Genomic DNA, 288358 nt, shown 5'->3' on the forward strand with positions numbered 1-288358 from the left:
ACTTGCGTGCCCTATGAATTTCCATATAGTTGTCATAGCCCTAGCTTAGCCATTTCTTGTCATTGCATTTTCATCATGTCATCATGTTTAAATTCAAATTAATTTTTAAATGGGGATGATAAAACCCTAGCATCACTTGAATCAAACTAGGTTCAAGTAAAAATTGCATTTATGCAAAATTCTCTTTATTGATGCTGGTATTTTTGGGAAGGGCTTTGATCCAAACAAAGAATAATGAACATTTTTAAGGAGTCATTTTGGGCACTAAATTTAAATCATTATGCTATTTGAACTTGAATTTATATTCTATATAACTAGAATATATTTTCAAATGCTTTTGAAATAATTCATGTGCCTCTGGAAAAGTCCATGAAGCAACATAAATCAATTTAGAGGACATTTGGCAATTCAAAATAGTGGAAAATGAATTAAAAGAAAAATAGAAAAACAGAATAAAAGAAACAGGAGAGAGAAGTTTACCTAAGGCCCAAGACTGTAGCTGAGGCCCAACCCAGCAGGCAGCCGACGAGCCAGTCGTTGTCTTCCTCTCGCCAGTAGGATGCCGAGCGCGTGGCCGACGCACTGATACGTCTCCGTCGTATCTATAATTTTTGATTATTTCATGCCAATGTTTTACAACGTTTATATACTTTCGGCAACAATTTATATGATTTTCTTGTACTAACATATTGATCCAGTGCCCAGTGTCAATTCCTGTTTGTTGCATGTTTTTTGTTTCGTAGAAAATCCATATCAAACGGAGTCCAAGTGCGTTAAAAACTTACGGATATTTTTTGGAATATATGTGATTTTTGGGAAAAAGAATCAATGCGAGACGATGCTCGAGGGGCCCACAAGGACGGAGGGCGCGCCCCTGGTCCTTGTGGCCACCTCGTAAGGCGGTTGGTGCCCTTCTTCTGGCACAAGAAATCTAATATCCGAATAAAATTATGTTAAAATTTCAGCCCAATTGAAGTTACAGATCTCTGGTAATTTAAGAAATGGTGAAAGACCAGAATCTAAGAACGCGCAAACAGAAGGAAACGGAGAGAGAGATCCAATCTCGGAGGGGCTCCCGCCCCTCCGCCGCCATGGAAGCCAAGGACCAGAGGGGAAACCCTTCTCCCATCTAGGAGGAAGGTCAAGGAAGAAGAAGAAGGGAGGCTATGTCCCCCTCTCCCCCGGTGGCATCGGAACACCGCCGGGGCCATCATCGCGACAACGATCTACACCAACAACTTCACCGCCATCATCACCAACTCCCTCCCCCTCTATGCAGCGGTGTAACCCCTCTTTTACCCGCTGTAATCTCTACTTAAACATGGTGCTCAACGCTATATATTATTTCCCAGTGATGTATGGCTATCCTATGATGTTTGAGTGGATTCGTTTTGTCCTATGGGTTGATTGATGATCATGATTGGTTTGAGTTGCATGTTTTATTATTCGTGCTATCGTATGGTGCTCTCCGTGTCACCCAAGCGTGAGGGGTTCCCGCTGTAGGGTTTGCAATATTTCCATGATTTGCTTATGGTGGGTGGCGTGAGTGACAGAAGCATAGACCCGAGTAAGTAGGTTGTTTGCGTATGGGAATAAAGAGGACTTGATACTTTAATGCTATGGTTGGGTTTTATATTAATGATCTTTAGTAGTTGTGGATGCTTGCTAGAGTTCCAATTATAAGTGCATATGATCCAAGAAGATAAAATATGTTACTTATGCCTCTCCCTCATATAAAATTGCAATAGTGATTACCGGTCTAGTTATCGATTGCCTAGGGACAAATAACTTTCTCGTGACAAAAAGCTCTCTACCAAAACTAAGTTAGTTGTGTCTTTATCTAAACAGCCCCTAGTTTTTATTTACGCGCTCTTTATTATCTTGCAAACCTATCCTATCGCACCTACAAAGTACTTCTAGTTCCATACTTGTTTTAGGTAAAGGAAGCGTTAAGCGTGCGTAGAGTTGTATCGGTGGTCGATAGAACTTGAGGGAATATTTGTTCTACCTTTAGCTCCTCGTTGGGTTCGACAATCTTACTTATCGAAAGAGGCTACAACTGATCCCCCATACTTGTGGGTTATCACGCACGCCCTCTCTCCTCGCGCCACCTCCTGCCCGTCTGCCTCGCCCGACGCCGCGGATAGACATGGTGTTGTCATCCGCATCGATCCCCCCATCCTTCCCCACCACCCTCTCCCACCCGCTCCTTGCCATGGACATAGTGGCGCAGACGCGCCGTCATGAACCTCACGGCCACAGCCTCCCCTATGGCCCCATGATGTGACCAGAAGCTTCGCCATGAACTCTTCTTCCTCTCCGCCGAACCACACATCACCGGATGCCCTTGGGTCGCCGAGATCGACCTCACCGTTCCGCCTGCATCAGACCTTCCCCGAGCCTGCTTTGACACCCCCTACAACCGCCGTGAGCCACTACGCCAAACCCATCTCTCCCTGTGCTTGATTGTCCCCTTTGGCTGTCGCTTTCGTCGAGCCCGGGACCTCACCGCCGCCGGCCATAGCGCCATTGCGGCTACTGACACCATAGCTCACGCGTGAGTGTGTCACCATGTTCAGTGCTTCCCCAGGAGCAAGTAGCACCCACCAGTTCATCCCCTAGTGCACCGTAGCGTCGACTTGGCCACCGCCTACGTCTCCATTGTCGTTGATTTAGTCGCCCCAACACCAACCAATGGCTTCACTCGATGCGGGAGAGCTCGGGGGTCACGTAGGTGCTCTCCACCACCGATTTGGTTGCCGGAGGAGCATTTCCGAGCTGCCCTGTAACGCCCTCGATGCGGCTATATCTCCCACGTGTCGAAGCACGACTTAGAGGCATAACCGCATTGAAAGAAATGTCGCAAGTGAGGTAATCTTCACACAACCCATGTAATACATAAGGGAAAGCGATACATAGTTGGCTTACAATCGCCACTTCACACAAAACATGAATAAAGCATTACATCATCCAGATACACTCAAGGTCCGACTACGGAACCCAAAATAGAAGAAGACTACCCCAAATGCTACACAGATCCCCGATCGACCCCAACCGGGCTCCACTACTGATCAACTAGAAACGGAACAACACAATGAACAAAGTCTTCATCGAGCTCCTCCTTGAGCTTGGTTGCGTCACCTGCTCGGTAACATCGGCACCTGCAAACTGGTTTTGGAAGTATCTGTGAGTCACGGGGACTCAACAATCTCACACACTCGCGATCAAGACTATTTAAGCTTATGGGAAGGTAAAATGTATGAGGTGGAGCTGCAGCAAGCGACTAGCATATATGATGGCTAAACATACGCAAATGAGAGCGAGAAGAGAAGGCAAAAGCACGGTCGAACAACTATGATCAAGAAGTGATCCTAGAACAAACTACGTCAAGCATTACTCCAACACCGTGTTCACTTCCCGGACTCCGCCGAGAAGAGACCATCACGGTTACACACGCGGTTGATGTATTTTAATTGAGATCAACTTCAGGTTTTCTACAACCGGACATTAACAAATTCCCATCTGCCCATAACTGCGGGCACGGCTTTCAAAAGTTCAAATCCCTGCAGGGGTGTCCCAACTTAGCCCATCACAAGCTCTCATGGTCAACGAAGGATATTCCTTCTCCCAAGACAATCCGATCAGGCTCGGCATCACGGTTACAAGACATCCTCGACAATGGTAAAACAAGTCCAGCAAGACCGCCCGATGCGCCGACATCCTGATATGAGCTGCACATATCTCGTTCTCAGGGCAACACCGGATGAACACTACGTACAGCTAAAACCAGCCCTCAAGTTTCCCCGAGGTGGCGCCGCAAGTGGCTCTATTTCAGACCAACACTTAGACAAGCACTGGCCCCGGGGGGGGGGGGGTTAAAATAAAGATGACCATTGGGCTGGCCTAACCCAAGGGAAAAAGAGGCTAGGTGGCGAATGGTAAAACCAAGGTTGGGCCTTGCTGGAGGAGTTTTATTCAAGGCGAACTGTCAAGGGATTCCCATTATAACCCAGCCGTGTAAGGAACGCAAAATCCGGGAACATAACACCGATATGACGGAAACTAGGGCGGCAAGAGTGGAACAAAACACCATGCATAAGGCCGAGCCTTCCACCCTTTACCAAGTATATAGATGCATTAATTAAATAAGAGATATTGTGATATCCCAACAAAATATCCATGTTCCAACAAGGAACAAACTCCAATCTTCACCTGCAACTAACAACGCTATAAGAGGGGCTGAGCAAAGCGGTAACATAGCCAAACAATGGTTTGCTAGGACAAGGTGGGTTAGAGGCTTAGCTTAACAATATGGGAGGCATGATTAAGCATGTGATAGGTATCGCAACATAGGCATAGCAAAAGAGCGAGCAACTAGCAAGCAAAAATAGAAGTGATTTTGAGGGTATGGTCATCTTGCCTGAAATCCCGCAAGGAAGAAGAACGAGTCCATGAAGAAGACAAACGGATGTAGTCGAACGGGTCCTCATAAACGCGACGTAATCAGAACCAATCCGAAGAAGCAACACCGGAAAGAAGCACACAACATAGTAAACAACCAACACATGAACATGGCATGATATGCAGGATGCGGTATGCGGTGCATATGCATGATTTGGAAATAAATGATTGAACTTGGCCTCAACTTGGAAATCTAAGAGTGCCACTGGAAAGGTGAGGTGATTTCGGTCGAAATCGATATAAAGATCACCGGAATCGGATGCACGGTTTGGAAATGGCAAGCAAAACAAATATGGCACCGGTCTGCGATTAACAGCAAGTAGCCTCCTAAATGCATCAAGAACAACATGCTACAACACTCAAATATAATAACAAAATACATGGCAGGGATCCACTCAAGATGCTTGACAAAATATTAACACTAAGCTACGGCTAATTCACTCATTAACAGGTTCAAACAAGCATGGCAAAAGTGCAAAAGATAACAGGTTTCAGACTTAGTGAAATGACAACAAAACAGGAATTTAATATCAGGAAGCAATGTTTAGAGCACGATAAATATATGCTACAGGAACATATCATGGCAAAGCAAGGCATGGAAAGAAGCTAATCTAAGCATATAACAAAAGTCCCTTAGTGACCATGAGCCAAAAGGGATCATAAAATACAATTGCAAGCATGTGAACATAGCAAAAACATAAATAGATTCAGACTTGGTGAAAAACTGGAGCATGGCAAAACAGTTAACAAGTAGGCAGGTTTACGAGCTCGATGCACTCACTACAAAGCATGGCATCACAATCTAATCATGCACTCAGCAAATACACATGTCATAGAAGCTAGACATGGCAAGAACAACATCATAGCAAGCACGGATCAACAACAACAAGCTCGGCAAAATTGCTAAACATGTTAACAATCTGCCAGGAACATTTTATAGTAAAAGTAGAGCTCGATTGACTCAAGCTAGGGTGCTCCATAAATGCAAACAAAGACATGGATGGATAGAGCACCACAATATCTATAAAACATCCTTACTGATCATGCTCAAAAGAGGCACGGATCACTAGGAAACAACATGAACATATGGCATAAAAACAATAACAGGACAAGGACTTCATGAAATTCTAAGTCCCTGAAATCAGCATCATTGAGTAAGCTACTTTGCATGCTTGTGCTAGTCACCACAAAGATCACAAAAATACATGGCATACACCCCTGTAAAGACAACATGGCATTCTACAAAACACATGTAGAGCTCAGGATCATAGCATGCACACATTAATCATGGCAAAAATGACAAAAGGCCAATTGCTGAAACAGATCTGACATAATCATCACATAGCCCTCTTCCAACAGCATTTCGGGCATCAAGATGAGCTCAAATGAAAATGATGCAATGAAATGAAATGATGTACTCATCGAGACGAACATTTTGATATGCTACATGCATGAATCGGATCTACGATGAGGAATTTATGATGCAATGAAAATGGCTACAGAATAAGCAATTCTCAGGACTTAGAGAATTCGAGTGGGGGGGGGGGGGGGAGTCAACCTTCGGACTAGATCTGATCGGAGTCGGGCTCATCGGGGAGAGGCCACCGGAGTGGGACAGGGGTGGCGCGGACGGGCTCCGGCGATCGCCGGTGGGAGGCGGGCGCCGCGGGGCGAGGTGACACGTCTCCAACGTATCTATAATTTTTTATTGCTCCATGCTATATTATCTACTGTTTTGGACTATATTGGGCTTTATTTTCCACTTTTATATTATTTTTGGGACTAACCTATTAACCGGAGGCCCAACCTAGAATTGTTTTTTTCCTATTTTAGTGTTTCGGAGAAACAGAATATCAAACGGAATAAAATCTTCGGGAAAGTGATTTTCTCACCAAACGTGATCCAGGAGACTTGGACCCTACTCCAAGGAGTCAAAGAGGAGGTGACGAGGGTGGGGGACGCCCCCCCTAGGGCGCGCCCCCTGCCTCATGGGCCCCTCGGTGCTCCACCGACATACTCCTTCCTCCTATATATACCTACGTACCCCAAACGATCAGAACAGGAGCCAAAAACCTAATTCCACCGCCGCAAATTTCTGTATCCACGAGATCCCATCTTGGGGCCTGTTCCGGAGCTCCGCCGGAAGAGGGCCGTCATCACGGAGGGCTTCTACATCATCATAGCCCCTCCAATGAAGTGTGAGTAGTTTACCTCAGACCTTCGGGTCCATAGTTAGTAGCTAGATGGCGTCTTCTCTCTCTTTGAATCTCAATACAAAGTTCTCCCCCTCTCTTGTCGAGATCTATTCGATGTAATCTTCTTTTTGCGGTGTGTTTGTTGAGACCGATGAATTGTGGGTTTATGATCAAGTCTATCTATGAATAATATTTGAATCTTCTTTGAATTCTTTTATGTATGATTGGTTATATTTGCAAGTCTCTTCGAATTATCCGTTTGGTTTGGCCAACTAGATTGGTAGTTCTTGCCATGGGAGAAGTGCTTAGCTTTGGGTTCGATCTTGCGGTGTCCTTTCCTAGTGACAGAAGGGGCAGAAAGGCACGTATTGCATCGTTGCCATCGAGGATAACAAGATGGGGTTTATTTCATATTGCATGAATTTATCTCTCTACATCATGTCATCTTGCTTAAGGCATTACTCTGTTTTTAACTTAATACTCTAGATGCATGCTGGATAGCGGTCGATGAGTTGAGTAATAGTAGTAGTTGCAGAATCGTTTCGGTCTACTTGTCACGGACGTGATGCCTATATACATGATCATGCCTAGATATTCTCATAACTATGCTCAATTCTGTCAATTGCTCAACAGTAATTTTTTCACCCACCGTAGAATACTTATGCTCTTGAGGAATACTTATGTTCACCCACCGTAGTCCCCATGATATGATTTATTACTTCTCTGCTAAATATTTCCCTGCTCATAAGAAACAAGCTGCCTTAATGGAAATATATAATTTTGTGCAAATTGAAGAAGAGAGTCTCCCACAAGCTTGGGGAGGCTTCTCCAATTACTTAATGCTTTGCCTGACCATCCTCTCAAGAAAAATTAAATACTTGATATCTTTTATAATGGACTAACTGATGCTTCCAGAGACCACCTGCATAGTTGTGGTGGTTGTGTTTTTAGGGAAAGAACAGTTGATGAAGCTGAATTGCCATTGAATAATATGTTGAGTAATGAAAATGATTGGACACTTCATGAACCAACTTCTAAGCCAACTCCAAAGAAAAGGGGTATTCTATTTCTCAGTCCTGAGGATATGCAAGAGGCAAAGAAATCTATGAAAGAAAAAGGTATTAAAGCTGAAGATGTTAAGAATTTACCACCTATCGAAGAAATACATGGTCTTGATAACCCGACACAGGTAGTAAAGGTAAATTCTCTCTATAGATTTGATGAAGGTAATATTCCTCATTATAAGTCTTCTAGCCAATGCTTAGATGAGTTTGATAATTTTATTGATATACAATAAAACTTCAATGCTTATGTTGGTAGACAATTGAAACGTACTGCTTACATGATTGAACACTTGAGTGATTATATGTCTAGAGTTAAAGGTGAACTCAAACTTATTAGTAAACATGCTTCTATTGTTACCACTCAAGTAGAACAAGTGCTTAAAGCTCATAATGATTTGCTCAATGAATTAAAAAATAAGAAAAATGATAATGTTGTTAGAGTTATGACTAGAGGGGGTAAAATGACTCAGGAACCTTTGTATCCTGAGGGCCACCCTAAGAGAATTGAGCAAGATTCTCGGAGAACTAATGTTGATGCACCTAGTTCTTCTAATAAGAAGAAAAAGAAAAATGATAGGACTTTGCATGCTTCTAGTGAACCTGTTGTTGACACACCCGAGAATCCCAATGATATTTCTATTTCTGATGCTGAAACACAATCTGGTAATGAACATGAACCTAGTGATAATGTTAATGATAATGTTCATGTTGATGCTCAACCTAGCAATAACAATGATGTAGAAATGGAACCTGTTATTGATCTTGATAAACCACAATCAAAGAATTAATGTTATGATAAGAGAGACTTTGTTGCTAGAAAGCACGGTAAAGAAAGAGAACCATGGGTTCAGAAACCCATGCCTTTTCCTCCTAAACCATCCAATAAAAATGATGATTAGGATTTTGAGCGCTTTGCTGAAATGATTAGACCTATCTTTTTGCGTATGTGTTTGACTGATATGCTTAAAATGAACCCTTATTCTAAGTACATGAAAGATATTGTTACTAATAAAAGAAAGATACCAGAAGATGAAATTTCCACCATGCTTGCTAACTACACTTTTAAAGGTGGAATACCAAAGAAACTAGGAGATCTAGGAGTACCAACTATACCATGCTCCACTAAAAGAAACTATATTAAAACTGCTTTATGTGATCTTGGAGACGGTGTTAGTGTTATGCCTCTCTCTTTATGTCGTAGACTTGATTTGAATAACTTCACACCTACTGAAATATCTTTGCAAATGGTTGATAAATCAACTGCTATACCTGTCGGTATTTGTGAGGATGTGCCTTTTGTGGTTGCAAACGTTACTATTTTAACGGACTTTGTTATTCTTGATATTCCCGAGGATGATAGTATGTCTATTATTCTTGGTACACCCTTTCTGAATACTGCAGGGGCTGTTATTGATTGCAACAAAGGCAATGCCACTTTTCATGTTAATGGTAATGAGCATACGGTACACTTTCCGAGGAAACAACCTCAAGTCCACAGTATCAATTCTATTGGAAAATTTTCAACGATTATTATTGGAGGTTTTGAATTTCCTCTTCCTATTGTTAAGAATAAATATGATCTATTTATTGTTGGGGATGTGCATATCCCAGTCGAGGTAACCTAGTGTTATTTGAAATTTCTCCGGTTTCATGCTATTCGAAATGAGTTTGTTAACAGGACTTGATCAACCTTGTTAGTGGATTCCTTTTGATGAGCATGAGATGGATGAAGTTTGAAAGCACAACTCTCTGTACCCTCCTTTTACTTTCTGCTATTTGGATTAAATAAAGTTAAAATAGTATTTTCTGTCTGTTTTCTGAATTATCCTTTCAATAAAAAATACTCCGAAAAAAAAGTTCTCCAAATGCCCTGAAAATTTAATATGATTTTTCTAGAATATTTAAGAATATTTGGCACTAAGAACACACCAGGGGGCCTCACCATGTGCCCACGAGGGTGCAAGGCACACACACCCCCTAGGGCGCGCCCCCCTGCCTCGTGGACCGCACGTGGCCCCCTCCACTTATTCTTGCACCCACACACTTGTTCTTCCTCCAAAAAAATCATCCACCAGCTCAAACCCGAGTTCTAGCTCATCTTGCTGCCATTTTTGATCTCCTTGTTCAAAGCTCCATTCACAAAACTGCTTTGGGGGATTGTTCTTCGGTATGTGACTCCTCCAATGGTCCAATTAGTTTATGTTCTAGTGCGATATCTATTGCACATTTTTGCTGCTTAGGTGACCATGTTCTTGAGCTTGCATGTCAAATCTATGTGGTCAAAAGTAGTTTTAGTGCATGATACGGCCTCTAGGCACTTGTGGGAGTAGTTGCTATCAATCTTGTTGAGTTCGGTTCACTTTTATTTTAAGTTACTAAAAAATTCAGAAAAAGATGAAGAGATTTTTGAGGGGCTCTTCAAGCTGAAGCTCAAAGGACAAGCAAAGTGAAGAGAATAAGAAGCCCAAATATAATCTCCCTCGCACTGCGAAGGTTCATCCGTGTGAATGACCTTGTGATGAATTCTTAAGAGCAGCCAGGATTCATGATGATTTTTATTATTTGGCTGAGAATGCAGGCCTCGTCGACTTCCTCCGCGATCAGCGCGAACAGTATCTCCTCCTCACTAATATTTTCGTGCAAAAATTTTACTTTCACGCTAAGAAATAACCACCTTCAGTGGAATTTCATTTATATGACGAGGTTAAGGAGATGTCATTATATGATTTTTGCCGGGTCTGTAAGATACCCTTTGAGGGAAGCATAGAGGAACCACATCGTAATGATGTGGAGGGATTTATTGATGTGATTGCTATATGGGAAACGAGGAAAGTTTCTGATCCAAGAATTACTAGCATACATTTTCCTGTTCTACGTTACTTTGCAATATTTGCTAGTAGATGCTTAATTGGTCGCGGGAACAGTGGAAATCTTAGTGCCCCTGATATTGTTATTTTGCGCCATGCTTTGTTTCATGATACCACATTTAGTTTAGGCGCTATTGTTTCTAAACGGTTAAATATGAACCGTTTAAAGGGTCCCGTCTTTGGAGGCATCTTTGCCTCGCACCTCGCTGCACACTTTAACATACCTATTAGGCATTATGAGAAAGAGGAAATGTTGCTGGCTCCTATTTTTCTAGACTATAAGAGTATGGTAGCACATGATTTTACTGTTAAGAATAAGAAGAAGATGCTTAACTATAGACAGATATTTGATAAAAATTACTTTGAGACTATTACCTTGCGTGCTCCCTCTTTGTTCAACATATTTTCAGGCACGTACCTTGTTTTGCAGGAGGCCATTCATGCATACCGGAGCCTGACATCGGCTCCAGAGCCTGAGCCGGAGCCACCACTTGACCCTCACCGTCAGTTTGTTTATCAGTGGGATTCGGAGGAGATCGCCAACCAGTGGCACCCTGAGGATCCTCCTCAGTACACTAGAGAGGACCATTTTGATCCATGGGAATATACCAACTTAGGACAAAAGCCTAAGCTCGGGGGAGTACGTATTCCTCACCGACAATACATTCATGTTCACACACTCATGCTAGTTGTCTGTGCTAATAATTTTTCATTGTATCATCCATGCTAGTTTAATTTCTTTTTAAGCCTTCTTCTTGTGTGTTTGGAAAACCTTTAGAAAAACAAAAAAATTAGTTGTAGCTTTTAGCTAGTTTACTTTCCATGCTTGTAGTAGTAGTAATAATTAAAATAAAACCCAAAAAGATTTCTCGTTCTTCTTTTGTTTGTTGGGAGCTTTCCCGTGTAAATAGTTTTGTTCCTTTTCTTTTTCTTTCGGGTTGAGAGGAGAAGACCATGATGAAAATGTTGAGAGGCTCTTATTTTAATTATTGTTGGTCTAACTAAGAGCCCATATTACCTTGTCTTCTCCCTTGAATTGAATGCTTGCATATTCCAGCTTAGTCCAATGCACGTGCACTATTATTATCCACACTATTTGGTTGTGCAAGTGAAAGGAAATAATGACGATATATGATGGACTGATTGAGATGAGAGAAGCTGGTATGAACTTGACCTCTCTTGTTTTTGTAAATATGATTAGTTCATCATTCCTGGTTCAGCCTATTATGAATGAAACATGTTTGCAATGACAATTAGAGATTATAGTTGCTCATGACATGCTTAATTTGCTAGGAGTTTATAATGGTTTACCTTGTGTGCCAACATGCTATTAAAATGGTTGTGATGTGGTATGATAGGGTGGTATCCTCCTTTGAACGATTCAAGTGGCTTGACTTGGCACATGTTCACGCATGTAGTTGAAGCAAAATCAACATAGCCTCCAAGATATTTATGTTCATGGTGAATTATATCCTACTAATGCTTGTATTCAGTGTTGATTAATTTTAATGCATGTTCATGACTGTTGTCGATCTCTAGCTGGTCTCTTTCTATCCGTCACTTGTACTAAGAGGGAATACTGCTTGTGCATCCAACTCTCTAAACCCCAAAAGTTATTATTTATGAGTCCACGATACCTTCCTATATGCAGTATCTACCTGCCGTTCCAAGTAAATTTATATGTGCCAAACTCTAAACCTTCAAATGAAATTTTGTTTTGTATGCTCGAATAGCTCATGTATCAACTAGGGTTGTCTATATCTTCCATGCTAGGCGGGTTATTCTCAAGAGGAGTGGACTCCGCTCCTCACTCATGAGAAAATGGCTGGTAACCGGGATGCCCAGTCCCATAATCAAATCAAATCAAAATAATTGCAAACAAAACTCCCCCAGGATTGTTGTTAGTTGGAGGCACCTGCTGTTTCGGAAAAGCCATGGATTGATGTTTGTTGGAGGTAGGGGGAGTATAAACTTTACCATTCTGCTTGGGAACCGCCTATATTGTGTGTAGCATGGAAGATATCGAGATATCTCGGTAGTTATGTTGACAATGAAAGTATATCGCTCAAAATATTATTCATCTCTATTTCAAAATCGAGTTCTGGCACCTCTAAAAATCCCTGCTTCCCTCTGCGAATGGCCTATCTATTTACTTTTATGTTGAGTCATCATCCTCTTATTAAAAAGTACCAGTTGGGGAGCACCGTTGTCATTTGCATGCATTACTATTAGTTTACATTGAGTATGACTGTGACTGGATCTCTTTTACCATGAATTGCAATTTCCAGTCAATCCTTGATCTTCAGAGGTGCTCTGCATTTATGTTTTGCGGTCTCATAAAGGGCTAGCGAGATAGCATCTTGTTATATCATATTATGATTGTTTTGAGGAAGTGTTGTCATCCAAGATTTATTATTATTGCTCGCTAGTTGATTATGCCATTGATATGAGTAAACATGAGACCTAAATGTTATTGTGAATAGGTTAAGTTCATAATCTTTGCTAAAAACTTGAATGCTGGCTTTACATATTTACAACAACAAGAGAAAACAGAGTTTGTAAAAGTATTTCTTTATCACTTTCAGTTTGTCAATTGAATTGCTTGAGGACAAGCAAAGGTTTAAGCTTGGGGGAGTTGATACGTCTCCAACGTATCTACTTTTCCAAACACTTTTGCCCCTGTTTTGGCTCTAACTTGCATGATTTGAATGGAACTAACCCGGACTGACGCTGTTTTCAGCAGAATTGCCATGGTGTTATTTTTGTGCAGAAATAAAAGTTCTCGGAATGACCTGAAAATCAACGGAGAATATTTTTGGAATATATAAAAAATACCGGCGAAAGAATCAAGCCCAGGGGGCCCACACCCTATCCACGAGGGTGGGGACGCCGACCCCCCTAGGCACGCCCCCTGCCTCGTGGGCCCCATGGTTCTCCACCGACCTCTCCAACTCTATATATTCACGTTTGGGGCGAAAAAAATCAGAGAGAAGGATTCATCACGTTTTACGACATGAAGCCGCCGCCAAGCCCTAATCTCTCTCGGGAGGGCTGATCTGGAGTCCGTTCGGGGCTCCGAAGAGGGTAATCCGTCGCCATCGTCATCATCAACCTTCCTCCATCACCAATTTCATGATGCTCACCGCCGTGTGTGAGTAATTCCATCGTAGGCTTGTTGGACGGTGATGGGTTGGATGGGATTTATCATGTAATCGAGTTTGTTTTGTTATGTTCTGAGATTGATGTTGCTATGACTTTGCTATGCTTAATGCTTGTCACTAGGGCCCGAGTGCCATGATTTCAGATCGGAACCTATTATGTTTTCATGAATATATGTGAGTTCTTGATCCTATCTTGCAAGTCTATAGTCAACTATTATGTTCTATGACCCGTTAACCCTGAAGTGACAATAATCGGGATACTTTCCGGTGGTGACCGTAGTTTGAGGAGTTCATGTATTCACTAAGTGTTAATGCTTTGGTCCGGTACTCTATTAAAAGAGGCCTTAATATCTGTTAGTTTCCAATAGGACCCCACTATTATAGGAGGATAGGACAAAAGATGTCATGCAAGTTCTTTTCCATAAAGCACGTATGACTATATTCGGAATACATGCCTACATTACATTAATGAACTGGAGCTAGTTCTGTGTCACCCTATGTATAACCGTTGCATGAGGAATCGCATCCGACATAATTATCCATCACTGATCCAATCCCTACGAGCTTTTCACATATTGATCTTTGCTTATTTACTTTTTCGTTGCCACTATTATAATCACTACAAAACTGCTACCGCTACTTTTGCCACTGTTACCGTTACTTCCATACTACTTTGCTACTAAATACTTTGCTGCAGATATTAAGTTTTCCAGTTGTGGTTGAATTGACAACTTAGATGCTAATACTTGAGAATATTCTTTGGCTCCCTTTGGCTCCCCTTATGTCGAATCAATAAATTTGGGTTGAATACTGTACCCTCAAAAACTGTTGCGATCCCCTATACTTCTGGGTTATCACCCTCCTGCGCCCGCCGGGTACTACCCGCTGCCACCCGCGCCACCCCCTGATATGTCCATTTTGCATCATGTTTTCTTACTATTATTTATATTGTTTTAATCCATAATAATGCTTTTTGGAGTAATTCTAATGTCTTCTCTCTCATAATTTGCAAGCTACACACCAAGAGGGAGAATTCACGCAGCTGGAAATCTGGACCTGAAAAAGCTACGTCAGGCCACCTATTCTACACAACTCCAAATGAGTTGAAACTTCACGGAGATTTTTTATGGATTATTTAAGAAATACTGGAGCCAATAAACGCCAAAGGGGGGCCACCAGATGGGCACAACCCACCTGGGCGCGCCAGGCCCCCCTGGCGTGCCCTGGTGGGTTGTAGCCTCCTCGGCCCACCTACGGTGCCCATCTTTTGGTATATAAGTCATTTTGACCTAGAAAAAATCAGGAGAGAAGACTTTCAGGGCGGAGCGCCGCCGTCTCGAGGAGGAACTTGGGCAGGAGCACTTTTGCCCCCCGGCGGAGCGATTCTGCCGGGGGAACTTCCCTCCCGGAGGGGGAAATCATCGTCATCATCATCACCAACAACTCTCCCATCTTGGCGAGGGCAATCTCCATCAACATCTTCACCAGAACCATCTCATCTCAAACCCTAGTTCATCTCTTGTATTCAATCTTGTTACCGGAACTATAGATTATTTCTAGGGGGTGACTAGTAGTGTTGATTACATCTTGTAGTTGATTACTATATGGTTTATGTTCAGATCCATGTTGTTATTTAATACTCCTATGATCATGAGCATGTTTATTATTTGTGAGTAGTTACCTTTGTTCTTGACATCATGGGATAAATCATGTTGCAAGTAATCATGTGAATTTGATATGTGTTCAATATTTTGATGGTATGTATATTGTGATTCCCTTAGTGGTGTCATGTGAACGTCAACTACATGACACTTCACCATACTTGGGCCTAAGGGAATGCATTGTGGAGTAGTAAATAGATGGTGGGTTGTGAGAGTGACAGAAGCTTAAACCCCAGTTTATGCACTATTCCGTAAGGGACCGATTAGACCCAAAAGTTTAATGCTATGGTTAGAATTTATTATTAATATTTTTCTCGTAGTTGCGGATGCTTGTAAGAGGGTTAATCATAAGTAGGAGGTTTGTTCAAGTAAGAACAACACCTAAGCACCGGTCCACCCACATATCAAATCATCAAAGTAGCGAACACGAATTAAACCAACATGATGAAAGTGACTAGATGGATTTCCCGTGTACCCTCAAGAACGCTTTGCTTATCATAAGAAATTGTTTTGGCCTGTCCTTTGCCTCAAAAGGATTGGGCTACCTTGATGCATACTTATTGTTACTATATTTACTTGCTCGTTACAAATTATCTTGCTATCAAACTACTCGCTACTTACAATTTCAGCATTTGCAGACATTACCTTGTTGAATACCACTTGACATTTCCTTCTGCTCCTTGTTGGGTTCGACACTCTTACTTATCGAAAAGAACTACAATTGATCCCCTATATTTGTAGGTCATCACCCCAACCCCCCGCGCGCCTCCCCAGCAGCCGCAAGGTGGAGGGGGCCGGCGCAACTAACGGGGTGGCCGCCATTAGCAGCTGTTGCAGACCCAGGGCGCTGGGGGCACCCCGCTACAAGAAGCCTCCTCCGCCGTGGGCCGCCGGGCAAAACCCGTGGACGGGCGTCGTGCATGCCTACCCTATGCCCGTCCCGCGGGCTCCCTACACCAAGTTTTCTCGGTCCTCGCCCCATGGGACACCAGGCTTCCCTTGGCGCCCCCTACCAGCCAGCTAGCGCTGGCTACGATGCCCCCCTCGTGCCGGCCCCCCTCGATGGTTATGGCCCGCCCGCCAGGCGCCGCCCTACAAGGGCCAGTTGCCACCGCCGATACTTGCGCCGAGGGATCCCGCCCTCCAGGCCGCCCTGCACTATGCGCCCTCGCCGAGTAACTATGGCGGTGGAGGCGACTGGTACATGGACTCAGGTGCTATGATAACCCACAAGTATAGGGGATCGCAACAGTTTTCGAGGGTAGACTATTCAACCCAAATTTATAGATTCGACACAAGGGGAGCCAAAGAATATTTGAAGGTATTAGCAGCTGAGTAGTCAATTCAACCACACCTGGAGATTAATTATCTACATGAAGTAATCAGTAGCAAAGTAATATGATAGTTTTTATAGTAGTGACAGCAGCAACGGTAATAGTAATAGTGATAGCAGTAGTTTTGTAGCAAGTGTAACCGTGATGATAGCAGTAGTAAATTAGCAGAAACAATATAAGATAAATTCGTAGGCATTGGATGGGTGACTTGTTGGATGATATTCATCATGTGATAGTTATAACCTAGGGCGATACAGCACTAGCTCCAGTTCATCGATATAATGTAGGCATGCATTATGTAAATAGTCATACGTGCTTCATTAAAAGAACTTGCATGACATCTTTTGTCCTACCCTCCCGTGGCAGCGGGGTCCATATTGGAAACTAAGGGATATTAAGGCCTCCTTTTAATAGAGAACGGGAACAAAGCATTAACACATAGTGAATACATGAACTCCTCAAACTACAATCATCACCGGGAGTGGGCCTGGTTGTTGTCACTCTGGGGTTGCCGGATCATAACACGTAGTAGGTGACTGCTATAACTTGCAAGAACGGATCTAAAACATGGATATAATGATGAATTCATAAACGGTTCAGATCTGAGTTCATGGCACCCGGGCCCAAAGTGACAAGCATTAAGCACAGCAAAGTCATAGCAACATCAATCTAAGAACATAGTGGATACTAGGGATCAAGCCCTAACAAAACTAACTCGATTACATGATGAATCTCATCCAACTCCTTACCGACCAGCGAGCCTACGAAGGAATTACTCACTCCGGTGGGGAGCATCATGGTATTGGCGATGGAGATGGGTTGGTGATGACGAAGAACGAAGATCGATCCCCCTCTCTGGAGCCCCAAACGACCTCCAGAGCTGTCCTCCCGAGGAAGAACAGGGCTCGGCGGCGGCTCCATCTAGTGGAACGCGATAATACTTTCTCACTCATTTTTCTGGAAATGTGTGATTCTGTAGTATCAGGGGAATCGTCTCCGGGGCCACCTGTAACGCCCTCGATGCAGCTATAGCTCCCACGTGTCGAGGCATGACTTAGAGACATAACCGCATTGAAAGAAATGTCGCAAGTTAGGCAATCATTACAACATCCCATGTAATATATGATAAAAGGGGGAGATACATAGTTGGCTTACACTCGCCACGTCACATCAAAGTACATAAATAACATCCATCATACAAACACTCATGGCCCGACTACGGCGCCAAAATGGAAAAGAACCCAACATGCGACAAGGCCCTGAATCGAACCCCAACTAGGCACCACTACTGATTATCGGGAAAGGAAACATAATAACGCTGGGAGTCCTCGTCGAACTCCCACTTGAGCTCGTACTCGTCACCTGGAGCGAAATCACCTGGACCTGCATCTGGAATTGTAGTATCTGTGAGCCACAGGGACTCAGCAATCTCGCACCCTCACGATCAAAACTATTTAAGCTTATAGGAATGGATGAGGCAAATATATGTGGAGCTGCAGCAAGCGACTAGCATATGTGGTGGCTATCTTATACGCAAAAGAGAGCGAGAAGAGGAGGCAAAGCACGAGCGAGAATCTAGAAGGACAACCTGCGCAAGCATAACTCCAACACCGTGTCCACTTCCCGGACTCCGTCGAGAAGAGGCCATCACGGTAACACACTCAGTTGATTCATTTTAATTAATTAAGGTTTATGTTATCTACAACCGGACATTAACAAATTCCCATCTGCCCATAACCGCGGGCACGGCTTTCGAAAGTTCAATCCCTGCAGGGGGGGTCCCAACTTAGCCCATGACAAGCTCTCACGGTCAACGAAGGAATAGACCTCCACCCGAGACACACCGATCAGACTCGGTAACCCGGTACAACAAGACAATTCGACAGGTTAAAACAAGACCAGCAACACCACCCGCTGTGCCGACAAATCCCGATAGGAGCTACACATATCTCGTTCTCAAGGCACACTGGATAAGCTAAGCGTACGGGAGCCAACGTAACCCAAGTTGCCGAGGGACGGCCCCGCACGGTGCTCTAGTTTGGGCCAACACTCAGAGGAGCACTGACCCGGGGGGGGGGGGTAAAATAAGATGACCCTTGAGTCTCCAGAACCCAAGGGAAAGAAAAGGCTAGGTGGCAAATGGTAAGACCAATGTTGGGCATTGCTGGAAAAGCTTTAATCAAGGCGAACTATCAAGGGGTTCCCATTATAACCCAACCGCGTAAGGAACGCAAAATCCGGGAACATAACACCGATATGACGGAAACTAGGGCGGCAAGAGTGGAACAGAACACTAGGCGAGAGGCCGAGCCTTCCACCCTTTACCAAATATATAGATGCATTAAGATAACATAGCAATATAATGATATCCCAACAAGTAAATAAAAGATGTTCCAACAAGGAACGGCCTCCAATCTTCACCTGCAACTATCAACGCTATAAGAGGGGCTGAGCAAAGCGGTAACATAGCCAATCAACGGTTTGCTAGGACATGGTGGATTAGAGGTTCAACATGGCAATTGGGAGGCTGACAAGCAAAAGGTAGGCATCGTAGCATTGGCATAGCAAGAGCGAGCAAACTAGCATAGCAAAGATAGTAGTGATTTCGAGGGTATGATCATCTTGCCTGTACAGTTGTCAGAGTTGACTGGATCCTCACAAGCAAACTCAACGGGCTCCTCGGTAGCGAACTCGTCTCCCGGATCTACCAAACAAGACAAACAAGCAACAAGGATACAATCAACCACGTGCAAGACCAAGCAATATGATGAAATGATGATATGCTATGCGGGATGCGATGCGGGATGCAAAATGCAAGATATGACAGGAAATGCATGAACCTGGCCTCAACTTGGAATTCCAAGGGTGCCACTGGATAGATGGGATGAAATCGCTTGAAAACGGTATAAAGATCATTGGAATCGGAGTTACGGTTTGGAAATGGCAAGCGTTTTAAGATATGACACCGGTCTGCGATTTACAGCAAGTAGGCATCTAAATGCAACAAAATGAACATGCTAAAGCCACCAAACATGACAACAAAATACATGGTAGGGATTCCCACAAGATGCTTAACAAAATACTAGCACTGAGCCACGGCCAAATCATCCATTAAGAGGTTCAAACAAGCATGGCAAAAACGCAAATGCAAAACAGATTCCAGACTTAGTGAAATTAACACTAGTCTGAAATTTCAGATCACGAAGCCCTCTTCGGAGCAGCAAAACAACATGGTACATGACCTGAACATGACAAGTAAGAACAGGGCATGGAGCTACTCAACAAGATTAACAAAAGTCCCAAAGTGACCTGGGGCCAAAAGGGTTCACAAAATATATTAACGGGCACACGAACATAGCTAAAACACAATCAGTTTTCAGACTTTGTGAAAACTGAGACATGCTGAAATATAACTCACGAAGGCATGTAAACGAGCTCGATGCACTCAACATGGTGCAAGTCACAGCAAGGAAAGCATACATCCATTAAGAAGGCACAAAATACAAGCTAGACATGGCAAGAACAATGGCATAGCATGCACGGATCAACTACAACAACGCCGGCAAAATCGCAAATGAGTTGACGATCTGCCCAGATTCACCACGAAGCAAAAGTAGAGCTCGATTGACTCAAGCTATGGTGCTCCATAATTGCAAAAAAAGACATGGATGGATAGAGCATAACATGATTAACAAAAACTCCTTTAATGATCATCCTCAAAAGAGGCACGGATCACTAGGAAACAAGCTGAACATATGGCATCATGAACTAAATAATCCCAGACTTAGTGAAAACTACTAAGTCCCTGAAAACAGATTTACCGGGTGCCTCACTTTGCAAGCTTGCACAAGTCACCACACACATCCTAAAAATGCATGGGTTGCACCTATGGAAATAAGACAAAATGCTTAACAAAACATATGAAGGACTCACAGGCATAGCATGCACACATTAATCATGGCAAAAATGACAAAAGTCTAAGATGAACTAGCAGATCTGACAATTAACTCACGAAGCCTCCTTCTAACAGCATTTTGGGCATCAAGATGAACTCAAATGAAAATGATGCAATGGGATGAAATGATGTACTCATCGAGGCGAAGATTTTGATATATAATATGTCCAAAACGGAGCAACGGATACAAAGTTACGGGCGGTCAAATTATGCATTAAAAAAATAGGGTTAGGGACGAAAAAGTCAACCGAGATGAATTTCTCAGATCTGGATCCAGATCCGCAAGGTTCCCGATGCACGCCGGAGAACTCTGTAGCAGCTCGCCGGAGACTTGCCGGAAATGGCGGGGACGGTGGCCGGAGCAGCGGGGCGGCGCCGGGGCGGTGGTCCGGCTCACCGGAGAGGCGGCGCGCGGGGCAGCGGGGCGGCGCCGGCCCGCGGCGGCGAGGGGCGGCCGGAGCGGAGGCCGAGGTCGGGCGAGGTAGCGGCGGTGCCGGCCGGCGAGGGGAGCGGCGGCGCGGCGGATCGGCGTCGGAGGAGAAGGCGCGGGCGGCGGCGCGCGAAGAGACGGGCTCGGGGGCGGCTTTGGGCCTCCCGGGCCGGCTGGCGGCGGCGGCGGTTGGTGTGGCCGGCTGCCATGTGTCAGGCGGCGGGTGGCTGCGGGCGTCGGCGGACGTGTCCGGCTAGGCCCCGGACATGTCCGTCGGCGCAGATCTTTTTTTGAAGAACTAGGGTTTCGAGGGGGGAGGAGAGATCCGAAAATGGAGGGGGCTATTTATAGGCATAGAGGGAGCTAGGAGACTCCAAATGAGGTGCGGTTTTCGGCCACGCGATCTTGATCGAATGCTCTAGGACATGGAGCAGAGTTTGGTGGGTTTGGGGCCAAATTTGAGGGGTGTTGGGCTGCAACACACACGAGGCCTTTTCGGTCCCTCGGTTAACCGTTGGAGTATCAAACGAAGTCCAAATGGTACGAAACTTGACAGGCGGTCTACCGGTAGTAAACCAAGGCCGCTTGACAAGTATCAGTCCAATCCGGAAATGTTTAATCCCCACACACGAAAGAAAGCTAGAAATGGCCACCGGAGGAGAACGAAGCGCCGGAATGCAAAACGGACAACGGGGAAAATGCTCGGATGCATGAGATGAACACGTATGCAAATGCAATGCACATGATGACATGATATGAGATGCATGAAAAACGAAAACAACACACGGAGACAAAACCCGAACCCGAGGAAATAAATATAACTTAACGCCGGAAACGATAAGAGTTGGAGTACAAATAGGGAAAGTTACATCTGGGGCGTTACACCACCAGGTGGGTACAACCCACCTGGGTGCGCTAGGAGAGGGGGGCGTGCCCTGGTGGGTTGTGCCCACCCAGGGGCCCATCTCTGGCGGGTCTTGGCTCTAGAAATTATCTTTTATTGCATTAAAAAATCATCGCAAAGTTTCGTTTCATTTCAAGAACTTTTATTTCTCCACAAAAACAACACCATGGTAGTTCTGCTGAAAACAGCGTCAGCCCGGGGTTAGTTTCATCCAAATCATGCAAATTAGAGTCCAAAACAAGAGAAAAAGCGTGAGAAAAAATATATACGTTGGAGATGTATCAACTGCCCCAACCTTAAACCTTTGCTTGTCCTCAAGAAATTCAGTTGATAAACTGAAAGTGAGAAAGAAAAACTTTTACGAACTCTTTTGCTCTTGTTTGCATAAATAAGCTTAAACAACACCCAGGTTTTCAGCCAGCATTATAACTAACCATGTCGACAATAACACTTAAAGATTATAATGACTCATATCAATGACATAATCAGCTAGCGAGCAATAATAAGATATCTCAAACAGCAACATGTTGTCAAAACAACCATGATATAATATGACAATAGTGGTATCTCGCTAGCCCTTTCAGAGACCGCAAAACATAAATGCAGAGCACCTTCAAAGTTCAAGTAGCGACTAAACATTGTAATTCATGGTAGAAAAGATCCAGTCATGATGCACCCAACATTAGCTACACACAATGCATAAATCATGACAAATGTGCTCTCTCAGTTTTTGGTGCTTTGTTTTAGAAGGTGATGACACAACATAAAAGTAAATAGATAGTCCCTTCGTAGAGGGAAGCAGTGATTTGCAGAGGTGCAAGAGCTCAATTTTTAAAACAGAGGTAAATGATATTTTGAGACATGCACCCTTCTTATTCACTTCACGACCATCAGTTATGAACATCTTCCATGCTAAGCATGCTAGTGGCGGTTCCCAAGCGATAAAAATAAAGGTTTTGACTCCATTGGGAGTTTTTGTTTGATTGTTTAAGAGATGAACTCTTTTTCATTTTTTTCAGTTTGGGACTGGGCATCCCTATTACCGCCCATTTTCTCGTGCGATGGAGAGTGAATAAACACTCGACCTGAGAATAACCCGCTTAGCATGGAAGATATCAACCACCTCCTGTCGTTCCATGAACGATCCAGGCACACAAAAAGGATAATTTTTAGAAGTTTTTAGAGGTGGCACATGCAAATTTACTTAGGACGGCAGGGTAATACCGTATATAGGAAGGTATGGTGGACTCAGCTGGAATAACTTTGGGTTCAAGGTTTTTGATGTAAAAGCAGAGTTCCCACTTAGTACAGGCGAAGGCTAGAAATTAGATTGAGAAGCAGCCAGCTAGAGAGCAACAATGATCATCACCATGCATTATGCATAAGTTACATTGGACACTAGCATGAGTAGGATATGAACACCATGAACATAAATATCATAGAGGTTATGTTGGTTTTCATTCAACTACATGCATAAACATGTGCCAAGTCAATCCACTCGAACATTCAGAGGAGGATACCATATCATCATACTACTGTTGGAAATATGCCCTAGAGGCAATAATAAATTGATTATTATTATATTTCCTTGTTCATGATAATCGTTTATTATCCATGCTAGAATTGTATTGATAGGAAACTCAGATACATGTGTGGATACATAGACAACACCATGTCCCTAGTAAGCCTCTAGTTGACTAGTCGTTGATCAATAGATGGTCACGGTTTCCTGACCATGGACATTGGATGTCGTTGATAACGGGATCACATCATTAGGAGAATGATGTGATGGACAAGACCCAATCCTAAGCCTAGCACAAGATCATGTAGTTCGTATGCTAAAGCTTTTTTGATGTCAAGTATCATTTCCTTAGACCATGAGATTGTGCAACTCCCGGATACCGTAGGAGTGCTTTGGGTGTGCCAAACGTCACAACGTAACTGGGTGGCTATAAAGGTACACTACAGGTATCTCCGAAAGTGTCTGTTGGGTTGGCACGAATCGAGACTGGGATTTGTCACTCCGTGTAAACGGAGAGGTATCTCTGGGCCCACTCGTTAGGACATCATCATAATGTGCACAATGTGATCAAGGAGTTGATCACAGGATGATGTGTTACGGAACGAGTAAAGAGACTTGCCGGTAACGAGATTGAACAAGGTATCGGGATACCAACGATCGAATCTCGGGCAAGTATCGTACTGATAGACAAATGGAATTGCATACGGGATTGATTAAGTCCTTGACATCGTGGTTCATCTGATGAGATCATCGTGGAACATGTGGGAGCCAACATGGGTATCCAGATCCTGCTGTTGGTTATTGACCGGAGAACGTCTCGGTCATGTCTACATGGTTCCCGAACCCGTAGGGTCTACACACTTAAGGTTTGGTGACGCTAGGGTTGTAGGGATATGTATATGTAGTAACCCGAATGTTGTTCGTAGTCCCGGATGAGATCCCGGACGTCATGAGGAGTTCCGGAATGGTCCGGAGGTAAAGAATTATATATAGGAAGTGCTATTTCGGCCATCGGGACAAGTTTCGGGGTCACCGGTATTGTACCGGGACCACCGAAAGGGTCCCGGGGGTCCACCGGGTGGGGCCACCTATCCCGGAGGGCCCCATGGGCTGAAGTGGGAAGGGATCCAGCCCAAAGTGGGCTGGGGCGCCACTTCCCCCTAGGGCCCATGCGCCTAGGGTGGGGGAAACCCTAAAGGAAGAGTCCTAGAAGGGGAAGGCACCTCCTAGGTACCTTGGGGAGGAGGGATTCCTCCCTTGGCCGCCGCCGCCCCCCCTAGGAGATTGGATCTCCTAGGGCCGGCGCCCCCCCTAGGCCCCCTATGTATAGTGGGGGGGAAGGGAGGACCTCTCACCCTTGCCTTTGGTGCCTCCCTCTCCCTCTCCAACACCTCCTCCTCCATAGTGCTTGGCGAAGCCCTGCCAGAGTACTGCAGCTCCACTACCACCACCACGCCGTCGTGCTGCTGTTGGAGCCATCTTCCTCAACCTCTCCTTCCCCCTTGCTGGATCAAGAAGAAGGAGACGTTACGCTGACCGTACGTGTGTTGAACGCGGAGGTGCCGTCCGATCGGCGCTAGGATCATCGGTGATTTGGATCACGACGAGTACGACTCCATCAACCCCGTTCTCTTGAACGCTTCCGCGCGCAATCTACAAGGGTATGTAGATCCACTCCTCCCTCGTTGCTAGATGACTCCATAGATAGATCTTGGTGACACGTAGGAAAATTTTGAATTTATGCTACGTTCCCCAACAGTGGCATCATGAGCTAGGTCTATGCGTAGTTTCTATGCACGAGTAGAACACAAAGTAGTTGTGGGCGTTGATTTTGTTCAATATGCTTACCGTTACTAGTCCAATCTTGATTCGGTGGCATTGTGGGATGAAGCGGCCCGGACCGACCTTACACGTACTCTTGCGTGAGACTGGTTCCACCGACTGACATGCACTAGTTGCATAAGGTGGCTAGCGGGTGTCTGTCTCTCCCACTTTAGTCGGATCGGATTCGATGAAAAGGGTCCTTATGAAGGGTAAATAGCAATTGGCATATCACGTTGTGGTTTTTGCGTAGGTAAGAAACGTTCTTGCTAGAAACCCATAGCAGCCACGTAAAACATGCAAACAACAATTAGAGGACGTCTAACTTGTTTTTGCAGGGTATGCTATGTGATGTGATATGGACAAAAGGATGTGATGAATGATATATGTGATGTATGAGATTGATCATGTTCTTGTAATTGGAATCACGACTTGCATGTCGATGAGTATGACAACTGTCAGGAGCCATAGGAGTTGTCTTAATTTATTTATGACCTGCGTGTCAACATAAACGTCATGTAATTACTTTACTTTATTGCTAACCGTTAGCTGTAGTAGTAGAAGTAATAGTTGATGAGACAACTTCATGAAGACACGATGATAGAGATCATGATGATGGAGATCATGGTGTCATGCCAGTGACGATGATGATCATGGAGCCCCGAAGATGGAGATCAAGAGGAGCAAAGTGATGATGGCCATATCATGTCACTATTTGATTGCATGTGATGTTTATCATGTTTTTGCATCTTGTTTACTTAGAACGACGGTAGTAAATAAGATGATCCCTCTTTAAAATTTCAAGAAAGTGTTCCCCCTAACTGTGCACCATTGCGACAGTTCGTTGTTTCGAAGCGCCACGTGATGATCGGGTGTGATAGATTCTAACATTCACATACAACGGGTGTAAGACAGATTTACACACGCAAAACACTTAGGTTAACTTGACGAGCCTAGCATGTACAGACATGGCCTTGGAACACAAGAGACCGAAAGGTCGAGCATGAGTCGTATGGTAGATACGATCAACATGAAGATGTTCACCGATGATGACTAGTCTGTCTCACGTGATGATCGGACACGGCCTAGTTGACTCGGATCATGTAATCACTTAGATGACTAGAGGGATGTCTATCTGAGTGGGAGTTCATAAGATGAACTTAATTATCCTGAACATAGTCAAAAGGTCTTCGCAAATTATGTCGTAGCTCGCGCTTCAGTTCTACTGTTTAGTTATGTTCCTAGAGAAAATTTAGTTGAAAGTTGATAGTAGCAATTATGCGCACTAGGTCCGTAAACTGAGGATTGTCCTCATTGCTTCATAGAAGGCTTATGTCCTTAATGCACCGCTCAGTGTGCTGAACCTCGAACGTTGTCTGTGGATGTTGCGAACATCTGACATATACATTTTGATAACTACGTGATAGTTCAGTTAAACGTCTTCGAGGTGAGGCACCGAAGACGTCTTGAAACGTCGCGAAACATATGAGATGTTTCAAGGGCTGAAATTAGGATTTCAGGCTCGTGCCCACGTCAAGAGGTATAAGACCTCTGACGATTTTCTTAGCCTACAAACTAAGGGAGAAAAGCTCAATTGTTGAACTTGTGCTCAGATTGTCTGAGTACAACAATCGCTTGAATCGAGTGGGAGTTGATCTTCCAGATGAGAAAGTGATGTTTCTCCGAAGTCATTACCACCAAGCTGCTAGAGCTTCGTGATGAACTATAATATATCAGGGACATATATGATGATCCTTGAGATATTCGCGATGTTTGACACCACAAAAGTAGAAATCAAGAAGGAGCATCAATTGTTGATGGTTGGTGAAACCACTAGTTTCAAGAAGGGCAAGGGCACGAAGGGATACTTCATGAAACGGCAATTCAGCTGCTGCTCTAGTGAAGAAACCCAAGGTTGAACCCAAACCCGAGACTAAATGCTTCTGTAATAAAGGGGACAGCCACTGGAGCAGAATTACCCTAGATACTTGGTAGATGAGAAGGCTGGCAAAGTCGATAGAAGTATATTGGATATACATTGTGTTAATGTGTACTTTACTAGTACTCCTAGTAGCACCACGGTATTAGATACTGGTTCGGTTGCTAAGTGTTAGTAACTCGAAATAAAAGCTACGGAATAAACGGAGACTAGCTAAAGGTGAGATGATGATATGTGTTGGAAGTATTTCCAAGGTTGATCAAATATCGTACGCTCCCTCTACCATCAAGATTGGTGTTTGTGTTGAGCATAGACATGATTGGATTATGTCTATCGCAATACGGTTATTCATTTAAGGAGAGAGTAATGGTTACTCTGTTTATTTGAATAATACCTTCAATGGTCTTACACCTAAAATGAATGGTTTATTGAATCTCGATCGTAGTGATACACATGTTCATGCCAAAAGATAGTAATGATAGTACCACCTACTTGTGGCACTGCCACGTAAGTCATATCGGTATAAAACGCATGAAGAAGCTCCATGTTGATGGATCTTTGGGCTCACTCGTTTTTGAAAAGTTTGAGGCATGCGAACCATGTCTATTGGTGTATATGCATGAAGAAACTCCATGCCAATGGACCGTTTGGACTCACTTGATTTTGAATCACTTGAGACATGCAAATCATACCACATGGGCAAGATGACTGAAAGCCTCGTTTTCAGTAAAATGGAACTAGAAAGCAACTTGTTGGAAGTAATACATTTTGATGTGTGCAGTCCAATGAGTGCTGAGGCATGTAGTGGATATCTTTATGTTCTTACTTCACAGATGATTTGAGTAGATGTTGAGTATATTTACTTGATGAATCACGAGTCTGAATTATTGAAAGGTTCAAGTAATTTCAGGGTGAAGTTGAAAGATCGTCGTGACAAGAGGATAAAATATCTATGATATGATCATAGAGATGAATATCTGAATTACGAGTTTGGCACAGAATTAAGACATTGTGGAAATTGTTTCACAACTAATACAGCCTGGAACACCATAGTGTGATGGTGTGTCCGAACATCATAACTGCACCCTATTGGATATGATGCATACCATGATGTCTCTTATCGAATTACCAGGATAGTTTGTGGGTTAGGCATTAGAGACAACCACATTCACTTTAAATAGGGCACCACGTAATTCCGATGAGATGACACCGTATGAACTATGGTTTAGAGAAACCTAAGCTGTCATTTCTTAAAGGTTTGGGGCTGCGACACTTATGTGAAAAAGTTTCAGGCTGATAAGCTCGAACCCAAAGCGGATAAATGCATCTTCATAGGACACCCAAAACAGTTGGGTATACCTCCTGTCTCAGAACCGAAAGCAATAAGGGATTGTTTCTAGAATCGGGTCCTTTCTCGAGGAAAAGTTTCTCTCAAAAGAATTGAGTGGGAGGATGGTGGAGACTTGATGAGGTTATTGAACCGTCTCTTCAACTAGTGTGTGGCAGGGCACAGGAAGTTGTTCTTGTGGCACCTACACCAATTGAAGTGGAAGCTTATGATAGTGATCATGAAACTTCAGATCAAGTCACTACCAAACCTCGTGGGATGACAAGGATGCGTACTACTTCAGAGTGGTATGTGATCCTGTCTTGGAAGTCATGTTGCTAGACAACAATGAACCTACGAGCCATGGAGAAGCGATGGTGGGCCCGGATTCCGATAAATGGTTCGAGGCCATAAAACCCGAGAGAGGATCCATGTGTGAAAACAAAGTGTAGACTTTGGAAGAACTACTTGATGGTCGTAAGGCTGTTAGGTACATATGGATTTTAAAAGGAAGACGGACAATGATGGTAAGTATCACCATTAAGAAAGCTCGACTTGTCGTTAAGATTTTTTCCGACAAGTTCAAGGAGTTGACTATGATGAGACTTTCTCACTCGTAGCGATGCTAAGAGTCTATTGGAATTATATTAGCGATTACTGCATTATTTATGAAATCTTGCAGATAGGATGTCAAAACATTGTTTCCTCGATGATTTTCTTGAGGAAAGGTTGTATGTGATACAACCGGAAGGTTTTGTCAATCCTGAAAGATGCTAATAAGTATGCAAAGCTCCAGCAATCCTTCTAAGGACTGGAGTAGGCATCTCGGAGTTGGAATGTACGCTTTGATGAGATGATCAAAGATTTTGGGTGTATACAAAGTTTATGAGAAACTTGTATTTCCAAAGAAGTGAGTGGGAGCACTATAGATTTTCTGATGAATATATGTTGTTGACATATTGTTGATCAGAAATGACGTAGAATTTCTGGAAAGCATATACGGTTATTTGGAAAGTGTTTTTCAATGGAAAGCCTGGATCAAGCTACTTGAACATTGAGCATCAAGATCTATAAGGATAGATCAAAACGCTTAATGGTACTTTCAAATGAGCACATACCTTGACATGATCTTAAAGGTGTTCAAGATGGATCAGTCAAAGAAGGAGTTCTTGCCTGAGTTGTAAGGTATGAAGTTAAGACTTAAAGCTCAACCACGGCAGAATAGAGAGAAAGGACGAAGGTCGTCCCCTATGCTTAAGACATAGGCTCTATAGTATGCTATGCTGTGTACCGCACCTGAAATGTGCCTTGCCATGAGTCAGTCAAGGGGTACAAGAGTGATCTAAGAATGGATCACAGGACAGCGGTCAAAGTTATCCTTAGTAACTAGTGGACTAAGGAATTTTCTTGATTATGGAGGTGGTAAAAGAGTTCGTCGTAAAGGGTTACGCCGATGCAAACTTTGACACTAATCCAGATTATTTTGAGTAGTAAACTGGATTCGTATAGAAGAACAGTTATTTGGAATAGCTCCAAATAGAACGTGATAGCTGCATCTAGGAGATGACATAGAGATTTGTAAAGCACATACGGATCTGAAAGATTCAGACCCGTTGACTATAACATCTCTCACAAGCATAACATGATCAAACCCAGAACTCATCGAGTGTTAATCACATAGTAATGTGAACTAGATTATTGACTCTAGTAAACTCTTTGGGTGTTAGTCACATGGGGATGTGACCTTGAGTGTTAATCACATATCGATGTGAACTGGATTATTGACTCTAGTGCAAGTGGGAGACTGTTGGAAATATGCCCTAGAGGCAATAATAAATTGATTATTATTATATTTCCTTGTTCATGATAATCGTTTATTATCCATTCTAGAATTGTATTGATAGGAAACTCAGATACATGTGTGGATACATAGACAACACCATGTCCCTAGTAAGCCTCTAGTTGACTAGCTCGTTGATCAATAGATGGTCACGGTTTCCTGAACATGGACATTGGATGTCGTTGATAACGACATCACATCATTAGGAGAATGATGTGATGGACAAGACCCAATCCTAAGCCTAGCACAAGATCATGTAGTTCGTATGCTAAAGCTTTTTTGATGTCAAGTATCATTTCCTTAGACCATGAGATTGTGCAACTCCCGGATACCGTAGGAGTGCTTTGGGTGTGCCAGACGTCACAACGTAACTGGGTGGCTATAAAGGTACACTACAGGTATCTCCGAAAGTGTCTGTTGGGTTGGCACGAATCAAGACTGGGATTTGTCACTCCGTGTAAACGGAGAGGTATCTCTGGGCCCACTCGGTAGGACATCATCATAATGTGCACAATGTGATCAAGGAGTTGATCACGGGATGATGTGTTACGGAACGAGTAAAGAGACTTGCCGGTAACGAGATTGAACAAGGTATCGGGATACCAACGATCGAATCTCGGGCAAGTATCATACCGATAGACAAAGGGAATTGCATACGGGATTGATTAAGTCCTTGACATCATGGTTCATCCGATGAGATCATCGTGGAACATGTGGGAGCCAACATGGGTATCCAGATCCCGCTGTTGGTTATTGACCGGAGAACATCTCGGTCATGTCTACATGGTTCCCGAACCCGTAGGGTCTACACACTTAAGGTTCGGTGACGCTAGGGTTGTAGGGATATGTATATGCAGTAACCCGAATGTTGTTCGGAGTCCCGGATGTGATCCCGGACGTCACTATGAGTTCCGGAGTGGTCCGGAGGTAAAGAATTATATATAGGAAGTGCTATTTCGGCCATTGGGACAAGTTTCGGGGTCATCGGTATTGTACCGGGACCACCGGAAGGGTCCCGGGGGTCCACCGGGTGGGGCCACCTAGCCCGGAGGGCCCCATGGGCTGAAGTGGGAAGGGATCCAGCCCAAAGTGGGCTGGGGTGCCACTTCCCCCTAGGGCCCATGCGCCTAGGGTGGGGGAAACCCTAAAGGAAGAGTCCTAGAAGGGGAAGGCACCTCCTAGGTGCCTTGGGGAGGAGGGATTCCTCCCTTGGCCGCCGCCCCCCCCCTAGGCCCCCTATATATAGTGGGGGGAAGGGAGGACCTCTCACCCTTGCCTTTGGTGCCTCCCTCTCCCTCTCCAACACCTCCTCCTCCTCCATAGTGCTTGGCGAAGCCCTGCCGGAGTACTGCAGCTCCACCACCACCACGCCGTCGTGCTGCTGTTGGAGCCATCTTCCTCAACCTCTCCTTCCCCCTTGCTGGATCAAGAAGAAGGAGACGTTACGCTGACCGTACGTGTGTTGAACGCGGAGGTGCCGTCCGTTCGGCGCTAGGATCATCGGTGATTTGGATCACGACGAGTACGACTCCATCAACCCCGTTCTCTTGAATGCTTCCATGCGCGATCTATAAGGGTATGTAGATCCACTCCTCCCTCATTGCTAGATGACTCCATAGATAGATCTTGGTGACACGTAGGAAAATTTTGAATTTATGCTACGTTCCCCAACAACTACATCACAATCATTTTAATGCTATGTTGATATCCAAGATAAATCATTATCCACTCCTAGCTACTTTTGCATGGCATGAGAAACTATAATCTCTAATTTTCATTGCAAACATGTTTAATCATAATGGGTTGAATCGTGGCTACTAGGTTAAACATATTTACACAAATAGAACAAGTCCAGCCATACCAGTTTCTCTCTGCCATGGCCAGTTCATCGAATGTCGTCATTATTGCCTTTCACTTGCATGACCGAATGATGTGAAAATAATAATAGTGCAAAAATGCCGTAGACTAAGCTGGAATCTGCAAACATTTTATTTAACAGGAGAAGACAAGGTAAAGTGTGCTCTTTATTAGATCAACAGTTATTCATATGAGAGCCACTCAACAGTTTCATCGTGGTCTTCTCCTCGGTACAACTCGAATAAAAAGAAAATAAATTCAGAGAAACACACTGAAATATTTTTGGAGTTTTTGGTTTTCTTGAACAAGCAAATAAAAGGGAAAAGCAAAACAAGAAACACTATTTACACGGGACAACTCCCAACAAGCAAAATAAGAACAAGGAAATCTTTTTGGATTTTCTTTTTAATACTACTACTAAGCATTCATAGAAAGTAAATTACTACAACTAACTTTTTTGGGGTTTTTTCTAGAGTTTTTCAAACAAACAAGAAGAAAGCAAGAAAATAAATCTAGGCATGGATGACACAATGAAAAAGTGTGAGCACCGATAAGTGAAATGGTATGTGTAAACATGAATGTGATGTCGGTGAGAAACACGTACTCCCCCAAGCTTACGCTTTTGGCCTAAGTTGGTAATCGATCAGTAGCCTGGAGGGTAGTAGTCGGCGTGGTAGCTCACGAAGGCTCTTGGTGCGGAAGTCTTGGCCTGCCGTGCTGCCACCACTGCTGCGTTATGAGCTCGGGCCTCGCTCTCAAGAACAAAATATCTCCCCTTGCTGTGATAGTCAAAAAGAGCAGGCACAGGCAAATATGTGTGCACAACTGATGTTTGGTTAAACAATAGATTATAAGTGAAGTTATCAACCTTTCCCTTGAGAATCTTATGCTCTTTTAATGTGTCAAAATCTAAATATTGCGTTGGTAGGATAGGATCAAAGGGCAAAGATGAAACACCCAGCCCTCGTGCTAAACGCGTGGCATAAATTCCACCATAGAACCAGCCACTGTTAGCGTTATGCTGAAGTCTACGTGCAACAATCACTCCAAGGTTATAATTCCTTTCACTAGTGAGAGTGGTGTGAATGAGGCTCAAGTCTAGTGCACAAAGTATGCTACAGTCTTGCTTGCCTACTATGCATTTCCAGTTAAATAATGCAAAATACTGAATTGCGGGAAAGTGAATGCTCTTTATTCTTCCTTGTCTCACTCCCCTAATTTCACCGTAATAAAGGCTAGTTAAGAAATACTCGAACTCAGCCTTTGGTGGCTCATCAAGCGAACCACATAATGGAAGTTTGCAATGGTAAGCAAAGTTCTCCAGTGGAATAGTAAATGGATTATCATAAAGCATAAACGACACCCTAGACTCGTGGAAAATATTAAATCCTTTAACAAAAGATTCAGTGAGAAGTTGGCGTTGTTCACACTTATCTGAGAGGTAGGGACCGAGACCGGCATTGTGAACATATTGCTCAAATTCCTCCTTGATGCCCACACGCACCATATATGCATCGCAAGGCCATAAGCATGTTTTGGTGGCGGCATCTCGCGTGGAACTTTCACTTGGTTCAACATAAGACCGGCGAGCAGAACTGTCACTAGAAGATGCCCCCGAGGATCGTCTCCTCGAAGAACTCCTTCCCAATAGGGTCATCATGTCCGCGTACAATTTTCTGAAAATAAAAATTTTGGGGTGAAAAAAATTTGTCAACAAAACTTTATAAAATTGATAGCAACTACTCATAGGGATATATAGAGGCCATAGCAAGCATTCAAACTACTTAGAGCACTAAGAATTGAACATGCAAGCACATCTACAGCAGCAACAAGAGTAGCTAATTATTCAAAGCATACACCACTAAAACAAAAACTAATTGGACAAACGATGGAGTCACATACCAAGCAACAATCCCCCGAAAAAGTTTCGGAAACGGAGCTTCGAGCAAAGAGGTCGAAATCCGCGGGTTTGAGCTCAAGAACACGAGAGAGAGAGAGAGCAATGTAGATTTTTTTCTGGAGGTAAGTGATGATGTGGGCTAGAGAGATAAGTGAGGGGACCCACATGGGGACCACAACCCACCAGGGCGCGCTTGGGGGTCCTGGCGCGCCTAGGTGGGTTGTGCCCACCTGGTGCACCTCCCTCTAGTATTATTTGCAACAAAAATTCATAAATATTTAGAAAAAAATCATATAAAATTTTCAGGGCATTCTGAGCACTTTTATTTTTGGGTCATTTTTTTATTGCATGGGAAATTCAGAAAACAAACAAAATAGGCCATTTTATTTTATTTAACTGATAAAAAACAGAGAATAAAAAGTAGGGACAGAAGGTAGTGCTTACTAAATTCATCAACTTCATACCTCTCAAAAATGATTCTTTAATAAGGTTGATCAGTTCTTATTAACAACCACTTTCGATTAGCATGAAACCGTAGAACTTTCATAAATCGCTAAGTTATCTCAATGGGGATATGGATGTCCCCAACAATAAGCATTTCATATTTTTTTGACAGTAGGTAGAGGTATTTGAAAACTTCCAATAGTGATTGTCAGAGATTTTTCAATAACATTAATACCATTCACTTGGAACTATTTCTTTGGAAAGTGCACCGTATTCTCATTACCATTAATATGAAAGGTGACCTTTCTTTTATTGCAATCAATAACAACCCCTGCAGTATTCAAGAAGGGTCTACCAAGGATAATCGACATGTTGTCGTCCTTGGCCATCTCAAGTATAACAAAGTCAGTCAAAATATTAACATTAGCAACAACAACAACAACAACAGGCACATCCTCACAGATACCGATAGGTATGGCAGTTGATTTGTCAGCCATTTGAAAAGATATTTCAGTAGGTGTGAGTTTATTTAAGTCTAGTTTTTTATATAAAGAGAAAGGCATAACACTTACACCAGCTCCTAAATCACACAAACCAGTTTCCACATAATTCTTTTTGATGGAGCAAGGTATAGTTAGTATTCCCGGATCTCCAAGTTTTTTAGCAAGCATAGTGGAGATTTTAGCTTTCGGTATTTTTCTCTTATTTGTGATGATGTCTTTCATATACTTTGCATAAGGAGGCATTTTCAAGATATCAGTCAAGCGAGTGCGCAAAAAGACCGGCCTTGGCATTTCAGCAAAGCGTTGAAATTCTTCATCATCATTGTTTTTAATTGACTTGGGTAGGAAAGGCATAGGTTTTTGAACCCATGGTTCTCTTTCTTTATCGTTTTTTCTAGCTGTCGGTGTCAAAACCGGCGGATCTCGGGTAGGGGGTCCCGAACTGTGCGTCTAGGCTGGATGGTAACAGGAGGCAGGGGACACGATGTTTTACCCAGGTTCGGGCCCTCTTGATGGAGGTAAAACCCTACGTCCTGCTTGATTGATATTGATGATATGGGTAGTACAAGAGTAGACCTACCACGAGATCAGAGAGGCTAAACCCTAGAAGCTAGCCTATGGTATGATTGTATGTTGTGGTTGTTGTCCTACGGACTAAAACCCTTTGGTTTATGTAGACACCGGAAAGGGTTAGGGTTACACAAGGTCGGTTACAAAGGAGGAGATATCCATATCCGTATTGCCTAGCTTGCCTTCCACGCCAAGTAGAGTCCCATCCGGACACGAGACGAAGTCTTCAATCTTGTATCTTCATAGTCTAACAGTCCGACCAATGGAGATAGTCCGGCTGTCCGGAGACCCCCTAATCTAGGACTCCCTCAGTAGCCCCTGAACCAGGCTTCAATGATGATGAGTCCGGCGCGCAGTATTGTCTTCGGCATTGCAAGGCGGGTTCCTTCTCCGAATACATCACAGAAGAATTTGAATACGAGGATAGTGTCCGACCCTGCAAAATAAGTTCCACATTCCACCGTAGAGAGAATAATATTTTCGCAGATCTAATTTGCTGGCTTGTTTTGGCAGCATAACGTTACGTCATGGCCCGGTGATTATTCGAACGTTTCTTTTAACCAGCCCCACACATAACGCAAGGCAGTTTTTTGACACGTCTTGTCAAAGCAGAGATCGTGTCCCCTTATTATGGGATTCTCATCAATACGAGCGTGGGTAACCCAACCACGCCATCAATTGCGGTGCTTGGGGGATAAGCAAGTTTTACCAGGCAAGTGGGGACGCTTAGTTTCGTCCGCCCATATAAAGGGATAAGGATTCACCTTTCTATCCATGCCTTCTTCCTCCCTTACTCATCCGTTTTCGCACACTCGAGCTCTAGTGCCCAAGTCCGCACTTCCCACCTCAACCTTCTCCAATCATGTCCGGAGCGGGAGGCAGGTGGATGGTCTCCTCCGTCATGGAGGGAGACATCAAGAAACTAAGGAGAGCCGGATACCTGCCCGACGACATCGCGCACCGGCTCCCAGATGAGGTGCAGCTCATCCCCACCCCCAGGCCCCATGAGAGGGTAGTATTCCTCACCCATTTCCTCCGCGGACTAGGATTCCCTCTCCATCCCTTCGTTCGGGGGCTCATGTTTTATTACGGCCTGGATTTCCACGATCTGGCCCCAAAATTCATCCTCAACATCTCGGCATTTATCGTAGTGTGCGAGGCCTTCCTCCGCATCAAGCCCCACTTCGGCTTATGGCTGAAGACCTTCAATGTCAAGCCAAAGGTGGTGGGCGGCCGCCAGGCGGAGTGCGGAGGCACCATGGTGGGCAAGATGCCCAACGTAACATGGCTCGAGGGCTTCTTTGTGGAAACCATAAAGGGGTGGCAATCAGGGTGGTTCTATATCACCGAGCCGCGGGACCCTGCATGGGCAGCGGCCCCCGAGTTCCGATCGGGCATCCCCACGCGGCTCACCTCCTGGAAAGAGAAGGGCCTGTCCTAGGGTAGTTCGAAAGAGCTGACCGGACTCCAAACATGTATTCAAAACATGGTGAACAAGAAGCTCAAGCTTGTCAACATAGTCCAAGTTATGCTCATCCGCCGGAGACTCCCGTGCCAACAACAGGAGTTCAACTTGTGGGAGTTCAATCCGGCGCAGCACCGAACTCTGAACAGGCTCTTCGACACGACTCATGAAGACGCCTGGAGGGTGCTATTCAAAAGTGCCGAGGTCCCCCCCCTATTACTGAGGATCGCGGATTCAGCGCGAAGCGCCAAGCCAGTGCGGTAAGCTGCTTTACCTTTCACAGGATACTTATTTTTATATATATATTGACTCTATGCGGGATCTAAACTCTCGTACCTTTGACAGGACTGGCAGAAGATGGCCGGACAGATCGATTGTCTGGCTCCTTTGCCCGAAGGCCCCGCAGACGCTCTTCTGGCGAAGATGTTGACTCCGGCCCCTTATACGGTTCTGGAGAAGACCAAGAAGGCCAAGGGAACCCGAAAGAGTTCCCGACGCCAGGCGTCCTCGGACTCACCGTCCGATGACTCTGTGGCGCACTCTTCCCCCGAAGACGAGGAAGAAGAAGAAGATGCTCCCCCACCGACTGGGGGAGACAAGAAAAGGAAGGCCGCCCCAATCGGGGAGGCCGAAGGGTCCAAGAAGGGAAGGAATCTCCTTCCAGACGGTTCCACCGCCGCCGACAAAGGCGAAGATGAGTGGTTGCCCAGGGTCAAGCCCCCGGGGAGATCGTAAGTATTCGGATACCAGAGTAACTCATAGGATTCCTTTGTAGCACTGCTTTACCTAACGCCGAACGCAATTATGCAGGCCGCCACGAGCCAGTATCGATGTATCATCGGACGGCTCCTTGGGCTTGTTGGACATGGATAGCGATCCAGTCCCGACCGCCACCTCCCCTCATCCTGCCGACGACGCCGAGGTGTTGTCTCAAGAGGCACCGGATCGAGGGGAGACAGTCCCGGAGGCGCCTCAAGGTGACCTTCCGGACTCCGGGAGCCGAGGGGACGGGGCCCCTAAGAGCTCCGAGTTCGGCCCTCAGCCGAACACCGCGCCGGAACCTCCAGCAGTTCCAGGCTCGGGCAGGCGGCTTCCTTCTAAGAGGGGCAAGACGCCTGTGCCGGTGACCTCTGTCCATCCAGAGGTGCCGGACAATCTGCTGGAAGCGCTTCGCAGCGCTTCCATCGACGAGGAGCACCGCACTATCATGAGTGCGGTGATCCAGAAGGTTCAGTCTGCCAAGAGCGGATTGACTGAAGCCTATGCCAGCCTTCTAACAGGCTTCGAGGTAAGTGTTTTAAAATGTACTAGAAATATTACCGCATAAATAGTAGCCCCTGATGCTTTGTTCGGTGTTCACCAAGAAAAGCCGAACAGAGGATCAAATAATATCGCAGGAGTCTAATATAAGTATGTCAATATGCATATGCAGGCTTCGCTGCTGGCGTTTGGCGCACTAACTGCAGAGGTCGCCGTACTGAAGCAGGACCTCAAGGGGTCTAGGAAAGAGCTCGGCCTTGCTAAGAGGCAGCTCGAGGAGAACAAGGGTAAGTAGTACCCTGTCTTATGTATATATATAAAAGAGGACGCGATTGCAAAATGACAGGATCATCGTATGTTTGCCAGGGGCCACGACCGAGGTGGTGACCCTGAAGCAAGCGCTAACCAAGGCCGAAGATACAGCAGCCAAGGAGCGCACCGAGCGAGAGAAGCACGAGGCTCGGGTGGGCGAGGTGCAGCAAGAGCTCTAGGCTCTTGTGGCGAAGCACGAGGCGTTGGAGCTTGACTCCAAGACGCGGGAGTCTGAGCTTGCCGTGGCCCTCGAGAGTGTAAAAAGTGCCAAGGCCGAAGCCCAAAAGGCCCTCCAAGAGATCGACGCGATGAAGAATATAGCGGCAGGTAAGGCTTTCTATATGCAAAGCAAGAATGTAAAAGTAAATTACCGATTACTTACCCGGATCCGGAGCTCTTCAAGAGCATTCGCAGGTTTGCCCCGAGTGTGTCCGATGCCGCACAATTTTATCAGGCCGAGGACGGAAGCTCGACGGAGAAGCTGTTCTGGTCTCAGTATGCTGAGGCCGAAAATCCGGTGCCAATGAGCGACCAACTGAAGCAGATGGTTGAGCTACATAAGGATGCCGCATAATTAGAAGCATGCAAAGTCCCATCACTTTCTTTTTTCTTTTTCTTTTTAGAAGGAGATGCAGTAGTGTTATTTCTTTATGAGTCTTGTTCAATTCTTTTTGGGTGTCCCTCAGGATAGAGTGGTTCCTGAGTCATTTTACCTCCTCTAGTTGCAACTCTAACAACAAAGTCATGCATATTATGATTCATTTCATATTATGATAGTCATACGTGCTTATGGAAAAGAACTTGCATGACATCTTTTGTCCTACCCTCCCGTGGCAGCGGGGTCCTATTTGAAACTAAGGGATATTAAGGCCTCCTTTTAATAGAGAACCGGAACAAAGCATTAGCACATAGTGAATTCATGAACTCCTCAAACTATGGTCATCACCGGGAGTGGGCCCGGTTGTTGTCACTCCGGGGTTGCCGGATCATAACACATAGTAGGTGACTATAACTTACAAGATCGGATCTAAAACATGGATATAATGATGAATTCATAAACGGTTCAGATCTGAGTTCATGGCACCCGGGCCCAAAGTGACAAGCATTAAGCATAGCAAAGTCATAGCACCATCAATCTAAGAACATAGTGGATACTAGGGATCAAGCCCTAACAAAACTAACTCGATTACATGATGAATCTCATCCAACTCCTCACCGACCAGCGAGCCTACAAAGGAATTACTCACTCCTGGTGGGAAGCATCATGGAATTGGCGATGGAGATGGGTTGGTGATGACGAAGAACAAAGACCCCCCTCTCCGAAGCCTCAAACGAACACCAGATCTGCCCTCTCGAGGAAGAACGGGGCTTGGTGGCGGCTCCATCTCGTGGATCGCGATAATCCTTTCTCCCTCATTTTTCTAGAAATATGTGATTTTATAGTATCAGGGGGATCGTCAGCGGGGCCACCGGGTGGGTACAACCCACCTGAGTGCGCCAAGAGAGGGGGGGGCGCCCTAGTGGGTTGTGCCCACCCAGGGGCCCCTCTCTGGTGAGTCTTGGCTCCATAAATTCTCTTTTATTCCATAAAATATCCTCGCAAAGTTTCGTTTCATTCCAAGAACTTTTATTTCTGCACAAAAACAACACCATGGTAGTTCTGCTGAAAACAGCGTGAGTCTGGGGTTAGTTTCATTCATGTCATGCAAATTAGAGTCCAAAACAAGAGGAAAAGCATGAGAAAAAGTAGATACGTTGGAGACGTATCATGCTACTGCGCACATGATAGCTCATCCCGGTAACCTAACTTTCTTCACTCCTGTTAACACACCCACTCGTATCACCTTTGGTAACAGTTCTTCTTTACCTATCACTCATGTCGGTAGTACTACCTTCTAGTTCCACACCTATCACTATGTCTAATGTCCTTGTTTCACATGACTCAGTCACGAGCATAGTTTTCATTCGTCGTCTTACTCGTGAGAACCCCCTTATTGTTGAATTTGACAGTGTTGGTTTTTCTGTGAAGGACACCCATACCCAGATGGTACTTCACCGATGTGATAGCCTTGATGAGCTCTATCCCGTGCACGTCGTCTCTTCCACCTCCACGCCCGTCGCCCATGCCGCCGGCGTCGACCTTTGGCATGCTCGCTTGGGCCACCCCAACCCCACCCTTTTGCATCAGATTCTTAGGGGTTTTCTTTCTCATGTAATAAGCTCGACGAGCATAATTGTGAGGCTTGTCGTTTGGGCAAGCACATTCGTCTTCCATTTAGTGCGTCTACCACTGTTTCCACTTTTCCGTTTCAATTAATTCATAATGATGTTTGGACGTCTCCCGTTGCAAGTAACACGGGCTATCTATACTACTTGCACTACTGGGAAAAGGCATGCTAGTGGCGCACCAGTTTTGCCTACTAATGGCGCACTACTGGTGCGCCACTAGCATCACGCCATTAGAATTAAATTCTAATGGCGCACCACCGGTGCGCCATTAGTATCTGGTGTTCTAATGGCACACCACGTAGTGCGCCATTAGTATAGCCCACAGTGCGCCATTAGAATGCCTCCCAGGGGCCATATGTACCCATGTGCTTTGGCATACTAATGGCGCACCCGTGGGTGATGCGCAATTAGTGTGATTATCACAGTGCGCCATTAGTGTCTTGTGTGGTGCGCCACTAGTATGAATATTCGGGATTTTTTTTCATTCCTGATATTTTCACAGGTTAAAAAATATATTATTGTACAGAATTTAGACAACAGCATACAACAACAGCAGATTCATCAAATACAATAGAAGATTAGTCTCCGAATACAATTCATCATATTAGTCTCCGAATTCAAAAGACCGAACAAAGATAGAACATTACAAGTCTCGAGACCGCGAGTAGCGAGTTTGTCTTCACATTACAAGTCGATATCGATCATCTAAACTACCATCACATAGAAGAGAGCTACGGTCATCACGATGAGCATCATCGCGATGAAACTGGTCTTCATCCAGTTCCTCCAACGCTCCCTCCTCTCTCCCGCTAGATAGTGGGCGTATCTAGATTCCGCCTCCGCCCTAGTGGTGTACCCTTTGTAACTATTACCGCTGAAACGGTGAACCTGTCTCTGACACTCCTCCCAGTCGTCGTAGACTCCGGGAACCTTACCCTTGTACACGACATACGACGGCATCTCTATGCACAAGCCAAACAACAGACAATACATAAGCAATATATAAGTATGCAACAAAAGGATCGGAAGAGAAAAGCAAGACATTAATAGCACGATTCATGGTCCTACTAATAAATAGCATCGATTACATCTAAGTTGAACGACTGTCCAAACCAAAGAGACATACAAGTTCATTAAAGTTTAATTACAACATGAGCCAATCAATGTTTCACAACTACACATAGCATCACTACTGTCGACTCGACTCATGGGACCGGAGCGTGGATGAAGCCGCCGTCTGTCATGATGGTCATGAAATCGCGGGCGTTGTCAGCCTGCATTTGTAGCGTTCCGTCTATCTCACTATTGGACGGTTGATATTGAGGTAGAACTGCCCCGAGGTATGAACAACATCTTGATAAATGATGTCCGCAAACTCCGACTGGATGCGAAAGAATTCTTGTCTGATGTCCGCGTCCTGGTAGCAGAAGGTGATGATGGTCCCTTACGATTGCCCGCATGTGATGGAGGGCGTAGTAGGCATCCTTCTAACCGCCAGGCGGCTACTTGACGCAGCAGAACTTAGTATTGTGGGCAAACACGTGCTTGCCGTACCTACGAACTGGCCTGGTGAAGGTGCTTCCAGATTTGGCGTAGCCGGGGAGAACATCATCAAGAACTTTCTTGATATTTGTGTAGTCCATCTTGGAGTCACGGTTCGGGTCGAAATACGTGGCCATGGAATATTTCGGGCTTAAGAGGATGAGTGTGCAATGTGTGTCACTGCACAGAACACGGAATGTTAGAAAAAAAAGAACGATCGAAATCTAAGAAATCATAAGTTATGGGGCGGTTAAGGGATGACTTACTCGGGAAAGTAAGCCATGAGGAAGTTATCCTTATCTGGGTTTGCCAGAATGACGCCTTCGAAGTGTGAACTCGCGACTTGGCGGTCCCCAGCGCTGCCCAAGAGCTTGGCACACGTGTAGAAGGGGTCGACTATCACGATGTCCAGGGTCTTGTCTCTAATGATCCGCATCTCCATACTCAGCAAAAACAGTCGAACGAAGGTGTAGTGCAGCGGATGAAGGTTAAACATAGCAAAGACGTCATCAAACCGCAGGATGATCGTACCCCCGATGGCGCCATCCACAAAGCCCTTGCCCTATGGCACTTTGGCCACGACAACTGGGTATGCCACATCATTCTCTCTAAGACTCCGCTTCTCCCAAGAAGAACAATGTCATGCAGACTCCGCATAGCACCGGTTGCAGCATTGAGCATATTTGTCGGTAGCATCGCCCTACCCGCCACATGCACCCTCCTCGAGATATCCTTAGGTGAAGGTGGCCCGTCCTGAGCACGGATCGTACTTGGTGCCGGCTGGATCGCACCCTTGTTACTCTTTCTTTTCCGTCCCTTCTTCTTCTGTTGTAATGGGACCGAGTTCTGCTCACAGACCGCCTTCTTGAGTGTGTTGGGGCTGATAATATTTGGCACCTCGGCTATCTGAGGCTCAGTGAAGTCGGCAGCTGGAGGCGTCTCCTGAGAACTGAATGCCAGACGACGCCTGTTGCAACTAGGTTTCTCCGCCGTACAAGCTAGACCGTGGTCGTCTTGGTTGGGTTCTTGAGAAAGAGGCCCACAAAATTCGTCATCGTACCCATGTTCGGCAAAGTACTTATCGACGTTGCTAAATGTACTGCCGTCGTCGTTGTCGTCGTCATCCAGATCATGTGCCATATGCATGTTCGGATCCTGTGCCATATGCATGTTCGGATCCTGTGCCATAGGGATGTCCGGCATGTCCGGTAGCGTTGCGGCGGTCTTGCCATGGCTTGGCGCCGGCACGACTGGCGGTGTTGTCTTTGGGGTGGTGTCCCCCACCCCAAAACAAATCTGGCTCTTCGGCCAAAGCAGGGGCCAGCTTAGGCAGGTGCTGAGGGTCATCAGATCATCTTCGTCAGCCCCGGCGGGTTGAATCGGAGGTAAAAACTCGTCTCAGCCTGGCAGCACCCGAACTAGTTGAACCCTATACACGGTGGGTGGCATCGGTTTACCGTGGAACACGGGGTTGCCCGGTTGAACGATTTTGCCCTTGGTGACATCGAGCAACTCATCGTTCATGAAGTGCAGGAGAGTGCACGGAACGTCGGCAGCGCCCTGCGAAAGCATGTAGGACGTCAGGGATGCCCAGTCAAAGGCAAGGAGATGAAGTCTTCCACACTAATGGCGCACCAGCACATGGTGCGCCACTGCTATATAGTAGTGGCGCACCACATGACAGGTGCGCCATTAGTGTCCATTCCATCTATAGACCTTTTCCTAGTAGTGTTGGTGATTTTAGATGATTATTGTCATTATGTGTGGACTTTTCCTCTTCGTCGTAAATCTGATGCTTTAGCCACACTCACATCTTTTTATTCCTATATCACCACACAGTTCGGTCGCCCCATTCTTGCACTCCAAACCGATAACGGAAAAGAGTTTGACAAAGTCGCTCTCTGCACCCTTCTCGCCTCTTACGGCACCATCTTCCGTCTGACTTGCCCATACACCTCACTGAAGGAAATATACCCTAGAGGCAATAATAAAGTTGTTATTTATATTTCCTTATATCATGATAAATTTTTATTATTCATGCTCGAATTATATTAACTGGAAACTTAGTACATGTGTGAATACATAGACAAACAGAGTGTCCCTAGTATGCCTCTACTTGACTAGCTCATTAATCAAAGATGGTTAAGTTTCCTAACCATAGACATGTGTTGTCATTTGATAAATGTGATCACATCATTAGAGAATGATGTGATGGACAAGACCCATCCGTTAGCTTAGCATAATGATCGTTAAGTTTTACTGATATTGCTTTCGTCATGACTTATACATATTCCTCTGACTATGAGATTATGCAACTCCCGAATACCGGAGGAACATCTTGTGTGCTATCAAACGTCATAACATAATTGGGTGATTATAAAGATGCTCTATATGTGTCTCCGAAGGTATTTGTTGGGTTGGCATAGATCAAGATTAGGATTCGTCACTCCGATTGTCGGAGAGGTATTTCTAGGCCCTCTCGGTGATGCACATCACTATAAGCCTTGCAAGCAATGTGACTAATGAGTTAGTTGCAGGATGATGCATTACATAATGAGTAAATAGACTTGCCAGTAACGAGATTGAACTAGGTATGATGATACCGACGATCGAATCTTGGGCAAGTAACATACCGATGTCAAAGGGCATAACGTATGTTGTTACTGCGGTCTGACCAATACAGATCTTCAAAGAATATGTAGGAACCAATATGAGAATCCAGGTTCCTCTATTGGTTATTTATCGGAGATGTGTCTCGGTCATGTCTACATAGTTCTCGAACCCGTAGGGTCCGCACGCTTAACGTTCGATGACGATTTGTATTATGAGTTATGTGTTTTGGTGACTGAAGTTTGTTCAGAGTCCCGGATGAGATCATAGACATGACGAGGAGTCTTGAAATGGTCGAGAGGTAAAGATTCATATATTGGAAGTTAGTATTCGGACATCGGAATGGTTTCGAGTGGTTCAGGTATTTTACCGGAGTGGTGAGCGGTTACCGGAACCCCCTGGGGAAGTATTGGGCATGCATGGGCCCTAAGGGAGAGAGAGAGGGAAGACCGCGGAGGGGTGGCGCGCCCCCCTTCTAGGGAGTCCGAATAGGACAAGGAGGATGGGGCGCGGCCCCGTTTCCTCTCCCTCTCCCTCTCCTTCCTTTTCCCTCCGGTGAAGAAAGGAAAAGGGGGCCAAATCCTACTCCTAGTAGGACCCCCCCCCCCCCCCCCCCCCCCCCCCCCCCCCCCCCCCCCCCCCCCCCCCCCCCCCCCCCCCCCATGGCGCGCGCCTCCTGGCCGGCCTCCTCCTCCTCCCCTCCTTTATATACGGGGGCAAGGGGGCACCCCATAGCACATAAATTGTTCTCTTAGCCGTGTGCAGTGCCCTCCTCCACAGTTTATTCCTCCGGTCATAGCATCATAGTGCTTAGACAAAGCCCTGCACAGATCACATCACCATCACCGTCACCATGCCGTCTTGCTGATGGAACTCTCCCTCGACCCTATGCTAGATCAAGAGTTCGAGGGACGTCATCGAGCTGAACGTGTGCTAAACTCGGAGGTGCCGTATGTTCGGTACTAAGATCGGTTGGATCATGAAGACGTTCGACTACATCAACCGTGTTAACCTAATGCTTTCACTTTCATTCTACAAGGGTACATGGACACACTCTCCCCCTCTCTATGCTATGCATCTCCTAGATAGATCTTGCGTGATTGTAGGAATTTTTTTTGAAATTGCATGCTACGTTACCCAAAAGTGGCATCCGAGCCAGGTCTATGCGTATATGATATGCATGAGTAGAACACAAAGAGTTGTGGGCGATAATAGTCATACTGCTTACCACCGATGTCTTATTTGGATTCAGCGATATTGTTGGATGAAGCGGCCCGGATCAACATTACATGACCACGTTCATGAGTCCGGTTATACCGACGTGCTTTAGCACACACGTGGCTGGCGGGTCTCTGTTTCTCCAACTTTAGTTGAATCGAATTTGATTACGGCCGATCCTTGTTGAAGGTTAAAACAACACACTTGACGAAAAATCGTTGTGGTTTTGATGCGTAGGTAAGAACGGTTCTTGCAAGAAGCCCGTAGCAGCCACGTAAAACTTGCAACAACAAAGTAGAGGACGTCTAACTTGTTTTTATAGGGCATGTTGTGATGTGACATGGTCAAGACGTGATGAGATATAAATATTTTTATGAGATGATCATGTTTTGTAAAAGTTATCGGCAACTGGCAGGAGCCTTATGGTTGTCGCTTTATTGTATGAAATGCAATCGCCATGTGATTGCTTTACTTTATCACTAAGCGGTAGTGATAGTCGTAGAAGCAATAGTTGGCGAGACGACAATGACACTATGATGGAGATCAAGGTGTCAAGCTGGCGACGATGGTGATCATGAAGGTGCTTTGGAGATGGAGATCAAAGGCACAAGATGATGATGGCCATATCATTGAAGGAAATATGCCCTAGAGGCAATAATAAAGTTGTTATTTATATTTCCTTATATCATGATAAATGTTTATTATTTATTCTAGAATTGTATTAACCGGAAACTTAGTACATGTGTGAATACATGGACAAAACAGAGTGTACCTAGTGTGCCTCTACTTGACTAGTTCGTTAATCAAAGCTGGTTATGTTTCCTGACCATAGACATGTGTTGTCATTTGATTAACGGGATCACATCATTAGAGAACTATGTGATGGACAAGACCCATCCGTTAGCTTAGCATTATGATCGTTGAGTTTTACTGCTATTGCTTTCTTCATGACTTATACATGTTCCTCTGACTATGAGATTATGCAACTCCCGAATACCGGAGGAACACCTTGTGTGCTATCAAACATCACGATGTAACTGGGTGATTATAAAGATGCTCTACAGGTGTCTCCGAAGGTGTTTGTTGAGTTGGCACAGATCGAGATTAGGATTTGTCACTCCGATTGTCAGAGAGGTATCTCTGGGCCCTCTCGGTAATGCACATCACTATAAGCCTTGCAAGCAATGTGACTAATGAGTTAGTTGTGGATGACTCATTACGATATAGGTAAAGAGACTTGCCGGTAACGAGATTGAACTAGGTATGGTGATACCAACGATCGAATCTCGGGCAAGTAACATACCGATGACAAAGGGAACAACTGTAACACCCACGATGCGGCTATATCTCCCACGTGTCGGGGCACGACTTAGAGGCATAACCGCATAGTAGGCATGTCGCAAGAGGGGTAATCTTTACACATCCCATGTACTGAATAAGAAAGGGATAAAGAGTTGGCATACAATCGCCACTTCACACAATACATAAATATAGAATTACATCATCCAGAATACAATCAAGGTCCGACTACGGAACCAAATAAAGAAAGACAACCCCTAATGCTAGATCCCCGATCGCCCCGACTGGGCTCCACTACTGATCAACTGGAAACGAAACAACACAATGAACACGATCTTTATCGAGCTCCTCCTTGAGCTCGGTTGCGTCACCTGCACGGTATCATCGGCACCTGCAACTGATTTTGGAAGTAATATGTGGGTCACGGGGACTCAGCAATCTCACACCCTCGCTATCAAGACTATTTAAGCTTATGGGTAGGAAAAGGTAGTGAGGTGGAGCTGCAGCAAGCACTAGCATATAGGGTGGCTAACTTACGCAAATGAGAGCGAGAAGAGAAGGCAAAGCACGGTCGAGAAGCTACAAATATCAAGAAGTGCTCCTGAAAACTACTTATGTTCAAGCATAACACGAGACCGTGTTCTCTTCCTGGACTCCGCCGAAAAGAGACCATCACGGCTACACACGCTGTTGATTCATTTTAATTAAGTTGAGTGTCAGGTTTTCTACAACCGGGTATTAACAAATTCCCATCTTCCCATAACCGCGGGCATGGCTTTCGAAAATTCAAAACCCTGCAGGGGTGTCCCAACTTAGCCCATCACAAGCTCTCACGGTCAACAAAGGATATTCCTTCTCCCAGGAAGACCCGATCAGACTCGGAATCCCGGTTACAAGACATCTCGACAATGGTAAAACAAAACCAGCAAGACCGCCCGATGCGCAGACATCCTGATAGGAGCTGCACATATCTCGTTCTCAGGGCAACACCGGATGAGCGCTCCGTACAAATAAAACCAACCCTCGAGTTTCCCCGAGGTGGCACTGCAAAGGACTCTAGTTCGGACCAACACTTAGACAAGCACTGGCCCGGGGGGGTTAAAATAAAGATGACCCTTGAGTCTGCAGAACCCAATGGAAGGTGATAGGTTGTTAGTGCAAATGGTAAAACCAAGGTTGGCCTTGCTGGAGGAGTTTTATTCAAGGCGAACTGTCAAGGGGTTCCCATTATAACCCAACCGCGTAAGGAACGCAAAATCAAGGAACATAACACCGGTATGACGGAAACTAGGGCAGCAAGAGTGGAACAAAACAACAGGCATAAGGCCGAGCCTTCCACCCTTTACCAAGTACATAGGTGCATTAAAGTAAACAATATATAATAGTGATATCCCAACAATATCCATGTTCCAACATGGAACAAACTCCAACTTCACCTACAACTAGTAACGCTATAAGAGGAGTTGATTTCAGTCGAAATCGATATAAATATCGCCGGAATCGGATGCACGGTTTGCAAATGGCAAGTGAAACAAGAATGGCACAATTCTGCGATTAACAGCACGACGCCATCTAGAATGCAACAAGAAACTAAGCTACTACACTCTAACATAGCAACAAAGCACATGGAAATGATACACTCAAGATGCTTGACAAAAGATGAAAACTGAGCTATGGCTAATTCACACAATAGCATGTTCAAACAAGCATGGAAAAAGGGAAAAATATAACAGCTTCACAGACTTGATGAAAATACTAACATGTCAGGAATTAACATCAGGAAGCAATGTTTAGAGCAAGATAACAACATGCTACATGATCAGATCATGGCAAAACAAGGCATGGCATAAATCTACTCAAAGCATATAACAAAAGTACCTTACTGACCATAAGCCAAAAGGGATCAGAAGATATGATGGCACCCATGTAAGCATAGCAAGTTTCGTTAACAGATTCAGACTTAGCAGAAAATTGGACATGGCAAAAACAGAGTTATGTAGGCATGTTTGCGAGCTCGATGCACTCAACACAAGGCATTGCATGACAAACTAAGCATACTACCAGCAAGAAGACATGATCAAGAAGCTAAACATGGCAAGAATCAATCTCATAGCATGCATGGATCAACTACAACAACCTTGGCAAAATTGATTAACATGTAAACAATCTGCCAGGAACATTTTATAGAAAAAGTAGAGCAAGATTGGGTCATGCTAGGGCACTCCATAACTACAAACAATGGCATGGATGGATAGAGCATAACCATATGCTCAAATCATCCTTACTGAACATACTCAAAAGAAGCATGGATCTCTCTGTAGCATCATGAATACATGGCATAAAAATAACAGCAGAGCAAAGACTTAGTGAAATTCTAAGTCTCTGAAATTAGCAACATCACGAGAGCTACTTTGCATGCTTGTGCTATTCACCACATTGATCGCACAAATACATGGCATACACCCCTGTAAAGATGGCATGGCATAGCCCAAAACACATGTAGAGCTCAAGTCCATAGGAAGCACACAATAATCATGGCAAAAATGACAAAAGCTCATAAACTGCTAAGAATCAGCACCTAACATTTTATAGCACTCTTGCATCAACAATTTGGGCATCAATATGGACTCAAACAAGCATGGTGCAATGGAACAAAATGAAGAGGGCAACCTAACGAACATCTAGATATCTCATATGCACAAAACGGAGCAACAGTCATGAAGTTATGACATTATGAAGTATGCATGAAAATAAAACAGATCTGGGACTTGGAGGTAATTAGACCTCCAAAAAGTCAACGTGGGATGAGACGGAGCGGGACGGAGGGATCCGGACATGGGCGCGGCGTTTGGATGGATGAGTCGGTGGATCTCGTCCCGATCCACCGGATCCGACCGGCGACGAGTTTGGTGAGCGGCGCGGCGGCCGGAGGCGGTGATGGCGGAGGCCGGCGACGAGGACGTGGCGGCACGACGAGGAGGAGGCGGTGGGGCCGAGCGGGCACGACGCGTGGTTCCAGCCGCGCGTTGGGGCGGCGGCCTGCTCGGGCGACGCGGTTGCCGGCGGCATGGGGCGGCGGCGCAGCGAGGAGGCAGAGCTAGGCGACGGAGCTCCCCGGCGGGAGGCGGTGAAGGCAGCCGGCGCGGTTCGGGCGGGGTGCCTGCGGAGCGTGGCGGCGGCGAGATGGGCCGGGAGGGCCTCGTTCGGGCCCCGGCGGGCCTGCGCGGGTGGCGGCGGAGGGCGACCGGGCCGGGGACGCGTGGCGACACGCGGTAGGCTGAGGCGGCGGGGTTGATGACGTGGCACGACGGGGTTGGTCGGAGCGACGTGGCCGGCTGGACATGTCCGGCGAGGGGTGGACATGTCCGTCGGCGCGGTGGAGAAGGGCTAGGGTTTAGACTGCGCGAAAAATCTGGGAGGAGCACATATTTATAGGTAGAGGGAGCTAGGAGAGTCCAAATGAGGTGCGTTTTCGGCCACGCGATCGTGATCGAACGACCGAAAGGATGGAGAGGGTTTGGATGGGTTATTGGGCCACTTTGGAGGGGTGTTGGGCTGCAACACACACGAGGCCTTTACGGTTCCCCGGTTAACCGTTGGAGTATCAAACGGACTCCAAATGGTACGAAACTTGACAGGCGGTCTACCGGTAGCGTACCAAGGCCGCTTGGCAAATCTTGGTCTAACGAGAATGTTTAACACCCGCACACGAAAAGAGGCAAAAGGAGAGCGCCGGAGGACATAGGAGTGTCGGATTGCGAAACGGACAACGGGGAAAATGCTCGATGCATGAGACGAACACGTATGCAAAATGCGATGCACATGATGACATGATATGAAATGCATGACAAGAACAAATGCAAAACAAAGACAAAACCAAACCACGAAGGGAAAATCATATCGCATCTCCGGAAAAGGCAAGAGTCGGAGTACAAATATGGAAAGTCGTATCCGGGGTGTTACAACACTCCACCACTACGAGAGGATCTCGTCCCGAGATCTAGGATGGCACCAGAGGGAAATGGAAGAGGAAGATAAGAGGTAGAACTAAGTTGCTTCTTTGACAAACGAGTGAAGCCAATGAACCTTGAGAGGTTAAACCATTTTCAGAAAAGAATGCAACGAAGATGATCGAAGTAGAACACACTCCGTTAGGAAAAAGGAACAAGGAAGAACCAATTCGGGCAGTACTCCGGTTGAAAAGAGATGCAAGACTTGATAAGTCGAAAAGAACTTGAGCAAAGGGCACAACACTCCAGTTAAATGGATAAACAAAGGAAAGAACATGATCTTGACAAAACAAGATGATGAGAGAAGAGATAAACATCACAATGCTTCCGTAAGAAGAAAGACTAGAAAGAAATGAATGGAGGGAAACAAGATCTTGGGAGAGCATGTTTGCAACAAATGCTAGAACGGAGTTGTTGGATTATCAAAAACGAAAGGATAAGCTTGATGTGGACTTATTGAAGACATCTCAAAATTATGAGGTGAAATTCTGCCACTAACGGAAACGATAGATTGGATTGATATCAACAAGAATACAAGAAGCTTATTTCACCGTGAGGATAAATGAAGAACTTGGGTCATTTATAAGCACCATAAATAGCAACAATCCTTAGGGAAAGCTTTAGGTGAAATATAACCCAAGATAACTCCAATGGAGAGATTGATGGTTTGAAAAGATGTCTTGAGCGAAGAGAAAATGATGGATTTGGATATGTCACTCTTGAAACTTGTGAATCATGAAACACAAAGGGAAATTATCAACAATGACATAACACCACCTCAAAAGATAAACGGAGAAACAATTGCACTCCGGATTGCAAGATGAAGAATGCTTGAGCTCCTTTGAAAAGAATCTTGATGAACACTTCGAGAAGGAATTAAATCCTTGATGAGCCATCATGTAGTGCCTCCATGAAGAACTCTGGTAATAAAAGAATGAACAAATGAAAGGAAAGAGAAGTTGAAAACACAAGGTGAATCCTTGAAATGATTTAGATGAATCTCTGTGGTGATATAATTGCGAGAGCTTGGAACTCTTGGAAGAGAAAAGATAAGCATCTCGAGCCGAGAATGTGATATGATGAACCACTCCAGAAATAAGAAATTATATCACTTGGATGAAACAATAATAAGAATTATGTTATGCATATCCTTCACCAATTAAATTGATGACGAGCAACAGATTTGGCATACTATACTTATTCTCGTTGAAAGATACAGGAGAGATATAGCGTAATCTTGAGAAGGTCTTCAACAAACCGCTGGTAGGATTGAAACAACAAATGCATTGATATGATAATGAAGGAAGAGAAATCTTGAATGAACCACCATAAGAATTGAAAAAAATGAACATAGCACAGGCACAATTCTCCGAGAAGAATTGGAAAACAAAAGAGGATACTTGAGGGAATTTAGATGCAAGTGAACTAAGAGATCCCGAGCTGATTAGCGAATACTTGAATGATGCACCGGTAAGATTTTGAGAACAATAGCTGAAAGCTGAGAATGAATAATTATGAGATGATGGGCTCTGGAGAATCAAACTGCAAAGACTCCTGAATTGCTCCTGAAGGATGAAAAGAATTGTCATAATTGAAAACAATTATGAGAGGATGACATAAGGCTAGCACCATGAATATTGAAGAGAATGGAACAAGATATGGAGGAAAACTCTTCTTCGGTCTTCAAAATCTGAGAATTACGACAAGAAACACCACCGTGAATTGTTGAGATACTCCGCAATAATGAAGAATATAAAGGCTGAATCAACAATGAAAAGAATTTGAAAGATCTTGGAGAAAGGCATTTGACTGATGATCATTCATTCTTACATCAAACTTTGAAAATAATTTGAGAATAACTCTGGAAAAATTAGAAGAGTCAGGTAAGATCCTCGGGAAAGACCTGTGGGTTAGGGCCCACTCAAAAGAAACACCGTTGAATGATTACTTGAAAGGGAGATTGCACCGGTTGAATTAAATAGCGTGTATGAGATAACAACCTCGAAATAGGTTGAACGGGTCTAGAATGTAACCGTGAGTCTTCTGAGATATCTTCAGCACTCCGGAACAATTGAATAACGAGAAGTGGATGATTAAGAAGTGCACCGGCATGAGAAAACATTTGAAACAAGGAAAAGATATGATCGACAAAGCTTGAATAGAATCCACCGGAGAAGAAAGAGAACGAAGAATGATGAACTTGTAGAGCATCTTCACTAGAACCACCGGGTAAGAACATTGACGGAAAAGAATGGAGATACTTCCCATAAATAAGATGGATACTCAATTAAGAAATCTTAGTCCTCGAAGAAAAATGGGTGGGTGGGCGGGAAAACAAAGGCAACTTGGGGACAGATGAAACGAACAACATTGAGAAGGCTAAGAGTTGATCTCACGAATGTTGGAATGATCGGATCCACTTGAAAAGGAGCACGTCGGTTGGAAAAGAATTGACATGACAATCTCGAAGATCAAGAAGGATTAGTATTCACATAGAAAAAATGAGAACACCGCTTAGGAAAGGTATGGAATCAATACTTGACTTCAAAGCAACTCGAATACCACAAACCAAAACAAAACAAAGGATTGGCTTGCAGAGTAAGCCGGAACAAACATATGATAGACATTTCGTATGAAGTTTTCATGGTGGGGCCCACACGGGCTCGATCGTACAACACCATCATGTACAAGGCAGTGCACATGACATACGAAGCATCCCCGAGTCAGCATATCCAAGGACTCTTTAAGACACAACGAGACCACTGTAAAACCAATCGTGTATAGGCGGACCACTAGACGTCGAACCCCAATTTCATATCATATATCAGTCGGAAAGATGTCCTAGGAGCTACTTGAATTCCCACTTATAAACTCCCAAAACTTTCCGGTTATGCAATCAGGTGTTGGGGATACAGGGGAAGCATAATATCTCACCCAAAACTAGCAAATCCTACATCCAGCTGTATCCATCCTTCAACACATAACCAAGAAACCTTCGGAAATCATTTACCTCAACCTTCGAAAAGCATCCATTATACGAGGTATGGCAATACTCCCGAACTCCCGCCCCAGTACTGGGTGGCGTCGAGGTTATCTCACCAACAACTACATAAAAGAGATTTTCGATGTCGGCGAACTTAGGTATTCCAGAACTGCAACGATAAAATTGTGACGACAACACCTCGAAGCTCAACTCCCCGGGACACTGCCACAACCCCTAAATGTTAGGAGGCACCAAGAAAAATGCTCTCGTCACAAAATCATCGGAACGATTCCAAGGAACCCGCGTGATCCTAATTTTTTTTTTGTGAAATTTGAGAAGAGAAGAGTCAAAACTCTATGTCAGGAGGCCTCACCAGAGCAATGAAGGACCGAGGAGTAAAAAGAATCCTACTCTCCGATATATATAATCCTAAAAGACTCAAAACATTTTTCTAGACTCAACAATGCCAGCAATTCGATCAAGCAGGGGGCTCCTAAGTCGGGGAAGGCTCTGATACCAACTTGTAACACCCACCATGCGGCTATATCTCCCACGTGTCGGAGCACGACTGAGAGGCATAACCGCATAGTAGGCATGTCGCAAGAGGGGTAATCTTTACACATCCCATGTACTAAATAAGAAAGGGATAAAGAGTTGGCTTACAATCGCCACTTCACACAATACATAAATATAGCATTACATCATCCAGAATACAATCAAGGTCCGACTACTGAACCAAATAAAGAAAGACAACCCCTAATGCTAGATCCCCGATCGCCCCGACTGGGCTCCACTACTGATCAACTGGAAAAGAAACAACACAACGAACACGATCTTCATCGAGCACCTCCTTGAGCTCGGTTGCGTCACCTGCACGGTATCATCGACACCTGCAACTGGTTTTGGAAGTAATCTGTGAGTCATGGGGACTCAGCAATCTCACACCCTCACGATCAAGACTATTTAAGCTTATGGGTAGGAAAAGGTAGTGAGGTGGAGCTGCAGCAAGCACTAGCATATAGGGTGGCTAACTTACGCAAATGAGAGCGAGAAGAGAAGGCAAAGCACGGTCGAGAAGCTACAAAGATCAAGAAGTGATCCTGAAAACTACTTACGTTCAAGCATAACACGAGACCGTGTTCTCTTCCCGGACTCCGCCTTAAAGAGACCATCACGGCTACACACACTGTTGATTCATTTTAATTAAGTTGAGTGTCAGGTTTTCTACAACCGGATATTAACAAATTCCCATCTTCCCATAACCGCGGGCACGGCTTTCGAAAGTTCAAAACCCTGCAGGGGCGTCCCAACTGAGCCCATCACAAGCTCTCACGGTCAATGAAGGATATTCCTTCTCCCAGGAAGACCCGATCAGACTCGGAATCCCGGTTACAAGACATCTCGACAATGGTAAAACAAGACCAACAAGACCGTCCGATGCGCCGACATCCTGATAGGAGCTGCACATATCTCATTCTCAGGGCAACACCGGATGAGCGCTCCGTACAAATAAAACCAGCCCTCGAGTTTGCCCGAGGTGGCGCTGCAAAGGACTCTAGTTCAGACCAACACTTAGACAAGCACTGGCCCGGGGGCTAAGATGACCCTTGAGTCGGCAGAACCCAAGGGAAGGTGATAGGTTGTTAGTGCAAATGGTAAAACCAAGGTTGGGCCTTGCTGGAGGAGTTTTATTCAAGGCGAACTGTCAAGGGGTTCCCATTATAACCCAACCGCGTAAGGAACGTAAAATCAAGGAACATAACACTGGTATGACGGAAACTAGGGCGGCAAGAGTGGAACAAAACACCAGGCATAAGGCCGAGCCTTCCACCCTTTACCAAGTATATAGGTGCATTAAAGTAAACAATATATAATAGTGATATCCCAACAATATCCATGTTCCAACATGGAACAAACTCCAACTTCACCTGCAACTAGCAACGCTGTAAGAGGGGCTGAGCAAAGCGGTAACATAGCCAAACAATGGTTTGCTAGGAAAAGGTGGGTAATAGGTTTGACATGGCAATATGGAAGGCATGATATAGCAAGTGGCGGGCATCACAGCATAGCAAAAGAACGAGCAACTAGCAAGCAAAGATAGAAGTGATTTCGAGGGTATGGTAATCTTGCCTACAAAGTTCTTCGAGTAGACGAAAGCTTGATCCTCATAAGCGTACTCAACGGGTTCCTCGATCATGAACTCGTCTCCCGGCTCTACCCAAGGCAAGAACACAAGCAAAGGAAACCACAATCAACCACGGTGCAATGCGCAAGCAACATGATGCAAAGCATGGCATGATATGCGGGATGTGATATGCAATGCATATGCGTGCTCCGGAAGGAAAAGATTGAACCAGGCCTCAACTTGGCAAACCAAGATTGCCGCTGGAAAGAATAGTTGATTTCGGTCGAAATCGATATAAAGATCGCCGGAATCGGATGCACGGTTTGCAAATGGCAAGCGAAACAAGAATGGCACAATTCTGCGATTAACAGCACAACGCCATCTAGAATGCATCAAGAAACTACGCTATTGCACTTTAACATCGCAACAAAGCACATGGCAGTGATACACTCAAGATTCTTGACAAAAGATGAACACTGAGCTACATCTAATTCACACAATAGCAGGTTCAAACAAGCATGGAAAAAGGGCAAAATATAACAGCTTCACAGACTTGGTGAAAATACTAACATGTCAGGAATTAACATCAGGAAGCAATGTTTAGAGCAAGATAACAACATGCTACAGGATCAGATCATGGCAAAACAAGGCATGGCATAAATCAACTCAAAGCATATAACAAAAGTCCCTTACTGACCATAAGCCAAAAGGGATCAAAAGATATGATGGCACCCATGTAAGCATAGCAAGTTTCGTTAACAGATTCAGACTTAGCAGAAAACTGGACATGGCAAAAACAGAGTTACGTAGGCATGTTTGCGAGCTCGGTGCACTCAACACAAGGCATTGCATGACAAACTAAGCATACTACCAGCAAGAAGACATGATCATGAAGCTAAACATGGCAAGAATAAATCTCATAGCATGCATGGATCAACTACAACAACCTTGGCAAAATTGATTAACACGTAAATAATCTGCCAGGAACATTTTATTGCAAAAGTAGAGCAAGATTGAGTCATGCTAGGGCACTCCATAACTACAAACAATGGCATGGATGGATAGAGCATAACCATATGCTCAAATCATCCTTATTGAATGTACTCAAAATAAGCATGGACCTCTCTGTAGCATCACGAATACATGGCATAAAAATAACAGCAGAGAAAAGACTTAGTGAAATCAGCAACATCACGAGAGCTACTTTGCATGCTTGTGATAGTCACCACATTGATCACAAAAATACATGGCATGCACCTTGTAAAGATGGCATGGCATAGCCCAAAACACATGTAGATCTCAAGTCCATAGGAAGCACACAATAATCATGGCAAAAATGACAAAAGCTCATAAACTGCTAAGAATCAGCACCTAACATTTTATAGCACTCTTGCATCAACAATTTCGGCATCAAGATGGACTCAAACAAGCATGGTGCAATGGAACAAAATGAAGAGGGCAACCTAACAACATCTTGATATCTCATATGCACAAAACGGAGCAACGGTCATGAAGTTATGACATGGTGAAGTATGCATGAAAATAACACAGATCTGGGACTTAGAGGAAATTAGACCTTCGAAAAGTCAACGTGGGGTGAGACGGAGTGGGACGGAGGCATCCGGATGTGGGCGCGGCGTTTGGATGGATGAGCCGGGGGATCTCGTCCTGATCCACCGGATCCGACCGGCGACGAGTCCGGCGAGCGGCGCGGCGGCCGAAGGCGACGACGGCGGAGGCCGACGACGAGGATGTGGCGGCACGACAAGGAAGAGGCGACGGGGCCGAGCGGGCGCGGCGCGCGGCTCCAGCCGCATGTTGGGGCGGCGGCCTGCTTGGGCGGCGCGGTTGCCGGCGGCATGGGGCGGCGGCGCAGCGAGGAGGCGGAGCTACGCGGTGGAGCTCGCCGGCGGGAGGCGGTGAAGGTGGCCGGCGCTGTTCGGGCGGGGCGCCTGCGAAGCGCGGTGGCGGAGAGATGGGCCGGGAGGGCCTCGCTCGGGCCCCGGCGGGCCCATGCGGGTGGCGGCGGAGGGCGACTGGGCCGGGGACGCGTGGCGGCGCGTGGTAGGCTGAGGCGGCAGGGTTGATGACATGGCGCGACGGGGTTGGTTGGAGCGACGTGGCCAGCTGGACATGTCCGGTGAGGGTGGACTTGTCCGGTGGCATGGTTGAGAAGGGCTAGGGTTTAGACTGCGCGAAAAATCCGGGAGGAGCACATATTTATAGGTAGAGGGAGCTAGGAGAGTCCAAATGAGGTGCGGTTTTTGCCCACGCGATCGTGATAGAATGACCGAGAGGATGGAGGGGGTTTGGATGGGTTATTGGGCCACTTTAGAGGGGTGTTGGGCTGCAACACACACGAGGCCTTTACGGTTCCCCGGTTAACCGTTGGAGTATCAAACCAAATGGTACGAAACTTGACAGGCGGTCTACCGGTAGCGTACTGATAACCCACAAGTATAGGGGATCGCAACAGCTTTCGAGGGTAGAGTATTCAGCCCAAATTTATTGATTCGACACAAGAGGAGCCAAAGAATATTCTCAAGTATTAGCAGCTGAGTTGTCAATTCGACCACACCTGGAAACTTAGTATCTACAACAAAGTGTTTAGTAGCAAATTAATATGATAGTGGTGGTAGCGGCAACAAAAGTAAAGACAGCAAAAGTAATGTTTTTGGTATTTTGTAGTGATTGTAACAGTAGCAGCGGGAAAGTAAATAAGCGTAAACCAGTATATGGAAAACTCGTAGGCACCGGATCAGTGATGGATAATTATGCCGGATGCGGTTCATCATGTAACAGTCATAACATAGGGTGACACAGAACTAGCTCCAATTCATCAATGTAATGTAGGCATGTATTCCGTATATAGTCATACGTGCTTATGGAAAAGAACTTGCATGACATCTTTTGTCCTACCCTCCCGTGGCAGCGGGGTCCTATTTGAAACTAAGGGATATTAAGGCCTCCTTTTAATAGAGAACCGGAACAAAGCATTAGCACATAGTGAATACATGAACTCCTCAAACTATGGTCATCACCGGGAGTGGTCCCGATTATTGTCACTTCGGGGTTGCCGGATCATAACACATAGTAGGTGACTATAGACTTGCAAGATAGGATCAAGAACTCACATATATTCATGAAAACATAATAGGTTCAGATATGAAATTATGGCACTCGGGCCGTAGTGACAAGCATTAAGCATAGCAAAGTCATAGCAACAGCAATCTCAGAACATAGTGGATACTAGGGATCAAACCCTAACAAAACTAACTCGATTACATGATAGATCTCATCCAACCCATCACCGTCCAGTAAGCCTACGATGGAATTACTCACGCACGGCAGTGAGCATCATGAAATTGGTGATGGAGGATGGTTGATGATGATGACGGCGGCGAATCCCCCTCTCCGGAGCCCCGAACGGACTCCAGATCAGCCCTCCCGATAGGTTTTAGGGCTTGGCGGCGGCTCCGTATCGTGAAACGCGATGATTTCTTCTCCCTGATTTTTTTCTCTCCAAAAGCAAATATATAGAGTTGGAGTTGGCGTCGGAGGGCATCCAGGGGGCCCACGAGGTAGGGGGCACGCCCTAGGGGGGCGCCCCCCACCCTCGTGAGAAGGGTGTGGGCCCCCTGGTCTTCATCTTTGGCGAGGATTTATCATTATTTTTTCTAAGATGTTCCGTGAAGTTTCAGGTCATTCCGAGAATATTTGTTTTCTGCACATAAAACAAACCATGACAATTCTGCTGAAAACAGCGTGAGTCCGGGTCAGTTCCATTCAAATCATACAAGTTAGAGTCTAAAACAAGGGAAAAAGTGTTTGGAAAAGTAGATACGACGGAGACGTATCAACTCCCCCGAGCTTAAACCCTTGCTTGTCCTCAAGCAATTCAGTTGACAAACTGAAAGAAAGAAAGAAAAACTTTTACAAACTCTGTTTGCTCTTGTTTGTTGCAACTATGTCAAGCCAGCATTCAAGTTTTCAGCATAGATCATAACTAACCACATTTGCAATAATTCTCAGGTCTCATAATTACTCATATCAATAGCATAATCAACTAGCAAGCCATAATAATAAATCTCGGATGACAACACTTTCTCAAAACAATCATAATATGATATAACAAGATGGTATCTCGCTAGCCCTTTCTAAGACCGCAAAACATAAATGCAGAGCACCTTTAAAGATCAAGGACTGACTAGACATTGTAATTCATGGTAAAAGAGATCAAATCATAGTCACACCCAATATAAATTAATAGTGATGAATGCAAATGACGGTTGTGCTCTCCAGCTAGTGCTTTTTAATAAGAGGGTGATGACTCAACATAAAAGTAAATGGATAGGCCCTTCGCAGAGGGAAGCAGGGATTTGTAGAGGTGCCAGAGCTCGGTTTTAAAATAGAGATAAATTGCATTTTGAGCGGTATACTTTCATTGTCAACGTAACAACTAAGAGATGACGATATCTTCCATGCTAAACACATTATAGGCGGTCCCCAAACAAAATGGTAAAGTTTATACTCCCCCTCCACCAACAAGCATCAATCCATGGCTTGCTCGAAACAACGAGTGCCTCCAACATACATCAGGTCCCAGGGGGAGTTTTGTTTGCAATTAATTTTGATTTAGTTTGCATAAAGCATGGGACTGGTCATCCCGGTGACCAGCCATTTTCTCGTGAGTGAGGAGCGGAGTCCACTCCTCTTGAGAATAACCCGCCTAACATGGAAGATAAGGACAGCCTTGGTTGATAAATGAGCTATTCGAGCATACAAAACAGAATGATTAATTAAAGGTTTAGAGTTTGGCACATACAAATTTACTTGGAACGGCAGGTAGATACCGCATATAGGAAGGTATAGTGGACTCATCTGGAATAACTTTGGGGTTTAAGGGATTGGATGCACAAGCAGTATTCCCGCTTAGTGCAGGTGAAGGCTAGCAAAAGACTGGGAAGCGACCAACTAGAGAGCGACAACAGTCATGTACATGCATTAAAATTAATAAACATTGGATGCAAGCATGAGTAGGATATAATCCACCATGAACATAATATCGTGAAGGCTATGTTGATTTTGTTTCAACTACATGCGTGAACATGTGCCAAGTCAAGTCACTTAAATCATTCAAAGGAGGATACCACCCCATCATGCCACATAATAACCATCTCAATGGCATGTTGGCACACAAGGTAAATCATTATAACTCATAGCTAATCAAGTATGGCACAAGCAACTATGATCTCTAATTGTCATTGCAAACATGTTTATTCATAATAAGCTGAATCAAGAACAAGGGACTCATCATATTTACAAAAACAAAAGAGGTCGAGTTCATACCAGCTTTTCTCATCTCAGTCAGTCCATCATATATCATCATAATTGCCTTTCACTTGCACGACCGAACGGTGTGAATAATAATAAGAGTGCACGTGCATTGGACTAAGCTAGAATCTACGAGCATTCAATAAACAGGAAAAGACAAGGCAATATGGGCTCTGGGTTAAATCAACAATAATACTTATAAGAGCCGCTTCAACAATTTAATTATGGTCTTCTCCTACTGACCCCCAAAGAAAGGAAAAGAAATAAAACTATTTACACGGGAAAGCTCCCAACAAGCAAAAGAAGAATGGGAAATATTTTTGGGTTTTCTTTTTAGTTATTACTACTACAGCAGAAAAATAAACTACTACTAATTTTTTTTGGTTTTTCTTAAGGTTTAACAAACACACAAGAAGAAAGCAGGGAAAAGAAAATAAACTAGCATGGATATTACAGTGAAAAAGTATGAGCACCGACATCTAGTAATGAGTGTGTGTGAACATAAATGTAATGTCGGTGAGAAATACGTACTCCCCCAAGCTTAGGCTTTTGGCCTAAGTTGGTATATTGCCACGGCTAGCCTGGTGGATATCCATAATAATAATTGTTGGGGTCGTACTGTGATGAGGAAGAAGAAGGCTCCGATTGCCACTGGCTGGCAATCATCTCCGGATCCCACTGATAGATAGACTATCGTGAAGGATCAAATTGTGGTTCCGGTTCTGGCTCCTCGACTGGTGCAGGGTTCCGGTAGGCATGAATAGCCGTCAACGGAACAAGGTACGTGCCTACAGTCAAATCAAACAAGGAAGGAGCAGGTAGGATAATAGTCTCAGGATGATGTTTGTTAAAGAACAATTGATATTTAAGCTCTCCTGCCCTATTCTTAACAATAAAATCATGTGCCACCATACTTTTATGATCTAGATAAACACGGGGCAACACCTTTTCTTCCTTCTCAGCATGCCTAATAGGTATGTTAAAATATGCAGCTAGGCGTGTAGCATAGATGCCTCCAAAGATGGGACCCTTAGTACGGTTCATACTTAACTGTCTAGCAATAATACTGCCCATACTAAAAGTGTTATCACTGTATAAACCGTGGTGCAGAATAATTATATCAAGGATACTAAGGTTTCCACAGTTTCCGCGTACAATTAAACAACGACTAGCAAATAATGCAAAGTAACGTAAAACAGGAAAATGTATGCTAGTGATTCGTGCATCGGAAACCTTCCTAGTTTCTCCTACAGTGATAGTATCAGTAAACCCAGCCACATCATCATGATGTGGTTCTTCTGTCTTGCCCTCAAAAGGGACTAAACAAATCCGACAGAAATCATAAAGTGACATCTCCTTATGCTCATCATATAAATGAAACTCCATCGTAGGTGGTGAGTTCCTAGAATGAAAATGAAAGTTTTGCACAAAAGTATTTTGAGTAAGAGATATTGATCGCATTGGTCGGGGAGGAAAGCGATGAGGCCTGCATTGTGAGCCAATTCATGAAAATCTTCATAGATACCGGCTGCTCTCAAGAAATCATCAGAAGGCCATTCACACGCCCGAATCTCCGCGGTGCGCGGCAAATTATACTTAGGCTTCGGTGCCTTTTCCTTTGAGCTTTGGCTTGATGAGCCCCTCAAAAATCTCCTCATTATTTTTCTGAAATAATCTGAAATTTTTATTAACTTCAAACAAAAGTGAACCAACTTCAATAATATTGATAGCAACTACTCCTACAAGTGCCTAAAGCCTATATCAAGCATTAGAACTACTTGGAACCATATAAATTTGACATGAAAGCTCAAGAACATGGTCACCTATGCAGCACAATTTTCAAAGAATAAAGCACTAGAACAAAAACTAATTGGACCAATGGAGGAGTCACATACCAAGGAACAATCTCCCCAAGCAGTTTTGCGAGAGGTGCTTTGAGCAAGGAGATCGAAAATCATAGCAAAAGTGGCTGGAACTCGTGCTTGAGTTGGTTTTTCGGGTTTGTGTGAGACAGAGGAAGAAGATGGGTGCTGGGATAAGTGGAGGAGGGCTACCGTGGGCCCACGAGGCAGGGGGCGCGCCCTAGAGGGGGGGCGCCCACCACCCTCGTGGCCAGGTGGCAGCTCCTCCCGCGGTAATTTTTGCACAGTAAATCCTCAAATATTCCCGAAAAAATCATATTAAATTGGCATGTCATTCTTAGGACTTATTTTCAGGATATTTTTATGTTGCATGGATAAGTCAGGAAACAGACAGAAAAATACTATTTTTACTTTATTTCTACTAATTGACAGAAAATAAAGAGAGGGTATAGAAGGTTGTGCTTCTAGTTTCATCCATCGCATGCTCATAAAAAAGAATCCACTAACAAGGTTGATCATGTCTTGTTAACAAACTCATTCCGATAATCATGAAACTGGAGAAATTTCGAATAACACTAAGTTACCTCAATGGGGGATATGCACATCCCCAATAATAAGTATATCATATTTCTTTTTGACAGTAGGAAGAGGAAATTCAAAACCTCCAAATATAGTCAATGGAATTTTTCCAATAGAGTTGATACTATGAACTTGAGGTTGTTTCCTCGGAAAGTGTACCGTATGCTCATTACCATTAACATGAAAAGTGGCATTGCCTTTGTTGCAATCAATAACAGCCCCTGCAGTATTAAGAAAAGGTCTTCCAAGAATAATAGACATACTATCATCCTCGGGAATATCAAGAATAACAAAGTCCGTTAAAATATTAATGTTTGCAACCACAACAGGCACATCCTCACAAATACCGACAGGTATAGCAGTTGATTTATCATTCATTTGCAAAGATATTTCGATAGGTGTCAGCTTATTCAAGTCAAGTCTACGATATAAAGAGAGAGGCATAACACTAACACCGGCTCCAAGATCACATAAAGCAGTTTTAATATAATTTCTTTTAATGGAGCAAGGTATAGTAGGTACTCTGGGGTCTCCAAGTTTCTTTGGTATTCCACCCTTAAAAGTATAATTAGCAAGCATGGTGGAAATTTCAGCTTCCGGTATCTTTCTTTTATTAGTAATGATATCCTTCATATATTTAGCATAAGGATTTGTTTTGAGCACATCAGTTAATCTCATACGCAAAAAGATAGGCCTAATCATTTCAGCAAAGCGCTCAAAATCCTCATCATCCTTTTTCTTGGATGATTTTGGAGGAAAAGGCATGGGTTTCTGAACCCAAGGTTCCCTTTCTTTACCATGTTTCCTAGCAACAAAATCTCTTTTATCATAACGTTGATTCTTTGATTGTGGGTTATCAAGATCAATAGCAGGTTCAACTTCTACATCATTATCATTACTAGGTTGAGCATCATCATTAACATCATTATCAATATTTTCATTAGGTTCATGTTCATTACCAGATTGTGTTTCAGCATCAGACATAGAAATATCACCTGGATTATCAGGTGGTTTAGCAATAGGTTCACTAGAAGTTTGCACAGTTCTATCATTTTTATTCTTCTTCTTTTTAGAAGAACTAGGAACATCAATATTATTTCTTTGAGAATCTTGCTCGATTTTCTTAGGGTGGCCTTCAGGATACAAAGGTTCCTGAGTCATTCTACCAGTTCTAGTAGCCACTCTAACAGCATAATCATTTTTCTTACTATTCATTTCATCAAGCACTTCTTTTTGAGCCTTAAGTACTTGTTCTACTTGAGTGGTAACCATAGAAGCATGTTTGCTAACAAGTTTAAGTTCACCTTTAATATTAGCCATATAATCACACAAGCGTCTAATCATATAAGCATTTTCTTTTAATTGTCTACCAAAATAAGAATTGAAGTCGTCTTTCTTAAACATAAAGTTATCAAACTAATTCAAGCACTGACTAGCAATTTTAGTAGGAGGGGCTTCAGCTTTATCATATCTATAGAGTGAATTTACCTTTACTACCTGTGTTGTGATATCGGGATCAGGAGGTTCTTCAGTAAATAAAGAATTGAGATCATATGTTTCTTCAACAGGCGGTATATTAAGACCATGTATTTCTTCAATAGGAGGTAAATTCTTAACATCTTCAGCTTTAATACTTTTCTCTTTCATAGATTTCTTTGCCTCTTGCATATCTTCGGGACTGAGGAATAGAACACATCTCTTCTTTAGAGTTGGTTTAGGAATAGACTCAGTAATTGGAGCAGGAGCTGGCTCAGGAGGTGCCCAATTATTTTCATTTGTGAACATATTATTCAATAGAATTTCAGCTTCATCCGGTCTTCTTTCCCTGAAAAGAGAACCAGCACAACTATCTAGGTAATCTCTGAAAGCATCGGTTAGTCCATTATAAAAGATATCGAGTATTTCAGGTTTCTTAAGAGGATGATCAGGCAAAGCATTAAGTAACTTGAGAAGCCTCCCCCAAGCTTGTGGGAGACTCTCTTCTTTAATTTGCACGAAGTTGTATATTTCCCTCAAAGTAGCTTGTTTCTTATGAGCAGGGAAATATTTAGCAGAGAAGTAATAAATCATATCATGTGCACTACGCACACAACTAGGATCAAGAGAATTAAACCATATCTTAGCATCACCCTTTAATGAGAACGGAAATATTTTTAGTATATAGAAGTAACGCGATCTCTCATCATTAGTGAACAGGGCACCTATATCATTTAACTTAGTAAGATGTGACACAACAGTTTCAGATTCATAGCCATAAAACGGATCAGATTCAACCAAAGTAATTATATCAGGATCAACAGAGAATTCATAATCCTTATCAGGAACACATATAGGTGAAGTAGCAAAAGCAGGGTCGGGTTTCATTTTATCTCTAAGTGATTCTTTGTTCCATTTAACTAATAACCTCTTAAGCTCATATCTATCTTTGCAAGCTAAAATAGCGGCAGAAGATTCCATATCAAAAAGTTAGCCCTCAGGAATAACAGGCATATTTTTATCATCACTATCATCATCGTATTCAGATTCAATAATTTCTTTTTCTCTAGCCCTAGAAATTTGTTCATCAAGAAATTCACCAAGGGGCACAGTAGTATCAGGCATAGAAGTAGTTTCATCATAAGTATCATGTATAGCAGAAGTGGCATCATCAATAACATGCGACATATCAGAACGAATAGCAGAAGCAGGTGTAGGTGTCGCAAACTTACTCATAACAGAAGGTGAATCAAGTGCAGAGCTAGATGGCAGTTCCTTACCTCCCCTCGTAGTTGAGGGATAGATTGTTGTCTTAGCATCTTTCAAGTTCTTCATAGTGTCCAGTAGATATAAATCCTAAGTGACTCAAAGAATAGAGCTATGCTCCCCGGTAACGACGCCAGAAATTGGTCTTGATAACCCACAAGTATAGGGGATCACAACAGCTTTTGAGGGTAGAGTATTCAACCCAAATTTATTGATTCGACACAAGGGGAGCCAAAGAATATTCTCAATTATTAGCAGCTGAGTTGTCAATTCAACGACACCTGGAAACTTAGTATCTGCAACAAAGTGTTCAGTAGCAAAGTAATATGATAGTGGTGGTAGCGGCAACAAAAGTAAAGACAGCAAAAGTAATGTTTTTGCTATTTTGTAGTGATTGTAACAGTAGCAGCGGGAAAGTAAATAAGCGTAAACCAGTATATGGAAAACTCGTAGGCACCGGATTAGTGATGGATAATTATGCTGGATGCGGTTCATCATGTAACAGTCATAACATAGGGTGACACAGAACTAGCTCCAATTCATCAATGTAATGTAGGCATGTATTCCGTATATAGTCATACGTGCTTATGGAAAAGAACTTGCATGACATCTTTTGTCCTACCCTCCCATGGCAGCGGGGTCCTATTGGAACCTAAGGGATATTAAGGCCTCCTTTTAATAGAGAACCGGAACAAAGCATTAGCACATAGTGAATACATGAACTCCTCAAACTATGGTCAACACCGGGAGTGGTCCCGATTATTGTCACTTCGGGGTTGCCGGATCATAACACATAGTAGGTGACTATAGACTTGTAAGATAGGATAAAGAACTCACATATATTCATGAAAACATAATAGGTTCAGATCTGAAATCATGGCACTCGGGCCCTAGTGACAAGCATTAAGCATAGCAAAGTCATAGCAGCATCAATCTCAGAACATAGTGGATACTAGGGATCAAACCCTAACAAAACTAACTCGATTACATGATAAATCTCATCCAACCCATCACCGTCCAGCAAGCCTACGATGGAATTACTCACGCACGGCGGTGAGCATCATGAAATTGGTGATGGAGGATGGTTGATGATGACGACGGCAGCGAATCCCCCTCTCCGGAGCCCCGAATGGACTCCAGATCAGCCCTCCCGATAGGTTTTAGGGCTTGGCGGTGGCTCCATATTGTGAAACGCGATGATTTCTTCTCCCTGATTTTTTTCTCTCCGAAAGCAAATATATAGAGTTGGAGTTGGCGTCGGAGGGCATCCAGGGGGCCCACGAGGTAGGGGGCGCGCCCTAGGGGGGGCGCCCCCCACCCTCGTGAGAAGGGTATGGGCCCCTTGGTCTTCATCTTTGGCGAGGATTTTTTATTATTTTTTCTAAGATGTTCCGTGAAGTTTCAGGTCATTCCGAGAATATTTGTTTTCTGCACATAAAACAAGACCATGGCAATTCTGCTGAAAACAGCATCAGTCCGGGTCAGTTCCATTCAAATCATACAAGTTAGAGTCTAAAACAAGGGCAAAAGTGTTTGGAAAAGTAGATACGACAGAGACGTATCACGTACCAAGGCCGCTTCGCAAATCTCGGTCCAATCCAAGAACGTTTAACACCCGCACACGAAAAGAGGCAAAAGGAGGGCACCGGAGGACATAGGAGTGTCGGATTGCGAAACGGACAACGGGGAAAATGCTCGGATGCATGAGACGAACACGTATGCAAAATGCGATGCACATGATGACATGATATGAAATGCATGACAAGAACAAAATGCAAAACAAAGACAAAAACCAACCACGAAGGGAAACTCATATCGCATCTCCGGAAAAGGCAAGAGTCAGAGTACAAATATGGAAAGTCGTATCTGGGGCGTTACAACAACGTATGTTGTTATGCGGTTTGACCGATAAAGATCTCTGTAGAATATGTAGGAGCCAATATGAGAATCTAGGTTCCGCTATTGGTTATTGACCGGAGATGTGTCTCGGTAATGTCTACATAGTTCTCGAACCCGTAGGGTCTGCACGCTTAACGTTCGATGACGATTTGTATTATGAGTTATGTGATTTGATGTACCGAAGGTTGTTCTGAGTCCCGGATGAGACCACACACATGACGAGGAGTCTCGAAATGGTCGGGACGTAAAGATCGATATATTGGAAGGCTATATTCAGACATCAGAAAGGTTTTGAGAGGTTCGGGTATTTTTCGGAGTACCGAAAAGTTATGGGAATTCGCCGGGGGAAGTATTGGGTCTTCATGGGCCTAGTAGTGGAAGAGAGGAGGCAGACCAAGGTGGGTCGTGCGCCCCCCTACCCCAAACCGAATTGGACTAGGGGGGCCGAGCCCCTTTCCTTCTCTTCTCCCTCTCCTTCCTTTCTCTCCTACTTGGACTAGGAAAGGGGGAAACCTACTCCTACTAGGAGTAGGAATCCCCCCTTAGGGCACACCCCTTGTGGTCGGCCCTCCTCCTCCTCCCTTCCTTTATATACGGGTGTGATGCCCCCGATTCAACCGTACACTAATCGTACACGCAAATGTGTACGATCAAGATCAGGGACTCACGGGAAGATATCACAACACAACTCTACAAATAAAATAAGTCATACAAGCACATATTACAAGCCAGGGGCCTCGAGGGCTCGAATACAAGAGCTCGATCATAGACGACTCAGCGGAAGCAACAATATCTGAGTATAGACAAAAATTAAACAAGTTTTCCTTAAGAAGGCTAGCACGAACTAGGATACAGATCGAAAGAGGCGCCGGCCTCCTGCCTGGGATCCTCCTAAAGTACTCCTAGTCGTCATCAGCGGGCTGCACGTAGTAGTAGGCACCTCCCGAGTAGTGGTAGTCATCGTCGACAGTTGCGTCTGGCTCTTGGACTCCAACGTCTGGTCGCAACAACCGGGTATAGGAAAGTGGAAAAAGGGGGAGAAAAGCAACCGTGAGTACTCATCCAAAGTACTCGCAAGCAAGGAGCTACACTACATATGTATGCATTGGTATCAAATGGAAAAGGCTATCATATGTGGACTGAACTGCAGAAAGCCGGAATAAGAGGGGGATAGCTAGTCCTATCGAAGACTACGCTTCTGGCCACCTCCATCTTGCAGCATGTAGAAGAGAGTAGATGGTAAGTTCACCAAGTAGCATCGTGTAGCACAATCCTAACCGATGACCACCGGTTGTATCTTGCACTTGGAAGGGTGTGTTTTATTAGTATCCGGTTCTAGTTGTCATAAGGTCAAGGTACAACCTCGGGTCGTCCTTTTACCGAGGGACACGGCTATTTGAATAGATCAACTTCCCTGCAGGGGTGCACCACATTTCCCAACACGCTCGATCCCATTTGGCCGGACACACTTTCCTGGGTCATGTCCGGCCTCGGAAGATCAACATGTCGCAGCCCTACCTAGGCACAACAGAGAGGTCAGCACGCCGGTCTAAATCCTATGGCACAAGGGTCTGGGCCCATCGCCCTTTGCACACCTGCACGTTGCGAACGCGACCGGTGAGCAGACCTAGCCTCCCTTATACAAGAGTAGGTGTTCCAGTCCAACCCGGCGCGCGCCGCTCAGTCGCTGACATCACGAAAAGGCTTCGGCTGATACCACGACGTCGAGTGCCCATAATTGTGCCCGCGTAGAAGGTTAGTGCGTATAGGCCAGTGGCCAGACTCAGATCAAATACCACAATCTCGTTAAGCGTGTTATGTATCTGCGAACACTGACCAGGGCCAGGCTCACCTCTCTCCTAGGTGGTCTCAACCTGCGCTGTCGCTCCGCCACAAAATAACAGTCGAGGGCCATCGGGAACCCAGGCCCACATCTACCGGGATGGAGCCACCTGCCCCTTCAGCCCCCATCTCCGAACAGTATCATAAGTAATGTAATAGTATAAGTATATATCATATGCCCGTGATCACCTCCCGAAGTGATCACGGCTCAGTAGTATAGCATGGCAGACGGACAAGAGTGTAGGGCCACTGATGATAATCTAGCATCCTATACTAAGCATTTAGGATTGCAGGTAAGGTATCAACAGTTGTAGCAACAATGACAGGCTATGCATCAGAATAGAATTAACGAAAAGCAGTAACATGCTACACTACTCTAATGCAAGTAGTATAGAGGAGAGTAGGCGATATCTAGTGATCGCGGGGGGGGGGGGGGGGGGGGGGGGGGGGGGGGGGGGGGGGGGGGCTTGCCTGGTAGCTCTGGCAAGAGAGAGGGGTCGTCAACACCGTAGTCGAACTGGGGGTCGCCGGCAGTCTCGGGGTCTACCGGAAAGAAGTAACAGAGGGGGAACACAATAAATAACAAAGCAACACAAGGCATGACATAGGAATACGCGGTGCTAGGGTTCCCGGTGTTTCGTGTTTTCGGACAGATGAACCGGAGGGGGAAAGTTGCGAGTTCGATAGGTTAGGGATGTGTGGTGGTCGAACGGGCTGCGTATCCGGATTCGTCTCGTCGTTCTAAGCAACTTTCATGTACAAAGTTTCTTCATCCGAGTTACGGATTATTTTATATTAATTTTCAAAGATTTAAACATTTCTAAAATTACTATTAATTAATTTAATACAAAAATCACTTAATGTTAAATGCTAAGTGTACACAAAAGTAAACACAACATTCTGTCACACAGGCTAATAGTGGGGCCAGGGTGCCCAGTTGACTCAGTCAAGGGTCCAGTCAGCAGTCAACTGGGTTGACTGTTGACCGGGTCAAGCTGACAGGCAGGACCCAGGTGTCATACTCTATAGTTAAACTAGTTTTAGTTAGTTAATTTAATTAGCTAGGTGGGGCCCTGTGTCAGTGGGGGATTAGTGGGAGTTTACTGCTAATTAGAATTAGGGCCCACTAGTTAAACGGTTGGGACCACGGTCAGGGGGATAAGGCCAAATCAGAGAGAGGGCTGGGCTTGCACAGGCGCTCACGGGCGCCGATGGCAGCGGCGACCAGCGCGGCGGCGCACGTTGAGCAGCAGCAGCCAGCGGACGGCGCGAGGCGCGGGCAGATGGCGGCACAGCAGGCGTGCGAGCGCGAGGAGGCGTGGGCTCGGGCACGCGGGGCGTGGACTGGGTGAGGGCGTGGACGCGGCGGCGGGCGCTGTGACCGCGGCCACTGTCAGGAGCACGGGCGGCACGGACGACGGCCTACGGCGGTGAATCGAGGAGGGGAGAGAGGGAACAGCCGCGGGAGCTCACAGAGGAGGTCGTGGGCGACTCGAGGCAGTGTGGGGTGGCCGGAGGCGAGCAGACCGACGACATCGACGTGCAGCAGGAGGTCAGGGCGGCCGATGTAGCGCACGCGGAGCTCAGGGAAGACGGGCACGGTGCAGGAGGAAGGGAAGGAGGTCGGGCGCGACGTTGTAGAAGAGGGGCGCGCGCAGGTAGGCTCGAGGCAGTCGCCTGCGGCCATGGGAATCGGGGGGAGGAGCTCCTCTCCTGGTGCGCGCGCGTGTGGTAGCGGTGGTGCGGGAGGATGAGGGAGCGAGGTGAGAGATGGGATCGAAAGAGGGGATGGGGCTAGGTTTAGTATGCTGGTGGGGGCGGCTGGGCCCTTAGGTTTTCTAGATGGGCCAAGTGCCCAGTAGGTTAGGTTAGTTTTTTTTTTGCCTTTTTCCTGTTTTTCCCTTACTCCTTTTCTCTTATTTCTTTCACTGTTTTATATTTGGATTGCATAGTAAATGAATTTAGTTCCTTATGAAACTTAGGACATAAATATTAGACCATGTAATGACCTAGCACAAGAAGTTCCAAATATATTTGAATAGCATAAGTATTTGTTTATTTGTAAAAGGTTAAATTAAATGTGGTTTGTTCCTGTTTTAATTATCTTATTGGCATATAAGCATTCCCAAAATGTTGTTTGATGTTTGTTAATTTGTTAGTGAATATTTACAACCTTTTGAACATGTCTAATTCACTGATTTATGAAGTTATAATTTGACTTGTTATTTGAATTTTGAATTTGATCTTGGTTTGAAACAAGTGAGGTTTAGCAAAAATGTAACCATGATGACCTGGCATGATTAGCAAGGGTTTACTATAGCTTAATTATCCGGGTGCCACAATTCTCCTCCACTACAAGAAATCTCGTCCCGAGATTTAAGAGGCGTAAGGTCGGGTGGTTCTGGTTACGAAATTCTAGCGAGTGTTCTCGGTCTTAGTTGCTCTTATCGAAGAGGTCGATCCATCACGTTGATGTCTCCATTCCCTTGCTTCAGGTCACCATGATGAGGTCGTCATCCTTTCCTCGGGAACTCCAACATACGTACGAAGGACAAGGGTTGACTTCGAAAGAACGAACCGCTACCATGTTGCTTATTTGGTAGATAATATCAGGAAAGGTGGCGGAAGTAACCCTCGAATTGAAGCTTAAGAAGATATCAAGAGCAAAGTAAGAAGGTACCCTGAGAAGTTTTGAGTGAGCAGGCAATCGTTCGATGCCTGAAATGAAACGTGAAAGGGATGTAGAGCAAGGGAAGTAAGTATTTCATCTGATACCAGAATAGATCACTAGGTAGGTGGCCCGTGAATCATATACGAAGTCAAGCGCGAGGAATAACTTGGACAACAGGGTGTACAGGAGAGTCGGGTTTCGATCCTATGGAACCATGGGTTATGGGCCCACCATGTAGGTTAAAAGTAAAAAGGGCGGTGATATCTTGTACAATCATGATAACAAGGCATGTCAGAGGATAGCCTATCAGTTATGTTGACAACAACATCGGTACCAAGGGCGAGGGACGAAGATAACCATTTTCATGCTCGTTGAACGAGGCGGACCATGAGGCAAAGTTCTCGTCCATCGGTGGATACCGGAATGTCATCAATCAATAGTAAAGGTTCTTACTGACAGAGTTGTACACCGAGGTGCTTACAAAAGCAATGACTTATTACTGCTTAGATCATATAAACCTCAAGAAGGTTAAACAAAACAATGGAAAGGAAAATGTGATTATCAGATTAAACAGAAGAATGGAAAGGAAAATGTGTTTTAACACATATTTCAGGGGTATATCCTTCCCAAGGATAAGCATAGTATGATATCCATGGAAGGATATGTTGGGGAACGTTGCAGAAAATAAAAAAATTCCTACTTTTCACCAAGATCCATCTATGAGTTCATCTAGCAACGAGTGATCGGATGCATCTACATACCTTTGTAGATCGCGAGCGGAAGCGTTCAAAGAACGGGGATGAGGGAGTCGTACTCGTCGTGATCCAAATCACCGAAGATCCTAGCGCCGAACGGACGGCACCTCCGCGTTCAACACACGTACGGTCAGCGTGACGTCTCCTCCTTCTTGATCCAGCAAGGGGGAAGGAGAGGTTGACGAAGATCCAGCAACACGACGGCGTGGTGGTGGATGCAGCAGTCACCGCAGCAGGGCTTCGCCGAGCTTCTGCGAGAGGGAGAGGTGTAGCAGGGGAGAGGGAGGCGCCAAGACTTCAGGGTGCGGCTGCCCTCCCTCCCTGTAACACCCCAGATGTAACTTTCCCTATTTGTACTCCAACTCTTGTTGTTTCTGGCGTTAAGTTATTTATTTCTCGGGTTCGGGTCTTTGTCTCCGTGTGTTGTTTTTCGTTGTCATGCATCTCATATCATGTCATCATGTGCATTGCATTTGCATACGTGTTCATATCATGCATTCGAGCATTTTCCCCGTTGTCCGTTTTGCATTCCGGCGCTTCGTTCTCCTCCGGTGGTCATTTCTAGCTTTCTTTCGTGTGTGGGGATTAAAAATTTCCGGATTGGACCGAGACTTGCCAAGCGGCCTTGGTTTACTACCGGTAGACCGCCTGTCAAGTTTCGTACCATTTGGACTTCGTTTGGTACTCCAACGGTTAACCGAGGGACCGAAAAGGCCTCGTGTGTGTTGCAGCCCAACACCCCTCCAATTTGGCCCAAAACCCACCAAACTCTGCCCCATGTCCTAGAGCGTTCGATCACGATCGTGTGGCCGAAAACCGCACCTCATTTGGACTCTCCTAGCTCCACTTATGCCTATAAATACACCCCCCTCCACAAATTCGCGGTTCATTCTCCCCCCTAACCCTAAAATCTCAGATCCGAGGCCGCCGGACACGTCCGGACGGCGCCGGACATGTCCGCCGCCGCCTCAGCCACTCTCCTCCCGCCACGTGGCCTCCCCGCCGGCGCCTCCCCGCGCGGCCCGCCCGGCCCGCGTTGGGCCCCCGAGGCCCGGGCCACCGCCGCCGCCGCCCGGGACCTCGTCCCCGACGCCGATCCGCCCCGCCACCGTCCTCCGCCGCCCGTGCCGCCTTCCTCTGCCGCCTCGCGCCCGGTTGCCGCCGCCGCCGCGCCGCACCACCTCGCCTCGCCGCCGCGTCGGGCACCACCGCCACCGACCGCCGCCTCCACGCGCCACCGCCGCCGCCTCCACGCGCCGCCGCCGCCGCATCCACGCCGGCCGGAGCCGCCTTGGCTTCCCCTCCCCTCGGCGGCCACCATCTCCGGCGAACAGGTCTTCTCCGGCGAGCTCGGATCTCGCCTCGGTTCGCGCGCCCGGGAGGAACCCTAGATCTGGGTTGACTTTTTCCCCTCTCCCTTATAATTTTGTGCATACTTTGACCGGCCGTATCTCCGCATCCATAGCTCCGTTTTGGACATATAGTATATCAAAATGTTCATCTCGACGAGTACATCATTTCATTCCATTGCATTATTTTCATTTGAGTTCATCTTGATGCCCGAAATGCTATTAGAAAGAGGCTTCGTGAGTTAATTGTCAGATCTGCTAGTTCATCTTAGACTTTTGTTATTTTTGCCATGATTGTTGTGTGCATTATATGCCTGTGAGTCCTTCATATGTTTTGTTAAGGATTTTGTCTTCTTTCCAGAGGTGTAACCCATGCATTTTTGTGATGTGTGTGGTGACTTGTGCAAGCTTGCAAAGTGAGGCACCCGGTGAATCTGTTTTCAGGGACTTAGTAGTTTTCACTAAGTCTGGGATTATTTAGTTCATGATGCCATATGTTCTTGTTGTTTCCTAGTGATCCGTGCCTCTTTTGAGGATGATCAGTAAGGGAGTTTTGTTGATCTTGTAGTGCTCTATCCACCCATGCCTTTGTTTGCAATTATGGAGCACCCTAGCTTGAGTCAATCGAGCTCTACTTTTGCTTCGTTGTGAATCTGGGCAGGTCGTCAACTCGTTTGCGATTTTGCCGATGCTATTGTAGTTGATCCGTGCATGCTATGCCATTGTTCTTGCCATGTCTAGCTTGCATTTTGTGCCTTCGTAATGTATGTATGCTTGCCTTGCCGTGACTTGCACCGTGGTGAGTGCATCGAGCTCGTTTACATGCCTTCGTGAGTTATATTTCAGCATGTCTCAGTTTTCACTAAGTCTGAAAACTGATTGTGTTTTAGCTATCTTCGTGTGCTCGTTAATATATTTTGTGATCCCTTTTGGCCCCAGGTCACTTAGGGACTTTTGTTAAGCTTGTTGAGTAGCTCCATGCCATGCTCTTCTTTGTCATAATCAGGTCATGTTTCATGTTGTTTTGCTGCTCCGAAGAGAGCTTCATGATCTGAAATTTCAGACAAGTGTTAATTTCACTAAGTTTGAAATCTGTTTTGCATTTGCGTTTTTGACATGCTTGTTTGAACCTCATAATGGATGAATTGGCCGTGGCTTAGTGCTAGTCTTTTGTTAAGCATCATGTGTGCATCCCTTCCATGTATTTTGTCGTCATGTTTGGGTGCTGTAGCATGTTCATTTCGTTGCATTTAGATGCCTACTTGCTGTAAATTGTAGACCGTTGTAATTTTTGAAACGCTTGCCATTTCCAAACCGTAACTCCGATTCCGGCGTTCTTTATATCGTTTTCAAGATATTTCATCTCATCTTTCCAGTGGCACCCTTGGGAATTCCAAGTTGAGGCCAGGTTCATGCATTTCCTGTCATATCTTGCATTTTTGCATCCCGCATCGCATCCCGCATAGCATGTCATCATTGCATCGTATCGCTTGATCCTTGCACGTGGTTGATTGTTTCCTTGTTGCTTGTTTGTCTTGTTTGGGTAGAGCCGGGAGACGAGTTCGCTAACGAGGAGCCCATTGAGTTTGCTTTTGAGGATCCAGTCAACTCTGACAACTGTGCAGGCAAGATGATCATACCCTCGAAATCACTACTATCTTTGCTATGCTAGTTTGCTCGCTCTTTGCTATGCCAATGCTATGATGCCTACCTTTTGCTTGTCAGCCTCCCAAATTGCCATTTCAAACCTCTAACCCACCATTGTCCTAGCAAACCGTTGATTGGCTATGTTATCGCTTTGCTCAGCCCCTCTTATAGCGTTGCTAGTTGCAGGTGAAGATTGGAGGCCGTTCCTTGTTGGAACATTTACTTACTTGTTGGGATATCATTAAATTGCTATGTTATCTTAATGCATCTATACACTTGGTAAAGGGTGGAAGGCTCGGCCTCTCGCCTAGTGTTTTGTTCCACTCTTGCCGCCCTAGTTTCCGTCATATCGGTGTTATGTTCCCGGATTTTGCGTTCCTTACGCGGTTGGGTTATAATGGGAACCCCTTGATATTTCGCCTTGATTAAAGCTTTTCCAGCAATGCCCAACCTTGGTTTTACCATTTGCCACCTAGCCTTTTCTTTCCCTTGGGTTCTGCAGACTCAAGGGTCATCTTTATTTTAACCCCCCCGGGCCAGTGCTCCTCTGAGTGTTGGTCCACCTGTCAGCTACCGGTGGCCACCAGGGGCAACTCTGGGCTGGCCTACCCGTACCTAGGACAATCTGAGTGTGCCCTGAGAAAGTGATATGTGCAGCTCCTATCGGGATTTGTCGGCACATTCGGGCGGTGTTGCTGGTCTTGTTTTAACCTGTCGAAGTGTCTTGAATTACCGAGATACCGAGTCTGATCGGAACGTCTTGGGAGGAGGTCTATTCCTTCGTTGACACGGTGTTGGAGTAATGTTTGCGCAGGTTGCCCTCTAGCTTCTCGCTCGTGCTTTGCCTCCTCTTCTCGCTCTCTTTTGCGAATAAGTTAGCCACCATACTTGCTAGTCGCTTGCTGCAGCTCCACATATATTTGCCTATCCTTCCTATAAGCTTAAATAGTCTTGATCGCGAGGGTGCGAGATTGCTGAGTCCCTGTGGCTCACAGATTCCTACTATACCAGATGCAGGTCCAGGTGATTCCGCTCCAGGTGACGATTATGAGCTCAAGTGGGAGTTCGACGAAGACTCTCAGCGTTACTACGTGTCTTTTCCTGATGATCAGTAGTGGTGCCCAGTTGGGGTTTGATCGGGACCGTGTTGCATGTTGGGTTATTTTCTATTTGGCGCCGTAGTCGGGCCATGAGTGTTTGAATGATGTATGTTATTTATGTACTTTGATGTGACGTGGCGAGTGTAAGCCAACTATGTTTCCCCCTTTTATTCTATATGTTACATGGGATGTTGTGATGATTGCCTAACTTGCGACATTGCTTTCAATGCGGTTATGCCTCTAAGTCGTGCCTCGACACGTGGGAGCTATAGCCGCATCGAGGGCATTACAAGTTGGTAATCAGAGCCTTCCCCGACCTTAGGAGCCCCATTGCTTGATCATTTTTTTAGAGGCCGAGTTGTGTCTAGAAAAATGTTTTGAGTCACTTAGGAATTATATATTGGAGAGCTTAGGAATTCTTTTTACTTCCCAGTCTCCTCATCGCTCTGGTAAGGCATCATGACGTAGAGTTTTGACTCTTCTCTTCTCAAATTTCACAAAAAAAAAATTTAGGATCACACGAGTATCTTGGAATCGTTCCGATGGCTTATGATGAGAACATTGTCTTGGTGCCTCCTATCAAGGGTTTAGTGGAAGTGTCCCGGGGAGTTGAGCTCTGAGGTGTTGTCATCATAATTTTATCGTTGCAATTCTGGAATACTTGAGATATTTTCGCCGACATCGAAAATCTCTTTTATGCAGTTCGTTGGTGAGATAACCTTGACACCACCCAGTACTGGGGCGGGAGTTCAGGAGTATCGCCATAACTTGTATAACGGATGCTTTTCGAAGGTTGAGGTAGATGGTTTCCGAAGGTTTCTTGGTTATGTGTTGAAGGATGGATACAGCTGGATGTAGGATTTGCTAGTTTGGGTGAGATATTATGCTTCCCCTGTATCCCCAACACCTGATTGCATAACCGGAAAAGTTCGGAAGTTTCATAGGTGGGAATTCTAGTAGCTCTAGTTCTTCTTCCATGGATATTGGTTTGAGATTGGGATTTCTTACCGATTATTCGTTCTTGATCTGTACCTTGTTGATTTATTTCTCTACCTTAATTCTGCATGGCTTCTCAATTTATGGATATGTGACCATTTCAAGAGGAATGCATTCGTTCATTTTGTTCGGATGTGAAGACTATATGTTGCAATTTTCATTCCGTTGGATTCAGCTTCAATATTAATCTGTCAATGTGCTAATGGTGGTCACCCTCTTCAGGATGGCTCCTCCAACGCGCACGACTCCGAATCCTGATCCGCCACCACCTCCACCTCCTCCAGAGGCATGGCAAGCTGTGATGGCCGCAACCAATGCAAACACACAGCTGATCATGCAAATTCTCCAAGAGCGCAATCAAGGCAGTCAAGGGAATCAAGGCAGCAATCAGAGTCACTTTGCTACACTCAACCAGTTCCTTGCTAACGGGCCAAAGACTTTCAGCAATTGTGTTGAGGCAACCGATGCTGACGATTGGCTTGTGGATCTGTGCAAGCATTTCGAGTGCAGTAACGTCAGGCCTGAGGACTTTGTGAAGTTCGCTTCCTTCCAACTCAAAGATCAAGCTGCAGAATGGTTCCAGCAGTACAAGGATTCCAGAGGTGGACGTGTTATCACTTGGGATGATTTCCGTCGAGATTTCCGAGCTCATCATATTCCGCAGAGCGTGGTTGAAAGCAAACGTGAGGAATTCCGCAATCTGAAGCAAGGCTCTTTGTCTGTCTATGACTACAACAAGTTGTTCCAGAAGCTCGCCCGTTTTGCCAAGCAAGACGTCCCTGATGAGAAGAGCATGATATATCAGTTCAGGGGTGGTCTCAGAGAAGATATTCAGCTCGCTCTTGTTCTCTTCGAGCCATTGAGATACGATGAGTTCTACAACATGGCACTGAAGCAAGAGGCTGCTCAGTTGAGGTGTGATGCTTCCAAGAAGCGAGTCAGAGATGTTACTCCTTCTTCCTCTACTCAAGTGGCCAAGCAGCAGAAGTTTTGGCTTCCTCCTCCTCCGTTCCGTCAGCCGTATCAGTAGAAGAGCAAAGGTGGCAGTGGTTCTTCCCACCCACCCAACCCTGGCTTTCAAAACAAGACGTCGTCTCAAGCTCCAAGATCGAGTGCTCCGTATCACCGCCCGCTTTCAGAGGTCACGTGCAACAAGTGCCAATAGAAGGGTCACTATGCCAACAAGTGTTTCAACCAGAGGCGTCTTCCTCCTCCTCCTCCTGTCAGATCGGCAAGTACAGCTGTGGTCAAGCATAACCCCAAGCATGCCAAGGTCAATTTGATGAATGCAGCTCAGGCAGAGGACTCGTCAGATGTGATCATGGGTAACCTTCCTGTTAATGATATTCCAGCTAAAGTTCTTTTTGACACTGGTGCATCGCATTGCTTCATCTCGAGACCGTTTACAAATAGGCATGATTTGGTTTCGCAAGTTTTGCCTAGTCCTTTAGCAGTTGTCTCTCCCGGTAAGCGCATGCAGGCTAACTCCATCGTTCCGGATGTTTCTATCACTTTGGGTGACTACAAATTCTTGGCTTCTCCTACGGTTCTCGGTGACTCGGATATTGATCTTATTCTCGGGATGGATTGGCTTTCTAAGCAAAGTGATCATGAACGAGGCTCACAATTCTCTCCTCTCCATCCACCCTGGGAGCACGAAGATGTATCAGGACCTTAAGCAAGCTTATTGGTGGACTCGAATGAAGCGCGAGATCGCTCAATTCGTGAATGAATGTGATGTCTGCAGAAGAGTGAAGGCAGAGCACCAAAGGCGAGCTGGTCTCCTCCAACCTCTTGCCATTCTAGAATGGAAGTTTGACCACATTGAGATGGACTTCGTGACTGGGTTTCCAAAGTCCAAGCGTGGCAATGATGCTATATTCGTTGTCATCGATAAACTCACCAAAGTGGCTCACTTTCTGCCTATCAAAGAGTCGATCATTGCAACTCAATTGGCGGAACTCTATACCTCTCGAATTGTCTCTCTGCACGGTATTCCTCAAGTGATATCTTCAGACCGTGGCAGCATCTTTACCTCCAAGTTTTGGGATTCTTTTCAGAAGGCCATGGGCACCAACATCCGCTTCAGCACTGCTTTCCATCCTCAAACAAGCGGTCAAGTCGAGCGAGTCAACCAGATTCTTGAAGATATGCTCAGGGCTTGTGTGATCTCCTTCGGCATGAAGTGGGAGGATTGTCTTCCTTATGCTGAATTCTCCTACAACAATAGTTTTCAAGCAAGTTTAGGCAAGGCCCCATTTGAAATTCTGTATGGCAGGAAGTGACGTACCCCTCTCAACTGGTCTGAAACCGGTGAACATCAGCTGCTGGGTAATGACTTAATCACAGAAGCAGAAGAAATGTGCAAAGTCATTCGTGATAACCTCAAAGCAGCCCAATCCCGCCAGAAGAGCTACTATGATAGTAAGCACCGTGATTTGGCTTTCGAGATCGGAGATCATGTTTACCTCCGCGTCTCTCCTATGAAAGGTACTCGTTGCTTCGGTATCAAAGGGAAGCTTGCCCCTAGATACGTGGGACCTTTCAAGATTGTCAGCAAGAGAGGCGACCTCGCCTATCAACTCGAGCTTCCTTCAAACTTTGCAAATGTTCATGACGTGTTCCATGTCTCTCAGCTTCGAAAGTGCTTCAAGACTCCTGACCGCACAGTCAACTTCGAGGACATTGAGCTCCAAGAAGATCTCTCTTATCGTGAGCACCCAGTTGCTATTCTTGAAGAGACTGAACGCAAGACTCGCAACAACTCAATCAAATTTCTCAAAGTCAAGTGGTCACACCATTCCGACTGTGAAGCTACCTGGGAACGCGAGGATCACCTCCGTTCTGAATACCCGGCGTTCTTTCAGTCCTAGATCTCGGGACGAGATCCTTTCGTAGTGGTGGAGTGTTGTAACACCCCGGATGTAACTTTCCCTATTTGTACTCCAACTCTTGCCGTTTCCGGCGTTAAGTTATTTATTTCTCGGGTTCGGGTCTTTGTCTCCGTGTGTTGTTTTTCTTTGTCATGCATCTCATATCATGTCATCACGTGCATTGCATTTGCATACGTGTTCATCTCATGCATTCGAGCATTTTCCCCGTTGTCCGTTTTGCATTCCGGCTCTTAGTTCTCCTCCGGTGGTCATTTCTAGCTTTCTTTCGTGTGTGGGGATTAAACATTTCCGGATTGGACCGAGACTTGCCAAGCGGCCTTGGTTTACTACCGGTAGACCGCCTGTCAAGTTTCGTACCATTTGGACTTCGTTTGGTACTCCAACAGTTAAACGAGGGACCGAAAAGGCCTCGTGTGTGTTGCAGCCCAACACCCCTCCAATTTGGCCCAAAACCCACCAAACTCTACCCCATGTCCTAGAGCGTTCGATCACGATCGTGTGGCCGAAAACCGCACCTCATTTGGACTCTCCTAGCTCCACTTATGCCTATAAATACACCCCCCTCCACAAATTCGCAGTTCATTCTCCCCCCTAAGCCTAAAATCTCAGATCCGACGCCGCCGGACACGTCCGGACGGCGCTGGACACGTCTGCCGCCGCCTCAGCCACTCTCCTCCCGCCACGTGGCCTCCCCGCCGGCGCCTCCCCGCGCGGCCCGCCCGGCCCGCGTTGGGCCCCCGAGGCCCGGGCCACCGCCGCCGCCGCCCGGGACCTCGTCCCCGACGCCGATCCGCCCCGCCGCCGTCCTCCGTTGCCTCGCGCCCGGCTGCCGCCGCCGCCGCGCCGCACCACCTCGCCTCGCCGTCGCCTCGGGCACCACCGCCACCGACCGCCGCCTCCACGCGCCGCCGCCGCCGCATCCACGCCGGCCGGAGCCGCCCCGGCTTCCCCTCCCCTCGGCGGCCACCATCTCCGGCGAACAGGTCTTCTCCGGCGAGCTCGGATCTCGCCTCGGTTCGCGCGCCCGCGAGGAACCCTAGATCTGGGTTGACTTTTTCCCCTCTCCCTTATAATTTTGTGCATACTTTGACCGGTTGTATCTCCGCATCCGTAGCTCCATTTTGGACATATAGTATATCAAAATGTTCGTCTCGATGAGTACATCATTTCATTCCATTGCATCATTTTCATTTGAGTTCATCTTGATGTCCGAAATGCTGTTAGAAGGAGGCTTCATGAGTTAATTGTCAGATCTGCTAGTTCATCTTAGACTTTTGTCATTTTTGCCATGATTGTTGTGTGCATGATATGCCTGTGAGTCCTTCATATGTTTTCTGAAGGATTTTGTCTTCTTTCCAGAGGTGCAACCCATGCATTTTTGTGATGTGTGTGGTGACTTGTGCAAGCTTGCAAAGTGAGGCACCCGGTGAATCTGTTTTCAGGGACTTAGTAGTTTTCACTAAGTCTGGGATTATTTAGTGCATGATGCCATATGTTCTTGTTGTTTCCTAGTGATCCGTGCCTCTTTTGAGGATGATCGGTAAGGGAGTTTTGTTAATCTTACAGTGCTCTATCCACCCATGCCTTTGTTTTCAATTATGGAGCAACCTAGCTTGAGTCAATCGAGCTCTACTTTTGCTTCGTTGTGAATCTGGGCAGATCGTCAACTCGTTTGCGATTTTGCCGATGCTATTGTAGTTGATCCGTGCATGCTATGCCATTGTTCTTGCCATGTCTAGCTTGCATTTTGTGCCTTCTTAATGGATGTATGCTTGCCTTGCCATGACTTGCACCGTGGTGAGTGCATCGAGCTCGTTTACATGCCTTCGTGAGTTATATTTCAGCATGTCCCAGTTTTCACTAAGTCTAAAAACTGATTGTGTTTTAGCTATGTTCGTGTGCTCGTTAATATATTTTGTGATCCCTTTTGGCCCCAGGTCACTTAGGGACTTTTGTTAAGCTTGTTGAGTAGCGCCATGCCATGCTCTTATTTGTCATAATCAGGTCATGTTTCATGTTGTTTTGCTGCTCCGAAGAAAGCTTCATGATCTGAAATTTCAGACAAGTGTTAATTTCACTAAGTCTGAAATCTGTTTTGCATTTGCGTTTTTGACATGCTTGTTTGAACCTCATAATGGATGAATTGGCCGTGGCTCAGTGCTAGTCTTTTGTTAAGCATCTTTTGTGCATCCCTGCTATGTATTTTTTCGTCATGGTTGGGTGCTGTAGCATGTTCATTTCATTGCATTTAGATGCCTACTTGCTGTAAATTGTAGACCGTTGTCATTTTTGAAACGCTTGCCATTTCCAAACCGTAACTCCGATTCCGGCGTTCTTTATATAGTTTTCAAGCTATTTCATCTCATCTTTCCAGTGGAACCCTTGGAATTCCAAGTTGAGGCCAGGTTCATGCATTTCCTGTCATATCTTGCATTTTGCATCCCGCATCGCATCCCGCATAGCATGTCATCATTTCAGCATATTGCTTGGTCTTGCACGTGGTTGATTGTATCCTTGTTGCTTGTTTTTCTTGTTTGGGTAGAGCCGGGAGACGAGTTCTCTAACGAGGAGCCCGTTGAGTTTGCTCTTGAGGATCCAGTCAACTCTGACAACTGTGCAGGCAAGATGATCATACCCTCGAAATCACTACTATCTTTGCTATGCTAGTTTGCTCGCTCTTTGCTATGCCAATGTTACGATGCCTACCATTTGCTTGTCAGCCTCCCAATTTCCATGTCAAACATCTAACCCACCATGTCCTAGCAAACCATTGATTGGCTATGTTACCGCTTTGCTCAGCCCCTCTTATAGCGTTGCTAGCTGCAGGTGAAGATTGGAGGCCGTTCCTTGTTGGAACATTTATTTACTTGTTGGGATATCATTATATTGCTATGTTATCTTAATGCATCTATATACTTGGTAAAGGGTGGAAGGCTCGGCCTCTCGCCTAGTGTTTTGTTCCACTCTTGCCGCCCTAGTTTCCGTCATATCGGTGTTATGTTCCCGGATTTTGCGTTCCTTACGCGGTTGGGTTATAATGGGAACCCCTTGATATTTCGCCTTGATTAAAGCTTTTCGAGCAATGCCCAACCTTGGTTTTACCATTTGCCACCTAGCCTTTTCTTTCCCTTGGGTTCTGCAGACTCAAGGGTCATCTTTATTTTAACCCCCCCGGGCCAGTGCTCCTCTGAGTGTTGGTCCACCTGTCAGCTACCGGTGGCCACCAGGGGCAACTCTGGGCTGGCCTACCCGTACCTAGGACAATCTGAGTGTGCCCTGATAAAGAGATATGTGCAGCTCCTATCGGGATTTGTCGGCACATTCGGGCGGTGTTGCTGGTCTTGTTTGTCAGGACCCCGATTCCAAGTCACATCGATCTAGCCGATAACACCTCATATCACTTTGCGGCCTCACGCACGGTATCCCACGGGTGTCGCCTTACCATGGCCGGGACCGTTTGCGCCTTTTGGCTCACGTATATGATATTATCGCTAGCATCCATATGACAGAGAACCCGGGCTGACATGGCTAGTCGTGAACCCAAAGCGGCACAAACCTATGGAGACTGGCATACATGAATCACATCGAGCATGTCGGTCATCAACGAGTGATTCCGGGCTGTAGCACTGGGCTAATAGGACTCCGGGGATCCCGGGCTGTAGCAGGCTAGGCAGGACTCCGGAAGTCACCGCGTGACATTTCCCCGAAGGGACAGACATAGGAACGAAGTGAAACACATGCCGGCCAGTCAAGTGTCCTGAACAGTAGTGCTGGGCTAGCAGGACTCCGGTGAACCGGGCTATAGCGGACTACTATGGCTCGAGGAACACTAGACTACATTTCCCCATAAGAAAGGCTGCCAAGGATAAACAACTAGATTGTCGGATCCCACTCATACCAAGCATTTCAATCATACACACAATATGCTCGATATGTGTACATACAACATGGCATCACAACAAAACTCTACAACTCAAGTACTTTATTTAAAGGGCTCCAGAGAGCCATACATAACATGTCATACAGATAGGGGTCACATGACCCGACACTCAAGTCATACAATCATACATGCACATGCGGAAGCAACTAGTCTGAGTACAGACTCTAAAAAGAAAGAAGGCTTCTCGAAGCCTGTCTATCTACATAGGGCCCTCCATGGCCAGGATCACCACCTGGGTGGCTAGTCACTCGTCGACGTCAAGGTCTACATAAAACCCATCGGAGGGGGCAGTGTTGTCGTCTGAAAACAATAAATAAGCAAACATGAGTACAAAGGTACTCAGCAAGTCTTACATCAGAACCTACTAGACATGCTTATTCTCAAGAAGGTGGTGGGGTTGATGCAGCAAGCCAGCTTTGACTCTTAGCTAAGCTATCCTACGGAACCTCATCAGTAAAATAGTTTTCGCACACGTGTCCACCACTCACCAACACAATACTCCACCGGGGATCCTCTCTCGTCATCCTACGAGGGGGCCATCCTCGGTACTCACACTTATCTTGAGTCTTTTAGTAGTATCCATTAATTTGTCTATGAACTGTATATGCAACCAAGTAGTCCTTTACCGCGGACGCGGCTATTCGAATAGTTTTATACCCTGCAGGGGTGTACTTCGTCATACACGCTTTCACCACTTACCGCCGTTTACACGACATGTACTCGGCAACCTTCAAGCGGAAGCCCAGCGAGGGTGTCGGCCACGGCCTACCTAAACACTTAAGTCTCTAGTCCAGGTTTATCGCCTATCCAGGTTCCATCCGCAGGGAGTCCGGCCGAGGTTTCCACATACGGCCCCGAACGATGTGAACAGGGTCCCGAGACGCCAAACGGGCGCCCGGCATACCCGGCCACGGTGTATCTACCGCAACATAGCCCACCCCTAGGGTCAGCGCTACGCACGGCCGCCAACACATAACCTACAAACACCAGAAACTATTTGCAACTCCTGGACAGAGTACTAGGGTGATTAAGAAGCCGAGAGGGTCCATTGGTTTCGGGCCCAATGTGTGGTAGTAGCTGAATCTTAAATCACGCATACAGATCTCAGTTCTTAGGGACGGCCTCAATGAAACAACCCACCATGTACTCCTACATGGCCTCTCATCGATACCTTTACCAAAACATGTTCAACACATCCCTCACATTACCGGCACAAGCATTTCACTCTAGCCCATCACCCAGATGGACCAGACCTGACACAACTCTAAGCATAGCAGGCATAGCAAGGTAGGAAATCACAAATCATGGCTCAAACAACTCCTACACATGCTAGTGGGTTTCATCTAGTTACTGTGGCAATGACAGGTCATGCAGAGGATAAGGGTTCAACTACCGTAGCACACAGCAGTTTGAATCGCGTTGTCTTAATGCAGTAAACAAGAGTAGAAGGGAGAACATGGGTTTGTATCGGAATGATCAATGGTTGCTTGCCTGATGGAGTGGTAACGGGATACTGCCCTTCAGTTGGATACTCGTGAATATCCTCGGAGGCAGAACCTACCACGAAGAACACATCGGAACACAATCAACACATGACGATATGCAACAATATGATGCATGCTATGACATGGCAATATGAGTGTGTCTTGGCCTAATGCAAGCTAAAATAGAAAGGGATGAACTCATTTGAATCAAAGATTCAAATATTAGCTCATTAAACATGGCATTTATAATGCATTACCTTATTCTGCCCAAACAGCAAGGTAAACTTGTTTTGTCATGCATGAAACCATTACAGATGGATAGATTGAATTTTTCTGATAATTTTTCATATATAATTTATCTCATTTGGAGCTATGGTTGAATTTCTATGATTTTTTGAAGTTTGAACTATTTTCTGGAATTTCCTGTATGAAAATAAATCCAGAAAATGCATTACTGCATCAGCATTGCGTCATGCTGACCTCAGCAAGTCAAAGGCGCCAGCCCAGGTCAAACCTGACTGGTATGCCCCTGCTGTCAGCCTCTCAGTGCACTAACTACGTTTAGTTAGCCTAATTACTGGGCAGGGCCCACTAGTCAATGACTATACTAATTAAACTAACTAATTTTTAGTTAGAAACTAATCTGGATAATTAGCAGAGGGGTCCCACTTGCCATTGACTCAGGGGAGTCAACTGGGCCCACCCAGTCCACGTTAGTGGTCAAATCCGCCGGTCAACAGGGCTAATCCCGCCGGCGTTGAGTCGCCGGCGAGGCCGAGACGGCGGAGGGCTTCGGAAAACGCCCTCGGGCGACCAAATCGACGGTGGAGACTATCTACGGATAGCTGGGAACGAGCCGCAGTGTTTGGTGGTGGTAGTTGGGCTCGGGGTGGCCGGAAACGTTGCCGGCGATGAGCTTGGCGGTCGCCGGAGTCGGGTGAGGACGGTTTCGAGGCTACGGTGCACAGGAGGAAGAACTGGTGGTGCCTACGGGTTCTTGGTGCTGCGCTGAGCACGGTGAGGCGCTCGGACGCGTGCTTGCACGGCCGTAGCCACGACGGCGACATGGCCGGCGGCGAGGAGCTCTCTGGTGCGGTGGAAACGGCGGCTACAGGGGCCAAAAGAGCACGGGGGCTAGGGGAAAGGAAGATGAGCTCACAGCGGAGTCGGAGAGGGGGTCAGCGAGCTCGGGGAGGTCCTGGCGGCGGCGAATCGACCGGAGATGGCTCGGGTGCCCGAGGTTGAAGACGAGGGCGAAGGCGGCGAAGCAGGGCTTCCGGCGAAGCATGGCTCGGTGGGAAGGACGAGGGAGTCGTGGCGGAGCTAATGGGCTCGTCGGAGGGGCGAGGGAGTGGCTGTAGTGGCAACTACGCGATCGGCGGCGAGGGACGTGCTCGGCCGTCGCGGGGGAGAGTGAGAGAGACGAGGGGGAGAGTGCGAGAGGATGAGAGGGAGACGTGGGGGTCGTGTGGCGTCCTCTGGGCGTCTTCCGGCGTCGGCAGAAGCAGGAGGTGGCCGGCGCGTGGCCGGCGCGTGGCGAGCACGCGCCCCTGCCTCCTGGCGCTAGGTAGGGGGTGACTGGCCGAGCCAGGTAAGGCCCAGGTGGGCTTCTTTCTCCTTTTTTTGATTTAGTTTCTGTTTTCTATTAAACTGCAACTGTTTAGCTTTATTTAAAATACTAAAACATTTCCAAAAATCCTGAAAATAAATGTGGCCTCTGTTTAGATTATTTCCAACAGGAAACATTTACTCCCAGAATTATTTGAGCAATTAAGTTATTTTATAGCATTTAAATGCCCAAATTCAAATACTTATGATTTAATTCAATGACCTTCTGTTGACCTAGAAAATTGTGCACCAATTTTGCCAGAGGTTCTAACCTAAGACAAAGAGGGTGAACATTTTAGAAGGGCATTTCAGGTTCATTGAAATTATTTTTAGTAAACCCTAGTTAATTTCAAGAGGGGTGCTGGGGGTTCTGCCTTCGCCATTTCAAGTTTCTGATAAAAAGTAAACATGATGCACACTCTAATGCATGGACTAGCTAGGGTGTGACAACTCACCCCCACTCAAAAGAATCTCGTCCCGAGATTTAGGATCCTCTGGGAAGAAGGTGGGGTACTCGAGTCGAAGTCGATCCTCCCTTTCCCAAGTGGCTTCTTCCTCGGAATGATGTGACCATTGAACCTTGAGAAACTTGATATTATGCCGTCGAGTGGTACGCTCGGCTTGATCAAGGATACGAACGGGATACTCCCGATAAGAGAGGTTATCTTGTAGATCAAGCGTTTCGTGGTCCACTCCACGGATAGGATCCGCGAAGCAACGCCTGAGTTGTGAAACGTGGAAGACATCATGAACTCTGGAAAGATGCGGAGGTAGTTCCAATTGGTAGGCAACTTCTCCTCGTTTGGCAAGAATGCAAAAGGGTCCAATGTAACGAGGAGCCAATTTGCCTTTGATACCGAAATGATGGGTTCCCTTTAACGGAGTAACCCGAAGGTAAGCCTTCTCGTCGACCTCATAAGTCATAGGCTTATGTTTACGATCATATTGACTCTTTTGACGAGATTGGGCTGTTTTCAATTTCTCACGAATAACGCGAACCTGCTCTTCTGCTTCCTGAATCATATCCGGGCCAAAGAGTTGTCTTTCCCCGGTTTCTGACCAGTTAAGAGGCGTTCGACATTTTCGTCCATAGAGAACTTCGAAAGGAGCCTTGCCCAAGCTAGCTTGATAACTATTGTTATAAGCAAACTCCGCGAATGGAAGGCATTTCTCCCAACTCATTCCGAACGAGATAACAGAAGCTCGGAGCATATCTTCCAAAATTTGATTGACTCGCTCTACTTGACCACTTGATTGAGGATGGAAGGCGGTACTAAAGGAGAGACGAGTTCCCATAGCATTTTGGAAACTTTCCCAAAATCGAGAGGTGAAGAGACTCCCACGGTCTGAGTTAATTTCCAATGGGACACCATGAAGAGACACTATTCGGGAGATGTATAAATCAGCTAGCTGGCTAGCGGTAATACTCCCACGAACAGGTAGAAAGTGGGCTACGTTGGAAAGTCGGTCAATCACAATGAAGACGGCATTATTCCCTCTCTTGGTCCTGGGAAACCCAGTGATGAAATCCATACTGATTTTATCCCATTTCCATTCAGGAATAGCCAAAGGTTGAAGCGTGCCAGCAGGCCGTTGATGCTCTGCTTTAACACGACGACAAACGTCGCAGCTAGCAATGTATTGAGCGATTTCTCTCTTCATCCTAGTCCACCAAAACCTCTGGCGTAGGTCTTGATACATTTTAGTACTACCGGGATGAATGGTGAGAGGGGATTCATGAGCTTCCTTAAGGATCAGTCGCCTCAAGTTTCGTGCCTTTGGAACCACTAGGCGATTCCCAAAGTATACGAAACCTTGATCATCAATGGAGAAACAATTCGCGACTCCTTTCTTAATGTTTCTCTTAATACGGGAGATTCCCGGATCTACCTTCTGTGCCTTGATGATCTGATCCGTAAGGGTAGGTTTCGCCACCAGGGTGGATAGGGATCCTCGAGGAACATTGTGAAGATTAAGCTTACAAAATTCCTCATGGAGAAGTGGTTGACTTTGTTGTAACATCAGGTTGTTACAATAGGACTTACGACTTAGTGCATCAGCCATGACGTTGGCTTTGCCCGGGGTGTAAGTTATTCCTAAGTCGTAATCCGAGATCAACTCGACCCAACGTCTTTGCCTGAGATTCAAATCTGGTTGGGTGAAGATATATTTCAAACTTTGGTGATCGGTGAAGATCTCGCAACGATTACCAAGAAGGTAATGTCGCCAGGTTTTAAGGGCATGGACTACAGCTGCAAGCTCTAGATCATGTGTAGGATAATTTTCCTCATGCGGGTGTAATTGCCGTGAAGCATAGGCAATTACCTGACGATCTTGCATGAGTATGCAACCTAGTCCTTGTCGTGAGGCGTCGCAATAGATAATAAAGTCCTTGGAGAAGTCTGGTGGTACCAGTACGGGGGCAGATGTCAGGCGTCTTTTCAGTTCCTGAAAACTGATCTCGCACTGTGGAGTCCACTCGAACTTTTTATCTTTCTTGAGGAGTTCAGTTAGAGGTTTAGCAACCTTGGAGAAATTCTCGACGAAGCGGCGGCAATAGCTCACTAGGCCAAGGAAACTCCGAACTTGCTTGACCGTTTCAGGTGGAGTCCAATCAAGGACGGCTTGAACTCGCTCGGGATTGACAGCAATACCCTTACCAGAGATTACATGGCCTAGATAGGTCACTTCTGGCAACCAAAATTCACACTTGGAGAACTTGGCATAAAGGCGATGCTCTCGAAGTTTCATCAATACCAGCCTTAGATGTACGGCATGTTCCTCTTCATTCTTGGAGTAGATGAGTATGTCATCGAGGTATACTATGACGAATTTATCCAAGTACTCCATGAAGACTGAGTTCATTAACCGAGAGAAAGTAGCCGGGGCATTGGTTAAACCGAAGGACATGACGGTGTACTCGTATTGGCCATAACGAGTAACAAAGGCCGTTTTGGGTATGTCCCTGTTTCTGATTTTGATTTGATGGTAGCCCAACCTCAAATCCATCTTGGAGAAGACTGAGGATCCAGCGAGCTGATCATACAGATCGTTGATCCTGGGAAGCGGATATTTGTTCTTGATGGTGACCAAATTGACAGGTCGGTAATCCACAACCATTCGATCCGTTCCATCCTTCTTCTTAACGAAGAGGACGGGGCAAGCCTAAGGAGAGGAACTAGGATGGATGAAACCCTTTTTCAAGGACTCATCGAGTTGGTTCTTAAGCTCGGCTAGTTCTAGGGGTGCCATCTTATAGGGTCTTCTAGAAATTGGAACGGTTCCTGGAACAAGGTCTATCACAAACTCAACATCCCTGTCAGGTGGAACACCTGGCAGTTCTTCTAGAAAGACATCCGGAAAATCTCGGACTACCGGAACATCCTCAAGGTCTGGAAGAGGGTTGGCATTTAAAGAGTAAACCTGGCGCTTGGACACCCGAGTTAAGACGTTAACTGTCTTGCCCGAGGGGTGAGTAAGTTGAATGGTCCTAGTGGCACAATCGATCTTAGCATAATGAGCTGACATCCAGTCCATACCCAAGATGATGTTTATGTCAGAGGACTTGAGAGCTATTAAGGATGCAAGGAAGACAAGTCTGTCGACAAGAATTTCGTTCCCATGGCTTACTCTAGAAGTTTGCCATCTAGAGCCACGGGTTTGAATTTCCATGGTAGAGGACATGTCACAGAATGTCTTGTTATGCAGTCGAGCATAGTTCTCGGATATGAATGAATGAGATGCTCCAGTATCGAAAAGAACAGATGCCGGATGGCAGTTAACAAGGAGCGTACCAAGGACGACGTTAGGATCCTCATGAGCCTCCTCGGCTGAAACATAATTGACATGGCCACGTGCAGTGGTGGCCGGCTTGGCGTAGAAAGTCTTCCCCGCGGGCTTACCACGGCCAACGGACTTTCCAGCTTGATTGGGGTTGTTCTGGGGACACTCTCGGCTATAGTGACCCGGCTCCCCACACTTGAAGCATGTCACCAAATTGGGGCGTGGAGCAGCATTAGCAGCGGGGCCACCATAGGGCTTGGGCGGTGCAAATTGCTGGTTGGGACGAGGCGCCTCAAAGGATGGCCTCGGGATGAACCTGGGTGGCAGTGCCGTGCTTGGAATCCACACCCGGCGCTTCTGAGCTCCAGAGCCGGATGAAGAGCCAAAATCACGGGAGTGCTTGCGTGAAGCGTCATAATCAGTCTGACCTGTGTCAGCACTGATGGCTTTATTGACCAACTTCTGAAAGGAAGCGCACTCATGCAGACGGAGATCGCGGCGAAGCTCAGGGCTAAGTCCCTTGCGGAACCTTGCCTGCTTCTTAGCGTCAGTAGAAACCTCTTCAGGGGCATAGCGTGCCAGATTCCCAAATTCACGGCTATATGCATCCACAGTCAGTATTCCTTGGGCGAAGTTGCAGAACTCCTCCCTCTTGCGATCCATGAGACCTTCCGGAATGTGATGCTCATGGAAAGCCTCACTGAATTCAGCCCAAGTAGTGATTTGGCCGACCGGGCGCATAGCTTCGAAGTTTTCCCACCAGAGGCTAGCAGGGCCTTCGAGGTGATAGGCAGCATAGGTAACCTTGTCGGCTTCGGCTACGTTGGCAGAACGTAGCTTGTGGGTGATGCTGCGAAGCCAGTCATCCGTGTCGAGGGGCTCGACAGAATGGTTGAACTTTGGTGGGTACAGCTTGATAAAGTCATTGATTGACACCAAGTCATTTCGTGGGTGGCGTGCAGTGTTCTGCTCAATCCGCTCCAGCAGGCGGTTAGTCTCACCCTTGTTTCTTTCCGCCTCCAGCATCACTTCGGCCAGAGAAGGCGGGTGAGGCAGATTTTCACCTCTAGCTGCACTGGCTTCCCCCTGCTCCGGGGCAGCAGGGTTGCTATGGGTGTTGACCATCCTAGGAGAAAACAAGACAACGGTTTAGACAAGGATGGCTCAAACTTAGCAAGGAAGTGCAGAATGTAATGGATAACACAGAATGCCGAGATGTTCATCCGTATGTCATGGTAATATAAAAATGCCATATATATACCAACGGTCATACACATCATACATAGTTTAGTACAAGCCCAGGCTACAGTACAACTATGATGAAAGACGTTACATCTCATCGGAGGCATTCCAAGCTCCTATACATTATTTGTCTACACCTCCGGAATCGATTACATGCAAAGTCATATTCCACAAGTCACACAGGACAGTGGAGATACGACTACTACAATACTAGTGGTACTACTACTAACTCAGACAGCTCCGTAGTAGTTCTCATAGAAGTCACCTCCGTAGCCTGGAAGTTCAACATGACCATCCGGGAACAGACAGTCCTGAGGAGCCTGTGGACCAAAGGGGCTAGGATGAGGTCTTTGACCAACGAACGGTGGCCTGCGGGGACCACGGGGTGGGGTGATGCCTCCCACATCATGCCAATCCACCATGTCTGGAAGAGCTGATCTCACAGGATACAGATCCCTTGTATCCATACATCTAGCTTGCACCGCAGGTGCAAACCGAGTCAATGTGGCCCAATGATCAGCACGGGTATTGAAAAGCTCCAGCCTCAAGGCCCGATTCTCTCGGTACTTATCTTCGAGCATCTTAGCAGTGGTACGAGTTAATGAGTCCTCCTGAGTGGAGTCAGCATAGATAGCCTGAAGATACCCTTGCGCTCCCGGAAGTGAAGCTGGCATGTAACGGAAGTCGGTGTTCCGTAGCAGGCCAGTCCGGACTCGCAAAATGGTCATCATGGAATAGGCAGCATCCTGCACAGCCATCTCAACAGTAACCCCGAGTCCATAGGAACAGTGAAGGGGCTCGGTAGATCCAGGATAAGAAGGAAATATCCTGACGGTGCAGAGATACTGGCTTTGATTAAAGTCGCGGAACTTCTCTTCGACGGTGTATTCGGGTTACCAACGGTAACCCGTCTCGATCATGACTCGGACTAACATAGCAGTATGACCGGGCACGTCGAGGCACCTGGTCAGGCGAACCACTTGGTTATGAACACGGTTGGCCATCTGAAAGCACAACCACAAGGCAAAGACATTAGAATTTCTAGGGAAAATTGGACAGCATAACGGCTGTAAATGCTCAGAAAAGGATTTGAGACATCCACAACAGTTCACAATACCACTCAACAACATCATATCAAGGTTCTGATTCAATTAGCAACATACTAAGAATAGTAGAAACTGCACTGGGACTTGTAACAACAATCCTATAAGCTACTACGGATTAGTAACACGTGAACCTGATAGAAGAAGAGAGCCTAGTCCTTAACCCACGTTCAATGAGGAGAGAATGACTCAGATCAGAGGCATATGTAAAGGAGTAAAATAACCTTACGTTCCCTTCCACAATCAATTCCCCTACATATAACTAAAGCATTTCTAGACTCAACATCGACCAGTTTGGCTCAACGAACCTACAGGCAGTCCGGCTCTGATGCCAACGCTGTCAGGACCCCGATTCCAAGTCACATCGATCTAGCTGGTAACACCTCATATCACTTTGCGGCCTCACGCACGGTATCCCACGGGTGTCGCCTTACCATGGCCGGGACCGTTTGCGCCTTTTGGCTCACGTATATGATAGTGTCGCTAGCATCCATATGACAGAGAACCCGGGCCGACATGGCTAGTCGTGAACCCAAAGCGGCACAAACCTATGGAGACAGGCATACATGAATCACATCGAGCATGTCGGTCATCAACGAGTGATTCCGGGTTGTAGCACTGGGCTAACAGCACTCCGGGGATCCCGGGCTGTAGCAGGCTAGGCAGGACACCGGAAGTCACCGCGTGACATTTCCCCGAAGGGACAGACATAGGAACGAAGTGAAACACATGCCGGCCAGTCAAGTGTCCTGAACAGTAGTGCTGGGCTAGCAGGACTCCGGTGAACCGGGCTGTAGCGGACTACTATGGCTCGAGGAACACTAGACTACATTTCCCCATAAGAAAGGCTGCCAAGGATAAACAACTAGATTGTCGGATCCCACTCATACCAAGCATTTCAATCATACGCACAATATGCTCGATATGAGTACATACAACATGGCATCACAACAAAACTCTACAACTCAAGTACTTTATTTAAAGGGCTCCAGAGAGCCATACATAACATGTCATACAGATAGAGGTCACATGACCCGACACTCAAGTCATACAATCATACATGCACATGCGGAAGCAACTAGTCTGAGTACAGACTCTAAAAAGAAAGGAGGCTTCTCGAAGCCTGTCTATCTACATAGGGCCCTCCATGGCCAGGATCACCACCTGGGTGGCTAGTCACTCGTTGACGTCAAGGTCTACATAAAACCCATCGGAGGGGGCAGTGTTGTCATCTGAAAACAATAAATAAGCAAACATGAGTACAAAGGTACTCAGCAAGTCTTACATCAGAACCTACTATACATGCTTATTCTCAAGAAGGTGGTGGGGTTGATGCAGCAAGCCAGCTTTGACTCTTAGCTAAGCTATCCTACGGAACCTCATCAGTAAAATAGTTTTCGCACATGAGTCCACCACTCACCAACACAATACTCCACCGGGGATCCTCTCTCGTCATCCTACGAGGGGGCCATCCTCGGTACTCACACTTATCTTGAGTCTTTTAGTAGTATCCATTAATTTGTCTATGAACTGTATATGCAACCAAGTAGTCCTTTACCGCGGACGCGGCTATTCGAATAGTTTTATACCCTGCAGGGGTGTACTTCGTCATACACGCTTTCACCACTTACCGCCGTTTACACCGACATGTACTCGGCAACCTTCAAGCGGAAGCCCAGCGAGGGTGTCGGCCACGGCCTACCTAAACACTTAAGTCTCTAGTCCAGGTTTATCGCCTATCCAGGTTCCATCCGCAGGGAGTCCGACCGAGGTTTCCACATACGGCCCCGAACGATGTGAACAGGGTCCCGAGACGCCAAACGGGCGCCCGGCATACCCGGCCACGGTGTATCTACCGCAACATAGCCCACCCCTAGGGTCAGCGCTACGCACAGCCGCCAACACATAACCTACAAACACCAGAAACTATTTGCAACTCCTGGACAGAGTACTAGGGTGATTAAGAAGCCGAGAGGGTCCATTGGTTTCGGGCCCAATGTGTGGTAGTAGCTGAATCTTAAATCACGCATACAGATCTCAGTTCTTAGGGACGGCCTCAATGAAACAACCCACCATGTACTCCTACATGGCCTCTCATCGATACCTTTACCAAAACATGTTCAACACATCCCTCACATTACCGGCACAAGCATTTCACTCTAGCCCATCACCCAGATGAACCAGACCTGACACAACTCTAAGCATAGCAGGCATAGCAAGGTAGGAAATCACAAAACATGGCTCAAACAACTCCTACACATGCTAGTGGGTTTCATCTAGTTACTGTGGCAATGACAGGTCATGCAGAGGATAAGGGTTCAACTACCGTAGCACACAGCAGTTTGAATCGCGTTGTCTTAATGCAGTAAACAAGAGCAGAAACGAGAACATGGGTTTGTATCGGAATGATCAATGGTTGCTTGCCTGATGGAGTGGTAACGGGATACTGCCCTTCAGTTGGATACTCATGAATATCCTCGGAGGCAGAACCTACCACGAAGAACACATCGGAACACAATCAACACATGACGATATGCAACAATATGATGCATGCTATGACATGGCAATATGAGTGTGTCTTGGCCTAATGCAAGCTAAAATAGAAAGGGATGAACTCATTTGAATCAAAGATTCAAATATTAGCTCATTAAACATGGCATTTATAATGCATTACCTTATTCTTCCCAAACAGCAAGGTAAACTTGTTTTGCCATGCATGAAACCATTACAGATGGATAGATTGATTTTTTCTGATAATTTTTCATATATAATTTATCTCATTTGGAGCTATGGTTGAATTTCTATGATTTTTTTGAAGTTTGAACTATTTTCTGGAATTTCCTGTATGAAAATAAATCCAGAAAATGCATTACTGCGTCAGCATTGCGTCATGCTGACCTCAGCAGGTCAAAGGCGCCAGCCCAGGTCAAACCTGACTGGTGGGCCCCTGCTGTCAGCCTCTCAGTGCACTAACTACGTTTAGTTAGCCTAATTACTGGGCAGGGCCCACTAGTCAGTGACTATACTAATTAAACTAACTAATTTTTAGTTAGAAACTAATCTGGATAATTAGTAGAGGGGGGCCCACTTGTCATTGACTCAGGGGAGTCAACTGGGCCCACCCAGTCCACGTTAGTGGTCAAATCCGCCGGTCAACAGGGCTAATCCCGCCGGCGTTGAGTCGCCGGCGAGGCCGAGACGGCGGAGGGCTTCGGAAAACGCCCTCGAGCGACCAAATCGATGGCGGAGACTATCTACGGATAGCTGGGAACGAGCCGCAGCGTTTGGTGGTGGTAGTTGGGCTCGGGGTGGCCGGAAACGTCACCGGCGACGAGCTTGGCGGTCGCCGAAGTCGGGTGAGGACGGTTTCGAGGCTACGGTGCACGGGAGGAAGAACTGGTGGTGGCTACGGGTTCCTGGTGCTGCGCTGAGCACGGTGAGGTGCTCGGACGCGTTCTTGCATGGCCGTAGCCACGGCGGCGACATGGCCGGCGGCGAGGAGCTCTCGGGTGCGGTGGAAACGGCGCCTACATGGGCCAAAAGAGCACCGGGGCTAGGGGGAAAGGAAGAGGAGCTCACAGCGGAGTCGGAGAGGGGGTCAGCGAGCTCGGGGAGGTCCTGGCAGCGGCGAATCGACCGGAGATGGCTCGGGTGCCCGAGGATGAAGACGAGGGCGAAGGCGGCGAAGCAGGGCTTCCGGCGAAGCGTGGCTCGGTGGGGAGGACGAGGGAGTCGTGGCGGAGCTAATGGGCTCGTCAGAGGGGCGAGGGAGTGGCTGTAGTGGCAACTACGGCGATCGGCGGTGAGGGACGTGCTCGGCCGTCACGGGGGAGAGTGAGAGAGACGAGGGGGAGAGTGCGAGAGGATGAGAGGGAGACGTGGGGGTCGCGTGGCGTCCTCTGGGCGTCTCCCGTGCACCATAGGAGGGAGAAGCAGGAGGTGGCCGGCGCGTGGCCGGCGCGCGGCGAGCACACGCCCCTGCCTCCTGGCGCGAGGTAGGGGGTGACTAAGCGAGCCAGTAGGCTGGGCCGAGCCAGGTAAGGCCCATGTGGGCTTCTTTCTCCTTTTTTTGATTTAGTTTCTGTTTTCTATTAAACTGCAACTGTTTAGCTTTATTTAAAATACTAAAACATTTCCAAAAATCTTGAAAATAAATGTGGCCTCTGTTTAGATTATTTCCAACAGGAAACATTTACTCCCAGAATTATTTGAGCAATTAAGTTATTTTATAGCATTTAAATGCCCAAATTCAAATACTTATGATTTAATTCAATGACCTTCTGTTGACCTAGAAAATTGTGCACCAATTTTGCCAGAGGTTCTAACCTAAGACAAAGAGGGTGAACATTTTAGAAGGGCATTTCAGGTTCATTGAAATTATTTTTAGTAAACCCTAGTTAATTTCAAGAGGGGTGCTAGGGGTTCTGCCGTCCCCATTTCAAGTTTCTGATAAAAAGTAAACATGATGCACACTCTAATGCATGGACTAGCTAGGGTGTGACATTGTTTTAACCTGTCGAAGTGTCTTGAATTACCGAGATACCGAGTCTGATCGGAACGTCTTGGGAGGAGGTCTATTCCTTCGTTGATCGTGAGAGCTTGTCATGGGCTAAGTTGGGACTCCCCTGCAGGGATTGAACTTTCGAAAGCCGTGCCCGCGGTTATGGGCAGATGGAAATTTGTTAATGTCCGGTTGTAGATAACTTGAACCTTAATTAATTAAAATGAATCAACTGAGTGTGTTACCGTGATGGCCTCTTCTCAGCGGAGTCCGGGAAGTGGACACGGTGTTGGAGTAATGTTTGCGCAGGTTGCCCTCTAGCTTCTCGCTCGTGCTTTGCCTCCTCTTCTCGCTCTCTTTTGCGAATAAGTTAGCCACCATACTTGCTAGTCGCTTGCTGCAGCTCCACATATATTTGCCTATCCTTCCTATAAGCTTAAATAGTCTTGATCGCGAGGGTGCGAGATTGCTGAGTCCCTGTGGCTCACAGATTCCTACTATACCAGATGCAGGTCCAGGTGATTCCGCTCCAGGTGACGATTATGAGCTCAAGTGGGAGTTCGACGAGGACTCTCAGCGTTACTACGTGTCTTTTCCTGATGATCAGTAGTGGTGCCCAGTTGGGGTTTGATCGGGACCGTGTCGCATGTTGGGTTATTTTCTATTTGGCGCCGTAGTCGGGCCATGAGTGTTTGAATGATGTATGTTATTTATGTACTTTGATGTGACGTGGCGAGTGTAAGCCAACTATGTTTCCCCCTTTTATTCTATATGTTACATGGGATGTTGTGATGATTGCCTAACTTGCGACATTGCTTTCAATGCGGTTATGCCTCTAAGTCATGCCTCGACACATGGGAGCTATAGCCGCATCGAGGGCGTTACAAGTTGGTAATCAGAGCCTTCCCCGACCTTAGGAGCCCCATTGCTTGATCGTTTTTTTAGAGGCCGAGTTGTGTCTAGAAAAATGTTTTGAGTCACTTAGGAATTATATATCGGAGAGCTTAGGAATTCTTTTTACTTCCCAGTCTCCTCATCGCTCTGGTAAGGCATCGTGACGTAGAGTTTTGACTCTTCTCTTCTCAAATTTCACAAAAAAAAATTTAGGATCACGCGAGTATCTTGGAATCGTTCCGATGGCTTATGATGAGAACATTGTCTTGGTGCCTCCTGTCAGGGGTTTAGTGGAAGTGTCCCGGGGAGTTGAGCTCTGAGGTGTTCTCATCATAATTTTATCGTTGCAATTCTGGAATACTTGAGATATTTTCGTCGACATCGAAAATCTCTTTTATGCAGTTCGTTGGTGAGATAACCTCGATGCCACCCAGTACTGGGGGGGGAGTTCGGGAGTATCGCCATAACTTGTATAACGGATGCTTTTCAAAGGTTGAGGTAGATGGTTTCCGAAGGTTTCTTGGTTATGTGTTGAAGGATGGATACAGCTGGATGTAGGATTTGCTAGTTTGGGTGAGATATTATGCTTCCCCTGTATCCCCAACACCTGATTGCATAACCGGAAAAGTTCGGAAGTTTCATAGGTGGGAATTCTAGTAGCTCTAGTTCTTCTTCCACGGATATTGGTTTGAGATTGGGATTTCTTACCGATTATTCGTTCTTGATCCGTACCTTGTTGATTTATTTCTCTACCTTAATTCTGCATGGCTTCTCAATTTATGGATATGTGACCATTTCAAGAGGAATGCATTCGTTCATTTTGTTCGGATGTGAAGACTATATGTTGCAATTTTCATTCCGTTGGATTCAGCTTCAATATTAATCTGTCAATGTGCTAATGGTGGTCACCCTCTTCAGGATGGCTCCTCCAACGCGCACGACTCCGAATCCTGATCCGCCACCACCTCCACCTCCTCCAGAGGCATGGCAAGCTGTGATGGCCGCAACCAATGCAAACACACAGCTGATCATGCAAATTCTTCAAGAGCGCAATCAAGGCAGTCAAGGGAATCAAGGCAGCAATCAGAGTCACTTTGCTACACTCAACCAGTTCCTTGCTAACGGGCCAAAGACTTTCAGCAATTGTGTTGAGGCAACCGATGCTGACGATTGGCTTGTGGATCTGTGTAAGCATTTCGAGTGCAGTAACGTCAGGCTTGAGGACTTTGTCAAGTTCGCTTCCTTCCAACTCAAAGATCAAGCTGCAGAATGGTTCCAGCAGTACAAGGATTCCAGGGTGGACGTGTTATCACTTGGGATGATTTCCGTCGAGATTTTTGAGCTCATCATATTCCGCAGAGCGTGGTTGAAAGCAAGTGTGAGGAATTCCGCAATCTGAAGCAAGGCTCTTTGTCTGTCTATGACTACAACAAGTTGTTCCAGAAGCTTGCTCGCTTTGCCAAGCAGGACGTGCCTGATGAGAAGAGCATGATATACCAGTTCAGGGGTGGTCTCAGAGAACAAATTCAGCTAGCTCTTGTTCTCTTTGAGCCCTTGAGGTACGATGAGTTCTACAACATGGCACTGAAGCAAGAGGCTACTCAGTTGAGGTGTGATGCTTCCAGGAAGCGAGTCAGAGATGTTACTCCTTCTTCCTCTACTCAAGTGGCCAAGCAGCAGAAGTTTTGGCTTCCTCCTCCTCTGTTCCGTCAGCCATATCAGCAGAAGAGCAAAGGTGGCAGTGGTTCTTCCCCCCCCCCCAACCCTGGCTTCCAGAACAAGGCTTCGTCTCAAGCTCCAAGATCGAGTGCTCCGTATCACCGTCCGCTTTCAGAGGTCACGTGCAACAAGTGCCAATAAGAAGGGTCACTATGCCAACAAGTGTTTCAACCAGAGGCGTCTTCCTCCTCCTCCTCCTGTCAGATCGGCAAGTACAGCTGTGGTCAAGCATAACCCCAAGCATGCCAAGGTCAATTTGATGAATGCAGCTCAGGCAGAGGACTCGTCAGATGTGATCATGGGTAACCTTCCTGTTAATGATATTCCAGCTAAAGTTCTTTTTGACACGGGTTCATCACATTGCTTCATCTCGAGACCGTTTACAAATAGGCATGATTTGGTTTCGCAAGTTTTGCCTAGTCCTTTAGCAGTTGTCTCTCCCGGTAAGCGCATGCAGGCTAACTCCATCGTTCCGGATGTTTCTATCACTTTGGGTGACTACAAGTTCTTGGCTTCTCCTACGGTTCTCGGTGACTCGGATATTGATCTTATTCTCGGGATGGATTGGCTTTCTAAGCACAAGGCTCAGCTTGATTGTGCAGCCAGGCAGATTTAATTGACTCATTCGTCTGAGGATGTAATTGTCTTTGCCGCCCATGATAATACTATCCGTCTGTTTTCTCTCAATGAGAAGGGTGAATTGGATGCCATCTCTGAAATTCCAGTCGTATGCGAATATCAAGACGTCTTTCCAGAAGAGCTCCCAGGAATGCCTCCGCACCGGCCAGTTGAATTCGTTATTGATCTTGAGCCTGGCACGGAACCTGTGTGCAAACGTCCGTACAAGCTCGGACCTGAAGAGTTGAAGGAGCTGAAGAAGTAACTCGATGAGCAAGAAAGAATGGGTCTCATCCGGCCTAGTTCTTCTCCGTGGGGTTGTGGTGTTCTTTTTGTGAAGAAGAAGGATGGAACGGACCGACTTTGTGTTGATTACCGTCCAGTGAACAAGAAGACTATCAAGAACAAATACCCACTTCCCAACATCAATGAGCTGTTCGAACAACTCAAAGGTGCCCAAGTATTCTCCAAGCTTGATCTCCGTATGGGTTATCACCAGATTCACATTCGTGAAGAAGATATTCCCAAGACAGCATTCAGAACAAGCTTTGGTTCATATGAATACACTGTCATGTCTTTTGGCCTCGCCAACGCTCCTCCGACGTTCTCTCGCATGATGAACTTCATCTTCAATGCCTACACCAATGACTTCATTTTGGTCTATCTCGACGACATTCTGGTTTTCTCGAAGAACAAGGAAGATCATGCCAAGCACTTGCGTTTGGTTCTTGATAAGCTTAGGGAACATCAGTTCTATGCCAAGTTCTCCAAGTGTGAATTTTGGCTCGATGAGGTTCTTTATCTTGGTCATATCATCTCTGCCAAGGGCATTGCCGTGAATCCTGAGAAGGTGTCTGCAATTGTGAATTGGGAACCTCCTCAGAACGTGAAGCAACTCCGCAGTTTTCTCGGTCTCGCAAGCTATTGCCGAAGATTCGTTGAAAACTTTTCTAAGATCGCGAAGCCTCTCTCTAATCTTCTTCAGAAGCACGTCAAGTACGTTTGGTCTCCGGAGTGTGATACTGCTTTCAACGCTTTGAAAGAGAAATTGATCACTGCTCCAGTTCTGACTCCGCCTGATGAATCCAAGCCGTACGAGGTCTTTTGTGATGCGTCTCTCCAAGGTCTTGGCGCAGTATTGATGCAAGAGAAGAAAGTTGTTGCTTATACATCTCGCCAGTTGAAGCCTAATGAGAAGAACTACCCCACTCATGATCTCGAGTTGGCGGCAGTTGTGCATGCTCTTTTGACTTGGAGACATCTTCTATTGGGAAGAAAAGTGGACATTTTCACTGATCACAAGAGTCTCAAGTACATCTTCACTCAGCCTAATCTCAACCTCAGGCAAACTCGATGGGTCGAAATGATTCAAGAGTATAATCCGAGTATTGAGTACACTCCAGGCAAGGCTAATGTGATTGCTGACGCTTTGAGCAGGAAGGCTTACTGCAACAGTTTGATTCTTAAGCCTTATCAACCCAAGATTTGTGAAGCTTTCCGCAAACTTAATCTGCAAGTTGTTCCTCAAGGTTTCCTCGCCAACCTTCAAGTCTCTCCTACCTTGGAAGACCAGATTCGCCAAGCCCAGCTTCTTGATGCTATGGTGAAAAAGGTGAAGATTGGGATTGCCAAGAGTCAGTCCAAGTACAAGTGCTACCGCCTTGATGACAAGGACACTCTCTTCTTCGAGGATCGTATTGTTGTGCCCAAAGGTGACCTCCGTAAAGTGATCATGAACGAGGCTCACAATTCTCTCCTCTCCATCCACCCTGGGAGCACGAAGATGTATCAGGACCTTAAGCAAGCTTATTGGTGGACTCGAATGAAGCGCGAGATCGCTCAATTCGTGAATGAATGTGATGTCTGCAGAAGAGTGAAGGCAGAGCACCAAAGGTGAGCTGGTCTCCTCCAACCTCTTGCCATTCCAGAATGGAAGTTTGACCACATTGAGATGGACTTCGTGACTGGGTTTCCAAAGTCCAAGCATGGCAATGATGCTATATTCGTTGTCATCGATAAACTCACCAAAGTGGCTCACTTTCTGCCTATCAAAGAGTCGATCACTGCAGCTCAATTGGTGAACTCTATACCTCTTGAATTGTCTCTCTGCACGGTATTCCTCAAGTGATATCTTCAGACCGTGGCAGCATCTTTACCTCCAAGTTTTGGGATTCTTTTCAGAAGGCCATGGGCACCAACATCCGCTTCAGCACTGCTTTCCATCCTCAAACAAGCGGTCAAGTCGAGTGTGTCAACCAGATTCTTGAAGATATGCTCAGGGCTTGTGTGATCTCCTTCGGCATGAAGTGGGAGGATTGTCTTCCTTATGCTGAATTCTCCTACAACAATAGTTTTCAAGCAAGTTTGGGCAAGGCCCCATTTGAAATTTTGTATGGCAGGAAGTGCCGTACCCCTCTCAACTGGTCTGAAACCGGTGAACGTTAGCTGCTGGGTAATGACTTAATCACAGAAGCAGAAGAAATGTGCAAAGTCATTCGTGATAACCTCAAAGCAGCCCAATCCCGCCAGAAGAGCTACTATGATAGTAAGCACCATGATTTGGCTTTCGAGATCGGAGATCATGTTTACCTCCGCGTCTCTCCTATGAAAGGTACTCGTCGCTTCGGTATCAAAGGGAAGCTTGCCCCTAGATACGTGGGACCTTTCAAGATTGTCAGCAAGAGAGGCGACCTCGCCTATCAAATCGAGCTTCCTTCAAACTTTGCAAATGTTCATGATGTGTTCCATGTCTCTCAGCTTTGAAAGTGCTTCAAGACTCCTGACCGCACAGTCAACTTCGAGGACATTGAGCTCCAAGAAGATCTCTCTTATCGTGAGCACCAAGTTGCTATTCTTGAAGAGACTGAACGCAAGACTCGCAACAAGTCAATCAAATTTCTCAAAGTCAAGTGGTCACACCATTCCGACCGTGAAGCTACCTGGGAACGCGAGGAACACCTCTGTTCTGAATACCCGGCGTTCTTTCAGTCCTAGATCTCGGGACGAGATCCTTTCGTAGTGGTGGAGTGTTGTAACACCCCGGATGTAACTTTCCCTATTTGTACTACAACTCTTGCCGTTTCCGGCGTTAAGTTATTTTTTTCTTGGGTTCGGGTCTTTGTCGTTCGGGTCTTTGTCTCTGTGTGTTGTTTTTCGTTGTCATGCATCTCATATCATGTCATCATGTGCATTGCATTTGCATACGTGTTCATCTCATGCATTCGAGCATTTTCCCCGTTGTCCGTTTTGCATTCCGGCGCTTCATTCTCCTCCGGTGGTCATTTCTAGCTTTCTTCATGTGTGGGGATTAAACATTTCCGGATTGGACCGAGACTTGCCAAGCGGCCTTGGTTTACTACCGGTAGACCGCCTGTCAAGTTTCGTACCATTTGGACTTCGTTTGGTACTCCAACGGTTAACCGAGGGACCGAAAAGGCCTCGTGTGTGTTGCAGCCCAACACCCCTCCAATTTGGCCCAAAACCCACCAAACTCTGCCCCATGTCCTAGAGCGTTCGATCACGATTGTGTGGCCGAAAACCGCACCTCATTTGGACTCTCCTAGCTCCACTTATGCCTATAAATACACCCCCCTCCACAAATTCGCGATTCATTCTCCCCCCTAACCCTAAAATCTCAGATCCGACGCTGCCGGACACGTCCGCCGCCGCCTCAGCCACTCTTCTCCCGCCACGTGGCCTCCCTGCCGGCGCCTCCCCGTGCGGCCCGCCCGGCACGCGTTGGGCCCCTGAGGCCCGGGCCACCGCCGCCGCCGCCCGGGACCTCGTCCCCGACGCCGATCCGCCCCGCCGCCGTCCTCCGCCGCCCGCGCCGCCGTCCTCCACCGTCCTCTGCCGCCTCGCGCCCGGCTGCCGCCGCCGCCGCGCCGCACCACCTCGCCTCGCCGCCGCCTCGGGCACCACCGCCACCGACCGCCGCCTCCACGCGCCGCCGCCGCCGCATCCACGCCGGCCGGAGCCGCCCCGGCTTTCCCTCCCCTCGGCGGCCACCATCTCCGGCGAACAGGTCTTCTCCGGCGAGCTCGGATCTCGCCTCGGTTCGCGCGCCCGCGAGGAACCCTAGATCTGGGTTGACTTTTTCCCCTCTCCCTTATAATTTTGTGCATACTTTGACCGGCCGTATCTCCGCGTCCGTAGCTCCGTTTTGGACATATAGTATATCAAAATGTTCGTCTCGACGAGTACATCATTTCATTCCATTGCATCATTTTCATTTGAGTTCATCTTGATTCCCAAAATGCTGTTAGAAGGAGGCTTTATGAGTTAATTGTCAGATCTGCTAGTTCATCTTAGACTTTTGTCATTTTTGCCATGATTGTTGTGTGCATGATATGCCTGTGAGTCCTTCATATGTTTTGTTAAGGATTTTGTCTTCTTTCCAGGGGTGTAACCCATGCATTTTTGTGAATTGTGTGGTGACTTGTGCAAGCTTGCAAAGTGAGGCACCCGGTGAATCTGTTTTCAGGGACTTAGTAGTTTTCACTAAGTCTGGGATTATTTAGTTCATGATGCCATATGTTCTTGTTGTTTCCTAGTGATCCGTGCCTCTTTTGAGGACGATCAGTAAGGGATTTTTGTTAATCTTATAGTGCTCTATCCACCCATGCCTTTGTTTGCAATTATGGAGCACCCTAGCTTGAGTCAATCGAGCTTTACTTTTGCTTCATTGTGAATCTGGGCAGATCGTCAACTCGTTTGCGATTTTGCCGATGCTATTGTAGTTGATCCGTGCATGCTATGCCATTGTTCTTGCCATGTCTAGCTTTCATTTTGCGCCTTCTTAACGGATGTATGCTTGCCTTTCCATGACTTGCACCGTGGTGAGTGCATTGAGCTCGTTTACATGCCTTCGTGAGTTATGTTTCAGCATGTCTCAGTTTTCACTAAGTCTGAAAACTGATTGTGTTTTAGCTATGTTCGTGTGCTCGTTAATATATTTTGTGATCCCTTTTGGCCCCAGGTCACTTAGGGACTTTTGTTAAGCTTGTTGAGTAGCTCCATGCCATTCTCTTCTTTGTCATAATCAGGTCATGTTTCATGTTGTTTTGCTGCTCCGAAGAGAGCTTCATGATCTGAAATTTCAGACAAGTGTTAATTTCACTAAGTTTGAAATATGTTTTGCATTTGCGTTTTTGACATGCTTGTTTGAACCTCATAATGGATGAATTGGCCGTGGCTCAGTGCTAGTCTTTTGTTAAGCATCTTGTGTGCATCCCTTCCATGTATTTTGTCGTCATTTTTGGGTGCTGTAGCATGTTCATTTCGTTGCATTTAGATGCCTACTTGCTGTAAATTGCAGACCGTTGTCATTTTTGAAACGCTTGCCATTTCCAAACCGTAACTCCGATTCCGGCGTTCTTTATATCGTTTTCAAGATATTTCATCTCATCTTTCCAGTGGCACCCTTGGAATTCCAAGTTGAGGCCAGGTTCATGCATTTCCTGTCATATCTTGCATTTTGCATCCCGCATCGCATCCCGCATAGCATGTCATCATTTCAGCATATTGCTTGGTCTTGCACGTGGTTGATTGTATCCTTGTTGCTTGTTTGTCTTGTTTGGGTAGAGCCGGGAGACGAGTTCGCTAACGAGGAGCCCGTTGAGTTTGCTCTTGAGGATCCAGTCAACTCTGACAACTATGCATGCAAGATGATCATACCCTCGAAATCACTACTATCTTTGCTATGCTAGTTTGCTCGCTCTTTGCTATGCCAATGCTACGATGCCTACCATTTGCTTGTCAGCCTCCCAATTGCCATGTCAAACATCTAACCCACCATGTCCTAGCAAACCGTTGATTGGCTATGTTATCGCTTTGCTCAGCCCCTCTTATAGCGTTGCTAGCAGCAGGTGAAGATTGGAGGCCGTTCCTTGTTGGAACATTTATTTACTTGTTGGGATATCATTATATTGCTATGTTATCTTAAAGCATCTATATACTTGGTAAAGGGTGGAAGGCTCGGCCTCTCGCCTAGTGTTTTGTTCCACTCTTGCCGCCCTAGTTTCCGTCATATCGGTGTTATGTTCCCGGATTTTGCGTTCCTTACGCGGTTGGGTTATAATGGGAACCCCTTGATATTTCGCCTTGATTAAAGCTTTTCCAGCAATGCCCAACCTTGGTTTTACCATTTGCCACCTAGCATTTTCTTTCCCTTGGGTTCTGCAGACTCAAGGGTCATCTTTATTTTAACCCCCCCGGGCCAGTGCTCCTCTGAGTGTTGGTCCACCTGTCAGCTACCGGTGGCCACCAGGGGCAACTCTGGGCTGGCCTACCCGTACCTAGGACAATCTGAGTGTGCCCTGAGAAAGTGATATGTGCAGCTCCTATCGGGATTTGTCGGCACATTCGGGCGGTGTTGCTGGTCTTGTTTTAACCTGTCGAAGTGTCTTGAATTACCGAGATACCGAGTCTGATCGGAACGTCTTGGGAGGAGGTCTATTCCTTCGTTGACCGTGAGAGCTTGTCATGGGCTAAGTTGGGAATCCCCTGCAGGGATTGAACTTTCGAAAGCCGTGCCCGCGGTTATGGGCAGATGGGAATTTGTTAATGTCCGGTTGTAGATAACTTGAACCTTAATTAATTAAAATGAATCAACTGAGTGTGTTACCGTGAGGGCCTCTTCTCGGCGGAGTCAGGGAAGTGGACACGGTGTTGGAGTAATGTTTGCACAGGTTGCCCTCTAGCTTCTCGCTCGTGCTTTGCCTCCTCTTCTCGCTCTCTTTTGCGAATAAGTTAGCCACCATACTTGCTAGTCGCTTGCTGCAGCTCCACATATATTTGCATATCCTTCCTATAAGCTTAAATAGTCTTGATCGCGAGGGTGCGAGATTTCTGTGTCCCTGTGGCTCACAGATTCTTACTATACCAGATGCAGGTCCAGGTGATTCCGCTCCAGGTGACGATTATGAGCTTAAGTGGGAGTTCGACGAGGACTCTCAGCGTTACTACGTGTCTTTTCCTGATGATCAGTAGTGGTGCCCAGTTGGGGTTTGATCGGGACCGTGTCGCATGTTGGGTTATTTTCTATTTGGCGCCGTAGTCGGGCCACTATGGGCTGGTTCCCTCCCCACTTCAGCCCATGGGGCCCTCCGGGATGGGTGGCCCCACCCGGTGGACCCTCGGGACCCTTCCGGTGGTCCCGGTACAATACCGTTGACCCCCGAAACTCTCCCGATGACCGAAACTGCCCTTCCTATATATAATTCTTCACCTCCGGACCATTCCGGAACTCCTCGTGACGTCCGGGATCTCATCTGGGACTCCGAACAACTTTCGGGTTACTGCATACTCATATCTCTACAACCCTAGCGTCACTGAACCTTAAGTGTGTAGACCCTACGGGTTCGGGAGACATGTAGACATGACCGAGACGACTCTCCGGTCAATAACCAACTGCGGGATCTGAATACCAATGTTGGCTCCCACATGCTCCTCGATGATCTCATCGGATGAACCACGATGTCGAGGATTCAAGCAACCCCGTATACAATTCCCTTTGTCAATCGGTACGTTACTTGCCCGAGATTCGATCGTCGGTATCCCAATACCTCGTTCAATCTCGTTACCGGCAAGTCACTTTACTCGTACCGTAATGCATGATCCCGTGACCAGACACTTGGTCACTTTGAGCTCATTATGATGATGCATTACCGAGTGGGCCCAGAGATACCTCTCCGTCATATGGAGTGACAAATCCCAGTCTTGATCCGTGTCAACCCAACAGACACTTTCGGAGATACCCGTAGTATACCTTTATAGTCACCCAGTTACGTTGTGACATTTGGTACACCCAAAGCACTCCTACGGTATCCGGGAGTTGCACGATCTCATGGTCTAAGGAAAAGATACTTGACATTGGAAAAACTCTAGCAAACGAACTATACGATCTTGTGCTATGTTTAGGATTGGGTCTTGTCCATCACATCATTCTCCTAATGATGTGATCTCGTTATCAATGACATCCAATGTCCATAGTCAGGAAACCATGACTATATGTTGATCAACGAGCTAGTCAACTAGAGGCTTACTAGGGACATGTTGGTGTCTATGCATTCACACATGTATTACGATTTCCGGATAACACGATTATAGCATGAATAAAAGACAATTATCATGAACAAGGAAATATAATAATAATCCTTTTATTATTGCCTCTAGGGCATATTTCCAACAGTCTCCCACTTGCACTAGAGTCAATAATCTAGTTACATTGTGATGAATTGAACACCCATAGAGTACTGGTGTTGATCATGTTTTGCCCTAGGGAGAGGTTTAGTCAATGGATCTGCGACATTCAGATCCGTATGTACTTTACAAATATCTATGTCTCCATCTTGAACATTTTCACAAATGGAGTTGAAGCGACGCTTGATGTGCCTGGTCTTCTTGTGAAACCTAGGATCCTTGGCAAGTGCAATAGCTCCAGTGTTGTCACAGAAGAGTTTGATCGGCCCCGACGCATTGGGTATGACTCCTAGGTCGATGATGAACTCCTTCACCCAAATAGCTTCATGCGCTGCCTCCGAGGCTGCCATGTACTCTGTTTCACATGTAGATCCCGCCACGATGCTCTGCTTGCAGCTGCACTAGCTTACTGCTCCACCATTCAACATATACACATATCCGGTTTGTGACTTAGAGTCATCCAGATCTGTGTCGAAGCTAGCGTCGACGTAACCCTTTACGACGAGCTCTTCGTCACCTCCATAAACGAGAAACATGTCCTTAGTCCTTTTCAGGTACTTCAGGATATTCTTGACCGTTGTCCAGTGTTCCTTGCCGGGATTACTTTGGTACCTTCCTACCAAACTTACGGCAAGGTTTACATCAGGTCTGGTACACAGCATGGCATACATAATAGACCCTATGGCTGAGGCATAGGGGATGACACTCATCTCTTCTATATCTTCTACCGTGGTCGGACATTGAGCTGAGCTCAATTTCACACCTTGCAACACAGGCAAGAACCCCTTCTTAGACTGATCCATATTGAACTTCTTCAATATCTTATCAAGGTATGTGCTTTGTGAAAGACCTATGAGGCGTCTTGATCTATCTCTATAGATCTTGATGCCTAATATATAAGGAGCTTCTCCCAGGTCCTTCATTGAAAAACTCTTATTCAAGTAGGCCTTAATGCTGTCCAAAAGTTCTATATCATTTCCCATCAAAAGTATGTCATCTACATATAATATGAGAAATGCTACAGAGCTCCCACTCACTTTCTTGTAAACGCAGGCTTCTCCATAAGTCTGCATAAACCCAAACGCTTTGATCATCTCATCAAAGCGAATGTTCCAACTCCGAGATGCTTGCACCAGCCCATAAATCGAGCGTTGGAGCTTGCACACCTTGTTAGCATTCTTATGATCGACAAAACCTTCCGGCTGCATCATATACAATTCTTCCTTAAGGAAACCATTAAGGAATGTCATTTTGACGTCCATTTGCCATATCTCATAATCATAGAATGCGGCAATTGCTAACATGATTCGGACGGACTTCAGCTTCGCTACGGGTGAGAAAGTCTCATCGTAGTCAACCCCTTGAACTTGTCGATAACCCTTAGCGACAAGCCGAGCTTTATAGATGGTCACATTACCATCCGCGTCTGTCTTCTTCTTAAAGATCCATTTATTTTCTATGGCTCGCCGCTCAATGGGCAAGTCAGTCAAAGTCCATACTTCGTTTTCATACATGGATCCTATCTCGGATTTCATGGCTTCCAGCCATTTGTCGGAATCTGGGCCCGCCATCGCTTCTTCATAGTTCGAAGGTTCACCTTTGTCTAACAACATGATTTCCAAGACAGGGTTGCCGTACCACTCTGGTGCGGAACGTGTCCTTGTGGACCTACGAAGTTCAGTAGCAACTTGATCTGAAGTTTCATGATCATCATCATTAACTTCCTCTCTAGTCGGTGCAGGCACCTCAGGAACATTTTCTTGAGTTGCGCCACTTTCCGGTTCAAGAGGTAATACTTCATCAAGTTCTACTTTCCTCCCACTTACTTCTTTCGAGAGAAACTCTTTCTCTAGAAAGGATCCATTCTTGGCAACAAAGATCTTGCCTTCGGATCTGAGGTAGAAGGTATACCCAATAGTTTCTTTAGGGTATCCTATGAAGACGCATTTTTCCGACTTGGGTTCGAGCTTTTCAGGTTGAAGTTTCTTGACTTAAGCATCGCATCCCCAAACTTTTAGAAATGACAGCTTAGGTTTCTTCCCAAACCATAATTCATACGGTGTCGTCTCAACGGATTTCGACGGAGCCCTATTTAAAGTGAATGCGGCAGTCTCTAAAGCATAGCCCCAAAATGATAGCGGTAAATCGGTAAGAGACATCATAGATCGCACCATATCTAATAGAGTGCGATTACGACATTCGGACACACCATTACGCTGAGGTGTTCCAGGCGGCGTGAGTTGTGAAACTATTCCACATTTTCTTAAGTGTGTGCCAAATTCGTGACTCAAGTATTCTCCCCCACGATCTGATCGCAAGAACTTGATTTTCCTGTCACGTTGATTCTCAACCTCACTCTGAAATTCCTTAAACTTTTCAAAGGTCTCAGACTTGTGTTTCATTAAATAGACATACCCATATCTACTCAAGTCATCAGTGAGGGTGAGAACATAACGATAGCCACCGCGAGCCTCAACACTCATTGGACCGCACACATCAGTATGTATGATTTCCAATAAGTTGGTTGCTCGCTCCATTGTTCCTGAGAACGGAGTCTTGGTCATTTTACCCATGAGGCATGGTTCGCACGTGTCAAATGATTCGTAATCAAGAGACTCTAAAAGTCCATCTGCATGGAGCTTCTTCATGCGTTTGACACCTATGTGACCAAGGCGGCAGTGCCACAAGTATGTGGGACTATCATTATCAACCCTACATCTTTTGGTATTCACACTATGAATATGTGTAGCATTACGCTTGATATTCATTAAGAATAAACCATTCACCATCGGAGCATGACCATAAAACATATCTCTCATATAAATAGAACAACCATTATTCTCGGATTTAAATGAGTAGCCATCTCGTATTAAACGAGATCCTGATATAATGTTCATGCTCAAAGCTGGCACTAAATAACAATTATTGAGGTTTAAAACTAACCCCGTAGGTAAATGTAGAGGTAGCGTGCCGACGGCGATCACATCGGCCTTGGAACCATTCCCGACGCGCATCGTCACATCGTCCTTCGCCAGTCTCCGCTTATTCCGCAGCTCCTGCTTTGAGTTACAAATGTGAGCAACTGTATCGGTATCAAATACCCAGGAGCTACTACGAGTACTGGTAAGGTACACATCAATTACATGTATATCACATATACCTTTCATGATGCCGGCCTTCTTGTCCGCTAAGTATTTGGGGCAGTTCCGCTTCCAGTGACCACTTCCCTTGCAATAAAAGCACTCAGTCTTGGGCTTGGGTCCATTCTTTGGCTTCTTCCCGGCAGCTTGCTTACCGGGCGCGGCAACTCCCTTGCCGTCCTTCTTGAAGTTCTTCTTACCCTTGCCTTTCTTGAACTTAGTGGTTTTATTCACCATCAACACTTGATGTTCCTTTTTGACTTCTACCTCTGCTGATTTCAGCATTGCAAATACTTCAGGAATGGTCTTTTCCATCCCCTGCATATTGAAGTTCATCACAAAGCTCTTGTAGCTCGATGGAAGCGACTGAAGGATTCTGTCAATGACCGCGTCATCCGGGAGATTAACTCCCAGCTGAGTCAAGCGGTTATGTAACCTAGACATAGTGAGTATGTGCTCACTGGCAGAACTGTTTTCCTCCATCTTACAGCTGAAGAACTTGTCAGAGACTTCATATCTCTCAACCCGGGCATGAGCTTGAAAAACCATTTTCAGCTCTTCGAACATCTCATATGCTCCGTGTCTCTCAAAACGCTTTTGGAGCCCCGGTTCTAAGCTATAAAGCATGCCGCACTAAACGAGGGAGTAATCATCGGCACGTGTCTGCCAAGCGTTCATAACGTCTTGTTCTGCAGGGAGAGCAGGTGCTTCACCTAGCGGTGCTTGTAATACATAATCTTTCTTGGTAGCTATGAGGATGATCCTCAGGTTCTAGACCCAGTCCGTATAGTTGCTGCCATTGTCTTTCAGCTTGGTTTTCTCTAGGAACGCGTTGAAGTTGAGGACAACGTTGGCCATTTGATCTACAATACATGTTGTAAAGATTTTAGACTAAGTTCATGATAATTAAGTTCATCTAATCAAATTATTCAATGAACTCCCACTCAGATAGACATCCCTCCAGTCATCTAAGTATAACATGATCCGAGTTAACTAGGCCGTGTCCGATCATCATGTGAGACGGACTAGTCAACATCGGTAAACATCTTCATGTTGATCGTATCTTCTATACGACTCATGCTCGACCTTTTGGTCTTCTGTGTTCCGAGCCATGTCTGTACATGCTAGGCTCGTCAAGTCAACCTAAGTGTTTGCATGTGTAAATCTGTCTTACACCCGTTGTATGTGAACGTTGGAATCTATCACACCCGATCATCACATGGTGCTTCGAAACAACGAACTGTTGCAACGGTGCACAGTTAGGGGGAACACTTTCTTGAAATTATTATGAGGGATCATCTTATTTACTACCGTCGTTCTAAGTAAACAAGATGCAAAACATGATAAACATCACATGCAATCAAATAATAGTGACATGATATGGCCACTATCATATAGCTTCCTTTGATCTCCATCTTGGGGCTCCATGATCATCTTGTCACCGGCATGACACCATGATCTCCATCATCGTGTCTCCATGAAGTTGCTCGCCAACTATTACTTCTACTACTATGGCTAACACGTTTAGAAATAAAGTAAAGTAATTTACATGGCGTTTCTCAATGACACGCAGGTCATACAAAAAATAAAGACAACTCCTATGGCTCCTGCCGGTTGTCATACTCAATGACATGCAAGTCGTGATTCCTATTACAAGAACATGATCTCATACATCACATATATCATTCATCATTCATCACAACTTTGGCCATATCACATCACAAAACACTTGCTGCAAAAACAAGTTAGACGTCCTCTAATTGTTGTTGCAAGTTTTACGTGGCTGCAAGAGGGTTCTAGCAAGAACGTTTTCTTACCTACGTTAAAGCCACAATGTGATTTGTCAACTTCATTTACCCTTCATAAGGACCCTTTTCGTCGAATCTGCTCCAACTAAAGTGGGAGAGACAGACACCCACCAACCACCTTATGCAACTAGTGCATGTCAGTCGGTGGAACCGGTCTCACGTAAGCATATGTGTAAGGTTGGTCCGGGCCGCTTCATCCCACAATACCGCTAAAGCAAAATAAGACTAGTAGCGGCAAGAAAGTTGACAACATCTACGCCCACAACAAATTGTGTTCTACTCGTGCAAAGAGAACTACGCATAGACCTAGCTCTGATACCACTGTTGGGGGACGTTGCAGAAAACAAAAAAAATTCCTACGTTTTCACCAAGATCCATCTATGAGTTCATCTAGCAACGAGTGATCGGATGCATCTACATACCTTTGTAGATCGCGAGCGGAAGCGTTCAAAGAACGGGGATGAGGGAGTCGTACTCGTCGTGATCCAAATCACCGAAGATCCTAGCGCCGAACGGACGGCACCTCCGCGTTCAACACACGTACGGTCAGCGTGACGTCTCCTCCTTCTTGATCCAGCAAGGGGGAAGGAGAGGTTGATGAAGATCCAGCAGCACGACGGCGTGGTGGTGGATGCAGCAGTCACCGCAGCAGGGCTTCGCCGAGCTTCTGCGAGAGGGAGAGGTGTAGCAGGGGAGAGGGAGGCGCCAAGACTTCAGGGTGCGGCTGTCCTCCCTCCCCCCCTTTATATAGGCCCCCTAGGGGGGTGCGCTGGCCCTAGGAGATGGGATCTCCTAGGGGGGGCGGCCAAGGGGGTGGAGTGCCCCCCAAGGCAAGTGGAGGCGCCCCCTCCCCTAGGGTTCCCAACCCTAGGCGCATGGGGGGCCCAAGGGGGGCGCACCAGCCCACTATGGGCTGGTTCCCTCCCCACTTCAGCCCATGGGGCCCTCCGGGATGGGTGGCCCCACCCGGTGGACCCCCGGGACCCTTCCGGTGGTCCCGGTACAATACCGTTAACCCTCGAAACTCTCCCGATGGCCGAAATTGCACTTCCTATATATAATTCTTCACCTACGGACCATTCCGGAACTCCTCCTGATGTCCGGGATCTCATCCGAGACTCCGAACAACTTTCGGGTTACTGCATACTCATATCTCTACAACCCTAGCGTCACCGAACCTTAAGTGTGTAGACCCTATGGGTTCGGGAGACATGTAGACATGACCGAGACGACTCTCCGGTCAATAACCAACAGCGGGATCTGGATACCCATGTTGGCTCCCACATGCTCCTCGATGATCTCATCGGATGAACCACAATGTCGAGGATTCAAGCAACTCTGTATATAATTCCCTTTGTCAATCGGTACGTTACTTGCCCGAGATTCGATCGTCGGTATCCCAATACCTCGTTCAATCTCGTTACCGGCAAGTCACTTTACTCGTACCGTAATGCATGATCCCGTGACCAGACACTTGGTCACTTTGAGCTCATTATGATGATGCGTTACCGAGTGGGCCCAGAGATACCTCTCGTCATATGGAGTGACAAATCCCAGTCTTGATCCGTGTCAACCCAACAGACACTTTCGGAGATACCCGTAGTATACCTTTATAGTCACCCAGTTACGTTGTGACGTTTGGTACACCCAAAGCACTCCTACGGTATCCGGGAGTTGCACGATCTCATGGTCTAAGGAAAAGATACTTGACATTGGAAAAACTCTAGCAAACGAACTATACGATCTTGTGCTATGTTTAGGATTGGGCTTGTCCATCACATCATTCTCCTAATGATGTGATCTCGTTATCAATGACATCCAATGTCCATAGTCAGGAAACCATGACTATCTGTTGATCAATGAGCTAGTCAATTAGAGGCTTACTAGGGACATGTTGGTGTCTATGCATTCACACATGTATTACGATTTCCGGATAACACAATTACAGCATGAATAAAAGACAATTGTCATGAACAAGGAAATATAATAATAATCCTTTTATTATTGCCTCTAGGGCATATTTCCAACAGGATATAACATAGAAAACCCTTTAGGAAAGGGGAGAGAAATTTCCTGACATTACCCATACAACGGTGTTTGGATAATTGAGCAAGAAATATTTAGCATTGGGCTTCAAATGTTCTTATCGATGATCAGAGTACCACAGACATGCTTCGAGATAGCATTGACATGGTCATCAAGTAAGAGGTGAGAATTTGGATGCACAAAGGATTCATCAGGAACAACTTATAGCATAAGTCTTATGATTTCCTTAGGGAAGAATCGCTAAGCTTGCTCAAAAGGGAACTATAACAATAGGTCCTACGGCCAGGGGTGATAGGCATGACCTCACCTTACCGATATATAAGGACCAATGTAATAATTCTTGGAAATATGTTCCGACCATCATATCTGACCGAGATTCAGATCTGATTGGTGCCAGGATGCCTGAGAAGAAAAGGTACAACACAATTGACGAGACGACATTGCAAGATTCTCGGGAAATGTACTATGGAAGCGAGTTCCGGAACAAGAGTTCATCATTGAAACCAAGGAGAGGATGAAGAGGTGGCTGATGAACTCAGCGACAATTCATTGAGATTTTCAAAAGATGGATTTCCACACTTATGTGAACAAGGAGATAACATTTGTCGGATCAAATGATATAAGGATGTATGCTCGAGGAAAACATACACAATTAAGCATTGGTTGAAAAGTGGACCCAAAATATGGTCTTAGGTAGCATGATCAATGTTAGAAAGGTGATTCAACAAGCAATAGTCTAAGAATGAAATATCGACCATTAACTTGAAAGCAATAGGGTTGCTAGAAACACGAACAAGTTTGTGTTGAACGGAAGGCAATAAAGTGGTCGATGATAACACAAATCATCGAGGGCAAGGAGGGTACTTCTCATCATGAATTAAATTGATATCTTGGAAGGGGTCAAAATGTTGATGATGATCACGGTACATTTTGTTGAGAGGTTTCAGGAAGATGTAACCGATCGGCGATGACATCAAGTTAACGGAATGATGAAGCGAGAAGTTATTGAAACCATAGGTACGACACAAACTTCAAATCAAGCTTGTCATTCAAGGACAATTGTTATGATGAGGAAGATCAACGTAAGATTAGCTCACCTCGAAATTTTTGCTCTAGGAAGAAGGACCCGGTAGCACAGTTAAAATCGGCATGACAAGGATATAGCCAAGCAGGCTAGGAATGATGTGATCGAGTTCAAACTCGTAAGTCATGAAGGTTACCATGATTTGTTTAATCGCGGTGCAGACTTCTGTCAGTTATCGGTGTCTTTGAGTGTTTAATAACTCAGAGCCCGTGAAAAATTGGAATCAGTGAGAATGTAGCACTTGATGAAGAATTCATAAGAAGTATGTAGTTCCATGATAATCTCGAGATACCAGGGGTAATACTCGACAACAAATCATAGTAGAGGTTGGAATAGGGTAATGCTCTGCAGAAGACAAGTGCTCAAACTTGCACGAGAAATGGAATCAAGGAGAAACATGGTCGGAACCATATCCATAGATACAAGATGAACTTATAACAAGGGGATAATTATTTTAAGAGAAGCTTCCATGATAAGGTATACATCGTTTCCATGGGCATGAACACAGGGTTCAAGGTCGACTCCCACTTGTTCAACGCATAACCTTTCATTTACCTCTCGTATTTTGAAAATGACATTAGTTGTTGAAAGTTTTACCTGGTGCAATACCAGATAAGTATGACCCGTGAAATCTTCCGGGTTTGCACAGATTAGGGAAGGCATTAGTTCAAACCATCGGTTATCTTAGGAACATATATCACAAACTTCAGGAGTAAATAACACAAGCTCAAAAGTAGAGCATGGTTGACAAGGCAGAGGATACAATTTTCCAAAGGCATTATATACCTGTGGAAAGGCTCACAAGGTTATTGAATATTAAGGACGCTGTCGGATGAAATCCAACAATGGATCTGACGATCCACAATGGAGCTGATGTGAGTATCGGTACTCTACCAGAAGAAGAAAGAATGCAAGGGGATCAGATGATAGAAACAACTGACTAACTCAAAGCTCAATTGCATAGGAATTATGATTCCAAGATAAGGGATCAGAAGCAATGCTCTGAATAGGGATGGATAAGTTGAATAGTCTTAGAGGTACAATCGTCGGCAATTTGATTGGTCGAGGTCCAACTCATGTTCAAAATGACAACTGAGCCGGAAAGATAATTTAAAAGGATCAATTGACGTTTGCGCGCATTCGCTCACATGTTGAATCAATAGGATCAAAATGACGGTGTCAAAGGATACTAATGAATATCGCTAGACATATGGGAAGCATCCATAATGCAAGCAGACAAGTATTTGCAGAGCCATAATTTGGGGAGGATCCTCGGAAGATCGGATAGTATTTTCGAGTATCTTATGAAGCATACGAACAACTGGGGATGAACAGATACTCGATAAGTGCGAGGAATTATCTGTAGGGGGTATTCGTGCGGTAAAGGACTGCAAGGCAGTAAACTCAAAGGATTCTCAGGATAACGGAGAGTATTTTGGGGCATCTTGTAATAACAAGAGCAACGGGAAATGATCGTATGAATGGCAAGTGTATGTCGTTATCCATATGGATATATCGGTATTAGGGTATTGAAAAATCAGAGGGCACAAGGGTCTCGGGAATGATCGAAGAGTATCTTCAATATCTTCTGGTGAAGCAAGCAATCATCTGGAGTGAGGGGCTCCCCGGGAAAAAGTATTTTCGAGAACCTAAAGTTAGTCTTTTTAGCAAAATCATTTAACCCGAATAGGAGAGAGATCAGAGTCCCAGAGTATAGACGAGGAGTAAAAGATACTAATACGACCTAATGGTGACGTGGGCCCATAGGCCACATAACCATGTTAGTAAAGGTTTTGAAATGTCTAGACTCAACTTCGGCCAAGGAATGTGAAAGGGGGATTCCTACAGGCAGTCGGCTCTGATACCAACTTGTGACGCCCCCGATTCAACCGTACACTAATCATACACGCAAACGTGTACGATCCAGATCAGGGACTCATGAGAAGATATCACAACACAACTCTACAAATAACATAAGTCATACAAGCATCATCTTACAAGCCAGGGACCTCGAGGGCTCGACTACAAGAGCTCGATCATAGACGAATCAGCGGAAGCGACAATATCTGAGTACAGACATAAGTTAAACAAGTTTGCCTTAAGAAGGCTAGCACAAACTGGGATACAGATCGAAAGAGGTGCAGGCCTCCTGCCTGGGATCCTCCTAAACTATTCCTGGTCGTCGTCAGCGGGCTGCACGTAGTAGTAGGCACCTCCCGAGTATTGGTAGTCGTCGTTGACAGTGGCATCTGGCTCTTGGACTCCAACGTCTGGTCGCACCAACCGGGTATACGAAAGGGGAAAAAGGGGGAGAAAAGCAACCGTGAGTACTCATCCAAAGTACTCGTAAGCAAGGAGCTACACTACATATGTATGCATTGGTATCAAATGGAAAAGGATATCATATGTGGACTGAACTGCAGAAAGCCGGAATAAGAGGGGGATAGCTAGTCCTATCGAAGACTACGCTTCTGGACACCTCCATCTTGCAGCATGTAGAAGAGAGTAGATGGTAAGTTCACCAAGTAGCATCGTGTAGCATAATCCTAACCGATGATCCTCCCCTCGTCGCCCTGTGAGAGACTGACCACTGGTTGTAGCTGGCACTTGGAAGGGTGTGTTTTATTAAGTATCCGGTTCTAGTTGTCATAAGGTCAAGGTACAACTTCGGGTCGTCCTTTTACCAAGGGACACAGCTATTCGAATAGATCAACTTCCCTGCAGGGGTGCACCACATTTCCCAACACGCTCGATCCCATTTGGCCGGACACACTTTCCTGGGTCATGCCCGGCCTCGGAAGATCAACATGTCGCAGCCCTACCTAGGCACAATAGAGAGGTCAGCACGCCGGTCTAAATCCTATGGCGCAGGGGTCTGGGCACATCGCCCTTTGCACACCTGCACGTTGCGAACGCGACCGGTGGGCAGACCTAGCCTCCCTTATACAAGAGTAGGCGTTCCAGTCCAACCCGGCACGCGCCGCTCAGTCGCTGACGTCATGAAGGCTTTGGCTGATACCACGACGTCGAGTGCCCATAACTGTCCCCGCGTAGATGGTTACTGTGTATAGGCCAGTGGCCAGACTCAGATCAAATACCAAGATCTCGTTAAGCGTGTTATGTATCCGCGAACGCCGACCAGGGCCAGTCCCACCTCTCTCCTAGGTGGTCTCAACCTGCCCTGTCGCTCCACCACAAAGTAACAGTCGGGGGCCATCGGGAACCCAGGCCCACCTCTACCGGGATGGAGCCACCTGCCCCTTCAGCCCCCATCTCCTAACAGTATCATAAGTAATGTAACAGTATAAGTATATATCATATGCCCGTGATCACCTCCCGAAGTGATCACGGCCCAGTAGTATAGCATGGTAGACGGACAAGAGTGTAGGGCCACTGATGATAATCTAGCATCCTATACTAAGCATTTAGGATTGCAGCTAAGGTATCAACAGTTGTAGCAACAATGACAGGCTATGCATCAGAATAGGATTAACGGAAAGCAGCAACATGTTACACTACTCTAATGCAAGCAGTATAGAAGATAGTAGGCGATATCTAGTGATCAAGGGGGGGGGGGGGGCTTGCCTGGTTGCTCTGGCAAGAGAGAGGGGTCGTCAACACCGTAGTCGAACTGGGGGTCGCCGGCAGTCTCGGGGTCTATCGGAAAGAAGTAACGTAGGGGAACACAATAAATAACAAAGCAATCAAAGCAACACAAGGCATAACATAGCAATACGCGGTGCTAGGTGTGCCCTAACGCAGTACTAGGTGATACTGGGAAAGGGGGGAAACATCCAGTAAAGGATTTCCGGTGTTTCGTGTTTTTGAACAGATGAATCGGAGGGGGAAAGTTGCAAGTTCGATAGGTTAGGAATGTGTGGCGGTCGAACGGGTTGCGTATCCGAATTCGTCTCGTCGTTCTGAGCAACTTTCATGTAACAAGTTTTTTCATCCGAGTTACGGATTATTTTATATTAATTTTCAAAGATTTAAACATTTCTGAAATTACTATTAATTAATTTAATACGAAAATCACTTAATGTTAAATGCTAAGTGTACACAGAAGTCTACACAACATTCTGTCACACAGGCTAACAGTGGGGCCAGGGGGCCCAGTTGACTCGGTCAAGGGTCCAGTCAGCAGTCAACTGGGTTGACTGTTGACCGGGTCAAGCTGACAGGCGGGACCCAGGTGTCATACTCTGTAGTTAAACTAGTTTTAGTTAGTTAATTTAATTAGCTAGGTGGGGCCCTGTGTCAGTGGGGGATTAGTGGGAGTTTACTGCTAATTAGAATTAGGGCCCACTAGTTAAACGGTTGGGCCCATGGTCAGGGGGATAAGGCCAAATCAGAGAGGGGGTTGGGCTCGCACAGGCGCTCACGGGCGCCGACGGCAGCGGCGACCAGCACGGCGGCGCGCGTTGAGCAGCAGCAGCCAGCGGACGGCGCGAGGCGCGGGCAGAGGGCGGTGCAGCAGGCGTGCGAGCGCGAGGCGGCGTGGGCTCGGGCACGTGGGGCGTGGACTGGGTGAGGGCGACGACGCTCGGGACGCGGCGGCGGGCGCTGTGACCGCGGCCACTGTCAGGAGCACGGGCGGCGCGGAAGACGGCCTACGGCGGTGAATCGAGGAGGGGAGAGAGGGAACAGCCGCGGGAGTTAACAAAGGAGGTCGTGGGCGACTCGAGGCAGTTTGGGGTGGCCGGAGGCGAGCAGACCGACGACATCGACGTGCAGCAGGAGGTCGGGGCGGCCGATGTAGCGCACGCGGAGCTCGGGGAAGACAGGCACGGTGCTGGAGGAAGGGAAGGAGGCCGGGTGCGACGTTGTAGGAGCTCCTCTCTAGGTGCGCGCGCGTGTGGTAGCGGTGTTGTGGGAGGATGAGGGAGCGAGGTGAGAGATGGGATCGAATGAGGGGATCGGGCTAGGTTTAGTACGCTGGTGGGGGCGGCTGGGCCCTTAGGTTTTCTAGATGGGCCAAGTGCCGAGTAGGTTAGGTTAGCTTTTTTTTTTTTTTTGCCTTTTTCCTGTTTTCCCCTTACTCCTTTTCTGTTATTTCTTTCACTGTTTTATATTTAGATTGTATAGTAAATGAATTTAGTTCCTTATGAAACTTAGGACATAAATATTAGACCATGTAATGACCTAGCACAAGAAGTTTCAAATATATTTGAATAGCATAAGTATTTGTTTATTTTTAAAAGGTTAAATTAAATGTGGTTTGTTCCTGTTTTAATTATCTTAGTGGCATATAAGCATTCCCAAAATGTTGTTTGATATTTGTTAATTTGTTAGTGAATATTTACAACCTTTTGAACATTTCTAATTCACTGATTTATGAAGTTATAATTTGACTTGTTATTTGAATTTTGAATTTGATCTTGGTTTGAAACAAGTGAGGTTTAGCAAAAATTTAACCATGATGACCTGGCATGATTAGCAAGGGTTTACTGTAACTTAATTATCCGGGCGTCACAGCGGGGGAGGGGGGCACCCCATAGACACACAAGTTGATCTTTACCCGTGTGCGGTGCCCCCATCCACAGTTTTACACCTCGGTCATATTGTCGTAGTGCTTAGGCGAAGCCCTACGTCGGTGACTTCATCATCACAGTCAACACGCCGTTGTCATGACGAAACTCACCCTTGGCCTCAGCTGGATCAAGAGTACGAGGGACGCCACTGAGCTGAACGTGTGCAGATTGCGGAGGTGTCATGCGTTCGGTACTTGGATCGGTTGGATCGCGAAGACGTTCGACTACATCAACCGTGTTACTAAATGCTTTCACTTTCGGTCTATGAGGGTACGTGGACACACTCTCCCCGCTCGTTCCTATGCTTCTCCTAGATAGATCTTGCGTGATCATAGGAAATGTTTTGAAATACTACGTTCCCCAACAGTGGCATCCGAGCCAGGTCTATGCATAGATGTTATATGCACGAGTAGAACACAAAGAGTTGTGAGAGATAATAGTCATACTGCTTAGCAGCATGTCATACTTTGATTCGGCGGTATTGTTGGATGAAGCGGCCCAGACCGAGATTAAATGACCGCATTCATGAGACTGGTTCTACCGACGTGCTTCACACACAAGTGGCTAGTGGGTGTCTGTTTCTCCAGCTTTAGTTGAATCGAGTGTGACTATGCCCGGTTCTTGTTGAAGGTTAAAACAGCACACTTGACAAAAAATCGCTATTGTTTTGATGCGTAGGTAAGAACGGTTCTGGCTAGAAGCCCGTAGCAGCCACGTAAAATTTGCAACAACAAAGTAGAGGACGTCTAACTTGTTTTTGCAGGGCATGTTGTGATGTGATATGGTCAAGACGTGATGAGATATAAATTGTTGTATGAGATGATATGTTTTCTTAAAGTTATCGGCAACTGGCAGGATCCTTATGGTTGTCTCTTTATTGCATAAGATGCAAGCGCCATATAATTGCTTTACTTTATCGCTATGCGATAGCAATAGTTGCAAAAGCAATAGTTGGCGAGACGACCATGTGATGACACATTGATAAAGATCAAGATGATGGAGATCATGGTGTCATGCCGGTGACGATGGAGATTATGACGGTACTTTGGAGATGGAGATCAAAGGCACAAGATGATGATGGTCGTATCATGTCACATATTTTGATTGCATGTGATGTTTATCTTTTATGCATCTTATTTTGCTTAGTACGATGGTAGCATTATGAGATGATCCCTTACTAAAATTTCAAGGTATAAGTGTTCTCCCTGAGTATGCACCGTTGTGATAGTTCTTCGTGCTAAGACACCACGTGATGATCGGGTGTGATAAGCTCTGTGTTCACGTACAACGGGTGCAAGACAGTTTTGCACACGCAGAATACTCAGGTTAAACTTGACCAGCCTAGCATATGCAGATGTGGCCTCGAAACACTGAGACCGAAAGGTCGAGCATGAATCATATAGTAGATATGATCAACATAGTGATGTTCACCATTGAAAACTACTCCATCTCACGTGATGATCGGACATGGTTTGGTTGATATGGATCACGTGATCATTTAGATGACTAGAGGGATGTCTATCTAAGTGGGAGTTCTTAAGTAATATTATTAACTGAACTTTATTTATCATGAACCTAGTCCTGATAGTATTTGCATAACTATGTTGTAGATTAATAGCTTGCGTTGTAGCTCCCTGTTTATTTTTCATATGTTCCTAGAGAAAAATATGTTGAAAGATGATAGTAGAAATGATGCGGACTAGGTCCGTGATATGATGATTGTCCTCATTGCTGCATAGAAGAATTATGTCCTTGATGCACTGCTAGGTGACGGACCTATTGCAGGAGCAGATGCAGACGTTATGAACGTTTGGCAAGCTTGGTATGATAACTACTTGATAGTTTAGTGCACCATGCTTTACGGCTTAGAACCGGGACTTCAAAAATGTTTTGAATGCCACAGAGCATATAAGATGTTCCAAGAGCTGAAATTGGTATTTTAGACACATGCCCGAGTCGAGAGGTATGAGACCTATGAAAAGTACTTTGCCTACAAGATGCAGGAGATTAGCTCAACCAGTGAGCATGTGCTCAGATTGTCTGAGTACTACAGTCGATTGTATCAAGTGGGAGTTAATCATCCAGATAAAATAGTGATTGACAAAGTTCTTTAGTCACTATCACCAAGTTACTAGAACTTCGTGATGAACTATAATATGCAAGGGGTGACGAAAACGATTCCCGAGCTCTTCGTGATGCTAAAATCGACGAAGGTAGAAATCAAGAAAAGCATCAAATGTGGATGGTTGACAAAACCACTAGTTTCAAGTAAAAGGGAAAGGGAAAGGAAGGGAACTTCAATTAGAATGGCAAGAAAGTTTCCACTCCCATGAAGAAGCCCAAAGATAGACCCAAGCCTGAAACTGAGTGCTTCTACTGCAAAGGAAATGGTCACTGGAAGTGGAACTGCCCTATATACTTGGTGGATAAGAAGGATGGCAAAGTGAACAAAGGTATATTCGATATACATGTTATTGATGTGTACTTTACTAGTGTTTATAGCAACCCCTCAGTATTTAATACTGGTACAGTTGCTAAGAGTAGTAACTTGAAACAGGAGTTGCAAAATAAATAGAGACTAGTTAAGGGTGACGTAATGATGTGAGTTGGAAGTGATTCCCAGGTTGATAAGATCACCATCGCACACTCCCTTTACCTTCGGGATTAGTGCTGAACCTAAAATAAATGTTATTTGATGTTTGCATTGAACATAAATATGATTGGATCATGTTTATTGCAATACAGTTATTCATTTAAGTCAAGGAATAATTGTTGTTCTATTTACATGACTAAAACCTTCTATGGTCATACACTCAATATAAATGGTTTACTAAATCTCGATCGTAGTGATACACATATTCATAATATTGAAGCCAAAAGATGCAAAGTTAATAATGATACTGCAACTTATATGTGGCATTGCCGTTTAGGTCATATTGGTGTAAAGCGCATGAAGAAACTCCATGCGGATGGACTTTTGGAAATCACTTGATTATGAATCACTTGATGCTTGCGTACCATGCCTCATGGGCAAGATGACTAATAGTCCGTTCTCCGCAACAATGGAGCGAGCAACTAAAGTATTGGAAATAATACATACTGATGTATGGGATTCGATAAGTGTTGAGGCTCGCGGTGGGTATCGTTATTTTCTGACCTTCACAGATGATTTGAGCAGATATGGGTATATCTACTTGATGAAACATAAGCCTAAACAATTGAAAAGTTCAAAGAATTTTATAGTGAAGTGGAAAATCATCGCAACAAGAAAATAAATTTTCTACAGTCTGATTGCAGAGACAAATATTTGAATTACGAGTTTGGTCTTCATTTGAAACGATGTGGAATAGTTTCGCAACTCACGCCACCTAGAACACCACAGCGTAATGGTGTGTTCGAACGTCATAACCGTACTTTATTAGATATGGTGTGATCTATGATGTCTCTTACCGATTTATCACTATCATTTCGGGGTTATGCATTAGTGACAGTTGCATGCATGTTAAATAGGGCACCATCTAAATCCGTTGAGACGACACCATATGAACCGTGGTTTGGCAAGAAACCTAAGCTGTCGTTTCTTAAATTTTAGGGTTGCGATGCTTCTGTGAAAAAGTTTCAATCTGATAAGCTCAAACCCAAATCGGAGAAATGCGTCTTCATAGGATACCCAAAGGAGACTGTTGGGTACACTTTCTATCACAGATCCGAAGGCAAGATCTTTGTTGCTAAGAATGGATCTTTTCTGGAGATGGAGTTTGTCTCGAAAGAAGTTAGCGGGAGGAAAGTAGAACTTGATGAGGTAATTGTACCATCTCCCGAATTGGAAAGTAGCTCATCACTGAAATCAGTTCCAGTGATGCCTACACCAATTAGTGAGGAAGTTAATGATGATGATCATGAAACTTCAGATCAAGTTACCACCGAACCTCGTAGGTCAACAAGAGTACGATCCGCACCAGAGTGGTACAGTAATCCTGTTCTGGAAATCATGTTACTAGACCCTGATAAACCTATGAACTATGAGGAAGCGATGATGAGCCAAGATTCCGCGAAATGGCTTGAGGCCATGAAATATGAGATGGGATCCATGTATAAGAACAAGGTATGGACTTTGATTGACTTGCTCAATGATCAGCGAGCCATTGAGAATAAATGGATCTTCAAGAGGAAGACGGACGCTGCTAGTAGTGTTACTATATACAAAGATCGACTTGTCGAAAAGGATTTTTGACAAATTCAAGATGTTGACTACGATGAGATTTTCTCACTTGTATCGGTGCTTAAAGTCTGTCGGAATCGTGTTATTAGCAATTGCCACGTTTTATGAAATCTGGCAAATGGATGTCAAAACTACATTCCTCAATGGATTTCTTAAAAAAGAGTTGTATATGATGCAACAAGAAGGTTTTGTCAATCCTAAAGGTGCTAACAAAGTGTGCAAGCTCCAGCGATCCATCTATGGACTGGTGCAAGCATCTTGGAGTTGGAATATATGCTTTGATAAAGTGATCAAAGCATATGGTTTTATGCAGACTTGCGGTGAAGCCTGTATTTACAAGAAGGTGACTGGGAGCACTACAACATTTCTTATAAGTATATATGAATGACATGTTGTTGATCGGGAATAATGTAGAATTTTCTGGAAAGCATAAAGGACTGTTTTAAAGGATTTTTCAAGGAAATACCTCGGTGAAGCTGCTTACATATTGAGCATCTAGATCTATAGAGATAGATCAAGACGCTTGATATATTTTCAATGAGTACATACCTTGACAAGATTTTGAAGTAGTTCAAAATGGAACAGTCAAAGAAGGAGTTCTTGCCTGTGTTGCAAGGTGTGAAGTTGAGTAAAGACACAAAACCCGACCATGGCAGAAAATAGAAAGAGAATGAAAAGGCATTCCCTATGCCTCAGCCATAGGTTCTATAAAGTATTTCATGTTGTGTACCAGACCTATTGTATACCTTAGCATGATTTTGGCAAGGGAGTACAATAGTGATATAGGAGAAGATCACTGGACAGCGGTCAAAATTATCCTTAGAGGACTAAGGAAATATTTCTCGGTTATGGAGGTGATAAAAGAGTTCGTCATAAAGAGTTACGTCGATGCAAGCTGTGACACCGACCTGGATGACTCTAAGTCTCGATCTAGATACATATTGAAAGTGGGAGTAATTAGCTAGAGTAGCTCCATGCAGAGTATTTTAGACATAGAAATTTGCAAAATTCATACGGATCTGAATGTTGCAGACCTGTAGACTAAAATTTCTCTCACAGGAAAAACATGATCATACCTTATTACTCTTAGGTGTTAATCACATAGCAATGTGAACTAGATTATTGACTCTAGTAAGCTTTTTGAGTGTTGGGCACATGGCGATGTGAACTATGGGTGTTAATCACATAAAGATGTGAATTATTTTTGTTAAATCACATGGCGATGTGAACTAGATTATTGAATCTAGTGCAAGTGGGAGACTGAAGGAAATATGCCCTAGAGGCAATAATAAAGTTGTTATTTATATTTCCTTATATCATGATAAATGTTTATTATTCATGCTAGAATTGTATTAACCGGAAACTTAGTACATGTGTGAATACATAGACAAAACAGAGTGTCCCTAGTATGCCTCTACTTGACTAGCTCGTTAATCAAAGATGGTTATGTTTCCTGACCATAGACATGTGTTGTCATTTGATGAACGGGATCACATCATTAGAGAATGATGTGATGGACAAGACCCATACGATAGCTTAGCATTATGATCATTGAGTTTTATTGCTATTGCTTTCTTCATGACTTATACATGTTCCTCTGACTATGAGATTATGCAACTCCCGAATACCGGAGGAACACCTTGTGTGCTATCAAATGTCACAATGTAACTGGGTGATTATAGAGATGCTCTACATGTGTCTCCGAAGGTTTCTGTTGAGTTGGCATAGATCGAGATTAGGATTCGTCACTCCGATTGTCGGAGAGGTATCTCTGGGCCCTCTCGGTAATGCAGATCACTATAAGCCTTGCAAGCAATGTGACTAATGAGTTAGTTGCGGGATGATTCATTACGGAATGAGTAAAGAGACTTGCTGGTAACGAGATTGAACTAGGTATGGTGATACCAACGATTGAATCTCGGGCAAGTAACATACCGATGACAAAGCGAACAATGTAGGTTGTTATGCAGTTTGATCGGTAAAGATCTTCATAGAATATGTAGGATCCAATATGAGCTACCAGGTTCCGCTATTGGTTATTGACCGAAGATGTGTCTCGGTCATGTCTACATAGTTCTTGAACCCGTAGGGTCCGCACGCTTAACGTTCGATGACGATTTGTATTATGAGTTATGTGATTTGATGTACCGAAGGTTGTTCGGAGTCCCGGATGAGATCACGGACATGACGAGGAGTCTCGAAATGGTCAAGACATAAAGACCAATATATTGGAAGGCTATATTCGAACATCGGAAAGGTTCTGAGTGGTTCAGGTATTTTTCGGAGTACCGGAGAGTTACGGGAATTCGCGGGGGGAAGTATTGGGCCTTCATGGGCCTAGTAGTGGAAGAGAGGAGGCAGCCCAAGGTGGGGCACGTGCCCCCCTAGCCCAAACCAAATTGGACTAGGGGGCCGGGGCCCCTTTCCTTCTCTTCTTCCTGTCCTTCCTTTCTCTCCTACTTGGACTAGGAAAGGGGGAAACCTACTCCTACTAGGAGTAGGAATCCCCCCTTAGGGCGCACCCCTTGTGGCCGGCCCTCCTCCTCCCCTCCTTTGTATACGGGGGAGGGGGCACCCCATAGACGCATAAGTTGATCTTTAGCCATGTGCGGTGCCCCCTCCACAGTTTTACACCTCGGTCATATTGTCGTAGTGCTTAGGCGAAGCCATGCATCGGTAACTTCATCATCACCATCAACACGCCGTCGTGCTGATGGAACTCACCCTCGTCCTTAGCTGGATCAAGAGTACGAGGGACGTCACCGAGCTGAACGTGTGCATATGCAGAGGTGTCGTGCGTTTGGTACTTGGATCGGTTGGATCGCGAAGACGTTCGACTACATCAACTGCGTTACTAAATGCTTCCGTTTTCGGTCTACGAGGGTACGTGGACACACTCTTCCCGCTCGTTGCTATGCTTCTCTTAGATAGATCTTGCATGATCGTAGGAATTTTTTTGAAATACTACGTTCCCCAACAATCATGTCACATATTTTGATTACATGTGATGTTTATCTTTTATGCATCTTATTTTGCTTAGTACTACGGTAGCATTATAAGATGATCCTTCACTAAATTTCAAGGTATAAGTGTTCTCCCTGAGTATGGGTCGTTGCCACAATTCGTCGTGCCGAGACACCATGTGATGATCGGGTGTGATAAGCTCTACGTTCACATACAATGGGTGCAAGCCAGTTTTGCACGTGCAGAATACTCGGGTTAAACTTAACGAGCCAAGCATATGCAGATCTGGCCTCGGAACACTGAGACCAAAAGGTCGAACGTGAATCATATAGTAGATATGATCAACATAGAGATGTTCACCATTGAAACCTACTCCATCTCATGTGATGATCGGACATGGTTTAGTTGATATGGATCGGGTGATCATTTAGATGACTAGAGGGATATCTATCTAAGTGGGAGTTCTTAAGTAATATGATTAATTGAACTTTAATTTATCATGAACTTAGTCCTGTTAGTTTTTGCATATCTATGTTCTTGTAGATCAATGGCCGGTGCTACTGTTCCCTTGAATTTTAATACGTTCCTAGAGAAAGCCAAGTTGAAAGATGATGGTATCAACTACACGGGCTGGGTCCGTAACTTGAGGATAATCCTTCATTGCTGCACAGAAGAATTACGTCATGGAAGCACCGCTAGGTTCAAGGCCCGTTGCAGGAGCAACTCCGCACGTTATGAACGCCTGGACAGACTAAAGCTGATGACTACTCGATAGTTCAGTGTGCCATGCTTTACAGCTTAGAATCGGGAGTTCAAAGACGTTTTGAACGTCATGGAGCATATGAGATGTTCCAGGAGTTGAAGTTAATATTTCAAGAAAATGCCTGAGTTGAGATACATGAAGTCTCCAACAAGTTCTATAGCTGCAAGATGGAGGAGAATGGTTCTGTTAGTGAACACATACTCAGAATGTCTGGGTACCATAACCACTTGACTCAACTGGGAGTTAATCTTCCAGATGATAGTGTCATTGAACGAGTTCTTCAATCACTGCCACCAAGCTATAAAGGCTTCATGATGAACTATAACATGCAAGGGATGGAAAAGACAATTCCCGAGCTCTTCGCAATGCTAAAGGCTGCGGATGTAGAAATCAAGAAGGAGCATCAAGTGTTGATGGTTAACAAGACCACTAGTTTCAAGAAAAGGGCAAAGGGAAGAAGGGGAACTTCAAGAAGAATAGCAAGCAAGTTGCTGCTCCTAGGAAAAACGCCCAAGTCTGGACCTAAGCCCATAACTGAGTGCTCCTACTACAAAGGGACTTGTCGTGGAATTGTCACGACAGATGTCCTAGTGGAAGGACTTAATCGTGGAGCCATCGCAACTAGGAAGCTTAATGGGGTTAAGCGGGACAAAGGACACGAGGGTTATACTGGTTCGGCCCCTTGCGGTGAAGGTAAAAGTCTAATCCAGTTCGAGGTGGTATTTCTTATGTTTCAATTACTAGGGAGCGAATCCGCTTGACCTAGCTTTCGATCTGATCTTACTTGCCCTGAACCGCCGCCGGGTCGTCCCTTTATATACAGAGGCTGCACCCGGCGGCTCATAAACAGTGTCCGGCTCGGTCTCTAACTATTCTTGCCTTACAATGCAAGTTATGTACCTATGGCAGTTTATCTCTACGGGCCTTGAGTCACCTTTGGGTCTTGGGCCCTTAACTAAACCGCCATCTTCCAGAGCTGTCTTGGGCTTCATGAGTCGCTATAGGTATAACCTGGCCCCTCCTGGGCGGTTCATACCTAATAGTTATATCCCCAACATTAGGCCCCAGATTGATTTGAACTGGTTCATGTCAATCTTCAACACTTATAGGAAATCTTCTGCTCTTTATTCTGTGCAAATTTGTAACCCGCCATGACGTCATCTCCAGAATTTTGTGATAACCCGCCATGACATTATCTGTCATTACTTCACACTTCATCTACATATCTCAACGGATCTTTATCCTAATGATTATCCCGAGAATCGAGACGTCCTGGTAGCTGGATGACCATATTTTCGGCCTCTTCGTATTTCGCACCTGCCTGTTCCCTGTCTCCTTATAAATAGGACCCAAAAGCCATCCCCATTTTTCTCCTTCTTCCTTCTTTCTCTCGTAACCCCTCTACGAGCTCCACTGTCATCACAGAGCACCTCGTCTTCCTCAATCTCGTCCGCTGCATCAACCTGAGTCAACCCAGATAACAACGGTGACCCTCCGCAACAGATCTGCAGCTGTAAGTTTCTGCCTTCTCATACCTTAGATCCGCACTAGGGTTTGCGAGCTTCTCTGTGTTCTTTGTAGTTCGTCGTAGTTCATCTTCCAGGCTGTACCGCGAGCTTCTTTGATCTATAAACGTCGTTAAACCAATGCGGTAGTCGTTTTATTTCTACTTTTGATATTAGTAGATCCCCTTTCTGGAAGAAAAATCTTGTGCAAGCTCATGAACTCATCTGTACTGATTTTTAGGTCTAGATTTATTTTTCCTTTCCTAAACAACCTTTGATCCAAAATAATAGTTGCAGCCTGTGAAAATTGTTTATCTTAGTACTTAGCCAACTTTTGGTTGTTGGCAACTCTTGAATATCTTTACTCATGGCAGCTTACCATGCCGGCTTATTTTTTCTTCATATACCATTAGGCCTTATTTTAAGCCGCCATTATACATATGTACTGCAATCATTATCTAGTAATTCCACCAATTAATTTGATCCTGCAAATTACTTCCTTTTAGATTTTCTTTCCGCCATGCCGCCGAAGACGACGATAGTTTGCAACTAGGTCACTTCCACAGTCACTGAGGATACTCTAAAGGATTTTGTCACTGTTGGATATTTACCAGAGAAGAGTGTCATGTCTTACCGCGCCCCTGACCCGGTTGAAGAAAAACCTTAGCCAAAGGATGGTGAAATCATCGTCTTCACTGATCATATGAACCGGGGCTTTTCGCCGCCCCGGCTCAAAATTCTTTAGAGATGTTCTGCATTTTTTCAAGCTGCATCCACAAGACATTGGACCCAATTCCATATCGAACATCTATAACTTCCAAGTTTCTGCGAGGTTTATCTTCAAGGAGAACCTACTGTTGAAATTTTCAAAGAATACTTCTATTTGAACCGCCAGAATGACTACACCAACGGCCCTAGCTTGGAAATTGGCAGGATTTTGATTCAGCGCAGACAGGATGCTTTCTTTCCTCTAGTAATCTTGCCAAGCCATCCCAAGGACTTGAACCAAACCTAGTTCTATTGCAAAGACACGTCGCTGGCTGATGAAAAACCAATGTCGGGTTATCGCGCTGAGCGTCTTAACACTAAATATTTACTCCCTGATACACTTTCTTCTGCTGAACGCAAGAAGCATGTCCCAACAATCAAAACGGTTCAAGCCTTGCTGCGAAATGGCTTAACTAGAGTTGACTTGATCCGTTGTTGGATCGCATGGCGGATCATCCCTCTGAGCCACAGATCTGACTTGATGTGCAACTATATTGGAGGAACAGACGATCCATTACATCATAGCTCCCTATGTCTGACCGAAGAAGCCATTGTTGAAATGGGGACCACCCTTGTCAACAGCAAATATGAAGACTGCAGCAAAGTAGGGTTGAATCCTTTCTGCAAACTTAACCCGGCACCAGAGGTAAATCTTCTTGACTCCTTTTTCCTCAGAAGTTAAGTATTTGCATGAGTTTAGCATGCTATTTTTCTACAGGATAAATCTGACTTTTGGAAGGCCAAATATGATCATGAGGCTGCCAAAAAAGCTAGAGCCACTGCAATAGCCGCCAAGAAAACCGCCAGAAAATCTAAGAAGAAAACAACTGCTTCTGATTTATTCAAGTTGGATGATATCTCTGAGTCGAAGGTAGCCCTTGACTCTCTTGGCCTGCTTTTTAACAACCTTATTGACACTGACTATTATCAGGAGGACATGGGGGCCAGCCAGGCAGTTGAAGAAGAGGTAACTATTATTTCCTCCGACTCAGAACCTTTACCAAGGAAGAAACTTCGGCGGGTAACCTGGAAAGTAAGGTTTTCACACCCCTTGGCTTATTTAGATCCTCATTTTCTTTTGAAACAACAGCAACATGAGAGCCGCCATCAGACCCGGACCAGTGGAAACGATGAGTTACCCTCCGGCTTACCAAAAACCCCTCGAAAACACCAAAATGAGGTTCCTTTAAATCTTAACTCTGATGAACGAGTCACTTTTATAAGTCACTCAACTATAATTCCACTTTGCAGGAGATTGCTCATTCCTCCTCTGGTGATTCTTCACAAACTCAGCTGTCGGCTTTTAAGACCGCCTCCGGGTAAAGATAATTATCCTTCTTCTGCACCTTTATGCCCGTATCGTTATATTGACTCATCAAATTCTTCTTAGTGGTCAAGAAAAGCCCAAGAAAACAAAAGTGGCAAAACCGGCTGAGGATCCAAAAGCCGCTGAACCGGCGCAGCCGACTCTTGCCCTGGAACAAACTAAAGCACCGGAAGACCCTGCTATCAATGTTCAATCAAATCTTCCTGAGCCGTCTGTTGATGAAACCGTTCTTAATCCATCCACTGCTGAACCTTCAAGTTCAGCTAATCTGCCAGAGACTTACGGCAATGATGTTTTAATCACTGGTACCAGATTCGTTGAACCGGGTAATCCGACTGTGCTGGCAAGACACTCCGCAAAACAAGAAGTCATGGAGAGGCAGAAAGTGAGGTTTGATGTCTCCCACTACGCTCATCTGAGTATTTGTGAAGTACTATCTGGCTATCTTAGCCAAATCAACTCCAGCCGTGATTCAGAGATAGAAATGGTCAAACAGATGTACCAAAAATATGAGGTATGTTCTCCGGTTTATATAAGTTATGTACCCTGGCAGCCCCCAAGTCTGTGGAGTATGATAAGAGTGAATGATGCGTAGACTTATAAGCTTCTTCCTTAGACTCCTTTTGATTCCCGGCGTACAACCAAACCGGATGCTGATAGTTTTTCAATTTGCATGTGTAGTCCCCAAGGGCCGGTTTAATCAGTATGAATGAGCCGGTACTACTAGCCAATATGTAAGAGACAAATACTTTGACCAGATATCCTTATGAGCTAGCTGAGGCTATCAATAACATATCCGGCTTACCTTTGGTAGGAAAAATAGCAAAATGCATTAGCCCCCAAGTGCCAAGTGGTCTTGCTTGCAAAACACTTGGGATTTCTGGAAAAAATCCAATTCCTTTGTTAGTAAAATTGCGCTGACAGACATTAGCCCCCAAGTGCCAAGTGTTGTTGCTTGCAAAGCACTTGGGACTTGCTTTTATAATCCGCCATGAAACTAAACAACCTTATTCTATATACAGGCTGCAACTGCAGAACTGGAATCCCAATTGTCTGAAGCCAAGCCCCGGTTGTCGACTCAGGAGACTGAAACAAATAAAACTAAATCCAAACTCCAATTGAGTGTGTCTGAAGCAAAGAAACTGAAGACCAGTTTTAGTGCTGTCACATCCCTAGTTCTGGTATTATCCTAGGCTTGCTTTGTGCATCATGTTTAAATTCCATTTAAATTTGAAATGGGGATTTGTGAAACCCTCAGAAATCATTTCTGGAAATGACCTAGATAAAAAGTGCTCCAAAAAGGACCAAGAAAATGTTCATGTTGCTCTTTGAAAATATTGGTCAGAGGTACAATTCAAAACAATAATTTTAGGAGCCCATAAATATTTATTTTGGCCTTTTGGAATTAATACAATAATTATTTGCCTTGGATATATATATATGTGATATATTTTATATATGTCCAAAAAATTCTGATTTTTGCTGAGGGGCTTTGGAATAATCCAACTAGTCCCTACAAGAATTATCAGAAGCAACAAAAATGATTTAGTGTCTAAAACTAAATCAAAACAAATTACAGAAAATGCAAAACAGAAGAAAAAGAGAGAGAGAGAATTACCTGGCCATACCTGTGTAGCCTGGCCCAGCTTCTCTCGGCCCAGCCCACCAGCCCAAGCGCCAGGAGCTTCTTCAAGCTCCTGCCAGTAGGAGCTGCTGCGTGCCCGCATCACAGCCGACCGCGGCCACGTCTCCCCGCCACCTCCTGCTTCCTTCCCTGTCCTTGACCGGGCGCTTGGAGACGCCCAAGCCCCCCTGGTCCTTCCCCTCTCTCGCAGCTCACTCTCCCTTCCCCTGCTCTCTCTCTGTAGCACGCCCGAACGAGTCCATCGCCGCCGTTCGCTGCCACCGTGACCACCGAGGTCTTCTCGCCCCTTCCCCGTGTCCAAAAGCTCCGTGACGACGCACAACTCCTCCACGCGGAAGATCCCGAACCCAAGAGCACCATGGTGACGCCTTCGAGCTCGTCTTCCACCTCGGGCGCCGCCGATCACCGCCAGCGATTCGCGATGTCTGGCGCGCCCCCGAGCCCGCTGACCTTCTCCTCCGACCCCCAGTGAGCCCCGCCGTCTTTCCCCTCTCTTCTCGCTGTCGAACGTGTCCCCTAACCATGCTCTTCACCGGATCCGAAAGCTTTCGCCCGCCGGCCATGTCACCGCCGTCGCCGCAGCCGCTTCGGCTCAAAACCGAGCGCGTTACCGTGCTCAGCACAGCTCCATGGGCCCAAAGCAACCCACCGTTGCTCCTGTCGTGCACCATAGAGACATTTGCATCATCGCCCGAACTCCGGCCACCGCCGCGAGCTAGCCTCCAGCGAGCTCGGCCCACCTCAGCCCCTGCCGTTTGCACAAATGGATGCGGGCGAGTCCCAGCTCCACGTAGATGCCCTCCGCCGGCCATTTGGTCGTCGGAGGAGGAATCCCGAGCCCCTCCGCCGTCTCTGGCCTTGCCGGCGACGAGCGCCGGGTCAACTCCGGCGTGGGTTGACCCCACAGCCCAGTTTGACCTCCCCCCTCTCTCTCACTGACTTGCGGGCCCCGCCCGACTAATTACTATAGTTAGCACTAATTAGCTAACTAGGTTAGCTACTACAGTCACTGACTAGTGGGCCCTGCCCAGTTAGTTAGGACTAACTAACTTAGTTAGTTGACTAGGTCACTGACCAGTGGGACCCACTGGTCAGGTTTGACCTGTTCAGCCCCTTGACTCGCTTACATCATGCTGACGTAGAGTTGACGCAATAATTGATTTCTGGAATTATTTTAACTCGGGAAATTCCATAATATTTGCTTAAACTTCAAAAAATCATAATAATTCAACCGTAGCTCAGAATGAAATAAATTATATGTGAAAAATTATCAAAAAATGCAAGGAATCCATTTATGCCAGTTACATGCATGAAAAACCAACTTATACATGATGTATAAGTGAAAACATAATATGGGCATTTTAAATGCTTCATTTTGAATTGCATTTGAATCTTTGATTCAAATGGGATTCAACCAACTTGGTAGCATGTTGCATTAGCCCAAACACTAGCATTTGCACATGTCATGTTCATGCATCATTTTGTTGCATTTATTTGTGTGTTGATCGCCGGCACCATTTCTTCTCGATAGGTTCCACTCCGGAAGGTGTTTCCGAGTACCTGTCAGAGGAGCCGTACCCCTTCGTCGTTCTATCAGGCAAGCAAACCCCCTTGAGCATTTCGATAAATCCCACTCTCTCGCTCCTGCTCCTTATACTGCATTAGGACAACAATGATTCAAACTGCTACTTTCTGCTACGGTAGTTGAACCCATTCCTCTGCATGACATGTCATTGCCATAGTAAATAGTTGAAACCCACTAGCATGAGTAGGAGTTGCTTGAGACTTGATGTGCCTGCTCATCCATGCTTGTTTTCTTATGCCAGCTATGCTTAGAGTTGTGTCAGGTCTGATTCATCGGGAATGAATCGGAGTGGTAAACATGTCCTGCCGATAAAGGCTAAGTGTGTGAACACGTTTTGGTAAAGGTAGCAATGAGAGGCCATGTAGGAGTACATGGTGGGTTGTCTCATTGGAACCGTCCCTAAGCACTGAGTTCTCTGTATTTTATCCAAGTCCAGTTACAACCACACATTGGGTTCCGGTTATCCGGCCCCTCTCGGCTTATTAATACACTTGATCTCTGTCCAGGAGTTGCAACTAGTTTCTGGCATTTGTAGGTAGTGCTACTTGTCTACCAGGTGGTGTCCGACGGGACGGGCTTGGGACAGACTAGGCACCGTGGCACGGTGTACCAAGTGGCACCCGGATGGTGGGCTTGGGAACCCTGCACACGTCGTTTGGGGCCGTGAGCGACACCCCGGCCGGATCTCCTTGCGGATGGAACCCGAATAGGCGATAAACCTAGATGAGAGACTCGTGTGGTTAGTCAGGTCATGGCCGACACCCTCGCCCGGCTTCCGCTTGAAGGTTGCCGAGGTACATGACATGTACAGGGCGATAAGTGGCGAGAGCATGTGTGAAGAAGTACACCCCTGCAGGGTCAACATTATCTATTCGAATAGCCGTTTTCCTTGGATATGGAAACTTGGAGGACTTATGTAGTACCTAGACAACTTGAAGTGGATACTCTAAAATCCGCAAGATAAGCGTGAGTGCTATGGATGGCCTTCTCGTAGGGGACAGGAACGGATCCACAGTGGAGTATTGATATGGTGAATATGTGGACTCATGTGTGTCTTCTCACCTCAAAGAAGTTTCTGATACTCGTAGTATAGGTTAGCCACTGAATCAAAGATGGCTTGCTGCTGTTAAAACTCCACCACCCCCTTTGTTGATAATGTTGCATATGTAGATAGTTCTGATGTAAGACTTGCTGAGTACCTTTGTACTCACGTTTGCTTATTTATGTTTTGCAGTTGGTTACGCTAGTGACTTCGACAAGTAGCTTGTATCCCAGCTATGATCTTGTACCCTTGGGAGGGTCGTGTTTAGTCAGGCTTCTTAGTCTTTTCCTTTTGTAGTTGTCTGTACTCAGACATGTAATGCTTCCATTGCTTGTATGCTCTGAATGATGGGTCATAAGACCCCTGTTTGTATTGAATGCTATGTGGCTCTTCTGGGCCTTTATCTATATGAGTTTGAGTTATGTTGTGATGCCATGTTGTACAACACATACTTGCATGTTATGCATACGTGTAATGTGTATTGCTATGTGTGGGATCCGACAACCTAGTTGTTTATCCCTGGTAGCCTCTCTTATGGGGAAATGTAGTCTTGTGCTTCCATGAGCCATAGTAGTCCGCTACAGCCCGGCTCACCGGAGTCCTGCTAGCCCAGCACTACTGCTCTGGAACACTTGACTGGCCGGCATGTGATTCACTTCGTTCCTGTGTCTGTCCCTTCGGGGAAATGTCACGCGGTGACATCCGGAGTCCTGCCTAGCCTGCTACACCCCGGGTTCCCGGAGTCCTGTTAGCCCAGTGCTACAGCCCGGATTCATACGCTGTTGACCGACATGCTTGAGGTTGATTCATGTATGCCTGTCCCTGTAAGTTAGTGCCACTTTGGGTTCACGACTAGTCATGTCGGCCCGGGTTCTCTGTCATATGGATGCTAGAGACACTATCATATACGTGAGCCAAAAGGCGCAAACGGTCCCGGGCCAGGTAAGGTGGCACCCGTGGGAATACCGTGCGTGAGGCCGCAAAGTGATATGAAGTGTTACATGCTAGATCGGTGTGACTTAGGATAGGGGTCCCGACAGTGTTGGTATCAAAGCCTGACTGACTGTAGGATTACCAAGCCAAACTGGTCGAAGTTGAGTCTAGAAATGCTTTAGTTATATAAGGGAATTGATTGTGGAAGGGAACGTAAGGCTCTTTTTACTCCTTTACCTCATGTCATTCTTTCTGAGCCAGCCTCTTCTTTTCTACGAGGGTTAAGGCCTAGGCTTCTCCTCTATCTCTCAGGATGACGTGTTACTAAACCGTAAAGTCTTAGGATTGTTGAGTTGTGTCTCCGTACAGTTCTATTACTTCCGTGTGTCATCAGTTGACCCAGAACCTTGATATTATGATGCTGATTGATTATGCTACTCTTTTGATGAATGTCTAAAAATCCTTTTGAGCATTTACAGCCGTTATGCTGCCGAAATTGTCCTAGGATTTCAAGAGTTTCCAATGCTTTCGCATTACAGTCCGTATCCTTACGTCGATGCTAATTCCATCCTTGTTTCCTTGGTTTCTATGCCAGGATGTCATCTAGTAACCGAGGTTCAGTTGCTCATAGCAAGAACCACGGAGATGGTAGGGATGAGGATCCTCCTGACCAGCCTTTGATGGCAGAGTTCTTGTTAGCATCCAAGAGGAACAAGCGTGAGACTAACCGCTTGCTGGCACAGATTGAGCAGAACACCACACATCAATGTAAGAAGTTGGTTTCCATCATCGACTTCATTGGTCTGAAACCACCCACCTTCCATCATTCCATTGAGCCACTCGATGCGGATGACTGGCTCCGAAGCATCACTCACAAGTTGCATTCTGCGGACGTAGCTGAAGGTGACAAGGTCACCTATGCTACCTATCACCTGGAAGGTCCTGCTAGTATTTGGTGGCAGAGCTATGAGGCTATGCTACCAGTTGGTCAGATTCCTACCTGGAAGGATTTCATCGAGGCTTTTTGGGAGCACCACATTCCTCAGGCTCTCATTGATCGCAAGAGGGAAGAGTTCTGTAGTTTTACCCAGGGTAAGCTGCCTGTTGATGCTTACAGTAGAGAGTTTGGAAACCTCGCCTGCTATGCTACAGAAGAAGTGTCCACGGACGCTAAGAAGCAGGCTAGGTTCCGGAAGGGTCTCAACCCTAAGTTGCATCATGATCTCCACCTGCATCATTGTGATACTTTCCAGGCTCTTGTGAACAAGGCCATTAATGCAGAGACAGCTCAGCTCACTTACGAGGAGTCTCGTAAGCACAACTGTGATATGGGTTCTTCCTCCCGCTCTGGCTCTCAGAAGCGACGGATTTGGATTCCGAACTTAGCTCTTCCACCTGGATATGCACCGAGGCCATCCGATGTGGCACCTCACCCAGCTCAGCAACGTGCTCCACCCAGGCCTATTAGTGGACCACTTGCCAATGTAGGTCCACGTCCTGCCTCAGGAACTTGCTTCACCTGTGGAGAACCAGGACACTATGCACGTGACTGCCATCAGTCCAGTTATACTCCACCCCAGTCTGAGAGGTCTGTTGGCTGTGAAAAGCCATCAGGCAAGATGATCAGAACCAAGCCAGCCTCCACTGAACGAGCATGTGTGCACCACGTCTCAGCTGTAGAAGCTCAAGATGATCCCGACGTCGTACTGGGTACACTTCTTGTCAATTGTCACCCAGCTTCAGTTCTGTTCGATACTGGAGCATCTCACTCCTTCATATCCGAAGGTTATGCTCGGTTGCACAACATGTCATTTTGTGATATGCCGACTCCACTAATAATCCAGACTCCTGGTTCCAAATGGCAAACCTCCAAGGTAAGCCATGGTAATGAAATCCTTGTTGACAGACTGGTATTCCTTGCTTCTTTGATATCTCTCAAGTCTTCAGATATTAACATCATCTTGGGTATGGACTGGATGACAGCTCATCATGCCAAGATTGATTGTTACACCAGATCTGTTCAACTTACACATCCATCTGGCAACATAGTCACTGTCTCCACTAGAGTTGCAAAGTGCCAACTCTATTCTCTTAATGCCAGCCCTCTTCCAGACCTGGAAGATATCCCGGTAGTCTGTGACTTTCCGGATGTCTTTCCAGAGGAACTGCCAGGTATTCCACCTGATAGAGATGTAGAGTTTGGCATAGATCTTATCCCAGGAACCGCTCCAATCTCTAGGAGACCTTATAAGATGGCACCCTTAGAACTAGCTAAGCTTAAGAAACAACTCGATGAATCCTTGCAAAAAGGTTTCATCCATCCCAGTTCTTCTCCTTGGGCTTGTCCTGTCCTCTTCGTGAAGAAGAAGGATGGTACGGATCGGATGGTTGTAGATTATCGTCCCGTTAATGTGGTCACGATAAAGAACAAGTATTCGCTCCCCAGGATCAACAACCTGTATGATCAGCTCGCTAGATCCTCAGTCTTTTCCAAGATGGATTTGAGGTTAGGCTACCGCCAAATCAAAATCAGAAATGGGGACATCCCCAAAACGGCCTTTGTCAGTCGTTATGGTCAATACGAGTACACCGTGATGTCTTTCGGCCTAACCAATGCTTCAGCTACTTTCTCCCGCTTGATGAACTCAATCTTTATGGAGTACTTAGATAAGTTCGTCATGGTTTATCTCAATGATATTCTTATTTACTCGAAGAACGAGGAAGAGCATGTCGAACATCTTAGACTTGTGTTAGAAAAACTCAGAGAGCACCGCCTTTATGCCAAGTTCTCCAAGTGTGAATTTTGGTTGCCAGAAGTGACCTATCTAGGCCACGTGATCTCTGGTAAGGGCATTGCTGTCAATCCTGAGAGAGTTAAAGCCATTCTCGATTGGACTCCACCCGAAACGGTCAAACAAGTTAGGAGTTTCCTTGGTCTAGCCAATTATTGTCGCCGCTTCGTTGAAAACTTCTCCAAAGTGGCCAAACCCCTCACGGAACTTCTCAAGAAAGATAAGAAGTTTGAGTGGTCCCCACAGTGTGAGCACAGTTTTCAGGAACTGAAAAGACGCCTGACTTCTGCGCCCATACTCGTGCCACCGGATTTCACTAAAGACTTTGTTATCTATTGCGATGCTTCGCGTCAAGGACTAGGTTGCATTCTTATGCAGGATCGTCATGTGATTGCCTATGCATCTCGACAGTTGCATCCACATGAGGAAAATTATCCTACACATGATCTAGAGCTTGCAGCCGTAGTCTATGCACTTAAGACTTGGCGACATTACCTTCTTGGTAACTGTTGCGAAATCTACACTGACCATCAGAGTCTCAAGTATATCTTCACCCAACCGGATCTGAATCTCAGACAGAGACGTTGGTTGGAGTTGATCTCGGATTACGACTTAGGAATCACCTACACCCCAGGCAAAGCCAATGTCATGGCTGATGCTTTAAGTCGTAAATCCTATTGCCACAACCTCATGTTGTAACAATGTCAACCACCCCTCCATGAGGAATTCTGTAAGCTTAACCTTCACATAGCTCCTCATGGTTCCCTTTCTACCTTGGTGGCGAAACCTACCCTTACGGATCAGATCATAGAGGCTCAGAAGCATGATACAGGAATTTCCCAGATCAAGAAAAATATCTCCAAGGGAGTTGCCAACTGTTTCTCTATGGATGAACGAGGTGTTGTTTACTTTGGAAACCGTTTGGTGGTTCCCAAATGTCAATAGATGCAGCAACTGATCCTTAAGGAGGCCCATGAATCCCCTCTCACGATTCATCCCGGTAGTACAAAGATGTATCAGGACCTACGCCAGAGGTTCTGGTGGACTAGGATGAAGAGAGAAATCGCTCAGTATATTTCCAACTGTGACGTTTGTCGTCGCGTTAAGGCAGAGCATCAAAGACCTGCTGGCACCCTTCAACCTTTAGCTATTCCCGAGTGGAAATGGGACAAAGTTGGTATGGACTTCATAAACGGCTTTCCCAGGACCAAGAAAGGAAATAATGCTATCTTCGTAGTCATTGATCGTCTCTCCAAAGTGGCTCACTTCCTACCTGTTCGAGAGAGTATCACTGCTAGTCAGCTCGCTGACTTATATATCTCCCGAATAGTGTCACTCCATGGTGTTCCACTAGAGATCAATTCAGACCGTGGCAGTCTTTTCACCTCTCATTTCTGGGAAAGTTTCCAGAATGCCATGGGAACCCATCTTTCTTTCAGTACCGCTTTCCACCCTCAGTCAAGTGGTCAGGTGGAAAGGGTCAACCAAATTCTCGAAGACATGCTTAGAGCTTGCGTTGTCTCATTCGGTATGGATTGGGAGAAATGTCTTCCCTTTGCCGAGTTTGCTTATAACAATAGCTACCAATCCAGTCTTAAGAAAGCACCCTTCGAGATTCTGTATGGACGAAGATGTCGAACACCTTTGAACTGGTCAGAAACCGGTGAAAGACAATTCTTTGGACCGGATATGATCCAGGAGGAGGAAGATCAAGTTCGCATCATTCGTGAGAATTTGAAAACAGCCCAATCTCGTCAAAAGAGCCAGTATGACCGTCGTCATAAGGAAGTGGCTTATGAAGTTGGTGACAAGGCTTACCTTCGGGTTACTCCTTTGAAGGGTACCCATCATTTTGGTATCAAGGGCAAGTTGGCTCCTCGTTACATTGGTCCTTTTCGCATTCTCGCTAAACGAGGAGAGGTTGCCTACCAGTTGGAACTACCCCCACATCTTTCTCGAGTTCATGATGTCTTCCACATCTCTCAACTCAGGCGTTTCTTCTCGGATCCCATCCGCGGAGTGGACCACGAAACGCTTGATCTCCAAGATAACCTCACTTATCGAGAGTACCCCGTTCGCATTCTAGATCAAGCAGAGCGTGTCACTTGACGTCATAACATCAAGTTTCTCAAGGTTCAGTGGTCTCATCATTCCGAGAGAGAAGCTACTTGGGAGCGAGAAGATCGTCTTCGACTTGAGTACCCCGCTTTCTTTCCGCCAACTCCTGAATCTCGGGATGAGATTTTTTCGAGTGGGGGCGAGTTGTCACATCCCTAGTTCTGGTATGATTCTAGGCTTGCTTTGTGCATCATGTTTAAATTCCATTTAAATTTGAAATGGGGATTTGTGAAACCCTCAGAAATCATTTCTGGAAATGACCCAGATAAAAAGTGCTCCAAAAAGGACCAAGAAAATGTTCATGTTGCTCTCTGAAAATATTGGTCAGAGGTAAAATTCAAAACAATAATTTTAGGAGCCCATAAATATTTATTTTGGCCTTTTGGAATTAATACAATAATTATTTGCCTTGGATATATATATGTGATATATTTTATATATGTCCAAAAATTCTGATTTTTGCTGAGGGGCTTTGGAATAATCCAACTAGTCCCTACAAGAATTATCAGAAGCAACAAAAATGATTTAGTGTCTAAAACTAAATCAAAACAAATTACAGAAAATGCAAAACTGAAGACAAAGAGAGAGAGAGAATTACCTAGCCATACCTATGTAGCTTGGCCCAGCTTCTCTCGGCCCAGCCCACCAGCCCAACCGCCAGGAGCTTCTTCAAGCTCCTGCCAGTAGGAGCTGCTGCGTGCCCGCATCACAGCCGACCGCGGCCATGTCTCCCCGCCACCTCCTACTTCCTTCCCCGTCCTTGACCGGGCGCCTGGAGACGCCCGAGCCCCCTGGTCCTTCCCCTCTCTCGCAGCTCACTCTCCCTTCCCCTGCTCTCTCTCTATAGCACGCCCGAACGGGTCCGTCGCCGCCGTTCGCTGCCACCGTGACCACCAAGGTCTTCTCGCCCCTTCCCCGTGTCCAAAAGCTCCGTGACGACGCACAGCTCCTCCACGCGGAAGATCCCGAACCCAAGAGCACCGTGGTGACGCCTTCGAGCTCGTCTTCCACCTCGGGCGCCCCCGATCACCGCTGGCGATTCGCGACGCCTGGCGCGCCCCCGAGCCCGCTGACCTTCTCCTCCGACCCCAGGTGAGCCCCGCTGTCTTTCCCTCTCTTCTCACCGTCGAACGTGTCCCCTAACCATGCTCTTCACCGGAGCCGAAAGCTTCCACCCGCCGTCCATGTCACCGCCGTCGCCGCAGCCGCTCAGGCTCAAAACCGAGCGCGTCACCGTGCTCAACACAGCTCCACGGGCCCAGAGCAACCAACCGTTGCTCCTGCCGTGCACCATAGCGATGTTTGCATCATCGCCCGAACTCTGGCCACTGCCGCGAGCTTGCCTCCGGCGAGCTTGGCCCACCTCACCGGGTCAACTCTGGCGTGGGTTGACCCCACAGCCCAGTTTGACCTCCCCCTCTCTCTCAATGACTTGCGGGCCCCGCCTGACTAATTACTATAGTTAGCACTAATTAACTAACTAGGTTAGCTACTACAGTCACTGACTAGTGGGCCCTGCCCAGTTAGTTAGGACTAACTAACTTAGTTAGTTGACTGTGTCACTGACCAGTGGGACCCACTGGTCAGGTTTGACCTGTTCAGCCCCATTGACTCGCTTACGTCATGCTGACGTAGAGCTGACACAATAATTGATTTCTGGAATTATTTTAACTCAGGAAATTCTAGAATATTTGCCTAAACTTCAAAAAATCATAATAATTCAACCGTAGCTCAGAATGAAATAAATTATATATGAAAAATTATCAGAAAAATGCAAGGAATCCATTCATGCCAGTTACATGCATGAAAAACCAACTTATACATGCTATATAAGTGAAAACATAATATGGGCATTTTAAATGCTTCATTTTGAATTGCATTTGAATCTTTGATTCAAATGGGATTCAACCAACTTGGTAGCATCTTGCATTAGCCCAAACACTTGCACTTGCACATGTCATGTTTATACATCATTTTGTTGCATTTGTTTGTGTGTTGATCGCCGGCACCATTTCTTCTCGATAGGTTCCACTCCGGAAGGTGTTTCCGAGTACCTGTCAGAGGAGCCATAGCCCTTCGTCGTTCTATCAGGCAAGCAAACCCCCTTGAGCATTTCGATAAATCCCACTCTCTCGCTCCTGCTCCTTATACTGCATTAGGACAACAACGATTCAAACTGCTACTTTCTGCTGCGGTAGTTGAACCCATTCCTCTGCATGACCTGTCATTGCCACAATAAATAGTTGAAACCCACTAGCATGAGTAGGAGTTGCTTGAGCCTTGATGTGCCTGGTCATCCATGCTTGTTTTCTTATGCCAGCTATGCTTAGAGTTGTGTCAGGTCTGATTCATCAGGAATGAATCGGAGTGGTGAACATGTCCTACCGATAAAGGCTAAGTGTGTGAACACATTTTGGTAAAGGTAGCGATGAGAGGCCATGTAGGAGTACATGGTGGGTTGTCTCATTGGAACCGTCCCTAAGCACTGAGTTCTATGTATGTTATCCAAGTCCAGTTACTACCACACATTGGGTTCCGGTTATCCGGCCCCTCTCGGCTTATTAATACACTTGATCTCTGTCGAGGAGTTGCAACTAGTTTCTGGCGTTTGTAGGTAGTGCTACTTGTCTACCAGGTGGTGTCCGACGGGACGGGCTTGGGACAGACTAGGCACCGTGTGATATGTGTCAGGAGTTGCAACTAGTTTCTTTCGTCTTCGTTCATCGGTCACTTTACTTGGAGCTATATTTTTATTCACCACATGATATGTGTTTTGCTTGGAGCGTCAATTTATTTTGTTAGGATTTTCTTGCTGTTATCTAGAACAATGATTTGCATCTTTTATTTCAATAAAAGTGGCATTGATAGCCTTTACTATGCCTATGTTACAAGTATACATGTTGCTGTTTGAAAACAGAAAGTTTACCGCTGTTGCAATAATTCCCTAGAAAAGTCAGAATGTGATAAAATGTTGAAACCTTTTGCATTCTTTACAGACTATCCTGTTTAGGCAGATTGCTGTTATGTTTGCATTGTTTGCATATGTTTGCTTCTTTAATGATTCTATTTGAGGATAGGACTATTAAATATGCAGAGGAATTTAGTATGCAATGTTGAATAATAATTTTAGTGATTTGCTACAGTAGAGTATGATAAGGTTTTGTCAATGGTTTATACTAACTTATCTCATGAGTTCTTCTTGAGTTTTGTGTGGATGAAGCTTTTGAGATTTAGGGAGACCGTGATATGAGAGGAATTAAGGAGACACAAAAGCTCAAGCTTGGGGATGCCCAAGGCATCCCAAGATAATATTTCAAGAAGTCTCAAGCATCTAAGCTTGGGGATGCCCCGGTTGGCATCCCACCTTTTTTCTTCAACAACTATCGGTTAGTATCGGTTGATCTTAAGTTTTCGCTTCTTCACATGATGCTTGCCATTCTTAGAATGTCATTTTACTTTGCTTTGCTTGCTGTTTGAATAGAATACCAAGATCTGAAATTACTAAATGTTAGAGAGTCTTCACATGGTTGCATAATTATTCAACTACTCATTGATCTTCACTTATATCTTTCGGAGTAGTTTGTCGATGCTCTAGTGCTTCACTTATATCTTTTAGAGCATGGTGGTAGTTTTATTTTGAAGAAATAGATGAACTCTCATGCTTCACTTAGATTATTTTGAGAGTCTTAAATATCATGGTAATTTGATTAAAATCCTAATATGCTAGGTATATAAGATTAATAATAAAACTTTCTTATGAGTGTGTTGAATACTATGAGAAGTTTGATGCTTGATAATTGTTATGAATTTTGAGAAGATATGAGGATGGTGATATTAGAGTCATGCTAGTTGAGTGGTTATGAATTTGAGAAATACTTGTGTTGAAGTTTGTGATTCCCGTAGCATGCACGTATGGTGAACCGTTATGTGATGAAGTCGGAGCATGATTTATTTATTGATTGCCTTCCTTATGAGTGGTGGCCGGGGACGAGTGATGGTCTTTTCCTACCAATCTATCCCCCTAGGAGCATGCGCGTAGTACTTTGTTTCGATAACTAATAGATTTTTGCAATAAGTATGTGAGTTCTTTATGACTAATGTTGAGTCCATGGATTATACGCACTCTCACCCTTCCACCATTGCTAGCCTCTCTAGTACCGCGCAACTTTCGCCAGTACCATACACCCACCATATACCTTCCTCAAAACAGCCACCATACCTACCTATTATGGCATTTCCATAGCCATTCCGAGATATATTGCCATGCAACTTTCCACCGTTCCATTAATTATGACACGCTTCATCATTGTCATATTGCTTAGCATGATCATGTAGTTGACATCGTATTTGTGGCAAAGCCACCGTTCATAATTCTTTCATACATGTCACTCATGCATCATTGCACATCAGTACTAGGAAATTGCCTACTAATGGCGTACTAGTTTTGCCTACTAATGGCGCACTATTGGTGCGCCATTATTATCACGCCACTAGTATTTTTTACTAATGGCGCACCACTGGTGCGCCATTAGTATACCAGATACTAATGGCGCACCAGTAGTGCGCCATTAGTATGCCTAGAGGTGCGCCATTACTATCTGACATAGTAATGGCGCACCACATAGAAGTGCGCCATTAGTAATAAATTTTTTTCAATTTTTTTTCAACTTTTTTTTTAGAAAAAAATTCAATTTTTTTATTTTTTTTCTTAATCTCGGGTCACTTAACTTCATAGTTCTATCCAACCCCAGCACCACCTCACTTCACAGGTACTTGTTGATATATCTATCATATCAATCCTATTAAACCTTGCTGATGTCTAGGACTTTGTTCATGTTCATGAGTATGATGAAATTTTGAAAAAATATTTCAAACTTCCCGGTCATATTACGTATCATATTTTGAAAAATAATTCAAAAAAAATTTTGAAACCAAGTTTTTTTCTGTTACTAGTGGCGCACCTAGCATACGGTGCGCCACTAGTAAGTTTGAAATTTTTTGAATTTTTTTGCCTCCGGATCTTAAAACCCCGTAACTTTTTTCTCTTAGGTTTTTGGGGATTTTGAAAATGTTTAACGGGGTTCCCCCGGTTAAATTCGGATATAACTTTTCGAGTAGATGTTTTTTCATATAAAAAACTTTTTAATCCGAGTTCGTATGCAAAAGTTATGCCCATTTTACAAATTTCAGAGAGATTTTGCAAATAAAGTCGAAATTCATATTTGTAAATTTTCCCAACAACTAGACCACATATCACATAGGAAACTTATTTTATTTTATTTTTTTGACATTTCCATCATTTCCTTTTATTTTTTTTAAACTGAAAAGGCGGTCCACATGGGGGGGGGCTGCATTCGGTACGTTTTGGACCAAGTTAGTAATGGCGCACCATACCCACGGTGCGCAATTACTAGTTTTAAAAAAACAATAAAACAAATTCTGAATTTTTTGAAAAAAATTAGTAATGGCGCACTGTCCACTGGTGCGCCATTACTAGTTTTGAAAAAAAAATTGGGAATTTTTTTTGAAAATAATTTACTAGTGGCGCACCGTGGATGTGGTGCGCCATTACTAGTTTAACTAGTAATGGCGCACCACTCCCACGGTGCGCCATTACTAGTCTTGAAAAAAATGAAAAAAAATTTGTTACTAATGGCGCACCATGGATGTGGTGCGCCATTAGTATTTGGACACTAATGGCGCACCAACACATGGTGCGCCATTAGTATATACTAATGGCGCACCACATGTCTGGTGCACCATTAGTGTCATTTCCATCTATAGCCCTTTTCCTAGTAGTGCATCCCGGTACACCGCCAGAGGTATTCATATAGAGTCATATCTTGTTCTAAGTATCAAGTTGTAATTCTTGAGTTGTAAGTAAATAAAAGTGTGATGATCATCATTATTAGAGCATTGTCCCAGTGAGGAAAGGATGATGGAGACTATGATTCTCCCATAAGTCGGGATGAGACTCCAGACGAAAATAAATAAATAAAAGAGGCCAAAGAAGCCCAAATAAAAAAAGAGAAAAGAGGCCATAAAAAAAAGAGAAGGCCCAAATAAAAAAATGAGAGAAAAAGAGAGAAGGGGCAATGCTACTATCCTTTTACCACACTTGTGCTTCAAAGTAGCACCATGATCTTCATGATAGAGAGTCTCCTATGTTGTCACTTTCATATACTAGTGGGAATCTTTCATTATAGAACTTGGCTTGTATATTCCAATGATGGGCTTCCTCAAAATGCCCTAGGTCTTCGTGAGCAAGCGAGTTGGATGCACACCCACTAGTTTCTTTTGTTGAGCTTTCATACATTTATAGCTCTAGTGCATCCGTTGCATGGCAATCCCTACTCACTCACATTGATATCTATTGATGGGCATCTCCATAGCCTATTGATATGCCTAGTTGATGTGAGACTATCTTCTCCTTTTTGTCTTCTCCACAACCACCATTCTATTCCACCTATAGTGCTATGTCCATGGCTCATGCTCATGTATTGCGTGAAGATTGAAAAAGTTTGAGAACATCAAAAGTATGAAAAAATTGCTTGGCTTGTCATCGGGGTTGTGCATGATTTAAATATTTTGTGTCGTGAAGATAGAGCATAGCCAGACTATATGATTTTGTAGGGATAGCTTTCTTTGGCCATGTTATTTTGAGAAGACATAATTGCTTAGTTAGTATGCTTGAAGTATTATCATTTTTTGTCAATATAAACTTTTGTCTTGAATCTTTCGAATCTGAATATTCATATCACAATTAAGAAGAATTACATTGAAATTATGCCAAGTAGCACTCCGCATCAAAAATTCTGTTTTTATCATTTACCTGCTCGTCCTAGCTTGGGGATGCTGATACGTCTCCAACGTATCTATAATTTTTGATTGCTCCATGCTATATTATCTACTATTTTGAATATTTATGGGCTTTATTATACACTTTTATATCATTTTTGGGACTAACCTATTAACCTAGAGCCCAGTGCCAGTTTTTGTTTTTACCCTGTTTTAGGGTTTCGAAGAAAAGGAAAATCAAACGGAGTCCAATTGACCTGAAACTTCACGGAACTCATTTTTGGAAGGAAAGAAGCCCAGAAGACTTGGAGTGCACGTCGGGGGATCTGCGAGGAGGTCACGAGGCAGGGGGGCGCCCACCCTCCTGGGCGCGCCCTCCACCCTCGTGAGCCCCTCGTGGCCCCCCTGACGTGTCTTCCGCCTATATATCTCCATATTCCCTAAAACTTCCGAGGAGCACAATAGATCGGGAGTTCCGCCGCTAGAAGCCTCCGTAGCCACCGAAAGCCAATCTAGACCCGTTTTGGCACCCTGTCGGAGGGGGAATCCTTCTCCGGTGGCCATCTTCATCATCCCGGTGCTCTCCATGACGAGGAGGGAGTAGTTCTCCCTCGGGGCTGAGGGTATGTACTAGTAGGTATGTGTTTGATCTCTCTTTCTCGTGTTCTTGATTTGGCACGATCTTGATGTATCGCGAGCTTTGCTATTATAGTTGGATCTTATGTTTCTCCTCCCCCTCTACTCTCTTGTAATGGATTGAGTTCCCCTTTGAAGTTATCTTATCGGATTGAGTCTTTAAATATTTGAGAACACTTGATGTATGTCTTGCCGTGCGTATCTGTGGTGACAATGGGATACCACGTAATTCACTTGATGTATGTTTTGGTGATCAACTTATGGGTTCCGCCCATGAACCTATGCATAGGGGTTGGCACATGTTTTCGTCATGATTCTCCGGTAGAAACATTGGGGCACTCTTTGAGGTCCTTTGTGTTGGTTGAATAGATGAATCTGAGATTGTGTGATGCATATCGTATAATCATACCCACGGATACTTGAGGTGACATTGGAGTATCTAGGTGACATTAGGGTTTTGGTTGATTTGTGTCTTAAGGTGTTATTCTAGTACAAACTCTAGGGCTATTTGTGACACTTATAGGAATAGCCCAACGGATTGATTGGAAAGAATAACTTTGAGGTGGTTTCGTACCCTACCATAATCTCTTCGTTCGTTCTCCACTATTAGTGACTTTGGAGTGACTCTTTGTTGCATGTTAAGGGATAGTTATGTGATCCAATTATGTTATTATTGTTGAGAGGACTTACACTAGTGAAAGTATGAATCCTAGGCCTTGTTTCCTAGCATTGCAATACCGTTTACGCTCACTTTTATCACTTGTTACCTTGCTGTTTTTATAATTTCAGATTACAAAAACCTTTATCTACCATCCATATACCACTTGTATCACCATCTCTTCGCTGAACTAGTGCACCTATACAATTTACCATTGTATTGGTTGTTTTGGGGACACAAGAGACTCTTTGTTATTTGGTTGCAGGGTTGCTTGAGAGAGACCATCTTCATCCTACGCCTCCTACGGATTGATAAACCTTAGGTCATCCACTTGAGGGAAATTTGCTACTGTCCTACAAGCCTCTGCACTTGGAGGCCCAACAACGTCTACAAGAAGAAGGTTGTGTAGTAGACATCAAGCTCTTTTTTGGCGCCGTTTCCGGGGAGGTTAGCGCTTGAAGGTATATCTTTAGATCTTGCAATCGAGTCTTTTAGTTTCTTGTTTTATCACTAGTTTAGTTTGTAAAAGAAAACTATAAAAAATGGAATTGAGTTTGTCTCATACGCTTCACCTTTTTAATATCTTTCGTGAGTATGATGGAAAGGATAATTGTGCTCAAGTGCTAGAAGAAGAAATCTATAAAATGTTTGTCACTAAATATTTGAATGATGAGCATGATTGCAATGTTGTTAGTATGAATTCTTTGAATATCCATGATGCTAATGAGATGCAAAGCCACAAGCTTGGGGAAGCTATGTTTGATGAAGATGATATTTTTTGTCCCCCAAGTTTTGATGAGCAAATTTATTATGATGAAAGCATGCCTCCTACCTATGATGATTATTGTGATGACACATATGCTTTAAAGAATAACGATAACAATGAAACTTGTCATCTTGATTTCAATTTTCAATCCCATGATAGTTATTTCGTTGAGTTTGCTCCCACTACTATTCCGAACGAGAAGAATTTTGCTTATGTGGAGAGTAGTAAATTTTCTATGCTTGTAGATCATGAAAAGAATGCTTTAGATGCTGGTTATATTGTTGAATTCATTCATGATGCTACTGAAAATTATTATGAGGGAGGAACATATGCTTGTAGGAATTGCAATAATATCAAGTTTCCTCTCTATGTGCTTAAAGTTTTGAAGTTTTGCTTGCATTACCTTCCTATGCAAGTTGATTCTTGTTCCCATAAGTTGTTTGCTCACAAAATCCCTATGCATAGGAAGTGGGTTAGACTTAAATGTGCTAGTCATATTCTTCATGATGCTCTCTTTATGTTACAATTCTTATCCTTTATGTGAGCATCGTTGACATCATCATGCCTAGCTAGGGGCGTTAAACGATAGTGCTTGTTGGGAGGCAACCCAATTATATTCTTGTTCCTTGCTTTTTGTTCCTGTTTAGTAATAAATAATTCATCTAGCCTCTGTTTAGATGTGGTTTTATGCTTTTAATTAGAGTTTGTGCCAAGTAGAAACTTTGGGAGGACTTGGGGAGAGTCTTGTTGATCATGCTGTAAAAAACAGAAACTTTAGCGCTCACGAGAATTGCTGCCATTTTTATTTGGAGAGTGCTATTTAGTTAATGCTTTTTGCAGATGATTAATAGATAAATTCCTCATGTCCAGCAATTTATTTGAGAATTTTATGAGTTCCAGAAGTATACGTTTGATTCAGATTACTACAGACTGTTCTGTTTTTGACAGATTCTATTTTTCGTGTGTTATTTGCTTATTTTGATGAATCTATGGCTTATTTTGATGAATCCTGTCTCGGCTATAAAAATATGCCTCCTGCTGCGCCAGAGCCGTCTGAAGAAGTTCTCTGGCCCTTCGTGTTTCAATTGCCGTCGGAGAGTCGCCCTCCGCCGGGAGAGCCGCCAATCGTGTCGCCGCCACGATCATGTTTTCCAAAGGGTTGGAATAATGACCCGGTGGTGTTGGTACATAATGAGGTGAAGCAGTATTCATACGAGGAGGTTCCACCACCCATGGTTGAACCGGCGTTCCTGCCCCAGGTGTTGCAACCCGGTTAACCTCTGGCGGGTTGCTGGGGCCTGCACCAGGTGTGCGGAAGAGGTTTCTAGGATCATAAGTCAGAGGCAGACGGGATTGAGTTTTCTAGTGCCTTCTCCTCATGACATCATTATAATCGTTCAAATCCATCGTAAGCTAGAAAGCCTCTGATTGAATCTGCTGAGCCTGAGCATCCAAAGCCGCCCGCTCTGCAACCATCCTGACGTCCTCTACTGCTAGGTTTTCCTTGGCTTGTGCTACATCCACATGTAACCGTGCCACTTCTGCATCATGTTGAGCCTGATCCGCCGGGTTAACCATGGCAGTTAACAGGGCTATCATCCTATCCATGAGATCCATCAGTACCTAAGCCGGTGGGCGCGTAGGGCCTCCTGCCCCGGCCGCCACTGACCCGGAAGTTATTGTTGCCACAGACGTAGAGTTTTGAATGGGTTGCGTGCTAGTCATGAAGATCTCTGCCCTGCTTGGCAGCTGAAAGGGGTCCGGAATATTGCTGCCATCGAAATAGCCCCCAAGCCCACCGTCTTGCAATTGATACAATGAATCTGTCTCACCTGTGGACGACTCACCATCAGAATAAATGGCTGTCTCACCGCCAGACACAGGTCCTTCAGAAAATTTTCCTCCATGGATGCATCCCACGAAGGCACGCTTCATGGTGAGCTGAGTCCGGGCGGGTCTCGCACGCTGAGCCGTCTCGACGATGTCGGTGCAAATGTCCAGCTTAGGGCCCGGCTCGGCGATCTGGCTGATGAAGACGTGGATTCCACCGAAGGGGACCCGGTACCCATACTCAAGCCGGCATCGGGGCCCCAACCTGCATCGTCGATGTAGAGCTTGCCGCGACGACTCTTCGTCATCCAGCCCACAACGTATCCATTGAACCCTTCGAAGTTGCCCTTCAAGAACTCAAATCCATCGTGCGTAGGCCCCACGGTGCACGCCAACTGTCGTGCAATTGTCATGGCAGATGTCCTAGTGGAAGGACTTAATCGTGGAGCCATCACAACTAGGAAGCTTAAAGGGGTTAAGCGGGACAAATGACACGAGGGTTATACTGGTCCGGCCCCTTGCGGTGAAGGTAAAAGCCTAATCCAGTTCGAGGTGGTATTGCTTATGTTTCGATTACTAGGGAGCGAATCCGCTTGACCTAGCTTTCGATCTAATCTTACTTGCCCTGAATCGCTACTGGGTCGTCCATTTATATACAGAGGCTGCCCCCGGCGGCTCATAGAATCCCGGCCGGCTCATAAACAGTGTCCGGCTCGGTCTCTAACTATTACTACCTTACAATGCAAGTTATGTGCGTATGGCAGTTTGTCTCTACGGGCCTTGAGTCACCTTTGGGTCTTGGGCCCTTAAACCGCCATCTTCCAGAGCTATCTTGGGCTTCATGAATCGCCATAGGTATAACCCGGACCCTCCTGGGCGGGTCATACCTAATAGTTATATCCCCAACAGGACTGGTCACTGGAAGCGGAACTTCCCCAAATATTTGGCGGATAAGAAGGATGACAAAGTGAAAGGTATATTTGATATACATGTTATCGATGTGCTCCTTACTAATGCTCGTAGTAGCGCCTGGGTACTTGATACTGGTTCTGTTGCTCATATTGGCAACTCAAAACAGGGGCTACAGATTAAACGAATATTGGCTAAGGACGAGGTGACAATGCGCGTCCGAAATGGTTCCAAGGTCGATGTGATCGCCGTCGGCACGCTACCTCTACATCTACCTTCAGGATTAGTTTTAGACCTAAATAATTGTTATTTGGTGCCAGCGTTAAGCATGAACATTATATCTAGATCTTGTTTGATGCGAGACAATTATTCATTTAAATCGGAGAATAATGGTTGTTCTATTTATATGAGTAATATCTTTTATGGTCATGCAGCCTTGATGAGTGGTCTATTTTTGTTGAATCTCGATCGTAGTGATACACATATTCAAAATATTAAAGCCAAAAGATGCAAGTTTAATAATGATAGTGCAACTTATTTGTGGCACTACCGTTTAGGTCATATTGGTGTAAAGCGCATGAAGAAACTCCATGCTGATGGGCTTTTATAAATCACTTGATTATGAATCACTTGATGCTTGCGAACCATGCCTCATGGGCAAGATGACTAAGACTCCATTCTCCAGAACAATGGAGAGAGCAACTAATTTATTGGAAATAATACATACTGATGTGTGCGGTCCGATGAGTGTTGAGGCTCATGGCGGGTATTGTTATTTTCTGACCTTCATGGATTATTTGAGCGAATATGGGTATATCTACTTAATGAAACATAAGTCTGAAGCATTTGAAAAGTTCAAATAATTTTAGAGTGAAGTGGAAAATCATCGTAACAAGAAAATAAAGTTTCTACGATCTGATCGTGGAGGTGAATATTTGAGTTACGAGTATGGTCTTCATTCGAAACAACATGGAATAGTTTCGCAAATCACGCCACCTGGAACACCATAGCGTAATGGTGTGTCCAAACGTCATAACTGTACTTTTTTAGATATGGTGCGATCTATGATGTCTCTTACTGATTTATCGCTATCGTTTTGGGGTTATGCTTTAGAGACGACTGCATTCACGTTAAATAGGGCACCATCTAAATCCGTTGAAATGACACCATGTGAACTATGGTTTGGCAAGAAACATAAGCTGTCGTTTCTTAAAGTTTGGGGTTGCGATGCTTATGTGAAAAAGCTTCAACCTGATAAGTTCGAACCCAAATTGAAGAAGTGCGATAGGATACCCAAAAGAAACTGTTGGGTACACCTTCTATCACAGATCCGAAGGCAAGACATTTGTTGCTAAGAATGGATCCTTTCTAGAGAAGGAGTTTCTCTCGAAAGAAGTGAGTGGGAGGAAAGTAGAACTTGATGAGGTAGTTGTACCTTCTCTTGAATTGGAAAATGGTTCATCACAGAAATCAGTTCCAGTGATGCCTACACCAATTACTTAGGAAGTTAATGATGATGATCATGAAACTTTAGATCAAGTTACTACCGAACCTCGTAGGTCAATCAGAGTACGGTCCGCACCAGAGTGGTACGGTAATCCTATTCTGGAAGTCATGTTACTAGACCATGATGAACCTATGAACTATGAGGAAGCAATGATGAGCCCAGATTCTGCGAAATGGCTTGAGGCCATGAAATCTGAGATGGGATCCATGTATGAGAACAAAGTATGGACTTTGGTTGACTTGCCCGATGGTCGGCAAGCCATAGAGAATCAATGAATCTTCAAGAAGAAGACTGACACTGACGGTAATGTTACTGTCTACAAAGCTCGACTTGTTGCAAAAGGTTTTCGACTAGTTCAAGGAGTTGACTATGATGAGACCTTCTCACCCGTAGCAATGCTTAAGTCTGTCCGAATCATGTTAGCAATTGCCGCATTTTATGATTATGAAATTTGGCAAATGGATGTCAAAACTACATTCCTTAATGGATTTCTTAAAGAAGAGTTGTATATGATGCAACCAGAAGGTTTTGTCAATCCTAAAGGTGCTAACAAAGTGTGCAAGCTCTAGCGATCCATTTATGGACTGGTGCAAGCCTCTCGGAGTTGGAATATACGCTTTGATAGTGTGATCGAAGCATATGGTTTTACATAGACTTTTGGAGAAGCCTGTTGTTGGGGAACGTAGTAATTTCAAAATTTTCCTACGCACACATAGGATCATGGTGATGCATAGCAACGAGAGGGGAGAGTGTCATCCACGTACCCTCGTAGACCGTTAAGCGGAAGCGTTATGACAACGCGGTTGATGTAGTCGTACGTCTTCACGATCGACCGATCCTCAGTACCGAACATACGGCACCTCCGCGTTCAGCACACGTTCAGCTCGGTGACGTCCTACGAACTCACGATCCAGTAGAGCTCGGGGAAGAGTTTCATCAGCACGACGGCGTGGTGACAATGTTGATGAAGCTACCGCAGCAGGGTTTCGCCTAAACACCGCTACAGTATGACCGAGGTGGATTATGGTGGAGGGGGGCACCGCACACGGCTGGGAGAGATCTTTCTGATCAACTTGTGTGTCTAGAGGTACCCCCATGCCCCTGTATATAAAGGAGCAAGGGGGAGGACGGCCGGCCCTTGTTGGTGCGCCAGGAGGAGGAATCCTCCTCCTAGTAGGAGTAGGATTCCTCCCTTTCCTACTCCTACTAGGAGGGGGAAAGGAAGGGGAAGAAATAGAAGGAAAGGGCCCCCCTCTCCTAGTCCAATTCGGATCAGAGGGAGAGGGGCGCAGCCTGCCCTAGGCCGGCCCCTCTCTCTTTCCCTTATGGCCCAACAAGGCCCATTAGCCCCCGGGGGGTTCTGGTAACCCCTCCAGTACTCCGGTAAAATCCCGATTTTACCCGGAACTCTTCCGATGTCCAAATGTAGGCTTCCAATATATCAATCTTCATGTCTCGACCATTTCGAGACTCCTCATCATGTCCGTGATCATATCCGGGACTCCGAACTACCTTCGGTACATCAAAACATACAAACTCATAAAACCAATCGTTAGAGAGCTTTAAGCATGCAGACCCTACGGGTTCAAGAACTATGTAGACATGACCGAGACATGTCTCTGGTCAATAATCAATAGCGGAACCTAGATGCTCATATTGGTTCCTACATATTCTACGAAGATCTTTATCGGCCAAACCGCATAACACTATACGTTGTTCTCTTTGTCATCGGTATGTTACTTGTCCGAGATTCGATCGTCGGTATCCCAATACCTAGTTCAATCTCATTACCGGCAACTCTCTTTACTCGTTTCATAATGCACTATCCCGTAACTAACTCATTAGTTGCATTGCTTGCAAGGCTTATAGTGATGTGCATTACCGAGAGGGCCCAGAGATACCTCTCCGACAATCGGAGTGACAAATCCTAATATTGATCTATGCCAACTCAACAAGTACCATCGGAGACACCTGTAGAGCACCTTTATAATCACCCAGTTATGTTGTGACGTTTGGTAGAACACAAAGTGTTCCTCCGGTATTCGGGACTTGCATAATCTCATAGTCATAAGAACATGTACAAGTCATGAAGAAAGCAATAGCAGTAAACAGAAACGATCAAGTGCTAAGATAACAGAATGGGTCAAGTCAATTACATCATTCTCCTAATGATGTGATCCCATTGATCAAATAACAACTCATGTCTATGGTTTGGAAACTTAACCATCTTTGATCAATGAGATAGTCAAGTAGAGGCATACTAGTGACACTATGTTTGTCTATGTATTCACACATGTATTATGTTTCTGGTTAATACAATTCTAGCATGAATAATAAACATTTATCATGAAATAAGGAAATAAATAATAACTTTATTATTGCCTATAGGGCATATTTCCTTCAGTCTCCCACTTGCACTAGAGTCAATAATCTAGATTACACAGTAATGATTTTAACACCCATGGAGCCTTGGTGCTGATCATGTTTTGCTCGTGGAAGAGGCTTAGTCAACGGTTCTGCAACATTCAGATCCATATGTATCTTGCATATCTCTATGTCTCCCACATGGACTTGATCCCGGATGGAGTTGAAGCATCTCTTGATGTGCTTGGTTCTCTTGTGAAATTTGGATTCCTTTGCCAAGGCAATTGCACCAGTATTGTCGCAAAATATTTTCATTGGACCCGATGCACTAGGTATGACACCTAGATCGGATATGAACTCCTTCATCCAGACTCATTCATTCACTTCTTCCAAAGCAGCAATGTACTCCACTTCACATGTAGATCCCGCCACGACGCTCTGTTTAGAACTGCTCCAACTGACAGCTCCACTGTTTAATATAAACATGTATCCGGTTTGCGATTTAGAATCGTCCAGATCAGTGTCAAAGCTTACATCAACGTAACCATTTACGATGAGCTCTTTGTCACCTCCATAAACGAGAAACATATCCTTGGTCCTTTTCAGGTACTTCAGGATGTTCTTGACCGCTGTCCAGTGATCCACTCCTGGATTACTTTGGTGCCTCCCTGCTAGGCTAATAGCAAGGCACACATCATGTCTGGTACACAGCATTGCATACATGATAGAGCCTATGGCTGAAGCATAGGGAACACTTTTCATTTTCTCTCTATCTTCTAAAGTGGTCGGGCATTGAGTCTTACTCAACTTCACACCTTGTAACATAGGCAAGAACCCTTTCTTAGCTTGATCCATTTTGAACTTCTTCAAAACTTTATCAAGGCATGTGCTTTGTGAAAGTCCAATTAAGCGCCTTGATCTATCTCTATAGATCTTGATGCCCAATATATAGCAGCTTCACCGAGGTCTTTCATTGAAAAACTCTTATTCAAGTATCCTTTTATGTTGTCCAGAAATTCTATATCATTTCCAATCAACAATATGTCATCCACATATAATATTAGAAATGCTAAAGAGCTCCCACTCACTTTCTTGTAAATACAGGCTTCTCCAAAAGTCTGTATAAAACCATATGCTTTGATCATACTATCAAACGGTTTATTCCAAGTCTGAGAGGCTTGCACCAGTCCATAAATGGATCGATAGAGTTTGCACACTTTGTTAGCTCCCTTTGGATCGGTAAAACCTTCAGGTTGCATCATATACAACTCTTTTTCCAGAAGTCCATTCAGGAATGCAGTCTTTACATCCATTTGCCAAATTTCATAATCATAAAACACGGCAATTGCTAACATGATTCAGACGGACTTAAGGATCGCTATGGGAGAGAAGGTCTCATCGTAGTCAACTCCTTGAACTTGTCGAAAACCTTTCGCAATAAGTCGAGCTTTGTAGACAGTAACATTACCATCTGCGTATGTCTTCTTCTTGAAGATCCATTTATTCTCGATGGCTTGCCGATCATCGGGCAAGTCAACCAAAGTCCACACTTTGTTCTCATACATGGATCCCATCTCAGATTTCATGGCCTCAAGCCATTTTGCGGAATCTGGGCTCATCATCTCTTCCTCATAGTTCGTAGGTTCGTCATGGTCAAGTAACATGACCTCCAAAACAGGATTACCGTACCACTCTGGTGCGGATCTTACTCTGGTTGACCTGCGAGGTTCGATAGTAACTTGATCTGAAGTTTCATGATCATCATCATTAGCTTCCTCACTAATTGGTGTAGATGTCATAGGAACCAGTTTTTGTGATGAACTACTTTCCAATAAGGGAGCAGGTACAGTTACCTCATCAAGTTCTACTTTCCTCCCACTCACTTCTTTCGAGAGAAACTCCTTCTCTAGAAAGGATCCATTCTTAGCAACGAATGTCTTGCCTTCAGATCTGTGATAGAAGGTGTACCCAATAGTTTCCTTTGGGTATCCTATGAAGACACATTTCTCCGATTTGGGTTCGAGCTTATCAGGTTGATGCTTTTTCACATAAGCATCGCAGCTCCAAACTTTAAGAAACAATAACTTTGGTTTCTTGCCAAACCATAGTTCATAAGGTGTCGTCTCAACGGATTTTGATGGTGCCCTATTTAATGTGAATGCAGCCGTTTCTAAAGCATAACCCCAAAACGATAGCGGTAAATCAGTAAGAGACATCATAGATCGCACCATATCTAGTAAAGTACGATTACGACGTTCGGACGCACCATTACGCTGTGGTGTTCCGGGTGGCGTGAGTTGTGAAACTATTCATCATTGTTTCGAATGTAGGCCAAACTCGTAACTCAAATATTCTCCTCCACGATCAGATCGTAGAAACTTTATTTTCTTGTTACCATGATTTTCCACTTCACTCTGAAATTCTTTGAACTTTTCAAATGTTTCAGACTTATGTTTCATTAAGTAAATATACCCATATCTGCTCAAATCATCTGTGAAGGTGAGAAAATAACAATACCTGCCGCGAGCCTCAATATTCATTGGACCACATAAATCAGTATGTATGATTTCCAACAAATCTGTTGCTCGCTCCATAGTTCCGGAGAACATCATTTTAGTCATCTTGCCCATAAGGCACAGTTCGCAAGTACCAAGTGATTCATAATCAAGTGATTCCAAAAGTCCATCAGTATGGAGTTTCTTCATGCGCTTTATACCAATATGACCCAAACGGCAGTGCCACAAATAAGTTGCACTATCATTATCAACTCTGCATCTTTTGGCTTCAACATTATGAATATGTGTATCACTACTATCGAGATTTAACAAAAATAGACCACTCTTCAAGGGTGCATGACCATAAAAGATATTACTCATATAAATAGAACAACCATTATTCTCATATTTAAATGAATAATCGTCTCGCATCAAACAAGATCCAGATATAATGTTCATGCTTAATGCTGGCACCAAATAACAATTATTTAGGTCTAAAACTAATCATGAAGGTAGATGTAGAGGTAGCGTGCCGACGACGATCACATCGACTTTGGAACCATTTCCCACGCGCATCGTCACCTCGTCCTTAGCCAGTCTTCGCTTAATCTGTAGTCCCTGTTTCAAGTTGCAAATATTAGCAACAAAACTAGTATCAAATACCCAGGTGCTACTACGAGCTCTGGTAAGGTACACATCAATAACATGTATATCACATATACCTTTGTTCGCCTTGCCATCCTTCTCATCCGCCAAATACTTGGGGCAGTTCCGCTTCCAGTGACCAGTCTGTTTGCAATAGAAGCACTCAGTCTCAGGCTTAGGTCCAGACTTGGGTTTCTTCTCCTGAGCAGCAACTTGTTTGCCGTTCTTCTTGAAGTTCCCCTTCTTCTTCCCTTTACCCTTTTTCTTAAAATTTGGTGGTTTTGTTAACCATCAACACTTGATGCTCCTTTTTTATTTCTACCTCCGCAACCTTTAGCATCGCGAAGAGCTCGGGAATTGTCTTATTCATCCCTTGCATATTATAGTTCATCACAAAGCTTTTGTAGCTTGGTGGCAGTGATTCAAGAACTCTGTCAATGACACTATCAACAGGAAGATTAACTCCCAGTTGAGTCAATTGATTATGATACCCAGACATTTTGAGTATATGCTCACTGACAGAACTATTCTCCTGCATCTTGCAGCTATAGAACTTATTGGAGACTTCATATCTCTCAATCCGGGCATTTGCTTGAAATATTAACTTCAACTCCTGGAACATCTCATATGCTCCATGACGTTCAAAACATCGTTGAAGTCCCGGTTCTAAGCCGTAAAGCATGGCACACTAAACTATCGAGTAGTCATCAGCTTTGCTCTGCCAGACGTTCATAACATCTGGTGTAGCTCCTGCAGCAGGTTCGGCACTTAGCGGTGCTTCCAGTACGTAATTCTTTTGTGCGGCAATGAGGATAATCCTCAAGTTACGGACCCAGTCCGTGTAATTTCTACCATCATCTTTCAACTTTGCTTTCTCAAGGAACGCATTAAAATTCAATGGAACAACAGCACAGGCCATCTATCTACAACAACATAGATAAGCAAAATACTATCAGGTACTAAGTTCATGATAAATTTAAGTTCAATTAATCATATTACTTAAGAACTCCCACTTAGATAGACATCCCTCTTATCATATAAGTGATTATTGTTGGGTTTCGTAGTAATTTCAAAAAATTTCCTACGCACACGCAAGATCATGTGATGCATAGCAACGAGAGGGGAGAGTGTAGTCTATGTACCCACGCAGACCGACTGCGGAAGCGTTGACACAACGTAGAGGAAGTAGTCGTACGTCTTCACGATCCAACCGATCAAGCACCGAAACTACGGCACCTCCGAGTTCGAGCACACGTTCAGCTCGATGACGATCCCCGGACTCTGATCCAGCAAAGTGTCGGGGAAGAGTTCTGTCAGCACGACGGCGTGGTGACGATCTTGATGCACTACAGCAGCAGGGCTTCGCCTAAACTCCGCTACAGTATTATCGAGGAATATGGTGGCTGGGGGCACCGCACACGGCTAAGGAATAGATCACGTGGATCAACTTGTGTGTTTCTGGGGTGCCTCTGCCTCAATATATAAAGGACTAGAGGGGGGAGGCTGGCCGGCCATAGGTGGCCCGCCAGGAGAGTCCTACTCCCTCTGGGAGTAGGATTCCCCCCCCCCAATCCTAGTTGGAATAGGATTCCTTGAGGGGGGAAAGAGAGAGAGGGGGGCCGGCCACCTCTCCTAGTCCTAATAGGACTAGGGGAAGGGGGGAGGCGCGCGGCCACCTTGGGCTGCCCCTTTCTCCTTTCCACTAAGGCCCATCAAGGCCCATATGGTTCCCGGGGGGTTCCGGTAACCTCCCGGTACTCCGGTAAAATCCCGATTTCACCCGGAACACTTCCGATATCCAAACATAGGCTTCCAATATATCAATCTTTACGTCTCGACCATTTCGAGACTCATCGTTATGTCCGTGATCACATCCGGGACTCCGAACAACCTTCGGTACATCAAAATGCATAAACTCATAATATAACTGTCATCGTAACCTTAAGCGTGCGGACCCTACGGGTTCGAGAACAATGTAGACATGACCGAGACACGTCTCCGGTCAATAACCAATAGCGGGACCTGGATGCCCATATTGGCTCCTACATATTCTACGAAGATCTTTATCGGTCAGACCGCATAACAACATACGTTGTTCCCTTTGTCATGGGTATGTTACTTGCCCGAGATTCGATCGTCGGTATCCAATACCTAGTTCAATCTCGTTACCGGCAAGTCTCTTTACTCATTCTGTAATACATCATCTCGCAACTAACTCATTAGTTGCAATACTTGCAAGGATTATGTGATGTGCATTACCGAGAGGGCCCAGAGATACCTCTCCGACAATCGGAGTGACAAAACCTAATCTCGAAATACGCCAACCCAACATGTACCTTTGGAGACACCTGTAGTACTCCTTTATAATCAGCCAGTTATGTTGTGACGTTTGGTAGTACCCAAAGTGTTCCTCCGGTAAACGGGAGTTGCATAATCTCATAGTTATAGGAACATGTATAAGTCATGAAGAAAGCAATAGCAACATACTAAACGATCGGGTGCTAAGCTAATGGAATGGGTCATGTCAATCAGATCATTCTCTTAATGATGTGATCCCGTTAATCAAATAACAACTCATTGTTCATGGTTAGGAAACATAACCATCTTTGATTAACGAGCTAGTCAAGTAGAGGCATACTAGTGACACTTTGTTTGTCTATGTATTCACACATGTATTATGTTTCCGGTTAATACAATTCTAGCATGAATAATAAACATTTATCATGATTATAAGGAAATAAATAATAACTTTATTATTGCCTCTAGGGCATATTTCCTTCAGTCTCCCACTTGCACTAGAGTCAATAATCTAGATTACACAGTAATGATTCTAACACCCATGGAGCCTTGGTGCTGATCATGTTTTGCTCGTGGAAGAGGCTTAGTCAACGGGTCTACAACATTCAGATCCGTATGTATCTTGCAAATCTCTATGTCTCCCACCTGGACTAGATCCCGGATGGAATTGAAGCGTCTCTTGATGTGCTTGGTTCTCTTGTGAAATCTGGATTCCTTTGCCAAGGCAATTGCACCAGTATTGTCACAAAAGATTTTCATTGGACCCGATGCACTAGGTATGACACCTAGATCGGATATGAACTCCTTCATCCAGACTCCTTCGTTCGCTGCTTCCGAAGTAGCTATGTACTCCGCTTCACATGTAGATCCCACTACGACGCTTTGTTTAGAACTGCACCAACTGACAGCTCCACCGTTTAATGTAAACACGTATCCGGTTTGCGATTTAGAATCGTTCGGATCAGTGTCAAAGCTTGCATCAACGTAACCTTTTACGATGAGCTATTTGTCACCTCCATATACGAGAAACATATCCTTGGTCCTTTTCAGGTATTTCAGGATGTTCTTGACCGCTGTCCAGTGATCCACTCCTGGATTACTTTGGTACCTCCCTGCTAGACTTATAGCAAGGCACACATCGGGTCTGGTACACAACATTGCATACATGATAGATCCTATGGCTGATGCATAGGGAACATCTTTCATATTCTCTCTATCTTCTGCAGTGGTCGGGCATTGAGTCTTACTCAACTTCACACCCTGTAACACAGGCAAGAATCCTTTCTTTGCTTGATCCATTTTGAACTTCTTCAAAATCTTGTCAAGGTATGTGCTTTGTGAAAGTCCAATTAAGCGTCTTGATCTATCACTATAGATCTTTATGCCTAATATGTAAGCAGCTTCACTGAGGTCTTTCATTGAAAAACTCTTATTCAAGTATCCCTTTATGCTATCCAGAAATTCTATATCATTTCCAATTAGTAATATGTCATCCACATATAATATCAGAAATGCTACAGAGCTCCCACTCACTTTCTTGTAAATACAGGCTTCTCCGAAAGTCTGTATAAAACCAAATGCTTTGATCACACTATCAAAGCGTTTATTCCAACTCCGAGAGGCTTGCTATAGGATCTAGAAGTAGATGTGTCTAGAGGGGGGTGATTAGACACTTAGTGCTAAAGTTGCAATTTTTAAGCTTTTTCGGTTTAAGTGGAGTTTAGGCACAATTTCAACACACACAATACATATCAAGCAAGCATGCAAAGAGTATATGAGCAGCGGAATGTAAAGCATGCAACTTGCAAGAATGTAAAGGGAAGGGTTTGGAGAAATCAAACGCAATTGGAGACACGGATGTTTTTCCCGTGGTTCGGATAGGTGGTGCTATCCTACATCCACGTTGATGGAGACTTCAACCCACGAAGGGTAACGGTTGCGCGAGTCCACACAGGGCTCCACCCAAGGGCAACGGTTGCGCGAGTCCACACAGGGCTCCACCCACGAAGGGTCCACGAAGAAGCAACCACCCACAAAGGGTCCACGAAGAAGCAACCTTGTCTATCCCACCATGGCCATCGCCCACACAGGACTTGCCTCACTAGCGGTAGATCTTCACGAAGTAGGCGATCTCCTTGCCCTTACAAACTCCTTGGTTCAACTCCACAATCTTGTCGGAGGCTCCCAAGTGACACCTAGCCAATCTAGGAGACACCACTCTCCAAGAAGTAACAAATGGTGTGTAGGTAATGAACTCCTTGCTCTTGTGCTTCAAATGATAGTCTCCCCAACACTCAATTCTCTCTCATAGGATTTGGATTTGGTGGAAAGAAGGTTTGAGTGGAAAGCAACTTGGGAAGGCTAGAGATCAAGATTCATATGGTAGGAATGGAATGTCTTGGTCTCAACACATGAGTAGGTGGTTCTCTCTCAGAACATATGAGTTGGAATGGTGTGTGTGTTCTGATGGCTCTCTCATCGAATGAGGAGGAGGTGGAGGGGTATATATAGCCTCCACACAAAATCCAACCGTTACACAGTTTTCCAATCTCGGTGGGACCAAATCAATAAACTCGGTCGGACCGAAAATGTAAACCTAGTGACCGTTAGTGATTTCGGTGGGACCGACTGGATCAACTCGGTGGGACCGATGTGCTAGGGTTAGGGTAAATCCAAAACTCGGTCTGACCGATTACTCAAACTCGGTGGGACCGATTTGGGTAATAAGTGAAACTAAGATTTGGTCAAGCAAACTCGGTGGGACCGATTGCATATCTCGGTGGGACCGAGAATATTGCAATGGGTAACAGAGAGTTTGCAAGCCCATCTCGGTGAGACCGAGATCCCATCGGTGAGACCGAACTGATTAGGGTTTGGCAGTGGCTAATGACAAGTGAAACTCGGTGGTGCCGGATAGGAAGAATCGGTAGGACCGAGTTTGGCTTGTGGTTTAGGTCATATGTGGAAGTGGGAAAGTAGTTGAGGGTTTTGGAGCATATCACTAAGCACATGAAGCAAGAGGCTCATTAAGCAACACCTCATCCCTCCTTAATAGTATTGGCTTTTCCTAAAGACTCAATGTGATCTTGGATCACTGAAATATAAAATGAAGAGTCTTGAGCTTGAAGCTTTAGCCAATCCTTTGTCCTTAGCATCTTGAAGGAGTTCCCACAACCTTTAGTCCATGCCACTCCATTGTTGAACTTATCTGAAACATACTAGATCGAAATGTTAGTCCAACAAGAGATATGTTGTCATCAATTATCAAAACCACCTAGGGAGCACTTGTGCTTTCAATCTCCCCCTTTTTGGTAATTGATGGCAACATACATCAAAGCTTTGGATAAAGATATAAAGAACAGCAAGTAAAGCTTTGGAAGGACATGTAACAAGCATAGGCTCCCCCTACATGTATGCACTCATGTAAATATGAAATATAGGGGCATGTGAGAGCATAGCCATGACAGAGTAGGCAATGTGTTACATGTATCTTGGCCATATGCATCAGAGCAAACGATTATCAAGGAAAATACCTTCATGCTCATGAGTCCTTCTTGCAAACAGTATGTACATAAGCAAGAACTCCTCATACTCATGATTTTGATGCATATACTTACCTTGTGGTCTTGAGTTGGCTTAGGATGGAATGAACCTGCACAAACAAAGTTAGATAACACAGGTACATCCACTAGCCAGAGCAAACAAAAGAAACCACAAGAATACCAAGACTGGGATGACATGTAGAGAGTGAGTACAAGGTACCACATTGGATTCAACATGTCCCCAAGAATAAAGATATGCAATGAATTTGACTGATTTCTTTCCCTTAGGTGTCTTGCTCCCCCTGAATCTTACATGGGATATTGGGAGAAGATAGGAAACAGAAAATCAGAGCTGAAAGATATGAATAGAACTTAATTCAAATGAGTTCATATGAACATGTCTTTCCCCAAAAAGACATGTGGCATCTCTCCTCTTGAACATCAAGCATCTGGGATCCTTGAGTATTTTCTCTCCCTGGAAATCTCTCTCTCCCCCTTAACAACATCTGGGATCCTTGAGACTCTCTCTCTCTCCCCCTTAATACTTTCTCTCTTGTAGGTTTGGTCCTTGAGACTGTTTCTCTCCCTTGATGTGATCTCTCTCTCCTACAAGCTTTGATGTGATCTCTCTCTCCCCCTTTGACATCAATTTCCAAGAAGGTTTTTCCTGGAATCTGTCGAATAGGTTTGGTCCTTGAGATTCAGCACAAAAGCAGAGGATAAAATTGTGATGCTTGTGGAGGACAAGATTCATTGAGTGGAGCTGGATCAGAAGAAATGTAGAACAAGTGGCAAACTGTTTTTCTGATTGCAAAGTCGGTGGCACCGAGTGGCATATTTCGGTGGTACCGAAAAGATTCGGTTGGACCGAAATTTGCAAGTCGGTGAAACCGAGTTTACACAGAGAAAAACACTTGTCACCTTAGCTCACTAGTCAAGTAAGATCTCACAAAGATTTGCAATGAATTAGCTAAAAGATTTGCAAGGAATTTGATGCAGAAATATGCAGAACAAAAACCAAAGAGAAAAGAGTGAAAGGTTCTAGATGAAGTTTTTTTTGATTGAAAAAGAAAGAAACAAATATGCAAGGGACAAGTGCAATAACGCAGAAAAGAACACAAGAGAACTTCATCTAGAATTGGGCGGTGACATAATCACCTATGTTAGAGTATATTGACTTAGGAGTCAAGTGAGGACACTTGATCATAGGTCATACTCATCGTTTAAGCTCAAAATGGGGTTACCATTTTTCTTTTAAGCATCTTGATGTATTCACATCTTGTTGAGTTGCTTTGACTCATGTCTTGGAGTAAAGCTTCTCGAAGATGGAATAACATACCTTGGGTGGTGATGTGGTTCTTGCTCATGTAGTTGAACTTGTGTGGGTGCTCAGGGTTGATGTAGTTCATCAAGAGTTGGGAGCACCACTTGGAGTTTGAGTTCATCTACCTACATGGGTTAGTTCTTGCAAGGAAGAGCACTTGTGTATCCAAAAATGACAATCATGAAGCTTAATATAGAATTTGTCAAAGGATATGTTTGAATGGTTTTGTGCTTCCTTGTCTTCAACCACTATTGTGTGGAGTCTTGGTCTTGTAGAGATTGCTCAAGATGTGAGTGAGTCGCAATCTCATGGAATTAGATTCAACCAAGCACCTACATGGGTTAGGCAACATGCAAGGTGCAAATATATCCAAGACATAAGATAGTTATCATAAGAGATATATCATGGATTAGTCATAAGCTCTTGTCTTGCATGTACCCAATGGAGTTTCTACTCCAAGTTCGAAGCATCAATGATGTTCAATTCTCCTCTCAACCTGCAAAACACTTTCTCATCAAGTGGTTTAGTGAATATATCCGCTAATTGCTTGTCGGTGCGAACATGCTTAAGATTGATGTCACCCTTAGCAACATGATCTCGAATGAAATGATGACGAACTTCAATATGCTTAGTTCGAGAATGTTGTACAAGATTATGACCAATTTTGATAGCACTTTCATTTTCACAAAGCAGTGGAACATGTTTCACATAAATCCCGTAATCTTTAAGAGTTTGGGTCATCCAAAGTAATTGAGCACAACATGAACCAGCGGCAATGTATTCTGCTTCGGCGGTGGATAAGGATACTGAGTTTTGTTTCTTGGAAGACCAAGACACAAGAGATCTACCAAGAAATTGACAAGTACCCGAAGTGGAATTTCTATCAACCTTGTCTCCGGCATAATCCGAGTCAGAATAGCCAACAAGATCAAAAGAAGACCTCTTAGGATACCAAATGCCAAAATTTGGTGTATGGATTAAATATCTCACTATCCTTTTCACAGCCTTAAGATGACAATCTTTAGGAGCAACTTGATATCATGCACACATGCACACACTTAGCATAATATCGGGACGTGAAGCACATAGGTATAACAATGAACCAATCATAGAGCGATAAACCTTTTGATCAACCAGTTCACCATCTTTGGTCAAATCATTATGTCCACTAGTAGGCATGGGTGTAGACATACCTTTGCATTCTTGCATATTGAACTTCTTGAATAAGTCCTTGGTGTACTTTGTTTGAGAGACAAATGTACCTTCCTTAGTTTGCTTGATTTGCAACCCAAGAAAGAATTTGAGTTCACTCATCATAGACATCTCAAACTTCTCTGACATTAGCTTTCCAAACTTTTCACTAAAGAGAGGGTTAGTTGAACCAAATATGATATCATCAACGTAAATTTGTCATACAAATAGTTCTCCATTAACCCTTTTAGTAAAAAGAGTAGAATCAATTTTACCAATTTCAAAACCACTTGTAGTAAGGAACTTGGTCAAGCATTTATACCATGCTCTAGGAGCTTGTTTAAGACCATAAAGAGCTTTGTGAAGTTTGTAAACATGATTTGGTTTCTTAGGATTGATAAAGCCGGGAGGTTGTTTGACATAAACTTCCTCCTCTATTTCACCATTTAGAAAAGCACTCTTAATGTCCATTTGGTACAAGGTGATATTATGGTGATTAGCATAGGAAAGTAAGATGCGAATGGACTCAAGTCTAGCAACGGGAGCATATGTCTCACCATAGTCCATACCTTCGACTTGTGTGTAACCTTGGGCGACGAGACGTGCTTTGTTGCGAACCACTTGTCCATCTTCATCTTGCTTGTTACGAAACACCCATTTGGTACCAATGATGTTGTGGTTGTTGTCGGGCTTCTCGACCAATGTCCAAACTTGGTTTCTCTCAAAATTATGTAGCTCTTCATGCATAGCGTTTATCCAATCCGGATCTTCCAATGCTTCTTCAACCTTCATAGGTTCAATGCTAGAGATGAATGAATAGTTTTCACAAAAGTTAGCTAAACGAGTTTTTGAGCGAGTGATTCTCCCGGTTTGTATATCATTGAGGATTTGCTCGATGGGATGATCTTTGGCAATTCTTGCTCGAACTCGTGAGAGATTTTGCTTGGGTCTTTGTTGAACATCTTCTTCATCTTGTTCTTCTTCTTGGCCTTCTTCATTGTTGACGTCGTCGTTCTCTTTTCATGGTGGAGAAGGAGGTTGCTGATGTTTGTCTTGACGTATTTCCTCGTTTTCATCATCTTGATGTGTCCCACTTGTGGATGCTTCCGTGTCGATTCTTGGTTCACCTTGTCGTGAAGTAGAAGCTTCCACTTGGACGGATGAAGTACTCTCCTTCACCTCCGTTGGACGAATTTTGCCAATGGACAAGTCTTGAATTGCTTCTGAAGGGTCTTTGTCTCCTACATCAATTGGCAATTGCTCTACTTGCGAGCCATTAGATTCATCAAACTTCACATCTACCGTCTCTTCAACCTTTCGGGTGAGATTGTTGTAGACACGGTAAGTGTGAGAGTTTGATCCATAACCAAGTAGAAAACCTTCATGAGATTTAGGAGCAAACTTTGAACGACGATGCTTATCAAGAATGTAGCACTTTGAGCCGAATACTCGAAAGTATCCAACTTGAGGCTTGTTACCGGTGAGGAGCTCGTATGCCATCTTGCCGAGTAGCTTGTGAAGATATAAGCGATTTGTTGCGTGACAAGCTGTCTCAACCGCTTCTGCCCAAAAGTGCTTTGGCGTCTTGTACTCATCAAGCATCGTTCTTGCCATTTCGATGAGCGTCCAGTTCTTCCTCTCAACAACTCCATTTTGTTGAGGTGTGTACGTAGCCGAGAACTCGTGTGAAATCCCTTCTTCGTCAAGAAAGGTGTCCACATTTGCGTTCTTGAACTCTGTTCCGTTGTCACTCCGAACCTTCTTGATCTTCACATCAAACTGATTTTGGGCTTTCCTAGCGAAGTTTCTGAAGATCTTCTGGACCCGCGACTTGTCATTAAGAAAGAACACCCACGTAAATCTTGAAAAGTCATCAACTATAACTAGACCAAAAGAATTTCCACCGAGACTCTTGTAGGCGTTGGGACCAAAAAGATCCATGTGAAGTAGCTCGAGTGGCCTCCTTGTGGTCATAATGTTCTTCACGGGATGTCTTCCTCCAACCTGTTTACCTGCTTGACAAGCACTACAAAGTCTATCCTTATCAAATATGACATCGTTGACTCCAAGGATATGATTTCCTTTAATAAGCTTGTCAAGGTTTCTCATGCCAACGTGACCTAGTCGTCTATGCCACAACCAACCTTTTGAGGATTTAGCAACAAAGCAAGTTTTAGGTTGTGCCTTTTTAGAGAAATCGACAATGTAAAGATCACCTCTACGCATACCCGTAAAGACCATTTTATGATTGTCTCAACGAAATACTTGGCAATCTACCTCAGTAAATAGGACATTCAAACCGAAATCAGCAAGTCTAGATACTGAAAGTAAGTTGTAGCCAAGAGATTCAACGAGCATGACATTTTCAATGGAACTATCATGTGAGATGGCCACCTTACCAAGGCCAACCACTTCACCCTTTGAATTATCACCAAAGGTGACATATTTTCGAGGGCCGTTGTTTTTAGCAAGCTCATGAAACATCTCTTCATCTCCGGTCATATGATCAGTACATCCACTATCAAGAACCCATTCCTTTCCTCCTGATTCATATCCCCGAAGATTTGCCATAAGACCAAAATGTCTCATTGCATCATCAAGATCGAAGTCACTGTCATCATCATCATAATATTGATGTTCATCATGATCTTGTGACTCATCATTTCCCAGAGAGGGTAATTCATTAGATAAATGATCAAAGTGGTTACTTTTATGAATTCTTATAGCTTTGAATATGATATCATTAATGATTCAACATCTCCTTTAGCATGCTTAAGATTGGCAAGGTCAAAAAGACATTTACCAAAACTAGGATCACTAGAGTTCATCTTACTCAAGGCAATAGATTTATGGAGAATTTCATCCAAAGTTTTCAAGGAATAATCGGGAAATCGTTCCTCAAGAAATTTCCATATGGTATAGGCACAATTGTGAGTAGGCAAACTAGCAATCAAATTTTTGGGCAATCCTCTAATGATGAGCTCAATAGTTCTAAGATTGCGAATCATGTCAATATCTTCATCTAGGGTAGGATGCAAGGGATCAATATGGGGTGCACAAGGGCTAGCAATATACTTGTTCAAATGATATTGATTGAAGATTACAAGCATCTCATTTTTCCACTCATGAAAATACTTTCCATCAAGAATAGGCACTCTATGTCTAAGACTCCCAAGAGTAGACACATCCATCTTCCTCCAATGGTGATTAAACCAAGGCAATGGAGACCAAAGCTCTGATACCACTTGTAGGATCTAGAAGTAGATGTGTCTAGAGGGGGGTGATTAGACACTTAGTGCTAAAGTTGCAATTTTTAAGCTTTTTCGGTTTAAGTGGAGTTTAGGCACAATTTCAACACACACAATACATATCAAGCAAGCATGCAAAGAGTATATGAGCAGCGGAATGTAAAGCATGCAACTTGCAAGAATGTAAAGGGAAGGGTTTGGAGATTTCAAACGCAATTGGAGACACGGATGTTTTTCCCGTGGTTCGGATAGGTGGTGCTATCCTACATCCACGTTGATGGAGACTTCAACCCACGAAGGGTAACGGTTGCGCGAGTCCACACAGGGCTCCACCCAAGGGCAACGGTTGCGCGAGTCCACACAGGGCTCCACCCACGAAGGGTCCACGAAGAAGCAACCACCCACAAAGGGTCCACGAAGAAGCAACCTTGTCTATCCCACCATGGCCATCGCCCACACAGGACTTGCCTCACTAGCGGTAGATCTTCACGAAGTAGGCGATCTCCTTGCCCTTACAAACTCCTTGGTTCAACTCCACAATCTTGTCGGAGGCTCCCAAGTGACACCTAGCCAATCTAGGAGACACCACTCTCCAAGAAGTAACAAATGGTGTGTAGGTAATGAACTCCTTGCTCTTGTGCTTCAAATGATAGTCTCCCCAACACTCAATTCTCTCTCATAGGATTTGGATTTGGTGGAAAGAAGGTTTGAGTGGAAAGCAACTTGGGAAGGCTAGAGATCAAGATTCATATGGTAGGAATGGAATGTCTTGGTCTCAACACATGAGTAGGTGGTTCTCTGTCAGAACATATGAGTTGGAATGGTGTGTGTGTTCTGATGGCTCTCTCATCGAATGAGGAGGAGGTGGAGGGGTATATATAGCCTCCACACAAAATCCAACCGTTACACAGTTTTCCAATCTCGGTGGGACCAAATCAATAAACTCGGTCGGACCGAAAATGTAAACCTAGTGACCGTTAGTGATTTCGGTGGGACCGACTGGATCAACTCGGTGGGACCGATGTGCTAGGGTTAGGGTAAATCCAAAACTCGGTTTGACCGATTACTCAAACTCGGTGGGACCGATTTGGGTAATAAGTGAAACTGAGATTTGGTCAAGCAAACTCGGTGGGACCGATTGCATATCTCGGTGGGACCGAGAATATTGCAATGGGTAACAGAGAGTTTGCAAGCCCATCTCGGTGAGACCGAGATCCCATCGGTGAGACCGAACTGATTAGGGTTTGGCAGTGGCTAATGACAAGTGAAACTCGGTGGCGCCGGATAGGAAGAATCGGTAGGACCGAGTTTGGCTTATGGTTTAGGTCATATGTGGAAGTGGGAAAGTAGTTGAGGGTTTTGGAGCATATCACTAACACATGAAGCAAGAGGCTCATTAAGCAACACCTCATCCCTCCTTAATACTATTGGCTTTTCCTAAAGACTCAATGTGATCTTGGATCACTGAAATATAAAATGAAGAGTCTTGAGCTTGAAGCTTTAGCCAATCCTTTGTCCTTAGCATCTTGAAGGAGTTCCCACAACCTTTAGTCCATGCCACTCCATTGTTGAACTTATCTGAAACATACTAGATCGAAATGTTAGTCCAACAAGAGATATGTTGTCATCAATTATCAAAACCACCTAGGGAGCACTTGTGCTTTCACTTGCACTAGTCCATAAATGGATCGCTGGAGCTTGCACACTTTGTTAGCTCCTTTTGGATCGACAAAACCTTCTGGTTGCATCATATACAACTCTTCTTCCAGAAATCCATTCATGAATGCAGTTTTGACATCCATTTGCCAAATTTCATAATCATAAAATGCGGCAATTGCTAACATGATTCGGACGGACTTAAGCATCGCTATGGGTGAGAAGGTCTCATCGTAATCAATCCCTTGAACTTGCCGAAAACCTTTCGCGACAAGTTGAGCTTTGTAGACAGTAACATTACCATCAGCGTCAGTCTTCTTCTTAAAGATCCATTTATTCTCAATTGCTTGCCGATCATCAGGCAAGTCAACCAAAGTCCATACTTTGTTCTCATACATGGATCCCATCTCAGATTTCATGGCTTCAAGCCACTTTGTGGAATCTGGGCTCACCATCGCTTCTTCATAGTTCGTAGGTTCATCATGATCTAGTAGCATGATTTCCAGAACAGGATTACCGTACCACTCTGGCGTAGATCTTACTCTGGTTGATCTACGAGGTTCAGTAGTATCTTGATCTGAAGTTTCATGACTATCATCATTAGCTTCCTCTCTTATTGGTGTAGGTGTCGCAGAAACAGTTTTCTGTGATGTACTACTTTCCAATAAAGGAGCAGGTACAGTTACCTCGTCAAGTTCTACTTTCCTCCCACTCACTTCTTTCGAGAGAAACTCCTTCTCTAGAAAGGATCCATTCTTAGCAACGAATGTTTTGCCTTCGGATCTGTGATAGAAGGTGTACCCAACAGTCTCCTTTGGGTATCCTATGAAGACACATTTCTCCGATTTGGGTTCGAGCTTATCAGGTTGAAGCTTTTTCACATAAGAATTGCAGCCCCAAACTTTAAGAAACGACAACTTTGGTTTCTTGCCAAACCACAGTTCATAAGGCGTCGTCTCAACGGATTTTGATGGTGCCCTATTTAACGTGAATGCGGCCGTCTCTAGAGCGTATCCCCAAAATGATAGCGGTAAATCAGTAAGAGACATCATAGATCGCACCATATCTAGTAAAGTACGATTACAACGTTCGGACACACCATTACGTTGTGGTGTTCCGGGTGGCGTGAGTTGCGAAACTATTCCACAATTTTTCAAATGTACACCAAACTCGTAACTCAAATATTCTCCTCCACGATCAGATCGTAGAAACTTTATTTTCTTGTTACGATGATTTTCAACTTCACTCTGAAATTCTTTGAACTTTTCAAAAGTTTCAGACTTATGTTTCATTAAGTAGATATACCCATATCTGCTTAAGTCATCTGTGAAGGTGAGAAAATAACGATATCCGCCACGAGCCTCAATATTCATCGGACCACATACATCGGTACGTATGATTTCCAACAAATCTGTTGCTCTCTCCATAGTACCGGAGAACGGTGTTTTAGTCATCTTGCCCATGAGGCACGGTTCGCAAGTACCAAGTGATTCATAATCAAGTGGTTCCAAAAGTCCATCGGTATGGAGTTTCTTCATGCGCTTTACACCAATATGACCTAAACGACAGTGCCACAAATAAGTTGCACTTTCATTATCAACTCTGCATCTTTTGGCTTCAACATTATGAATATGTGTATCACTACTATCGAGATTCATCAAAAATAGACCACTCTTCAAAGGAGCATGACCATAAAAGATATTATTCATATAAATAGAACAACCATTATTCTCTGATTTAAATGAATAACCGTCTCGCATCAAACAAGATCCAGATATAATGTTCATGCTCAACGCTGGCACCAAATAACAATTATTTAGGTCTAATATTAATCCCGAAGGTAGATGTAGAGGTAGCGTGCCGACCGCGATCACATCGACTTTGGAACCGTTTCCCACGCGCATCGTCACCTCGTCCTTTGCCAGTGCCCGCTTATTCCGTAGTCCCTGTTTCGAGTTGCAAATATTAGCAACAGAACCAGTATCAAATACCCAGGTGCTACTGCGAGCTCTAGTAAGGTACACATCAATAACATGTATATCACATATACCTTTGTTCACCTTGCCATCCTTCTTATCCGCCAAATACTTGGGGCAGTTCCGCTTCCAGTGACCAGTCTGCTTGCAGTAGAAGCACTCAGTTTCAGGCTTAGGTCCAGACTTGGGTTTCTTCTCCTGAGAAGCAACTTGTTTGCTGTTCTTCTTGAAGTTCCCCTTCTTCTTTCCTTTGCCCTTTTTCTTGAAACTAGTGGTCTTGTTAACCATCAACACTTGATGCTCCTTCTTGATTTCTACCTCCGTAGCTTTCAGCATTGCGAAGAGCTCGGGAATAGTCTTGTTCATCCCTTGCATATTATAGTTCATCACGAAGCTCTTGTAGCTTGGTGGCAGTGATTGGAGAATTCTGTCAATGACGCAATCATCCGGAATATTAACTCCCAATTGAATCAAGTGATTATTATACCCAGACATTTTCAGTATATGCTCACTGACAGAACTGTTCTCCTCCATCTTGCAGCTATAGAACTTATTGGAGACTTCATATCTCTCAATCCGGGCATTTGCTTGAAATATTAACTTCAACTCCTGGAACATCTCATATGCTCCATGACGTTCAAAACGTCGTTGAAGTCCCGATTCTAAGCCGTAAAGCATGGCACACTGAACTATCGAGTAGTCATCAGCTTTGCTCTGCCAGACGTTCATAACATCTGGTGTTGCTCCAGCAGCAGGCCTGGCACCCAGCGGTGCTTCCAGGACGTAATTCTTCTGTGCAGCAATGAGGATAATCCTCAAGTTACGGACCCAGTCCGTGTAATTGCTACCATCATCTTTCAACTTTGCTTTCTCAAGGAACGCATTAAAATTCAACGGAACAACAGCACGAGCCATCTATCTACAATCAACATAAACAAGCAAGATACTATCAGGGACTAAGTTCATGATAAATTTAAGTTCAATTAATCATATTACTTAAGAACTCCCACTTAGATAGACATCCCTCTAATCTTCTAAGTGATCACGTGATCCAAATCAACTAAACCATAACCGATCATCACGTGAGATGGAGTAGTTTTCAATGGTGAACATCGTTATGTTGATCATATCTACTATATGATTCACGATCGACCTTTCGGTCTCCGTGTTCCGAGGCCATATCTGCATATGCTAGGCTCGTCAAGTTTAACCTGAGTATTCTGCGTGTGCAAAACTGGCTTGCACCCGTTGTAGATGGACGTAGAGCTTATCACACCCGATCATCACGTGGTGTCTGGGCACGACGAACTTTGGCAACGGTGCATACTCAGGGAGAACACTTCTTGATAATTTAGTGAGAGATCATCTTATAATGCTACCGTCAATCAAAGCAAGATAAGATGCATAAAAGGATAAACATCTCATGCAATCAATATAAGTGATATGATATGGCCATCATCATCTTGTGCTTGTGATCTCCATCTCCGAAGCACCGTCGTGATGACCATTGTCACCGGCGCGACACCTTGATCTCCATCGTAGCATCGTTGTCGTCTCGCCAATCTTATGCTTCCACGACTATCACTACCGTTTAGTATTAAAGTAAAGCATTACATCGCGATTGCATTGCATACAATAAAACGACAACCATAAGGCTCCTGCCAGTTGCCGATAACTCGGTTACAAAACATGATCATCTCATACAATAAAATTCAGCATCATGTCTTGACCATATCACATCACAACATGCCCTGCAAAAACAAGTTAGACGTCCTCTACTTTGTTGTTGCAAGTTTTACGTGGCTGCTACGAGCTTAAGCAAGAACCAATCTCACCTACGCATCAAAACCACAACGATAGTTTGTCAAATAGACTCCGTTTTAACCTTCGCAAGGACCGGGCATAGCCACACTTGGTTCAACTAAAGTTGGAGAGACAGTCGCCCGCAAGCCACCTGTGTGCAAAGCACGTCGGGGGAACCGGTCTCGTGTAAGCGTACGCGTAATGTTGGTCCGGGTCGTCTCGTCCAACAATACCGCCGAACCAAAGTATGACATGCTGGTAGGCAGTATGACTTATATCGCCCACAACTCACTTGTGTTCTACTCGTGCATATAACATCAACATAAATAACCTAGGCTCTGATACCACTGTTGGGTTTCGTAGTAATTTCAAAAAAATTCCTACGCACACCCAAGATCATGTGATGCATAGCAACGAGAGGGGAGAGTGTAGTCTACGTACCCACGCAGACCGACTGCAGAAGCATTGACACAACGTAGAGGAAGTAGTCGTACGTCTTCACGATCCAACCGATCAAGCACCGAAACTACGGCACCTCCGAGTTCGAGCACACGTTCAGCTCGATGACGATCCCCGGACTCCGATCCAGCAAAGTGTCGGGGAAGAGTTCCGTCAGCACGACGGCTTGGTGACGATCTTGATGCACTACAGCAGCAGGGCTTCGCCTAAACTCCGCTACAGTATTATCGAGGAATATGCTGGCTGGGGGCACCGCACACGGCTAAGGAATAGATCACGTGGATCAACTTGTGTGTTTCTGGGGTGCCTCTGCCTCAGTATATAAAGGACTAGAGGGGGGAGGCTGGCCGGCCATAGGTGGCGCGCCAGGGGAGTCCTACTCCCTCTGGGAGTAGGATTCCCCCCCCCAATCCTAGTTGGAATAGGATTCCTTGAGGGGGAAAGAGAGAGAGGGGGGCCGGCCACCTCTCCTAGTCCTAATAGGACTAGGGGAAGGGGGGAGGCGCGCGGCCACCTTGGGCTGCCCCTTTATCCTTTCCACTAAGGCCCATCAAGGCCCATATGGTTCCCGGGGGGTTCCGGTAACCTCCCGGTACTCCGGTAAAATCCCGATTTCACCCGGAACACTTCCGATATCCAAACATAGGCTTCCAATATATCAATCTTTACGTCTCGACCATTTCGAGACTCCTCGTTACGTCCGTGATCACATCCGGGACTCCGAACAACCTTCGGTACATCAAAATGCATAAACTCATAATATAACTGTCATCGTAACCTTAAGCGTGCGGACCCTACGGGTTCGAGAACAATGTAGACATGACCGAGACACGTCTCCGGTCAATAACCAATAGCGGGACCTGGATGCCCATATTGGCTCCTACATATTCTACGAAGATCTTTATCGGTCAGACCGCATAACAACATACGTTGTTCCCTTTGTCATGGGTATGTTACTTGCCCGAGATTCGATCGTCGGTATCCAATACCTAGTTCAATCTCGTTACCGGCAAGTCTCTTTACTCATTCTGTAATACATCATCTCGCAACTAACTCATTAGTTGCAATACTTGCAAGGATTATGTGATGTGCATTACCGAGAGGGCCCAGAGATACCTCTCCGACGATCGGAGTGACAAATCCTAATCTCGAAATACGCCAACCCAACATCTACCATTGGAGACACCTGTAGTACTCCTTTATAATCACCCAGTTACGTTGTGACGTTTGGTAGTACCCAAAGTGTTCCTCCGGCAAACGGGAGTTGCATAATCTCATAGTCATAGGAACATGTATAAGTCATGGATAAAGCAATAGCAACATACTAAACGATCGGGTGCTAAGCTAATAGAATGGGTCATGTCAATCAGATCATTCAACTAATGATGTGACCTCGTTAATCAAATAACAACTCTTTGTTCATGGTTAGAAAACATAACCATCTTTGATTAATGAGCTAGTCTAGTAGAGGCATACTAGTGACACTCTGTTTGTCTATGTATTCACACATGTATTATGTTTTCGGTTAATACAATTCTAGCATGAATAATAAACCTTTATCATGATATAAGGAAATAAATAATAACTTTATTATTGCCTCTAGGGCATATTTCCTTCAGTCTCCCACTTGCACTAGAGTCAATAATCTAGATTACACTGTAATGATCCTAACACCCATGGAGTCTTGGTGTTGATCATGTTTTGCTCGTGGAAGAGGCTTAGTCAACGGGTCTGCAACATTCAGATCCGTATGTATCTTGCAAATCTCTATGTCTCCCACCTGGACTAGATCCCGGATGGAGTTGAAGCGTCTCTTGATGTGTTTGGTCCTTTTGTGAAATCTGGATTCCTTTGCCAAGGCAATTGCACCAGTATTGTCACAAAAGATTTTCATCGGACCCGATGCACTAGGTATGACACCTAGATCGGATATGAACTCCTTCATCCAGACTCCTTCGTTTGCTGCTTCCGAAGCAGCTATATACTCCGCTTCACATGTAGATCCCGCTACGACGCTTTGTTTAGAACTGCACCAACTGACAGCTCCACCGTTTAATGTAAATACGTATCCGGTTTGCGATTTAGAATCGTCCGGATCAGTGTCAAAGCTTGCATCAACGTAACCTCTTACGTTGAGCTCTTTGTCACCTCCATATACGAGAAACATATCCTTAGTCCTTTTTAGGTATTTCAGGATGTTCTTGACCGCTGTCCAGTGATCCACTCCTGGATCACTTTGGTACCTCCCTGCTAAACTTATAGCAAGGCACACATCAGGTCTGGTACACAGCATTGCATACATGATAGAGCCTATGGCTGAAGCATAGGGAACATCTTTCATTTTCTCTCTATCTTCTGCAGTGGTCGGGCTTTGAGTCTTACTCAATCTCACACCTTGTAACACAGGCAAGAACCCTTTCTTTGCTTGATCCATTTTGAACTTCTTCAAAATCTTGTCAAGGTATGTGCTTTGTGAAAGTCCAATTAAGCGTCTTGATCTATCTCTATAGATCTTTATGCCTAATATGTAAGCAGCTTCCCCGAGGTCTTTCATTGAAAAACTTTTATTCAAGTATCCCTTTATGCTATCCAGAAATTCTATATCATTTCCAATCAGTAATATGTCATCCACATATAATATTAGAAATGCTACAGAGCTCCCACTCACTTTCTTGTAAATACAGGCTTCTCCGAAAGTCTGTATAAAACCAAATGCTTTGATCACACTATCAAAGCGTTTATTCCAACTCCGAGAGGCTTGCACCAGTCCATAAATGGATCGATGGAGCTTGCACACTTTGTTAGCTCCCTTTGGATCGACAAAACCTTCCGGTTGCATCATATACAACTCTTCTTCCAGAAATCCATTCAGGAATGCAGTTTTGACATCCATCTGCCAAATTTCATAATCATAAAATGCGGCAATTGCTAACATGATTCGGACAGACTTAAGCATCGCTACGGGTGAGAAAGTCTCATCGTAGTCAATCCCTTGAACTTGTCGAAAACCTTTTGCGACAAGTCGAGCTTTGTAGGCAGTAACATTACCATCAGCGTCAGTCTTCTTCTTAAAGATCCATTTATTCTCAATTGCTTGCCGATCATCGGGCAAGTCAACCAAAGTCCATACTTTGTTCTCATACATGGATCCCATCTCAGATTTCATGGCTTCAAGCCACTTTGCGGAATCTGGGCTCACCATCGCTTCTTCATAGTTCGTAGGTTCATCATGATCTAGTAGCATGACTTCCAGAACAGGATTTCCGTACCACTCTGGTGCGGATCTCACTCTGGTTGATCTACGAGGTTCAATCGTATCTTGATCTAAAGTTTCATGATCATCATCATTAGCTTCCTCACTTATTGGTGTAGGTGTCGCAGAAACAGTTTTCTGTGATGTTCTACTTTCTAATAAGGGAGTAGGTACAGTTACCTCGTCAAGTTCTACTTTCCTCCCACTCACTTCTTTCGAGAGAAACTCCTTCTCTAGAAAGTTTCCGAATTTAGCAACAAAAATCTTGCCTTCGGATCTGTGATAGAAGGTGTATCCAATAGTTTCCTTTGGATATCCTATGAAGACACATTTCTCCGATTTGGGTTCGAGCTTATCAGGTTGAAGCTTTTTCACATAAGCATCGCAGCCCCAAACTTTAAGAAATGACAACTTTGGTTTCTTGCCAAACCATAGTTCATGAGGCGTCGTCTCAACGGAGTTTGATGGTGCCCTATTTAACGTGAATGCGGCCGTCTCTAAAGCATAACCCCAAAATGATAGCGGTAAATCAGTAAGAGACATCATAGATCGTACCATATCTAGTAAAGTACGATTACGACGTTCGGACACACCATTACGCTGTGGTGTTCCGGGTGGCGTGAGTTGCAAAACTATTCCACAATTTTTCAAATGTACACCAAACTCGTAACTCAAATATTCTCCTCCACGATCAGATCGTAGAAATTTTTATTTTCTTGTTACGATGATTTTCAACTTCACTCTGAAATTCTTTGAACTTTTCAAATGTTTCAGACTTGTGTTTCATTAAGTAGATATACCCATATCTGCTTAAGTCATCTGTGAAGGTGAGAAAATAACGATATCCGCCACGAGCCTCAATATTCATCGGTCCACATACATCGGTATGTATGATTTCCAATAAATCTGTTGCTCTCTCCATAGTACCGGAGAACGGTGTTTTAGTCATCTTGCCCATGAGGCACGGTTCGCAAGTACCAAGTGATTCATAATCAAGTGGTTCCAAAAGTCCATCAGCATGGAGTTTCTTCATGCGCTTTACACCGATATGACCTAAACGACAGTGCCACAAATAAGTTGCACTTTCATTATCAACTATGTATCTTTTGGCTTCAACATTATGAATATGTGTGTCACTACTATCGAGATTCATCAAAAATAGACCACTCTTCAAAGGTGCATGACCATAAAAGATATTACTCATATAAATAGAACAACCATTATTCTTTGACTTAAATGAATAACCGTCTCGCATTAAACAAGATCCAGATATAATGTTCATGCTCAACGCTGGCACCAAATAACAATTATTTAGGTCTAATATTAATCCCGCAGGTAGATGTAGAGGTAGCATGCCGACCGCGATCACATCGACTTTGGAACCGTTTCCCACGCGCATCGTCACCTCGTCCTTTGCTAGTGTCCGCTTATTCTGTAGTCCCTGTTTCGAGTTGCAAATATTAGCAACAGAACCAGTATCAAATACCCAGGTGCTACTGCGAGCATTAGTAAGGTACACATCAATAACATGTATATCACATATACCTTTGTTCACCTTGCCATCCTTCTTATCCGCCAAATACTTGAGGCAGTTCCGCTTCCAGTGACCAGTCTGCTTGCAGTAGAAGCACTCAGTTTCAGGCTTAGGTCCAGACTTGGGTTTCTTCTCTTGAGCAGCAACTTGCTTGCTGTTCTTCTTGAAGTTCCCCTTCTTCTTCCCTTTGCCCTTTTTCTTGAAACTAGTGGTTTTGTTAACCATCAACACTTGATGCTCCTTCTTGATTTCTACCTCCGCAGCTTTCAGCATTGCGAAGAGCTCGGGAATAGTCTTGTTCATCCCTTGCATATTATAGTTCATCACGAAGCTTTTGTAGCTTGGTGGCAGTGATTGGAGAATTCTGTCAATGACGCAATCATCCGGAAGAGTAACTCCCAATTGAATCAAGTGATTATTATACCCAGACATTTTGAGTATATGCTCACTGACAGAACTGTTCTCCTCCATCTTACAGCTATAGAACTTATTGGAGATTTCATATCTCTCAACCCGGGCATTTGCTTGAAATATTAACTTCAACTCCTGGAACATCTCATATGCTCCATGACGTTCAAAACGTCGTTGAAGTCCCGATTCTAAGCCGTAAAGCATGGCACATTGAACTATCGAGTAGTCATCAGCTTTGCTCTGCCAGACGTTCATAACTTCTGGTGTTGCTCTAGCAGCAGACCTGGCACCTAGCGGTGCTTCCAGGACGTAATTCTTCTGTGCAGCAATGAGGATAATCCTCAAGTTACGGACCCAGTCCGTGTAATTGCTACCATCATCTTTCAACTTTGCTTTCTCAAGGAACGCATTAAAATTTAACGGAACAACAGCACGAGCCATCTATCTACAATCAACATAAACAAGCAAGATACTATCAGGTACTAAGTTCATGATAAGTTTAAGTTCAGTTAATCAAATTTACTTAAGAACTCCCACTTAGATAGACATCCCTCTAATCCTCTAAGTGATCACGTGATCCAAATCAACTAAACCATAACTGATCATCACGTGAGATGGAGTAGTTTTCAATGGTGAACATCGTTATGTTGATCATATCTACTATATGATTCACGCTCGACCTTTCGGTCTCCGTGTTCCGAGGCCATATCTGTATATGCTTGGCTCGTCAAGTATAACCTGAGTATTCCGCGTGTGCAACTGTTTTGCACCCGTTGTATTTGAACGTAGAGCCTATCACACCCGATCATCACGTGGTGTCTCAGCACGAAGAACTTTTGCAACGGTGCATACTCAGGGAGAACACTTCTTGATAATTTAGTGAGAGATCATCTTATAATGCTACCGTCAATCAAAGCAAGATAAGATGCATAAAAGGATAAACATCACATGCAATCAATATAAGTGATATGATATGGCCATCATCATCTTGTGCTTGTGATCTCCATCTCTGAAGCACCATCATGATCACCATCGTCACCTGCACGACACCTTGATCTCCATCGTAGCATCGTTGTCGTCTCGCCAATCTTATGCTTCCACGACTATCACTACCGCTTAGTAATAAAGTAAAGCATTACATCGCGATTGCATTGCATACAATAAAGCGACAACCATATGGCTCCTGCCAGTTGCCGATAACTCGGTTACAAAACATGATCATCTCATACAATAAAATTTAGCATCATGCCTTGACCATATCACATCACAACATGCCCTGCAAAAACAAGTTAGACGTCCTCTACTTTGTTGTTGCAAGTTTTACGTGGCTGCTACGGGCTTAAGTAAGAACTCATCTCACCTACGCATCAAAACCACAACGATAGTTTGTCAAATAGACTCCGTTTTAACCTTCTCAAGGACCGGGCGTAGTCACACTTGGTTCAACTAAAGTTGGAGAGACAGTCTTCCGCAAGCCATCTATGTGCAAAGCACGTCGAGGGAACCGGTCTCGCATAAGAGTATGCGTAAGGTTGGTCCGGATCGTCTCGTCCAACAATACCGCCGAACCAAAGTATGACATGCTGGTAGGCAGTATGACTTGTATCGCCCACAACTTACTTGTGTTCTACTCGTGCAAATAACATCAAACCATAAAACCTAGGCTCGGATGCCACTGTTAGGGAACATGGTAATTTCAAAAAATTTCCTACGCACACACAAGATCATGGTGATGCATAGCAACGAGGGGAGAGTATGATCTACGTACCCTTGTAGATCGCAACGGAAGCGTTGACACAACGTAGAGGAAGTAGTCGTACGTCTTCTTCCTGATCCGACCGATCCAAGCACTGTTACTCCGGCACCTCCGAGTTCTTAGCACACGTTCAGCTCGATGACGATCCTCGGGCTCCGATCCAGCAAAGCGTCGAGGAAGAGTTCCGTCAGCATGACGGCGTGGTGACGATCTTGATGTACTACCGACGCAGGGCTTCGCCTAAGCACTGCAACAATATGATTGAGGTGGAATTTGGTGGCAGGGGGCACCGCACACGGCTAAGGAAAGATCTCAATGATCAATTGTGTGTCTAGAGGTGCCCCCTGCCCCCGTATATAAAGGAGCAAAGGGGGAGGGGTGCGGCAGCCATAGGAGGAGTCCTACTCCCGCTGGGAGTAGGACTCCCCTTCCAATCCTATTCCAAATAGGACTCCCCAAGTGGGGAAAGAGAGAGGGGTTGGCCGGCCACCTTCCCTAGTCCAAATAGGACTAGGGGAAGGGGGGAGGCGTGCATCCCATGGGGCAGCCCTTTTACCTTTCCACCAAGGCCCATGTTGGCCCATTTGGCTCCCGGGGGGTTCCGGTAACCCTCCCGGTATTCCGGTAAAATCCCGATTTCACCCGGAACACTTCCGATGTCCAAACATAGGCTTCCAATATATCAATCTTTACGTCTCGACCATTTCGAGACTCCTCGTCATGTCCGTGATCACATCCGGGACTCCGAACAACCTTCGGTACATCAAAATGCATAAACTCATAATAACTTTCATCGTAACTTTAAGCGTGCGGACCCTACGGTTCGAGAACAATGTAGACATGACCGAGACACGTCTCCGGTCAATAACCAATAGCGGGACCTGGATGCCCATATTGGTTCCTACATATTCTACGAAGATCTTTATCGGTTAGACCGCATAACAACATATGTTGTTCCCTTTGTCATCGGTATGTTACTTGCCCGAGATTCGATCGTCAGTATCCAATACTTAGTTCAATCTCGTTGCTGGCAAGTCTCTTTACTCGTTCCGTAATACATCATCCCGCAACTAACTCATTAGTTGCCATGCTTGCAAGGCTTAAGTGATGTGCATTACCGAGAGGGCCCAGAGATACCTCTCCGACGATCGGAGTGACAAATCCTAATCTCGAAATACGCCAACCCAACATCTACCATTGGAGACACCTGTAGTACTCCTTTATAATCACCCAGTTACGTTGTGACGTTTGGTAGTACCCAAAGTGTTCCTCCGGCAAACGGGAGTTGCATAATCTCATAGTCATAGGAACATGTATAAGTCATGGATAAAGCAATAGCAACATACTAAACGATCGGGTGCTAAGCTAATAGAATGGGTCATGTCAATCAGATCATTCAACTAACGATGTGACCTCGTTAATCAAATAACAACTCTTTGTTCATGGTTAGGAAACATAACCATCTTTGATTAACGAGCTAGTCTAGTAGAGGCATACTAGTGACACTCTGTTTGTCTATGTATTCACACATGTATTATGTTTCCGGTTAATACAATTCTAGCATGAATAATAAACCTTTATCATGATATAAGGAAATAAATAATAACTTTATTATTGCCTCTAGGGCATATTTCCTTCAGGAGCGGCGTCTGCATGACATTATATTCGCACGCAACAGTCTTCTCTTTTTCTCTACATGTTTAGTACGATCATGTACAATATCTGACATGCATAATAAAAAAATAGTTAGATTTTGTAAGGCCTAAGGGGTGCATGCAAAAATCAAGACTGATGGTAACAAACGAGTGGATGGATCCAAAACTAATGATAGCAGGTAGATTATAGCTTCAGTTTAATAGACAATGGATCATCTATTGTTTGTTGCCCACCCAACATGAACCACATAGAAGACCCGGATGAACCAGATAGTAGACAGACTATTCATTGCTGGCTCGATATGAGACCCATGGGCAATTCAAAACTCAAGATTGAACGATAAAGTAGTAGGTAATAATAACCGATGTATAACGTAAGCAAACACGAAATACTGTGACCTCTCTTCCAGAACTGTGTAGTCCTCAGGTTCATCTACTCAAGTCGATGATGGTAATGCAGTTGGCGTGGCTGTCGGCAACGGGGAAGATGATCTGAGGTGGCGAAAGGAATTCTGCAGGGGGGATCTCTGCTGCAGTGAACGCTTCTGTCGATGGTGCACCTCAGGTGGGGTGGATGACGGCACAGCAGGAGCAGGACATAACACACAGAGTTTTCTTTGACGCCTATCTAAAAATGAAGTAAATCTGTAAGGGCTCCTTAGAATTGGAGGATTCTATAAACGCAGGGACAGGAAAAACACAAGAATAGGATAGGAATGCACGTGCAAAACAGAGCATTTGGAAACATAGGATTTCAGTCAACCTGGGTGTTTGGCTCACATGAATTGGAAGAACAGAGGAATGGAGAAACAAAGTGATGCAACAAGTGTACAACCTCTTTGGCATAGCCTTGTGGACCTTAGCATCATTGGGTCGGACGTGGAGGATGGTGATGATGCTGGTGTGACTGTCAGAGGCGGGGAAGAAGATCCGAGGCCTCTGGAAATGGCGCCGAGGGTACTGCTCCGCTATGATGAACGGTTCCGTCGTTGGAGCAGCTCCGCTAAGGTGTACGATGACGAGGCTGAAGTATGACAAGACTGACAACGTTAATCTGAAGTGGGATCCTAATATCATCTGCAATAGATGATGTAAAATACATCACCAAAAAGTTCTAGATGTAAAACGCATCAGCCGCGCCACGACTGCTCCGACAGATGATGTAAGTACTATTCACTCTGAACTTAACTGAAGAAAATGAACTTCACAGTCGAAACTGAATTTTACTGTTGAAACTGATTGAACTAGTACAGAGCATTGCAATAGATGTTTAGGGCGTTCGAGCACTAGTAGCAGAGAAGCGGTGATCTAAATCAGCAGACGCTCCAGCAGGGAACACACTAGCAGAGAGCAAGTCGTGCAGTAGCACCGTGAGCGAGTGCTAAAGCAGCAACTCCTGTAGTTGCCAGAGGTCGTGCAGTAGTAGCAGCAGTGCAAGCGAGAGCAAGATCAGAGCAGCAGCACAAATGAAAGCAGGAGCAATGCAGCAGCGCGACCGACAACCAGAACAGAGCCGCAGCGCGAGCGAGAGCCAGAGCAGTTGCAGCTAGTGCCATTGTGGAAGTCGCCGTCGAGGAAGAAACGACATGGGGGACAGACGTTGTGGATGATGTGGTCGGCGACGGTGCCGTCGATGGAGACACGCCATGTCAGCTCGGTATCGAGCACCGGCAGCCCCGTGAGATCGAATAAAAGATAAAATGCAGCGGTGAGTGCAGAACCTCCTTGGTGGCACCGAGTTGGCCTCGGCTTCATCGGAGGAATTGGTGAGGGTGTTGCGGTTCCGGTGGGGCAGGTCAAGACGGCGCTGTGGGGATTGAGGTGGCGTGATAGATGAGGCGAACATCGGGGCAGCTCCTTGGAGGTGGAGGACGGGGCGGCTGATCCGGCGGGATGACGAGATCGATAACGGATCCTCATCCGGTGCGGTGGATGAGGGACGGCGAGCTGTTGCGGTGGACGACGTAGTCGGGGAAGAGTCTCCGGCTGGGCGGCGGTCGGGAGGCTGACGAAGGAGCGTGGGGTTTCACGGGTTTTGGCATCCTCGGTGTACGAATGGGGGATGAAGGGGGAGGGGTGAGCCAAGCTTAGGGACGCGCTTGTCTGAAATGTAGGGTAAGTTACCAGCGTACCCCCACCGGTTTTGACACCGCGACGTGGAACTTCATTTCCGGTTGAGGGGTAGAAGGGGGATTTCGCGTGTCTGGGCTGCGGGAGCGATTTCGGATGAGGAGGGAGTTCTCGCGCACGTCCAAATTTGGGGATAACAAGGCGCGACGCGGATTGAAGAAGCGGGAGTTTCAAAGGAGGTGAGACAAAAGATACTCGAGCTTGAAAATTTCGGGATAACAAGGTGCGGATTCCTTGTTCGGCAGAACAAACTTGACGTGTAAAAACAATTCATACAAGACGCAAGAGATTCATGTCCCCTTTTACTATATTGCTATAGATGTCATTGAAAAAACTACAAGAAAAATGTAAAAAAAATCAGGAGAACAAGATTACCCTGCGCAGTACCAAATCGATTCGCACTTCCCTCAACAACAACAAAAAACAAATCAATTCCCACCAAAGAAAGAGTAATGTCCCTTTTTATATGATTACAGATGCCATGATCTCGAATTTCAATTTTTGAATCCACGTTATGTTGAATTCGAATATATCGTTAGGTGACCTTGCGGTTTATAATTGATGTAGTCGTACATTTGATCTTCCATCATATATGAACATTTTACTCCACCATGTGAACATATATATTGTCGTCTACCATATGAACTAAATTTGAATCAATTTTCCTTACTTGAATATGATTGTTGTCAAGTTATACAATAATTTAAATATTATCTTGATAACAAAAAACATACATATAACAGTAATCATATTTCACTATGAACTACATGTACCATACGCTCTCCAATTCAAATATTTGTATCCATTTTATGTTGAATTCAAATCGTAGTACATTATTGGTCTAGGTAGCGAGATGTTTGGGATAATCTAAACCCTGTTTTCATACATATATTTTTTGGCTGAATTGGGACAAGTTTTGGTATAAGCCTCTTGCAAAACTGGAGATTCTCTCAACAAGCCTCGTGGTTCCGAGAGGGAACGTGTCACCTTTGTGTGTGAAACGATATACGATGCCTCCCCCCTGATTTTATTTACAGAGGCAACATAGAACTATATGAGTGCCCTGTTAAAATTTGGAATTATTTCGGGTTCATTTTGCCTTTTTAAACATTAATTGAGTTTCTGTACTTTTAATGTGCATAATCTAAATATGAATTGCACGCACATGCTCCGGTGCACCAAAGTGGGTTGAAAAATCACATGTGTGTCCCTGGTTGAATTTCTAGGTCCCATGGAAGAAATGAGAATGAAATTCAAACATCTAGGCATCATGACTCGGCCGAGAATATCGAGAAACTTTGATTTTAAATTCATGTAAATCAAACTCGCCTAGAAATCATGAAACTTGGCATGGTGTCATGTCATGGCACTAACATGTTGTGGTAAAATGGGCCGATTTGGAAGCTCGTGGTTCTAAGAGGGAAAGTGCCACCTTTGAGTGTGAAACGATATACGCTGCCCCCCCCCCTTGAGTTTCTTAACAAAGGCAACATAGAACTACATTAGTGCCTGTTAAATTTTGGAATTATTCCGGGTTCGTTTGTCGTTTTTATACATTAATTGAGTTTCTGGTCATTTAATGTGCATAAGTCAAATTTGAACTACAAGCACATGCTCTCGTGCCCCAAAGTTGGTTGAAAAATCACATTTGTGTCCTCGGGTGAATTTCTAGGTCCCATGCAAGAAATGAGAATAAAATTAAAACATCTGGGCATCGTGGCTCGGCCGAGAACATTGAGAAACTTGGTTTTAAAATTCTTGTAAATCCAAAACACGTCTGAAAATCATGAAACTCGGCATGGATGTCATGTCATGGTACTACCATGTTGTGGTAAAAAAATTGGCCGAATAGGAACATATTTTGGTATAAGCTTTTGCAAACCAAAGCTTCTCTCAAGAAGGCTCGTGGTTTTGAGAGGGAACGTGCCACCTTTGAGTGCGAAACGATATACATTGTCCCCCTTGAGCTTATTTACAAAGGCAACATAGAACTACATGAGTGCCCTATTAAATTTTGGAATTATTCCGGCTTCGTTTGGCCTTATTTACACATTAATTGAGTTTTTGGTCATTTAATGTGCATAATTCAAATTTGAACTACAAGCACATGCTCCCGTGCACCAAAGTTGGTTGAAAAATCACATTTGTGTCCTCGGGTGAATTTCTACTCCCTCCTTCCATCTATATAGGTCCTAATGCGTTTTTTGAGGCTAACTTTGACCAAACGTTAGAGCAATAATATATGACATGCAACTTACACAAAGCACACCTTCAATTTTGTATGTCAAAGGAGCTTCCAATAATATAATTTTCATAGTATACATCTCATGTGCTATTAATCTTGTCAATAGTCAAAGGCTGTCTTGAAAAACACATTAGGCCCTATATAGATGGAAGGAGGGAGTAGGTCCCATGCAAAAAATGAGAATAAAATTCAAACATCTGGGCATCGTGGCTCGGTTGAGAACATTGAGAAACTTGGTTTTAAAATCATGAAACTTGGCATGGTGTCATGTCATGGTAGTACCACGCAGTGGTAAAACAAATTGGCAGAATAGGAACAAATTTTGGTATAAGCTTCTTGCAAATCGGAGCTTCTCTCAAGAAGGCTCGTGGTTCTGGGAGGGAACGTGTCACCTTTGTGTGCATAATTCAAATTTGAAATACAAGAACATGTTCTAGTGCACCAAAGTTGGTTGAAAAATCACATGTGTGTCCTCGGGTAAATTTCTAGGTTCCATGCAAGAAATGGGAATGAAATTCAAAATTCTGGGCGTCGTGGCTGGGTTGGAAACATTGAGAAACTTAGTTTTTTTTAATTCCTGTAAATCCAAAACACACATGAAAATAATGAAACTTTGCTTGGTGCCATGACATGGCACCAACATGCTGTGGTAAATTTGCAGTCCGATTTGCGAAGGCGCACACATTAACAATCAACAAAATCATTTTGGAACAAGTGCTATCACGTTACAATCGGAAACACAACTATTATTGAAACCGTGGGCATTCTACTTACTAGTACCATTTACGTGCCGCCACGCGTCCCCATTTTTTATTAGCTAGGAGGCACCGTGCAGGGTAGCTATTTGAGTACGAGAGGCGTGCGATCAAACCCCTGCGCATGCTTATCGGGAGGAGAGCCCTTTGACCTCCATCTGTCGTCCACCTCTCTCCCAAGGTCTCCATTAATGGCGCCCGAGCCTCTGTTTAATGGCGTGGCTATGTCTCACTCGACTGGGATTTAAGAGAGAAAAAAGAAAATCTGAAAGCACAGATCTTGATGTAAGATCCAACAGACCTATATAGCATCTACTGTGACTTATAGCAAGACTGATGAATATATAAGGACGATTAAAAAAATTATCAAAGAAGGGCTTGCCCCTTTCGATTTTCATTACTGAAAACCACCATAATTCACAAGAAGTTCAACACAACTCCATCCTAACACGAAGGAGGAAAAGCTACCAGATTGAAATCACAACATCCCAAGAGGCCAACAAAGGCCAAACATCCGTGCTAGAACCCAACATTTCACAACCGACGACACAATCCACATCCTAAACCGATTATTACATCAAAAGAAACCAGGAAACTAGTCTCCGCAGCGAGCGGCAATGAGCTCTTTCGTGTCCTCAAGACGCTGCTTGAGAACATCCACGGATTCTTCCACCAGCCTTTGGCGCTTGTTGCGGAGCATGTCATTCTCGTCCATAAGTTTCTTCAACAAGGCACTGGTCTCTTTCGGCAAGTCTGCACTTCGGACGATCTTCTCCCTCAGCAGGTCGCGCTCGGCCCGGAGCCTCTCATTGCCCTCCCTTAGTTGTTGGATGACGCTGGTAGCCTGTTCAAACGAGGCTATCATGTCGTCCTGCAACCTCGCCGAGCCGGAGATCTGATCCATCTGGCTATGGACGATCGCATGCGTGCACCTGTAACATTCGTCGCCTGCCCGCGAGAAATTTTCCCAGGCCGCCGCGACACGATGGGACATCTCTGCTGCATTCGTGGCGCGGTGGGACATCTCTGCTGCTTCCGCGGTGCGGCCGGACCAGTCTGCTGCATCGACGGCGCGGCGGGATCTCCGCACTGCTTCAGCGGCGCAGCGGGACCTCTGTGCTGCTACTTCCGCGTGGCGGGACATGTCGGATGCTCTCGCAGCGAGGCGGGACATCTCTCGTGCTTCCACTTCCACGCTCACCTCTCCCTGGTGGCAATCTCTTGACCCAGAACTCACGCTGGCCATGGCAGACGCAAGGGAAGGATGCTGAATGACTTGTTTGTTTTTGTGGATGAGGAGTTGAGGAGGAATGTGGAGTACTAATACGCTCCTAAGTGGGAAACCGTTTAGGTTTTGATCGGTGTGAACAGGTTTGCAATTCAATATAGCATGGAGTAATTTGGAATGTGACGAGACGCAAGCTCAAAATTTATTGACGGTTCTAGGGCTTATCTCAAAATTTTAGGGCTTATCTCAAATTTTAGTTTTTCCATTTTATCAGGCTCAATTTGGTTGTCCCCAACACATGTTCAGATTCCAAGGTGCATTAAATCATTGCATGCAAGTATTAAGAGAAAATTGACCAATGCATGTACTTTATGCATGCATGCATTGCAATTAATGCATTAAACCTATCTCTTGGGTCTTCTCGCACGCACCATCGTGCCACCCACAAAAACTTGTACTCTGAGTTTAGTAGTACGTTATACAGGAAGAGAAGAGGTGCACGCACGCACTCGTCCTCTCACACACGTGTCTGTTTTTTCTCGAAAAGGAGGATGATGACCCCCGGCCTCTGCATCTGGGAGTCACACACGCAAATTATTGAATATATCGAGTGCAGTGCTTTGATGTGTCGCGTCAACTCGTACATCAACAACAAGTTTGATTATCCTCTCCCTCGCGAACTTAACTGCACCTGCCTTTGGCTGTATGACAGGTTGGCCACACACCTGTAGGGCCTACCTGTCATACACGCAAAGGCAGGAGCATCCCTCCCTCGCCCATGAGCGTGGTGGCTGGCAAGACTAGGAGAAGCTTTCGCTACACGCTCTCCCTCCCGCACGCGGTGGACATGCAGCAGTTCAATCAGTGTCAGATGGCCAGAAGTGTACTGTAGTACTCCTCCAGTGCAGTAGTATTCCATCATTGTTCGACTTCCCGAAGAGGCGAAGAGCCAAGCGCAGCCCGGACGCTCGTGTGGCAGTTTCATGTGCATAGTAGTCTAGGATAGCGTGTACCGTGCTTGTAAGCTTAAAATCATTGGGGTCGGCTCCATGCTATGTGGCTGTCTCGAAGTTTTTTTAAAATTAAAATAGTCTTCTAGCCCTACCCGAAAACTGCCGTGCGTACTGCCCAGGAAAAGCCCCGCCCTCAACTTTTAACTACGCGAAAATAGTTCGAGATTGTTCGTTCTATATAAATATAGTACTTACTGTATGTTTATTCACCCGTGGGGTTGTTCAATGAATGGAGGGGCAGGGAGCACAAGTGAACAATACTGTAGTACTACTAGTAGTAAGTAGGAGTCGTACAGTAGTCACCTTAAATAGAGAGTTTCTTTTCTTTAATTCCACGTACACAAATGGAAACGCTTGTTGTGGAGAGAAAAAAGATAATCACTCCACTATATATGGACGCAGGGGCCTGAGCGCTTGCTTTACTAGGGTTGCTCTCTTCATTCTCTCATCCTCTCCAGATATAAACAAGACAGCGGTAGCGACATTTTCTCTCTGCTCACCGCTGGTCACAGATCCGGCCGGATCCCTTCGGTCGGTGTGTGTAGAGGACTAAAAGGTGCATCATTCATGCGGTCATCGCTGCTGAGGGAGGAAACCCACAGCTGCCGGAGGGGCCCGATCCTCTGCCCGTGCCGTTCTCTCCGACACATGGCCAGCTCGGGAGATCCTCTGACCCTTCTTCCTCACTGTCGTATTGTCTACAGATCCGACCTGTCGCCGCCGACATCCCGGCGACCCTCAGGTATAAGTTCTTCGAAAGCGGCCTTGCTCTACTACCTCAGCTCCCCATGTGTCTGCATGTGCATCTTTTTCTACTCCCATCAGCTCTTCCAAAGCCACCTAAATTTTTAGTATTATTAGAGGTAAATCTACTTCATGCATTCGAATCTAGGGCTTTGTTCAAACAACGAAGAAAGGGGGGAAAGTTGTAGCATGAATCTAGGACTTGATTCAAAGAGGAAATAATATGGTGAAAGTAGTAGAGACCGGATACCCAACCGATCTCTTGGTTGAAAAGGGAAATAATGGGAAAACGCAGTACAAACTGGATAAGGAACATATCTATTATTGGAGGAAAAAAGGATAGAAAGTGGTGGCTGGTGGACAATTCAACAGAGTATGTCCAGGATTAGATTTGCTGCCATCACATAGTAAAAGGTTTCTAGGATTAGATTTGCTGCCCTCACATACTAAAAGGTCTCAGGATTATATTTGCTGCCCTCACATAGTAAAAGGTCTCCAGGATTAGATTTGCTGCCCTCACATAGTAAAAGGTCTCCAGGATTAGATTTGCTGCCCTCACATAGTAAAAGATCTCCAAGATTAGATTTGCTGCCCTCACATAGTACAATGGCACTCCTGTCGTTTTCCCCAGTATGATAAGTAAGTTGCTCCTTTACGCTGCTGAGTGTCCTTGTGTCCCCACAGTCCCATGCCCTTAAACCAACTCTTTAGCTGCTGTTGATTTACTGTGTTTGGTAAACAAGCAATGCCACCATTAAAGCATATTTGAGGAATCTCATTGTTGACCGTAATGCTTCTGGTAACATGAAGCATTGCTGACGTTTTAAAATTTCTACTGTCCTTGCATGATTGCCATGAACATAATTAAGATGCTTCTTTTCATTTTGTATATGTTCCTTATATTCTTATTGTCCAGCAACTGTTTACTTTCTATCTTTTTGTGCAGATAGGGGTATCCATTTCACCTTGTTGCTATTGTGACCTTTTGGTGAACTGCACAAAACACTTTTTTTGGAATGAGTGTCTTGTGCGGTTCAACTAAAATGTCACGTGGGAAACATCTCTCAATTTTGGTGGAACTGCACAAAATGGTGATTGGAGTTTCCAAAATCTCCGTCAAGTTCTGCTGGTAATCTCGTGCAACATTTTATTAGCCTTTGCAAGATGGAGCCGTCACTGTCACCATAATGGCACTTTATTTTAGTGGAACTGCACAAAAGGATAAGAAAATTATAGTTGCACCTTACATGAGCCGGACAACCAACCTTAATGTTCCTCAATTTCAGTGCAACTACTAAAGAAGAACCTGCCAGCTCACAAGAGCAAGTACTTCTTGCTAGCTGAATGATGCAATCTTTGCTTCATTTCAGGTGAACTGCAGAAAAAGGCGCATGAATTGAATCATGGAACTCCAGGCAGACCTCATCCAAGTAGAGCTGGAGGTTGAGTTCAAGGAGGCCGCTATTAAAGCAAAATCATGCTCTCCTGTCTCCTTGTTTGTGATGTGCAAACATGTTGTGCAAACAGGAATACTCAACTACAGATGTTGTGACAGTCAAGAGCATTCGCCAAGTTCTTCGATTGTATGACATGGCTAGCCAAGATGGATTTAATCCCGATATTCACTTTATCAAAAGGCTCTAATGGGTTGGTTCTGAATCTTGCAAGCTGGGAATCAGTGAGATGTGTAGGCATCTTTGTTGTACTTATTATTTGGATCTTATTTGTTGGTTCTGAATTTTGCAAGCTGGGAATCAATGAGATGTGTAGGCATCTTTGTTGTACTTATTATTTGGATCTTATTTGTTGGTTCTGAACCTTGCAAGCTGGGAAACACGACATGATGATGCAGAGGACAACAACCATAACAAACAGTTCAAACTTGATAGTATTATCTTTGTGAAAGTGCGACAAATGTGCTGATCGTGTGCGTCCTGAGAATAATAATTCTAATTGTTGTGCATGTTGATCCTGTGGCACTGATAGAACGAGCGAATGCATTGCTTCTTTTAAGTACAAATTTCTATTAAAGCTAATTAAATTTAAGTAAAGTGACCACTAACTCCTGTTATTACAGTACCAATACGTACTCGCACGTGAACCGACGTGTGGCCGAGGGTGCATCTTCTGCCGGGCATGCAGCGGATGAGGGAGGGGTAGTAACTGTTGTCGCCTGTACACACTCAGCTTACTGTTGAATCCAGTTCCCCAAGAGCTGAAAAACGAACTGCTGCTGCCGCCTACACACTCGTTCACTCGAAGAGACTCCAATGGCGATCTGAGGGGTGAGCCTGCTGGATATGGACATTAGCAAGGAGTTCCCCTTTGAGTTCGCCATTCAGTCCTATGGCTGCACCAAGTTGAATGTGATGTACACCAACGATACGGACTCGGTGAAGCTCTGCCTCGCCTCAGTCCTATGGCTGCACCAGGTTCTGGAGCATTCGCCCGTTTCATCGGCAGCGCCGACTGCACCTTCACTATGGTGGAGAGAAGGAAGAACACGACGATTCAGCCATCTAGTGCAACAAGCTTGTCGACATCCAGAAGCAATACAAGATCATCAGCAACGGGCAGGAGAAGGACTCCGTGGTTGACCTCGCTGAGACCATCATTGACCCCTGATACGCCAACATGAAAGAAGACGACCTGAACACGTGGGACGTACCTCTGAATCTAGCCTACATAACCTACACGGCCAAGGACGCATACGCATGCTACGACATGTACAGGCAAATCTTGGACATGAGGGCGTGTCTGCTTCCCGTAACCGACGAGTACACGGACAGCTGCAGCGTCATGATCAAGCGTGACAGGAAGGTCTAGATGTTGTACTTTATCTGTTTATAAGCACCTTTATCATCTGAGTGTTTCATGCATTAGCCTATGTGTCGTAATTATCTGTTTTGTTCGAAATATTTCTTTTAAGAACCCATTAACCTGATTTCTTTTTTAGTGGCTATTTGCTAATGTATCTAAACTAGTTCACTTGTCCGTAAAAAAACTAGTTCACTCGGCTGCCGTGCTTTGAATCTCCTTCCTCCCAACATATTCCCCTCCTCAGGTGGACCCAGCAGGTCTCTGAATTTTCTCCCACTTTCTTTTTCGATGTAAACTGAGTTTTCTCCCAGTACTTTCCCCTAGAACCAACTCAACTATCCCACGTCTAGCCTAAAAAATAATAATACCCCATGTCCTATTAACTCATCAAATTAAAATGGTATTTTATTTCGTAAGTTGAAAGTTCTTACAAAATAATAATAATAATAATTGTTTATATATACAACTTGGCAAGTTAACTCCTAGTGATGCAGACTAAGGCATAGCCTAGTGGTGGGAAGGGGCTGATGCCTTCCCACCCACCCAGGTTCAAGGCATGGTACTTGCAATTTGGGTTTGTTGCACCAATTATACTGTAGGGGGTCCCTTACAGTCTTTATGTCAAAAAAAGTTAATTCCTAGTGATTGCGTACATAAGCTTGCAAAGATTTTACTGACGTGCAATCAGGTGTTTATGTTTTTATAACATCTCTCCGTCTAGCCCAACATGATATTTTCACCCAGCCTAGCAAGTCCGCAGATTTCGAGAAAAATGCAAATTGGATTTAAATGGGCCGCATAGATGCTACATCATTGTTTCACACAGCCCACCAAATGGACTAAAAAACAAATGGACTGACAGCTGGGTCCACGGCCATAGCCTAGTTTTTTTGTGATTTGTCAAGTAAGTCGCTTTGTTAGGCCTGTTGGGCTGCAAATCTTTCAAGACGAGAAGAGCTTTCATTCGGCTGGTCGAGAAAATGGCCCATCAGTAATGAGAAATGGGTTGTACATTTTTAAAACACATCAAACCGGCAATTAGTTTCAAATATCTTTTTTTTCATTTCGAGATTTTAAATTACATTAATTTTTATGCGTGGAGAATTTGTTGGATTTTATATTGATATACATTTATTTTTAAAATCAGTTTGAATGCGAGTCGAAATTTCAGGATTAAAAACAGTTCGGACCGCACCGAAATATGCAAAATTTCGTATAATTTTTTAACCGTGGCCACAATATGGGCTGTAATGCGAACAAAAAGAATATGAGCTCAAAAAAACCTTAAGAATTAGCGAATGGGTTGTATGCTGTTTTCCACAGATTTGAGGCTTTCCTAAAAAAAGGTTGACGCACAAGCAGTGATTGTTGGATGTCCATCGAACGGTCGTCGTGCTTCTTCAATCTCTGCTCTTCCTGCTCCAGCCGCTCAAACAAGCGCCGGTGGGAGGACTGCCTGCTCCCTCCTCACCGCGGCCGGCTGTGCTGCCACACAGGCCTCACCACCCCACTGTACTCCCATCGTTGGCCTAGCCATCCCTCTACTCACCCACACCTGCTGTTATTCTCCGGCGACGGCAGACGAACCAGTAAACCCTCGTACAGTCGTACTCCCCTCCGCACGGGAAACAACTACCGAGTCTTCCCTGCCTCCGTGTTGTTCCCTTCCTAGCCCTCGTCGTCGTCCACCGCCCTGGTGCTCTCGGCACGACCTGGTCAACGTGGTCAACGACCGACATGCATCTGAAGTGGACTGTACGTGGAGAGGCCGACAGCTGGGTCCACGGCCGCACGCAAGGAAACGCCTCCTTATTACACGCAAAATAATGATTCCTCCACCTGACATCAGGGACCCACCGAAAGGGCCTCTGTATTTCGCGAAAAAAACGTTACCGCCGCTGACAGCTCGGACCCACAAGCTATATCTTCGCATGCAAGGAAGTGCCTCCTTATTACGCACAAAAAAATGAATACTCCCCCTGTTAGCTGGGACCCAGTATAGTGGCAGGATGACTTGTGGGCCTACTAAGTTGACGGGGACGGAGGCTTTGTCAAGTTAGTCAATATATGCACGATTCTAGCTCCAGTGACCGTATGATGTCCATCCAACGGACGTAGTGCTTCTTCAAACTTTGGTCTTCTTGCTCCAGCCGCCCAAACCAGCGTCGGTCGTGCCTCGTGCTCCTGCCTCCTGTGGCCGTGTGCGATGCGGCGGAGGCCTCACCGCCCCCTACTACTCCCACCGCTGGCCAGGCCATCCCTCTACTCACCCACACCCCCTGTTATTCTGCGGCGACGGCAGCCTCACACCGCAGTGAACCAGTGAACCCTTGTATTCCTCTACACATGGCCATCCACTGCCGCGTCTTCCCCGGCTCCGCGTCGTCCCCTTCCTAGACCTCGCCGTCGCCCACCGCCCTGGTGCTCTCGGCGCGGCGTGGTCAACGTGGTCAAGGAACGGCTTCCATCGGACGTGGAATGTACGTGGAGAGGCTGACAGCTGGGTCCACGGCCGCAGCGAGGAAGTGCCTCCTTATTACGTCCAAAATATTTATTCCTCCACCTGACAGCGGGGACCCATCGTACGGGCCACCGTATTTCGCGAAAAAAACGTTTCCCCCTAACTGTTGGGACCCACCAGCTACACCTTCGCACGCAAGGAAGTGCGTCCGGGCAAAAAAAACAAAACGATTCGCCCCCCTGACTGCTGGGACCCACCAGCTACATCTTCGCACGCAAGGAACTGCCTGACAGTCGGGACCCACCTGGTCGAAGCGTACGTAGCGTTGTCATTCTGGTCGCGAACGTGTACGTACATATATACTGGTCGATGTAGAGGCGCGCACGTGTCGTAGTAGTGTCGCGCACATAGCATGTACACGTATGTACAGCGGCCAGGGTGCAAGAAAGAAAATACGGCCACGTACGTACATACGGGCAGGGTCTCGAACGCCTACTCGCGCATACGTACGGCCAAGGCTCGTGTACATGCCTGGGTTGGAACGGAGAAACAGCGCCATCGTCGTGTTCATGGGGAGGCAGCATCGTCGTCGTGTTCATGGGGAGGCAACGGAATGTGTCGTGTTCATGGGGAGGCAACGGAATGCATCGTGTTCATCGGGAGGCAACGGAACGCGTGGGAGCCAACCGGCTAGGTCGGAATGGAATGCGTGGTCGTGTTCATCGGGAGGGCTTGGACGGAACAGGCGATGGAAACGAGGCCTGAACGGGGTCCTGTTGATCGAGAGGGGTCTGGCGTATCGCAAAACGGAGGAAACGGACCTCCTACGGTCGAAACGGGGGTCCTGTTGATCGGGAGGGGTATGGCATACCACAAAACGAATGAAACGGACCTCCTACGGTCAAAACGGGGGTCCTATTGATCGAGAGGGGTGTGCCGTACCGCAAAACGGACGAAACGGACATCCTACGGTCGAAACGGGGGTCCTGTTCATCGGGAGGGGTGTGGCGTACCGTAAAATGGCACTCCACAGGATACTGTTCATCTCCACCGTCGACCTCCTCCAGCCTCCATGGGCTCTTGTTCATCCAGCCTCCACCGCGCGCCACTCCACCGGCTACTGTTCAACCACCCCTCCACCGTCTACTGTTCATCCAGCCCTCCACACCACGGGGTCCTGTTCAACCACCCCTCCACGGGCACCCCTCCACCGTCTACTGTTCATCCAGCCCTCCACCACATCACGGGGTCCTGTTCATCCAGAGGCAACGCCACCGCTCACTGTTCATCCACCCCCCCCCCCGCAACGCTCACTGTTCATCCCAAAGGAAGCATCGATCGGCTTCAGTTAGCAGTAGCAGCGAAGGAATCGCTTGATCGGGTTTAGTTAACATCCATCGATCGATCGCTCGGGTTCAGTAATGTGTAGCCTGCAGTGCAATCGCTCGGGTTCAGTTAGAGCCCAACGACTCGCTCGGGTTCAGTTAGAGTCAACGCCTCGCACACACGCGCGTACGTGTACGAGAGAAACGCGCATCGCTCGGCCCCCGACCTCCCACCGTAACCGGGAACTTCCCGAACTTTTCCTCCCCCTCGCTTCTACCACGGTTTTTTCCATCATGGACGGCCCAAAGAATGTCATGCAGCTGCGTCTCCATCCCGCCTAGGACGAAAAGCCCATTTTCTATCATGATTTTTTGTCATAGAAGTAGGAGCCCACCATATCTATGATGATACCGGGTTTTGTCACAATTATCGTCATAGAAGTGTCATATGTATGACAGAAAAAAATTTCGTTCAGCCAAAAATGTCACGGATGTCTCTTTTTTTGAAGTGATGTCTTCCAGAATCTGATTGACTTTCTCGGTCTATCCATCTGTCTGCGGATGAAAGGCTGTACTAAACTCTAGCCTGGTACCCAAAGTCTAGTGCAGCTGATTCCAAAACATCGAGGTAAACTGTGTCCCTCTATCTCATACGATGGTCCTCGGAACTCCATGCAGACATACGATCCTAGTCATATATATTTTGGCCAACTCCGCGCTCGTATACGTGGTTTTCACGGGGATAAAGTGAGCCACTTTGGTCAAGCGATCAACTACTACCTAGATGGAATAATAACCTGATCTGGTCCTGGGTAATCCGGTGATGAAATCCATGCCAAGCTTATCCCACTTCCATTCGGGTATCGGCATAGCCTGTAATATCCGGCTGGCTTGTGATGTTCTGCCTTCACTCTCTGACATACATCACATACTGCTACATACTCAGCAATATCCTTCTTCATACCTGTCCACCAGAAACATTCCTTCAAATCCAAATACATCTTGGTGTTTCCGGGGTGAATCGAGTATGGCGAGTCATGAGCTTCCTGAAGTGTTAACTTCCTGATCTTCGCGTTATTGGGCACATATATACGATCCTCAAACCATAATGTTTCATACTCATCCCCATGGAAACCCTTGGATTTGCCTTTGCTCATCCTCTCCTTTATCTCAGCAATTTCCTTATCATCCTTCTGGGCTTCTCGAATCTTTCCCAATAATGTGGACTGAACTTCCATTGTTGCAACAAAACCTCTTGGAACTATCTCCAAACGAAGTTCCTTGAGATCGTCGGCTAACTCCTGCGGTAATCCTCCGCTTACGAGGGTATTGACATAACTCTTGTGGCTCAAAGCGTCTGCTATGACATTGGCCTTTCCTGGATGATAATGCAACTTCATATCATAATCCTTTATGAGCTCCAACCATCTCCTGTGTCTGAGATTCAGATCCTTCCGGGTGAAAATGTAATTCAAACTCTTATGGTATGTGTACACATCGTAGCGGTTTCCAATAAGAAAGTGTCTCCATGTCTTGAGCGCATGCACCATGGCTACTAGCTCCAAATCATGCATGGCATAATTCAACTCGTGAGGTCAAAGCTGACGTGAAGCATAAGAAACAACTCTTCCGTCCTCCATAAGTACACCTCCAAGTCCTAGGCGAGAAGTGTCACAGTAAACTTTGAAATCCTTGCGTATATCCGGAAGAATTAGCACTGGGGCTGTAACCAAACGTTTCTTCAACTCCTGAAAACTGGCCTCACATTCCTCGGTCCATTTGAACTTGCTGTCTGTCGGTGTCAAAACCGGCGGATCTCGGGTAGGGGTCCCGAACTATGCGTCTAAGGCGGATGGTAACAGGAGGCAGGGGTCATGATGTTTTACCCAGGTTCGGGCCCTCTTGATGGAGGTAAAACCCAACGTCCTGCTTGATTTATTCTTGATAATATGAGTAGTACAAGAGTTGATCTACCACAAGATCGGAGAGGCTAAACCCTAGAGGCTAGCCTATGGTATGATTGTATGTTGTCCTACGGACTAAAACCCTCCGGTTTATATAGACACCGGAGGGGGCTAGGGTTACACAAGGTCAGTTACAAAGGAGGAGATATACATATCCGTATTGCCTATCTTGCCTTCCACGTCAAGTAGAGTCCCATCCGCACATGGGATGAAGTCTTCAATCTCGTATCTTCATAGTCCAACAGTCCGGCTGTCCGGAGACCCCCTAATCCAGGACTCCCTCAGTGTCCTTCTTCAATAAATCCGTCATAGGTTTTGCAATCTTGGAAAAATTCTCAATGAATCTCCTATAATATCCTGTGAGTCCCAGAAAACTGCGAATCTCTCCAATTGAGGTGGTTGCCAACCACTCAGTGACAGACTGAACCTTGGTAGGGTCTACTGCTATACCTTCTCCTGATATAACATGTCCAAGAAATCCAACTTCCTTCAACCAAAACTGACATTTGATGAATTTGGCATGTAGCTGATGTTCTCGAGCTTCTCGAGAACTAATCGCAGATGTTCCTTGTGTTCCTCTTCATTCTTCGAGTACACCAAAATATCATCAATGAACACCACAACAAACTTATCCAAAAACTCCATGAACACTTTGTTCATCATACTCATAAAATAGGAAGGGGCATTGGTCAATCCAAAAGACATGACTGTGTACTCATATACCCCGTACCTTATGGTAAAAGCTGTCTTGGGTATATCATGTTCCCGGATCTTCAGCTGGTGGTATCCTGATCGAAGATCGATCTTGGAGAATACCTTGGCTCCTTGTAGCTGGTCAAACAAATCGTTGATCATCGGTAGTGGGTACTTGTTCTTGATCGTCACTTCATTCAATGCCCGGTAATCAACAACCATTCTCAAAGATCCATCCTTCTTCTCAACTAAGAGCACTGGGGCTCCCCACGGTGATGAACTTGGTCGGATATATCCTTTATCCAGTAACTCCTTGATATGTTTCTTCATTTCCTCCAGATCGTTAGCGGCCATCCAGTATGGTCTCTTCAATATTGGTCCGGTGCCTGGCAACAACTCTATCAAAAACTCTATGTCTCGATCTGGCGGCATGCCTGGTAATTCCTCTGGAAATACATCCGGGTAATCCTTCATAACATGCACTTCTTCCTGAACAACTCCCGAGAGTGAATTTACTTGGGTCCTCTTTGGCGCATGCTTGGATACATACTTGATCCTCTTTCCCTCTGGGGTGGTGAGTAAAATTGTCTTACTAGCACAGTCGATGTTTCCTCCATACTTAGATAACCAATCCATGCCTAGTATTATATCCAATCCTTGTGATTCCAAAATTACTGGGTCTGAGGGGAAAACGTGGCTAACAATGGTTAGGGGTAACCGATCACACCATCGGCTAGCCATATACTCCGCTCCTGGCGAGCTTACTAACATGGGTGACCTAAGGGCTAAGGTTGGCAACTTAAACTTGTCCACAAATCCCCTTGATTTGTATGAATGCGATGTACCAGTGTCAAAAAGAACGAGAGCGGTAAAAGACTTAATCAAAAACTTACCAATCACAGCGTCAGGCTGATCTTCATCCTCCTCCACATTGATATGGTTCACCTGACCTCTAGTGAAGGGATTGGGCTTCTTTCCAGAGTTTCCATTTCCATTGCCATTCTTCAACTCCGGACAATCATTGGCATAGTGTCCAATCTTCCCGCACTTGCAACAGGTAACATGGCTCAGGTCCTTCTCAGCGGGTGTTGCTGGGTTGGAACGGTTCCGGTTGTTGCTTCCTCCATTCCCATTTCCATTTTTGGGGCCACTGTGGTTATGTGAGCTTCATCCATTATGAGTATGGCCTCCATGGTTATGGGTGTATCGTCCCGAGTTAGGAGTAAAGCAAGGCTTCTGCTGAGCTCCAGAATTATACTTCCCCTATCCATACTTCCTCTTGCGGCTCTCTATCTGTTGCTGCTTGCCTTCTATCATAAGAGCCCTATCTACCAACTCCTGGTAGTTGGCAAATGTTGCCACCATCAACTGCATACTCAGCTCATCATTCAGCCCTTCCATAAACTTCTCCTATTTTGCGGCACCTGTGGCCACATCATCTGGGGCATAGTGGGCTAATTTGCTGAACTCATCCACGTACTGTGCCACAGTATGATTTCCCTAGAGTAAGTTGCGAAACTCATGCTTCTTCATACTCATTACTCCAGTTGAGACATGTGTTGTGCGGAAAGCTTGCTGAAACTGATCCCAAGTGACATTTGCTATGTGGTAAGTGACGGTGTAATTCTCCCACCATGAGGCTGCGGGTCCATCCAGTTGATGTGCGGCAAAATGCACCTTCTCAGCATCTGTGCAACCTGTGGTGCTCAGCTCCCTTCCAATCCCGCGGAGCCAGTCATCAGCAACAATCGGCTCGGTGGTACTAGAAAACACCGGCGGATTCAACCTCAGAAAACGGTTGATCCAACAGCAGAATGCCTTGATGCAGTTGCTAGTCCAGAACCAAGGCAACAAAAACAACTTAGCCCATATGCACATGAGACAAAACACATTCATTATCACACCACTCAATTCAAACAAGGGCATACAATCGATCTAGCAACCGTTACAAAATACTCAGACTATTACTATATACATGGGGGAATACTATTGATAATTTGGTGGTCGACTAGAAATTTTGATCGAAGGAAGACTCCATGATATCTGCTCCAGCTTCGTCTTCATTATCATCATCACTATTGGGGTCGGAGTCGGTGTCGTCGATGATGATGTAGTCTTCAGGTTGGTTGTCCTCCTCTGGTTTGGGATCTCCCATGAATATTCCCAGCGTCTTCTTCAGGTCTTCATTCTTCTCCAGTAGTACTGTAATCTCCTCTTCATATCCATCACGTGTAGACTTGAGTCCCTCTTCTAGCTCCATGTTCCTGGTCATCATCTTCTTCAGGTCTATCATGCTGGCGCACATCTGGTTCTCCTAATGACGAATATGCTGGTTTAACTCCTGGATGTAGGCTTCAATGGATTTATCCCTCCAGGTGCAAATCATCTCCAATTGCTTGTCTCGGCGTCCGCATATCTGGTAGATGGTGTCTTTAAGATCCTTGTGATAAATTTCGCCAATGCGTCCCATGGCGATGTGGGCTGTCATGCTCTTTCCTAGACTCCAGATTGGTGCATCAAAGAAAAACTCTATGGGCTCAGTAACAGGCGTGAATGTCCTTCCTAGAATATGAATCATCCAGCGCTCCTCTTCTAGTAAAGTGGCGGTGTAGGTCCCGGTGAAGCTTGGTATCCCGATGCTTAGGTAGTTAGTGACTTCCTTCAAGTGTCGTCCGAAAGGGGTGTCATCGTCTGGTTGAGCAAACTTGTCCATTGGGTCCGCCATCTATAGAGTGGAAAATGGAGAAGAGTCAGAAATGAGTAGAGAAGAGGGTCCTATGGCTCATCTTAGTGGTCGCGTCCTATAGTCAGCGTGTGCTCTGATACCATCTTGTAGCAATCCAACCTCAGACAGTCAAATCTCTATGCATAAGTGTCATCCCTAGATCGGTAATGCTGACACACACAGTATTCGAGGATTTGTAACAGAGTTCAATCACACACTTATTACATCAAATATCTTAAAAGAGAACTTATTACAATAATATGGCTGAAGGCCATCTAAATAAGATAACAACGGAAGTTTCGAAGGTAATTGAGTCCATCAACTCCAACGACATAGCTGAGTGCACGACAACGACTTAGCGCACCTTACTCTTCGTCTGAAAACTCCGCAACATAATACGTTGCCTGCCTGTGTTGGTCAGCATATGGAATATGCTAGCAAAATAACACTATAGAGAAATGAACATGTAACAGCTATAACTATATGCATAATTGGGTGGTGGAGGCTCTATGGTTATCATTTGCATAAAGCTAGTTTTTACCTACAACAAAGGAATATATTTTATTTAACTACAAAATTGGTTGACAAACATTGAGAATGGTAACCCCATCTCAATCCCCAAAATCTTTCCCTGATAATAAAGCACGGATTGACTCTGTGGGTTCACCGTCACAATACACTTCTTCTCAGTGATTTTACGCTTTTAGTTTTTTCCACTTGTATTATTTTCTACATGTAAGGTGGTACTATTCATGTGATTTCGTCTGTAATTTTGTTCCACTTTTGCGTATATCAATCGTCCGCCAGTGTGGGCCTCAACGAGGCGAGAGAAAAACCCGACCCGGAAGCCCACGACCTTACCTCCCATCTCCGCCAATAGTGCGCCGCCGCCGCGTGCTGCCACCACCGGCCCCCGCCCCTCTGCCGCGCGCCGCCACTGCCGGCCAACGCCGTCACGCCCACCCCTACCCGACGCACCTTCCCCAACTCATCTTTCCCCTCCTCCTCTGCCGCTGCCGCTCTCCATCGGCCGACCAACTCCCTCGAGTCAGCGCTGTCTCCTCCATCTGGTTCCTGCTCGATCTCCTGCAGGTCCAGATCCTCCACAATCTCGCACGACGGGAGAGGAGCCTCCGCGTGCTTCTTGTCGGGCGACAGCGCGGCCGTGCGCCCCAACTCCTGATGGATTTCCAGTGTGTTGCTGGCCTCCCAATTTTTTTCCGTCGTGCAGCCGCTCCACGTCTCCCTGCGTCGTCTCAAGATGGTTTGGCTGGGCGCCGCCCTGACGGCCGAGCGTGTGCTATCCAAGGAAGATGGCTCCTCCACCCAGGCCCTCCTCCACAATGCCGGTGAGGACACTACTTCGTCCGAACGATCATCACCACCACGCACAGGTACACACACATGTGCTCCCCTGCCAGGCTGCCGCCCCTGCACTGATTTAAGGCGAAATCCAATTGGGAGGTATTGATAGGCACCAATGTATTCTTCGTTGAGTTCCCATGTCTTGAATTACGTTGATCCTTTTGGTAAGATCAAACCGAACAAACTGAACATCACTTGCCCAAACAAGCTTTACATCATGCTACATTATTGTAGTTACCGGGACTTTGTGTTCTTTGTACAAAACAGCAAAGACCTCAATCACTTATTCGTAGAGCACAAGCGAAGACATCCTTCTTTGAGTCCACATATATGTTTAGTTTTTTTAAGTGATTTTGAAATTTCAGAAGCTCTATGGCACATGTAACAGGTCTTGGGTATGATGGCCAGACGCGATGAGGAGGACATACTCGATCCCCATGGACGACAAGGATTCGAGGACATTGGTAGATGCAGGGGAGGCAATGAGGACGGAGATGATTGCGGCACACAATTTAAATAAACCTGAATATCCTGAAAAATATATTTGGTGTATAGAATTCAGTTTTAGTCTCTGCATACATTTTCATGATTCACTAACTCCAATATTATAAAACTATGTGACAATGTTTGTTAGATTTTTGTGTCTGCCATGCGTCCCAACGATTCCACCGGCATCGGCCCTCCCCTGCCTTGCTACAGACCGCAGTATCAGCGGTCTCCTTGGAGTACTGAAGCAGCTCGACGGCATCGTCCTTGGTGCGCCCCCTCAAGGCTTGATGCTTTCTACAGGAAAAAATGGCTCCTTTCTTTGAGATGAGGAAAATTACTTCCCTTTCTACAGGAAAAGATTGTTTTGTTTGATAAATGTGTTCCCAAGTTAAAGGCCCATGGCTCCGAAGTACTAATATTCTCTGAGGTACTGATTCTATCTGTTACTCATGCACCTAGCTTGGTTGCTTCAGAAAGCATCATGACTTTGATAAAAATAAGATAGCAATCATGAGTTATAGAAGTTCTGCTTGTGAGGTGATTTTGTGCCCATCCTCACATTCTATCTTGAGTTTTGTGACCCATCTTGTACGGTTATCTGCTTTGCGTATTCATGATCGTGTGGAGCTTGCAAAACTAATTTATGCTGGCTTCTTAGCTTTCCATTTTTCTTATTTGCCACAAGCCTGCTTTGTTATGTTATGGTTGATCTTGTTGCCCAGCTCATGCTTTCAGCTCTCCCTTCTCATTATATAGTGAATATGTAAACTCTTAAATCATGACCACGAAAGGTGTGCAGGTTCTACATGTTTACTTGCATGCTATTTTTTTACAGGAGCACCATAACATGTGAAAAATTCGAAGAGCTTTGTGAAGATTTGTGGGAGCAGCTCTAATTCCAATTAAAGAAGTCCCACACAGCGGGCATGAAGATTGGTCACATCTATATGTACAGTAGAGTTGATAGGACTTACACGGCACCCAAACTGTAGGTGATTATACTCTTCACTGAAGACTTATACTTTGAGAGGCTGTAATGGTAATGCAGGAATGTTGCATGGTTCCTATCTACCATCGACCATCACTACTTACCTTTTTGTTCTTCTTGCTGTTGGCTGGTAGCTTTTAGTAGCAATTTGGATAATTATGTGCGCATAACATTCTGTCTGATTTTGGGGCAAGAAAGGTCGGGGATTCTGTTGTGGGTGGATCATGGCCTACAGAACAATGCACACTATACAGTAGCATGAGCAAGTTGTGGGTGATGCCTTCATATGGTTGTTAAATTGCTGCTCTTTTTCTATATGGATTAATGCGAAGTACCTCAAATTTCTCTCTATGTTCGATTTGAGTTCTTGCTCTCCCAGTTGGAGAAACTTCGAGAGTAGGAATAAGTCGTCATCGTATTCAACTCTGTAATTAAAATGATTTATAGTAGGAACCAGAGCTGGGACTGTTACTTTTTATGTAATAAAATGCGTGCTATATCAAATGATTTTTTTCACAAAGGTGGGGATTCAACTCTGTAGCTAGAAAATGGCTAGAGCGTACTTGAATTGTTGAAAGCGTGGCTCAGGTCCTATAGTAGCTATCTTTGATTTACAACCAAAGTTCACTTATAATTATAGGATGAAACTTCATATTATTTTCCGTCTTATTTCGTTTGTAAAAGTAGCTGCAACAAGTAGCAGTTTGAATTAATGCAAGCAAGTAAGCAACGCTTTGATTGGAAAATTTGTGTGTTTGCATAGGCTTAAGCAAGCGCCTCTACTATCTGTATTTGTCTAAATCTTTGTGTGTTGGCATAGGCTGAAGCAAGCATCTCTTTGGTCTAAATCAGTAGTTAGTGCAGCTAGCTGTAGCAAGCCCCAGATCAACTTGATGCTAGCAATTACTTGAAGCCTTGATCTGCTCTTGCCAACTGGATAAACAAGCGCCTCGTCGATCTGTATGCCTGAATCTTTAGTTTGTGCAGCTAGCTGCTAGCAAGTAATTAAAGCCTTGATCTGCTCTTGCCGACAAAATAATCTTTGAAGAAGCATCCAGATCACTCCACTATGGGCCCATCCAGTGGCTTATGCATCCTATAATTAGCTTTTGAAGATTATCCGTCACTCCACTCTTTATTGTATTGTTATAATTGCTCCCTATTTCATTGAACTCCATGTTTTGCAAAATATGGAACATTGTTTAAACAGGGTAATTGTTGGAGTTTCAACTTCAATTTTTGTTGCTGTTACACAAAATTTTGCCTCCGCTGACAGTGTCGGAAGACCATCAGCCATCGCCTAGACCTACTTCACTCCAGTCATATTTTTTTCGTTGTGCAAATTATGATGGAGCTATGTTTGAATTACAGTGATTTACAGTCAGGGCTTACTGATGGTTAAACTAGCAATTAAAATTGATTTGAAAAAGTATTTAACGCAATTGGTCTCTTAGCATAGGCTCAAGTATAAAACTGCTATGTAAAATCTCCATATGTTTGTGCAAATTGATTCTGTAAGCTACTCTGGAAACTTTATTCTTTTTTCAAAATTGATTTACTTGGTGCTAACTTCCAGTTTCTCTCAACAAGACATGTGGTATTCTGAAAAAGGAGCTTCTTTATTGGATGGCAGCCCGTGATGGTGGTTTCATATATGAAGCTAAGGAAAGCATGCCTCATAATTCATTCGATGTAAACAAGTAGGTCCAATTAGATATTGTTGGCTATAAATGACATGAGTTTTTAGCTTTCATAAAAATCTAGATATGTACTTTTTAACTATAATCTGTGGATGAGGGTAGCATCCAGTATACTTGATCTACCTTCGGCTAGACAAAAATATGACAATGTAATTTTGATTTAGATCTCGACTCTCCAATGTCAGGATAATTACGCCTGTAGCCTGCTGCTTTTACTCGTGCATAGCATCATGTATAATTTCACTAGGACTCAAAAGAATTTGGCCAAGTGTTTGTTCCTGAGAGAAGTGGAAAGACAAAGAGGGATAGAGAGCTCGCCTCCTTTTTTTGTAATCGCCAAAATTGTACGATGACCCTTCACTATTTAAAAAATCAATGCATGTGCAAACCAAATATAAGAACAAAAAAGCATTGCGCAATTTCCCAACTAGATAATGTATGTCTTCAAAAAAAGATTCCATTTTAAAAAAAAGTTCAAGAAAATACTCTACGAATTTACAAACGACTAGGATAGCTTATTCACTCCAAATTACATGGACCAAAAAGCGATAGTCAATGTAACCTTATTTCTGACGTTTGCCAAAATCGGATATAAGAAGTGTTGTGTAAAGCATGCTTTAATTTTTTCGCCCATTGCAACGCACGGGCATTTTTACTAGTAATAATCATTAACCCAACAAATTAATTAAGTAGAGTGATGAGATCAACATAATAATTCAAGCACCAGATACTCAAGATGTCCATAACCGGGACATGGCTAACCATGATTAGTTTGTACACTCTAGGAGGTTTGCGCACTTTTCCCCACAAGACTCGATCTCCTCCGTTGGATTTCTCGCACTACATGACGTTTGAGAAACGGATGACCGAGACACAGTCTTTCAGAAGTGTTAGCTCATTACGACGGGTAGACAGTACCACCTACATCCCCTACATCTGCTAGTCTACCACTGTAAGAGGTCACACAACATACTCAACTATGCTAGAGCCCATAATGGCTTGTGGCTGCACACGAAAGTTTCCAGCATGAATAACATAATGATCCCTTTGAGCCTGGGTGGCAAACCATAGGATGATCGCACGGATTCCCCGGGATCTCCTTGGACAACACCGGGTTCCCCAGGTGCCCACAAATCAATCCACCCAGATGTGTATTAAAGTAGCCACGTTAAGTTAAACCTTAGTTAACAAGAATCTCTCACTTCTGTCATGAATACTCTCAAAACCAAACCATGTCTACGGGCATAGCATAGCAGTATAAACGCACGTGGTAACTCCCCAGGTTTGAATGCAAGACAATAGGGTTTGAATGCAAGACAATAGGGTTCCCCAGGTTTGTCATCAACTAGTTCCCAATACCCACAAGTTATCAAGTCCTAACCATGCAGTGTTTGAGGGTTGAAACTAATGCATAAAAACTAGGTAATAAAGGGGTATGATCAAAGTGTTACTTGCCTTGCTGATGATCTGAAAACCCTAGCGACTCGTAGTAGCATGCTTCACACTCCAGAAACTCTATCGTAAACAAACAATAGCATACATAAGCACTCAAGCATAATATGCAAGGGTAAAACTCAAATGAAAAGATCCAACCTGAAAGTTCGACTCAAGGGCTTCGATTTGCATAAAGAATCAATCAAATCGGAGCTACGAAACTCAAACTACTATCAAAATAAGTTCAAATTCAAATCCGCTTGAAACCAAATTTTAAATTTGTCAAAACTATGTTCAAGTTGGTTAACTGGAAAGAGGGAACAAGACGAAGACTTTGGCGTTCGTTTCACTGGATTTGGACAACCGAGCAAAAAGTAGCGAGGGTTTGAAGAGCAGGGACTAAACTATGATAAAAGTATTTACGGATAGGTCCCTGGCCGAAAATTAAAATAAAAAGAAAAACCTAACGAACAAACGTTCGCTACTAGGAACTAACGAACGAAAAATGTTCGCTACTACGGATTAATGGACGAACGTTCGCTAAGTAGATCCGATCGGAAAAACCGAGAAAAAAACCCTAACCCTAAAAATAAACCGAGGCAAAACCAGGGAAAAACCGAACGGTTTTCTTACTGGTTAACCGAAGAAAAACGCCGGCAGGGCAACGACAAGTCCGGCGCGGCTCCGATGGTCGGCTGGGCAGGGCTTCGGCGGCGGCGGCGGCAGCAAGCTGCGGCGGGGCGGTGAGGAGGCGGGGCGGCTGCGGGCGGTGGGGTGAGGTGGAGGCGGCGGCGGGGCTCCGCCTTTTAAAGGCCCGAGGGGGGGGGCGACGTGTGGCAGGGGGTGGCAGGGCGGCGAGTGGAGTCGCTCGACTCCCCGAGCGGCGGCAGCGGCGCGGGAGCCTCCCGCGGAGGAAGGCGGCGGGGCGAGCGGGCCGGCCTGGCTCGGCTGGGCCTTCGGCCCAGTCGGCGACGAGACTTTTTTTTAAATAAATTTTGCCCGAAATAAAAATCCTAATAAAATATAAAAAAATTCTAAAAATATTAGAAATACTAGAAATAATTTTCACACTCTAAATCTAATATTAAGACCAAGGTGAACATTTTTCTGACCTAAAAATGTATATTTTTCTATTTCAAATAAAGTAGCAAATAAAAAGCAAATAAAATATGTAACATCCCAAATTTGCAATTTGGAATGTTATACACTAGATCATCATGCATAGCATATTTTCTTGCATTTTGGTGATCCTAGAAACTTGCATTTTTGGTTGATCCTAGAAATTTCACGCAACTCAAGGACCCACGGAGAGAGTTGGAGATTTCGTTATTTTCATATTTGAGAGCTTTCTCAAATTTGAAAAGAGGATCATTTGATTTATTTATTTCATCTTCAATCATTTTCCTATATCAAAAAAATGAGAGAGGGGAATAATATGACTTTCCCAAAATTTAGGAGAAATGAAGATCTAATGAATAAATCAAATTTTGGTTTTGCCGGAGTTTTGTTTGCTTTTTATTTGGATAGGGAAAAATGCGTGTTTTCAAAAATTGCATTCTAGGTCCGGAGTAAAGTTCATTTTGTTCGACTCATTTTTAGGAGTCGGAGAAAATTTACTTTAGATTTTTTGGAGTTCGTTTAGATTTTCTTTCTTTTGTTTTTTCTGCGCGCGTAACCGATTTAAAAAAAAGGGACGCAGGCCCAGCCGCCTGGGCCAAGGCCGGCCCAGCCGCGCGCGCCAGCCGCCAGCCCCGCCGCCTCGCCCGAGTCCTGGAAGGACTCCAGGCCGCCGCCCCCCCTCCCCCTCTTTCTTGCCCCCTCCCCCAAGAACACCCCCCCTCCTATATAAATACCAACACCCCCCTCTCCTCCCCACACCAGCCCCGCCGCCCCAAGCAGCAGCAGCAGCCGCAGCCGCGCCGCCTGCCGCCGCCGCCTAGCGCCGCCGCCGCCAGCGCCGCCGCCGCCCTTGCATCCCGCCGTCGCTGGAGCCTCGTCGAGGTAGCCCCGCGCCGCGCCTCTTTTTCTTTCCCCGGTTCGTTTTTTCTTAAAAGAACCGTTCCGTTTCTTTTCCGTTTTCTTTCCGGTTTTTCTTTTCGGTTTCTTTTCCGAAAACCCTAGATCGGTTTTCGTTCTTCTTTCGGACCGTTCGTCTCAACGAACGTGATCACCGATTTTTCCCGGTTAACGACGCCCGTTCGTTTAACCGTCTGTCTCTTTCTTTTCGTCGGATTTATTCCGCGATCGTGATCTCAGATCCGATCTTCGTTCTAGTCTTTCTTCCCGCTCGTTTACCGGAATCAGGTGATTCAAGCGCCTGGAGTTTCGTTTCGAAACCGCCGTTCCGTCTAATCAACTTAAACAAGCTTTTGCTACAGTAAAATTTGACCTAGTTTCAACTTGCTAGAACCGAGTTGTTTTCTTCCGCCGTTTGATTTCCGTTTCTTTGTTCGGTTCGTTCTTTCTTTGCAACCGGAGTTCTTAAGTTGAACTTTCTGGTTCGTTCTCTTGTTCGAGTTTTACCTGTGCATTAGATGAGTACTTATTGTGTGCTTGTTGTTTGTCTGCGATAGATCACCCAGATTGCGCCGCTTGTTACTTCGAAACCCTAGGTCTCGCGGATCATCAGCAAGGCAAGTAACACTTTGATCATACCTTTTCTACAACCCATGTTTTATTGCATTAGATCAATCCTCTCACATTGCATGATTAGGATCTAATTAAAATGTGGGATGGGAAGTAGATGAGGTAGTACCTATTACCTGTATTATTATGAAACCTTTGGGAGTTACTTCTACGTTTGCTTATCATGCCATGCTATGCCAGTAGACGTGGATTGGGTGAGTGATATCCATGACAGATGTGAGATTTATAATTAAGGGTTTATCTAAGGTGGCAACCTAACACACATCTGGGTGGATTGAGGCACCTGATGTCTATCAGGACTTGCCTGTTTTATTTCGGACCGCCACCCAGGCTCAAAGGGATCATAAGATCATTCATGCTAGTAACTTCCGTGTGCAGCCACAAGCCATTATGGGCTCTAGCATAGTTGATTAAGTCGTGCGAACTCTTACGGTTAGACTAGCAGATGTAGGGGAAAGTAGGTGTACCGGTCTACCCACATGTAAGGTGCTAGCGCTTCTGAAAGACTGTGTCTCGGTCATCCGTCTTCTCAAACACCCTGCAGTGCGAGAAACCAAACGGAGGCGATCGAGTCTTGTGGGGAAAAGTGCGCAAACCTCTGCAGAGTGTACAAACTAATCATGATTAGCCGTGTCCCCGGTTATGGACAACTTGAGTATCTAGTACTTGAATATCATGTGAATCTCATCACGTTACTTCTAATTAATGTTGTTGGGTTTTAATTGTTCACTTAATTGGGATCGGAATGCTGTCAACCATTCTCGATGTTTAACAACTACCATGATAGTTAAATAAATTTATTCCTTTGCAGTAGGAAAAAACTGGCTTTTACGCAAAACTGTAACCATAGAGCTTTCCACCAGCCATATATGCATATAGTATAGCTGTTTCATTTCCAATACTCTCTATGTGTTACATTGCCAGCATATTCCATGTGCTGACCCGTTTTCGGGCTGCAACTTCTCATGTTGCAGACTTTTCAGACGACGAGTAAGGTGCTTTTAGGTCGTGGTTCTATACTCAGTGATGCCGTTGGAGTTGATGGACCCATTTATCTTCCAAGTCTTCCGCTGTTATCATTATTAGATGGCCTTAAGCCATATTTATTGTAATAAGTTCTCTTTGAGACAACGATGTAATAAGTGTGTGATTGCCACTCTGCTATAAATCCTTCGATGTACTATGTGGTGTCAGCATTACTGATCCAGGGATGACACCGGAGCACAGTAGACTTGATCCATTCGGGTCGGGTCGCCACAAAATATTAATTTTATTTTAATATTTCTTCTCCATTATTCCTCTCTTTTGAAGAAGTCATTTTATCTTCTCTCTTTTATTTTTATTATTGGAAATAATTGGAGAGAAAATATTTAAAATCAAATTGATCCTCTTTTCAAATTTGAAAAAATTCAAATATGAAAATTTGTGAAAACTCCTACTCTCTCCTTGGGTCCTTGAGTTGCTTAAGATTTCTAGGATCACAACCAAAATGCAAAAAAAATGTGATATGTATATGATGACCTATGTATAACATCCAAATTGTAAATTGGGATGTTATAGAACTGCACCAACTGACAGCTGCACCATTCAATATAAATACGTATCCGGTTTGTGACTTAAAGTCATCCGGATCAGTGTCAAAGCTTGCATCGGCGTAACCATTTACGAAAAGCTCTTTGTCACCTCCATAAACGAGAAACATATCCTTAGTCCTTTTTAGGTATTTCAGGATGTTCTTGACCGTTGTCCAATGATCCACTCCTGGATTACTTTGGTACCTCCCTGCTAAACTTATAACAAGGCACACATCAGGTCTGGTACACAGCATTGCATACATGATAGAACCTATGGTTGAGGCATAGGGAATGACTTTCATTTTCTCTCTATCTTCTGCAGTGGTCGGGCATTGAGTCTGACTGAACTTCACACCTTGTAACACAGGCAAGAACCATTTCTTTGACTGATCCATTTTGAACTTCTTCAAAACTTTATCAAGGTATGTTCTTTGTGAAAGTCCAATTAAGCATCTTGTTCTATCTCTATAGATCTTGGTGGACAATATATAAGCAGCTTCACCGAGGTCTTTCACTGAAAAATTCTTATTCAAGTATCCTTTTATGCTATCCAGAAATTCTGTATTATTTCCAATCAACAATATGTCATCCACATATAATATTAGAAATGCTACAGATCTCCCACTCACTTTCTCGTAAATACAAGTGAAGGAAATATGCCCTAGAGGCAATAATAAAGTTATTATTTATTTCCTTATTTCATGATAAATGTTTATTATTCATGCTAGAATTCTATTAACCGGAAACATAATACATGTGTGAATACATAGACAAACATAGTGTCACTAGTATGCCTCTACTTGACTAGCTCATTGATCAAAGATGGTTAAGTTTCCAAACCATAGACATGAGTTGTTATTTGATCAATGGGATCGCATCATTAGGAGAATGATGTGATTGACTTGACCCATTCCGTTAGCTTAGCACTTGATCGTTTCTGTTTACTGCTATTGCTTTCTTCATGACTTATAGATGTTCTTATGACTATGAGATTATGCAACTCCGAATACCGGAGGAACACTTTGTGTGCTACCTAACGTCACAACGTAACTGGGTGATTATAAAGGTGCTCTATAGGTGTCTCCGATGGTACTTGTTTAGTTGGCATAGATCAAGATTAGTATTTGTCACTCCGATTGTCGGAGAGGTATCTCTGGGCCCTCTCGGTAATGCACATCACTATAAGCCTTGCAAGCAATGCAACTAATGAGTTAGTTGCGGGATAGTGCATTACGAAACGAGTAAAGAGACTTGCCGGTAACGAGATTGAACTAGGTACTAGGATACCGACGATCGAATCTCGGGCAAGTAACATACCGATGACAAAGAGAACAACGTATAGTGTTATGCGGTTTGACCGATAAAGATCTTCGTAGAATATGTAGGAATCAATATGAGCATCCAGGTTCCGCTATTGGTTATTGACCGGAGACGTGTCTTGGTCATGTCTACATAGTTCTCGAACCCGTAGGGTCCGCACGCTTAAAGTTCGATGCCGGTTATATTATGAGTTTATGTGTTTTGATGTACCGAAGGAGTTCAGAGTCTCGGATGAGATCGGGGACATGACGAGGAGTCTCGAAATGGTCGAGACGTAAAGATCGATATATTGGACGACTATATTCGGACATCGGAAAGGTTCCGAGTGATTCGGGTATTTTCGGGAGTACCAGGGAGTTACGGGAATTCTTATTGGGCCTTAATTAGTGCTCTAGGTTGACTCAATCGAGCTCAACTTTTGCTTCGTTGTTAATCTGGGCAGATCGTCAACTTGTTTGCGATTTTGCCGATGCTACCGTTAGTGTTCCATGCATGCTATGCCTTTGTTCTTGCCATGTGTAGCTAGCATATTGTGTCTTCTTTCTGGATATATGCTTGCCTTGCCATGACTTGCACCGTAGTGAGTGCATCGAGCTCGTTTACATGCCTTCGTGAGTTAAATTTCTGCATGTCTCAGTTTTCACTAAGTCTGAAAACTGATTGTGTTCGAGCTATGTTCGTGAGCTCGGTAGAGTATTTTGTGAACCCTTTTGGCCCCAGGTCACTTTGGGTATTTTGTTAAGCTTGTTGAGTACCTCCATTCCATGTTCTTACTTGTCATGTTCAGGTTATCTATCATGTTGTTTTGCTGCTCCAAAGAGGGCTTCGTGATCTGAAATTTCAGGCTAGTGTTAATTTCACTAAGTCTGGAATCTGTTTTGTATATTCATTTTTGCCATGCTTGTTTGAACCTCTTAATGGATGAATTTGCCTATGGCTCAGTGCTAGTGTTTTGTTAACCATCTTGTGTACATCACTGCCATGTATTTTGTTTTCATGTTTGGTGGCTGTAGCATGTTCATTTCGTTGCATTTAGATGCCTACTTGCTGTAAATCGCAGACCGGTGTCATATCTTAAAACGCTTGCCATTTCCAAACCGTAACTCCGATTCCAATGATCTTTATATCGTTTTCAAGCGTTTTCATCCCCTCTATCCAGTGGCACCCTTGGAATTCCAAGTTGAGGCCAGGTTCATGCATTTCCTGTCATATCTTGCATTTTGCATCCCGCATCGCATCCCGCATAGCATGTCATCATTTCATCATATTGCTTGGTCTTGCACGTGGTTGATTGTATCCTTGTTGCTTGTTTGTCTTGTTGGGTAGAGCCGGGAGACGAGTTCGCTACCGAGGAGCCCGTTGAGTTTGCTTGTGAGGATCCAGTCAGCTTTGACAACTGTGCAGGCAAGATGATCATACCCTCGATATCACTACTATCTTTGCTGTGCTAGTTTGCTCGCTCTTTTGCTTTGCCACTGCTACGATGCCTACCACTTGCTTGTCAGCCTCCCAATTGCATGATTGAACCTGTAACATACCATTGTCCTAGCAAACCGTTGATTGGCTATGTTACCGCTTTGCTCAGCCCCTCTTATAGCATTGCTAGTTGCAGGTGAAGATTGGAGCCGTTCCTATTGGAACATCTTTTATTTGCTTGTTGGGATATCACTATATTGCTATGTTATCTTAATGCATCTATATACTTGGTAAAGGGTGGAAGGCTCGGCCTCTCGCCTAGTGTTTTGTTCCACTCTTGCCGCCCTAGTTTCCGTCATATCGGTGTTATGTTCCCGGATTTTGCGTTCCTCGCGGTTGGGTTATAATGGGAACCCCTTGATATTTCGCCTCGATTAAAGCTTTTCCAGCAATGCCCAACCTTGGTTTTACCATTTTCCACCTAGCCCTTTCTTTCCCTTGGGTTCTGCAGACTCAAGGGTCATCTTATTTTAACCCCCCCGGGCCAGTGCTCCTCTGAGTGTTGGTCCACCTGTCAGCTACCGGTGGCCACCAGGGGCAACTCTGGGCTGGCCTACCCGTACCTAGGACAATCTGAGTGTGCCCTGAGAAAGAGATATGTGCAGCTCCTATCGGGATTTGTCGGCACATTCGGGCGGTGTTGCTGGTCTTGTTTTAACCTGTCGAAGTGTCTTGAGTTACCGAGATACCGAGTCTGATCGGAACGTCTTGGGAGGAGGTCTTTTCCTTCGTTGACCGTGAGAGCTTGTCATGGGCTAAGTTGGGACTCCCCTGCAGGGATTGAACTTTCGAAAGCCGTGCCCGCGGTTATGGGCAGATGGGAATTTGTTAATGTCCGGTTGTAGACAACTTGAATCTTAATTAATTAAAATGAATCAACTGAGTGTGTTGCCGTGATGGCCTCTTCTCGGCGGAGTCCGGGAAGTGGACACGGCGTTGGAGTAATGCTTGCGCAGGTTGTTCCTCTAGACTCTCGCTCGCGCCTTGCCTCCTCTTCTCGCTCTCTTTTGCGTATAAGTTAGCCACCACATATGCTAGTCGCTTGCTGCAGCTCCACATACTTGCCTTATCCTTCCTATAATCTTAAATAGTCTTGATCGCGTGGGTGTGAGATTGCTGAGTCCCCGTGGCTCACAGTTACTACAACTCCAGATGCAGGTCCAGGTGATTCCGCTCCAGGTGACGAGTACGAGCTCAAGTGGGAGTTCGACGAGGACTCTCAGCGTTATTATGTTTCCTTTCCCGACGATCAGTAGTGGTGCCTAGTTGGGGTTATCGATTCAGGGCCTTGTCGCATGTTGGGGGTCTTTTCTATTTTGGCACCGTAGTCGGGCCATGAGTGATTTGTATGATGGATGTTATTTATGTACTTTGATGTGACGTGGCGAGTGTAAGCCAACTATGTTATCTTCCCCGTTTTATTATGTATTACATGGGATGTTGTAATGATTGCCTGACTTGCGACAGTGCTTTCAATGCGGTTATGTCTCTAAGTCGTGCCTCGACACGTGGGAGCTATAGCCGCATCGAGGGAGTTACAATTTGGACATCGGAAGAGTTCCGGGTAAAATCGGGATTTTACCGGAGTATCGGAGGGGTTACCAGAACCCCCCGGGGGCTAATGGGCCTTGTTGGGCCATAAGGGAAAGAGAGAGGGGCCGACCTAGGGCAGGCAGCGCGCCCCTCCCTCTGGTCCGAATTGTACTAGGAGAGGGGGGCCCCTTTCCTTCTCTTTCTTCCCCTTCCTTTCCCCCTCCTAGTAGGAGTAGGAAAGGGAGGAATCCTACTCCTACTAGGAGGAGGATTCCTCCTCCTGGCGCACCAACAAGTGTCGGCCGGCCTCCCCCTTGCTCCTTTATATACAGGGGCAGGGGGCACCTCTAGACACACAAGTTGATCACAAAGATCTCTCCCAGCCGTGTGCGGTGCCCCCTCCACCATAATCCACCTCGGTCAAACTGTAGCGGTGTTTAGGCGAAGCCCTGCTGCGGTAGCTTCATCAACATCGTCACCACGCCGTCGTGCTGATGAAACTCTTCCCCGAGCTCTACTGGAATGTGAGTTCGCGGGAAGTCACCGAGTTGAGCGTGTGTTGAACGCGGAGGTGCTGTACGTTCGGTACTGAGGATCATTCGATCGTGAAGACGTACGACTACATAAACCGCGTTGTCATAACGCTTCCGCTTAACGGTCTACTAGGGTACATGGACGACACTCTCCCCTCTCGTTGCTATGCATCACCATGATCCTACGTGTGCGTAGGAAAATTTTGAAATTACTACGTTCCCCAACAGTGGTATCAGAGACAGGTTTAGGCGTAGATGTTATATGCATGAGTAGAGCACAAGTGAGTTATGGGAGATACAAGTCATACTGCTTACCAGCATGTCATACATTGGTTCGGCGGTATTGTTGGATGAAGCGGCCTGGACCGACATTATGCTTACGCTTACGCGAGACTGGTTCTACCGACGTGCTTTGCACATAGGTGGCTGGCGGGTGTCAGTTTCTCCAACTTTAGTTGAACCGAGTGTGGCTACGCCCGGTTCTTTAGAAGGTTAAAACAACACTAACTTGACGAACTATCATTGTGGTTTTGATGCGTAGGTAAGAACGGTTCTTGCCCAGCCCGTAGCAGCCACGTAAAACTTGCAACAACAAAGTAGAGGACGTCTAACTTGTTTTTGCAGGGCATGTTGTTATGTGATATGGTCAAGATATGATGCTATATTTATTGTATGAGATGATCATGTTTTGTAATGGAGTTATCAGCAACTGGCAGGAGCCATATGGTTGTCGATTTATTGTATGCAATGCAATCGCCCTATAATTGCTTTACTTTATCACTAAGCGGTAGCGATAGTCGTAGAAGCAATAGTTGGTGAGATGACAACGATGCTATGATGGAGATCAAGGTGTCATGCCGGTGACGATGGTGATCATAACGGTGCTTCGGAGATGGAGATCACAAGCACAAGATGATGATGACCATATCATATCACTTATATTGATTGCATGTGATGTTTATCCTTTATGCATCTTATTCTGCTTTGTTTGACGGTAGCATTATAAGATGATCTCTCACTAAAATTTCAAGATAAAAGTGTTCTCCCTGAGTATGCACCATTGCCAAAGTTCGTCGTGCCGAGACACCACGTGATGATCGGGTGTGATAAGCTCTACGTCCATCTACAACGGGTGCAAGCCAGTTTTGCACATGCAGAATACTGGGGTTAAACTTGACGAGCCTAGCATATGCAGATATGGCCTCGGAACACTGAGACCGAAAGGTCGAGCGTGAATCATATAGTAGATATGATCAACATAGTGATGTTCACCATTGAAAACTACTCCATTTCACGTGATGATCGGGATATGGTTTAGTTGATTTGGATCACGTGATCATTTAGATGACTAGAGGGATGTCTATCTAAGTGGGAGTTCTTAAGTAATATGATTAATTGAACTTAATTTATCATGAACTTACCTGATAGTATCTTGCTTGTATGTTATGTTGATTGTAGATAGATGGCTCGTGCTGTTGTTCCGTTGAATTTTAATGCGTTCCTTGAGAAAGCAAAGTTGAAAGATGATGGTAGCAATTACACGGACTGGGTCCGTAACTTGAGGATTATCCTCATTGCTCACAGAAGAATTACGTCCTGGAAGCATCGCTGGGTGCCAGGCCTGCTGCTGGAGCAACACCAGATGTTATGAACGTCTGGCAGAGCAAAGCTGATGACTACTCGATAGTTCAGTGTGCCATGCTTTACGGCTTAGAACTCGGGACTTCAACGACGTTTTGAACGTCATGGAGCATATGAGATGTTCCAGGAGTTGAAGTTAATATTTCAAGCAAATGCCCGGATTGAGAGATATGAAGTCTCCAATAAGTTCTATAGCTGCAAGATGGAGGAGAACAGTTCTGTCAGTGAGCATATACTCAAAATGTCTGGGTATAATAATCACTTGATTCAATTGGGAGTTAATCTTCCGGATGATTGCGTCATTGACAGAATTCTCCAATCACTGCCACCAAGCTACAAGAGCTTCGTGATGAACTATAATATGCAAGGGATGAACAAGACTATTCCCGAGCTCTTCGCAATGCTGAAAGCTGCGGAGGTAGAAATCAAGAAGGAGCATCAAGTGTTGATGGTCAACAAGACCACTAGTTTCAAGAAAAAGGGCAAAGGGAAGAAGAAGGGGAACTTCAAAAAGAACAGCAAGCAAGTTGCTGCTCAAGAGAAGAAACCCAAATCTGGACCTAAGCCTGAAACTGAGTGCTTCTACTGCAAGCAGACTGGTCACTGGAAGCGGAACTGCCCCAAGTATTTGGCGGATAAGAAGGATGGCAAGGTGAACAAAGGTATATGTGATATACATGTTATTGATGTGTACCTTACTAATGCTCGTAGTAGCACCTGGGTATTTGATACTGGTTCTGTTGCTAATATTTGCAACTCGAAACAGGGACTACGGATAAGCGAAGATTGGCTAAGGACGAGGTGACGATGCGCGTGGGAAACGGTTCCAAAGTCGATGTGATCGCGGTCGGCACGCTACCTCTACATCTACCTTCGGGATTAATATTAGACCTAAATAATTGTTATTTGGTGCCAGCGTTGAGCATGAACATTATATCTGGATCTTGTTTAATGCGAGACGGTTATTCATTTAAATCAGAGAATAATGGTTGTTCTATTTATATGAGTAATATCTTTTATGGTCATGCACCCTTGAAGAGTGGTCTATTTTTATTGAATCTCGATAGTAGTGATACACATATTCATAATGTTGAAAGCCAAAAGATGCAGAGTTGATAATGATAGTGCAACTTATTTGTGGCACTGCCGTTTAGGTCATATCGGTGTAAAGCGCATGAAGAAACTCCATACTGATGGACTTTTGGAACCACTTGATTATGAATCACTTGTTGGTACTTGCGAACCGTGCCTCATGGGCAAGATGACTAAAACAAACGCCGTTCTCCGGTACTATGGAGAGAGCAACAGATTTGTTGGAAATCATACATACAGATGTATGTGGTCCGATGAATATTGAGGCTCGTGACGGATATCGTTATTTTCTCACCTTCACAGATGACTTAAGCAGATATGGGTATATCTACTTAATGAAACATAAGTCTGAAACATTTGAAAAGTTCAAAGAATTTCAGAGTGAAGTTGAAAATCATCGTAACAAGAAAATAAATTTCTACGATCTGATCGTGGAGGAGAATATTTGAGTTACGAGTTTGGTGTACATTTGAAAAATTGTGGAATAGTTTCGCAACTCACGCCACCCGGAACACCACAGCGTAATGGTGTGTCCGAACGTCGTAATCGTACTTTACTAGATATGGTACGATCTATGATGTCTCTTACTGATTTACACGCTATCATTTTGGGGTTATGTTAGAGACGGCCTGCATTCACGTTAAATACGTGGGCACCATCAAACTCCGTTGAGACGACGCCTTATGAACTGTGGTTATATGAATCAACACAGGTGTTTCGCCCACGAGTATTGCTCCTACAGAATCGACGCGGTGTATATACGACAAGACAGGTGGGCTGCGTATGCGTTGTGGTGGCATGGCTTTTTAAGAAGAGACTATGGCTGACCGAGGACACTAGAGTGAGGTGACTGGACAGCGAATCACCCGACCGTGCCAAGGCTTGGGTAGTCGACGGAATGTGGTCTCAGGTGATGTTATTTTATAGCGTACAAGCTAGTATCAGAATCTGATGGACTTTCGATTAAGAATAACGATAAAAAGGCAAGTGAATAATATCTACGAAAGCTAACGTTATACGAATCTGAAGGAAAGTACATGCAATGGAAGTTTTTAGAGGGGAATTTAGTGGGTGTAAATGCATGAAACGATGAGGCTTAATAGATACTATTGTTTAAGTGTCTGACTTGATTTATAAGCTTTCTATTGTCGTCGTCTCCTGTTTGCCGTCTCATAAGTGAGTTTGGTAAATGATGAGATGGCTCTCACACTGGCGGGATAGTATGAAAATTGCTCTCACTACTGAGATATCGAAAAAGAGCGCGGCACGGTTCAAGACACGGGGTCAGAATCCGTAATAGGGTAGCATAATATGTAGATGCCAAGCCGGTATGGGACCAGGTGCGCTTGGCTTCTTATTTTTATCCGAGACTTGATTGCTGGCGATATTGCTGGGCACAGTGGTTAATTGAAATGAAATTTCATAGTTCAAAAAAAAGGTTTTAGTTTTTGGTTTGTGTTTTTTTCGTATCTAAATGAGATGGCTGAAACTTGGCTATTTCACAATTTTCGGTGAAATCTCTTACGAAATAGCAAAACGAAAATTTGAATTTTGGAACAAAAAATGGACAAAGTTTAACCAAAAATTTTGAAATCAACCAGAACAGAAGTTTATCAATCCGACATAACCCTCATGCTATAAATATAATGTTTGGACTCAGCCAAACCGTAATGGGAACATTCCAGAAGTTGGGCTAGGCAAAAAAATCAAATCAATCGAACTTTTTTGGCTGAAAAAGACATAATGGGCCTGGGAACATTCCAGAAGTTGGGCTAGGCAAAAAAAATCAAATCAATCGAACTTTTTTGGCTGAAAAAGACATAATGGGCCTGACCGAGACGCCCGGATTTGGGCCGAAATTCAAAACTATCCCGCGCCAAGCTACAGGCTAGGCACACCTGCCCCTGCAGGATGCATCTCTCCACCGGCATTCATGGCATCGTCGTGCCCGGCGCGCCCTTGGACCTACCGTTGTTGATGCCTCTGTCGATCACTCCACCACCGTCATCTTGTGCTCTATGCTGCACCAGGCATCACTCCTTGGCCGAGGGCGGAATCTCGTCCACTGAGAGGACCCTATGGTGAAGGTGATGAGACGCCATGCCACGTGCAACCTCGACTCCATGGCATGTTATTTACCGATGCACACACTAGCTCTGTTCGTGGTCTATTCTTCAACAATAGGAACACAAACCGTTATATGCAGTGGTGTGTACACAATTGCAAGAATTGATTAATGATGCTTTTACCCAGCATGAGTGGCAGCATAGTATCTGGATCCTGCACCCATCTCGCCTTAGGCGTCCTCTTGGTCTTATTTGACTTCATAAGTTTGCCCGAATTTAAACAATGTGTGTATGTGTGTGTTTGGCTTTGTGCATCATAGTCATGTAAAGAACGGGTGTGTGCACGTTATGGTTGTACCGCTTCATAATATATGAATCAATAAAGCAACGGGACTCAAGAACTGGTCATCTCGTGCATGTCAAAAAAAGATGGGACTCAAGATTTGTTTTCCGATGCATCAACTATATGCCGGCTCTACTATTTATACACATGAAAGGTTAGGGTGTGCCTCCACATCATGGATTGCTATTCACCAGGTTTTAAAAGGTCATACGAATTGATTTACACGGCCGCTAGCAACCTTATCTGCCAAAGATATCTACACAACATGCTTATCTTCAGTGCACTGACTGTTGAGCTTTGGAGGAGCCCTCATGGTTTGACGTGCAGTCGAGGAACGGCCAAGAAGTGTAGGAGTGACTGTGTGACTCGTTGATTGGGCCACGAAACGAAGCCCGCGAGGTCTTGGCTTGCGACTATCTAGCGATGACATCGCTGCTCCGAGTCCGTGAAGCAAACATTTCGGTGAGCCCGGGCAGCTTACCAGGGTGGCTGGTTGCTGGCTTTGCCCTTCTCCATCCGCAGTGTTAGTTAGAAGGAGAACAAAGGATAAACGAGGCCAGCCTTCCTCTCTTATTTTGCTTCACTGGAAGCAGGGGCGAATCTATTGTACAGGCTTTAATAGGCTTGAGCCTGCCCTCCAACTAGATCAATTAGGCCTTTACTGCTTATGATACAGGGCCCAGCCCAGCAAATTTGCTGTTTTTTGGCCCATCTCAGTGTCTCTCGCTTGTTTGAGCCTGCCCTACAATTACGTTCTAGATTCGCTGCTGACTAGAAGGTATCGCTCATTCCGGTGTCTTCCATTCCAACGATACTCTCGAAATAGTTTTTGGTCAAGCATGAACACAGCCAAACCAGCAAGCCAAGACGATGCACTATTGCAAGGGCTTATCATCTTCTAAAGATAAGAAGATAGGATATCTGGGTTATAATTTATAAACGCATACATGCCACCTCTGTGGTTCTGAGGACACATGCACCTGCCAACTGGCATTATTGAATTATTGCTACTGCATGCGGTTACCGAAGTTACGCTTTCATAACTCAACATGCTATCCACACAATTGTGACATTTCTCTATCTCCCTCCCGTGGCTTTTAGAGATTATAACATTTTTTTTTGCGAGGGTTTAGAGAAGAACCTCTAAAAGTTAGAACCGTGTATAGCATGTTAAAAGTTAGAACCTCTAAAATAATGAACCTCTAAAATTGTGACAAAAATAGCGAGTTATTGGTACTTTTTTTTGCGAGGATTTGTTTCGGTTCTGAGCAAAAAGAAAAAATTGCGAAATCCTGGCAAAAAAGTATGAAAAGAAGGAACCGTGTACACGCAATCCGTGATCACATTTGTTGCATTTCATTCGTTATGTACCGAGGTTCTTAATATTAAATATCTACATATATCAAATAGCAAGCAAGACACCCAAGATAGACACGGTTAAATGGAGTAATGATCGATTAGTAATAAAAGCAAGCATGCATCATCAGCAGAAAGTTCAGTGGCTGCTCCTTCTTGGCACCATGCCGGCATGGCGGGCAGCTTCCCAGGTCCGCCAGATGCTGGCTCCGCCCCTCATCATCAGCTTTTGTGGTTAGAAGGAGAACATGGAATGAACCAGGCCGGCTTCCCTCGCTCGCTTGGCTCCAATCAGATGTTTTTTTTTTTGAGAAAATCTCGCCACTTTATTGATTCACGATAATGTTCATAGGCCTTGGGTTATGTGGAGAACCCAACCAAATATGTCTACCTATGGCTAAATTACAAGCAAATTTGGCAAGATTGTGAGCTTCAAAATTATGATTCCTAGGCTCATGGACAAAAGAGCACTGATTAAAACTATCTCTACGGCTCATAATTTCATGGACTATGGCTGAGTGATGACCTCCCGTTCCATGAACTATGTCATTTACAACTCCCTGACAGTCAGATGCTACCATCAGGTTCTGAACATGTAAATCCTCTGCAAGTGATAGTGCTCCAATCAGATGTAGTATCACTCATTCGGATGCCCTCCATTCCAACAATACTCTGGGAAGTTTCCGATCAGGCGGGCCAACGGCTAGCCAGCGAGCCACGAGCCCACGACGATGCACTAGTGACAGGCTCTCGAAAATTAGAAAGATAGGATGTCCGGTTTAGAATCTATAAGAACATACACATATTTGTGTGGTCTCGAGAGCACATACTTCATCCGGACCTTTTTACTCTGCGTATAAGAATTGTCTGAAGTCAAACTTCACAAAGTTTGACCATATTTATAAGAAAAAATATCAGTATCTACCATGTTAAAGTTATACAATATGAAAGTTTAAGTCATGACGCATCTACTGGTATTGATTTCACATTGTGAATGTTCATTTTTTTTTATAAAGTTGGTCAAAGTTTACGAGGTTTGACTTCGGACAAATCTTATATGCGAACTAAAAAGTACTGGAGGGAGTACACATGTCAGCGATAATTTGGTTATTTGTACTACATTTTTGGTTACTGAAGGCACCCTTTCCTAGTCTTAGTCACGTGAACTCCATGTACTGTCAAGACATATAAGGTCCTTGATTGCATGAATTATTTTGGTTTCTGAGGACCATACTACACTTGCTTATGTGGCAATGAGACGGTGGGTGCTAGGCTGCTAGCTAAGCTCCTTTGATTTGTAATTGTACCAACAATATTAATTTCTCTCCCGCAAAAAAAATACTAATTTCTCTTTAAATGAGGCCACCATGTACTTCTCACGCGCGCACACACACATATATACCTCCCTCTCTCTCTCTCTCTCTCTCTCTCTCTCTCTCTCTCTCTCTCTCTCTCTCTCTCTCTCTCTCTCTCTCTCTCTCTCTGGGTGACATATATACCTCTATCGCTCAATTAGCTCACATTCGCCTTCCTGACTCAGTCAAAGCCCTTGTTTTCCACACTGATAGCGATGAGGAACATGAGTGAACCATTACCAACATCTTGTCGACAGAGAAGCATATGCATATATCCTTAAATTTAAGGATACTGAGATAATATAGCTTTGAGAATAGAAGACATCGGGAAGAAAAAATCAATTGCTTTGGATAACCATAGCAGGTTAATTAGTACATGAGGAGTTCTTTTTCCTCATCTTCTTATTTCCATCTCTTTCATCACACTCTGTAAGGCAGACCAGTACCGCCTCTTCATACCCATCGCTATCAATAATTGATCACTACTGCATGAAGGATTCAAGTGCCACTTCGTGTTGGGTCTGTAGGGCTACAAGAGAGATCAGTGTTTTGCAACCCTCCATCCTAAAGAGATAACCTTTATATGCACTGAAGGAAGAAAGAACCCTTTCTCCAAGACACATTAGTAATTTCCATTATCAACGTAGCCATGTCAGCAATCACAGGGCCCAAGCAAGTTCTTGAAAACTAACGACCGGGATTGACCAAGATTAGTTCTGGTGCCAAATTCATGGGAAGGAAGGTTGGGGTTTGGATGTAGATTACCCCTAGAAGTTCAACGTTAGAAACAGACTTTGCTCTTTACATTTTTTTTAATTTTGTATTTTTACTACATGTTTGTCTCATGAGCTACTTTGAACAATGACGGGACAGCCGGAATGGTGCTCATTGTTTTTCTCTTCTTGTTACATGTTTCATTTGTTTGCACTCGTTTCGCACCATATTGTGGACACATGAAGCACCCATCTCCTACAAAACATCTGACGAAATGGAACAAAGCAAATATATAGAAAAGTTAGAATAGCAGACAGATAACACTCCAAATCCTACCAAAGTACAGTTCCAAAAGAATGTCATTATGGTCATTTGTTTCACATGAATGATGTCTCTTACTGATTTACCGCTATCATTTTGGGGTTATGCTTTAGAGACGGCCGCATTCACGTTAAATAGGGCACCATCAAACTCCGTTGAGACGACGCCTCATGAACTATGGTTTGGCAAGAAACCAAAGTTGTCATTTCTTAAAGTTTGGGGCTGCGATGCTTATGTGAAAAAGCTTCAACCTGATAAGCTCGAACCCAAATCGGAGAAATGTGTCTTCATAGGATATCCAAAGGAAACTATTGGATACACCTTCTATCACAGATCCGAAGGCAAGATTTTTGTTGCTAAATTCGGAAACTTTCTAGAGAAGGAGTTTCTCTCGAAAGAAGTGAGTGGGAGGAAAGTAGAACTTGACGAGGTAACTGTACCTACTCCCTTATTAGAAAGTAGAACATCACAGAAAACTGTTTCTGCGACACCTACACCAATAAGTGAGGAAGCTAATGATGATGATCATGAAACTTTAGATCAAGATACGATTGAACCTCGTAGATCAACCAGAGTGAGATCCGCACCAGAGTGGTACGGAAATCCTGTTCTGGAAGTCATGCTACTAGATCATGATGAACCTACGAACTATGAAGAAGCGATGGTGAGCCCAGATTCCGCAAAGTGGCTTGAAGCCATGAAATCTGAGATGGGATCCATGTATGAGAACAAAGTATGGACTTTGGTTGACTTGCCCGATGATCGGCAAGCAATTGAGAATAAATGGATCTTTAAGAAGAAGACTGACGCTGATGGTAATGTTACTGCCTACAAAGCTCGACTTGTCGCAAAAGGTTTTCGACAAGTTCAAGGGATTGACTACGATGAGACTTTCTCACCCGTAGCGATGCTTAAGTCTGTCCGAATCATGTTAGCAATTGCCGCATTTTATGATTATGAAATTTGGCAGATGGATGTCAAAACTGCATTCCTGAATGGATTTCTGGAAGAAGAGTTGTATATGATGCAACCGGAAGGTTTTGTCGATCCAAAGGGAGCTAACAAAGTGTGCAAGCTCCAGCGATCCATTTATGGACTGGTGCAAGCCTCTCGGAGTTGGAATAAACGCTTTGATAGTGTGATCAAAGCATTTGGTTTTATACAGACTTTCGGAGAAGCCTGTATTTACAAGAAAGTGAGTGGGAGCTCTGTAGCATTTCTAATATTATATGTGGATGACATATTACTGATTGGAAATGATATAGAATTTCTGGATAGCATAAAGGGATACTTGAATAAAAGTTTTTCAATGAAAGACCTCGGGGAAGCTGCTTACATATTAGGCATAAAGATCTATAGAGATAGATCAAGACGCTTAATTGGACTTTCACAAAGCACATACCTTGACAAGATTTTGAAGAAGTTCAAAATGGATCAAGCAAAGAAAGGGTTCTTGCCTGTGTTACAAGGTGTGAGATTGAGTAAGACTCAAAGCCCGACCACTGCAGAAGATAGAGAGAAAATGAAAGATGTTCCCTATGCTTCAGCCATAGGCTCTATCATGTATGCAATGCTGTGTACCAGACCTGATGTGTGCCTTGCTATAAGTTTAGCAGGGAGGTACCAAAGTGATCCAGGAGTGGATCACTGGACAGCGGTCAAGAACATCCTGAAATACCTAAAAAGGACTAAGGATATGTTTCTCGTATATGGAGGTGACAAAGAGCTCAACGTAAGAGGTTACGTTGATGCAAGCTTTGACACTGATCCGGACGATTCTAAATCGCAAACCGGATACGTATTTACATTAAACGGTGGAGCTGTCAGTTGGTGCAGTTCTAAACAAAGCGTCGTAGCGGGATCTACATGTGAAGCGGAGTATATAGCTGCTTCGGAAGCAGCAAACGAAGGAGTCTGGATGAAGGAGTTCATATCCGATCTAGGTGTCATACCTAGTGCATCGGGTCCGATGAAAATCTTTTGTGACAATACTGGTGCAATTGCCTTGGCAAAGGAATCCAGATTTCACAAAAGGACCAAACACATCAAGAGACGCTTCAACTCCATCCGGGATCTAGTCCAGGTGGGAGACATAGAGATTTGCAAGATACATACGGATCTGAATGTTGCAGACCCGTTGACTAAGCCTCTTCCACGAGCAAAACATGATCAACACCAAGACTCCATGGGTGTTAGGATCATTACAGTGTAATCTAGATTATTGACTCTAGTGCAAGTGGGAGACTGAAGGAAATATGCCCTAGAGGCAATAATAAAGTTATTATTTATTTCCTTATATCATGATAAAGGTTTATTATTCATGCTAGAATTGTATTAACCGAAAACATAATACATGTGTGAATACATAGACAAACAGAGTGTCACTAGTATGCCTCTACTAGACTAGCTCATTAATCAAAGATGGTTATGTTTTCTAACCATGAACAAAGAGTTGTTATTTGATTAACGAGGTCACATCATTAGTTGAATGATCTGATTGACATGACCCATTCTATTAGCTTAGCACCCGATCGTTTAGTATGTTGCTATTGCTTTATCCATGACTTATACATGTTCCTATGACTATGAGATTATGCAACTCCCGTTTGCCGGAGGAACACTTTGGGTACTACCAAACGTCACAACGTAACTGGGTGATTATAAAGGAGTACTACAGGTGTCTCCAATGGTAGATGTTGGGTTGGCGTATTTCGAGATTAGGATTTGTCACTCCGATCGTCGGAGAGGTATCTCTGGGCCCTCTCGGTAATGCACATCACTTAAGCCTTGCAAGCATGGCAACTAATGAGTTAGTTGCGGGATGATGTATTACGGAACGAGTAAAGAGACTTGCCAGCAACGAGATTGAACTAAGTATTGGATACTGACGATCGAATCTCGGGCAAGTAACATACCGATGACAAAGGGAACAACATATGTTGTTATGCGGTCTAACCGATAAAGATCTTCGTAGAATATGTAGGAACCAATATGGGCATCCAGGTCCCGCTATTGGTTATTGACCGGAGACGTGTCTCGGTCATGTCTACATTGTTCTCGAACCGTAGGGTCCGCACGCTTAAAGTTACGATGAAAGTTATTATGAGTTTATGCATTTTGATGTACCGAAGGTTGTTCGGAGTCCCGGATGTGATCACGGACATGACGAGGAGTCTCGAAATGGTCGAGACGTAAAGATTGATATATTGGAAGCCTATGTTTGGACATCGGAAGTGTTCCGGGTGAAATCGGGATTTTACCGGAATACCGGGAGGGTTACCGGAACCCCCCGGGAGCCAAATGGGCCAACATGGGCCTTGGTGGAAAGGTAAAAGGGCTGCCCCATGGGATGCACGCCTCCCCCCTTCCCCTAGTCCTATTTGGACTAGGGAAGGTGGCCGGCCAACCCCTCTCTCTTTCCCCACTTGGGGAGTCCTATTTGGAATAGGATTGGAAGGGGAGTCCTACTCCCAGCGGGAGTAGGACTCCTCCTATGGCTGCCGCACCCCTCCCCCTTTGCTCCTTTATATACGGGGGCAGGGGGCACCTCTAGACACACAATTGATCATTGAGATCTTTCCTTAGCCGTGTGCGGTGCCCCCTGCCACCAAATTCCACCTCGATCATATTGTTGCAGTGCTTAGGCGAAGCCCTGCGTCGGTAGTACATCAAGATCGTCACCACGCCGTCGTGCTGACGGAACTCTTCCTCGACGCTTTGCTGGATCGGAGCCCGAGGATCGTCATCGAGCTGAACGTGTGCTAAGAACTCGGAGGTGCCGGAGTAACGGTGCTTGGATCGGTCGGATCGGGAAGAAGACGTACGACTACTTCCTCTACGTTGTGTCAACGCTTCCGTTGCGATCTACAAGGGTACGTAGATCATACTCTCCCCTCGTTGCTATGCATCACCATGATCTTGTGTGTGCGTAGGAAATTTTTTGAAATTACCACGTTCCCTAACAGCTCCATGGTGGGCGAAGTGCCCCCCTCCCTCCTGCATTTCCAGATTGTATTCCAGAGGAAGATAACTGTTCAGATGGAGATTCAGAAGGAGCCGACCATGCCTGTTTACCACCTGAGGTGTTTGCTCTAACCTGGCATCCTGATGTTGGTCATATCATGCATATGGCGCCTTGCATTGCTTACATTATACATCTTATATGTCATCAGCTTAGTTTAGATTTGCTTTGTGTGAATGCCACCTGTTTGGTTTCTATATCATACTCCCACCATTCCTAAATATTTTTCTTTTTAGAGATTTCAACAAGTGACTACACACGGAACAAAATGAGTGAATCTACACTCTAAAATGTGTCTATATACATCTGTATGTGGTAGTCCATTTGAAATCTCTAAAAAGACAAATATTTAGGAACGGAGGGAGTATATGGGAATTATGCAATGCCATCTTCTTTAGCCAGGCATCATATACGTGAATCATGCAATGCCATCCTGTTTAGCCAGTCATCGTATATGTGAATTGTATCGTGCCATATTTTTTCCATAATGTATTCCATTTGTCAACAATGTTTATACATTCATCTACTCTTCCTGTGCATCAGCCATTTGAGTCGGTCATGGGAAAATCTGGAGTGAAAACAAGGTCTTCTGAGCAGTCAGTGCTACCTATCGATGCAGATTTCTTGTTGGTTACAGATAGCTCCTCAGAGGAGGATTCAGAGAGAGATGACTAGTCGTATCCCCCCCGAGGTGCATGCTCTAACTTGGCTGGGTTATATTGCTCATATCATGCATATGGTGTCTTGCATTGCCATGCCGTCTGCTTAGATTAGACATGCTTTGTGTGAATGCCTCCTATTTGCTTTCTATATTAGATATGTGAATTATGCAATGCCATGTTTTTCAGACAACATATATGTGAATTACCACATCTGTATATCATACAATGTCTGTACGTTCAATTTCTTTTCTTGTTTATCAGCCATTTGAATTGGAGGGGGTTCTTGAACAGGACAGCGGTACTGGACAGCTACAAGCGCTTGTGCTAGCGATACTGGCTAGTAACTCGAACAGCAAGTTACTGTGGCTGATAAACACCAGTCCTTTCTTGTGCAACAACAAGCGCTGAAGGATTTAAGCGCCAAGCAAGAGAAAGTTAATAAGCTTGCTAAGCATCTTGCCAGCATGATGGGTACCCAGGATATTGTTTCTTGAACTCTTCTGAAGTGGTTTCAGTTCTGGACTTGTTTTGCTGCGGCGTTTATATGCTGCTTTGTTCCCTATATTTGCACTGGTGGCGAACTTTGATGCCCAGTGGATGTAATATGTGTAATAGCCGTGATAGCCTAGCATAAGTTGCTTGCTTATTTATTTCCTTGTTGTCTTGTTTATTTGTTTGCTTGTAGTCAGTGCAGTTCTTTTTCCACGGTTTGCTAGTGGCTGCAATAACCTATTTTTTAAAACTAGGCCACAATAACCATGGGCTAATATTTACTGTAGTGACACTGGGCCTCCTACGGGCCGTAGAAACAGTGGGCCTTCTACGGGCCGTAGAAACAGTAGGCCTTCTATGGGCCATAGAAACAATGGGCTTTCTATGGGCCATAGAAACTATGGGCCTTCTACGGGCCGTATCATCAATGTGCCTTATACGGGACGTATGATCGATTGGCCAAACATGGGCCAATAACAGGCCGCATTATGGCCGTAAACGGGCCATCATTAATAGGCCGTATTTGATGACGCAATGAAAATGGCCCAACGTATTAACGGACCATAAATAGGCCGACTGTAACGACGGGCTGAATTTGGCCCACAAGCAGAAAATGACAGTAATGGGCCGTAAGTAAACAAATGCTAGAAATGAGCCCAAGAATAAATGGGCTCTGGAAGGCCGAAAGATAACATGGGCTAGAAATGGCCCAACGGAATAACGGGCCGTTAATGGGTATAAAGTGATACACTGTTCATTACGGGCCAGTTTCACCAAGGGCTGTTAATGGGTGTAAAGTGATACACTATTCATTACGGGCCAGTTTCACCACGAGGCGTTAATAGGCCAAGAGTTACATAGGGCCTCATATGGGCCGAAAGACATCATGGGCCATACATGGGCCAGAAGTGAAAATGGGCTGGAATCATATTGGATAGCCCAGATGACGCTACTGGGCCTAATTCAGATAGGGCGTAACGGGCCTTGGGTTAGCGGGCTGTAAATGGGATATATGCGAACAGGCCATTAACAGGCTTTCCATGGGCCAGCCCGCCACCTTTTGATCAAGTCAAACGGGCCGGCCTTTTCACAGGAATGGGCCTCTGTTGGGCCGTGCCACGTGTCGACGTATCATAGGCGCCTTATGTCCAATGAGTGGATGACATCTGTCCCAACGATGAGCCGACACGTGTTTCCTCTAGCCAATGATGATTTTACACATGGAAAATCCACATTGGTCGGGGCTGTTAACGGGTTATCAGATCCAAAACCCGACCCAATAGCTTAACGGCGTTCCGTTACGGTGGATGCCACGTGTCGGTCACCCTTGACGAAAGCACTTCTGTGATGCGTGATTTATCGTCATGGAAGTGCACACTTCCATGATGATAATTTTGGTAATGTCATGGAACACTTCTACGACAGCACAGTTATGACTATCTTGATTCTGTCATAAATTTTTCATGGATGTACATGCATGACAAAAAACGCGACCTACTGTGACAAACACGTATAATCAAGGAAGTGTATTTTTTTGTAGTGCATGTTGAGAGCTTGTGCGCTAGATTATGGATCTAGTTGGGATGATAATTTGCCTTACGCAGAGTTCTCATACAACAACAATTATCAGGCTAGTCTGAAGATGGCCCCTTTAGAAGCTCTGTATGGAAGGAGGTGCAGGACACCGTTGATGTGGGATGAAGTTGGAGATCGTCAGTTATTCAGAGCGGATTTAATTAAGGAGTTTGAAGAGAAGGTTAAGTTGATTCGAGATAGACTGAAGGTAGCTCAGTCCAGGCAAAAGAGTTATGCCAATACAAAACGCAAGGAGGTAGTCTATGAAATTGGAGACAGAGCATATCTTCGTGTGTCACCACTGCGAGGTGTTAAACGATTTGGAGTTAAGGGAAAGTTATCCCCAAGGTTTGTAGGACCATACCGAGTTTTGGAGCGTATGTGAGAAGTGGCCTACAAGTTGGAGTTACCCGAAGGATTGTCAGGAGTTCATGATGTGTTTCATGTTTCCCAGTTGAAGAAGTGCCATGCGGAGATGGATGATATTCCTCTGAGAGATACAGTTCCCCTGGAAGCAATTCAATTGGATAGTGACCTAACCTACGAGGAGAAACCCGTTAAGATTCTCGAGTTTGCCAGCCGAGTTACACGCACCAAGGTTATCAAGTTTTGCAAAGTTCGGTGGAGCCACCATGCCGAGGAAGAAGCCACCTGGGAGCGAGAAGAAGACCTACGGAAGGACCACCCACACCTATTTTCTAGCCAACCCGAATCTCGAGGACGAGATTCATCTTAAGGGGGGTAGGTTTGTAACATCCCAATTTTCAATTTGGATGTTATACATAGGTTATCATATGCATATCATATTTTATTTGCATTTTGGTCGTGATCCTAGAAATCTTAAGCAACTCAAGGACCCAAGGAGAGAGTTGGAGGTTTCACAAATTTTCATATTTGAATTTTTTTTTCAAATTTGAAAAGAGGATTAATTTGATTTTAAATATTTTTCTCTCCAATTATTTACAATAATAAAAATAAAAGAGAGAAGATAAAATGACTTCTTCAAAAGAGAGGAATAATGGAGAAGAAATTTTAAAATCAAATTAATATTTTATTTGCTATTTTATTTGAATTAGAAAAATATGCATTTTTGAAAATTGCATTTTTAGGCCAGAAAAATGTTCACCTTGTTCTAAATACTAGATTTAGACTGTGAAAATTATTTCTGGTATTTTTAGAATTTTTTATATTTTATTAGGATTTTTCTTTCAGGAGAAATTTATTTTTTAAAAAGGTTCGTCGCCCGACTGGGCCAAAGGCCCAACCGAGCCAGGCCGGCCCGCTCACCCCGCCGCCTTCCTCCCGGGCGAGAGGACTCCCGCTGCCGCCCGCCACCGAGGGAATCCGAGCCGGACTCCCCATCGCCGCCCCCTGTCGCACGTCGCCCCCTCCTCGGGCCTTTAAAAGGCGGAGCCCTGCCGCCGGGGCCTCCACCTCACCCTGCCGCCCGCAGCCGCCCCGCCTCCTCGCCGCCGCAGCCATGCCTCGCCGCCCCGCCGAACGTCGGAGCCGTGCCGGACTTGCCATTGCCCCGCAGGCGTTTTTCTCCGGTTAACCGGTAAGAAAACCATTCGGTTTTCCCTCGGCTTATTTTTAGAGTTAGGGTTTTTTTCTCGGTTTTTCCGATCGGATCTAATTAGCGGACGTTCGTCCGTTAATCCGCATTAGCGAACGATTTTTGTTCGTTAGTTCCTGGTAGCGAACGTTCGTTCGTTAGGTTTTTCTTTTTATTTTAATTTTCGGCTAGGGACCTATCCGCAAATACTTTTATCACAGTTTAGTCCCTGCTCTTCAAACCCTCGTTTCTTTTTGCTCGGTTGTCCAAATCCAGTGAAACCAATGCCAAAATCTTCGTCCTGTTCCCCTCTTTCCAGTTAACCAACTTGAACATGGTTTTGACAAATTTAAAATTTGGTTTCAAGCAGATTTGAATTTGAACTTCTTTTGATCGTAGTTTGAATCTTTTCATTTGAGTTTTACCCTTGCATCTTATGCTTGAGTGCTTATGTATGCTATTATTTGTTTATGATAGACTTTCCTGAGTGCGAAGCGTGCTACTATGAGTCGCTAGGGTTTTCAGATCGTCAGCAAGGCAAGTAACTTTGATCATACCCCTTTATTACCCAGTTTTATGCATTGGTTTCAACCCTCAAACGCTGCATGGTTAGGGCTTGATAACTTTTGCGTATTGGGAAGTAGTTGATGAGGTAGAACCTATTATCTTGCATTCAAACCTGGGAGTTACTATGTATGTTTATACTTCTATGCTATGCCCGTAGACGTGGTTTGGTTTTGAGAGTATTCATGATAGAAGTGAGAGATTATTGTTAACTAAGGTTTAACTTAAGGTGGCTACTTTAACACACATCTGGGTGGATTGGTTTGTGGGCACCTGGGGAACCCAGTGTTGTCCAAGGAGATCCCGGGGAATCCGTGCGATCATCCTATGGTTTGCCACCCAGGCTCAAAGGGATCATTATCTTATTCATGCTGGGAACTTCTGTGTGTAGCCACAAGCCATTATGGGCTCTGACATAGTTGAGTATGTTGTGTGACCTCTTACAGTGGTAGACTATGAGATGTAGGGGATGTAGGTGGTACTGTCTACCCGTCGTAATGAGCTAACACTTCTGAAAGACTGTGTCTCGGTCATCCGTTTCTCAAACGTCATGTAGTGCGAGAAATCCAACGGAGGAGATCAAGTCTTGTGGGGAAAAGTGCGCAAACTTCTACACAGTGTACAAACTAATCATGGTTAGCCATGTCCCCGGTTATGGACATCTTGAGTATCTCGTGCTTGAATTATTATGTTGATCTCATCACTCTACATAATTAATTTGTTGGGTTAATGATTATTAATTTGGGGATTGAGATGGGGTTACCATTCTCAATGTTTATCAACCAATTTTGTAGTTAAATAAAATATATTCCTTTGTTTTAGGGAAAAACTAGCTTTATGCAAATGATAACCATAGAGCCTCCACCAGCCAATTATGCATATAGTTATAGCTGTTACATGTTCATTGCTCTATAGTGTTATTTTGCCAGAATATTCCATGTGCTGCCCTACACAGGCTGCAATGAATTATGTTGCAGAGTTTTCAAACGAAGAGTAAGGTGCGCTAGGTCGTTGTCGTGCACTCAGCTATGCCGTTGGAGTTGATGGGCTCTGATACGTCCATTTTGCATCATGCTTTTATATCAATATTTATTGCATTATTGACTGTTATTTCACTTTATGTCACAATACTTATGGCTATTCTCTCTCATTTTACAAGGTTTACATAAGGAGGGAGAATGCCGGCAGCTGGAATTCTGGGCTGGAAAAGGAGCAAATATCAGAGACCTATTCCGCGCAACTCCAAAAGTCCTGAAACTCCACGGAACATCTTAAAGTAAATAAAGAAAAATCCTCGCCAAAGATGAAGGCCATGGGGCCCACACCCTGCTCAGAGGGTGGGCCGCCCCCAGGGCGTGCCCCCCTACCTCGTGGGCCCCCTGGTGGCTCTCCGACGTCCATCTTCTCCTATATGAAGTCTTTCGATGAGAAAAAAATCAGAAGGAACTTTTCGGGACGAGACTCCGCCGCCACAAGGTGGAACCTTGTCGGAACCAATCTAGAGCTCTGGCGGAGCTGTTCTGCCGGGGATACTTCCCTCCGGGAGGGGAAAATCATCACCATCGTCATCACCAACGCTCCTCTCATCGGGAGAGCGCAATCTCCATCAACATCTTCACCAGCACCATCTCATCTCCAAACCCTAGTTCATCTCTTGTATCCAATTCTTGTCCCAAAGTCCGGGATTGGTGCTAGTAGGTTGCTAGTAGTGTTGATTACTCCTTGTAGTTGATGCTAGTTGGTTTATTTGGTGAAAGATCATATGTTCAGATCCTATATGCATATTATTACCCCTCTGATTATGAACATGAATATGCTTTGTGAGTAATTACGTTTGTTCCTGAGGACAAGGGAGAAGTCTTGATATTAGTAGTCATGTGAATTTGGTATTCGTTTGATATTTTGATAAGATGTATGTTGTCTAGCCTCTAGTGGTGTTATGTGAACGTCGACTACATAACACTTCACCATTATTTGGGCCTAGAGGAAGGCATTGGGAAGTAATAAGTAGATGATGGGTTGCTAGAGTGACAGAAGCTTAAACCCTAGTTTATGCGTTGCTTCGTAAGGGGCTGATTTGGATCCACATGTTTCATGCTATGGTTAGGTTTACCTTAATACTTTTGTTGTAGTTGCGGATGCTTGCAATAGAGGTTAATCATAAGTGGGATGTTTGTTCAAGTAAGAAGAGCACCCAAGCACCGGTCCACCCACATATCAAATTATCAAAGTATCGAACGCGAATCATATGAACGTGATGAAAACTATCTTGACGATATTCCTATGTGTCCTCGGGAGCGCTTTTCCTATTATAAGAGTTTGTTCCGGTTTGTCCTTTGCTACAAAAAGGATTGGTCCACCTTGCTGCACTTTATTTACTTTTGTTACTTGTTGCTCGTTACAATTTTTCTTGTCACAAAACTATCTATTACCACTTATTTCAGTACTTGCAGAGAATACCTTGCTGAAAACCGCTTATCATTTCCTTCTGCTCCTTGTTGGGTTCGACACTCTTACTTATCGGAAGGACTACGATAGGTCCCCTATATTTGTGGGTCATCAAGACTCTTTTCTGGCACCGTTGCCGGGGAGTGTAGCGCCTTTGGTAAGGAAAAATTTATATAGTGTCCTGAAATTTACTGTCACTTGTTACTATGGAAAGTAATTCTCTGAGGGGCTTGTTCGGGGTATATTCACCCCGTCCAGTAGAGCAAAGAGTTGCTCCTCAACCTACTGAACCTATTGAAAATGAAACTCCTTTTGAATTTCCTTCGGGTATGATGGAAAAACTGCTAGCTAACCGTTTTACAGGAGATGGAACAAAGCATCCTGATGAGAACTTAATATATGTGGATGAATTTTGTGGATTATTTAAGCTTGCAGGTACACCCGATGATTTTGCTAAGAAGAAGGTCTTCCCTTTATCTTTGAAGGGAGACGCATTGATATGGTATAGGCTATGTGATGATATGAAATCATGGAACTATAAAAGATTGAAGTTGGAATTTCATCAAAAGTATTACCCTATGCATCTTGTTCATCGTGATCGCAAATATATATATAATTTTTGGCGTCGTGAAGGACAAAGCATCGCTCAAGCTTGGGGGAGGCTTAAATCAATGTTATATTCATGCCCCAATCATGAGCTGTCAAGAGAAATGATTATTCAAAAAAAATTATGCTCGGCTTTCTGAAAACAATCGCACCATGCTCGATACTTCTTGTGCTGGCTCTTTTATGATGAAGACTATTGAATTTGAATGGAATTTATTGGATAGAATTAAACACAACTCTGAAGATTGGGACCTCGACGAAGGTAAGGAGTCAGGTATGACACCTAAGTTTGATTGTGTTAAATCTTTTATGGACACCGATATTTTCCGTAAGTTTAGCACTAAATATGGACTTGACTCTGAGATAGTAGCTTCTTTCTGTGAATCTTTTGCTACTTATGTTGATCTCCCTAAGGAGAAGTGGTTTAAATATCATCCTCCCATAGAAGTAAAAGTAGCTGCACCTATTAAAGTTGAAGAAAAGACTGTCACTTATAATGATCCTATTGTTCCTACTTCTTATGTTGAGAAACCACCTTTCCTTGTTAGAATAAAGGATCATGCTAAAGCTTCAACTGTTGTTCGTAAAAGCAATATTAGAACTTATACACCTCCCGATCAAGTTAAAGTAGAACCCAATATTGCTATTGTTAAAGATCTCTTGTCTGATAATATTGATGGGCACGTTATTCAGTTCGATGCTGAAACTGCTAGAATTGCTAAGCCTTGTGATAAAGATAAACATAGACCTGTGGTAGGCGTGCCTGTCATTTCTGTTAAAATAGGAGATCATTGTTATCATGGCTTATGTGATATGGGTGCAAGTGCTATTGTTATACCGCATACTTTATACGAAGAAATTAAGAATGAAATTGCACCTGCTGAGTTAGAAGGTATTGATGTCACAATTAAACTTGCCAATAGAGAAACTATTTCACCAATTGGAATTGTTAGAGATGTTGAAGTCTTGTGTGGGAAAACTAAATATACTGCTGATTTTCTTGTTCTTACTTCTCCGCAAGATAGCTTTTGTCCCATTATATTTGGTAGACCCTTCTTGAACACTGTTAATGCTAGGATAGATTGCGAAAAGAATGTTATTACTATTGGCTTGGATGATATGGTTCATGAGTTTAATTTCTCTAAATTTAGTAAACAACATCGTGAGGAAGAATTACCTAGTAAGGATGAAATTATTGGTCTTGCTTCTATTGCCGTACCTCCTAGTGATCCTTTAGAACACTATTTGTTGGAGCATGAAAATGATATGTTCATGAATGAAAGAAGGGAAATAGATGAAGTATTCTTTAAACAGGAACCTATTCTGCAACACAACTTGCCTGTTGAAATTTTAGGGGATCCTCCTCCACCCAAGGGTGATCCCATGTTTGAGCTTAGACCGTTGCCTGATAATCTTAAGTATGCTTATCTTGATGAAAAGAAGATATATCCTGTTATTATTAGTGCTAACCTTTCAGAGCATGAAGAAGAAAGATTATTGAAAACTCTGAAGAAGCATCGTGCTGCTATTGGATATACTCTTGATGATCTTAAGGGCATTAGTCCCACTCTATGTCAACATAAAATAAATTTGGAAGCAGATGCCAAACCAGTTCATGATCCTCAACGACGTTTGAATCCTAAAATGAAAGAAGTGGTAAGAAAAGAAATACTCAAGCTTCTGGAGGCAGGTATAATTTATCCCGTTGCTGATAGTCAGTGGGTAAGTCCTGTCCATTGTGTCCCTAAGAAGGGAGGTATTACTGTTTTTCCTAATGATAAAGATGAATTAATTCCACAAAGAATTATCACAGGTTATAGGATGGTAATTGATTTCCATAAATTAAATAAGGCTACTAATAAAGATAATTACCCCTTACCTTTTATTGATCAAATGCTAGAAAGATTATGCAAACATACACACTATTGCTTTCTAGATGGTTATTCTGGTTTCTCTCAAATACCTGTGTCGGCTAGAGATCAATCAAAGACTACCTTTACATGCCATTTTGGTACTTTTGCTTATAGACGTATGCCTTTTGGTTTATGTAATGCACCTGCTACCTTTCAAAGATGCATGATGGCTATATTCTCTGACTTCTGTGAAAAGATTTGTGAGGTTTTCATGGCGATTTTTCCATCTATGGTTCCTCTTTTGATGATTGCTTGAGCAATCTTGATCGAGTTTTGCAGAGATGAGAAGAAAATAATCTTGTCTTGATTTGGGAAAAGTGCCACTTTATGGTTAATGAAGGTATTGTCTTGGGGCACAAAATTTCTGAAAGAGGTATTGAAGTTGATAAAGCCAAGGTTGATGCTATTGAAAAGATGCCATGTCCCAAGGACATCAAAGGTATAAGAAGTTTCCTTGGTCACGCCGGATTTTACAGGATGTTCATTAAGGACTTCTCAAAAATTTCTCGGCCTCTGACTAATTTATTGCAAAAAGATATACCATTTGTCTTTGATGATGATTGTGTGGAAGCATTTGAAACACTTAAGAAAGCATTAGTCTCTACACCTGTTGTTCAGCCACCTGATTGGAATTTACCCTTTGAAATTATGTGTGATGCTAGTGATTATGCTGTAGGTGCTGTTCTAGGGCAAAGAGTTGATAAGAAATTAAATGTTATTCATTATGCTAGTAAGACTCTAGAAAATTCTCAAAGAAATTATGCTACTACTGAAAAAGAACTTTTAGCAATTGTATTTGCTTGTGATAAGTTCAGACCTTATATTGTTGATTCTAAAGTAACTATTCACATTGATCACGCTGCTATTAAATACCTTATTGAAAATAAAGATGCTAAACCTAGACTTATTAGATGGGTTCTCTTGCTACAAGAATTTGATTTGCATATTGTTGATAGGAAAGGAGCTGAGAACCCCGTTGCAGACAACTTGTTTAGGTTAGAAAATATTCTTGATGACCCACTACCTATTAATGATAGCTTTCCTGATGAACGATTAAATGTTATAAGTACTTCTCGTAGTACTCCATGGTATGCTGATTATGCTAATTATATTGTTGCTAAGTTTATACCACCTAGCTTCACATACCAGCAAAAGAAAAAGTTTTTCTATGACTTGAGACATTACTTTTGGGATGACCCACATCTTTATAAAGAAGGAGTAGATGGTGTTATTAGACGTTGTGTACCTAAGCATGAACAGGAACAAATCCTACGCAAGTGTCACTCCGAGTCTTATGGAGGACACCACGCTGGAGATAGAACTGCATATAAGGTATTGCAATCTGGTTTTTATTGGCCTACTCTCTTCAAGGATGCCTGTAAGTTTGTCTTATCTTGTGATGAATGTCAAAGAATTGGTAATATTAGTAGACGTCAAGAAATGCCTATGAATTATTCACTCATTATTGAACCATTTGATGTTTGGGGCTTTGATTATATGGGACCTTTTCCTGCCTCTAATGGATATACACATATTTTAGTTGCTGTTGATTACGTTACTAAGTGGGTAGAAGCTACTCCAACTAGTAGTGCTGATCATAACACTTCTATTAAAATGCTTAAAGAAGTTATTTTTCTGAGGTTTGGAGTCCCTAGATATTTAATAACTGATGGTTGTTCACACTTTATTCATGGTGCTTTCCATAAAATGCTTGCTAAATATGATGTTAATCATAGAATTGCATATACTTATCACCCACAGTCTAGTGGTCAAGTAGAGTTGAGCAATAGAGAGCTCAAATTAATTTTGCAAAAGACTGTTAATAGGTCTAGAAAGAATTGGTCCAAGAAACTTGATGATGCATTATGGCCTTATAGAACTGCATACAAAAATCCTATGGGTATGTCTTCGTATAAAATGGTTTATGGAAAAGCATGTCACTTACCTCTCGAACTAGAACATAAGGTGTATTGGGCTATTAAAGAGCTCAACTATGATTTTAAACTTGCCGGTGAGAAGAGGTTATTTGATATTAGCTCACTTGATGAATGGAGAACCCAAGCTTATGAAAATGCCAAGTTGTTTAAAGAAAAAGTTAAAAGATGGCACGACAAAAGGATACAAAAGCGTGAGTTTAATGTAGGTGATTATGTATTGCTATACAACTCTCGTTTAAGATTTTTTGCAGGCAAACTTCTCTCTAAATGGGGAAGGCCCCTCTGTTATCAAAGAGGTCTATCGTTCCGGTGCCATAAAGATCAACAACTCCGAAGGCACAAATCCGAAGGTGGTAAACGGTCAAAGAATCAAACATTATATCTCAGGTAATCCCATAAATGTTGAAACCAATATTATTGAAACCGTAGCCCCGGAGGAATACATAAGGGACACTTTCCGGAGCGTTTCAGACTCTGAAAAGGAATAGGTATGTGGTACGGTAAGTAAACCGACCCCAAAACAATTTTGAAGGCAATATTTCTCCGTTTTGGAATATTTAGAAAAATAGAAAAATAAGTAGCAGTCTGGGAAGGACACGAGGGCCCCACGAGGGTGGTGGGCGCACCCTACCCCTCTGGGCGCGCCCCCCTACCTCGTGAGCACCTCGTGTGCCTTCTGGACTCCGTTTTCTTGCACGATACATATTTTGGTCGGTAAAAATTCATTATATATTCTCCCGAAGGTTTGGACTCCCATATCACACAAATCTCCTCTGTTTGTTTTCAAGCTGTTGCTGCTGCAGATTAGAACAAGATGTCTTCTCAAGAGTCAATCGGGGAGAGCTGGGTATCTAATCTGGCACCGGAACCAAGGGCAAACAGCGACGCTGACCACTTTGGGCCAGCAACGGAGGAAGATATGGAGGTTGACTTGATGAGGGTAGATGCCATGGAGGATGAAGAAGTCACCTCTCGCCTCCGAGCTGGGTTCACGATGGGGGAACTACAGAGCTCAGCTATTCCAAATTTGGTTATCCCTTCTAATGTTAGATTTCTTTCTTATGAAAATATGAAGAGGAGTGTCACTTGTTCTCCCAAAGATATGCAACACCCTTGGGTGCAAGGAGCTTTAGCTGTCACATGAAAGCTTCGTAAGGAAATAATGGACCTCAAACAGCAAGTCAACAAGATCGAGGAGGAGAACCGCATCCTGAGGGGAATCATCGCCAAGAATATTACACCGACAACAAAGAAGGAGATATAATCACATGGGTATGGGCACTCCCCTTGGCAACTGCCAAGCTTGGGGGAGGTGCCCCGGTATCGTATCACAATCACAACTCCTATTTTTACCGTTTTTTCTCAGTTCAACCCTATTAGTAGTATCTTGATCTAGTAGAATAAATTTTATGGCATGATCTAGTTTTGAGTTTTGCTTTATGATCTCTCTTTGTAATCGAGTCCGTGAGCTATATATAATAAAGATTAGTGTTGAGTCAAGGGCTTGATTATTTTGCCATGATCTTGGGTGAATAAAAGAAAGAGAAAAAGAATAAAAAGAAACAAAAAGTTCATATTGATCTTATTGAGAGTAATGACTTCACATAGAAAGAGTATGATGATTAAAAGTTGTTGGGAGTTGGCAGACATAGCTTTGGTCATTGTTGCAATTAATAGGAAGTAATAAGGAAAGAGAGGTTTCACATATAGTCCTGAAACTCCACGGAATTCCAAAAGTCCTGAAACATCTTTGGCGAGGATTTTTCTAATATTTGCTCCTTTTCCATCCCAGAATTCCACGGAATTCTACGCAACTCCAAAAGTCCTGAAACTCCACGGAACATCTTTAAATAAGTAAAGAAAAATCCTCGCCAAAGATGAAGGCCAGGGGGCCCACACCCTGCTCACGAGGGTGGGGGGCGCCCCCCCTAGGGCGCGCCCCCTACCTCGTGGGCCCCCTGGTGGCTCTCTGACGTCCATCTTCTCCTATATGAAGTCTTTCAATGAGAAAAAAATCAGAAGGAACTTTTCGGGATGAGACTCCGCCGCCACGTGGCGAAACCTTGGCGGAACCAATCTAGAGCTCTGGCGGAGCTGTTTTGCCGGGGATACTTCCCTCCGTGAGGGGGAAATCATCACCATCGTCATCACCAACGCTCCTCTCATCAGGAGAGGGCAATCTCCATCAACATCTTCACCAGCACCATCTCATCTCCAAACCCTAGTTCATCTCTTGTATCCAATTCTTGTCCCAAAGTCCAGGATTGGTGCTAGTAGGTTGCTAGTAGTGTTGATTACTCCTTGTAGTTGATGCTAGTTGGTTTATTTGGTGAAAGATCATAAGTTCAGATACTATATGCATATTATTACCCCTCTGATTATGAACATGATTATGCTTTGTGATTAATTACGTTTGTTCCTGAGGACAAGGGAGAAGTCTTGCTATTAGTAGTCATGTGAATTTGGTATTCGTTTGATATTTTGATAAGATGTATGTTGTCTAGCCTCTAGTGGTGTTATGTGAACGTCGACTACATAACACTTCACCATTATTTGGGCCTAGAGGAAGGCATTGGGAAGTAATAAGTAGATGATGGGTTGCTAGAGTGACAGAAGCTTAAACCCTAGTTTATGCGTTGCTTCGTAAGGGGTTGATTTGGATCCACATGTTTCATGCTATGGTTAGGTTTACCTTAATACTTTTGTTGTAGTTGCGGATGCTTGCAATAGAGGTTAATCATAAGTGGGATGTTTGTTCAAGTAAGAACAACACCCAAGCACCGTCCACCCACATATCAAATTATCAAAGTATCGAACGCGAATCATATGAACGTAATGAAAACTAGCTTGACGATATTCCCTGTGTCCTCGGGAGCGCTTTTCCTATTATAAGAGTTTGTTCCGGCTTGTCCTTTGCTACAAAAAGGATTGGGCCACCTTGCTACACTTTATTTACTTTTGTTACTTGTTGCTCGTTACAATTTATCTTGTCACAAAACTATCTATTACCACTTATTTCAGTACTTGCAGAGAATGCCTTGCTGAAAACCGCTTATCATTTCCTTCTGCTCCTTGTTGGGTTCGACACTCTTACTTATGGAAAGGTCTATGATAGATCCCCTATACTTGTGGGTCATCAGGCTCATTTAGCTTCGAAGCTTCCGTTGTTATCTTATTTAGATGGCCTTCACCCATATTATTGTAATAAGTTCTCTTTTGAGACATTCAATGTAATAAGTGTGTGATTGAAATCTATTATAAATCCTCGAGTACTGTGTGTGTCAGCATTACCGATCTAGGGATGACACTTATGCACAGAGATTTGACCGTCTGAGGTCGGATCGCTACAAGTTCCAAGCAGAGCGTCGTGGCGCGATCTACGTGTGAAGCGGAGTACATAGCTGCTTCAGAAGCAGCAAATGAAGGAGTCTGGATGAAGGAGTTCATATCTGATCTAGGTGTAATACCAAGTGCATCGGGTCCAATGAAAATATTTTGTGACAATACTGGAGCAATAGCCTTGGCGAAGGAATCGAAATTTCACAAGAGAACCAAACACATCAAGAGACACTTCAATTCCATCGATGATCAAGTCAAGGAGGGAGACATAGAGATTTGCAAAATACATACGGATTTGAATGTTGTAGACCCGTTGACTAAGCCTCTCCCACGAGCAAAACATGATCAGCACCAAGACTCCATGGGTGTTAGAATCATTACTATGTAATCAAGAATACTGACTCTAGTGCAGGTGGGAGACTGAAGGAAATATGCCCTAGAGGCAATAATAAAGTTGTTATTTATATTTCCTTATATCATGATAAATGTTTATTATTCATGCTAGAATTGTATTAACCGGAAACTTAGTACATGTGTGAATACATAGACAAACAAAATGTCCCTAGTATGCCTCTACTTGACTAGCTCATTAATCAAAGATGGTTAAGTTTCCTGACCATAAACATGTGTTGTCATTTGGTCAACGGGATCACATCATTAGATAATGATGTGAGTGATGTCGCTTGAAGCTACGTCGGTATTTCCCCAAAGAGGAAGTGATGATGCAGCACAGCGGCGGTAGGTATTTCCCTTAGATACGAAACCAAGGTTATCGAACCAGTAGGAGAAACAAGCAACACAACGTAAACAGCCCCTGCACACAAATAACAACCACTCGCAACCCGACGTGTTAAAGGGTTTGTCAATCCCTTTCGGGGTACGGCGCCAGAAACGGTGCGTGGACGGGAGAAAGTTGTAATAGATTGAAATAATAGATCGCAAATAAAATAAAGTGCAACAAAGTATTTTTGATTTAATAGATCTGAATAAAAGTGCAAGGGAAAAGTAGATCGCAAGCAAATATATGAGAAAGAAGACCCGGGGGCCGTTGGTTTCACTAGTGGCTTCTCTCGAGAAAAATAGCAAACGGTGGGTAAACAAATTACTATTGGGCAATTGATAGAACTTCAAATAATTATGACGATATCCATGCAATGATCATTACATAGGCATCACGTCCAAGATTAGTAGACTGACTCCTGCCTGCATCTACTACTATTAGTCCACACATCGACCGCTATCCAGCATGCATCTAGTGTATTAAGTTCATGGAAAAATGGAGTAATGCAATAAGAACGATGACATGATGTAGACAAGATCCGTTTATCTATGGCGGTAGATATAGGTCCCATCTTTTTATCCTTAGTAGCAACGATACATACGTGTTGGTTCCCTTTCTGTCACTTGGATCAAGCACTGTAAGATCGAACCCACTACCGGGCACCTCTTCCCGTTGCAAGATAAAATGATCAAGTTGGCCAAACAAAACCCAAATATCAGAGAAGAAATATGAGGCTATAAGAGATCATGCATATAAGAGGTCAAAGAAACTCAAATAACTTTCATGGACATAAAAAGATATAACTAATCATAAACTCGAAGTTCATCAGATCCCAACAAACACATGGCAAAAGGGTTACATCATATGAATCTCCAAGAGACCATTGTATTGAGAATTCAGCGAGAGAGAGGAAGACATCTAGCTACTAACTACGGACCCGAAGATCTATAAAGAACTACTCACGCATCATTGGAGAGGCAGCAATGGAGGTGGTGAACCCCATCCGAGATGGTGTCTATATTGGATCTGGTGGTTCTGGACTCTGCGGCGGCTAGATGAATATTTCTTCAACTCCCCTAGGGTTCTGGGATTTTTGGGTATTTATAGAGCAAAGAGGCGGTCCGGGGGGCACCCGAGGTGGGCACAACCCACCAGGGCACGCCTGGGCCTCCTGGCACGCCCTGGTGGGTTGTCCCCTCCTCGGTACTCCCCCAGGTGCAACCAGGGCCCATTGTCTTCCTTCTGGCCCATAAAAATCATCATGGAGTTTCGTGGCATTTGGACTTCATCTGATATTTATTTCCTGCGATGTAAAAAACATGGAAAAATAGCAACTGGCACTTGGCACTATGTGAATAGGTTAGTACCAAAAAATGATATAAAATGACTATAAAATTATTATAAAACATCCAAGATTGATAATAAAATAGCATGGAACAATCAAATATTATAGATACATTGGAGACATATCAACATCTCCCCAAGCTTAACTCCTACTTGTCCTTGAGTAGGTAAGTGATAAAAACAGAATTTTTGATGTGGAGTGTTGTTGATCATGTCATATCATATTCTTTTCTTTATAGCATGGACATTTGCACTTTTATGTGATTCAAAGCAATAGTCTATTTTTGACATAATAATTTAGATACTCAAGCATATCAACAAGCAACCATGTCTTTCAAAATATCAACGCTAAAATAAGTTATCCCTAGCCCATCATGCTCAAACATTGATCCATTCATGAAACACACTCGAATATAAGCTATACCCAATACTTATGCACAATCATATTGCCTCCTAGTTGGTGCTTTTTATGAGAGAAGATGGAGACTAAAATTAAAAATAAAAATTGCATAAAGTAAAATAAAGGCCCTTCGCAGAGGGAAGTAGGGATTTGTAGAGGTGCTAGAGCTCAAAGAGAAACATTAGAGATAAAAAAACATTTTGAGAGGTGCATCCATCCCACCAATGAAAACGACTTAGAGTTCCCAACACTTTCCATGCTAGATATGCCATAAGCGGTTCCCAAACAGAAAATAAAGTTTATTCCTTTTTCCACCATTCTTTCACTTTCCATGGCTAACAGTATCCACTGGTGCCCTCCATACAACCACTTTCCAAGGAATTTATTATTTGACAACATAAAGCAAATTCATTTTTGCATTTCGGGACTGGGAATCCCTAAAACCATTGCCTTACTCTCGTGCAATGACAAGTGAATAAACACTCATTGTGAGAATAACACATCCAGCATGGAAAATATTAGCCACCCGTTACCGTTCCGCGAGTGAAACAAACACACAAAAGAGAAGTTCATTTTGAAAATTAGAGATGTCACATGCAAATTAGCTTAGAACGGCAAAAGAATACCGCATATAGGTAGATATAGTGGACTCATATGGCAAAACTGGTTTAAAGGATTTTGGATGCACAAGTAGAGGTCATACTTAGTGCAAAATGAAGGCTAGCAAGAAGATTGAGAAGAGACCAACCAAGAGACGAATAATCTCATAAGCAAGCATTAAGCATAATTAACACCGAATAATGCACCACAAGTAGGATATAATTTTCATTGCATGATTATTGACTTTCGTGCATGCATAGGGAATCACAAACCTTAACACCAATATTCTTACTAGAGCACAATTACTCATCAACATAACTCACATACCACATCATCATATCTCAAAACTATTACTAAGAATCAAGTTTATTTTGTCCAATGATCTACATGACATTTTCTTTATCCTTCTTGGATATCTATCACTTTGGGACTAATTTTCATGTGTTGCTTTTCATAAGCTCAAACAAATATAAGTGAAGATCATGAGCATAACAAATTTTATTTCTATCAAAATAATTTAAGTGAAGCAAGAGAGAATTTCTTGAAAATTTTACTAACTCTCAAATAAATCTAAGTGAAGCAAGAGAGCATTTCTTCAAAAATCTCATAAAATATTTAAGTGAAGCACATAGAGCAATTCTAACAAGTCATGATATAATTTTGGCTCTCTCAAATAGGTGTGTCCAGCAAGGATTGATGACTTAAAACACAAAATAAAACAAGCAAAGACACACATCATACAAGACACTCCAAACAAAACACATATCATGTGATGAATAAAAATATAGCCTCGAGTAAAATTCCGATGGTCGTTGGAAGAAAGCGGGGATGTCACTCGGGGGCATCCCCAAGCTTACTTGGTTGCTCATTTTTGGATAATAGCTTGGGATGCCGGGGCATCCCCAATCTTAGGCTCTTACATCCTTCCTTGATCCACCGTAAGATAACCCAAACCTTGAAAACTTCAATCACACAAAACTCAACAAAACCTTCGTCAGATCCGTTAGTGTAAGAAAAATAAACCACTACTATAAGTGTTGTATCAAACCAATTTATATTTTGTTTTTGTATTATATCTACTGTATTCCAACTTTCTATGGCAAAAACTCATCAAAGAAAACCATAGAACCATCAAAATAAGCACACAACACAAAGAAAACAGAATCTGTCAAAATAGAACAATCTGTAGTAATCTGATTTGTTCAAACACTTCTGGAACTCCAAACATTCTAAAAAACTATGACAACCTGGATAATTTTTATATTAATCTTCTGCAAAAATAATTGGCATTTTATCACGTTCTGGTGAATTTTAACAATTGTTTTTGTGAGCACAAAGTTTCTGTCTTTTTCAGCAAGATCAAACAACTATCACCCAAGAAGATCCTATTGGTTCTACTTGGCACAAACACTAATTAAAACATAAAAACACAATCATAACAGTAGAATAATTGTGTAAACACACAAGAACAGATAGCAAAAAGCAAAAATAAATTTTATTCATTGGGTTGCCTCCCAACAAGCAATATAGTTTTACACCCTTAGCTAGGCATAAAGCAAGGATCTAAGTTTTGTCATCTTTGTTCTTCTTAATTTTCTTAGGGGTATTTTTATCAGGTGGTTTTGTAAACACAACATAAAACATATTATCCATAGAAACTTTAGCATTCCTTAGTTGGTTTTCATCATAACCCCTTTGATTTCCTGCAACAATCCAAGAATAGTGTTGATTAACATTATTAAAAACTTGTTGGATTACTTATAGAACGGGAACCTCCTTTTTAAGATTCTCATCAAAGATCTAATTATCCCCCAGAAAATGCCTTAGTGCATAGTCACTATTGTAAAGAATTTCATCTATCATGGGTTTTTCACGATTCATACCATAAAAGTCAAAGATTTCCCTAGCTTCCCGAATTATGTAGTCAAACTCGTTCATGAGAACGAGAGTGGCCAAATTTTTGGCTCTAGGATTCTTTATTTCGGCAAGCTCAAAAAACAATCTTTGCAAAGTAGGATGAGTGCGGGTAAATTTACTTTCAAGTTTCAGAACCAGTGTTGAAATAGCATCCGCATAAGATCTAGTAGTTTTAAGTATAGGAGCATCATCAAGACTCAGATTTCCAACACAATTGAAAAAATCTTGGATACATTCTTTCCCCATAATGTTTCCTTGCCCCAAGATAAAAGTTTTAGCATACATATTGCCTGTATGTCCGATCTTAGGAGTCAGGCCATCATCTGTTGGTGCCATACCGAAATCACTCTTGATTCTAAGGAGAGAATAGATCTGACAAGAAAACGGCGAACGGAAAAGAGAGGCGAATAAAACAGCAAAATTTGTGAAGTGGGGGAGAGGAAAACGAGAGGCAAATGGCAAATAATGTAAATTGCGAGGAGATGAGATTTGTGATTAGGAACCTGGTTATGTTGAAGATCCTCCCCGGCAACGGCGCCATAAATTCCTTTTGATGTCGCTTGAAGCTACGTCGGTATTTCCCCAAAGAGGAAGGGATGATGTAGCATAGCGGCAGTAGGTATTTCCCTTAGATATGAAACCAAGGTTATCGAACCAGTAGGAGAAACAAGCAACACAACGTAAACAACCCCTGCACACAAATAACAACCACACACAACCCGGCGTATTAAAGGGGTTGTCAATCCCTTTCGGGGTACGGCGCCAGAAATGGTGCGTGGACGGGAGAAAGTTGTAATAGATTGAAATAATAGATCACAAATAAAATAAAGTGCAACAAAGTATTTTTCTATTTTTTGTTTAATAGATCTGAATAAAAGTGCAAGGGGAAAGTAGATCGCAAGCAAATATATGAGAAAGAAGTCCCGGGGCCGTAGGTTTCACTAGTGGCTTCTCTCGAGAAAAATAGCAAACGATGGGTAAACAAATTATTGTTGGGAAATTGATAGAACTTCAAATAATTATGACTTTATCCAGGCAATGATCATTACATAGGCATCACATTCAAGATTAGTAGACCAACTCCTACCTGCATCTACTACTATTACTCCACACATCGACTGCTATCCAGCAAGCATCTAGCGTATTAACTTCATGGAAAAACAGAGTAATGCAATAAGAACGATGACATGATGTAGACAAGATCCGTTTATCTATGGCGGTAGATATAGATCCCATATTTTTATCCTTAGTAGCAACGATACATACGTGTCGGTTCCCTTTCTGTCACTGGGATCAAGCACCGTAAGATCGACCCACTACCGGGAACCTCTTCCCATTGAAAGATAAATAGATCAAGTTGGCCAAACAAAACCCAAATATCGGAGAATAAATACAAGGCTATAAGATATCATGCATATAAGAGATCAAAGAAATTCAAATAACTTTCATGGATATAAAAATATTTAACTGCTCATAATCTCAAAGTTCATCAGATCCCAACAACACCGCAAAAGAGTTACATCGTATGGATCTCCAAGATATCATTGTATTGACAATTCAGCGAGAGAGAGGAAGCCATCTATCTACTAACTACGGACCTGAAGGTCTATAAACAACTACTCACGCATCAATGGAGAGGCACCAATGGAGGTGGTGAACCCCATCCGAGATGGTGTCTAGATTGGATCTGGTGGTTCTGGACTCTACGGCAGCTGGATGAATATTTCGTCGACTCCCCTAGGGTTCTGGGATTTTTGGGGTATTTATAGAGCAAAGAGGCGGTCCGGGGAGCACCCAAGGTTGGCACAACCCACCAAGGCACGTCTGGGCCTCTTGGCGCGCCCTGGTGGGTTGTCCCCTCCTCGGGACTCCCCCAGGAGCAACCAGGGCCCATTGCCTTCCTTCTTTCCCATAAAAAATCATCATGGAGTTTCGTGGCATTTGGACTGCATCTGATATTGATTTCATGTGGTGTAAAAACATGGGGAAAATAGCAACTGACACTTGGCGCTATGTCAATAGGTTAGTACCAAAAAATGATATAAAATGACTATAAAATGATTATAAAACATCCAAGATTGATAATAAAACAGAATGGAACAATCAAAAATTATTGATAGGTTGGAGACATATCAGTGATGGACAAGACCCATCCGTTAGCTTAGCATAATGATCGTTAAGTTTTATTGCTCTTGCTTTCTTCATGACTTATACATATTCCTGTGACTATGATATTATGCAACTCCAGAATACCAGTGGAACACCTTGTGTGCTATCAAACATCACAACATAACTGGGTGATTATAAAGATGCTCTACAGGTGTCTCTGAAGGTATTTGTTGGGTTGGCATAGATCGAGATTAGGATTTGTCACTTCGAGTATCGGAGAGGTATCTCTAGGCCCTCTCTGTAATGCACATCACTATAAGCCTTACAAGCAATGTGACTTATGAGTTAGTTGCGGGATGATGCATTATGGAACGAGCAAAGAGACTTGCCGTTAACGAGATTGAACTAGGTATGATGATACCGATGATCGAATCTCCGACAAGTAACATACCGATGACAAAGGTAATAATGTATGTTGTTATTACGATTAGACTGATAAAGATCTTCATAGAATATGTAGGAACCAATATGAGCATCCAGGTTCCGCTATTGGTTATTGACCGGAGATGTGTCTCGGTCATGTCTACATAGTTCTCGAACCCGTAGGATCCGTACGCTTAACGTTCGAAGATGATTTGTATTATGAGTTATGTGTTTTGGTGACTGAAGTTTGTTCGGAGTACCGGATGAGATCACAGAAATTATGAGGAGTCTCGAAATGGTTGAGAGGTAAAGATTCATATATTGGAAGGTAGTATTTGGACATCAGAATGGTTCGAAGTGTTCGGGTATTTTATCGAAGTACCGAGGGGTTACTAGAACCCACCGGGGAAGTATTGGGCCTACATTGGCCCTAAGGGAGAGAGAGGGAAGCCCGCGGAGGGGTGGCGTGCGCCCCCTCCTAGGGAGTCCGAATAGGACAAGGAGGAGGGGGCGCGACCCCCCTTTCCTCTCCCTCTCCTTCCCTTCCCCTTCGGTGAAGAAAGGATATAGGGGGTGCTGAATCCTACTCATAGTGGCACTCCCCCCCATGGCGCGCGCCTCCTGGCCGGCCTCCTCGTCCTCCCCTCCTTTATATACGGGTGCAAGGGGGCACCCCATATCACATCAATTGTTCTCTTAGCCGTGTGCGGTGCCCCCCTCCATAGTTTACTCCTCCGGTCATAGCGTTGTAGTGCTTAGGCGAATCCTTGCGCAGATCACATCACCATCACCGTCACCACGCCGTCGTGCTGACATAACTCTCTCTCGACCCTCTGCTAGATCAAGAGTTCGAGGGACGTCATCGAGCTGAACGTGTGCTGAACTCAGAGGTGCCGTACATTAGTACTAAGATCGGTTGGATTGTGAAGACGTTCGACTACATCAACCGTGTTAACCTAACGCTTCCGCTTTCGGTCTACAAGGGTACGTGGACACACTCTCCCCCTCTCGTTGCTATGCATCTCCTAGATAGATCTTGCGTGATCATAGGAATTTTTTTGAAATTGCATGTTATGTTACCCAACAATGACTGCATTCGCACGTTACTCGTTCACTCTAACGTGCCCGCTCGATTTTGGCCTGACGCTCTCGCCACGGCCACCCTTCTAGTTAACATTTGTCCGTGTCGTCCTCGGTGGAACTACGCCCCTCACCACCTTCTCTTCGGTACACCGCCGTCCTATGACGGTCTTCGCATCTTTTGGTGTCTATGCTATCCTTGCACCGCATCCACCACTCCACATAAACTCGTACCACGTTCCGTCCCATGCGTTTTCCTTGGCTATCCCTCTAACACCAAAGTTTTCCAGTGCTATGATCCTGTCGTTCATCGTGTGTACACCTCGAGGCACGTGTATTTTGTTGAGACGGTGTTCCCTTTTTTCATGTCTCTCCGGCTTCAGCTCCTTCGGCGCCAACCCCTGCACCCCTACTTGGAGCGATGTGCGGCGGCGACCCCCGGTGGTCCCACCTGCCCAACGTCTTCTGCCGCCGCCCGGTTTCCCGACTCCCTCCCCGAGGCCGAGTTGGACCGAGCCCCTGGGTCCCCAACTCCTATAGAAACCAGCATGACCTAGGAAACTACGAATACGTTTTATGTCCTTAGGACATGGCATTTTCTCAATTGCATCAACCTTAGCTTGGTCCACTTCAATACCTCTTTCAGAAATTTTATGACCTAAGACAATGCCTTCATTAACCATAAAGTGGCACTTTTCCCAATTCAAGACAAGATTTGTTTGCTCACATCTCTGCAAAACTCGATCAAGATTGCTTAAACAATCATCAAAAGACTTCCCATAGACAGAGAAGTCATCCGTGAAAACCTCAACAATCTTTTCAAAAAAATTAGAGAATATAGCCATCATGCATCTTTGAAAGGTAGCAGGTGCATTACGTAAACCAAAAGGCATACGTCTATAAGCATAGGTTCCAAAAGGACTAGTAAAAGTGGTCTTTTCTTGATCAGTTTGAGATACATGTATTTTTGAAAAGCTAGAATATCCATCAAGGAAACAAAAGTGTGTTTGCTTATATAATCTTTCTAGCATTTGATCAATAAAAGGCAAAGGGTAATGATCTTTTCTAGTAGCTTTATTTAATTTTCTAAAATCAATTACCATTCTATAGCCTGTAATAATTCTTTGTGGAATAAGTTCATTCTTGTCATTAGGAACAACAGTAATACCTCCTTTCTTAGGGACACAATGAATAGGACTTACCCATCTACTATTAGCTATAGGATAGATTATACCTGCTTCCAGAAGTTTTAGTATTTCCATTCTTACCACCTCTTTCATGTTCGGATTTAACCGACGTTGGTGATCAACAACTGGTTTAGCATCAGGTTCCATATTAATTTTTTGCTGACATACAGTGGGACTAATGCGCTTTAAATAATCAAGAGTATATCCAATAGCAGCTCGGTGCTTCCTTAGAACTTTCAATAACCTTTCTTCTTCATGTTCTGAAAGGTTAGCACTAATAATAATAGGATATATCTTCTTTTCGTCAAGATAAGAATATTTTAAAGTGTTTGGCAATTGTTTTAATTCAAACACAGGATCACCTTTAGGTGGAGGAGGACCTCCGAGAGTTTCAATAGGCAAATTGTGTTTAAGCAGAGGACGTTGTTCAAAGAAAATCTTATCTATTTCATTTCTTTCATGCATATGTAAATCATTTTCATGGTCTAGCAAGTATTGTTCTAAAGGATCAGTAGGTGGCACATCAATAGAAGCAAGACCAATTAATTCATCCTTACTAGGTAATTCTTTTTCATGATGATTTCTACTAAACTTGGAAAAAATAAACTCGTGAGACTCATCACCAAAGCTAACACCAACAGTTTGTTTCTTGCAATCTATCTTAGCATTAACTGTGTTCAAGAAAGGTCTACCAAAGATAATGGGACAGAAGTCATTTTGTGGGGAACCAAGAACAAGAAAATCAGTAGGGTATTTTATTTTCCCACACAAGACTTCAACATCTCTAATAATCCCACAAGGTGATATGGTGTCTCTGTTAGCAAGTTTAATAGTAACATCTATGTCTTCTATCTCTGTGGGTGCTATGTCTTTCTTAATTTCTTGATATAAAGTGTAAGGAATAGCACTCACACTAGCACCCATGTCACATAGACCATGATAACAGTGATCTCCTATTTTAACTGAAATGACAGGCATGCCAACAACTGGTCTATATTTATCCCTTTTATCGGGTTTAGCAATTCTAGCAGCTTCTGCACAGAAGTAAATAACATGCCCATCTATATATTCTTCCAAGAGATCTTTAACCAAAGCAACATTAGGTTCTACTCTAATTTGTTCATATAGTTTAGGTGTTCTAACATAGATTTTGTTAACCACAGTTGAAACTTTAGCATGTTCCTTTATCCTAACAGGAAAACGGGGTTTCTCAATATAAGCAGTAGGAACAACTAGATCAACATTATAGAGTATAGTTTCTTCTTTAACTGGTACCGGTTCTTTAATTTCATCTTTAATAGGTGGGTGATATTTAAACCACTTCTCTTTAGGGAGTTCAACATGAGTAACAAATGATTCACAAAAGGAGGCTACTATCTCAGAGTCAAGTCCATATTTAGTGCTAAACTTTTGAAAAGCATTGGTATCCATAAAAGATTTAACACAATCATACTTAAGATTTATACCTGACTCTTTACCTTCGTTGAGTTCCCAATCTTCAGAGTTGCATTTAATTCTTTCCAAAAGATCCCACTGGAATTTAATAGTTTTCTGCATAAAAGAACCAGCACAAGAAGTATACAACATGGTTTGATTATTACGAGAAAGCCGAGTATAAAAGTTCTGAATAATAATTTCTCTTGAGAGCTCATGATTGGGCATGAATATAACATTGACTTAAGCCTCCCCCAAGCTAGAGCGACACTTTCTCTTTCACGAGGCCTAGAATTATATATATATATATATATATAATTCTGATCATGATGAACTAGATGCGTAGGATAAATTTTTTGGTGGAACTCCAATTTTAAACGATTCCAATTCCATGATCCAATATCATAGCATAGCCTATACCATGCCAATGCTTTTCCCTTCAATGATAAAGGGAAAACCTTTTTTATCGCCTCATCTCTGGTTAAACCTGCAAGCTTGAACAATCCACAAACTTGTTCTACATATATCAAGTGCATATCAGGATGTTTGGTTCCATCTCCTGCATAAGGATTAGCTAGCAGTTGTTCTATCATACCCGAAGGTATTTCATATTCAATATTTTCAATAGGTGCAGTAGGTTGAGGGGTAGCTAATTTTGGTTCCGTACGAGATGAATATACCCTGAACTAACCCCTCAAAGGATTGTTTTCCATAGTAACAAGTGACAATAAATTTCAGCACACTGTATAAATGTTTCCTTACCGAATTCCACTTACCAAAGGCGCTTCACTCCCCGACAATGGCGCCAGAAAATAGCCTTGATGACCCACAAGTATAGGGGGTGAATTGTAGCTCTTTTCGATAAGTAAGAGTGTTGAACCCAATGAGGAGCAGAAGGAAATGACAAGTAGTTTTCAGTAAGGCAATGTCTGCAAGTGCTGAAATTGTAAGTAGCAGAATAGTTTGATAGCAATATAATTTGTAATGAGTAAGTAACGATAGTAGTAACAAGTATGCAGCAAGGTATCCCAATCCTTTTGAGGCAAAGGACAGGCCAAAATGGTCTCTTATGATAAGCAAAGCATTCTTGAGGGTACACGGGAATTTCATCTAGTCACTTTCGTCATGTTGGTTTAATTCGTGTTCGCTACTTTGATAATTTGATATGTGGGTGGACCGGTGCTTAGGTGCTGTTCTTACTTAAACAAACCTGCTACTTATGATTAAACCTCCTACAAGCATCCGCAACTACGAGAAAAGTATTAAGAATAAATTCTAACCATAGCATTAAACTCTAGGATCCAATCGGTCCCTTACGAAATAGGCATAAACTGGGGTTTAAGCTTCTGTCACTCTCGCAACCCACCATCTATTTACTACTCCACAATGCATTCCCTTAGGCCCAAGTATGGTGAAGTGTCATGTATTCGACGTTCACATGACACCACTAAGGGAATCACAACATACATACTATCAAAATATCGAACACATATCAAGTTTACATGATTACTTACAACATGATTTCTCTCATGACCTCAACAACAAAAGCAACTACTCGCAAATAATAAACATGCTCATGATCAGAGGAGTATTAAATAGCATCATGGATTTGAACATATAATCTTCCACCAAATAAACCATATAGTGATCAACTACAAGATGTAATCAACACTACTCATCACCCCCTAGCACCAATCTATAGTTCCGGTAACAAGATTGAATACAAGAGATGAACTAGGGTTTGAGATGAGATGGTGTTGGTGAAGATGTTGATGGAGATAGCCCTCCCCAAGATGGGAGAGTTGTTGGTGATGCTGATGACGATGATTTCCCCCCTCGGGGGGGGGGGGGGGAGTTATCCCGGCAGAATCGCTCCACCGGAGGGCAAAAGTGCTCCTGCCCAAGTTTGGCCTCGAGACGGCGGCGCTCTGCCCGGGAAGTCTTCTCCTTATCTTTTTCTAGGTCAAAATGACTTATATACCAGAAGATGGGCACCAGAGGTGGGCCGAGGAGTCCACAACCCACCAGGGCGCGCTAGGGGGGCCTGGCGCGCCCAGGTAGGTTGTGCCCACCTAGTGGCCCCCCCTCTGGTGGTTATTGGCTCCAATATTTCTTAAATAATCCATAAAAAATCTCCGTGAAGTGATATGTCCATTTTGCATCATGCTTTTATATCAATATTTATTGCATTATGGGCTGTTATTACACATTATGTCACAATACTTATGCATATTCTCTCTTATTTTACAAGGTTTACATAAAGAGGGAGAATGTCGGTAGCTGGGATTCTGGCTGGAAAAGGAGCAAATACTAGAGAACTATTCTGCATAGCTCCAAAACTCCTGAAACTTCACGGATGATGTTTTCCAAATATATAAAAAACATTGAGCGCAAGAACTTCACTAGGGGACCCACACCCTGGCCACGAGGGTGGGGGCGCGCCCTACCCCCCTGGGCGCGCCCCCCTACCTCGTGGGCCCCCTGGTGGCCCTCCGGTGACCATCTTCTGCTATATGGACTCTTTCGATGGGAAAAAAATCATAAGCCATATTCTCGGACGAAACTCCGCCGCCACGAGGCGGAACCTTGGCGGAGCCAATCTAGGGTTCTGGCGAGGCTGTTCTTTTGGGGAAACTTCCCTCCTAGAGGGGGAAATCATCGCCATCGTCATCACCAACGCTCCTCTCATCGGGAGAGGGCAATCTCCATCAACATCTTCATCAGCACCATCTCATCTCAAAACCCTAGTTCATCTCTTGTATCCAATTCTTGTCTCCAAGTCCAGGATTGGTGCTAGTAGTGTTAATTACTCCTTGTAGTTGATGCTAGTTGGTTTAATTGGTGGAAGATCATATGTTCAGATCCTATATGCACAATAATACCCCTCTGATTATGAACATGTTTATGCTTTGTGAGTAGTTACTTTTGTTCCTGAGGACATGGGAGAAGTCTTGCTATTAGTAGTCATGTGAGTTTGGTATTCGTTCGATATTTTGATGAGATGTATGTGTCTATCCTCTAGTGGTGTTATGCGAACGTCGACTACATGACACTTCACCATTGTTTGGGCCTAGAGGAAGGCATTGGGAAGTAATAAGTAGATGATGGGTTGCTAGAGTGACAGAAGCTTAAACCCTAGTTTATGCGTTGCTTCGTAAGGGGCTGATTTGGATCCATATGTTTCATGATATGATTAGGTTTACCTTAATACTTTTGTTGTATTTGCGGATGCTTGCAATAGAGGTTAATCATAAGTGTGATGCTTGTCCAAGTAAGGGCAGCACCCAAGCACCGGTCCACCCACATACCAAATTATCAAAGTACCGAACGCGAATCATATGAGCGTGATGAAAACTAGCTTGACGATATTCCCATGTGTCCTCGGGAGTGCTTTACATCATATAAGAGTTTGTCTAGGCTTGTCCTTTACTACAAAAGGATTGGGCCACCTTGCTGCACTTTATTTACTTTTGTTACTTGTTGCTCGTTACAAATTATCCTATCACAAAACTATCTTGTGCCACTTATTTCAGTACTTGCAGAGAATACCTTGCTGGAAACCGCTTATCATTTCCTTCTGCTCCTCGTTGGGTTCGACAATCTTACTTATCGAAAGGACTATGATAGATCCCCTATACTTTTGGGTCATCAAGACTCTTTTCTGGCGCTGTTGCCGGGGAGTGAAGCGCCTTTGGTAGGTGGAATTTGGTAAGGAAAAATTTATATAGTGTGCTGAAATTTACTGTCACTTGTTACTTTGGAAAGTAATCCTCTGAGGGGCTTGTTCGGGGTATCTTCACCCTGACCAGTAGAGCAAAGAGTTGCTCCTCAACCTACTGAACCTACTGAAAATGAAAATGCTTGTTTTGAAATTCCTTTGGGTATGTTAGAAAAATTGCTAGCTAATCCTTTTTTAGGAGATGGAACAAAACATCCTGATGAGCATCTAATATATGTGGATGAAGTTTGTGGATTATTTAAGCTTGCAGGTGTACCCGGAGATGTTGTTAAGAAGAAGGTCTTCCCTTTATCTTTGAGGGGAGATGCATCGACATGGTATAGGCTATGTGATGATATGGCGTCTTGGAACTACAAACGATTGAAATTGGAATTTCATCAAATGTTTTATCCTATGCATCTTGTTCATCGTGATCGCAATTATATATATAATTTTTGGCCTCGCTAAGGAGAAAGCATCTCTCAAGCTTGGGGGAGGCTTAAATAAATGTTATATTCATGCCCGAATCATGAGCTCTCAAGAGAAATGATTATTCAAAAATTTTATGCTCGGCTTTATGGTAACATACGCACCATGCTTGATACTTCTTGTGCTGGATCTTTTATGGTGAAGACTATTGAAATCAAATGGGATTTATTGGAAAGAATTAAACGCAACTCTGAAGATTGGGACCTCGACAATGGTAAGGAGTCAGGTATGACACCTAGTTTTGATTGGGTTAAATCTTTTATGGATACCGTTTTTTTCGTAAATTTAGCACTAAATATGGACTTGACTCTGAGATAGTAGCTTCTTTCTGTGAATCTTTTGCTGCTTATGTTGATCTCCCCAAGGAGAAGTGGTTTAAATATCATCCTCCATAGAAGTAAAAGTAGCTGCACCTATTAAAGTTGAAGAAAAGACTATCACTTATAATGATCCTATTGTTCCTACTTCTTATGTTGAGAAACCACCTTTCCCTGTTAGGATAAAGGATCATGCTAAAGCTTCAACTGTGGTTCGTAAAAGCAATATTAAAACATATACACCTCCTGAGCAAGTTAAAGTTGAACCCAATATTGCTATTGTTAAAGATCTCTTGTCTGATAATATAGATGGGCATGTTATTTATTTCTGTAATGAAACTGCTAGAATTGCTAAACCCCGTGATACAGATAAACCTAGACCTATGGTAGGCATGCCTGTTATTTCTGTTAAAATAGGAGATCATTGTTATCATGGCTTATGTGATATGGGTGCTAGTGCTAGTGCTAGTGCAATACCTTATCCTTTATACCAAGAAGTTATGCATGATATTGCACCTGCTGAGATGGAAGATATTGATGTTACAATTAAACTTGATAATAGAGATACTATTTCACCAATGGGAATTGTTAGAGATGTTGAAGTCTTGTGTGGGAAAACTGAATACCCTGCTGATTTTCTTGTCCTTGGTTCCCCACAAGATAGTTTTTGTCCCATTATATTTGGTAGACCCTTCTTAAATACTGTTAATGCAACCATAAACTGCAAAAGGGATGTTGTTACTGTCGGTTTAGATGATATGACTCATGAATTTAATTTTTCTAAATTTAGTAGACAAGACCGTGAAGAAGAATTACCTAGTAAGGATGAAATTATTGGTATTGCTTCTATTGCCATACCTCCTAGTGATCCTTTAGAACAATATTTGCTAGACCATGAAAATGATATGTTTATGAATGAAAGAAGGGAATTAGATGAAGTATTCTTTAAACAGGAACCTATTCTGAAAAACAATTTACCTGTTGAAATCCTAGGGGATCCTCCTCCACCCAAGGGTGATCCTGTGTTTGAGCTTAAACAGTTACCTGATACTCTTAAATATGCTTATCTTGATGAGAAAAAGATATATCCTGTTATTATTAGTGCCAACCATTTAGAGCATGAGGAAGAGAGATTATTGAAAACTCTGAAGAAGCACCGTGCTGCTATTGGGTATACTCTTGATGATCTTAAGGGCATTAGTCCCACTCTATGTCAACATAAAATTAATTTGGAAGAAGATGCTAAACCAGTTCGTGATCATCAACGCCGTCTGAATCCTAAAATGAAAGAAGTGCAAGAAAGGAGATACTAAAGCTCCTTGAGGCAGGTATAATTTATCCCGTTCCTGATAGTAAGTGGGTAAGTCCCGTCCATTGTGTCCCTAAAAAGGGAGGTATTACTGTTGTTCCTAATGATAAAGATGAATTGATTCCTCAAAGAATTATTACTGGTTATAGGATGTTAATTGATTTCTGCAAATTAAATAAGGCTACTAAAATGGATCATTACCCCTTACCTTTTATCGATCAAATGCTAGAAAGATTGTCTAAGCATACACATTTTTGCTTTCTAGATGGTTATTCTGGTTTCTCTCAAATACCTGTGTCAGCCAAAGATCAATCAAAGACTACCTTTACATGCCCTTTTGGTACTTTTGCTTATAGACGTATGCCTTTTGGTTTATGTAATGCACCTGCTACCTTTCAAAGATGCATGATGGCTATATTCTCTGACTTTTGTGAAAAGATTTGTGAGGTTTTCATGGACGACTTTTCCGTCTATGGATCTTCTTTTGATGATTGCTTGAGCAACCTTGATCGAGTTTTGCAGAGATGTGAAGAAACTAATCTTGTCTTGAATTGGGAAAAGTGCCACTTTATGGTTAATGAAGGTATTGTCTTGGGTCATAAAGTTTCTGAAAGAGGTATTGAAGTTGATAAAGCCAAGGTTGATGCTATTGAAAAGATGCCATGTCCAAAGGACATCAAAGGTATAAGAAGTTTCCTTGGTCATGCTGGTTTTTATAGGAGGTTCATCAAGGACTTCTCAAAAACCTCTCGGCCTCTGACTAATTTATTACAAAAAGATATACCATTTGTTTTTGATAATGATTGTGTAGAAGCATTTGAAATACTTAAGAAAGCATTGATCTCTGCACCTATTGTTCAGCCACCTGATTGGAATTTACCCTTTGAAATTATGTGCGATGCTAGTGATTATGTTGTAGGTGCTGTTCTAGGACAAAGAGTTGATAAGAAACTAAATGTTATTCAATATGCTAGTAAAACTCTAGACAATGCTCAAAGAAATTATGTTACTACTGAAAAAGAATTCTTAGCAGTTGTATTTGCTTGTGATAAGTTTAGACCTTATATTGTTGATTCTAAAGTAACTATTCACACTGATCATGCTGCTATTAAATATTTTATGGAAAAGAAAGATGCTAAACCTAGACTTATTAGATGGGTTCTCTTGCTACAAGAATTTGATTTACACATTGTTGATAGAAAAGGAGCTGAGAACCCCGTTGCAGACAACTTGTCTCGGCTAGAAAATGTGCTTGATGACCCACTACCTATTGATGATAGCTTTCATGATGAGCAATTAAATGTCATAAATACTTCTCATACTGCCCCATGGTTTGCTAATTATGCTAATTACATAGTTTCTAGGTTTATACCACCTAGTTTCACATACCAGCAAAAGAAAAAGTTCTTTTATGATTTGACGCATTACCTTTGGTATGACCCATATCATTATAAAGAAGGAGTAGAAGGTGTTATTAGACATTGTGTACCTGAGCAAGAGCAGGAGCAGATCCTACGCAAGTGTCACTCCGAAGCTTATGGAGGACACCATGCTGGAGATAGGACTGCACATAAGGTACTGCAATCTAGTTTTTATTGGCCTACTCTCTTCAAGGATGCCCGTAAGTTTACCTTATCTTGTGATGAATGTCAAAGAATTGGTAATATTAGTATATGTCAAGAAATGCCTATGAATTATTCACTTGTTATTGAACCATTTGATGTTTGGGGCTTTGACTATATGGGACCTTTTCCTTCCTCTAATGGTTAGACACATATTTTAGTTGATGTTGATTACGTTACTAAGTGGGTAGAAGCTATTCCAACTAGTAGTGCTGATCATAACACTTCTATTAAAATGCTTAAAGAAGTTATCTTTCCAAGGTTCGGAGTCCCTAGATATTTAATGACTGATGGTGGTTCACATTTTATTCATGGTGCTTTCCGTAAAATGCTTGCTAAATATGATGTTAATCATAGAATTGCATCTCCTTATCACCCTCAGTCTAGTGGTCAAGTAGAATTGAGCAATAGAGAACTCAAATTAATTTTGCGGAAGACTGTTAATAGGTCTAGAAAGAATTGGTCCAAGAAACTAGATGATGCATTACGGGCCTATAGAACTGCATATAAAAATCCTATGTGTATTTCTCCGTACAAAATGGTCTATGGAAAAGCATGTCACTTACCTCTCGAACTAGAACACAAGGCTTATTGGGCTATTAAAGAACTTAATTATGATTTTAAACTTGCCGGTGAGAAGAGGTTATTTGATATTAGCTCACTTGATGAATGGAGAACCCAAGCCTACGAAAATGCCAAGTTGTTTAAAGAAAAAGTTAAAAGATGGCATGACAAAAGGATACAAAAGCATGAGTTTCATGTAGGTGATTATGTATTGCTATACAACTCTCGTTTAAGATTTTTTGTAGGAAAACTTCTCTCTAAATGGGAAGGTCCTTACGTTAATCGTGGAGGTCTACCATTCCGGTGCCGTAAAAATCAACAACTTCGAAGGCACAAATCCGAAGGTGGTGAACGGTCAAAGAATCAAACACTATATCTCAGAGGTTTTCACATATAAATAAAAGTTATTAGGGGTTGACAAACATAGTTTTGGTCATCGTTGCAATTAATAGGAAGTAATAAATAAATAGAGGTCTTCACATATAAATATACTATCTTGGACATCTTTTATAATTGTGAGCACTCATTAAAATATGACATGCTAAAGAGTGGACATTGGTCAAGGAAGAAAACGTGATGGGTTATGTTTTCTTACATCTGAGATAAATTATATTGTCTTGGATCCTCCAACATGTTGAGCTTGCCTTTCCCCCTCATGCTAGCCAAATTCATTGCACCAAGTAGAGATACTACTTGTGCTTCCAAATACCCTTAAACCAGTTTTGCCATGAGAGTCCACCATACCTACCTATGGATTGAGTAAGATCCATCAAGTAAGTTGTCATCGGTGCAAGCAATAAAAATTGCTCTCTAAATATGTATGATTGATTGGTGTGGAAGGAATAAGCTTTATACGATCGTGTGATATGGAAGTAATAAAAGCGACAGACTGCATAATAAAGGTCCATATCACAAGTGGCAATATAAAGTAACGTTCTTTCGCATTAGGATTTTGTGCATCCAACCATAAAAGCGCATGACAACCTTTGCTTCCCTCTGCGAAGGGCCTATCTTTTACTTTTATCTCCTATACTGCAAAAGAGTCAAGGTGATCTTCACCTTTCCTTTTTACATTTTATCCTTTGGCAAGCACAATATGTTGGAAAGATCCTGGTATACATGGCTAATTGGATGTGGGTTTTCATGAACTATTACTGTTGACATTACCCTTGAGGTAAAACGTTGGGAGGCAAAACTATAAGCCCCTATCTTTCTCTGTGTCCGATTAAAATTCCATACCCATAAGTATTGCATGAGTGCCAGCAATTGTGAAAGACTATATGATAGTTGAGTATGTGGACTTGCTGAAAAGCTCTTATACATTGACTCTTTCCTATGTTATGATAAATTACAATTGCCTCAATGACTAAGATTATAGTTTGTCAGTTTTCAATGAAGTTTAAGATTCATACTTGATATTGTGATTGAATTATTACTCTAGCATAAGATATCATATGACAAGAATTATATAAGTTGCTGCTCTAAGAATGATCATGATGCCCTCATGTCCGTATTTTATTTTTATCGACACCTTCATCTCTAAACATGTGGACATATTTTTTGATTTCGGCTTTTCGCTTGAGGACAAGCGAGGTCTAAGCTTGGGGAGTTGATACGTCCATTTTGCATCATGCTTTTATATCAATATTTATTGCATTATGGGCTGTTATTACACATTATGTCACAATATTTATGCCTATTCTCTCTTATTTTACAAGGTTTACATAAAGAGGGAGAATGCCGGCAGCTGGGATTCTGGCTGGAAAAGGAGAAAATACTAGAGACCTATTCTGCATAGCTCCAAAAGTCCTAAAACTTCACGGATGATGTTTTCCAAATATATAAAAAACATTGAACGCAAGAACTTCACCAGAGGGGCCACACCCTGCCCACGAGGGTGGGGGGTGCGCCCTACCCCCCTTGGCGCGCCCCCTACCTCGTGGGCCCCCTGGTGGCCTTCCGGTGACCATCTTCTGCTATATGGACTCTTTCGATGGGAAAAAATAACAAGCCATCTTCTCGGACGAAACTCCGCCGCCACGAGGCGGAACCTTGGCGGAGCCAATCTAGGGTTCTAGCAGGGCTGTTCTGCCGGGGAAACTTCCCACCCGGAGGGGGAAATCATCGCCATCGTCATCACCAATGCTCCTCTCATCGGGAGAGGGCAATATCCATCAACATCTTCATCAGCACCATCTCATCTCAAAACCTTAGTTCATCTCTTGTATCCAATTCTTGTCTCCAAGTCCGGGATTGGTGCTAGTAGGTTGCTAGTAGTGTTAATTACTCATTGTAGTTGATTCTAGTTGGTTTAATTGGTGGAAGATCATATGTTCAGATCCTATATGCACATTAATACCCCTCTGATTATGAACATGTTTATTCTTTGCGAGTAGTTACTTTTGTTCCTGAGGACATGGGAGAAGTCTTGCTATTAGTAGTCATGTGAGTTTGGTATTCGTTCGATATTTTGATGAGATGTATGTTGTCTATCCTCTAGTGGTGTTATGTGAACGCCGACTACATGACACTTCACCATTGTTTGGGCCTAGAGGACAGCATTGGGAAGTAATAAATAGATGATGGGTTGCTAGAGTGACAGAAGCTTAAACCCTAGTTCATGTGTTGCTTCGTAAGGGGCTGATTTGGATCCATATGTTTCAAGCTATGGTTAGGTTTACCTTAATACTTTTGTTGTATTTGCGGATGCTTGCAATAGAGGTTAATCATAAGTGAGATGCTTGTCCAAGTAAGGGCAGCACCCAAGCACCGGTCCACCCACATACCAAATTATCAAAATACCGAACGTGAATCATATGAGCGTGATGAAAACTAGCTTGATGATATTCCCATGTGTCCTCGGGAGCGCTTTACATCATATAAGAGTTTGTCCAGGCTTGTCCTTTGCTACAAAAGGATTGGGCCACCTTTCTGCACTTTATTTACTTTTGTTACTTGTTGCTCGTTACAAATTATCCTATCACAAAACTATCTGTTGCCACTTATTTCAGTACTTGCAAAGAATACCTTGCTGGAAACTACGTATCATTTCCTTCTGCTCCTCGTTGGGTTCGACACTCTTACTTATCGAAAGGACTACGATAGATCCCCTATACTTGTGGGTCATCATTGTCGGTGTTCTAGGAACGGGGGTCCCCAGACTTGCCTGCCTGCGGCCTGCGGCGTGGCTCAAAGGTGGCCCGGCACGACCCATCCTTCACCAACACAAGACTCAAGACCCTCGCGAGGGGCCAAGCCTCGCGGGGCGGGCGACGTGGAGCTTCCTCAGGCGCGGCCTCGTCAGGCTGGCTCACGATGAGGCGGAGAAATCAAGGTGGGGTACCTCGCGAGGTGCCCGTGACGCAAGCCATGACGACTCAGGGCGCCAGGCGGGTGCCAGCCCGCGCAGCGTCCTCCTTTCCTCTTTGGTGCAAAGGGGGCAAGCGCAGCCGCGTAGTACCGAGGCATCAGGAAAAGTTTGCCATTTCGGTGCAACAAGACCAAGACCAGGAGGACTACGAGACGGAGGTCACCGTGGAGCCCAAGACGGCGTCATCACCAGAGCTTTGCGCATGCGAAGACTACTTTTGTCAGGATAGCTGATACTTGCTGCCCCCCTTCAAATTAGCCTGCCATTGTTGGCTCCCTTCCCGCTCAATATTTGGGAAGAGGACCAGGGCCTCTATAAATAGGACTAGCCGCCCACAGAGCAAGGGGTTGGTGAGTTAGAGGTCGACCGATAGGAAGAAAGGAAGGGGGCGAATAAAAGTAAGGCCGTGAGAAAGAAAGAGAGAGAAAGAGAAAGGTGGCTGAACTCCTCCTAGAAGTTCATCACCCCATCCAAGAACAGACCCTCGTGAGGCTGTTCTTCTTTGTATTGCTCATCATCATCAGCCCCAAGAGGCAATCCACCCACCACACACTGGAGTAGGGTATTACACCACAACGGTGGCCCGAACCAGTATAAACCTTGTGTCTCTTATGCAGTTCTTTTAGTAGTCTAGATCTTTGCGAGACGGAGAGGTAGAAGGCGTAATCTCCGCGCACACCCCAGTGTTCGAACCTTAAGGGTCTGCCGGAACCCGAAATCCGACATTTGGCGCGCCAGGTAGGGGTGCGCCGGAATTCGTCTTCCACCGCCCCGTTCTCCTCCTACCGTCGCATCCATGTCCGACGCTCGTCGGGCCCGCGCCGAGCGCCGGGCCGCCATCGCTTCCCGCGTCGCCCAGACGGCGCCCGTCGGCGGGCGTCCTCAACATTCCCCGTCACCTGCCATCAACGCCGCCACCGGCCCGGCGGGGGGCGAGCAGCAAGCGTCGTCTCAGCATCCATCCGTGCGGCAAGACGGTCGCACCGCTACTCCATTGCTCACACCAGCTGTTTCTTCGTCCCGCGCGCTCCGCGCACCCTTGGAGGCTCGAGCTGCGCTCGTCACGGCAAACGAGCTCCTGCGCTACCGTCCCGTCGACAACGTCTATGAAGAGTGGCTCGACCGCGTCGCCGAGCTCGTCCGCGCCGCGGGGGGCTCTCCCGCGCCGTCCGTTCCGCCGCGCCGCACTCCGCCCGCGCGGGCAACGAAGCTCCGAGGGCGTACCAGCCGCCTCCTCTCTAAGAAGACGCCATGGCTCCAAGGCACGTGGCCCCTGGGCGGAACCCGCTCCGTCAGGTGCCAGCGCAGCAAGAACGGAGCTGCCAAGAAGTCCCTCGCCCGCAAGGAGCTGCCCGGGCGCTCCCTGCTCCGGCACGCCGCGACCCTGCTCCGGCTCAGGCACGCCAGAACCCCGCGCTGCTCCTAGCTGCAGCGCATGGGGACCCTCAAGACCGAGCTCTCCACTAGCCGAAGCCTTTCGTGGCCACTGCAGGCTGCCGTGCCTACACCACCGAGCTGCGTAGCGTCGCGTGGCCCGGCAAGTTCAAGCCAGACCTGCCTCCTCGTTACGACGGCACGACTGACCCTACAGAGTTCCTCCAGCTCTATGAGCTAGGCATCGAAGCTGTCAGCGGGGACGAGAAGGTCATGGCGAACTGGTTCCCCATGGCGCTCAAGGAAGGAGCTCGCACCTGGCTCTTGAATCTGGCTCCAGGCACGATCTCTTCCTGGGACCAGATGCGCACCCGCTTCATCGCCAACTTCCAAGGTACTCGCGACCGGCCCCCCGCCGTGAGCGACATGCGCCGCATCAAGCAACAACCCGGAGAGACCCTGCAAAAGTACATCCAGCGCTTCAACAGCGCGCGCCTCAAGATCCCCAAGGTGTCCGAGGAGGCCATCATCTCGGCCTTCTCCGATGGTGTGCGTGACGTCAAGATGAAGGAGGAGCTGGCGATGCATGAAGACCTGTGCACCTCCCTGGAGCTGTTCAACTTGGCGACCAAGTGCGCCAGGGCTGAGGAGGGACGCCTCTCCCTCCTCGAGCTGCCTGCCGCAGACCCAGAAGAGAAGAAGCCCAAGGCCAAGGACGTGAAGCGCAAGGGGGCTGCCGTGCTCGCCGCAGAACCAGACACCAAGCGGGGCAAAGATCTGCCCGAGTCCTCTAGGGGCGGCCGGTACTGTGTGTACCACGACCTCCACACCCACAACACCAACAAATGCCAAGAACTCCGCGCCGTGCGAGAAGAAAGGATCGGCCGTCGTCCCGAACGCTCCGATCGGGGCTACGACCGAGGAGGAGGAAGAAACGTAGGACGCTGGGAAGACCGCGGCCCGCGCCAAGGGTGGAGCGATCAACCTCGCGAGGATCGCTGGCGAGACCTGCCTCGCGAGGGGGACTGGAGGGATCAGCCTCGTGAGGATCGCCCACAGGGCAACGCAGGCCTCCCTCCACTACCGCCTCAGCCAAGGAGAAATGAGGACCGCCACCGAGACGAAGGGGCTGGGGGCTTCCAGGAGCCACGCGCCATCGCCTGCATCCTGGGCGGAGCTCAAGCCCCAGCCTCACAATGCATCTTCAAGCAGTTTGCCCGTGAAGTGAATGCAGTCCTCCCCAGGCTTGAAGCAACGCGCCCTCTCAGGTGGTCGGCCTGCTCCATCACATTCAGCTCAGCGGATCAACTCAAGTGCGCGGCCACAGCCGGGGTCCTCCCGATGCTTTGCTCCCCAGTCATCAGCAATGTACTGGTCACCAGGACCCTCATCGACGGTGGGGCAGGGCTCAACGTCCTGTCTGTGGAAACGTTCAACAATCTCCAAGTGCCTTACGACCAGCTTCAGCCAACCAAGCCCTTCTCCGGAGTCACCGACGGCTCCACGGTCTCGATTGGGCAGGTCCGCCTCCCTGTCACCTTCGGGGCACGCGACAACTAATGCACCGAGCTCATCGACTTCGACGTCGCCCACATTCGCCTGCCGTACAACGCCATCCTCGGGTACCCAGTGCTGGCCAAGTTCATGGCCGTGACTCACCATGGCTACAACGTCCTCAAGATGCCAGGAAGTGGCGGAGTCATCACGGTGCCCTGTGAAGAGAAGGATGCAGTGTGTTCCCTGGAGCGAGCCTTTTAGGCCGCGACACTGGAAGACCCGGATCACGGAAGAAGGATGCTTCCCGAGACCACCCCCAAGAAGAAGAAGACATCGTCCGGACCAGCCCCTCGGGAGGCGGGCCCCTCAGGGCCCGCATCTGCCGAGGGGAAACCTCCTTCCATCGCATAGGAAAGCGCGCCCGGCGCCCTCCTCAGGCAGGGCTCGGGGGCTCTCCCCTGGAGGGCCACCGACCTGGCCAAGGTCACGAGGGAGGCGCTTGGGCACCACATGGAGGCGTGTTTCGAAGCACGTTTCCCTCAAGAAGGAGCAAGGCAAGGAAGGTCAGACCCGCAGGAGTTCGTCGACAAGGCCATTCAAGAACTACAGGAATCAAGAATCATGAGAGGTTGCCGCCGTCTACCGGCTGTGGCTCCCCATCCGGGAGAGGATGGTAGGCTGCGCGTCTGCATCGATGTACCAGGGCTCAACCAAGCCGCTACGATGGAGCGCCTCTGGCCCTCGCGAGTGGGGTACTGCGGGGGTCCGCCCCACAGCTACGTTCGCATGCCTTACGGCTTGCCGAGCGTGGTTGCAACGTGCCAGCGCCTCATGAGGGGCATCATGGAGGCTCAAGAAGACAGACGTTCCGCAGCCTTGGCGGAGATGGGGATGATTCGCGAAGAGCTACCAGTGCCTCTGGAGCCTCCCGAGGCTCCTGGGCCTGGGGGCTCGTGAGGATCGGCTTCCGCAGCCCGCCGAGTCTGCTGCACCAACACCCCCTCGCCCTCAACACCTTCAAGTGACATCTTACAAGTTTCATTTCCAGCTGGGAGCACCCTCCCAGGGCTGCATCGTTCCCAGGCCGCGTGGGTCCGTCCCTGCAGTATGTATCCCTTTTATTTCATGTCCATAGCTTGCTTTGTTGGGGGCGCCCCTCGGGCTGCATCATCCCCAAGTCGCTCGGGCCAGGCCCAGCGTCATGTATCTCCCTTGTGTTTATTTCCGGCTATGCATTCACCCATCATGCTTGATTACTTGATGCCTGCCCACGGCACCTCTTCTTCTCCATGTCGACCACTTGCACGTTAAAGGGGGGGTACCTGAGCATCATGACTCAGGGCTCTTACTGGCTCTTACTGGCTCTCCTGCCCTCACCCTCTGGCCATGTCCATGGCATCGCGACCTGGCATACCAGCGACGGCTGAGACAAGCTCGAGGGCCGGGACCCGAGGACGTAGAGTGCCGGCATCTAACCAAATTTGCAGGAACACAGCACAAGATAAGGCCCAGTGCCAGGCGCAACCCGCCTAGAGGTAGGGCCCCGTGAGTCCCGCGCTGGCTCACGGGTGCCCAGATACACTCACCTAGCCCTACCGTGCCGGCCACGTGTCAGGGCGGGGCTGTACACGCCCCGGGGGCTCCTCCCGGAGGGGAGCCCCCTCCCACGTACCAGTGGAAGCACCATGCTCCGCGCTGGCAGACGACACTGCCGAGGAGCGGCTATGCCCGTACACATGCGGAAGCGCTATGCTCCGTGCTGGTGATAAACAACTGAGGGTGGCCCCCGGGCCGCATCAACCTCAGGGAGCCCAGAGCTCAGTGTCTAGCCTCATCACAACGCCTCCCCTCGGGAGCGCCGCGTGAGGGGGCTGGGCATGGGGGCTGCGCCTGGGTCACGCCCAGACGTAAGCCACCCAGCCAGGCCCCTCGGGCCTGGTTCGCCGCGCGTCTCTCCTCGAGCGGAGCCAAGGTATGAAGGCCGTTTGAGCATCAAGGGGGACCCCTGAGCATCGCAACTCAGGGGCCTAACTGGTCCCGTAGCCCCTCACTCCCTAGTTCCGAAAGGCTAGTGCTGGGTGAGGCACGCGCGGGGCCGGGCTCTGCAGACGTAGAACGGTGGTCCCACTTGCATTTCACCTCATCACTTGCTGTTTGCGCGTCAAGGGGGACTCCTGAGCATCACGACTCAGGAGCCTAACTGGCTCCTTAGCCCCTCACTCCTTTGGTCCCGTCCTGGTTTCCGGTCGGGGCTAATGCTGGGTGAGGTACGCGCGGAGTCGGGCTCTGCAGACATAAAACAGAAGATCCACCTACATCACACCTCCCTACTTGTTGTTCGTGCGCCAAGGGGGACTCCTGAGCATCGCGACTCAGGAGCCTAACTGTCTCCGTAGCCCCTCACTCCTTTGGTCCCATCCTGGTTTCCGGTCGGGGCTAATGCTGGGTGAGGTACGCGCGGGGCCGGGCTCTGCCGGCGTAGAACACAAGCAAGTAGGGAAGAAAAGCATAAAATTCAAGGAATTTAAAAGCAAATATTACAGTCCATACTGTCGTCTCAATACCAAACGTGAGTTTAAATGCCTCCCCGAGGCATGATGCATGTGCAGGAATTAAAAGCAGGACAGGAGCAGTAGCGGAGTCACTCGGCGGCGGTAGAGCAGCGCGGGTGGCCCCGCCTCATGGAGTAGCAGGACCGGCAGCATCCTGCTTCGACTTGGTACTGAAGGCCCGGAACTTCCCCAGCAGAGCCTCCGCGCGACCCTTCATGGCCTCGGCAGCGGCGACAACACCCTCGCCGCTTACAGGCTCCAATAGGCTGTCGAGGTCGGCGCTGGGGTCGCGAAGGTAGATGTGGGTGAAGACCCGCGTCAGCGCAGCAGAAGACATGACACGCGCCTCGGCCTCGGCCGTGGGGCCAAGGCCAAGGGTGACATCCTCAAGAGCACGAACCAGGAAGGGAAGCAGCTTGGCGGGGCTGTCCTCGGCGCCGGCCAGCGGGCTCTCCAGGCCACTGGCGTAGAGCATCTTCAGCGAAGCACGAGCCTTCTTCTCCATGTCTGCGAAGGCCACGCGATCCTCGGCAAGAACCTGGGCCTTGCTGTCTAGCTCGATCTTCGTCGCCTCCAACTCCTTCCCCAGCGCACCTAGGCGGTCGCGGCGCTTCTTGAGCTTGGCCTCCCGGCCCTCGATGGCCACCTCGTGAGCCTTCATGCCTTCTTCTTGCTCCTGGCGAAGACGGACCCCTCTCGCGAGTTGGCCCCGCAGGCCTTGCAACCCGTCCTCCAGCGCCTTGCAGCGATCGCGGACTTCAATCACCTCCCCCAGGGCTGCGTCACGAGAAGCCCTCGTCTCAAGGATGTCCTGCCTCTCCTCGTCGTAGGCCGTCAAGGCTTGAACCAGCGCCACCCGGATCGAAGCGTCGGAGCGAATCCATCCTGAAGCTAGCTCCAAGCGCCCGGCCACCAGGCGAGGGTCGGCAAGAAGATTTTGCCGCAGCCGGTCCAGTCCAGCAACAGCACGCTCCAGGACAGCAGGAGGAGTTGGAGAAACAACAGTCGGCGGAACAGGGGAAGAAGGCGGCAACGGCAAGACCGCAGCGTCCTGAGGTGGAGCTTGCTGCGCCCTAGCGGCTGTGGTGGCGGCAGTGGGCAAAGGCACCACAGGAGTCACTTGGGCCATGGGGGCTGAGCTCACCCCAGCCAACTCGGCCAGGCCTCGCGAGGACGACCGGGCAGGAGAAGCCCGCGCGCCACGGTCACCCTCCTCCACAGGCGGAGGCGCTGCCGCGGATGGAGCCTCAGGAGCCCCCTTCAGCTTCTTCGCCACGGGAGCCAGCCTATTCAAGAGATGCGAACGTCAAGCCTCGGCAGAGGAACAAGAAATAAAGACAAGGGTCAAGCACTTACGGGTCATCGCTGGTGAGCTCGGGCAGCCTCCGGCCAAACTTGAAGCCTGACAGCCGGTTGGAAGGGTCAACCTCGGAAGCAGAAGGCGCATCTGCGGACTGCCTCGAGGCAGGGGCAGACCCGCGGGAGATCAGCCCGGTCCTGTCCTTCTTTGGGATCAGGGGCAAGCTCCCGCCAACCTGCTCGTCTCCGTCCTCATCATCGTCGCTCGAAGAAAGGCGGAGATCGCGGGGCCTGTGCCGGGGGAGGGGAGCCCTCGACTCTCCGTCGGTTGCCTCGGAGTCAGGCCCCTTTTCCCGCTCCTCCTCGTCCTCCTCTTTGCTGGAGTCGCCGGAGGACACGTTCACCAGTCCCTTGGAAGCCGCCACGGGCACGGGCCCGTCCCCGTTGAAAACGGGCATGGACTTCACCACCTACTCTCAGTCGTCGCGAAGGAACAAGGGATTGGGAGCGCCCTCCAACCTTGCCACCTCGCCCCCGACCAGAGATTGGAGGACCGTGGCCAAATCTTCGTCGCCCAAGGCCGCGGGGCTCGGATGAGGCCTCCACATCGGAGGTGAGTACTGCCAGAGTGGAGCCAGCTGGTGCTCCAGGAACTCCCTCAGCAGCAACGCACCGGACAACTTCGCCGCCGCCGTGCTGACTGGCCTCAGGTCCGCGTCCATCTTCTCCAACACCAGTTTCGCACGGGGGTCCGTGAGCTCCGCCCGACACCAGTCGCTGGAACTCGCGGGCTGCTCCGTAGGCAAGATCAACCTTGGGTGGATGCGCCCGGCATCTACCAAGACCCACTTGCTCCTGAAGCCCTCAATCCTCTTCCCGGGATTCGAGATGGCAATGGTGCCGCCATACGCGACGAAGCTCGCGCACGCAGAAGGAGAACCGCGAGAGACCCGGAGGGAGAAGTAGTGGCGCAGCAAGGCCACTGAAGGCTGCACCCCTACGTGGGCCTCGCAGTAATAAGCGAAGATCGCCAGGAGAAGGACAGAGTTGGGGTGGAGATGCGGAGCCTGCAAGTTGTAATGGCGGAGGACAGAGAAGAAAAACTCAGAGAAGGGAGGCACCAGGCCCGCAGCAATGGAGCTTACAAAGAGAGGATAAAAGGTGCTCCCTCGGCCCTCAGGGGTGGTGGAGCCGGCCTTGAACACCTGCGCCCCATTGATGCCCTGCGCCGCCGCCATCCGGTGCAGCCGGGCGAGGCCCGCCTCGGACACGCTCGACAAGTCCAGGGCAGGAGAGTACCAAGCTTCGGCCGGAGGCTGACGAGGCGCCATGGCTTCCTAGGTCACGCGGCCGGAATAGATCTGGAAATTTGGAGGAAGAAAGGGGAGGCGCAAGAAAGGGGATCTGAGCAGCAACCGGATAAAGCAAAAGGCAAAGTCTGGGCAGATGCCGCTCCTTTATCAACCTGCGCGGTTGCTGAAGCACTTGCGTCCAATCAACCGCCACGCGGCGCCCAAGGCCGCAGGCTGTTAGGGCCCGCGGTGCTTCGCCCTTGCCCTTTCGCCTCTCAGCACGGCCAAGTCCGGACGCGCCTTGGGCCCAGGGGCTACTATCGGCGTTCTGGGAACGGGGGTCCCCAGACTTGCCTTCCTGCGGCCTGCGGCGTGGCTCAAAGGTGGCCCGGCATGGCCCATCCTTCACCAACACAAGACTCAAGACCCTCGCGAGGGGCCAAGCCTCGCGGGGCAGACGACGTGGAGCTTCCTCAGGCGCGGCTTCGTCAGGCTAGCTCACGAGGAGGCGGAGAAATCAAGGCGGGGTACCTCGCGAGGTGCCCGTGACGCAAGCCATGACGACTCAGGGCGCTAGCCGGGTGCCAGCTCGCGCAGCATCCTCCTTTCCTCTTTGGTGCAAAGGGGGCAAGTGCAGCCGCGGAGTACCGAGGCATCAGGCAAAGGTTGCCATTTCGGTGCAACAAGACCAAGACCAGGAGGACTACGAGACGGAGGTCACCGTGGAGCCCAAGACGGCGTCATCACCAGAGCTTTGCGCAGGCGAAGACTACTTTTGTCAGGATAGCTGATACTTGCTGTCCCCCTTCAAATTAGCCTGCCATTGTTGGCTCCCTTCCCGCTCAATATTTGGGAAGAGGACCAGGGCCTCTATAAATAGGACCAGCCGCCCACAGAGCAAGGGGTTGGTAAGTTAGAGGCCGACCGATAGGAAGAAAGGAAGGGGGTGAATAAAAGTAAGGCGGTGAGAAAGAAAGAGAGAGAAAGAGAAAGGTGGCTGAACTCCTCCCAGCAGTTCATCGCCCCATCCAAGAACATACCCTCGCGAGGCTGTTCTTCTTTGTATTTCTCATCATCATCAGCCCCAAGAGGCAATCCACCCACCACACACTGGAGTAGGGTATTACACCACAACGGTGGCCCGAACCAGTATAAACCTTGTGTCTCTTGTGCAGTTCTTTCAGTAGTCTAGATCTTTGTGAGACGGAGAGGTAGAAGGCGTAATCTTCGCACGCACCCCAGTGTTCGAACCTTAAGGGTCTGCCGGAACCCGAAATCTGACAATCATGAAGTTTCAGCTCATTTGGAGTTGTGGAGAATAGGTGTCCTGACGTAGCTTTTTCAGGTCCAGATTTCCAGCTGCCGGATTTCTCCCTCTTGGTGCAAATTATGAGAGAAAAGGCATAAGAATTACTCCAAAAAGCATTATTATGGATAAAAACATTATAAATAAATGTAAGAGAACATGATGCAAAATGGACGTATCATGGCCTCCCGCACCGCCTCTTTGCTCTATAAATACCCCAATATTCCATAAACCGTAGGAGAGTCGACGAAAATCAATTCTAGCTGCCGCAAGTTCCAGAACCACAAGATCCAATCTAGGAACCATAACGGAGGGGTTCATCATGTCCATTGGTGCCTCTCCGATGATGCATGAGTAGTTCTTTATAGACCTACGGGTTCGTAGTTAGTAGCTAGATGGCTTCCTCTCTCTCTCTCTCTCTTTTGATTCTCAATACAATGGTCTCTTAGAGATCCATATGATGTAACTCTTTTTGCGGTGTGTTTGTTGGGATCCGATGAACTTTGAGTTTATGATCAGATCTATATTTTTATCCATGAGAGTTATTTGAGTCTTCTTTGATCTCTCATATGCATGATTGCTTATAGCCTCGTATTTCTTCTCCGATATTTTGGTTTTGTTCGGTGATGTCTACTACGCAACTTGTTCTTGTAGATTTGTGTTGGGCCTCCAAGCGCAGAGTATTGTAGGATAGTAGCAATTTTCCCTCAAGTGGATGACCTAAGTTTTATCAATCCGTGGGAGGCGTAGGATGAAGATGGTCTCTCTCAAACAACCCTACAACCAAATAATAAAAAGTCTCTTGTGTCCCCAACACACAAAATACAATGGTAATTTGTATAGGTGCACCAGTTCGGCGAAGATATGGTGATACAAGTGTAGTAATGATAGTAGATACTGATTTTTGTAGTAGGAACTATAAAAAACAGCAAGGTAGCAATTGATAAAACGGAACAGAAACGGTAATACAATGCTTGAAAATGAGGCCTAGGGTTCGTACTTTCTCTAGTGCAAACTCTCAAAAATACTAATATAATTGGATCATATAACTATCCCTCAATGTGCAACGAAGAATCACTCCAAAGTTCTTATCTAGCTGAGAACATAAGAAGAAATTGTTTGTAGGGTACGAAACCACCTCGAAGCTATTCTTTCCTATCGATCTATCCAAGAGTTCATACTAAAATAACAACATAGAACTTCAGAATAACAATAATCAATCCAACACAAAGAACCTCAAAGAGTGCCCCTAGATTTCTACCGGAGAAACAAACACAAGAACGTGCATCAACCCCTATGCGTAGATTACCCCAATGTCACCTCGGGAATCCGTGAGTTGAGTGCCAAAACATATATCAAGTGAACCAAAATAATACCCCATTGTCACCACGGCTATTCATATGCAAGACATATATCAAGTGCTCTCAAATCCTTAAAAGTATTCAATCCGATAAAACGAAATCTCAAAGGGAAAACTCAATTCATCACAACAAGATAGAGAGGGGAAAACACCATATGATCTGACTATATTAACAAAGCCCGCGATACATCAAGATCATGACATCTCAAGAACACGAGAGAGAGAGAGATAGAGAGAGAGATTAAACACATAGCTACTGGTACAAACCCTCAGCCTCGAGGGTGGACTACTCTC

At 44.9% G+C, this 288358-nt stretch overlaps 1 protein-coding gene and 1 long non-coding RNA gene across 5 annotated transcripts; one reads left to right on the forward strand and one right to left on the reverse strand.

The window, feature by feature from the left end:
* Positions 1-70017: 70017 nt before the first annotated feature.
* Positions 70018-72854, reverse strand: LOC125549000. 2 transcript variants are annotated; one of them, XM_048712504.1, is made up of 3 exons: positions 72540-72853; positions 71538-71609; positions 70018-70221 (listed from the first exon to the last, which is right to left on the reverse strand). In XM_048712504.1, the coding sequence occupies exons 1-3, from the start codon at positions 72751-72753 to the stop codon at positions 70127-70129; spliced, it is 381 nt and encodes a 126-aa protein (XP_048568461.1). In that variant the 5' UTR covers positions 72754-72853; the 3' UTR covers positions 70018-70126. The 2 variants fall into 2 exon arrangements, with proteins under 2 accessions (XP_048568461.1, XP_048568462.1); XM_048712505.1 differs by lacking the exon at positions 71538-71609 and having other exon boundaries at positions 70050-70221; positions 72540-72854.
* A 139615-nt stretch (positions 72855-212469) lies between these two features.
* On the forward strand, positions 212470-214600 carry LOC125545722. Of its 3 annotated transcripts, none has more exons than XR_007300193.1 (3): positions 212474-213126; positions 213416-213943; positions 214352-214600. It is a non-coding gene; the product is annotated as an uncharacterized LOC125545722 (long non-coding RNA). The 3 variants fall into 3 exon arrangements; XR_007300192.1 differs by having other exon boundaries at positions 212475-213056; XR_007300191.1 differs by having other exon boundaries at positions 212470-213943.
* The last annotated feature ends 73758 nt before the right edge of the window (positions 214601-288358 follow it).

This window comes from Triticum urartu, chromosome 3 (genome assembly GCF_003073215.2).
Source record: "Triticum urartu cultivar G1812 chromosome 3, Tu2.1, whole genome shotgun sequence".
NCBI lineage: Eukaryota > Viridiplantae > Streptophyta > Magnoliopsida > Poales > Poaceae > Triticum > Triticum urartu.

What these genes read in the sequence shown, in the direction of transcription:
- LOC125549000 (XM_048712504.1), bottom strand. Translation starts at nt 72,753, where the DNA reads ATGGCCGCAGGCGACTGCCTCGAGCCTACCTGCGCGCGCCCCTCTTCT. An exon ending in AGTCGCCCACGACCTCCTCT is followed by an intron (nt 71,610 to 72,539) that starts GTGAGCTCCCGC and finishes TCTTTCCGGTAG; the next exon opens with ACCCCGAGACTGCCGGCGAC. An exon ending in TCTCTTGCCAGAGCTACCAG is followed by an intron (nt 70,222 to 71,537) that starts GCAAGCCCCCCC and finishes TGTTGCGACCAG; the next exon opens with ACGTTGGAGTCCAAGAGCCA.